Genomic DNA, 278270 nt, shown 5'->3' on the forward strand with positions numbered 1-278270 from the left:
GGCTTTTTAGCCACAGACCTAGGTGGTAATGTGCTTCTCACACACATTGAAAGACTGTTTTACATTTACGTTTTGCAGTAATGAGATCAAAGTGGTACAATATGCTTCTGTGGCCAAGCCATACCTTTTATAAGTAGGTTTTATTCATTTATCTTAATGCAACAATAAAAAAGCACTCAGGCTCCATTTAAATTATTCCTTTTTCTGCAGGAAGGACAGAATAGGTATGAAAGGTTACATTCATTCAAATATATGTTCTTAAAAATGCAAAAACCTTCTATTCAATGAGAACATAAAAAGTACAGTTCACCAGTTTCAGTGTGAGATATTGTGCTGCTGCCTCTGACATTGGGCTATTTGACTTTAAATTTTGTGATGTGACCAAACTGCATATTTAAGCATGGTGCATAACAACAACAATGAATTATTAAGCATATGAGCACACAAGAAAGTGTACAGATTGCAGATCTTGCATTAGTTCATTAGTTCAGTTTTGTGTGCAGAGATGAGCCAGAATTGCCTGATCAGATCTGGCTAATAACCCTGCAGAAGCTAGAATACTTATACACCACTATGATTCAATAACGATATTAACGCATGGGGAAAAAAACAAAATTCTGTTTTAGGTTTAAGTAAGACTGAAATAACATTAGAACGCATGATTTGGTTAAACTGTTTTAGTGTTTCAGCACATAGTGTCGTTTTTAAGTAGTGTTTTTAACACTAATAGAGAGTGAAAACAAGCAGGACTACTGACAAAGACCAGCTTTCTTGTTATAACATACATGTACGACCCAGATGGTTCAAATATCGCAACCTAACACTGTGCACGAGAATGACGTTAATGCTTTAATTTCTTGCATATTATGCACATTCTAATGAGATTCAACTTACCCAAAGACAAGCTATTAATGCAGAGTAAGTGGAAATAAGAAGAAATACCTATTGTGTGCCTTCTTGTCAATTAGATCTTTTTATCATAATCTTGTATAGGGCCCTTTTCTTGAAAGGGTACACAGTATTTTCATGCCACTTGCCTTAATGAGCTGGGTAACAGGCTAAACCTCTGCAGACAGAACCCTTTGAGAGCCATTATGTCCCAGTCCTGCATTGTTCAATTGCTCTAGCATATTTTGAAAATAAACTCAGATAAAAGTGTGGTTTGCACCAACACAATGAATCAGGGCTGTTGCTGTGCCTCATCAAGATTGAAGCAGATCTAAGACAATCTGTATTATCTATGATGTTTTATAGGCTAAATACTGACTGCTTATATTAATAGATTTTTCTATGGCAGGCTGATTTGAAAATACAGTATTTGCTCCCAGCAAAGGTTGCACCCATCTTTATTTTATAGTTTTTAAGGGGGAGTTTACATAGAAATGTACTGCAGCATTCTTGCCGATTACTGTTAACCCTTCCTAAATGGTAAATACGAAAATGTTCAGTCTGGTTCAGTGTAGATTAATGAATAGAGCTGTGGTAACATGCTACTCACAAATACTCTAAATGTATTCGTTAAACAGCGGGGACTGCTATTCATCTAGTGCTGACATTCTGCTTCCGCTCTGATAAAATCAGATTTAACCAATTTATCTTTAATAATTAATCCATGTTTCCTTTGAGTTCACTCTGCACCTGCTGTATAAATATCAATATTTTGCACTTTCAGGCAGCTCATTATGCAAAAGACTAATCTACCTAAAAGTGCTGTGTATGTTCTAAATGTGCTTGGTCTGCCAGATTGTGTTCTTTGTGTGGTGTTACGTAGCTTGTCAGTACCGCACATATTAATATGGCATGTATAGCTCTATAATATTATATTCATTACCTGTATTGATCAAATATTCCCTCATATGTACTGTATCTGTTTATTTTAAAATCAGTTCCCTTTAAGCACGCCAGAAGATTTCTTTCATCTCTGCCAGCTTGCCACTATTTTCTGATCAAGCATGCGAAAACACAGAGAAACGCTAGCTCTTTTGCAGACTCTCTTCCCCTTTCCATTTCCATTCACACTGTGAACACTGTGCAAAAGTGCCAAAAACAAACTTGGCCTCATAGGCAAAAATGAAAATAATCAAAAGAAGGCCCCCCCAGATAGATAGATATTTTATTGATTCCGGGAGGGAAATTGCTGTGCAACAGCAGCTTAACACAGTCAACACAGCAACAGTGTAACGAAATTATACAATAATACAAGAATACAATACATACAATACAATCAGTACAGTCAGTAAGAAGTGCGCTTAGAAGAGTTGCTCACAGTCCAGAATATACAAAGAATAAACCCTATCATGAAACAGCGAGCCCATGTCTCTTTACCAAGGAGAAACTGCTCCCCATCCCAGACAAAACTCTGAAGAGACAACATTCATCCCTCCAGCAGGTGAATTTCTTTGTCAAAGATAGCACCTAGTTCCTCTTACTAATTCACCCCAAACATCATCATATGGATGAAATGCATGGCTTAAAATAAAATCAGCCCAGGCCTTGGAAGTTTTTCCAGGGTGGAAAATATCCATTAAGGGAAGTCCCTTAGTTCAATGGAAGGTAATGACTAGATAATTGGCCTTTTTATTTATGCACACTGGTAGCAAAGACATTAAGCTTGGCGCCTGCAGTGCCTGGAATACACTCTAAGCCTCTAGCTTGGTAACCCTTAGCTGTTTACTGAATACATTGAGAGAGCAAAGCAGTGCTGAGACAGATGTCTGCTCCTGGCTTTACTGCACAGCTCCACTCTCTGTGCACCTTTCACAGCTGAAGACTCTTTGAAGAGGCCTGAGATAGGAACAGTGCAGCAGGGGCCCCAGGACGTGAAGAGCATTCATTAAAACATGTAAATAGCCCCTACAGCGCCTGGGTTTGTTACCTCTTTCTCCTTTCTCTGTACTTTATCCTGCTCCACACATAGGAAGGCCTTCTGTCTGCCAAGCCAGGGAATTCACAGGGCTCCTGAAAGGTTGATGAGATTTTTTTTCTGTGTATGTATGTTTGCATTTGGGTCTTTCAGTGAAAAAGAGCCTTCCAACTTGTTATGGATGGGGGGTGGGGAGTTGGGTGGGGGTGCTGGTTGATTGTAATAGTCGCTGTATTCAATTCGTGACAGGAGAGCGTTTATGTCTGCCAGTGTTCATCTGCTGTAGTTGTTTCGTTTTTTTTACACAGATCATACTCAATGTAGACACTTGCAGATAGATATTTATTGGACTACTTCCGTCAAATGGCCATTTGGCTAAAGGGCCTGTAACAGAAAACTATTCAGACTCTTCTAGTGTATCCACTGTTTTTCTGAAAAGGATGTCAACAAGCAGTGTAACTCAGTTTTGGTTCTCTCTGATAAGAAGGAGAAAGTCAACCTCTTTGGAATGCAAGAAGCAAAGAATAAATAAAATAGTGCACCAGAAATCAACTAATGAGTGAGACATACAGTAGTTGCATATTTCAGCCAGTTACTCAGCTGATGGGGCCGCAGTGAGAAATGTAGCTGGAATGTAGCTGTGCTGGTCCTGGATCCTTCACTGAACCCCTCTGGCCTTCTCTTCTTATTAGTAACTGATATAATTGAACCCCCACACACACACAGACACACACATCTGCCTCCCGCCTGGCCACTCGTGTACAGTAGCTTAGTTCCCACTGTGGAGGGCAGAATCTTCCTTGGCGAACAAGAATTCTGAAGTGACGCCAACCACTCGGGCTGACTTGGCAGAACTAATTCTCTGTGCGTAATTTAACAAATTATTGGTCAAATGTATTAATGACTTTAGTAAGCACATGCAATTGATATTCGTTAATCAAGCTAAAGGCAAATCATAGGCCCAGATAATGTAGTGCACATCACTTTTCAGATATTAGGTGATGGTCACCTTTACAAAATATATAATTAACAGTCACTATGAGTACTACAGAATTACAGAGTGTTATACTCCAAGTCAAATAACAAGAAACACACTTTCAAGGAAAATAGGACCATGTTGTTACATTTTAATGTTTTCCCATCTAAACTGAGATGCAATAATAACTAAGGATGGTAAATGAACACCACCATGCTACAAACATCCAATGAATTTCAAATCATGAAGTATTTCAATAAATCTGCATGCTACAGAAATCAAATGATAATGTATTTACTGTCAGTAATAAGAGTAAAACCTTTGTGGAAAAACAGGACCTGCACAGACAGATGGAAAACAAGAATTTAAATAAATGAACTAGATTTCTGGCATCTGTATCATGAGATATTATACATGGCACAAGTCCTCCTTGCCAAAACGTCACCGTGAAAATTCACTAAGTGAAAACATACTATAGCTTTGTAAGCAGAAGTAAAAAAAAAGAGCAATGAAAATGTCAGTATTTCAGGATGATTTCTCTGGGTTTTTGTTTCTGGGATTTTAAGTGCTATTTTCAGGTATGTTACCTGGAAGAGAGTTAACTGTCTACACCAGCCTACAGTGCTTAGGGCCTCTCTGTGTGTGTAGATCCAGAACAAATTAAAACTCGTCTGGTGTAAGAGGTGCTGGTACAAAACTGGGGGTCTGGGTTGACCCTCCTTTGCACTGCTGTCACCTCCCCTTTCCCCTTCCTGCTGTGTGGGCTTTGTGAGGCCTTTGTAACCATTTTGTTTCAAACATACGGAGGGATTTAGGAAAGCACGGCCCGGCAGCTGATGTTTTTGTGAAAGAGTTCAAAAGGTCAGGGAGATTGTGTCGTGACTAATTCCCCCTTTGAACGTCTTCACCAAGGAGTCTATAATGATGGTGAAGAAAGCAGAGGGGCTCAGCGGTCAGATTATCATACAGCTACCATGGAGGCTGCTTTCGTGTTACAGACTGCCTCCCTCCTCGCTTGGCTGTTCCGACAGGAAAAGAGAGGGAACGCCTGCCGGTCTAGAAATCTGCACTGCAGACAGAAACGTCTGGAGAGCAGTGAAGACAGACGGTAGTGTACCTGACTAAAACCGTCAGCTACTACCGCAGCAGTCCAAGTCTTTCAGTGCTGTGGATATACTGGCACACTAACAGTATAACTTCAGATAAATGCTATTTCAATATTTCAACCTTGCCTAGCCTATTCTAATTTCTAGGGAAGAAAAAAACATTCTCATTCTCTTTTCATACTGATGTTGCTAGATTTGTTGCTAGATCCAGAATGTTTTAAAACAGGGGGGAATCTGTTCCTTTTGAAGAAGAGCTTTGAAAAGCCACTTGTTAATTCACACAGTCCACATGACAGCAAATCTACCTCTGTCGAAAGGATTGTTTTCGTCTGCACAACTGGGCAGCGGTGCCTTTGAACCAGAAAGCGCAATCTCATTTTCAGCGCCATATTAAAAGTAGCTTCTGGCGACTAAAATGTGAAATTTTTCTGCCATGCTGTCTCGCAATAATGCCTTCATTTGCCCGGACTACGACAAGTACCTTTACCAAATCACATAAACAAGACAAAAAAAAAGAGCTTCTAGCTTTCAATTATGCAGCACAAAACAGCATGTTTTCCCCCTTTCATTACATCAAACTCCAATCAAACGTGTTCTGTTACTGCAAATTTGCCTATTAAATGGACCACATTGGTCCATCTCTTTTGGTTTTCAAAGTGTATTCTTAAAATGGACCTCCTGCTAGGAAACCTGTGACAGCCTGCAGCCTAGCAAAGCTTTTCTTTCCACCTCATTTAACTGCATGCAAGCTTGGCCAAACAGTGTTAAGTGGGAAAGTACATGCACTGAAGAGAGTATGTAATTATGTCTTTAGTGAAAGGTAGCCATCAGTGTCTGCACCTCCCCTAAGGAAAAGGTCTAGCCATAAAAGTGCAGTCTGTACTCTTCCAAGCAAATGTCAGGCTCTTCCCCCTGTATTAAGACTGGACGGACTTCTTTTAGCAATCAGAAAACAGGAGAGAGAAAAAAATTTGGCTGCCATGGAGAATGGCAATCAGGGCTGTTTACACGTCTCCCTCACTATGTCCCACAATACTCAATCAAGCCCAGAGAATCCAGGCTAATTGGCTACCTTCTGTATCCTACAGCAAGTGCGGCAGGAAGCAAAAGGAGGGTAAAATGACTTGTTTGTCGCAAGTTTCAATAAGAACCAGGGGAGGTGGGGGTATAATACTCCAGCCACCCCCTTCTACCCTTTCCCTTTCTCTTCGTTTCTTGCAACTGCTAGAATCAATGAAGGATTACCAGCCTAGCCAAGGTCTTTGTCAGCAGCACCCAGCGCTGTTCTCCCAATTTAGTTCCAGCCCTCTGTAATCCGGCGGTAGCATGGACTTTTGTCAGGATCCAAAGTTGGAAACAGAAGCAATCAACAACAGAAGAGCACAGTTGAAAAAGGTGGGAAGCTGGGTGTCATTTCAATGAAGTAGACAGCTGTTTAAGTCCTGTTGTCCAACAACAGAGTTTTAGACACAGACACACAATGAGAATCCCTTTCATTGTTGTCCCATCCAGGGTGTATCCGGCCTTGCGTCTGTTGGTTGCCTCGGTAGGCTCCTGTATTAGATAAAGCTGTTAGAAAATGGATGGATGTACATTTTTCGGAGCTCATTTGTAAACTGTTCAAGAATATGTTTATTTGTGCATTTCAAACACAGTGCTAGCATGAATAAATGAGGTGCTTCAGAGCCATGCATAGGTGTCTTAGCATTGTGTAAAATGAACTGGACAGAAGCAGAGCATAGATTATTCGAAATTGCTTTCCAATCAGACTTGATGTCAAATGCATGTACATTTGCATTTTAATGCAATTAAATGACAAGGTTGATTTTTTTAAAATTCACACTTGATATTTGCAGATTCTGAGCTACAAGTTATTTGGATTTATTTTTTAAATACAAACAGGTGGCTTCAACAATATTTCAAATGTGCTGTGAACAACCTTCAATAACATTCAAGCTAAATTCACCTGTGTCCTTTAGAATCACAACCTGTGCTCTCAACGCACTGAACCATCACCGTGAATGATCATCACACTCTTTCAAGTGCAGAGGAAAGACAATTTTTGCAAGAAAAGTAGGTCATTTCCACCATACAGTTGGTACTTTCCAGATGTATCCTTCAAAACAGAATAAAGTGAACTGTGTATTATACTGTACATATTATTTTTAATGTATCTATTGACCTGTAGTCAATTATAAATAATTAGGTAATGTGATTATACATTAATGTATAGATGTATGAAGGGACATTTGTGTTTGCCTTGGATAAAGGCGTCACCCATTTTAAGACAATACTATTCTAATTCTAGGTATGCTTCAATTATGTATGTTTGTTGGCACCGTAATTACTACAAAGTACTTCAGTATGAGAAACATGCAAGATCATTTTCTGGGATATTAATACAGCAAGGCTATTGTATAGGGGTACAGCGAGGAGAAAAAATAGTTACTATTTTAGGTTAAGGTTTAGCATTTAGTAAAGTTAAGCATTAAAGTTACAGTGGAATGTTTTACTGCAGTATTGCCAATATTAATCCCAAGAGTTTTAATTCTATAAACCAATGTTTCCAGTGGGGAACTCTGATTTAGAGACCCTCAATCATAATCAACCTGTGGTTCCTCTCATGCTGAGCAGAGTTACTATCTCCACAACACATCATCAGTAGGATAAAACTGACCTGTTGCACGATGGTCTAATCCCAGCTCAAAACAAAAAAATACATTTAAAATCTATTCATGATATAAGTCCATGTCGCTATGAAAAACCACCATATTCTCTCTGTAATAAACACCCTTTTAAGTAAACACATTTCTATTAAGGATAAAACTTCTGAAGTTCCAATGAAAACTCTAATAGTAATGATATTTTCTCAGTTCTTTTGTAAAAGGTGCCTTTTTACCCGAACATTGGCTCAGTGTTAAGAGTTCTCTGAATCAGACTTATGATGAGCACAAATTCCAGCATGGGGCTACAGTAGCTACATTTTCTTAGCTGTGATATAGTGATTCATTGAACTGCTCTCATTCGGCAGATTGTAGTGCTTTGAAACAGCAATCTAGCACATGCACTTGAGTGCAGAGGATTGGAATTAGTTTTACAGCCTGAAAACATTTACATTCCCATACAGAACATACTCATCTTATTTAACACCGTACAATAATTAGAATAAACTAGAAAATGACAGCGCAATGCCATCATCTTTGATCACTGTTCTCAACTCGGCAGCTGTGAGGAGATTCAAAGTGCCAGAGACTTCATAAGATGAATAGTTTTTAAAATCTTTCATTTTTGTGTTTTTTTGTGTAACACTTCTAACACTCCACCAGTTGGCTTCAACACTGCCACAATCAACATAACACTTATGGCATGACACCTCCATACCATTTAAACTCTCCTTGTCAGTAATATGTACAGTATGAATGCTATAGTTATTACAGTGCCTTGCGAAAGTATTCGGCCCCCTTGAACTTTTCAACCTTTTGCCACATTTCAGGCTTCAAACATAAAGATATAAATTTTTTATTTTATGTGAAGAATCACCAACAAGTGGGACACAATTGTGAAGTGGAACGAAATCTATTGGATTTTTGAAACTTTTTTAACTAATAAAAAAATGAAAAGTGGGGCGTGCAAAATTATTCGGCCCCCTTGCGTTAATACTTTGTAGAGCCACCTTTTGCTGCGATTACAGCTGCAAGTCGCTTGGGGTATGTCTCTATCAGTTTTGCACATCGAGAGACTGAAATTCTTGCCCATTCTTCCTTGCAAAACAGCTCGAGCTCAGTGAGGTTGGATGGAGAGCGTTTGTGAACAGCAGTTTTCAGCTCTTTCCACAGATTCTCGATTGGATTCAGGTCTGGACTTTGACTTGGCCATTCAAACACCTGGATACGTTTATTTGTGAACCATTCCTTTGTAGATTTTGCTGTATGTTTGGGATCATTGTCTTGTTGGAAGATAAATCTCCGTCCCAGTTTCAGGTCTTTTGCAGACTCCAACAGGTTTTCATCCAGAATGGTCCTGTATTTGGCTGCATCCATCTTCCCCTCAATTTTAACCATCTTCCCTGTCCCTGCTGAAGAAAAGCAGGCCCAAACCATGATGCTGCCACCACCATGTTTGACAGTGGGGATGGTGTGTTGAGGGTGATGAGCTGTGTTGCTTTTACGCCAAACATATCGTTTTGCATTGTGGCCAAAAAGTTCGATTTTGGTTTCATCTGACCAGAGCACCTTCTTCCACATGTTTGGGGTGTCTCCCAGGTAGCTTGTGGCAAACTTTAGACGAGACTTTTTATGGATATCTTTGAGAAATGGCTTTCTTCTTGCCACTCTTCCATAAAGGCCAGATTTGTGCAGTGTAAGACTGATTGTTGTCCTATGGACAGACTCTCCCACCTCAGCTGTAGTTCTCTGCAGTTCATCCAGAGTGATCATGGGCCTCTTGGCTGCATCTCTGATCAGTCTTCTCCTTGTCTGAGCTGAAAGTTTAGAGGGACGGCCAGGTCTTGGTAGATTTGCAGTGGTCTGATACTCCTTCCATTTCAAGATGATCGCTTGCACAGTGCTCCTTGGGATGTTTGAAGCTTGGGAAATCTTTTTGTATCCAAATCCGGCTTTAAACTTCTCCACAACAGTATTACGGACCTGCCTGGTGTGTTCCTTGGTCTTCATGATGCTCTCTGCGCTTTCAACAGAACCTTGAGACTATCACAGAGCAGGTGCATTTATACAGAGACTTGATTACACACAGGTGGATTCTATTTATCACCATCAGTCATTTAGGACAACATTGGATCATTCAGAGATCCTCGCTGAACTTCTGGAGTGAGTTTGCTGCACTGAAAGTAAAGGGGCCGAATAATTTTGCACGCCCCACTTTTCATTTTTTTATTAGTTAAAAAAGTTTCAAAAATCCAATAGATTTCGTTCCACTTCACAATTGTGTCCCACTTGTTGGTGATTCTTCACATAAAATAAAAAATTTATATCTTTATGTTTGAAGCCTGAAATGTGGCAAAAGGTTGAAAAGTTCAAGGGGGCCGAATACTTTCGCAAGGCACTGTATGTGGGTGTGAGGGGTATTTCCTCCTGAACCATCTTGTACTGTAGTCACCAAAGTATGAAAACAAAAGCACAGATGTATCAGAAACATATACCTCTCAACTCTCTGGGTTCCAGGATGTGGTCTGTCTCATTCTCTGGGCCACGTCTCTCACTGATAGGACACCTACAGTCATGGTGGCAGCAACCAGGTGGTCTGCATGGCAGGGCATGGTCACACCTCTTACTGTTCTTGCGTTAATTAAAGTCAGGTCATTAAGTGTTTGTCATGCAGATTCTTCAATAATTAATTTGGACAAATTTAATGCTACACAAAAACTGAATACTCAGAATCTAACATTTTTATTAAATTACATGATTTGAACTCAATAATACATCTCCATGAACAGTACAATGAACATCAAACCTTCTCACAAATTAAAATGTAAATAACAGTACATATTAGCATGATGAGCTACTGAAACTGTTGCATCATTGGGCTTTGGCATTTATAAAATAAAAAAAACTTTTAAATATTCATATTTACAATGACAAAATAAAGAATTGTAAATATAGAGCTAATGGAAGTATAGTAAGAACTCTAGTACCAGTACCAGTTCAAACAGAAATAAGTAACATAAAAGCAGAAAGAACTCAAGTAAAAGAGTTTGAAAATAGTACAAAGCAGGATAAAAAAACATGGATATAAGCTCCCTCTTAGTTCCCACTTTTATCTAATAAAGGGGAAAACTGTCACAGAAAAATAAGTCAATTATTTCCCTTTCCTGGCACAATGGATGGGAAAACAACAAATACTTCCTATAATGAGCTCTTGATCCAGTGATAGCATCATTAATATAAACCTGGCATTTTTTTGTGAAAGTTCAAGTAGGCTGAAAAGCCTATTTAACATTCATGACACAATTAACGGATTAAAATGGATGAGATGCCTATCAACACTTCTACTTTTGTTTATCGCAACCGTATTTACACGGCCATGCCTCGTTGCGATGGCCCAGGGTGACAGCCTGGCATCTTATCCACCCTGCTCCCAGGAGGCTCCTCGACAGGCTTTACTCAGACATCTGGAATCATTTCCAACATCTGGAGACCACCGAAAGGTGCTTTTACATTCACGCTGGATGCAACCCTGTCAGATTGCAGCTTTCTGGAGCAAGCCTGTCAAAAGTGGATCAGGCTCTTCAAGGAAGCCAACTGGTTCATGTTAATGAAATGGCCTCTCTGGCCAGTACAGTTCGCATCGCTGTCTCTGTGATGGACTGGCATCCCATCCAGGGTGTATCCTGCCTTGCACCTATTGTGTGCCGGAATAGACTCTGGCTTCCCCGTTACCCTGAATTGGATGAAGTTGTTAGAAAACAGATGGATGAAATTGTCTCTCTTCTGTATTCTGTATACTGTCACATCTGTATTAATCTGATTGGAAAATACCCATTTATTTTTCTGCCATACACAGTTGCAGTCATTGTGAACACAACATGCACTACTTTATTAAGTATAATAAAATTGTTTTGTGAATGTACACTTACTGCATTGGACAGTGAACATTTTCCTGAGGTGATTGAAACACTAGTTTGTTCAAACAAGTGGAAGTTAAAATTGTAATCTGTGAATTAATGTAAGTGAAAAAGTGCCAAAGCTTACATCTGCAGCACTAAGTGAGAACAACTTTTCAGAATCAGTTTTGCATTTTTTTTTCACATTTTGAACTGCATGAGTGTTCTTTGCTGGTCTTTATGGAAGAAACTGCAAAAAGAATACCATAGTTCTAAGAGACATTCCAGGAGTTGTTTTCAATCAAGAGCAACTTTGTATTTTGTTTAGCTGTAGAATGTGAAAAGTATATTGTTGTATATTGTTGTTTAAATTCTTAAACGTTCACAGTAGTAGACCTTTTCTGCTTTACAGAGACACTCTTGGCAGCAATAGAACAAATCTGTCTAAGAGACTTGCATGGTGATTTTTGTTTTCCTTGACTCTTTAGATGTATCAAAAGATTGATATTCCAGGATGTTTCACTAAGACAAGCACATTATTTTAACATATTTCTGCTATTTCACCTTTGTCTCAGCTGCACACAGAAACCTTACCAAGTAAAATTGTCTCTGAAACTCATGACCCGTATGGTCAGTGATGCCAGTTTTCCATTTTCAGAACTCTGACAGGAACAATGAAAATCAGCACTTCTTAGTCTCTGTCATCTTCCTTAAGTAAAAAAAAGGGTTTTCTGCGTCTCATTACTCTCCTTTTGTTTTCAGTGAGTAGCACATCTGAGTGTCTGTGATTCTGAATACATTTCTCATTATTCTTCCGTAAAAACAAACAAGCAGTGAATTAATAAGAAAACAAATCACTGCGCCATGTGAAGCAAGACTTGTGAGAAAAAGAAAAGAAAAGCATCCAGAATTCCATCTGCACTCTAATTGTTCCATCTGGACCAAGCAGTTCATAAAAAAATAGGGACTGAAATTGAGTTAGTAAAAGAATGCTGTCTTTAACAGCTGATACAGTAACTGTAGATACACACCCTTCGTATCAGAAGTACCCATATTGTAGATTAATATGGCTAGTTTAGTGTCTGTAGTTAGTGAGAATGTGCACACTGTCTTATCTGTTTTACATAAATTGCGTTCATTAATATTCTTTCCCTTTAGAAAGGGTGTACTTGCTCCCAGGCAGAATGCTGATTCTGACTCAAAGCAGGCCGGAGATGGCACATTCATCGGTGGATTTCTACTGTTGTCTGGGTGCCAAAATAAGTGGTATTCCAATGCTGGGCCAGTGCCTCTCATGTTGTTGGACCACCCTTAACTGTTCTAGAAGGCTACAAGCAAAACATCCTTTAGTTTTGTGTAAAAACTCATGTGTAATACAGTAAGGAAAAATCAAGTTGAAAATCTATCTCTCATTTTTCATTTTAATGTGTTGTGTACACTGAGAAAAAAAATCTTCAGACTTTTTTTATCTTGCAAATGTCAAAGCCCAGATATTTTACAAATATAATTTTACAGCCACCATACTATTGAAATTGCATGTTTTATACACATACATTTTCACACATCCACAATTACTAACAAAGCCTTGTGCTCAGCTGTACCTCTGTAGAAATCTAAGGCTAATAGAGTGTATTTTGTCTACACTTTTTAATCCACTACAATTTATTGACATGTGATAGGCTTTCTATTTCCAAGCTTTCAAAAACAAAGATCTATGATTATTACATGAGTACAATGCACACAACAGATAAATGAGACTTTTCTGGAACTGGATGGCATTATTTTCTATTAAGGATTTGTTATGCAGTAAAACAGGAATATAAGACTTGCTATGTTTTTAATAATATAACTCTGCAATTAATTTATGTACACATATGGTACAGGAATAAAAGAAGGCTCTCTGAAGGGTTCTTACAAGTATCTGCTTAATAAAGGAAACAATTTTTTTCTATATGTACTACTAAATTGAGATAATATAGGTTTCTATGCTGTTAATACAGTTTTTTATTGGCAAGATAGCTTCAACAGGCACAAGGACAATGCAATATGCTTCCTTTTCATGTTTTTGTTTCATTTCAGTTATTTTTTTTCCGGGTGACTGTATCATTTATTCATGTTCTTCAAGCACGGGGGCTCTGACAAGGCCAGAAGATAATAGGCAAACTCATTTATTCCAAGCTTTTCGAGCGATCATGTTTAATTCGTGATGACAGCTGTCTCCCATCCATTAGCATTGCAAATTAAGGCATTGTGAAAGGGACAAGCTACCGAGCATGACTCAATTAGCTCCTGTATCCAAACGAAGGCGCAGTGAATAGGGCGGGGTGGGTGGAGGGGGTGTCGTGGGGGGCCTGTTGATGTTGTGGGGCTGGAAACGGACATTAGTTGCCCCTGCCATTTTGTTTTGCTTCCTCCCTGCAACCTTCTAAGCAAAGAAAAAAATGAACACCCAGAACCACTCTCAAACTGTCTTCAACTTTAGTTTGGAATTGGTGTGTTAGAAGGAGGTCTGAGGTGAGGATGAGGGTGAGGGTGAGGGTGAGGGCTGGGGGGGAGGGGGGGAGAGTGGACTGGGGCCTTTTTTCTGCCCCTTTAATTTACCTCTCCCCTCCAAAGCACCGCCTGAAAATCTGCCGGGGAAGTCTTGTTTGTTTGTCCATTTGGAGTGAAGGTGGAGTGACAGATACTATACAGTTGTGCAACTTAACCAGTTGGAGAAGCATTCTCTGGGGGAACCTGTTGGGTTGAGGCTGTTGGATGAAACCCCTCTGGGCTACTGCATTCAGTGGCAAGGTCTCTTTTTAGGACAAAATATGTTGTACCTCTTGGAACAAAAAGAAACCCAGTGATTCCACATAGAACACAAGACCTAGACTTTTTTTTTAGGAAAACCCTTTCAGTAATTGTTAACAAATGCATGAATACAAATGTATGGATTATTGCTGCAATACTGCATGTATCAATGTCTCAAAACTCTCCCTGAATTTAAAAGGCAAAGTTTTCATTTTTTAAAATTTATACTTTACAAGCACACAGTGTTTCTATGCCATTCTTCTGCATGAAACTAGATGTTTTTTTTAAATAATTGCTAAGGAGGGGAGGACTTTGTTTTTGTGCTCAAGCCGAGCCTCATCATTATTTATATTGTAAGGGAGAAGACAAAAATATCATCGTCCACAATACCATTCCAAAGGGCCATTGTCATAGTAACCAAGCTGCACTTAAAAAGCAGCACAATAGAATGAATAAAACACGCCAGACATCATATCCAATAAAGAGACATTCATATACATCTTAAGCAGCAACAAAATGTGTTTTTCATTTTGAAAAATTAACATGTATTTTAGACATGAATAAGAGGGGGCGGTTGACTATTGCTGACTGAGTAAATCATTTCCTTCACTGGACATGTTCCATGATATTTTGTCCCCGTTTTGAAGTTCTTGGGTCAGTGCTGCTTTGTTATTTTGATCTTACACAAAAGTGGTGTAGAAGTATTTTGCACCAGATGCTTTTGTAGCTGTGGAGGGGAGAAACAAGTTGTCTTTACCTAGAAGGCAAAACTACATTTAAGCTGACTTTCATGCAAACCTACACTAGCAGATAAAGCAGCAGATAAAGTCAGTATTGACTGATTACAGGGGAAAGGAGAAGGTTCAAAGCTTAATGAAAATGGGAGAACTGTTTTTCAAAATCTCCCTTCCCTTAATATTTCACCATGGATAGCACATACATTAAAATGAAATACTCTTGATCAGAATGATATTTTCTCATTCTGGGGGGAGAAAAGGACATCCACATCGTTTCATTGCAAAATCGTGAATCTGACACCCTTGAAAACCATGACTTATGATGTCTTCTTTATAGTAGATGCAGTTGGGTTTGGAGAATCTATAAAGAAGTTATGTCTATTTTTTAAAGAATTCAAAAGCAAATCCCAGACGGTAATCAAAACTTGAATATTGTTATCTCTTGTATATTTTTAAGAAAGGAATTCATCAGGCTTTACCTATCAAAAGATGTTCTCTGTGCCTGGTATTCATATTCAGTTGATTAGCATTATTGATATTTCCTATATCCCTTTATACAGATGACACATTTCAAAAATCAGATATGAATTTTTTATTATTCATTGTTTAACCAGCACATTAAACAAATTGCTTACATGTGTCTTGTATCCATGTTCTGAACTAGACCCTTTAACGCTGAAAACAAAAATACCACCTCTCATTTCTTTAAAGATCCAGGCTAAATTCTTATAATTCTTAGAATACATTTGAGTTAAATACTTTATTACCAAACATTTAAATGAGACACAGCATATGGAGTGCAGATTTATTTTGAACCTCAATAGAAATCTATGAAATTCAATAATCCTACCTGACTTCAATTAGTTACATCACTAAAAAAATTATCACTTCGTGGGGTGAGTGGGTGTTCAGAAAACCTAGAAGAGCTATCATTGTCCATCAGCTTTGGTTTAACAAATACTATTTAATGTGGCTAAGTGAATTACCACATTAATGAGTTTAAGGAGGTCAAATCTCCCATTAGTTGTCAGTTTTCAAGTAGTTGTATTTACCTCCAGGATAGGCATTTCAGGCATTTCATAATCCTACAAAGTAAGAACATACTCATACCACAGAAATAAATTATTGGTCTAAAGAAAATCTATCATTGTTTTTTGATAAGAACATTAATTCTGCAATTACATTGGGCTGTATTTTACTTTGATTTCAAGTTTACTGGGAGTTTTAAACAAGAATATGTTGTTTCGTTTTTATATTTTAAGAGTGTTTCACATTATAAGTACGTTTTCTCAGAAATAGCAAATGCAAAGAACACTGCATTTTCCTTAAAGATCCTCAATCGAAAGATGGCAGTTCTACTTTCTAAAGAGTTAAGAGGGTGTTTTTTTAAGACCAGACTCATTCAAGGAAATTCCCCGACTGACAACTTTCCCAGTCTGACGACCGCTGTTTACTTTGTTAAGGACACAATGGACAGGAAATGCCGAGGTCACACGGCCTGGCCCCTTATGTCAGCTGATTTATATTGTATCAACCCGACGGCCCCTCGCCAGCACTTTGGCCTGAAGTATCATTTGTCGTTGTTCTCTCTTCTAAATTACTGATGGATGCCCATATAGGTGAAAAGTGCTGAGCGAGGCCGTTGAAGGCACAATCATTTTAATGTTGCCTGTCAGCCTGTCAATTACACGCGGTTTCTCGTAGTTCAGGGAAAACCCGGGACACGTCTGGGATCCGCCTTTCACCACTAAAACCGGCAAAGAACGATAACTTAAAAATGTGAGATGTGGACCGATTAATGACGTCGGCTGTATTCTTGTGTATCGAGAGTGGATTGGGCTTTATATCTCCAAACCTTTTATCCATCATTAAATGAACAGTGGTAATGGCTGTTGTTCAGTGAAAACGTCAGTCAGCTTGTCTAAGTAGCTGCAAACAATGGGGGACCAGGTGTAGACAGCGAAAAGCCGTGAAAAGTGCATCTCTTCGAGTTTTTTCCTCTTAAAAGCGTTTAATTCAGGTTTAAGGCTTTATTGTTTTAAAAAATAAATGAAAACAGGGCACGAAAAAAACATTTTTACAGTTTAGAATATCCTTTTAAAAACTTTTAGATGTAAATGTAATTATTTTTAATGTTTTAGTTATTTTGCGCAGTAGATCTTCACGTAATTGAAGTGCACGATTTCCTATGCTGCAATGCCATCATGAATTGTTTTTCATTTTATAATAACAGGAGAGCATGCAAGCTCAACTCAGTTAACTAATAATTAACAATTTAGTTCTGCACAGTGAAGTGTGGGGAGAAACACATCCCCCAGCACAGAGAAGAAAAAAATCTATTTTAAGACCTTATGTCACAAGTGACTTCAAAGCAAATACTGTAAGTTAAACATTACAGGTATCCATAAAACAATTGAGGTTGCCTTGCGTTGGCCAAACTGTATTGGTATGAAAATCAAATTACCTGGATATTACCGATGCTTTAATTAGATCCCTGGCATATTAAAATGAGAAACTGAAATAAAAATAATATACCTATGACAAAAGTTACACACAGAATGGATCAAACAGGCACTGAGGGTTTGTGGGGAAAACACATGATTCTGGACATTCTGGGAGTGATGTTTACAATATGCTAGAGGTTTTTTATATTAAAAGAAATTGTGCAATAAGAACACATTAGTGACACCAGGAAAATACATTTAAAAACCTCACATTAACTGCAAGTTGAGATCCTCATGTCAGTCACCTTCTACAACCAAGTGAGCAATCTCCCCTTGTTTCTTGCATTCTTCATTACCTAATAAGCTCTCGATAGAGGTTAAAATGAAAGAGATTGAAGTAAAGTGATATATACTGTATATAAAGGAATGTATAAGTAATATTGGAATTACAAGTAATAGTCCATCAGATGGCTCTACCCCATTTTCCTAAGATGTAGGAGTCACCCGGCTGTTATAGTTTTGGCACCAGAAATACATTTGCACTTATTTCTGACTGCTCCGCCAAGATTGCAGCAATGTGCTTACTTGTCTCCCCATCAAGATACTGTACACAGAGGATTGTTCAGTATGATATCATGCTTCTATGGTTTTGAAATTTGAAATTGCTCAGTTTGTTTTATTGTATACCCATCAAATTTGAATCTGCTAATTGTTTTAAGACAGAAGTCCAGTAAACCACTCAGGAGAAAATATAGACATCTACTGTAGACATTATCTGCTGATCTGTCCACCTGCAAAACCAATAATCGTTTGACAATCTGCAAGTTCTATAAATCCTTACAGGAGAGTTAGTGACAATTAGAGAAGAATATGACTGGTATATCACAGGAGTTGCTGTTACACTGGCAATTGAGAGGACTCTGGCTGAATCTGTCTCATGGATCCATTTTACATCTACCCCAGACACAACCTGCCAATGGCAAACGTGAAATTGCTAGAGCTAATTAATATTAACATTCCCATAAGCCATAGCAAGGTATGCTTACTCTTAAAAAATAATCTAGCCCTGAACGGTGTTTCTTGTAACATACTGTATATGCAAGTCGGTTTCGCTGGTCAGGTGTATCATGCCCTAATAAGGGCTGTCTGTGGCTACTTTCTTTTTAGAACAATTAGAAGTCTGTTTTTAAACTTCTGTTTACCAGCAATGTGAAATGGTCATTTTTTTCCCAAAATATCCATAATTCACAGTGACTTCTGTTTAGTCTTGACACCATAATCTGACACCTACACGTTTTTTCCTTGTAAAATAGATTAGATGGATAGAAACAGAAACAAGCCTTTGGAAATTTGAAAAAAAAACAGATTATCATGCCTGTAAACATTTTGGTAAGGGAGTGGTGTCTGTTACAGACTGCTATTTGGTTAATTGTGCTTTTCTTGTGTTTTCCAGCTCTGTCTCATCATCTTTTTTTGATCCACTGTGAGGATGAGTATACTGTGGGGAACCTTGTGAGTTTCCAGTCCCTGCTATGGGAAGATGAAGGACAGAAAGCTCACCAAGTACGCTGGATGACAAAGGCACCCCATTAGTGCTCATTGTAACATAAATAATAATATTAGACTGGGAACACCTGATGTTGTGTGAAGATCACACAAGGAGCTAGCTTCCCTGCTTTGTCAACCCCCTCCAGTTTGAAAAAGAAATATATTGATGTGATGATTAGTAAGCGCTATATGTTTTTATATATGTTTTGTCACAAGCAAACATACATGTTTTGTAACGGATAGGTAACAAAATCTCTACAATCTATGGGAATACTGCATCATACAATTATATTTGATGTGACCTGTCAACACAGCTGATTATACAATAAAAATCTGTCAAGTTAGACAGCGGTCTGTGTTGTTGTGTGGGAGAAGGTTAGATTGTGCACTACACTATGTGTTTGCTTTCTCATGGTAAACCTTCTATGTCTCTTCATTAGCAACCTCTCAGCCCAAGCTAGTGTCAGCTGACCCTCATTCAGCCTCAGTCCGTCTCACCTGGTCTCAGTTGCACTTAAACATGGTGAGGACACAGCAGGAGGATGCTGATCGCAGACTTTTACCCTGCACCTTCCTCCATTGAGGAGCTGTGGTAGCTCAGATGGCAAGGGCGTCTAGCTTCTGATTAAAATATCCCGGGTTCAATCCCAGGTAGGGGCAAGCAATGTAGCTTGCTCTAATTCCTTCCAGACGGCTCCCAGGTCCACTCAGCCTGCTTTCCAAATGAGTACCGGGAGTTAATCCTTCCGGGGGTAATAAGCTGGCCAGAGTGTGATGTTGTCCACATCACCTCCACCTCTGGTGTTGGATGGTTGAGAAAAATGGTGGCCCTTTCTCCCATGGGCCTTTATGGCCTGAAAAAGGGACCTAACCTACCTACCTACATTGAAGTCATGAGAGCAGTGTCTCCAACTGCAAGAGCAGGTCTCTTTAAAGTAAGCAAAGAAACATAAAGAAGCCTGTTATTCTACATTTAGCATTCTGAAGCCCCCTCTTGATCTTCATGATTCAATTGCGAGCTACTGTAAAAGGCAACCTGATTGCATGCAGGTGTGGACCAAAGTTATATACAATAGATCTTAATTGAAAAATAAAAGTGTTGAGATGAATTCCATTTGTAATGCGCTACATATACATCCTCTTTTCCTAAGTGTTCTGCAAAAAGCAGTGTGCACAGAAAAGTTAGGGGGGGTTGTGCATGCCTGTGCATTGTGAAACTAGTGCTATAGCAACATCTGTTTAATTGATGTAGCCTCTCACTTAATAGAGGAGTCATGCGGACAGGTAGGTCAGAAAATGCAAGATTTCAAGTGCCAAATCATTTAAATATGAAAAAGTAAAAAGTGGCATATTGAAAGTGTCTGTAAAGAAAAAGAAAGCATTAACCATTTCATCTCTGAAATATGGAAGGAAACAGACTGCTATTCATACTTTTGTGTGCACCAGACATTCAGAATAAAAATACCACCATGTGTAACACGTTTTTACATGTGCAACATCTTGTGTTATGTTTATTTAGCTGTCCTAAGTGTATGCAAATTTTCTTCATGATTTTAATTATTGGTAAGAGCTTGGGGCTAAATATTAATTATGACATTTTTGAAATAGTACCTTTTAAATTTACTCTCACTTCAATAGAATCAGCTTGGATTGATAAAATTAAGAACATGGAACCAGTTGACTCCGATTTAAAATAGGCATGCTTATAATGAGAATTAGCCCTGGTTGAGTCAGGAAATTTTTGTTTGATGCCTTACATTAAAAGATCAGTTGTTTTCTATCATCTTTTAGTTGCGTCAGTGACATTCAGCTGGCTAGATCAATGAAAACAAATAGGGACCCACAGGCTCAAACAGCCCAGAAAGATCTAGGTTCAGCAGGTAGAGCTTGATTTCTGAAATCTTCTCATTATACTGTGACATGAATAACCCCCCCCCCCACCTCGGGAACTGGCTTCCTTGGGACCTCCTCGCATTCCTGCACTGTCCCAGAGTGTCCGAGTCAATTAAGAAGACATTGTCTCCTCCCCCAGGCCCACCCGACATTGAGGCCACCCAGGAGTCTGGCCTGATCACGCTCAAAAGCATCTCTGGTGGCCCATTGAAATGCAGGCTCCTTAAAAAAGAGAAGACTGAATAGAGAGTGTCGCCATGTCTCTGCTGCCCAGTCAAAACGGTGGCCAGCTGAAACAGAGAACAGAGCCCCCCCGCCCTCTCCCCGCGCACACACACACAGCGCCCTTCCACAACCCCTCACAAAGCTACGAAGCAGAGTCCCTCAGTGATGCCGAAGAGGGGAGAAAGAACTCGGTGCCCTAATCTTGTTCAGAACAGGCGCTGCTCTGTGCAAAGCCTTGATTGCCGGGAAGGATCACACAAAGCACTGTTTACTCTGCATTCTTCTGCCTCTTAGCGCAGGGCAGCCTGGGTGTGATCACCCGCCACAATTAGGAAGGGGATTTCTCCCGCCTCTCCCAGGAGCAGCCTGTGATCTGCCGACTAGCAGTGTCCAGTGAGGGGATCCAACAGGGTTCTGCATTTAATCCGGCGACATCAACACAACGCGCTCCCAATTTCTTTGACCTTATTTTATCTCTAAATTTCCCCTTCTGTATATGGTGTTATTAGGATGGGTTGTGTTAAAACAAGTTGTGCGGACTAGCCAACTGTGGGTTTACAAACTCTGTTAGTTTGTTGGCTTAGGCAAAATAGAAAGCCCTATAGTAGTTTGCCTGCTGCCTGCCGATGGAGGCTCACAGTTACAACAGTTAGAGATGGCTTGCGCTTTTAAATGGATCTGACTCTCCAATGGAGATGGTTGCCTATGCTGCTAGATGGAAAAATACAGGTCCATGGAAATGTTCAAATAGGGCAGCTGTCATAGCTGGACCTCTTGTTCAGCTTTAGTGACTTCAATACCAATGGAAACCCTGTTTCTCTGCAGCCGACACACGTCAGCATTTGTGGTTATAATCCTTCTGCTGCAGCAGTCTGGCTGAAACCGTATGCAGTACTGCAATCCAACACAAATTTCAGGCCTCTTTAAATATAGTTTACATCGGAAGTTTGGGATAAATAACACCCCCAAATTCAATCATCCTCAGCTGTCCTAAATTGTAATCCTTCCTAATGTCATTTCCTCAGGGTAGAAACAAACTCTTAAATAACTATATGTGAGCTCCTTCTCCCCTTGGTTCACTCCTTGCTCTATAAGGGGGTCCCAGCCAGGGGGTGCCCATCAGCCAAGTGGGTCAAGCCAACTTTACTGCAGTATGTCTAAATAACCATTTTCAGTCCACTAAATTCTTGGGTGCTCTTATTCCTTGTAAAATCAGCTACGCTTTCAGAGATAGGAAAAACTGCCTGATTAAGGTCAAAAGTAGTTGCATCACATACTCTAATTAACAGCTTGATTCAAAAGACAACCAGATGACACTAGTCAATACATCAGCTGATTGCTACTGACCCAAGAGCAAAGTGCATTTCAGAGAGACTATTCCATGATGTCAGCAGAGTACATTTTTCTTAAGAGATTTCAATGTACAGCGTTGCATCACATCTTCACTGCTTTGGAATGAGTCAGGTATTCCTCTTGAATGACACTAGTGCGTGAAACACTACCTGAGAAGTCTGCATTCTTTTATTCGTTGCAAAGCACTGAGCCGCATTCAGATTTTCCAGGTTCTGACATCTTGGCTAAAAGTTCCTGATACATCTTTATAATGAACGTAATTAATGGCATCAGTCCTTTAACCTAAAGCTTCCTATTTGTTGGGCTGGAGGTTATAAAGTAGAAAGGATGCACACATAGTTGAAATGGTTGTGTGGCATCATATTGTGTGACATCACATTGTGAGACATTACGGATGGTGTTCCCCTCCTGCCACCTAAACTACGAGGGCTGAGACTGTGCATTCCAGTGAACTGTTCTCTTGCGGGAAAGCGCTCAAAGACAAACCCCTCAAGCAGCTCGACGCACGGATAATGAAGGGAGAGAGAGAGATGCAGGGGACGGCGCTTACTCCTGTGAGACATCAGAATGAAGACGAGGAGGGGGAGGGTTGAAAAAAACCAGCGCAATATGAAACATAAACAGCGCAGGCCCAATCGGGGCAGGGTTTCGCTCACTGCAGAGCAGGAGATTGTACGGACAAAGAAAAACACTTTGATCTCTTGAGAACTAATTACTCATCTCTGGCTTCACTGTGCTGTCTATTAGGTAGCTTTCTCCTCAGATGGAGCTGCTCTATTGTGGAGGCACTACAGAAAATTTGACATTTTGTATCAAAGACTGGCACAGGTCTGGACCACAATAACAGGGCATAGGGAGGTTAATACAGAGAGGAAAGAGGAAAAGGGGGCTTTTTATGCAGTGGATTAAAGTATGTGTAGAGTCGTACTGCCCCATATTTTACACAGAAGCCTAATAGCAATTACAGTTCTTCTTTACATGTTACTACTAAATTCTTTCACCAATTTGATCAAATTGCTGAGAGAAATTGGCACAGAGACGTTATTTCCCAGAGACTCCATTTTAAATCATAAGGGCAATGCTTATAAACAGTAAAAATGAGCTTCTACTTGGGTTTATATCTAGGAGTAATTTCATTATATAAATGCTACCTCTCCTTTCCAGATCTTCAACAATTTGTTTTCAGATTATTAGCTTAGAATTTGGTGTGGATTCTCAGACTTTTTCCACACAGATCTTGTCTAAACAGAGATCTTATACGTGATTGCTAATATGAAATGCCTTTGACAACAGTGCAAACGAAGACCACAAAGTACTTCCATCCCCAGGACATCATTAATCATATGTTTGTAGCGGTTTCTGACTTTTTTTGCTTATGAAACAAGTTCTCAATCCACTAGAGCTGATGACAAGCACTCTGAAAATATTCAGTCAAGGAAAAAACAAGAGTTAACAATAAATACCAAAACAGAAAATAAACTAAGGAAACAGACAATGGGTTCCCAAAAGGTCTGCTCAAATGTGACTTATTTAGGTTTCAGCTCATCAGTTCAGTGGACAGAGTACAAAAGATATCAACCAGAACAACATCAAACAATCCTATGTGAAGGCCACAGCAAAACAATTCACACTGGTGCTTTGGGTCATTGTTTGCTTGTGGTCTAAAATAAGAGCTAACAGAAAGCTCCTTCCAGATGAAAAGAGATAGTTAAGGGTTCAAGGGTGTTGATGCATGAATTTCGATTGTCCAGATAACATTTTTCTTGGTGTGGGTTTCAGACAGTGAGGATGAACTGAAGACTTGGTATTGATAAATTGTCATTCTGGCAGTAGCTCCTATTTTTAATGGTTGTCTAATTGACTGCAAAACTGTAGTGAAAAAAGTAAAGTTCAGGAAGCCCCTGAACAGGAAAAGGTGCAGGTTGGGCCCCTACAGCTGTGGAGTCAGTGTTGTCACTCACTGCCTCCTTGCCTTGGTGGAGTGAGGGGGCCAGGTTGTCTTTGTTATAATTTGATGTTTTCTGTGAAAGGAAAGAGATCGTTCAGATGTCTCGAAGTCAAAAAAAGAAAGCCTGCTAGGGCTCTTCCATCGACACCGAGAAAAAGAAGAGAGCTCTTCTTTGGAAAGCAGCATCAGGGCTGAAATTAGGAGATTTTTCTGAATTCGCCAAAACATGAGGAGAGCATACAAATAAATCAGAATGCACGCCTTCAAATTTAAAAAGTGGAAAAACAGTAGAGATGTGGGAGGTGGCGGGGGTTCAGAAAATTAATATTGAAAATCGAGTTGGAGCACTTTTAAAAAAAAAACTGAAGCTTTTAATGACCTCTAAATTCCCTGCCTGGTCCACTTTACAACCCATTAAGCCCTAACAATGGTACTCCACTTTTTTTAAACCCCAATCTTAATTAGCTCTACTAGATGAAAAGATACTCTGCCCTTGTTCGCGTTTGGGCCTACTGGTAAACATGTACACTAGTTACCATGGTGTCCCATTCACACACCTCCAGGGTGTTGAGAATGTCATTTGTTACAAGAAGCAAAGCAACACAAGAGGTGTCCTGGGACCAGACTCCTCTGTGGGAAAAGTTTCAAGTGTCAATATACAGGGCACCTCGACACCCTGTAAAATAAGGAGGGGGGTTGTATATTCCTAGGGCTGAAGTATCACCAGGGGTCCCCTTTCTTGCCTTGTATTTAGGTGTTACTCCTGCCCCTTAATTTAGCTTGAATTGTTTCTTTTTTGGTTGAACCTTAATTTTTAAATGATCAGACATCTAACCAAGAAAGGTATCTATAACACAAGTATGGGGAGAGAAATGTAAATAAAAAAAAACACTCTGACAGATTCATCTGCTGGAGGAACTTGGTTTTGCCTCTTTTCTTGCTCAGAAGAACACTGTGAGTCGATGGATGAGCTGGAGTTTGACGTGAGAGCTTGCTGGTAATCAGTCCTTTCCCTTTAATTAAAAGTGGAAAATGAATTAAACTTTTTTTCCCTCAGTTTAATCTTTGCTTTCTGCTACTTGGGTGTTGTGATTATAGAAGCTTGTAAATACTAACATTCACACAAACAGGTGGAATAAAGTATTCTCCCAACTAACCAGTGAAGCAAAAGGCTGAAATGTTTATACTGGATAATATGATGTATAAATGTGCATGTCTCAGGCCTCAGGACTGGACATGATGCTGAGAGGACAGGAAATACTATTCCCTTCTATTCTATTTTCATCCTTTAAAATGTTTCAGCTACCCTCCACTCGACAAGCTGGAGGAACTGAACCCTTTTAGTCTTGAACTTTGAATCTTGGAATTATCTGGATTTCTGAGTGTATGGCTCCTAAAATGTGATCTGATCTTCTTCTAAGTTATAATAATAAATAAAGACAGTCTTATTTAACAGACAATACACACAGCATTTTACATTGTTATATTTTTATTGAACAAATGGTTTAAACAATAATGGTAATTGATGGAAAAAGTATGTGAACCCTTAATAAACTCTTACATATGTAATATGTAATGAGTTTTACGAGCCTGAGCAAAGCCTAACATTCTGTTAGATCAAACATGCAACAGAAACTATTGTTGTGGAGGCTTGGTTGCATCAACGTACAGTACAGAAAGATATCTTTTATTACCTTAGAAGGTTGTAACATTTGGCGTTTACCTTTTTTATTGTGTGCACTCCCATTCTTTGAATGCTTTTTTGTGTTGTGTTGATTTATACTAAACAAAAAACTGTCACAAAAAAGGCTGGCATCGATCACCTAAACTAAAGCACCTAAATTATTACATTATTATTAGTCAGATAAAACAAATGTGTCTGAACAAAAGGAACTCCACAATGAGGATGTCCTTTGCAGCTCTATAGAGTGCTGTAGTTCACTTTTAGGTGTTACGTGATTAATTGGAAACACCTAACACCTCTGTCCAGGCCTGAAAAAAGTTGGACACCTTCTGCACCATGAATGAAGTGTGCCTTCTAAATGAAATTCAGAAGGCCTTGATGCGTCATTAATACCAGGATACCAGGATAGGAGTCTGAGGGCCCTGATTGAGGTGTTAAACAGAGAAGGTGCCAACCTAAATTAGAACTGGCAGCAGTCCTGACCTGAGTCCGAGCTGTTCTCCATGGGTGATCCCCAACTCAACCATGACCCACGCAGCTCACGGCCTTCACTGGATCTCCAGATCAAAAGATCAGCCAAGTTTGGAAAGAAAACATGGGGTGGATTTGTCCAACAGGTCTCTATTACATCACGGATAGGCTGTGACCCTCAATTGAACAAGTGGTTATTGAAAGTGATGTGATGATCATGATGTGATGTATCTATTGCTAGGATGTCTAAGTATTACATGATTTCAGTGGGTCTCCTTTGGAAAGCAATCACTCTTGAAGTAATCCTTGGGCCAAACAGGCGAGGATGGGGATGGTTTCATTTAAAGAATGGTTCATCTGGGTGGGGTGATGGGGGCATCTATGAGTGTAGTCATCACTTAGGGGATGGGGTGGTACTGACTTTTCCAAAACCTCTAAAGCCTTATTTGCAGGTTTTAAAAAAAACAAATGCAGGTTTTCGGGGTACATGATACAGGTCACTTGACATTTTTGTTACTGCAACATATTGCAATTAAAGAATCAGTGGCTCTTATCCAACCTTTCAGTGTGTGTGACAGTTTCAAGTGGGACTGTTTAAACAGAAGGGATATAAAAGCAGCTGATGCTTCAATGAAAAACTCTTATCCTGCGGATCAGACACAGGTCAATAGTGCCCTCTTCTGGCCAAAACAATAATATGTCTTTGAAAAGGGGAAAAATGAAGTTCATAAATTAAAGTTAGAAACTTCCTAGGATCACCTTTTACCCTCTTCTTACTGTACAGTCACAAGATAAAATTGTACCCAAAGATGTGATTGGCACCAGTTTCCTCAATGTGTCTGTTCAGTATCTGCTCGTTTCATAATCTGTGAAGCATGCACAAATTTGTAGCACAGTATCTCCTTCCTGAACAGAGATTACTGGTTCAAAGCCATGCTATGTTACCAGCTGTTACAAAGATTCCCTAAAAAGAAGCACAAATGTAGCTGCGGGGTTGGGTTAGAAGCTGACCTCTTCTTGCTTTGCAACGGTTAAGTACTGTAGCTTGATTGCCAGTGTAGTGTTGCAGCCCCAGTGGCAGTTAGCATTGTTGAATTACTGCTGTTGGGGATTAGTTTTGAACCGATGCTATGGAGCCTTCAGTGTGTAGTTTGCATGTTTTCCCTAGGGTTTTTGTGGGTTTCCTCCAGGTCCTCCGTTTTATTCACTGTACCACCTCAGAGGCATTGGCTCATTGGCTAGCCTTGGTTATACCCCCTGGAGTTTCCTCCCTGGTCCCCAAGACATGATCAAGCTTAGCGTCTCCAGATCACTCACCTGCTCGTGCCCACAGGCTCAAGTGCTCGTTTCCCACGGCGAAGGGTGCTGGCGGCTCTGTTATGGTGTGGGGTGCGTTTTCCTGGCATGGCTTAGGTCCACTCAACCCCTTAGGGGGCAAGGTAAATATCAATAAATACAAAGAGCATTCTGGTGAAGCATTTCTATCCTGATGGGAGTAGCATCTTCCAGAATGACAATGCCCCCATCCACATGAGTGGTCACTGAATGACTTGAAGAGCATGAAAATGATGTAAACCATACACCATGGCTAGGCCAGTCACCAGATCTCCACCCAGTTGAACACTTGCGATGGCTGAAAGCCCTATTAAGACCCTTTATGTTGGCGTTTCCTGTATTTTGTATAATTACTGTTTGTGTTTCAGAGGATGTGTGCCTAACTGTAGTTCTCTGCACTGCTGGTACATTGGAGGTTGTAGTAGAGGACAATTAAAAAAGGAGAATTAAAAAATGTAGAGATATAAGAGAAAACAAAGAGTGAAAGAACAGTAACACATCTAAGCAGCAGTTCTTTTTTTCATTTAACTGAAATGAGTGTAGTGCTCATGCATTCATTTAAAGGATTTGGACTAAAAGTAAACATTCAGTGATGAGACAAACAAAATCAAAGCTGACCTAGACAATTTTATTGAAGATCAGACAAGAAACGGTAACTTTTTTTAATACAAAGGTTTAAAAACTTTAAGCCCTTTAAATTGCTTAAACAACTTTTTAAAATTGTAACCCCCGACACACAATGTTCTTTCTGAATCAAGAAAAGCAAGCAATGTACGCAAACACAAACATTATTTCAACGTGACTAGTTTACAAATACAATTTATTTTGAGCCCTCACAAAGCAGGCCCAAGTTGATACAACTTATTCAGTCATCTCCTACACAATCAGGTAGGCTTCTCAAACGTGCCAGAGAAAGTATATTACTGTAGGTTGCTCTTTTGAAAACTTATGTTCTTGAAAAATACCAACCATTTCCTACTTACTTTAAATAAATAATTTGCATTATAAAATCCTGTCAAACCTTCCACCACCATTACTGAGCAATTACCATATATTATATATTTCTATATTTTTATGGCTTAGCCTTTATGTACAGCATCAAGAAAAAAAATACTTTTTTCATATTTTGTGATCCACAAATAATCAAAGTTCTTTATCAAATACGTTAATACACATGAAGTTCTAGCCCAGCTAGAAAAAAATGTAAATCCCTATTTTCAACCCTCAACATTTCAATTTACTACATAATAACTGTCATTTTCCACAGTGAATACAGATCAAAGTGTTTATGTACTCAAGAAACTTTGACAGTCACTGAAATTAAGTTTTCAAACAGGCCTGTTGAACAAAAATGCCCATTGACACTGTGTACTGCTGCATGCTGACAGGAAGATACCTCACTGTTTAGAAGGTGCAGCATCCACACACATTCAAAAATACTTTATAAACCCCCAGTAAATTAATATTGGGGTGGCTGAAGTCTGTAATCCAGATGTCACAAGTTTCAGGTTGGGTCATGTAACGAGCTGGGTGGTGGTGCAATATGGTAACCATGGTAACAAGTCAAACAGCAGCAGGCCGAGGATTGGCTGGCCAAGGGCTATAAGTGAAACAGTGACCCCTGCAGGCTTGTGGTGATGTCAGCGTGGGGCGCAACACTGCCAATTGTCACTGAGCCCCCAATACATCATTGCAGAGCTAGGAGTGCCTGATGGGTAGGCAGGTCGAAGGAGACTGTCCTCTCCTTCTTCTCCTCTTGCGAGTAATGCCATGAGCCACACCGTAACAGAAGAAAATAAAGTTTACAAACAAGAGGAGGTCCATCAAGATTGTTTGGTTCCAGTATCTAATGAAGCCAAGCATTTCATCCTGCTCTTGAAATAAACAAAGGTATCTATCACCTTCAACAGCATGACTGGGAAGCTTGTTCCATACACCCACAACCCTTTGTGTAAAGAAGTGCCTCCTGTTCACACTTCCTCAGTCAGTCAGTAATTTTAAATTCAGTGGTTACAAAGTAAAAAATAACCAGAAATATTTAAAAGAATGAAGAAAGTGTGCCTCCACTGTCTTATAAAAAGATCCCCCTCATGATAAAAGAAGAAAATGGTGATGGATTTACCAAAGAGCTCTACATCCATCCAATCCCAACTTACAGAAACAGTTGCATGACATGGCAAGAGGTTTTCACCATCCCTTTAAAATGCAGTTCTTTGGTGTGCCAAGAGGCTTTACTCATGACACTGAGGAATTATCATCTCTGATTGCCCCTTCAAACTCCTTCACACTACTGAATGAAAGCAGGTGATGCATTATCTATTTCCTTTCTGTAAGGTAAATGGTGTCTCCAGTTGTCCCCTTCAATTTATCTGAAGCTGACCATTTACCATGACTGAAGAGACCAACTGCATTTTAAAGTAAGTTCTATTAAGTTCAATTACTAAGTTATAAGTATACAAGAGAAGTGTTAACAAATTGAATGTTCACAATACTACAAGTACTGTCCAGTTGGAGGTTTATTTCATACACCTGTTTCTTGGTAAGAGATTAATGCTTGCTGTTTGAGCTGCTGTTCTATGTGTTGCTATGGACTGAAAGAGAAGGGAACAGCTCCCTCTCTATAAAAACCTGGGCAGACCTTTTTTTTCCCCCCTGAGAGCATCTCCCTCAATGGCAGTTAAAAAGCTGAAACATCTACAGATGCCATCCCTATGCCTGGCTTTCTTGATGGTTAAGACATAAGATTACATTACCCAATTAACTATACTGCTCACAGGAAAAAATGCTCTACCAACAGACAAAAATGGAAACAGCTAGATATAGTCATGTTATTTTATTTAATAACTAGGTGTAGTAGTAGTAGGAGTAGGAGTAGAACTATGGTTATCATCATCATTCAGAAAAAAAACACTGGCTGAAATTATAAAGTGCATCACTAACACATTAACCTTTCCCTTTTGAGCTTCAAGTCCAGTTCATACTGCATTTTTTGGTATCTGCAGTTTTCTAGGCCCAGATTGGATAATGGCTGGCTACTCTTTGGCAACGCTGAAGACGAGCACTGCATTTTCTAACAGAATGAGGAAGCAGAGTGTGCACAACATCTCCAAATCACACCCCCCTGTCCTTTCACACTGAAAAATGCATTTTTTGTTCAACAACTTTCAGCATTAAAAAGCTGGTAGAGCAGTTGTGGATTAGTTTCATGCTGCTTATATTAAAGACAGAGTAAATCTATTGCGTATTACCTAATTTGTTCAAGTGTCGCACTCAGCAGCTCACTTCATGTTTATTTCAATAGCTTTCTTTCACCAAGAAAAAAGGAGAAATTAGTTGCTATTGTGCCCAGACACCTGATGCTCTATGATATGGACTTTAATAGAAACCTGACTGAAGGACATTGTTTTTCTGCAAGATCACTCGCAACATGTCCAATTTAACAGTCACCCTGATTAAAGACATGCACAAGGCATTGTACCAGCTGAATCAGGAAGTGGGTTTTGCAGAAACAAAATGTTAGCATCTAGAGCAATGGTTCCCAACCTTGATCCTGGAAGAACACAGTGTCTTCTTGCTGCAGCGCACTGCAGTTCTTGATCACAGGCTAATTTTTCTGTTTTCTATTTGAGACATAGTTGTAAACATGTTTTCAGCTCTTAAAAGGTCCAATGGGATCTGGAATTGGTGTCAACCCTATACTCATTTCTGAATTTTAGAAAGGCCTACATTTAGGTATCCTGCCTGTAATGTAACCAACTTGATCTTTACAGAAGGAGAAAGTTCATAACGATGCAATCATTCCCATTGGGGGTGTTGCCAATATATAGTCACTTCCACCTGTGCCCATCATCAATTGATCAAATAGTAAGAGCTATTCAGTTGGAAGTCACATCAATTAATCTGAGAAAGTCAGATAATCTCTATATTACTGTTTGGACCAGAAAGTAACTCGCTCACAACTTCAACCTGAAAAAGTCAGATAATCTCTATATTACTGTTTGGACCAGAAAGTAACTCGCTCACAACTTCAACATCTAATTCCACCTTTTTTTCTAGTACAGCAATGTCTTCAATATCTTAAAGTACCATAACAGTGAATAAAGAGCAGCTCCAGCTTCTTGCCTGTCATGGACATCGTCATCTGATTGCTGTCCGCAAGCCAAACCAGTAATAGGCAGATCTTTATACTATTTAAGCCTTTAAACACAATATGCTAACTTCTGCTAAATATATATGTACGTAAATACTTCTTATATATATATATGTTTTTTACTGACGTGTATAGAAAACTTAACATTCTCTGCATGTATATTTATGGAAAATAAGGTATGTGGATCCTGGCATAATTTGGATTAATCATGGAGTGTCGGTGATACACTCAAGCGGCTGAAGCATAAGCATTAAATCACTTAATTAGTGAGAGAGCAGATCGGGCACAGGGTGTCATTACTGCACTCCTCTTGTGGTGACTGACAGAAACCTGACTTCATAGAGCTTCACTGACTTCGCTAGCTGCTCTCCCTTCGGCCTTACCCTGAGAAGACAACTTTACCGCAGCACAACACAAACCCTCAGCTTTCTTGGGAGACGAAAACGAGGCAGTTACGCTGTGGGTGCCTGGCCTTGAGCTCCACTGAACTGTCATGGGATGAGCAGGGATGACGTGTGCATCTTGGATTCAGAGACTAGTGCAGCTCTATGAGAGAAGACAGTATATTTCTAGTGCAAAGCAGGATTTACAGCCTGTATTGCTTCACACAGTACAGTACAGCCTGCGACTTTCACAGCAGACCCCCTGTTACTCAGCCCTGCTGGCGACAAATGATAATGAGCACAATGAATTTACCCCTGTGCTGTCTGTTCAATGAAGCCTTGGAACACCTGTTATAGAAATGATGGTCATTTTCCTGATAACTATGGAAATGTGTTGCAGTTATAAGTGCTAAGTTTCTTTAGAATAGAAATGTTCTATAAAACACTGGCTTTTGTTTTAATGTTAAAAGATCCATATATGATTCCTCTACCACTGCAAAATCCTAAAGAACCTGTTTTTCACCTTATCAATCTCTCACACCAAAAATAAAATGCTGATTTGTTTCACTACTCCAACATTTTTAAAGATCCTTTTCTAAACATGGAGAAGAATCAGAGGCACAATGGAAGCTACAGTACAGCCAAAGAGCCTATCTAGCACTGCTTTCTTTAAATATGACCATCGTCTAAAAATAAGCTTAGAGATAACTCACAGGCACACAGTCTATATTTAATGTCACTTCAAAACCCCAAATTATCTCACCTTTGCTACCTTAGGCGGCTTGCACTGTAGCTGGAGTCAAAATATTAAAGACATTTTGTTTTACATAAAGTCTGAACAGCATTCCAGCTGTTAAACTGACACATCAGTGCAGACAATTCATTTTCTGAGGAATAATGCTGAGCTCTTTACTAAAAACTGGCAAAGTTATTGGATTTAAAAAGACAAAATCCTCCCTCTCCGAGGTTTTTGGATAGTATTTGATTTTCTATTTGGCTGTCTCAACAGGCTTACAGCAACTGCCAACTACAATGGAATGCAACCTATCCCTTCTCAAATCATGCACCAGGAAAAAGGAACAGGAAATTTGCATACCATCAACAGGACAGGATTTTGCAGTGCCTGTGAGTAAGGTCTGCACTATACAATAGTAAGGTACACACGACCCTTTTTTCACCCTTCAGATGGGTCCAAAGCCTCTTCTTTAAATAAAGGTAAAAGCACAGAATCCTGTATTGACTTAAACATCTCACTCCTAATACTTCAAATACAATTATTTTTATTGTGGAATACACATATTACCCATGAAACACTTAAGTGCTAAAGCAGTGAGAAAAGAGAGTTCTTCGAAGTTCTTTAATCGGAACCAGAGCACAGTACACCTGGAACAGATGCAGACTGCTATATGCAGGTCATATCCCACTCAACACTGAATTAGTGTGACGGAAGAGTGTCAAAAGAACTGTATGGGAAGGGAAATGCAAAAAGAACGAGAGATCATGCATGGATCTTATCTTGCTGTAGGAACAGGTACTGTACAGGTACTGTTGGATGAAGCGGTTAGAAAAGGGATAGATGGATGGATCTAAAAATTACTTTAGAAATTTAATGTTTGGACAGCAATAGTCAGACATAGGATGCTACATAGGTACTGGCTGAAAAGGTAAAGAAGTACAAGAAGATGAACCGATTTTTTAATAGTTGGTACAGATCATGTAAACTTTTCTATTAAACAATAAGGTATCTGACCGTAAGAGTAACAAAACAGATTAGTGTTAATCCTTGTTTCGAATAAGAAAACTAAAATAGGAATATTTCTGTGGTTCTGTTAGACCCAATGCACTGATAAGCTCTAGTTAATGAATTCAACAATTTAATATTATGAGTCTACATGCAATGTCCGGAGAAATTGGAAATAAGCTATTGTTTCAAAAACTAGGCAGTGATTGGCCTGGGACTCTGTGCTAAAGTGCTCAAGGGTCACATTTTGGATCATCTCAGGAAAGAAAGATGCATATCTAGACATATCTATATCTAATAAAAGAATGAAACTGGACACAATGTATCAGTTTCAGGATACACTATTCCTGGCAAACATCAAGTTTATCTATTTACTGCTAGCGAATTCACAGCTACCATCTGCAGACAAAATCAAACTGCACTTCTCTCACTGGTGGAGAGCAGTCCTAAGATATGGACAACCGTGTCAAAAGACGATGAAAGACTAAATCACTAAAAAGAGAAATCCAGTCTCCATAGTGCTCTCTGGACTGTAGCACGTGCAAATGTCTGCTGTGCTTAAATAAATCAAGCACCTGCCAAGAGTTTATCGCCCATCCCTCAATGAACACAGAGTTTCACCAATTTTCACTGTAACAAAACTCCATTTTCAGATTTGTTTTCAATTACAATTAGGGCATATCCTTTCCAGCTGAATGGAAAAAAAACATCCTCCCACAACAGAGGTTCAATATGTGTCTGTGTTCTTAGACTTTTAACTCAATTCATTTATCTTGCCTGTTTATCGTGTGAACTACTGTACTTGGGTAAACTGGATAATTATCACAAACAAGTAAGAGTGTTCTCACTTTGATGATTCAGGGCTCTGATAGGGCTCTGTAAATAATATTCAAAGATTTTCTAGACCCTGGGGCAAGTTTCATACGTAAAGTAATGGGAATGTAATTTTCGGTTTGCAAATTTGTAGCTTACTAAAAGTTTGAAAAATAAATTCTGTCTGGAAATTAAGGGGTGGGTATTCTGTATTTAAGATTACCACTGAGAGTAGAAGAGTGCTCTCCCCTGTAATGCTAAAGCTTTCCTAAAAACAAATGGCTTTTGACGTACTGGCAAATAAACCTGTGAAAGTCAGAATGCTACTTAAATGTCAATACAGTCAGACGTGGGAAATATATTTAAAAATAAGTCAGACTTTCATTTTTGCCAGTACTCCTGGTATATATAAACAAGTTGTAAACTTACTGGTGTCATTATTAAATTCTTGTACACTTTAATAAGTCTACTCAGTCTTATGAGTGAATAGATGTTTATCATCTTCATAAAAATAAACAAGATTCACCAAAGACACTTTTGTAAAATAAGACAATCTTACAAAACAAATGCCTTAAAAATCACTTACCTAATAATTTCTGCAAATCTACCTAAATTATGAAGAGTACTCTTATAATCCAGTATACCTGAAAAAAAGATCAAAATGAGAATGTGTGCTCTCAAAAAGTACAATTTTTTTTAACAAATGCTTCTAAAAAATTAGAATGCACACATTTACAAAATGTCATTATCTTCCCCTGGTCTTTACAAGCTCCAGATATCTCCTTAACCCCCCAGACAATGAAAGCCTTCACAGCATATTGGAACTGCTGAAGTTTAAAGCTTTGAAGTAAATAACGTATTTTCAAAGATGAAATTTAGTTGTAATGTGAAGGAATATAAAATTCCGATTGTACCATAACAGCTACTGTGCATACAAATCTTCCACTTCATTCAACTGTCAGGCTTTCCAGATATTCAAGGCTGGGACTGAACTCAAGACTTTAAAAATACACCATTTAGAGAACTATATATAATATACATTACCTGTGTAAAATGACCAAGACCTTTACAACTGCTTTCCAGTAGATGGAAAAATCCTAACCAAACAGGAGGCAAACAATGTGGATGATAAGCACAAATCAAGAAGTTTCTTTTTGTTTTTTAAAATGCTGATTTAACAAAATCGTCAAAAAGTTTGATTTTTCTTCATAAGCCACTTCCAGTAGTCCTGTCTTTTATGGAGTACAAAATATTTTGTTAAAAAATGCCAGAAATTAAGGCCTCAATAGCCAACTTTAAACAAAAAACATAGAAAACACAGGAAACATTTAACAACTCTTATAAACCTGAACTGGCAGGGGACATAGAAGACAGATCTATCATAGACGTACAAGCTGAAGATTGGCTACATGTGAGAGACTAGCTTGGTTCCCCTTCCACAACAGGCCTTTAACCAAAACTGGTAGAGAGGGAAGAAACTACTTCACTAGTTGAATTAAATGGGGGAGAGATTTGGGGAGGACAGATTGTGCAAGCTCAGAGCAGAATGATAAGTGCCATGGGATCCCTAATGCCCAAGTTTAGGAGCCTAGTTTTAACATCTTGTCCTGCTGATGGCAGCCCCTACAGCACAGTGTCCCTGGTCACCATACTATGGCATTGGTTTGGAAGATTCGGTCCAGAGGCAAGAGCGCCACCTACTGTTCCACTACTCACACCACTTTCAGTAATAACCTAGTATCTGTTACAGGCCTTCTACCGCATCCCAGTTCTGAGCAGGGCAAGCCTCGCTTAGCTTGTGAAATCTCATCCGATCAGGCTACAAGGTGGTAACACTGCAGACAGAATTTAAACAAACATACACATTAACACCGAGCAAGATCTGAGCCTTTGATTCTTATAGAAAACTGTAAGATCCTTGTGATTCGGGTTAAATCCATCTCTATGTACTGATTTAACGTGACAGAGCACTACAATATGGTAAAAATGAATTCATATGTATCAAATAAGAAAAACAAATATTTGAATTCTACAGAAATACGTTAAAAACAACAACAATGCACAAGCTTTTGCAAAACTAAATCCGCAATAATTTAGCTAGAATCAATTTTCAGGTGGGACACTAAAGAGGCAACTAAAGTAAAACTTTCACATACACACACACCCACCTCGCTCATTAATCTTTTTAGTTAAGAAATTATGTTCTCTGTGTACATTGTTATTTTCTATAAAAGAATAAAAGGCTTATTAAGACTGTTCCTGTCCAGCCTACTGTAAAATGCCAGATCATTAGTTTGAAGCACGGGCTAAAACAACTGAACCTTTTCATCTTAAACTTTAAGGGAACCTGATAACTGATTTTGAAGTATTCAGAATCCTCCAAGGCACTGACAAAGTCAACCCAGGAGAGGTTTTCAGCATCAATACTGAAACCCGAGCCACAAGACACAAAATGGAAACTAAATGGAAGTACATTAAAAATTGGGAGCTGCTGGTGCTTCTTTATTCAAAGTATTGGGCGAGTTTAGAAAAAACTACCCTGGCAAATTGTCCAGTTGAGAACCTGGACTCTTAAGAAATTGCTGTATGAGATTCTGGGACCAATTAACTACTGACCATCATATAAGCCTTATATCGAATGCCCCCCTACCATTTGCAACTTGTCTTTTTCCATTTTCTAACCTCTTCATCCAGTTGAAGGGTTGCAGGGGAGCTGAAGCCTATCCCAGCAAGCAACAGGCGAAGGCAGGGCACACCCTGGACTGGACAACAGTCCACTTCATGGCAGACAGACACGCACAGCACACACCAGGGCCAGTTTTCCCAGACGTTAATTAAAATACCAGTACATCTTTGGACTGTGAGAGGAAATCAGAGCACCTGGAGCCAACAAATGTGAACACAGGGAGAACATACAAACTCCACGCAGATAGCACTTCAGGTCTGGAACTGAACCCAAGGCCACAGCTCTGCAAGGCAGCAAGGCTAGCCACTGAGCCACCATTATGCCCTAACCTTTCTTATATTCTTAAAAAACAAAGCAAAACTGAAATTGCTCCTCACAAAGATTCTCCAGTCATATTTGAAAACACATCCTTTTTCAATCCCATAGGACAAGAAAAGCTGTTATTACATGCAAAACACTGATGAATTCTTCTCTATGGATAGTGCAGTGTTTTTCATTTTCAAAAAAGCAATCAAAAACATATTAAAATTATTATGTTTTTGCAATACAGCACACTAAAAGCTTGCATGTTTAATTTCTTTGCTAGGAAAGTCATTACAAACACTGTACGTGTATGGGTAAGCATAATACATAATACAGATAAGCATAATTTTAATACAAATAGTTTTGTATGTGTGGCTCAGCTGCCCAAGGTACTCGCCCAAGCACAGGCTGGATTCCCAGCTTCGAACTTATGTCCTTTCACTATCTGACTATGTCTCAAATCCCTAGTGACAATGCACAAGTGACTGCTGCTCAGGGTGGTCTGGGACTAGTCACCCAGGGCTTTCTAATAACTCAGTGATACAGTGCCCCCTTGTGGCCTTCTGGGCAACTGTAGGCAGGTGTAGATGCTGACATATTAAATTAGAATGGCCCAAAGATGGGCAGGTGGGAGGAGCCTGCCCACCCTTCATTCTCCCCTGTGTGCGGTTGAGGGGTTTGTAACAAGTCTTGGTGAGCCAAGACATAAAACACACAAAACTAATCTCTTTCAAACTGGAGGGCTAAAGCAAAACATTTCTTTCTAGCAAAATAAATGTCAATTTTTCAAATATACTGTAAATTCAAATAGTTTTTTTTAACAAATGGAATGATTTACAGAGCTAGAGTAACCACATGGTCTAAAGGTGTGACAAACATCAAGGGCTTTATCAAAAGAGAGAAAAGTCACGAGACAGGTTGCCATTTCACAATCCTTCTTCAGTGCAAATCAATACAAAATAAGATTGGGCTTCCTCCCCGAAAAAAAGAAGGAATCCAGACATTTGAGATCACTATGAGGGAATCTTATAGCTAGGAACTGAAATTAAATACATATTCACTTCTTTCTACACTGTAAATTAAGTACATGAATGTTCACCATAGTGTTTCATGACTACTGATTATGACTCTTTTTATGATATTTCTAGATTTCCTGACTCTAAAAACCAAGTAAGCAACAAAGTCAAGCTTATTTATCAACTGCTTCACTCTTCTCTCTTTTTTGATGCAGGCTTTGATTACTGAATGTTGCAAATGTCACCCAAGCATTATTCATGGCACAACCGCCTTACAAAATGTTCTAATATTAAATATGGTATGTTTATTCTATAAATGCTGACCTTTTGAAGTGAGACAAAAAAGTGATCTCTGAAACCAGTGTTATAAACAATATCCCTTTCAGTCTCAACAGCTATTAAGAGACGACAGACTGCATTTTGTAAAGGAATTAAATCCACTAAATACTGTAACTGTATGGTGCCCGCTGCTTGCTGTAGTCTCTATAAAAGACAAAAGGACAAGTGAGTAAAAAAATATACCTCAAAACTGTATTCAAAGGTATATAAATGTTTTGTTACATTTAGATATTCTATGCTTGGTCAAGATAACATTTTTCTGTAAAATTGAACAACACACCACACAAATTAATGCTTTCGTGGTTTTGTGCATAGTTACACCTCATAGGGCACTACTGAACAAAATGGCTCATTTTTGATAGTTCAGTTTCTCCAAATGAAGCCCTGTAGTGTAATTTACATGCCCAGGTTTTGCTTCTGAAAACTCTTTTCTTACACAGGTTGCCGGAATCTGAAATTTGAGCTATAAAAACCGCCAGTAGTCCCTTGTTAATCTATACAGAATGATCTGGCTCGAGGAAAACAAACTCAAACAATCACGTGAGTTCAATGAATCTCGCACTCACAGACAAGTATCTCAGAACAGGATACTTTGCTACAATATAAATCCTGAAACATTTTCAGTATCATAAAACAAATCATAATGTAGTTCAATCAGGTGTAATCTTAAAACAGTCCAGCCCCAACAATTCTCTTTGACATTTGTAAACTGCCTTTCTTTAGTTAATAAATCAAACATTTAAAATGTCCTAATGATTTCCAGAACTTGCTTTTCATAAATCTGGGAATACCACACTCTCACATTTTATAAGCCCTTGATTCTCTGCCCGTAAATATCCTCCATCAATATATTAAAGAACTAAGGTCATATAACCGGCACGATTTAACAAGAGGGCACAAGAAAAGCTTCACCTGAGGATTCTGTAGAATCCCTACACTTGGTCCACAATGGAACTTTTTCACATTAGGTTTTCCTTGCACAGTTTTCAGGAGACCTGCACTCCTTTAAGTACAGTTATATTCTTTTGTCTTTGACAATGTATCAAATACTACAGGAGCTTTTCTCCATCAGAACTGATTCTGATTATCCCAGAAAAGTCTGTCCTGTTAAGCATCACCGATTACAACAACAACTGTACATGCAAATGGAGAAATACAAGAAGAACATGGAAAGTGAGATAATAGAACTTCCCCTTTCCATAACTTTAGGAAAGGAAACAATTACTTAATAAAAGCACCTTCTTCGTTTGAAGTAGTAGTCCTAAATTCAGTAATTTGGCTGTTAATGTTATCAGCGCCCTCCTCCTTTTCTTTTGAAATCTCTATGCAGAATCTGAATATGCCTAACAAATGCTGCTTATTATGTCATGGCCTGTATGTTTAAGCAAATTATAAACGTAATTTATACATGGTGTGTCCTATAAAATCACCTGTGCACAAACCATGTATCTCAATCCAGACATAAACCTCGCTGTACATCTCCTCAAAAAAACACTGTTTAATTGATATGTACAGTAGGTACGGTCAAAGAGTCTGAAAAGTGTTTCAGAGCTATTTGTCTTTTTCTTCACACAGCGAGATGACACAAAAGGCCGCAACTTTGTCCAGGCAGGGAAAGATGGAGCCAAGGGAAATATGAAAGAAGAGCTGAAATCCCACTTCCTAACGATGAATACTAAGCGTGAACAGAACCACAAAGGAAGCGCAGTGCTCGAGAGGCACAGGGAGGGAACGAGTGAGTGTGGAACAGCGGAGCCCTGCAATTGTTGTCAAGGTCAAGGGAAACAAAGGGAATGATTCACAGAGCCACGTTAACCAGATGGTGTTGTGAGGCGACCAACAATAAGGAATTAAGTAAAAGGGAAACCATTCAATAGCTGGGGCACCAGAATATAACTTTTAATCAGTACAACCAATACAAGGTAGGGTAGGGCTTGTACGATACAAAGGCAGACTCTTTGGTCTATGCTGTGCCATTTTAGTCAGATGAGCTTCAGGCTTAAAGAGTTTGGCTCAGGTGGATGAACGACGCTCTTGAGAAAGAGTTTGTGTGCCTGAGCTGAAACCCAGAGAGGACTGTGTGGCTGTCTCAGGAGGTCTTGGGAGAACATGCAGGGTACTAAAAAGGCAGGGGAACTCTGGACAGAAATGGGAAAAGACAGCTCGCAAGTGAAATGTAAAAAAGATTCATTTCCAACTAGACTGCAGTTCCAAGTGAATATAACTTTAAAGAAACTGGATGGCATTTTACATTTTTTTAAAAATACGCCGAAAAAAAGTGTTTCAATATTCCCAAAATTTAGGTTATATTCTAATAAGCAGCAAATGATTCCACATTCAGATTCATCATAAGAATTCCCAAAACTCCAAAATAAACGGCACTGCTTGAATAACTCAGACACTCATAAACTGTATAAAATGTGTTAAAGGGAAACTTGAGTCAGGTCACATGTTCATTAACTGAAAACACGTTTTACACACTATCACACCCACACGTTATCCCTGTAACACACCCACACACATTTACAGTACAGGTTTACAGACTACTCGACAGATTCACATAACAGATAAATAACAGAATGCATTTAAATATATATGACATATATATTAGGAAATTTCATTAAAAATAATTAAATCTAATGGATTCAAGTTTAAAAAAATACATGTAAAAGTATTTAAAAAATGAAAGAAAACAAAAATTGCTGATTATTTTGGTGGATAAAAAGTGGTTGGTCTCAATAACCTACCAAAAAGAACAAGGAAAAAAAGAAAACATAATTTGTTTTAGATACACTTAAAGTATAACAAAAAATATCCAACTTATATATTTTATTACACTGTATAAAATATATAAATTCAATTTACATATATAAATATTTATTTTTCCCTTTGTACGCATTTCAGTTTGTTTCAGTTCCTATCGTGGCGCTGAAATGGAAGGTATGAACCTCAGCAGGGCAGACATACTGTAGTATGTGCGACTGCGACACATGTTGGAAATCTGTAAACGAATAAACTTCTCTGATCTGAATGCAGCAGGGTTAGAAAAGCACAGGCTTCTTCGACCGGGCTCTCGAGAGGTCGGCACGGATCGGATTACTGCTAAGGGAGAGCCTAGCCTGTTTTTACCGCAGAGGAAGAAGCCGACAGCAGAGCCCTTGGGTCGCGATACCGTGAATGGAACGATCTGTCGGTCGGCGGACGCTTGTGACTATTGCTAGTGAGTTCTGAGGCGCGCTAGGTCTGGCGGTGTGCTGTGCTCACTCTCGGGAGCATGCCGCTGAGTTGTGCTCACGCTCTGGAGCGCTAGGTCTGGCGGCCCATACCGGTGTGCTGTGCTCGCTCCGAGGAGCAGAAAGGTTTGGCGGCCCGAGCCGGTGTGCTGTGCTCACTCTGAGAAATGGAAGATGGTCTCGGGGTGGTTATTGCTGTCGGCGGGAAGGCTGGGCTGCGAGGCCTTCGTGGGGGACGCTTTGTCCTGTGACTGCGAGGAAGAGGAGTGGGAGCTCTCGCTGGAGCTGCTGCGCGTCTCAGTGCTGGTACTCGTCTTCTTCATCTTCCTCCGCTTCGCCAGGGGGGCCTTGTCCACGTTCTGTAGGCAGAAGCCCTCCCGTTTGCACTTGTTAAAGGCCTGTAGAGGGGACAAGGTATAACACTGCTGGTCTTTCTCCTTCAGAAACACCTTGTCTCTAACTGACCCTGCGCTTCAGTGAGGTACTTTTATATTCTTTAAAGACAGTACAGTGAGAGCTTTAAAAAACAATGCAGCTTTCCAGCAACGATTCTTAAACTGCAAAGTACATTTCTGTCAACTCACAGAAAAACATTAGCACACATAAAGCTCTAAATGTTTCTCAATAGGCACGTTAGGGTACAGACATTTCATTCTTACTGCAACACAATGTGTTTTTTGACATTCCAGAAAGGACTGAAAAGACCCAAAATGAGCCAAACCAGGGACAGAGACCACTGGGAAACATGAAATTGGCAGGTTTTTATAGGCTGTTTCTGTGACCTAACTGTTAAAACCGAAGCTATGAGCTCATTTCATTTGTTTGGTACACTCTGTGCCTTGGAGAAGGCAAGTCAAAGATTACAGGAAGGAGATAAGAGATGCAGCCCTTGCTCTCACATGGAACGTGGCCTTGACGTAGGTGTGCACTGAAGCAGTGGAAGATCCCAGGATGTCGGGGGTCATGAGAGGATTGGAGGAAAGCTGGCTGCCATCCTGGAGCCACTCATTATACCTCAGGCTTGACATCTTAATTCTTTTGTTGGGGTCCACAGTAAGCAACTCTGTTGGGGGGAAGAAAAAGCATTTTAAGACAATTAGCAAGTGGGAAACAAACACTGATGTGGCGTTGCCCATTTTAAAATGAAAACCAACTGAAAATTTACAGATAATGAAACCAGATGACCAGAAACACCAGAAGATGGAGTAATAAGTGCTATCATGGTGCCAAACTGCATTTTTTGGAAAATGATCCCTCTGCACATAAATCCACCCAAAACACCATAAAAAATCACTCCCAGGCAGCTGAACAATATCTAGCCAGTTCTGTTTACTTAAAGTAAATGCTTAAATCAATTTAAGATGCACGTGCTCACTAAGGTGTGGGCCCATTTTGTGTTAGATTCATCCTTAGACTTCTAAACAGATCTTAATGCTGGAGAAAAAAACCCCTAAGAAAACAGACCTGAAAGAGAAAAGGAAAATATCTTTACATGTACTCAGGATAAAAAAAAGGTTGAGTTCAATTCAAGCTCTCTTCCGGGCTTATATATTCATCCATCTATTTTCTAACCTCTTTAGCCAATACAGGGTCAAGGAAAGCCAGAGCCTACCTCAGCAAGCAATGTGTGCAAGGCGGGGCAAATGCTGGACTGGACACCAGTCCATTGCAGGGCACACACAGGCACAGGCACAAACACGCACATGCACACAGCACGTCCTAGAGGCCAGTTAACGTAACAGCATGTCTTTTGACTGTGGAAGGAAACCCACATAGATAGCACCCACACAGTGCCACACAGATTGCACCCCAGTTAATGAACCTAGGGCCCCAGCAGTGCTAACCACTGCACCACCTTTCCCCCCGCACCTGTAACAATATTAGACCAAAATCAAAAATAAAAATATGTTCACGCCAAAGAATGACCTTCAATGTAGTCTGCAAATTCCTGCGTACCCAAAATGAGGGAACAAACTTCAGATTTTAGATCTGCCTACTGTAAATAAAAGTCTTCGACAAAAACAAAGGCTTTCTACATAAAATAATACTATCAAAATCTCAAACAAGTGAACAAATACAAAGTTTCCTACACATTTTGACTGTTAGCTGGAACCAGCACCTGCGCACAGCACAGCAAGGAGTTCTGATCTTGCACTCCTTTTAAAAATTCATTGCCCTTTTTTGAGCTTGTAATACAGAAGCTCCCCCACTCAATGCCAAGTGCCTTACCACAGAAAGAGATTGCAGAGACGGAGAAAGGATCGCTCTGCCTCCTTGGAAATGTATTCCACGAAATGAAAAGCTCTGTTGCCTGCTGCTGCAAAGCATCGCACTCAAGATGTGCACTGCCTTTCGGAAAGGAGCTCTTGGTTCTAAAAATACTCTCAGTTCCAAATTCAGTGGTATCAGAGGAATCATGAGTTCTTTTGTATGGGAAAGAAGCTCCTTGCGGGGGCTGTGTGAAACCCTATGGGAGATGCTGCTACATACTGATATACAGTATACTGGCATGATAGTTTGCCTTAACTTTACAGGCCCTGGCACCCACCTAAGATGTTGTCGCAGCTGAGTTAGCCGTTAATAAACTTTCATTTTTTTTAACAATACTGAAATCATGTCCACTGGAAACACATAAGTATTACAGCAATTTGTTTTAAAAATAAACAAAGCACCTTTATAGACTCTTCAGATCAGCGCCCTGGAAGTGATCTCTTTCAATCTGTTTGGTGTTACTTTGGTTAGAAAAAAAATAACAGTTGTAAAAGGTGCAGGGTTTTAAAGTAAGACTAACAACTCAGACACGGAATAAAGGTCCGAAGACGGGCCTCTGCAAATACAGAAGAAGAACGAAAGATGCAGAAAATGATGAGATTACCAACAGAAATGAGTACTGTCAGCATAATAGTGTTGTTACAGAGAACAGTGCTGTAGTTTTATACTGGACCTTGTATCAGGTCCTTGGCCTGCTGGGAGACATTCTTCCATGCTTCTCCTTCAAAAGAGAAATCACCCTGTTTGATCTTCTGCATGATCTCCTCAGCGCTGGTATGAGTGAGGGTCTTCTCCTGACACTGGAAGGGCACTTGTCCTGATAGCATTGTGTACTGTGGGGAAGAGGCACAGAAATGACTGAAAGTGAAAATCTGAAATTTCCACATAAAAACAAAATACTTGCCCCTGCACTTGTCTACATTCACAGTCAACTACTGGGTGGTTTGCACATGTTGAATATGATCGGTTACGGATCTCATCATGAAAGCTTAGCATCAGCAACAGTGTGCAGTTTGTTTTAGACACTCACAGGTCTTTGTGTAGTTTACAATTCTCACTTTCAATTCACTCAGTTGTGACTTGTCTCACTTGATGATCGTGTCCATTGCAGGGCACACACAGACACAAATCTGGATTTTTTAACTTCTGCCAGAAGTGACTAAGTCTCTCTGACTAAGAGAGTTCACTAATTGTCACAGCTTGGAGAGAAAGTACTGCTGTTCCAAATTGCATAAGCCCATGTTTCCAGTTATTGAACACCTGTGATCAATTAATATTTCTCACAAGTTCGTTTTCACTGTCTCTTTCAAAGATGCAGCGTCCCATTACTAGTTTATTTGCTCTGCAGACATTACTTGGTAACACGAGTATCACTGCAAGTGTATGCTTTAGATGAATGACTGTTCAACTAAAGGATTTATCTGAAACTTTGTTGCTGTTTAGTTACAAGCTGTGCTAATGAAGGAATGAAAGTGCAACTGCCTACTATCACCTGAAGTTGTGATTTAGGAACAGCAAACACCTTGTCTGTTCCTGGCTGTAACTGGATTGACAACAGTGTGCAGAATTCGAGCAGGAGTAATAAAGCAGCCAGTATATATAAAATAATTATTAACCAAAAATAGAAGAAATGCCCCTTTCCTTCAAAGCAGTATCACAACTAATGCAACGTATTTTAAAAAAGCACTATATTTTTAAAGTCATCAGCTGTCCGTGTTCTCGATTTGCAATGAGTCCACTGTTCTATAGTTGCATCTCAGCACCACAGGTGCTGTCTTTCCTGTCTCTTTCCACAATGATTTCATGTGATCAATTGTAGCCAAACCTTTCTGGTTTTTTTTTGCTCATCCAGGAATTTCGCTTTTCTTCCATAATTTAAGTGTTTTAAAATGCATGGTGCACATGCTCTTCTTTTCTCAGTCAATCCTAGACATAAAGATCAGGAAGAGGAACAACTGCATACACAGCACAAAAGCAGTGATGCCAATGTCAAGTGATGAACCACTTCTGATCTCTTCCCAGTTTGCATTAGTAGTGGCATTAGTAGTGTTTCACTAGGTGCTTAGAAAAGCCTTAAAAACCATACATTTCAAAGAAATGCTTCAGCAGTTTTTTCTTCTAAGCTCCATATGCTTCTCTGAGCCCTCCAGATTTGGTAGCTATACTGATAAACCCTGCTAAAAAAAAAGCATGGTCTCAAACTGCCCTCCTTAAGGGTAACATGTTGCTCTGGGTTGTGTTTAATCAATCAGATAATTGCAACAATTCAGCCATTGAGTGGTCAAGTAGACCAAATAGACAACTTCAAATAGCACCTCATTCTCATAGTTACGCCAAAGGTATCACTGATTGGTCAATTACATTATCATATGTATAGTGCACAGGAGGTCCTCCGGGACTTCTGGTGCTGGTTGTGCAAGATGGTTTCTCTCTTATACTGGGGGTTAGAAATACAAATATTTCTAATATTTCGACACTGAACTTCAAAGCTTTATCTTTTCACCTCTCTATAGCATCTGCCAGTGGCTGACACTAACCTTTGTTGGACATTTTCTTAAGCAGATGAGACTAGATTTGTTTCGACATCCTTGGTTTTGACAGCTCTTCAGACTCAGTGCAAATCCCCTTTTTTTAGATACAACTGGGCTGGCAAGTCTGTTCAAGGCAAAGTCCACTTCCAGCAGCACAGTCCCATATCCAATTCCCAACCACGCTGGGCAGAAATACACAATCTTTGATATTTTTATAGCGAACACTTGGATAACATCCACAAAACGCAAAAAGTACTTACCAGTTGTTTCCTGACACTTTACTCTTGTGGGTATTTGCTAGTTTTTAGTTTTTGCTGCTTTGTATTTCTTCCATCACATGACACTACCTAAATCAGTGATGCCTTCCTGAAATTCTAACTTTGAATGCAGGCACTTTCACTGTAACAATAGCTTGGCCACAGCGACCAGGTATATCCAAAACAGGGCACAAGGACACTTTTGCGACAAACTCCATATCTCATAATGATGTGGACTGTCAAAGACGTCTGTGATAGTCTCTATTGCCATTCTTGCTTCCTCAATGAACCGAATGTGAGCTTTTTCAACTCTTCCAGAAGGAGGGGAATGTTGTTGAATGAAAGGTTGTGGGTTCAAATCCTTACTGTAGTACCCCTGGATGAAGTACTTTACCCCAATTGCTCCAGTCTACCCAGCCATACAAGTGGGGCCCAGTATTGCTGATGTCCCAATGGACTGGAGCCTCATCCAGAAAGGGAGGAGTCGTGTGGTCTGTCATCTGCTTAACGTCACAGAAATCAGGATGAGCTCTGGCCTAAGAAGCCACTGTAGATCTGATATGATATGAAACTCTTAATTTGCAGCCAGCAAGAAATGACAATATAATATACTGGCCAAACAAGAGCAAGGCACACGCAATAAGCTCTTGTTTTTTTCTACCCTTTTCTCAGTCTAGAGCTAAAGAATGTCAGTTACAGTCATGGTATGAAAGCAAAACCTGCTTAAGACTGGAACTTGGTAGCAACCAAATACCTTTATTTACCTTTACTCTCTTACAAGACATCCCCTGCATTGGAGAACTTGAAACATTTTCTTAACCCAAGGTGAACAATTACAGCAGTTTCACTTCTTTTACAGCAGGGTTTTGTTGCTGGCTGGTACTAGCAAACATGCTAGTAACACTTCTATGGTTACGTGTAAATTTTTAAATATGAAATAGTCCTTCACAAAACCAGTTGGAGCAGCAGCAGAGCAGGATAGGCCTGGCTAGTTAACAGAAGCTGCTTCACTGTGTTTTACAATGCTGCCTCTGACATCAGGTCGCTACTTTTGTTTACCTTCCAGAAAGATGGCAAAAACAAGGTCCTTTAGCTTCTTTGAGGTTTGAGCTGGATATTATTGACTGACATAAAACTGATGCCTCAGCATCTGGATTTCCAGGGCATAGCTGTCTCAAGCCACAAAGAAATGTCTGGATATTTGGACTTTGGTATATTCAAATCTTTCTGGACACAAAGTTGGTAAAATGATTACTGAACAGATTAAAAATAATTGAATTCAACAGCAACACTATTCCAACAGTGTACTAGACATTCAGTAATCAAACATCTTCTTTAATACATATTGCCAAACAAGTTAATTTATCAATTAATTGAAATTGATATTATTTTGTTTCATAAAACTACAGCTCTCTGTGCTTTGACATTTAAGTCACTGCTGTACTTTTCAATTTTAGCTTTGCTGTTGTTTAACTAATTAGAATTTGGTTGCAAAGACTTTGGGCACATTTCTGAGAAATTAACTAAATCTAATCATGCTGGTCATTATTTAAGATAATGCGTATTCAGTGTTCTTGTATGTAATGGGCTTATCTCAGAAAACTTTACTTTTCCTTACCTCTGTATATTTAAAGTATCTTTTTACTAATTTCTTCAGAGAAATTCTCTCAATCAAATCACTGCATTACAACACTGTCCTCTTCAGGAGACAGCAAAGATCACTTTACAAAGAATTAACTGAACTCTTCACATAACAATGCAAGCACAGAAAAATCCTAGATCCTCTACAAGATTTGTCACATTTGGAAAATATCAATGTTTCAGGCACTTTCCTGAGAATAACGGTTTTCAGTTCAAAAACTGGGAGAAAGTCAGGTTTTTCTTCTAGAGAAAAACCATCAGAAGGAACGATCATCTTAATCCTGCCTATAGGGAACAAACCATCAAACCTACATTATGAGAACTGAATCTTTGTGAAGATAATACAACCTCAAAAAGGCCTTCAAAGCTGACAAAACATTTTTGTTCTAATGTCACTGATGTTAAGTGCAGAAACTCTCCAAGGGTAAATGAAATACTAACCAATAAGATGTTTTAAGAGATTCACCTCATTATTCTGAAAAAGATGGAATAAAAATATCGGTGCTCCATTTAAAGGGGAAATGACACAATACCCGAGTCCACTGCCATGAAAGGGCACAGATCTGACGGCAGGGGCTTCACAATACACAGGGGAAGAGGAGAATCCAAACACCACGCACCAGGATGACTCCTAGACTCCAGAGGTCACAGGACTCATCGTATCCGTCGTACTTCAGGACCTCCGGAGCGGCATAATGCAAGGTGAAGCACGGGGTCTTTAACGGCTGGTTATCCGGCGGCTTCAGTCGGGCAAATCCGAAGTCTATGATCTTGATTTCGGAGCCGTCGCTTTCATCTGTGAACAGCAGATTCTGGAAAAACATCGAAACAAAGACAACCCTGAAATCCTGACGAACCTTTCAAGACACTCCGATTCAAAACACATGAAAGCTGAATGACGGACTGAGAGCTTCTGACTGAGTAGTGTGCCAAGCAAGGTGCAAACAAAAAGAAAAGGCACATTTCGGTGAGTCTATATTGTGGAATAACAATTTAACAATTATTCATTTCAAATAAAAAGGAATTATGCACACATGCTAGTGAAACGACAGCAATATTCACTGCCCTCCAAAATTATTGGGGCAACAATATCATCTTGGTGCCTCTCTTGAACTTGCATGACCAATTTTATGCATGAAATTACTGAAACATAACATTTACACTATATTCTATTTAGTCTTCAAATTGATCACATGATCACAAGTACCAATTGTTTGACTGTAAAGTAAAAATAAATTTGGACATATCACATCTGACAAGTCTCCACAGTCAAAGAAAAGAGAATGTCTCTGTTTGCTCCTTTGCAACACAATTTATCATTATTATTGTACAAAACCTGCATAATGTAAATATTATAAGAAATAATCTTAATAAGATTTAGGACAGCACCAACAATCTCCAATTCAGAATGAGAAACAATTGCGTGTGAAATTAACCTCAACATTAACATCATATTCATATAAAAACTTAGACTGCTTTCAGAGAAGTGCACTTACTGATTTCAATTCTACATTGAGAATCCTACTGATAGAGGAAACTGGTAGAAAGTACCATGCAAACACTCTTTTCCATTCAAATCAGGCACTCAGTTTGAAGTTTAACGAAGCAGAGATCAGCACAACACTGAGATGTTATTTTTAGAGATATTCAGCAATGTACTTTGTAGCCTATCATTACTAGAACTACTTCACTTCCCCAGTCTGAAATGCCATAATTAGAATTTGTTTGAAGGGATGGAAGCCGATTTGGACTACGGCTGTGTTTTAATGACCAATGTAGAACAGATGCACCGCCTAGATAGATTTAAAGGGTATGAGAAATACTTCTAAACTGCCAAAAAAACATATGTACAATTTACAGCTTATGAATTGTTAACAGGTGGATAAATTGAGGCCCATCCAACAAAAAAAACTCCCAGACAAAAAGTGCAAAATGCAAGAAAACATGACTTTGTTCTGTCAGGTCTTTAGACTGCCATGTACGGTAATTTGTAAATCAAACAGCTTCATTTCCACAGCAAAGTCATGTGGTTAGTATTGCTGCCTTGCAGCACTGGGGCTTTGGGTACAATTCCAAACCTGGGGTGCTATCTGTGTGGAGTTTGCATGTTCTCCCCTAGTTTGTGTAGGTTTCCTCCAGGTTCTCTGGTTTCCTCCCACAGTACAAAAACATACTGGTAGGTTAACTGGCTTCTGAGATAACTGGCCCGGGTGTGAGTGTGTGCAAGTCTGTGTCAGGACTGGCATGCTGTCCACGAATGGATGGATAAACCCCATCTTGGTTCTGAGAGGGCAGATCATGGCTCATGGGAGTGCCGCCTGTCTGTACCTCTGGCTTCAAGTCCCGGTGCACCACCCCGACGTCGTGCATGTGGCTAACTGCCGACACCAGCTTGCGCATGATCCGGCTGGCCTCCGTCTCGCTGAAGAGCCGTTTCCTCCGGATCCTCTCTAGCAGCTCCCCGCCTTTCAGCAACTCCAGCACCATAAACGTGTGCAACTGGGAAGGCAACATGAGGCACGGATTCAGAAAACAACCTAGTAACACAACGGGTAGTGAAACACAAACTAGAGTATACTAGTGGAAAGCACATGGAAGTGCGTGCTGAGAACAGGAGGCACTTCTTTACCCAAAGGGTGGTAGGAGTATGGAACAAGCTACACAGCCATGTACAAGCTGATGCATTGGCATCTTTCAAGAAGTGGCAGGGCAAGAGGACTTCTTTACCCAGAGGGTTGTGTGAGTATGGCACAAGCTATTCAACCATGCTGTTGAAGCTGATACCCTCGTTTCTTTGTAGGAACAGTTGGATGAGATACTTGGATTAATTAGCTACTAACTACCAAATAGGCTAGAATCTCTCCTCTTAATGTAACCATTCTTATGTAACTGATCCTTTATAAAGGAAACAGTGATAAACATACTTAACACTGATTTCGAGATAGGGAAAATGACAAACAGTTTGAAAAAGGCATATATATGAACAGTACAAGAAAAAGTCTCAAATTAAAACCCATCAGAATTGAACTTTAGTGTAAATATCAAGATAGTATAATGCAAGACAGTAAAACATCACTTGCTCAGCTAAAAGCAGCAACAGTATTTAAACAAAGTTCTACACTTCCCAAGCAGACAAATGTATAGGCCTTCTTCAGAGAAAAAAGCATTCTCATTTCTGAAACTGTAAAAAAAAAGAGCAATATTATCAGATGAGCAACGACAGCCTCAGTATATTCCATCTGTATTCTGATTTACCTAGTGCGACAGGAATTAAAAACTAGTGTCTGCAATAAATCACAGGGAATAATGAATTCTTTTTGGTTTGCCAAAAAAGAAATCAATCTTTGTATCTGAGCTTTAAGTTAAGAGTTATTACATCTCTAATTAGCCAGAGTAGAAGAAGAAAACATGAGAATGTTGAGGGCAGGCTGAGTTGCTAGATATGCTTTGATCTCCCTACTCGCGGAATGGAGATATTGAGATTGTAATAGCCCTGCCAAACTCATCAGCTCTGAAGTGGTGCTCTGCTTTCTCACAGAAATGAATGCATGCAAATGAACCCTTCCAGCTTATTTCTGTATTGAGCCCACTGATGCAGCAAGCTGGAAGTGGTCAAATACAACAGCGACAGCTTATGAAATAATCTTTCTGGGGCCAGCTGCTTATTATCCACAGTGGCTGCCTTCCCACTACACTGATGTAAACAATTTTTTATATTTAACAAGAGTGTGTTATAGAAAACATCAGTCTTAAATAACCTTTTCTAATTATAATGCAGCTAGAGGCCTCTGAGTTTCTCTACTCAGACAATTGGATACGTACTCGTACAACATCGTAGATTGCACAACATTGATTTAATTGAATTTAATTAATTTAATGCAAGGTTCGACCTCCTAGTTCACTGACTGGCAAGAACCTAAATTCTGGGTCTAGTCTCAAACAGTCTGAGCACAGGTAAAAGTCGTAAAGAAACTACTAAAGAGCAAGCACAGTAAATTTAGTCAAAAGCTTGTTAATTTGGAAATCAAATCGTGTAAACTCAAATTGATTATTTACCTGAAAACACGAGCATAATTGGTATGAATAATTACAAAATATTAAAGAATATTTTGTTCAAGAAACAAAGGATAAATGCCCCATAGACTGGCCCTAAATTCCAGTAAAAACTACCATGTCAGAGATATCAGATCCAAAGTGCACAGTAGTTCTGAAAAGAAGTTTGTTTTTTAAATACATCTTGATTTTTCTCTCATGAACTGTCCGTTTTCTCTCATATACATTGTAGCTAACAATCTACACTCGTAGAGCTGCACTGAATTTTACTGATAATGAAGCACAGTTTTCAAGTACTGTAGGCGTAAAGTGACTTCTTTTGTTTTGCTTTGTAAGAAGTCAAAGGTCAGCTAGTCTTCAGCCAGAATGCTTATTGGCTATTGGTCAGCTCTCCCTTGCAGGATTAGACTGAAGGCTTTCTTCCCATTATAAAACTGGGACATTCTCTCTATATCTCAGCCAATGTGACAAAGGCTGAGTGAAAATCTACTATAAGGTTCCAAAAATATCAATTTATATTTTTACAGATTTGAGCTGTCTACACGTTTGAAAAGTGTCTGTGCACCCCGAAACAGCTCCCGTGACCACTGCTAAATATTTCTCTCAGTAATTGGCTGTGCTGCCATGTAAAGCTGTCAGCTCCAGTTCAATCTTATGAAAGCAAAGCAGCAGTTTTCTGTCAGAGCTGATTAAGTATGGGCCGTGTTCTATAACCTCAGAACAAGGCTGAGCCAATAAACAATAATAACAATTCCTTGTACAATGTTGACGAGGGTCAACAAAGGCCAATGGGTGCCCTTAAAAGAATCGCCAATTACTTTACAAAACCATTCAATTAAGTGGAACCATCATGCAGCACATTGCGCAGAATAAAATCTAATTTAAAGAAAAAGAGCACTGGCTTTTCCTTTGCTCTTCCAGGCAGGTTTAAAACTTAAATTTGAAAAAAAGAATTGCTGACACCATACAATTAGGTAACTGCAGAGAAATTCGCCCTGGGAGAAATTTCGGCTAGCTTTGTGAGGCATCCAGCAGGAATGGAGTCTGTTCTCACTAATGAGCAAGCTTTTTTTTCCTCTGACAACTACCTGTTCCTCTCAGATTGCAAGCAAGCAAAATATGCCTGATTTACAACAGCAAGGCAGAGACTGGAGTTGCTCAGGAAGCCATACGAACCAGGAAACCATCGTTTTTTTCTTGAAAACTAAAAAGAAAAGTGATATTGTCATCTCATGATAAAGTTGAAACATAAACAGTATTAAAAAATTACCTGATCGTGATAAATGTCATAAACCTTCACAATGTTGGGGTGCCCATCACAGAGTTTTAAAGCTGCTATTTCCTTGTGAGTTTGTGCTTCCATTCTAAGAAAAAAAGATACAAGTATAAAAAGTCAACATTTAAAGCAGGGGATCTCAAGCCCTGGTCCTGGAAAGCTCCAATCCAGTATGTTTTGTAGGTCACCATTAACTTGCCCATTATTAGAGACAAGGGGGAATTCCATTGTGATTATTAAACTAGTGTTTTGTTAAATTAAGAAATGTCAAGATCATTTAGTGTTACATTCTATGTATTCTTCAACCCTTAAGGTTCAGAGTTCTCTTAATTGAACAGATCACTTGCGTGATTCAGCAATAGCTTACAAGTGACATAAAAAAACAGGACTGTGATTCTCCAAGACCAGTTTTGAGGAGCTATTTCAGAAATACTAGAACAACACAAAATCTGAGGAATTTTACTGATTCAATATCCTCAAAATTAGAGTTACTATCATTCCTATTTAAAACAGCTGGTTTCTGAACTATCAAAGCCACATAGCCTCTCCTGTGCACACCAAGTTGTCGTTGAACAGAAAGAGCTTCAAAAACTTGTAAAAGTGAGAACTTTATGAAAAGTCTTAGATTTAGGTTATCGCAGGATAGAGATGCAAGAGAACAAGCATTCCTGCAGTACAGGTGAAGAGCTAGGATAGTGTCCATAAGACAGTATTCTGACAGAGATCACTGGGAGTTTGCCTTGAAACAACAAGCTTTTTTTAAAGAATACTTCAACAGAAAGTTCAGTTCTTCAACAGAAGCTTTACAGCAGCCCCTAAATAACAGTGTGGACAATCAGAAGCACAATAATTTTAATAATAGCAGCTAAGTGTAAAAAAAAAATATTTTTTTACCAGCATTTACATCAAGACATTTTTTTGCATCTGCCAGTCAGTTAAAAAACTTCACTAACATGTAGAGTGGCTCATCAGGAAAAGCTTATCTTGCAGTAGCTTAGCAACAGGACCTGATTCTTCCTGAGAAGGAACGTGTCCACTGCTGGTTATCCTCAGAGAAGTCAGGTACAATTTATACGACATGGCAGACAGAAGCAATCAAGCTAACTTGAAGGATCAAAGAGTGATGCGATGGATGTTTTGTCAAATCCTAACACATCAGGATCCTGAAAACATCACCCTCTGCTACGGATGCAAAGGGCCACTGTACGGCTGATAGAGGTAAGAGGGCTCAGAGGTCATTCGGGAGACCTAGTTGTGTCATGATATTGCACTCACACAGGAGAGCAGGTTAATTTTGCGCAAGTGAAAACGAAGAGGAGAAAACACAAATGCTTAACGTTTCATTGCACTTAACAGTAAACAGGTCCATCGCTGCTCTGCATCATAACTGTGCTCTCTGCCCATGGCAGAGGATGAAGAAATAGGCTGGTACCTTTTGCTGATGATCTTCACTGCGTAATCCTGGCCTGTTTTCTTATGGGTGCACTTCCTGCAGATGGAAAAGCTTCCCTCCCCAAGCGGACTATCTTTCAAGTCTAAGTCATAGTGCATATAAAACAGGGAGTCCTGCAAACAGGAAAGAGGGTGTATGAAAGACGCGGGAGGCTATTGCTTCAGAGTCACCTTCTTAAACAAAAAAAAAAGTTTATGCCAAAAAACTGTTTCTGGTTTTTGATTATCTTTGACTATGAAGTCACCACGAATTATAATGACTGATATCTCTCACTGTGGTCAGTCTGCAGCTCACTGACTGACTGAACATGTTTGGGATAACACTGAAGTCACCCACAGACACAAAATAGCTTTCAAGAGAAGGTCTTTGTATAAGAGAATGGCCAATAATTTAGATTATAGGGGACACGTCCGAAGGTTTCTGGTTTTCCTTCAACCTGAGCCCTCAGCTAGCTAATTGAACTCCTTTTGTGCTCACTTAGACAAGTCAAAGCTTTTCCTTGTTCTTGAGAAGGAGATTTAAAGAGACATAAAACCTGCTGCACAGTGACTGTTGCAGACTGGAGTTGGGTAACCCTGGTTTAAATTTTCTTGAGCAAGAAGCAGATGAGGGCAGGAGAATGTGGTTTTATAAGTGTAAGATTTACTAAAGTGGCCAAATTAGACCACATTTTTATAGACATTTTAAGTATTTGCAGTATAAAAACCTCACAAACTATAATCCTGATACCAGGTATTAATGGATCAAACAGTCTGTTTACACGCTCTAACAGGCCTCAAACACGATCCTGATCCCACTTTCACCAAACAAACACAAAACGGAGCCTCTCCCTCTATTTCAATAACCCTGCAGGTGAGACGCCAGATGTATGAGAAAACTTTACACTTCACTGCCACCCCCACACCTGACCAAAGTGCCACTCAAAGTAGTGCCATTCCAGTACTCCTGTTTGTATCTTCTCTTTCTTGATTAACTGCAACATTGTTGGCAAGCATATTGTCGCATGAAACAGTGATGATTTGGGTATTTCACCAACTGCAAAGCATTGTTTTGTCAAAACCTTCGTCTGCCTTTCAGAAGCAAACAGAAAAATGCTGCGGTAAAGAATCACAGCCCATCAGCATTTGCTGCATCACCAAACATCCAAATGTTTTTTATGCAGGTCAGTGGCTGGCTGTCATGCCTGATACTCAGAGGAGGAGTGAGCCGCCCTCCTGTTAACTACATGCTGGATTATTCAATGAGTGGGCTTGGTGTTCTCTCACCTTCATCATGGCACTGCGCGCCACAGCTGTGGCCCCGGGCCTCTCGGCACCCCCGTGAAACTGGAGAGGGTCATTCATCACGGCATTGCGTTTGAACAGAATGGAAGGAGCAATGAAGGAGTAGCCCTGCGACACAAACACATTCATAAGATTACAAGTGGACCTGACAGAAGTATTCCAAATCCTCTGACAAAGTCATTGACAAAGCCAACCCAAAGGAACTCTTCAAAATGAATAGTGAAACACGAACCAGAGGACACAAACGGAAACTACCTGGAAGTGCATTTAAATTAGGCGCTTCTTTACCCAAAGGGTTGTAGGAGCATGGAGCAAGCTACCCCAGCCATGTGGTTGAAGCCTATACTCTGGCTTCTTCCAAGAAATGGCTGGATGAGATCCTTGGATCAATGAACTACCGAATGGGGTTTGATGGTTCCCTCTAATATGTAACCTTCTGTTCTTAAATATTCTATCCAGACATGTGTACCAAAGTACAGCAACAGACCACAAGCATGTAAAGGCAGTGAAAGGTTAAATATATACTCAACCAATCGTGAAAAAGTTCAAATACACTGATACTCCTATCACCTCTCTCAAAAATAATGTACTTTCTTTGGCTCACGAATATGTCATTGTTCCAGGGGTATCCATAATTCAGATTATATAATAATCTAATGCAGGACTGTAAAATACCTGTTATTAACTAAACGAATAATATGATTGACCAAGTTATCAAGAATTGGGGAGCATCACAATATACTTTTTTTTTCAAAAAGGCTAAAAAGATGCATTAATATATACATAAGCATAAAGATCAATAGAGACAGCCTAAATCACATCATGTTCTTTAAATTCTGTAAATGCATCTCTCTGTCTGGAGTCTTTATAAGTCATGTTTCATGTTCATAAGTTAAATAATCTTGTCTTTATCGTTATACAGCAAGAACTCATTTTCATCCAATTTTGCTTTGTGAGCTTTGAAATGGTAAAGGTTTCTTTCTAACAGCTGCATGGAATGAACTGGAAATGATTGATAAGACAACTTTCTTAATTGCTGCATTTCATATTTGATTGCTTACTTTGATATTCCATTGCAGTCTATGTAATGCCATTTCATTTCAGTTGACAAAAGACACAGTGATAAGCTAAGTTTCCAGGCCCGACCTCTGAATTGGTGTTTGCAAAAAAGAGGGGTAAAAAATGAATGGATCTGAACAGCTAAAAGCCAAGAAGAAGTTGGCAATCAGATGCTGAAAAATAATTAAGGAAGACACATTTTACAAATGCAAACCTTTCAATTTTGAGCAATGCCCTATAATAGATCTATTGATCTGGTAGACTCTATAGAAATACAAGGATCAAAAAGCATAGAATATTTAGTGTAATATGAAATCAGTTGGCTTCAATAGCACAGTGTCAAATTATTCCACTATCCATAAGTTCAAAAGCTGCATCGTAATGTATTTTACGTCTGAGATCTTTTGGTAAATAAAGTAAAATTATACAGGCTGAGACTGTAACAATTATTTCAATATTGAAGCTATTTTTTAAATAACATCTTCAGTTCCTGGATTGCTTTCACATGACAGTTCATCAACTTAAATGAAACAAGACATTTTCGATATGCCCTCTGTTCCCACGAACAGAATTGTGAATTACAGAAACAAAACCTGCCCTATACTACAGCGCATAAAAAGGCTTCTCGTAACTGTGTACTAGAATCTGCCAACATCACTGTCATTTATGTTGGTCAGGAAGACTTGTACTGATGTTTTTACATAATAAATATATATAATAATCGTGAACTTCCTTTGTGACTCAAACGAAAGGTCCAGTCACCTGAAAAATCCGGTCCGAATTCTGAGGAAGAGCGGCTGGTGAGTAGGTGGGGTCCATTTCAGTGAACTCCTCGGCGAAGTTGCTGACATCCAGCTCGTCGCGGATCACCGGCTTAAAAGGGGCAGTGACTTTCTTAGCTGCCAAATCCTCCCAGTTTATTTTCTGCAACATTAAAACACCGATCAATCATCCTGTTGTTCTTTAACGCCCCATGTAAGAAAATGCTTCAAGGTAATTTCAGAACTTAATAACTACCTACAGGCCTTATGATTATGATACAACACAAAACTATATAGAGGTCATATAATGCAAGAGACCATTTGGAGAAAACATGGCGATTCTTGTTTGAACTAAATTTCCCAGAGACCCATGGGGAATGACCCACCATCCTCAGTCACCTGACCATTTGGTGGAAGACTGACTGGAAGACTGATACCCCCGGTAAATACTGGCTTCCCCATTGTTTGCCCAATCTGCCAACCAATCTGCAATCCATGTGCTGCATCAGAAGGAGAAGGAAGTAAAAAAGCAACGAGAGACGTTTAAGTTTAACTACCAGAAGATGGGGAAGTTTAGCTAGAGATTGGAGAGAGCTAGGGATTTCTTTTATTTTGGAGTTTATTATTAACTCTGTACACTAAAAGTGCATTATTTTTTACCTTACTGCTGCATTCTGTGTGCCTGTCTTCCTACACCACCAGCCGTGTCACAATATTAATTAACTGAACAATTTAGTATTCTTAGAGCACTGAAATTATTCTGAATGTTCATGAACTACGGTGCTCCTAGAGTGTGACCTTTGTTCTAGTGGCAATAATGATCCATCCATTTTCTAAACCACTTTATCCAGGACAGGGTAACGGAGGATGTTGGGTGCAATGGATGCAAGGGCGGGATTGTGGAAATATTAAAAAAAAAACTACATATACTCATGCTTGCTCCTTAATTAATTGTTGAAACAGATGTCAGAACATTACTGACAATGTTTTTATGAAAAGGCAGCAACAGTGTTGGAACACTGTCAAGGGCAGTACTTTACCTGGTAGAAAGGGTGCTTCTTCACCTCCTCTGCTCCTGATGGTCCTGAGCCCAGCCTCTTTTTGGGATCTTTGATGAGGAGACGCTGAATCAGATCTTTGGCTAAGGGTCCTATTTCTGAAGGAAATGGTGGCTCACTTCTTAATATTCTCCTGTAAGGCAAAAAAACTAGGAATTATTCATACTACATATACCTTACTGTTGCATAGTATTTTTCATTGAAAAGGATCTCTGCAGATGAAGGAGTAGAAGGAGCAGACTCTCTTCATCCACAACAAAAGTAAAGCTGGTAACAGCCTGGGTTGGCACAAAGCTGAGGGAATTACTTCACCAATTAAATGACATGGGAGAATCAATGAGACCTGACAAAGAGAGCTTAAACTGGAATTTAGCCGGGGCTCCAGAATGAGTTTCAGTTCTGTTCTCAAACACTGCCATGACATCTTCAATGAAATTCTACTGGTAGCTCTACTTAGTGTCTCACTCAAAAGCTAGTACCTCCCACAGCAGAGTTTTTTTTCGCCATAATTAGATATGGGCTTGGAAGAGGGCAGTGATGGAAAGTCTGGCTGTAATATATAGTATGCACAATGAAGTATAGTATGTTAAAAAAAAACATGGTTTACACACTGCAAACCTCTTACTTCGATATCTCTGTCTGCGAGTTCTTCTCTCCGTCCACAGTGAAGGGGGATGCCCCGGTCATCAGCTCGTACATGAGGACACCGAGACTCCACCAGTCCACAGCCTGGACTCAGGCACGTCAAGACACGCAGATCAGAAACAATGGAAACTCTATGTACAGTAGCTTTATCATTACAGTATGGTAAAAACATTTTTAAACTAAATGTCTCTAAATTTGTGCAGTTTGTACAGGAGAGAGAGTACGTTTGTCATTTCTATAAATCAGAGGTGTCAAACTGATGCCTAGTGTCCTGCAATGGTTGCCTGGTGCCTGTGCCAACCAGAATTGTCAATTTATCAATTACTATAATTATTCACTTATTTGGACACGTATAGAACATTTCTCTGGATCTTTTACAGTTGGAAAAACATCCACTTCATTAAAAGTTAACTATTAAAAACTTTGGAATCAGGTTAGAAGATTACAATCACGCAGTTAAATATTATATAACAGCTATATTTCAACACCTCTTTCCTACAGGTTCTGTTCGCCCTGTACTCATAGCCAGATTATCCTTCCCCCAACTAAATGAGTTCACACTGAAACAACATTTCAGACAGCTCATTGACATAATGTGGGGATAGTCTGAAGAGACAGCAAGCCGTTTGTGTACTTCTAAAACTCTTCGATCCTTCCCTTGGGGAAAAAAAAAGCTCCTTGCTGTATCTTCATGGCAAGGAAATTAAAAACATTGCAAAGCAAAATGATTTTCTCAGCCTGAACACAGAAGAGCCCAGTGTGACTCTGCTGTGAATGACATGCTTTTCATTTTTTCTCAAACAGAGCAGGTCTCCAGTGTTGGGAGACGTGCTGTACTGTACCTTGTCATGGCCAGTGTCTCCTCCTCTGACGATCTCTGGGGCCATGTATTCAATAGTGCCACAGAAGGAGAAGGCCCTCTCGTTCTGGAAAACCAACATCAGCATAAGAAAACCCCTGACTTTATCTCTGCACATTTCCAAGTCACTATAGCACCGGATAAAAGTATGAAAAAACTATACATATTCAATTAACCAATTTAATAAAAGCATTTGTATTGCGATCCAGAAGCATACAATTCTATTTGCACACAATCGCAGCAGATACAAAACTAAAGAAAATCTTTCATTGTTATTTGTGTTGCTAAAACAGAAAGCAATTTTGTGCTATTACTGTATATGATTGGCACACTTCCTTAGAAAAAGGGAAAACTAATTCTTCAAAATATTTTTGCTCAGACAGACTCTTATATTAGTCTTCTTGAAGATTTATGTATTAGTTTCTTATTGAGGAAAAAAGTAAGTAAATCACTGAGAATCTTTAGACAGACATTTTAATTGTTTTCTGATAAAAGACTACCTCATAGCATTATATGGTAACAAAATAGCTAATATGATCAAAGACTCATCTTCTCCTGGCATTTTGTTAATATCTTCAAATACACAATGCATCTATTTTTGTTTTTAGATCATCAAGCGTTCTGACTCTTGCAAAGTGATTTAGCTGTACACAATAAAATGTGCTTTTAGCAGTCTCTTATGAAACCTTTCATGAGCCCAGGCTAACATCCTGGCTTCTTTCAAGAAACAGTTGAATGTGATCCCTGGATCAATCCTTAGCTGCTAACTACCAAACTGGCTAGATGGGCCTCCTCTCATTTGTAACTTTTCTGGTTATCATGTATGCTTAGATATGTACTTTTCTGTCTTCTTGTGACAAAACTGTTTAAAATATAAAAGTATAAATTAGCTTTCTACTTTGGGTAACATTCAATCCATTGCACTCACCTCATCAACCAGAAACTCTTTGCTGAGACCGAAGTCTGTGAGAACAACGTGGCCATTGCTGTCCAAGAGAATATTTTCCAGCTTGATGTCTCGATAGATAATACCCAGCTGAAGAGGGCAGAAAGCGGATTTTCAGAGTCGTTTTCAGAACAAATTACCAGGTCAAATTTTTCATTGCCAAGTAGTAGAAATCCTTGGATTGGAGTTGGATGAATGAAAGGATTAGTGGCAACGTTAGATGTCCTTGACACCTACCTATTTACGGGATCGCAAATTGTGAATGTTTAGTATTATGCATTAGGGAAAATGAATATAAGCAAAGTCAATTCTGGCTTACGCATCCTTAACAGCTAAGTGCAATGCATGTCTGCACTATGCACTTTTTGCATGGTCTATCATGGGTTTTTTTCACTACTATATATTTATTGTTTTGGCTGTATTATTTATTATGTCGTAGTGTACTATCTACATTGTGTGGTGTTGTCTGTTGCGTCATCTGCTGTACTGTGTATGTCCTAGAGATCAGCATGAATACGAATTCCAATTTACATGTACATACAGTATGGCAATAAACTCTTCTACTGTTTACTCTACTAAGATTGCAGGAAATTAGGATGCATGTGGAAAAAAAACATTTTATTGGGGAAGACCTATCATACTGTATATGGTCAGGGCAAAGCAGAACAGAGTTAATTTTAATGAACTTAGCAGTACGTGTCCAATCCGGTTTTCCTAACGGCCACAACTGCAAACATGCTAAGCTGCTTGGTGGAACAAAAAAAAAACTGGTCATTGTATCTCTTGTGGGGAATGACCTTCTAAAAGTTCATCAACACTTGTGAAGTTCTCTGTTCTTTCATGGCCATTTCAACAAATTACTCAGGCGCCAGCCACTGACCTCTCCCAGTGTCCTCATTAGGGAAAGGGAAATCAGTAGGGAAATCTGAATTTCCCTACGGGATTAATAAAGTATTATCTATCTATCTATTACACTTGAGCCCGTACATCTATGGGACATATCTGGAGATTCTGAGTAGAAATTCTCCAATTATGCAGGAAGTTATTTTCAAAAGCACCAGCTTCAGATTACTTGACAAAAGTTCGGCATCTGCTGTTGATTTCTGAATGCAGAGTTTTAAGGGAACTATTGGCAAAAAGTATAGTTCATCCTATTTTTTTAAGTACAAGTATTTAATATCCTATATCCTATGAGCACTAAATAAGAAAGAATACAAATAGCAGGCCATTCAGCCCATGAGGCTCATATGATTGCTTGTAGTCAACTGATCTGAGATTCTTGCCTAGTGTTCCTTGTAAATAAAAATGTAAAGCTCACAAACAAAAGAAGGCGGTTCACTCTCAAAAAATAATATACCTGAACTAGCATATATGTCACTAAAAATACAGTAGAATTACAGCAGAGGACAGAGCTCATCTGACAAAGAAATCACCAAAACAGAACAAACGACTTTAATGACCTAAAAAGTGGCAGATTTTATAGCTGATAAATCTCCTGGAATCTCAAAAACAAACCCATTTCTAAGTAAGCGGGGTACTTGAACTCATAACTAATCAGGGGACTGCAGCAGATCAAGAGCAGTTGATCACTTTCGTGCCTTTACACCAGAACAGGAAAGAATCCACTCCATTAGCAATGCAGCGAACCGCAGAGCCCTGGCGCGCCGAAGTTCTAGTGAAGGCTAGGTGCTCTTACCTTATGGAGATGCTCCAGTGCCAGCACTATCTCTCCACTATACAGGGCCACTTCAGGCTCTTTGAATCGTTCTCTTTGGGACAGGTGTGTGAAGAGTTCTCCCCCGTTCACGTAGTCTGCAAGGCAACATTAACAACTCAACTTCCCTCTTTTACATGCGGCTCTGAAAACCCACCTACAACAAAAACGTTTTCCTAGTCCACTTGTGTGCATTTTTTTTTCATTTCGTTGGTCAATGGACAACTGCTTCCAACACGCCCTTACAGAGATTAAAAGGAGTGTCTTGAACCTACGACACAATACTGAGACCCCAGCAGGTTGATGGCAACCCAGGTCACACTTTCCCAGCACAGACATTTTCTTTTTTTTTCAGCGGTGTCCAGTGAGTGTTCAGGGAAGTTAACAACCCAGCAGGTTGATGTTCATTGGACGTTTCATTTCAATCTATGCTTCGCAAAGAAAAATAACATAATGCAAGGATTCCGATCAACTGAGCAAGTCATTCTGCACCTAACATTCAAAGTGAGATCTAAGCTATTTAATCGAAAGCAGCATCTGCTCAAAATATCAAAATGAAAATAATGTTAGTTTTTTTTTACCTCTCTGCTGGTTACTTCTTTCTCAGTAAGACATGAACTGTCCACCCTAACATAGCTGATGATGGAAGATTTCAGAGGATACAGAATTTAATATAAAAGCTTATTTTTGAAAGCAGTAAGTCCTGCAGTGTTAAAATTATACAGAGGTCAGAAATTAGGAAGATAACTGTTAAAACTAGTTAGGATGGAGAAACTGTACATTATATCTAAGAAATGAAAATGAAAAGCTCCTGCAAGTGGCATGACTATGATTTTATGACAGCATGTGATATATGGTGTGTAGGGAGTTAGACATGGGGTGCAGTTTTTAGGAATGGAATGCTAAAACAAAAAGTGTTCTGACAGCACACAAGATACAGGGTGCATACCCTTAATTTGATGTTGTATATAGATTCAGGAAATCAATCCATAAAAGAGCACTATTAAATTCCTACAATACAATCCTGAGCATAACTGTTAAGTCTCCATGTAGATCTCTCATAACTGGACATAGGAAGAGGAATGAAGCACTAGCATGTGGAGATCTACCTGAACTTTAGATCTGAAATTCTATTGTTACCATTGCTAAATGCAAGACGATTAAAAGAAAAAAGCTGTTAGATACTGGTCAGGCAATGCTCAGGCATAATGAGAAGAGCACTGCTGATCTGCGAGAAATTAGGCAGTTTTACTAAAGGGAACTGAAGTTCAAAAACTAGAAGTTTTCATTTAATCTGGGCTTCAGATCAGTCATTGCTCCAGTTAATTCAAACCAGAGAAAGGGGATGACGTGCTGCAGTTACAGACAAGAAGTTATTTTCACTTAAAAACATTATGTGAGTAGAAGTCTCATCTGTGTGAATCCTATCTGGTTCTTGTGTCACATACAGTAAGAGCTGATATTTCACTCTGTCTCTGCAGGGAGGACCATTCTGATTCTCTCTGTTGTTGCCACTCAAGCCACTTGGTCTCGTTTTTTAGATTTGCAGCCACCCGTCACATGACACTACAACACCCTAAACGTCATTATTATACACTGTTCAAATGGAGACGATCTGAAAGAACTAAAAAGCAAATCCCTTGCATTTGTGCTCACAAGAGAAAATGACATGCAGAAATAGAGTGCCAAACATAAAAAACTGGATTTTTCTCCCAGGTATAAGGGACACGATATGGCATGGTGGGGTGGTGTTTAGCTCTGGTGCCTCAGCGAAGCTGTCCCATCCAGGACGTAGTCCTGACTTGTGCACTATCGGCGCAAACCGACCGTCACTGAGAACAAGGGGCATTCTAGGGATGGACAGGTGGATGGATAAGAGACAGCAGCCCAGATGGGGGGTCAGACAGGCCAGCGTGTCGGAGCAGAGCCGTACCCAGGATGAGGTGCAGCTTGGTGTCGGTCTGGAAGGCGTAGTGGAGGGTGACCAGGAACGGTGATTGCCGGATGTGCTCCAACACCTGCCGCTCTGTCCTCGTGTGCTCTGCGGTCTTGGCCTTCTGGATGATCGTGGCCTTCTTCAGAACTTTCATGGCGTACAGCTTGCCTGCGTCATGGCCGCTGACCTTCCTCACGAGGAACACCTTCCCGTAGGCTGGAGGAGAAACGAGGAAAAGATGGGTTACAGATTATAATATAACAGTGCCAATACCAGCACTATCGTTCAAAAGAGTAAGGAGTGCAAAAGAATGAGGCACTGGGAAAAATCACATCGACAAGCTACAGGTATACTATCTCAAATTTCCAGTCATTACTCTACAGTACTGTCACTGATCACAGCAACCTATTTGTTGAGATCTTAAACCCAGAGCAGTGCAGATCTTACCCTAAAGATTGATCATTGTGAACAAACAGTACCTGTAAGGAGAGAACAGCCTGGGTGATGAAGCAATACCATCAGAATTGACTGCAATTCATTAAAAAGAGACCACTATCCAGTAGCACTGTGGGAGACTGAATCCACAAACTGTGCTCTCACCATGGGTTCCACGATCAGAAATATTCATTGGTCAAAGAATCTCTGTCAAAGGTAGATGACAACAGGCTGTTTTATGAACACAAAAAAAGAAGGAACACCCTGATTCTGCAATGGGAACAATGGTTTTAAACCAAGCCAATTGAAAACATTCTAACTTCACACAATAATGCACAGAATCCAAGGAAAAAATGAACAGAATATAAGCAGCAACTGTTAACTTGCCTCTTCATCTCTTCCCAGCAAGCGAGCAAATGCAATATGAAGTAAGTGACTAAAACTACACAGTATCTCCTCAAATAAATATCTTTAAATCCAAAAAACATGCAAAGGATCAAACCATTGAGCAGGAGAAACAAGTTTCTTCATACGTGTACTACATTTATTAATCTATTAAGAAAACCTCAGAGTAGTGAAAACTACTGATTTCACAACTGCCAACAATAGCTAGGAGATTGAAAAGAGTACAAATACAGGAATATGTATATGCTTAACAGGAAGAGGCTTGGAGAGTAATTTCAGATCTAGTTAAGACTTCCTCTTTCAAGAAAAGGGAAATAAAATTTTGCAATGACTTGGCTGAGAGATGAGTGTTAAATGAGGCCTTCTGTTTATTTTCTGTAATCCGGCTACACTCCAAGAGATGCCACTAAGAGCTACTTCCCTGCGGAACAGATTGGAAGGGGGAGCTGAACAACGAGTCGCAATGCTGCTTCCCATCTCCCTTTCCAGAGGAAACCTCTTTCCCTGCCCGTTATATCAGTAGGGACCTACGCCTCAAATGGATCTCAAAGTAATAACACTACTTATACCAATTTGCAAACAAAAACTGGACTTCGCATCAGATTAAATTAAAACTTTATCCCACAAACCAGTGACAAAGTAGCAGTGCCTTTTCTGCTTTCCAGAAGTTAGCAGCATTTTAAGTCGCAGCTTCCCAGTTGATTTGAAACCCATCCAGCACCAGGCTAGTAAACTGTGAATGGTGAGCGGGGCAAAAGTTTGATTTGATTGGGGCTATGGGTGGCAAAATCTTGCAGAAAAATGTTTCTGCTTTACAAGAATACAAAATAATTACAAAAACCAATAAGAAGAAGTAAGCCTGTTATCAGATGGGGCTGAAAATGCTGCTTAAATGCAATTCATCTCATGTCTTCCATTTTTCCTTTTTCTGTGTTTTAAAATTAATGGTGGAGCTGCCTCAAATGGGCCAGATGAGGACCGCAGCTCCCACAGTCCTCCTATAACAGCCGACACCACTCCAAGGAGCGAAGGGCAGCAGGGGATTACAACACAGGAAGGGAATTATATGAAGGAATGGTCCTGTGGTTTGGCGTGCTTGTTGGAGAAGAGCCATGACAGCCAGGGTGTGCTGGTAAAAGAACAACACTGGTGAAAGGAAAGTTTTGTTGTTGTTCGTTTTGTGTATAGCAATAGCATTTGTTTGTAGAGTCTAGCTGCCCAACTGCTAGTGAGGGAACCTGAAGAGTTCAGCTAGAGCCCCTAACACCAAGGAAACTTTAGAATACCACACAAAATAAATAGATTACACTGTTCTGGTGAACACAATTTTATTGTAATACATTTCATTTAAAATAGAAGCAACTTGGGACTTGAGCAGGACAGATGTTAATGCTGTAGCAGTGAAGGAATGAAATCTCTTTCGATATTCTTCTGTCCACTTTGTCTTGGCTGAAGATGGATCTCAGTTTTTGCAAGACCACATACCAGGTTTAATCACATTAATGCTACATCACGCATATCCCTCAGCTAAGCTGAAAAATCTCCCATTCTTATTAAGCCATGACTGACGCACATAAGGTACTGCTCTTCTTCCTCCATTGTTGCGCTACTTTTCTAAACTTCACAGTTGGATCCAAGGGTTGCCAGAGTTTAGGGATCGCCATGGTGAGAGCCTTTGTTTTGAAATCCAAGCTGATCGAAACGTGAAACATGACATTTAAAAATGAGAACTTCACACCTAAGAATTTTAAAGAACTAGAAGAACTGTCCTCAAACAGCGGCCTCTCCAATTCAGCCATGATCAGACAACATATTTGAACCTCATTATGACATTGTAGGTTATAAAGCTGACTGACTTGTATATGATGTATGAAGACAAGTTATCCATCTCCCAACTCAACTCATCTCTCAACTCAGGCATGGTTAATTGTTCCCCACCATTTCTGCCAATGACTGGGCACAATTTCCTCAGTTCTCCCAGGGCAATGATTCCATCAGATGCTGGATTTGTAACAAATCCTGTTTCAGGTACGTTATTTCCATTTTGTGGGTCTTCCATTGACATCGTCTTCATTCAGTGTAAGGCCTTCACCCAACCAGCTCTCCAAGTTGGAGGATCTGTGATTGCCTTGGTTCTTGCAGGGGAAAACAGCTCCGATTTTCTGACTGTGAGCTCAGTTTTATTGTTTTTAAATGTACTTTTACTACAAGACGCATCTAGATGATCATCTTTGGTTAAACCCCCAATTCCACTGAGAGGACCTGTTAAATCAGAGAATAAATAAGATTCTGTGAGCAAGTAGCAGCAAACTGGCCACGTAGCCTATTTTATCAAGTCACTACAACAACCTAAGACTTTGACATATGGATTATACCATAATGCTAAAGGTAAGCTAAGCCTCTAAATTGATGGTGATTAAACCCACCCTGTTACTTTTGCTATATGACGGAAATTTCCTTATGTCCATAATCAGATTAATCTCAAGTCTCCTACATGTCTCAACCTTTACTTTGTCTCTGGCTGTCTAATAAACTTGAATCAAGCTAAATGTCTTGCACGAACAGATTTTTGTTAGTTAATAACTGGGAAGTGCTTTAAAAATTCCAAACTGGGGACTCTTTTTCACATAAAGAATTGTAGAAATTTGAAACAAGCTATCCAGCCCTTTTCTTGAAGCCAATACTACTGATTCTTTCAAGAAGCAGTTGGATGAGATTCTCAGATCAATTAGCTACAAGCGACCAAACAAGTTAGATGGACCAAATAGCGTACCGTTATTTGTTACCATTCATTCTATAGGTTATGACATGCCCTGCTGTTGTGACATTTATAAATCAAACTGAACATTAAATTGTTGAGCTCATCGTGGAGTTTTATTAGCTAATCTGAGAAAGGGTCATTTGTATAAAATCATACAAAACAAATCCAATCTCTTTCCGTTTTTTAAAAAACTGTTTTGGATTTTTCTTTTCATACCCATCCAATCTGGAATCGCCAATTATTTGTTTCGAAATGGATAAACATTTGGCAAATAATTCCTGTGCTGTACGGGATACATGCTCTCTGGACCTGCCTAACAAACCATTCACCTCTGATGGGAGAAGCGATGCATCTCTCACTGGCATCTGCAGACACACAGGGGTGGCACAAGCCACTGTTTCACCAAGAGTCCAGCAAATCTGGACAGACTCGGCTCAACCTCACCACCACTGACTGGAGAATCATGGCACAGCTGGCTCATAGCACTGAACCAGCCTCGAACCTACAATGTCTGGGCTCCACCTGCACCTCTAGACAGCAATTTATTGGCTGAGCCAATCAGGACCCCAACTCTTTCATGTTGCAGTAAAGAAGGGAAAAAATCAGAAAGCAAGGACCTTGAAGACTTGATTGTTTATTGTTCTAATAACATCACAGTAAATTATGTTATGCCCTATCATGGTGCATTTAAGGGCAGCTGTGTGGAGCAGTGGCCAGGATTCTGTACTTGTAACTGGAAGCTTGTTAAGTTCATATTCCAGGTGAGAGACTGCTGTCGTAACCCTAAGAAAGGTATTTCACCCAAATCACTCCAGTAAAATTACCCAGCTGTATTAATGGGTGCAAATGAAAGTTGCTTTAGATAAAATATGTCAGCCAGACAAAATAATTCACAAAAAAGACAAGTATCCTTTTCAACTCCAAATTTTTTTAACAAAAATACCAGTTAAATAGATTCTGGAGGCAAAATGGAGAAAATTAATAAAAACAAAAATACTCACCTGAAAATACATGAAGGTTTAAGGTGTGTTCTCTTAAGTCTTCTCCCAGAGGGAATCTCTGAAGTACAGAAGCATTCAAGACTGCCGGTAGGAACTGATTACACACTTTTACTTACATCTTAAAAACAAAAGCTCTCTGTCTGGTTTTCAGGTGAGGTCAAGCAGCACACTGGGTTGTCAAGATTAGCAGCACGGTTTGAGGATTTTTTCAGTTCTGAAAACATGAAGTCTACTGCAAGGGAGACAAACTTCAGTTCTCAAGGGCCTCCGTCCAGCAGGGTTTCTAGATCTCTTTGAATCTCCAGCATCTGAAGAACAGAAGTCTTGAACTTCTCCAAATAATGAGCTAGATTAGGTAATTAAGGGCTCAGGTGGAAGGAAGACCAGAACTGAAGTTGTGCCTCCCTGGTGTTAATGGCTGTATTCACCCCATTTCTGGAGCAAAATTCCACTGAGAAAAGTATATTTTGGAAAGGTATCCAGACGATGGATACCAGGTTCTGCTTCTACGGCAAACATTCCCCTCACACTTCACATGCCGAAATGTGAACACAAGCCAAGTTAGGACATGTCTTTCCCACACGACCCAATTCACATGTGTAGGTTGTGCTTTTTTTCCCCATTTTTAAAATATTGTTTTCAGGACTGTGCTGTTGCAGATATAGTTTGATTATACACACACGTACATCAAAAAGACGGTTCAGTGAAAACCGTATAAATCAGTTTCAATTATCTCAACTAAGAATCCCGTAGCACCATTAAAGGCTGAGGTGACAAGTCATTGCCGACATGGTAAACGCCTTATTAGCAAAGATATTTTCACTGCTTGTGCAACAGTCAATATTACTGAAGTCCTTAAGGAATGCAGCTGCTTTCACAAACTGATAAGCCTGTAGAGTGTGGCTGTCTTTCACTCGGTGCCAACATATGTTTGAAGATTTCAGAGCAGATGGGAATGTGAGCCCGTTGAGTGGGAAGACAAGTCTGAAACTTGTCACCTTGGAAACGAACATGGTGATGGAAATGACCGTTAACTCCTTAGAGATCCCACAACATATGGAACAAAGATGTACAGAGTCGAGTATACCGTAAAAATGTTCTTCCAGCTTTAACCAAGACAAACCATATTCCTTGGTTCTCCCTTTATTTGGGTAAGAGTGAAACCTGTGATGCACTCCACCTCTGAAAGCGTAATTATCCACATTAATACACGTATGTACAAGGGAAATTGTATGTATAAAACACAATGGCAAAGGATTTAGGTGCAGACTATCAACGTGCGTCACAAGCACTTCTAAAAAACACCAGAATATGTATTGTATAGTTATTACAATTATGCTGACAAAGCCATTAAGCTGAAGTGACCCTGTGGAGAGGGAACGAACTTTCTGTACTCACCCTGTATGTCGTGCAAAAGCACATAACAGGGTACTGAAAGTACAGTACGTGGTGTGGCTGCTGACTTCTGCCCAGCCGGTATTTAGAAGTTAGTGAGGGAAAAGTAGCAGAGGTTCAGATTACTTCACCTCGACTAACCCTACCCCTAGAATAAAGCCTGGTCTGTTTGTCATGCAGAACAGCGAACTGTTGGTTGACTGGCATTCATAATGTCTCTTTTCAGATTCAAATGATCTGACAGGTTCATCCTGCCCATTAAAAGCCAATGTGGAAGTTTAATTTTAAAACAAAAGCAGAATTAACTAATAATATTGGGCATTTGATTTGGTTGATATTTTGAAGATTTCTTATGTGTGGCTTTTGATACCTGGCATGAAGGGGAACATGTAAGCAGTTTCTAGTCTACTAGGCCATGGAAGAACGCGATGCAGAATTCAGTGATGAAACTGCTGGTATGAGAAACACAACAGAAAATGAGCACTTGTGCAGCACCTAGTCCACAAATGTAATGGTCAGACAAGACACTGACCTTTTAGCTCCGCATTGACACGACAGCGGGAATACCTGTATTGTCATGCGTGATCAAATTCACCTCACGTGAACCTGAGCGCTCAGACAGACCGCATTTTAAACCTTGCCCCATCACTTCTTTTTTTCCTCCAAATCTTCTACTGCCCCCCTTTTCTGTTGGTGGTCAAGGCCAGTTTGCTTTAGGACAGGGATAACTGCATTGTAACACAGAGTAACCCTCAACAGATACACAGAAAAGCATCCCAGCAAACATACTTGTCAAGACCTCTTCACGTGGATTCTGTTCCTACATACTGACCAGGACTGCCGGCCTCTTTCTCAGAAAGCACTCCTGCACTGGTCCTGCATTACACCCCACTCATTATTTGCCAGATCTTTACCCGCTTCCAGAACAAACATGAGCACGTGGTCATTAGGGTCTACTACACACTGTACGGACCCCGCTTAGAAAAAGAGAGCATTGGAACAGAGACGACTCACCTCCAGTACCAAGCACCTTGAGCAGTTCGAAATTCTCGATTCCCACTTTCTCCGCATGGCCCGTCAGGTTCGCTGGAAAAGAAAAGCCAGACGTTGGTCAAGCAGGAAAGCTCAATCGGGCTTCCTCACTCGCATGTGGTCTGAGAAACAGCAATATGTGCAGCCCCAGCCACTTACAGCCTTCTTGCAACACATACAGTGCAACTACACTACGCACGGCTAACTATTGTAAAAATGAATCGTTACCATTTTGTAGATACAGAAGCAACTCATTTTCCATGTTAGATGACTGCAATTCCCTGACCCAGTAAGCACTGACAGTCTACACTATCATTAGGAGAGATAAAAGCACATGGTTAAGCTGCTTATGTGAAGCTTTTACTGTAATGTCTCTCTCTCTCTCAATGGGTTACAACTAGATTCGAGCAATCGGAAGTAACCGGGAATTAAGTGAAGGGCAGATGAAGGCAGGGGCAGCCATGGAGAAATATACATTTTGGGAACCCTAATCTGCATGCTGGTCAATCAAGGAGACGTTCTCCCTGCCTGGTAATTTACTTTAAGTAAATGCAATATGAGCTTGTAGAAGAAGCACAGCCACCTGCTGCTATTGTCCTGTTCTGCTACAGTAAATCCCCAGTCTAAACACTGCTTAGATTCCTCAGTGGTCTCCCATTAACAGACAACTTCCCTGGCCTAACAATAAAGCCAGTGCAGTACAGACAGAACTGAAACGGAAGAAACAGAAATAGAAGTTGACTAATGCAGTTTACTTGTATGGATTACATTTAATACTGTTACAGGGTAATTTAAATGACAACAGGAGAATCATCTTCACACACTTGAGGAGACACCATTAAATATTAATTATCAGAAGCCTGGTTAAGGGTGATGCCTTATTATTTAGTAGTCGTTGTTCAACAAACGAATGCTGAAGATATGAAGCTCTATGTTCACGCCCACACGTCCCTACTGTTGGTAGGCAATTAATGAACAGCATCTTCAGCCAGGTACCCTCAAAGCAGCCAAGCGAACACTTCCCCTAATCACCAAAGGGTCTCGACTTAAGACTTCATTTGCACTCAAAAGCACGGACTGTGCGGAACCAGGAACTGTACCTCCAGATCAAATGAAAGGAAATGAAAAAGAGGAGCTGCCTGAGGGCAAATTGCAAAAGGCCCTCACTTCCTCTTGAGAAATGATCATGTGTGTGAAAATACACAGGATCACAGGGCAGGAGACGGCTCTGGAAGGGCCTAAGAGAATGCCTCCAACAGTCACACGGCACTCTTCTCCCTGACACATGCTTTCTGCACCTCCAACCTGCCATCATCAGTCAAGACTTCCGATACCTCCGGTACCTGGCCACGGACCTCCTAATCGCCGCCGCTGTACATTCATCGTATATAAAATATACAGTGGGCGGTGCGGTGGCACTGTGGCTAAGGATCTGCACCTGCGGCCGGCAGAGGAATCCTAGTCGGTGGGCCCCTGAGCAAGGCCCTTAACCCCAACTGCTCCAGGGGCACCGTATAAATGGCTGACCCTGCGCTCTGACCCCAAGCCTCTCTCCCTGTCTGTGTGTCTCATGGAGAGCAAGCTGGGGTATGCAAAAAGACGAATTCCTAATGCAAGAAATTGTATATGGCTGATAAAGTGATCTTTTCTTAAATGCCTTCGTTAACATAATAACATATTATTTGACAATGAGACCATCGTCAATTTCCGCCTGGAATGATGTCCCCTCAAACATTTTGTAATATCTCTGGAAGTTAATACAGTATAAGCCTGGTTGATGGGTTAAATTCATACAGGACCGAGTGGTCACTGATCACAAGCTTAAACACATCTGGGAAACAGGGCTCAGACTTAAATTTCTAGCAAGTTTCATTGTAAACACCCCCGGGTGCAGCACACAAGAAAAAACAGGAAAGATCTGGGGTTCTTGTGCTATATAACTGTGTAAGAATTTAAATCACCGTGATATGAAGCTTGACAAGGATGTACCACTACCCCTAGTGCCTTCTTTGCTTTAGCCTGACCTAAAAACCACCTGAGCACAGCCACCCAGGAGATCCCAACTCATTTCGCATGTCACAGCAAGTGGATTTTCCAGGAACAGCATTAATACAGACCGGGGGTCAGATTAAAGTCTGCGACCTGTATCACTTCTAAAAATATTTTCTGTCCCTTGTCGTTTCCTCACAGCGATAATCTGGAACAAGACCCAGGTTCAATAAGAACTTGAATCCATCAGGCAAATGCGAGTCGTCACTCATTTTAACACCTCTACTCACACCCATTAAAAAACTGATGATAATCTTTTCATAAACATGCTGTTCTGCTGAGACTACTGTGAGATCTGATCCTGACTTCTCATGTTGTTTGACTTTAACATGAAGGCCTACTGTTGCTTGAATGTCGCAATGACAAGACCACTGAGGTCACAAATGTGGCTCAAATTCAGTTTGTTAAACAGGAAGAAAGATTTTCACCACTCGCTTCACCTTTACAAAATTGAGGTGTTTCATCTGTTCTCATTTGTGACATCGACAGGAGACAATACAAAAGAAGTCAATAAAACACCCGAAATGAATCATGCAATCTCAAAAGAAATAGCAGCAGAAATTCAACATATGATTGCTGACTTCAAAGCCATTAACTGTACTCATTTTATTCTGCATTCACTTAACTTGCACTGTAAAGTGCTGCTTTTCAATTTATGCTGCTTTCACGAATATACTCATTTAACATCTCGTTTTTCTGACACGCTTAGATCTCACTGTTTTTTGTATGGTCTACCTTATGTGTATTCAAGTAAAATACGTATTCTCTTCATGGCTGTATTTTATGGTTAAGGGTCTGATGAAGAATGGCAGCACAGAGGCAGAGTGGTTAGCATTGCTGCCTTGCAGGACTGGGGGACTGGGATCAATTCTGGACCTGGGGTGCCATCTAGATGGAGTTCGTATGCTCTCCCTGTGATTTTCCTAGTCCAAAGACATGCTGGCAAGTTAATTGGCTTCTGGGAAAATGGACCCTAATGTGGGGGTGTGCATGTCAGTGTTCGTGTCTCTGTGTGCCTGCGATGCATCCCACCTTGTGCCCCTTGATTGCCAGGATAAGTTCCATCTGCCCCGTGACCCTATATTGGATAAAGCAGTTAAAAGATGGGAGAAACTCTACCTTCAGCATTGTGCAGTTTTCATCCTCTATAGCACTTCTACCGAAATCTTTGCATCACACTGCGCCCAGCAGCTAGGATCAATCGCTGCTGAAGCAGACACACTAGCCTCCCCTCCTTCTGAATCTGTCACACACTGGCAGAAGTGACAGACCCAGACGGAGCAATAGTGGGACACAGCTGATCACTAGAGGGAGACTCACTTGAGAGTGGGCGCAGTGCTTACTTACAAATTCCTCTTCTAAACGCAGACTTCTCATTTGCAAAGTTCACATTGCAGCTTGGGATGGGAATGCCTAAGTTCATTTAATTCTTCCTTTAAGCCGGCTTCCTTCCAGGAAGAAGAATGCCTTACACACTTTAAAATAATGGAATTTGCATTAATCTTGCTGGCAGACACTCCTTTTTGCATATTTGTGAGGTCAGAGGCTGTACCAGTATGACCAACATGCTTACTTCAATGCACACGTGTATTCCACTGGGTTCTCCATACATCCAATTACAATTTCATGTGGAAAAAGCTCAACCTGACAGGATGGCGAGCTGTGAAAGTAATTCAAGAAGGAGTGAAAAGGCAAAAATAAAACCCCAGTGCCAGCAAAGAACAAGGCATGCTTTAATTTACTAAAAAAATATCACAGAACAAACAGTTTCTTCTACTGAAGCAGAATAAGCTATTATATCTTTGCTTCAGGTCATAATTACTAACTGAACAAAAGCGGTCATACAGAGTTCCAACAAAGAGCACAGAGCTGAGCCCATTTCCATTTTTGTTTTCTTGTGAGCTTTACAAAATGCGCCTTTCTTCTGGGCTCGGATTGCTTATTAATTAATAAACACTGTGCAAGCACCAAAGTACACAAACACATTAGCTGCCAGTATCTGCAGTGACAACAGCCGCAGGACACTTCAGAGCCAGCTCAAGCCTCTGCTGCAGCAGCGCGCTTTTTCGAACGAAAAGGAAAGTAACTGCACTTACTTGTCAGCGGCTCACTGAAAAAGTGAGCCATCTGAGCCCCGTATTTTAAACGCTGACAATGCAGGTATAGCAGAAATACAAAGACAACAGAGTGCAGTGACAGCTGTGGTGGTATTCAGGCAGGACTCTTCATCCTGTGCTGCCTCTCACTACAGAGCTCTGTTCCACAGCACTATCGGATGTGGGTGCCCTCTTCCTCTCTTGAGCTCAGAAGTGCTGATTAGAACTTTCTCTCTCACATGAGGTTAACTTCAACTGCGAGCAGCTCAGTGGAGACCCAGGGAGATAATACAACAACAAGCAACCTATGGCATGCCCCAAATCATGAGGGCCACGGGACAAATGACAGCTAAAATTCCTTTTAATTTAAAAAAAATTGGCCAACTCTTGATCTTACCAACAATATTCAAGGTCAGTGGACTACTGTGGATCTGTAGCAGCTCCTCCGATGGCACTTTTAGTCCAAGGTGCTTACGGTCTTGCATCAAGAGCAAGAAAGGACCACCTCCCTCACACACCTGCTCAGCAGCTTCCGTCTGAGGAGCAGTCGAGTCCAGAGGGCTTCAAAAACCCCATCTCGCAAATTCAATTATTTCTGACTGAAGTCTACCCAGGTTTTAAGGGGGAACACAAAAGACTTATCACCAGGTGAAAAAAAGACATCAGCAGTTTTTACATTCAAATCACGCATGCCACACAGATGGGAAAAAAAAATTCCTTGAGCACAGCTTTCTCTCACTATTGAATATTATGTAACCTTCACTAGAGTCGTGTTTTTAACTTCCAAATGCAATATTGCTGTCAGAAAAGAAACACGTACTACAGGGCAGTATATTCTTATGTGTCATTCATCAGCGAGTACAGGGTGGCGAACTGTGCTGCCAGGGAGCACCTAGATTCTGGTTTTCATTCCAATTTAAGCTCTCAGTCACCTTAATTGGCATTAATATGGCCATATTTTTTCAAGGCCTTTAAAATCCACTCGGTTCTAAGGTCAAAAGCAGAGATTAAACTCAGGCTTGGATATATACAGTATAGTTAAAAGCATGAATTTAAATTAGTAGTACCACATTCAGAGTACCTTGTGCAGCTTTGGTCACTACATTACAAAAATATATTGTTACTCTGAAACCAGTCCTGTACTGATAGGCTTAAAGAAGAGTCTCTTTTCAGTCTTGAACAGAGGAAAATACTCTAAATTGTCAAAGGTAACAGACATCTTCAGAATCAACAGTGAAACACAATCCAGATGATAAGGGGAAGAGCATTCAAAACCAAGAGCGGGAGATACTCCCACCACCTTTGTGTACAGAAGGGTGGAATAAGTTACCCAGTCTCGTTCCTGGGACCGATACCCGAGTGGCTTCCTTTAAGAAACAGCTGGATGAGAGCCTTGGATCAATCAGCAATTAAAGCCAAATTAATAAAAGGGGCTGAATGTCTTCCCTCATTTGTAAACTTGCATGTTAATACTGAAAGAAGCATTGAGGTGTTCCAGTTAATTAAATGATCAGGTCAAATTCAGCTCATGTGAAGCAAAATACAAAAGGCCCTGCCGTCCTCCCAGCAGCTAAGATCGAGCGCTGTGCACTGAGCTGACATCAGTATAAATCAGTGCTCCGTCTTCTCATAACACGCCTAATTACACAGCTCCCGAGCTTATGAAACTACTGCCGACTGATTCCCAATTGAGCTACATCTTAACTGTACTCACACACCATCCAGCTGCTTGCTAGCACCTCTGCACCAGCACAGGTTAAGTAGACGAGGCAGTCATTGGCTTGTAAGGGATCCTGTGCATCCTACAGCGGTGCGGCACAGGGGGATCTTGCCTGAGACAGGCCTGACATGGGGAAGCACAGGCTGGTAAAGAAGAGAGCTGCAAACAAGGCCAAGCTATTCCAGCTCTGAGAATCGAACGCACCCGGCGTCAAGTGGGCCAATCAAAAGCACTCCCCCGGCTACAAAGTCAAACTGTTTCCCTTTCTACTCCTGAATAAACACAGCTCACTCATTGTGATGGGTACAGAAACAGCTCAATTTAATTACCCATGATGATATCGCGCTGCCCAAGGGACATTTTTAATGCACTGGCAAACTGTACTGCTGCTTGTAGTCTGGGCTTCGAGACTGCAGTTGGAATTTATGTGGAGGGTTTTATTTCACTGAACTATTTTCTCTGAGGATTCTAAATGAAATCTCTGAGGACTGCAAACTAAATTTGCAGGAGAAGGCAGACACAATATTCAGAATTTTAAGGTTTTGATCCACAGAACATTTTTTATGGCTCATACATAATATACTATAAAGGCTTGTATAATTCTTTTTCATAAATTGTACTATTCATTTTTGTGGTGTATTTTTCAGGAAACCGTTAAGATTAAGCAGGTTAAGTTTTATTTCCTGGGTTTTGGTTAAATGCTGGGGGGAGGGGGAGTATATACAGTAACAGTGCTGAGAAAGTCCTATTTTCATTGATGCCCTGGGATACTATGCACCTTGTTCTAACACCGAATTGCTTCACCCCCAGAAAAGCCTTGTAATGAGGATGAAGCTCTATTTATTTTCAAAGAAATAAAGCAATTCACGTCACTTCATCATGAAAAATGACACGTCTTTACTGCTGCTCATGAGCTCAAAGTGAAGAAAATTCAGGACAGTGGTTAAAGCCCACTGCCATTCTAACATGACTCAGCAGCTCCTTTTTTAAATCCCATTCCTCAAAACCCCTTACTGTATTTTAAGGTCTGTCTGATTTTGCAATAGAGGGAATTTCTGTCAGGTAAGAAGCTTTGCAGAGAAGTGCAGGACTGTTTGGATTCTATCAAATGCACTCCAATGTCTGTAACAGCCATACATGCATCTGCTGTTAACCATGACCTAACAAAGATGCATCCAAGCAGCAGGATGAATTATAGGGCAAACAAGCCACTGACCGGTAGAAAACTATATAAAAGCAATGCAAGAATCACCTCTCAGCCTTCTTCACAGAGAGGATGACACTTCTCCACATGTATTAATGGTGGCAGCCACTCTTCCACTCATATACAGAGGCTTCAGAATAGTATTTAAACGCCATTAGCACTGTTACTGGAGCAGCGCAGATGAATATACTGTCATAAACGGTCATAATAAACTTTCATAAAAACGGCGTATAAATTGTCATAGAGTTAAGTAGGTCGTTTCTTTGTCCTGTGATTTCAAATGCTTTCTTTTAATACAGCCTGTTCTATACAGGTATACAGTTGAAACAAAATCCACACCTGTTAATTCTAATAGGGTACAAGATGGCTTTTAAACTGCAAAACTGCGCAGTGGACTGACTGGCAGTTTCACCTTTTAGTACTGTCCGAGAGTAGTAGCATAACTTAAAATGCACAGCAGTTTGAAAGTTTCAAATGGGGTCCTTATTGACAGAAGGCTTCCTGAAAACATGTTTTTTTTTCAGGCAAAAATAAACTTTTCTTAGGCTAATAATTGTGAAGTCAAAGACTAAACCCAAGATAACTAGGTTAAAGCATTCACCTAGGTATACAGACTGAGAGCCAGAAAGGGAATTGTTGGGATGGCAAACTGCAGGTCTCCAGAGTGGCCAGTATTCCTGATTTTCACGCCAGCTGAGTTTCTTCTTCTCAAGGAACTCAGCTGAGCTAACTGCTTTCTCAGCGGGGACTACTTTTCAAACTCTCAGTGCAGTGCAGAGATGTAGCACCTTTAAAAGAACCTGAAAAGAAATGCTATGGCTTTCTAATTAATCAAGCCAGCAGATCCTCGTCAGGTAACTGAAATCTAGACAGAAACACCAACCGAAGTGCTCCTCAAGGGATGGAGTTTTACAAGGTCAGCTGAGGTGGTCTTTTTGATATCGGTGACAACAGACACGCGCTGGAATCCCTATGCAAACCAGACCCATCAAATACCATTTGACTTGAAGGAAGAATGAGTCATAAGAAAACAGCCTGCACATCCCAGAGAAATATTAGCACTGATAGCAGTGTAGTCAGGAACACAATGGTTGTCAAAACAGCGATACTGCAGCATGACTACAGCACTCCGTGAACCTTAACCAATTTTGCAAGTGCCTGGCCAAGTGTAAAAAATGAGTAGCTTCCTCCCACAGATCTGTACCCGTCTTAATCTTTATTACCTGATGAGACCATTTATATTAGTCACTTCATCTAGGATCGAACACAAATGTGCTCTAAGAAAATAAGAAATAATCATAGGAAACGTAAATATGGAAGAGTATTTCAATACAAAAATAAGTATTGATGTTATTTTTTGACGGTTTTATTACTTTTAAAAATCTGTACAAATCTCTGTGGAATAGTTTCGCAAAGCAAAACACTGTATCAAATAAACCAATTGATTACTGCTATATAGATAAGAACAGCCATCTCTATGTTGTATACTTAAGGAAAAGCAATGCACTGCACTGATATGAACACTTTACCAGGAGTGGGCAGCGTCTGTGAAAACTGTCAGGAAGGACAGCTTTAAGATGCTTGGGTGCCAGATTTTTGCAAACAAATGCACGCAGAGTGTTGCACAGGTTATAAAAAATGTTCTCTCAGTGAGATACACAAAACTGGGATGGGCACAATTTAGATCCTGCCCCTCTTTAAAAGGCTACTGAGATTTAACAGTACAGAGCTTAAGACTTAAGAAACAACAAGGCTCTCAAATTTAAAGTACAGTGGGATTCTCTACTCTCTGGCTGCAAGTCTTGTTTTTTGAATAACTGATTTACTATATGTAACTAAATCGGATACCATGAGGTAATGCCCTCTTTCCCAAAGGAGGCCGCGTTACCATTCAGCTTCCAGAAGGTGGTGAGGAATTTCAACCTAGTGTGAATGGGCAGCACTTCTGCCCCTTATGCCAGCTCCAGCTGAGGCTTCCCTAGTGCCAGAAGAGGCTCTGTGCATCAGGCAGCTCCAGCCTCTCACAGGCTTCTCAAGAGCAACAAATATGACCTATGAACCAGTCATGCTGTATAACAACAGTGGCCATCGCAGAGGTTCTCCCCATACAACACTGTAACATTAAACCCGCTTGGCTGGAGCTGCCGGATTTGATTTCAACGGCATGATTTATTATCCTGGTGGAAAAAAACAATGGGATCACTCTGAAGTAATTGGACAGCTTACCCACAGGGATAAATGAAGCCCAGCACATCCAATAAAATCTACCAAAATGAAATGTACGGCACAGCTTTTGTCTTTTATACATTTACAATTGATAGTCATGAACCCAGCTCATTCGGGATAGTTAATTGTAGTTTTATCACGTCCCAGCACACCGATACAAACTCCTCACAACTGAAATTAGGAGAGAATGGGGAATAGCAGATAGACTCCTCCGACCCACCTGCCTCACCTCTAGTGGATGAGATGGACTGTAGAGTCTGTATTGCACTCTGTACCCCTTTAACACACTCCAGACAGCGCAGATCGGTACAGGATGTTAGGCGCAGATGGGAGAGGAGGCATGCATCTCAAGTCTGCTAGAGACACGAACCAGGTTTGAACCCGTGACACCCAGAACCAGCTGAGCCTCTTAGGAGCCCACTGTATATACAGTATGGCTTAAAGAGTGCAATCAGCAGGGCTTCCAAATATCTCATCCAGTAAAAGAGAGAGGTACAGAGGGCAGTACTGGCTCTACAGTCTGTCTCAACCGGTACAGGACAGAGGTACAGGGAGCAGTACGGGCACTACAGTCTGTCTCATCAGGTAAAGGAGAGGGGTACAGGGTGCAGAACGAGCTCTACAGTCTGTCTCATCTGGTAAAAGAGAGGGGTACAGAGGGCAGTACTGGCTCTACAGTCTGTCTCAACCGGTAAAGGAGAGGGGCACAGAGGGCAGTACGAGCACTACGAGCACTACAGTGTGCACTTTGCTTGGATTCCCCAGAATACTAAGGAGGAAGCTGGAGGAGCTGCAAGTCGATGCCTCCATGACCTTGTGGATCACTGACTACCTGACTGGCAGACCACAGTCTGTGAGACTTCAGAACTGTGTGTCTGAACAGGTAGTGAGTAACACAGGGGCTCCTCAGGGGACAGTTCTTTCTCCATTCCTCTTCACCCTCTATACTTCGGACTTTAAGTACAACTCAAAGTCATGCCACCTGCAGAAGTTCTCAGATGACTCTGCAATTGTGGGATGTATCAAGGGTGGGCAGGAGGAGGAGTACAGAGGACTGGTCAGCAGCTTTGTGGAGTGGTGTGGGGAGAACCACTTGGAACTGAATGTAACAAAGACAAAGGAACTGGTGGTAGATTTCAGGAGGAAAAAGGTCAAACATACTCCTGTCTACATCCATGGGAGTGGCGTGGAGATGGTGGACTCGTACAAGTACCTGGGAGTCCACATCGACGATAGACTGGAATGGACTAAGAACATCGAGGCCATTTACAAGAAGGGTCAGAGCCGACTTTACTTCTTGAGGAGGCTCAGGTCCTTCAATGTATGTAGTAAGATGCTACATATGGTCTATCAGTCGGTGGTAGCGAGCGCCTTTTTCTACGCAGTGGTATGCTGGGGCCCTGGGATTAGAGCAGTGGATTCAAAAAGGCTGAACAAGCTCATCAGGAGAGCAAGCTCTGTCATTGGGTCTGACCTGGACCCCTTGGAGGTAGTGGCTGAGAGGAGAATGGTGTCCAAACTAGAGGCCATCATGGACAACATCTCCCATCCCCTCTATGACAGGCTTGTAGAAATGAAGAGCACGTTCAGCAATAGACGGATTCATCCACAGTGCGACAGGGAGCGCTACAGGAGGTCATTCTTGCCTTCTGCCATAAGACTGTACAACGCATCCACCTTGCGTCTGGGCAGAGGCAACATTGACAGTGACCTGTTTCTGGACTAAACACATCTACACATCTACTGCTACATCTGCTCTCTTTCTTTTCACTTTCACAACCGTTTTTTGTGCAATATATGCCAGGGACCCGTGCAAAACACTTATATTTATATCTATATTATATCAATATTTATATTCATATGTGTTATACGATTTTTCTGCATACTGTTCTGTTCTAGTTTGTTCTTTGTGTGTCCTGGACTGTAACTCTTTTAGTGCACCCCTCACTGTACTGATTGTATTGTATGTATTGTACTATTATTATTATTGTATCATTCGTCACACTGTGGCTGTGTTGTCTGTGTAAAGCTGCTGTTGCACTGCAATTTCCCTCACGGGATCAATAAAGTATCTATCTATCTAATACAGCTCCCAGTGTCTGAGCACTGCCAGGAATTAGTGACATTGAGTTAATAATAATTACTTACACTTATATAGCACTTTTCTGGACACTCCAATCAAAGTGCTTTACAGGATACTCTACAACTCTACAGAAGCGCCCCCTGCTGGCCCCACTAACACCTCTTCCAGCAGCAACCTTAGTTTTTCCCAGGGGGTCTCCCATCCAGGTACTGACCAGGCTCACACCTGCTGAGCTTCAGTGGGCTGCCAGTTGTGAGTTGCAGTGATATGGGCAAAGTTTCCTGAGACTGAGTTTGGGTAAAGAATTGTCAAACAACGCCAATAACTTCCCAGTCAACAGATTCTCCGATACCACCAAGAGTGCTTTTGATATGCTGTACAAACTCACAAAGCAAAACATGGCTGATGACTATGGCTGCTGCACTTTCTAAAGGGTATATGCATTTGTAAAGAAACATTAGGAGATTGCAAAGAAAAAAATAGACATGGCATGCATTCAACTTAATTGGATCTGAAGTTAGCTGAAATACTGCAAAACCATGATTCTCAGCAGGATCCAGACATACACCCCCCACCGCACTGTGAAAACGTGACCATAAAGAGAAAGAGGACTTTGCAGAATCCTGGGACTTTCAGGTTATGTGAGCAAAATTCTCACAGTTTCCTCAGTGCATTTAAAATCTCACATGGGCCCTTTTGCTGCAAGTGCAGAGGATGTGTGGTCCTCCAGTCACCCGGTTCTCTACTCGTTAACCAAACAGCATTACAGATCATCTCCATCATAGTCTGCTCACTTCACAAAATCCTCTCATCTCGCCCGGCTTTCACTGTGGCCCAACTCTTACGCAGGCCTCAAATCTGAACAGAACCCTTTAAAAATAGCTAATTTGGACATGTCACAAACCAGTCTGCTTCAAACCATTAAACCAAAGCTGGGTTCACATTTACCTGCACTGTCACTGACAGAAACCCTCTACACGCTGAGAGGACTGCAGATGCTCTTCTTCACAATTGTCTTTTAACTAATTCTGCACCTCACTATATTAAAGTCAAGGAATAAGTGCAACCGAAGCCTGATAAGTATGCTTTATAAAAACAAACTAAGCCAAAAATGCTGTTTGAGGTGAACCCTGCTAACCACCGACAATTTCAGTCCGTCTTGAGCAAGTTGACAGTCTCCACCTAGATCTGCTGACTTCAAAGAACTCAACCCGCAAAGCCCACAACCTTCCGGAACGATGAAATACAAGAACAGAAAGAAAAAAAACACAACATTTTACATGTTAGAGAAAACCAGAAAGAGGGCAGCAGCACAACATGGTAAAAATGTATAAGCACACAAGGAACACAACAAGCAGATCTCATAGATTGAGAAACTGAATTTCAACTAAACTCCCTCGCCCAGGAACATCAAGATTTCATTCATTTTCATATAACAGCCGTTCGTCGTTGGGGATTCAACAAATCTCTGCTCTTGCTCGTACCTCAGGTTGCTAAATGGATTACTTGACAGCAGTGCTACCATCTTCCAGTCTGCTCTGGGCAGATGTCTGAAGCTAAGGAAAGCTGGGCAAGGCTAATAGCATATAGCTAGACCTCTGTGTATGACCAGATGGCTGCTTCAGAGTTATTGGTGGACCAATATAAAGGCAATCTTCCCTCTAAATCAAAATCTTAAAGTCAGTACCCCAGTATAGCTGTGACATAAGATGAGTAACCTTGTGTTCCTCAATTTATCCCTCCATCTTCTAAGCACTTCCTCCAATTCAGGGCTGTGGGGGAGCCAGAGTCAGTCCTGACAAGCAAGAGGCGCAAGACAGGGTAGACCCTGGACAGGACACCAGTCCATCACAGGGCAGAGTGACACGCACTCACACAAGGGCCAGCTTTCCCCAGACACCAATTAACCTTCCAATATGTCTGTGGACCCTGGGAGGAAAACAATGCACCCACAGAAAGCCCAAGTGAACATGGGGAGAAGATACAAACTACACAGAGATATGGCACCCCAGGTCTGGAACTGACCACTGACCACGGCGCTATCCTGCCACCCTGTATTTTTCCCATCCATCCTTTATCAGGAAGTTGCTCATTGCAGGTGAGGGACAGCGGACTTGCACTGGAAAGGAGCCAGTTCATCACACGGCCGCGTGGGCACACACACACACACACAATATTACTAGAGGTAATTAAACTAGCCAGCATGCCTTGGGAAGGCAAAAACGCATGCGCACTCCTCCCAGAAGACATCACCACGCTCAGACCCAGGAGCCAAGAGCTGGAAAACAGCAGCGCTAACTGCCACATCACCATGCTGCCCTACTTCATTATTTTAAGTTCTGACAGTTGAGTAAAATAATAGATACTGGAACAAAGACGTACACTCTGTTCACACACAGGTGTCCCAGTTCTGTTCATTGCACAGCAGGGTTAAACTCACTCTTCCACTGCAGCACAAATGAGTACAGGGACGGCTCGACTTCACACTAACCCTTGCTGTCAAATCGTTCCCCAAAATAAAACTGCATACGGTTTATTCGGGATTTATCTTGGTACTTTTGGGAACTCCATTCAGATTACTGTACATCACAGTTCTCCAACAAAACTGGATTAGTGCTAGCACTTTTTTTTTTCCTTCCAGAACAAGGGGACTTGTACGCTGTTAAGAATTCGGCTGTCAGGCTTACTCCAGGAGACCGGTGGGAGGAGAGAGGATGACATGGGCACCAGGAGGGCCACCATATGCTCTTCTGATTGGCAAAATGGCACTGCATTGCCAATTCACTTTCACTCAGTCCCTGGCACCCTGCTAAAATGATTTGCTTTTCTCTCAAATAATACGCATAGAAAATCTAGGCAGAAATCATAACAGAGAACAATCATAAAGCCATGTCAGAAACTAAGTTGAAAATAAAGCAATCCACACAAAGCAGCTGAATCAAAGGTCAAGATATTACACGTGGAAGCAAAGACAGCAAAACCAGCGCTAATATTCTTTGTCTGCACCCAATGTGCACCAGCCAATGCTGTGGCTTGGGAACTGGAAATTAGAAAAGAATACTTTTCTAGACGAGCTGTTGATATGAAAGCAGAACATGATCCAATCTTCCCTTCTGAAGCCTTACAGATCACAATCTTTCTCAATGCCACACAAGGCTTCTGAAATCACCCATCCCATGTGCTTCTGATTGCCTGGCACTTCCACAGGCATGGTTCTGGGTAGTACCACAGGGCTGTGGCTTTGACCGAGGGGGGTTAAATATCCCTTGCTTAAAAAACTTTTAAAAAAGTAGAACCCCCCTAGAAACCCAGAAGCAATCCTTCCCATTGATCCCTTTCAGCAGGAAGCTGCTGAGCACCACCTTCACCTGCTTCGGCAGCATGAGTGAGGGCAGCTCTCTGTTACATACTGACCACTGCTATGTGGCAAAAGAATAAGTTGAGGTAAATTCCACACTGAAAAGAAGGAACATTACAGCAATTGAGCCTTCTGCAGGCAAAAGGGAGAGAGAGGGAGGTAGCAGTGATATAAAGCATAGGAGGACTACGGCCATATTCCAAAACCTCACCTAAAGAAACTGCCCTTTACAGTCCCTTGGACAACGTGCTTCACAGGCTCTTTAGGAAGAGAAAAGAGCTTGCTGTAATTGGTCTGTGATGCACAGGATGCAGTGCATCGATAAACAGGCACCCAAACCAAAAGACAGGGCTGGAGACGATGAGAATCGAAGATTGGCCTAAAGCCCTTAATATCCCACCCACACCCAAACACTTACACACCCCCCTCTCAAATTACTTAAAATCTCAGGATAATTACCATTCAATCAGGGATTAGGATTTAACAGCTACACACTCCAACTTGGCAGCAGTATTTTTCAAATTAGTTTGTTCAGTTCTGCTGAAGCAATCATGTAGCATCTACACTGGCCAATTAACATCTCCTGTTCTCTATGGTATCTTATTAAAAAAATCTGCGTGATTCCTACTTCCTACATCTGTCAAGCTAATTACTTCTGGGGATGGGCCTAACTACTAACAAAGAATGCTTAAGTGTGATTTGCAGGATGCAAGGTATATATTATATAGTATTATATAATACAATTACAATGCTGCAGCATCTTGCATCTCCACCAGGATCCCAATGTGCTTCACAGCACAACCCCAGATGAACTGGCTGTAGCACAGTACAGCACTGCCATGCCTTGGGTTGGAACACGGCAGTCATTTTTACATCAGCACACACTACACAGGGACAGGTTAGTGCAGGAGGCAATTATCCATCCATTTTGTAACTGCTTCACCCAATTTCAGTAAGCAAAGCAAGCAAGGTGGGATCCACCCTGGAAGAACTGCCAATCCATCACAGTGCACACAGACAAACACACACTCATACCAGCGGCAAATGTTCCAGAAGAACATACAAACTCCACACAGATAGCACCCCAGCAACTGAACCCAGAACCCCAGCGCTGCAAGGCAGGAATGCTAACCACTGCTCTTCCAAGCTGTGCCAGGAGACAATTTTATAACACAGGAAGCTTTATACAGGATAACTTGTATTTATACAGCAAGAGGCATTCTACTGAGCAAGCCTAAGACAACACATCAATGTTGATACACTGTATAGTTTGATCTGCATATCTTCTGATTTTCCTATGCAAAGCTTCAAGCAAGGAAGAATTCTGCAGTAAATACCATACAAGTGACCTCACAGTCTGACAATGCTGGGATTTTAATCTAGCTGGCGAGCTGTGATCTGAATTACCCGGGCACAGTTCAGTGTAATTGCTTAAGCCATGTCCTAGCAGTCAACAAACTGGAAAACAATCCACACAGATCAAAGTTTCCTTCTTCCCTTCATAACGCGTATTTGCCACATCATGTTTTTGAAATGCAATTTATCAGTCCTCAGGAAGCCTTACAACTGACTCCTCCAAATCCGTGCTGCGACCTAGAATGTGTAACTGTACAAAAACCAACCTGGGACACTAAGAAAACAGATGGAGAATTACAAGTTAATATTTATTTTCAAAATTTGATTGTGAAATCAAAACGGGAGTATCGCTAGCTAGAACATCCTACTGCAAAACTCCAAAGATCAGTCTCAGAAATTGCAGAGGTTAAGAGTAGAAAGGTGAAATTCAATGTGTACTCAGCTTTAGGAAATACTGGAAGAAATCAGATCGGCATGCCAAGTAACAACACGGAGCTTTAAATAAAACGCCCCAGTTTAAGTACAAACTCCATCAGTAACAATGAAACTGGGCTTATAAAACACTGGGAACCAAGATTCCCCAGGGAAAGGGAATTAGGATTTTGGTCACTTCTTCTGTCTGTACCAATTCTATAGTCAGAATGGGTTTAGGCATTAAAAATAATTGAGCAGACAAAGCCACTGCTTGGTAATGCACTCTTATTTTAGAAAAACATTAAAAAAAACTTTTTAAAAAAAAAACTAAAGGAATCTGAATGCCTGGATAATGTCTAAGGACCAAACATTTTAAGACCCAAGAACCGCACAGACTTTCTTATCACTTAGATGACGCTGCAGAGATAGCATAGTAAAATAATGAGATGTCAGGCGTCAATACTGGCCCAGACACATAACTGAAGCCACACAGGGCAGGCAAGGTTATACACTTCTGGTACAGCCTGTCATTCCAAAGGACATCGGAATCAGATCATGAAAACAAGGAGGGAAAAATATTTGTAGACTAACTGGGAACATTAGATCTCCCCCAGAGTTCTGTGTGGACATCTTAAAAAGTTTTCTGGGTACATCTCAACCACAGCAGTATTAGGAAAGGAGACCCGTGGGTCACTAAGGAACGTGACACATCAGTAAACTTGTGAGAGAAGCAAGGGAGACTTACAATATTCTGGATCCTAACAGATTTCCAGTTTAAAATCTTAAGGCAGCGTGAGGCCCAAGTGACACTCCAAGCTAAACTGACACAAGGCCTGATCTGCAAAGACGCTTCAGTGTGCCATGTGGCTCAGAGGTTGCCTGGCAGATGCTAATCTTGGCTGCTATCCACTGCAGGAGTCCAGATTTAGCATCCGCAGTTCCAGAGGTGAGGAAGCAAGGAACATCGGGTGCTGGCACACCTCCTGTCACAGGGACACGAACCCTGTGAGGCCAGGAGGCTGTTGAGCTGAACATCATCAGCCAGGGCTAATTCGGCAGAACGCACCCTTTCATTTCCAGATGACATGGCGATTCCTCCGCCTATATTCTCCATCGCTCATCTGTGTCTTTACAGCAGGAAAGAAAAAAACAGGGAGTAATCTGAACAGTATAAGTGACCCAGTAAGAGTAAGCACTACAGAGGTGATGTCTCATCAATTCTCAGCAACTCAGAAATTACTCAGAAAAGAGAGCTGTTTAGACGGTTTTGATTCAACCATCTAAAAAAGACCTTTTGTAGGGATTAGAACTGACCTGCCACAATTGCTATGCAAGCTAATATCTCCACAGCAAAACCATCTGGCTGTCATTCTCAGATGTGAGTGAATACTGGTTGCCCTGTAATCACAAACATTGATGCAAGTACGCACAGAGAAGCAACACAAAGAAATAATACACAGAAAAGTAATCCCGTGTGGTTCACTACACTGAACGGCTCCATTCAATCTCTCATTGCCCCGACAGTTCTGGCACAGAGACATTTTCATGCACCACTGAAGAATAAGGACAACATATTTAGATCACCAGAGGTAACCAGAGTTTGGACTACAGGCACTGCCAACAGACAAACACTAGAACGTACACACCATCTCCTAACAGCTACTTTGTTAGGGATATAATTAGAACTACAGACTGCCAAGGGCAGATTAAGTAGATAAGGGAAATATAAGCTAAAGACAGCGAGTACTTGTGTGCACAACTACAATGCTCTGATGCAAAAAGTCAGGATGAAATAAAAACATTTTTCAGTTTCTCATCTCCAGTAATAATGACAGTGAAAGCTTCCAAAAAGCCTCTTTTGAAACACTAAATTCTCATATAAATAATCTAAAACTGGTCCACGTTGAATTCTCATTAACCGGCTGAAGTAATTTTCTTTTTTCTTGGACCGGCTTAACCCTTTCCTTAGCTCTCGACCTGCCGATAATTTTTGTGCTAACCATGCTGTCAGTTCAGTAAGCCCAACTGTTTCAGCTCGGGGCACAATTTAAATACCCCAAACATTTTGCAGCATACCACATTATTATAAAATAAGCAACATCATTACTGCAAGAAATAGCTAATATTTGTTTAAAACGTAGACTGGAATTTTAATGAGACACACCCAACTTCACTTTTTTGACTACCATTTCAGTGGGAGGTGTGAGCTCGGTTCAGTGAATGTGTTTAATATGTAACTGTTTAATATTTGGTTTAGAGCTGGAAACATGACCTTCTGATTCCACAGTATGCAGTTTGGGCAGCATGGTATTAAATTTGTATTTGTATTATATTTAATGGACAATTTCAGCACTTTTCTCCCAGTCTAGTTCACCTACACAACACCACTTTTGAAGTGCCTCTTTTAAATCTTACATTCAAAAATATCTTTGTGAGAACATAAAATCAGGACTCAACTGCTCTAACTAGACCATTTTTATCCCTTCCCCCCTCCAACAGTGTTGAGACACCCACTTCTGAAGATTAAGTTACAGCTGGTTGAATATAAATATATCCAGAAAACCCACTATTGGGAAGTTCCCCAGGGCCAGGTTTGGAAAATTCTGTTCTAGAGACAGATCAACAAAGGACCAGACCGAAGTATTCCCAACTCATCAGAGCTCGGAGCTCGGGGAGCACTCTCGGGGCCGGACGCCAGAGCTCGGAGCTCGGGGAGTGCTCTTGGGTCCGGACGCACTCTTGGGGCTCTCGGGGCTGGACGCTGGAGCTGGGAAAGGCGCTCTCGGGGCGGGACGCCGGAGCATGGAGCTCGGAGCTCGGGGAGCACTCTCGGGGCCGGACGCCGGAGCTAGGAGCTCGGGGAGACGCTCTCAGGGCCGGAGCTCAGAGCTCGGAGCTCGGGGAGACGCTCTCGGGGCCGGACGCCGGAGCTCGGAGCTCGGGGAGACGCTCTCGGGGCCGGACGCCGGAGCTCGGAGCTCGGGGAGACGCTCTCGGGGCCGGACGCCGGAGCTCGGAGCTCGGGGAGACGCTCTCGGGGCCGGACGCCGGAGCTCGGAGCTCGGGGAGCACTCTCGGGGCCGGACGCCGGAGCTCGGAGCTCGGGAGACGCTCTCGGGGCCGGACGCCGGAGCTCGGAGCTCGGGGAGACGCTCTCGGGGCCGGACGCCGGAGCTCCCAGCTCGGGGAGGCGCTCTCGGGGCCGGACGCCGGAGCTCCCAGCTCGGGGAGGCGCTCTCGGGGCCGGACGCCGGAGCTCCCAGCTCGGGGAGGCGCTCTCGGGGCCGGACGCCGGAGCTCCCAGCTCGGGGAGGCGCTCTCGGGGCCGGACGCCGGAGCTCCCAGCTCGGGGAGGCGCTCTCGGGGCCGGACGCTGGAGCTCCCAGCTCGGGGAGGCGCTCTCGGGGCCGGACGCCGGAGCTCCCAGCTCGGGGAGGCGCTCTCGGGGCCGGACGCCGGAGCTCCCAGCTCGGGGAGGCGCTCTGGGAGGCAGAGTATGGCACACTGAAGCATGCTGGTTTAAGGGTGGCCTATGAAACCTGAACTGAGGCTCTCTAACAATGGGTCATCCCTGGCATAGACTCTTTAAACACAATAAAAACAACACACAACTTTCTCTCCCCATCTGCCCCCCCCCCCCGTCAGTAACCTTGAACACTTTACAGCAGTGCCATCTGGATAAATCAGCAATGAATCATCTGCAAAACTAGGGTTTGTTCTACTTTTCTAGCTTTTCTTTTTATTTTTTGGCTTTAAGACCGTGAAGAACTACTCCACAGGAGAGTTTATCGCCAAATCCTTTTCGGCCTTTTTTCTCCCATTTAAACATACATTTACTGAAAATAAATATTCATTGCAATGCAATACAAATATCAGATATTTTGAGGATGTCTCCTGACAGCTCAAGCTCAATTAAAGCATTAACTGCTGGTGCTGTCTGTTAACTTTTGTGACATCGTTAACAAGATAATGACCAACCTAGGAACCAACTGCATTATTAGACCTTTTCAAGAAGAGGACATGAGGACATGTAAGTTCCTAGAAAAGATAGAGAAATGGAGGATGCAGGGAAAAATCATTTGCGAAACAGATTTGCTTAAGAGAAATAGTTTGGATTAGCACTTTCAAGCCAGTCCAGCTGTAGAAAACCCTCTTCCTAAAGTCATGGTATTGTCATCTGAACTCTTTAATTGTAAGCCTCTCTGATACCGAAATGTTAACTGAGAGGCTTTAAATCCTGATAGTTTCAAAGTCATCCTTCTTTACACCTAAAAAAATTAATGCTGAGCATTGTGAATAGCCTACTTTAACTGTACCGGCATTTACCAAACACGATTTTATTTTATTTTTACAGATCTGGCATGTAAAGTGAGGAACTGCTTTTTGTTTCATTTCACAGGCCAGCTCTACTGAGGCCAAACACTCTGTCTCAGCGCAGAGCTCCGCCTCGTCCTCTGCACTTTCAGTGCGTCGCACTCTCACGGGAAAGCTCGACTGCCACACACGTGCAAGGCTCGGCACGTCATCCGACTGAATGAGATCCTGGCCAAGGACCAGTCGGTGTTTGTCTACGAGCGTATCTACATTCACCCACAATCAGAGAGGTGCAACTGGCCCTTCAGAGTTCATTCTCCAAGTTAAGCTTCGCATTAGAAACAAACTTGGGAGTTCTTTAAAAATGCCACAGCAAATATTTATATCTTTGCCATTCTTACTGACCCAACAAGAAAGAACAGGACAGAAGCAACAGCACCACATTGAGATTTAGCCTTAATGAGTCTTCATAGAAGCTGTGTTAGACAACCCGATAAATAAGTCTCGATGAGCCAAGCTGTCGACTCGCAGACTTGTAAACGCATGACCAGGCTGGAAGTACTCGCACAGCATGCCTCCGCTGAGTTCAGAATGTTTACACAGAAGAGGCAAACAAAGCTCCTCATGCTCTCAAGAATGGCCGCCATTTATCGTCTCCCGCACAAATGGCAGTTTGCCCGACACGCTGAAGAAAAACAACTGCTGTCTGATCGCACCCGTCTCGGATTCACGGGGAAGATCAGAGGAGGTGTAGAGCATGCTAGGCTCTTTGTTCAATGTTTCATCACAATCTGACGTCCAGCAAAAAAAAGTGTAAAAATTCTTCTTCTTCTTCTTCTTCTACTTATTATTATTATTATTATTATTATTATTATTATTAGTTTCCTTTAACACCGTGACATCTCCTGCATTTCACAAAACACCCATGAGAATCTTGACTGTATCAGGTTTCTGAGTACAAGAGATCAGCATGACCAACAGGTAAAAAAAAAAAGCTATTCAGGATAGATTTTGAAATTCCCGACTCTCACTGGTTCCACTCCTGCTTCGACCAGCCAAGACCTGGCTGAAAATCCCTTTCGGATTCCATTAATTCAATTAGCACTTGATTGGTTACACATGAAAAAAGACCAGCTGCAGTGTGTATCTCACAGAGGAATGGGAGATTACAGACTAGAAGTGGAAAAAACAAATACTGTGTGCCCTGCAGGTGTTGTAAGTATGGTAGTTAAGTGTCCCACTTTATCATTTAACAAACCGTTAACAGGAGTATTTTCCAGATATTTGATTACTGATAAAATAAAAGAAGACCCATTCCTAGCCCTCTTCCTGTGAAAACTGAAATCGACACAGACCTTCACTCTACTCTTATCGCAGCTGCCCCCTTTTCATCTATAATTAGAGGGATCCACACAAAATATGTGCTGGGGCAGCACAATCTGTCAACAGCAGTTCTTGGAAGTAAAACTGGAATGCTATTCACACACAAAGAGCACACAGAGCACACAATACAGAAGTGTTTTGTCAACAGATCTTGATCAAAACTAGAGGAGAATGTATGTTTGCAAAATTCTCCATGTATCAAAACAAAAACGGTTAAAAGATTTACCGTTCGGCTATTGAGGGAGTGTTAGTATGTCTCTGCCTAACCACAGGGGCATAAAAATAGCAAAATTAATAATGCTCCCATTCATGCTTCTCATACAACTCCTAAATGAAGGGGGGCAGGCGATTATAAACCGTCTTGCATAACTGCATAACCAGTGATGTGACTGATGTAAAAATATATATATAAATCAGGAATGTCTCCAGCAATTGGCCAAGTAAAAACAGTTTAGAAAGTACTCTACTTTAAAGCTCCTGCTGGTTTAAGTACACCTTCTTCAGTATGAAAAAATATCATAAGAATGTCTCTTGGAAATCTGACACTTTTTCTGGTCACTGTCAAGTTCCGTTTCTTTTACAATGAATAAAGCTGCTTCAAAATGCAGCTCCTAAACCTGCACAGGTTAAAATTTCTTCCCAATCCTATACTGCAACTCAAAAATCCCATAGGATTAAATTCAATCTTCCCTCAGGAAGAGCCACTGATTCGTGAAGGAGGACTAAGTTTGTAGGAATCTGTACAGAACCTCTTCAGGAACCCTACAAGGAGCTGATTCCTGAAGGAGTACTTTGGGATAAATAAAAGAGTAAAAAAGTTCAAGTATTTTTCCCTAGAACCCAGTAGGATTTCTCCATGTTTCTCCTTTATATGCTAAGAAACCTTAACAGGGGTCCTTGGCTCCAGCAGCCTAGGATCTCGTATTTGAACCAAATTTTTTTTTAAAAAAAAAACTTTAAACTAGTCTGGGTTTGGTCAGTCCAAGAAAAACCAGGCAGCTCATGCATATGGCATTGAAGAACCAGTAGTTGGCGCTTTTGTCTCTGAACCAAATTTCCAATCCAAATACTCAATATGATAGCAGCATGGTGGCACAGCAGCTAGCATTGCCTGGCCCTGGGTTCAATTCCTAGAGTGCTATCTGTGTGGAGCTTGTATGTTCTCCCATGTTCGTGTGAGCTTCCTCTGGGTCCTCCCACAGTCCAAAGACATACTGCTCACCTAACTGGCTTCCAGGAAAACTAGCCCCCTGGTGCGAGTGTGTGCACACTGTCTGTGTGCCTTGTGACGGACTGGCATCCCGTCTCATGCCAGGATGGTCTCAGGCTCCCCCATAACCCTGAAGCAGATAAGCGGTGATTGAAAAGGATGTGATGTCCCAGTATGGTAACCGTGCAGTAGGAGTTTCCATCCTTCATACAAGACAGTAATCCGATGTCTTGATTGCTTGGTTATTAAACGTCCAGCGACACGGTTCATTGAGGGATGGGGCGGGAGGAGGTGGGATGGGCCCCCTCCTCTATGCAAAGTGAATCTGGATCCTTGAGCAGCGCAATATAGGTGCAACAAATAATTAAACCCCCCTCTGTCACACTCTCCACCAAATTCTGCTTGCTAAAGCACCAAAGCCTGCAGCCAACAATTTCTGCTTGCACGCCACATGGAGAAGCAGTGCATTTGATCTTTTTCATCTCTAACTTTTAGTCTCCTTCACTCGGCATCCAAAAAAAAAAACAGCAACAATTTTAAAAAGAACTATAATATCCACCCGCAGAATCACTCAGCTGAATCTACACATATTGTTAATACTGACATTAGCAGGTTTCCCAGGGGATATATGATGGCCGTGAAACAAAACCAGGGAAGAAATCCATTTCCATCGCAGAGTAAGCACAGAGTTTCAGATCCAGGTGTTACAGTCACAGCATAGCTAATTTTCTAGGTTGCAATATAGATTCCTCCATCAGAGACGCTTCTGACATTAAAATGGGTCAGATGATGCACTGAATTGGAACAAGAGCTGTGCGATTCAAGACTGCATTTTGGGCTGAACTCATGTTGGTAGACGTGACCTCAAGATTTTCACTATCAGACGGGTAAAGCACCCAGAAAACAGAAAGGGTCGTCCTTCAACAGATTAGAGCCACAGAATTAATGAAACAGTCACAAGCAGCCAATGACCAAAGGAAGCCATTTTCTTTGTACAAATATTCCCACTTCTCCTTTAACTGCTATGCGTGTCTTCCACTAACCTGAGCGGCACGCAATGCGCGCTGCTTTCTATTCATCAGACAGGTGCTGCGTCTCCTATCACCTAACGCACATTTCCCTGCCTTATTCCCAGGACGACAGACTGCTTTCCCCCGATCCCGGATTTTCAGATTCGAATGGATAAGACTTTCGGTCCATCTTTTACTGCGTCATATTTCCTCCTAACTTTAGTTCGGTATAGAGTGTTGCGCAAGATTTGAGCCGGCGGAGAATAAGCAGAGATCGTTCATACCACACTTCGATGATGGGTTTTCTCCACAGACAGGCAAAACCTCATCTGCAGAGGAACACAAAATCGAACTCCTGCCTTATGGGTTATATTGCAACTTCCTGAAGCGAAGAGCCCCCGAGCAAATAAAAGACTGATTGATTGTTAATGATTTGCAACACCTACAGCAGGGGAAGCAAGTCAGTTGCTCGCCTTAAACAAAAAGACAGAAAAGTTGCATACAGGAGCGCAGGGCTGGAAAGTTACTGCTGCATACACCTAGGACTGTTTCGACTAATCCACGAGTCTGGTTGCGCACCACGACACCCCTCAGACAGTAACTTCCCATCAGATGAGTCGGACCCCTCTTCCCCGTCTGATTATTGATCTTTACTTGTCAAATGTTTCCGCGATGTTTTCTCTGAACTGAGACCTGCAGCCCATACGTCTGTCCATGTGTGCGATACCGATCTTATCTCGGGATACATCACCTCCGCAGCCGGCAAACCTCACCAGGCAAAACTCAAGTCAGTGATGACGTGCGGTGGGGGGGAGCAAGAGATCGTCCATGAAATACTTCTTGTAGAAATCCCTTCACACGAAGGCCCGGAGCAGAAAAAGTCAAGACAATTCTCTGCCAGACAGCGCTTGCACCGCTGCGCTCCCTGAACAGTCCGCGAATACACATCGCTTCGCAGCGCTCGATCGCTCACTGAACTTCTACCAATAACGATAGAAATATAGGAATATGACGGGTTTACTCATTGCAACAGACTTTTGATTAATTTTTTTATCATTTTATAGTGAAAGACCCACTCCTCCTCCAACTCGTAACACCTCCATCGATGTGTATTCGCCAACCTGCACCGGATAGCTATAGCTACTCTCTACAGTTTCAGAAGCGTACCATTCAAAGAGACGGATGCTCACGCACGGGTCACTGCCAACATAATTAACCGCCGACGTTTTGGGGTTGGAGAGCAACTCAGAACTTACCATTTTTCAGCTCATGTTTCACTGTAAACAGGTCACCTTCTCCAGACGAACCCTCCATCGCAGGCAACACGTTCCAAACACGCCGGCGCCTAGATAAAATAAACCGTGAAACCACGCTTCCGAGTGCAAATCCGTCTGAATGAACGGATATATAAGATATACGAAGTGAAAGTACTAAACAGTAAATATCTCCCTAATTCTCTACGACTGGGCAGGTCTACTACTACAACTGCACTATCTCGTACAACCAAGCCACGCTCCGCCCCCCTACTGCAGAGATTGGAGTTGCTAGGCAAAGGGAGAACCAGCAATTGGCCGATTTTGCTGTCAAACACGTACCTCGTACGAGAAAACCCCTCCTTAAAAATAAACTACCCCGCGTCTTTGCTCTACTCTGATTGGTCCATCCCTTGACAACTAGTTTCCGGATTGGACGTCCGCAATGTCACTCAAAGCGCTCGCCCTCCAGCCCTCAGCAGTGCAGGTCGCCTCTGTCCTGTACTTATGTTGCCACGGTGGGATGTGTGAATTCCTCAGGACACTTCCGTAATCATACGGGCGGGTATACTGTTGCATTCCTTCCCACATGAAAGCGCACGTCAACAATGCAATTGCATTAACGACCTTTTAGGCGTAGGCACATACAGTAGACATTAATGGTTGAGCAGCCATTAGGCTATGAACGGACATTTCGAATCGGAAGAGTTCTTAAATTTCTGAAACAAAACGTCATCAACGACTAATCCGAGCGCTTGATTCCTTGTGAATAATAATTAATAATGTCATTACGCTAGTAGCAGTTTACCAATTTCAAAAACTATACCACAAATTTTAAATGATTTACATTCAGTAAAATTTATTTTAAAATTATGTAAAATTTCAGTTTAAGTGTGCCCTTTTATTTTCTGCTGAATAGTATTAACACATATATACATAACTTGCACTGACAACCCTGAAGTGCTAACTAACCAGCTGCTCTTGATCTGCTAATAACGCCATAGACTTTTCAGTCGGGCGTACTAGTTGGTTTCTTTGGATGGACTCCTTCGAAATTATACGAGAGGCCCCCCAAATCAGAGATGCTATTCATCCCACATTTAGTAGTAGAGGGTACAATTCAGTCCTAACGTGTATCTTGACAGCATTCAAGGTGTGATCTCAAAACATACAGTGCATCTCGCCTCTGTCCTGTACTTATGTTGCCACTGTGGGATGTGTGAATTCCTCAGGACACTTCTGTAAGTACGGTGAGCTATTATTTACTAAATGTATGCAATTGTACTAAATTGTAATTGTTACTAAATCTATGTAATTAAATTCATAATAATTTGGGAGATACTTTGATCCAAAGCAACTGACATCTGTACCCATTCATACTACAGGGTATTTTACTAAAGCAGTGTGAGCGAATTACGTTGCCTATGAGTACGGCACCTCAAATCTTCCATAATAGACATTGGCCGTATTATATAATTTGCGGGCGATGGCCACACACCAATACATCTGAAATATTAAAATTTAAAAACTACTATTAAGGATTATTAGCAGTGTGCACAGTATATTTGCAAGGCAATGCAATTACTGTACTTTGTACAGTATACCTCCAGGAGGTGGATAATTAGGTATACAATACCCAAGATGACGAATATACTAAGCCTGTAGAGAAATTGTATGTGTACCAAGAAAGCAGGGGAGATCCACAAGAAATCTATGCTTTGTCTGTTCTTCCTGGCGTCTGACCACAGGCAGAAAGGGAATAACCTTGGAGTCTGTAGTCAGACCTCTAGCTCTCTTACTCTGCGCCAGGTCCGCAGGTAATCATTACACCCACACGACACTAAACCGGAGCTACTGTATGCCCGGAGGCGGAAAGACGCCCCTGTCTCCCGTAATTCGTCTATCTGAGCTAACTGTCTAGTCTGAGTGCCAATCCGACTCGTGAAAAAAGAAGGGATAAAAACAGCCTCAAACTGCTTAGAATCCTTCGAGCCTGAGTCAGTGTCGAACCCTGAGAGTCCGAGAGCAAAAAAATATATAGGTGACAACTAGTGACCTGCTGTAATTTAGCATTGGGTCGAGCACTGCATGTAGTAATTTGATTGACCATGTCTGGACTGGAAAGAGCGAGCGACCTGATTGTAGTTTGATTACTTTAGACTTTCGTTACACTTTCGCACGATTCGTCTCAGGTGAGGATGTTAGTTATAAAGTACTGGTTTTGTGGTTTGCCATTACACGTTATTTTACTGGTTCGTTACTACAGTGATACGTTTATGTACCATGTTCATTTGGAATACATAATTCAGCAGTTCAGTTATTTGGACTGGGATTGTACACATGTTCTAATGGCCTTGGAAATCTTATTTAAAGGTTTATCACTGACTTTGTTTTCGTCCAGATGGAAAACAAAGGTATTGGTTTCTGTTAATAACGATCTTCTGGAGTCGGGTTTTCCGAGGGAGACTTGACTAATGCGTACAGTATAGCTTCTTGGTCATACGGCTAAAGACATTGTATGCCACATTACCAGTTTGTTTCGGTATTGTTAAGAGACTTCTTCATGCAATTCAGCACTACTTTTAAGTTAACATGTATGCAAGGTTATTGTTGTAGACGTTACACGTGCTATATATTTTGCCGCTTTTCTTAAAAACTGTTTTAGTTTGTCGTGAGGAGTTAACAGGACTACGAAGACGTGAGACTAAAAATGATTTTACTTCCCCTGCGCGCTGTCGATGTTTTGGAGCAGGTAATGTCATCCACATAAGGTCGATTAAAAAAAACCTATGTATCTGTTTTTTTTTCATTGCTTGTCTTCTTAAAACACTGTCTTCTACGTTCTGTTTCAACAAGATAAACCGAACAATCTAGACACACTCATCTCTCCAGAATGTTATTGTTAGAATACAATACAGCTCTCATAGAAAGCACTTTATCCTGCAGGTAGCGGTTTATCAGTGCTCCAGTTGTGTTTGAATGCTGTGTTTCAACTTGATCTTCTTTTTCCCCTGTTAGCGTATTGAACTTACTTCTGAGGTATGTTGCTACCTTTCAGTTTACCAAAGAAAACCGTTCACTCAGTGCTCAACTTGTCTGAGAAGCTGTTGCTCCATTTCTCAGAAGATTTATATCCATTTCAAAGAGCATTAGGACTCTCAAACAGGATACCAGTTAATGGCAAACAGTGGAAGAGGTCATTACAACACATAACAAGCAGTCTTACAGTAATTCCGCATGGGACCAACTGCTGAAATTCCAAATGACTCCTGGTCATTGGAGTTGTGTAGATTTCCTAAATCGAGGAACTGAAATTCATCACTTTCTAATGCTAAATTCTGACCTTGGTCAACTTTTTATGAAACATTTTGGGAAAAAAGGTATGCAGTTATATACAGCAAATTCAGGTGTTCATTTAGGTGAAGTAATCAGGAGCTGTTGTGGAATGAAAACCTAAATACCAAAAAATAAACCAGAGGACACATGTGGAATTGTGGGGCAGCAGTGCCTTTTAAAACTGAGCATGGGAAGCAGGTCATTACACCAAGGGTTGTGGGTGTGTGCAAACAAGCTTTCTTCAGGAAAGAACTCAATAAGATCCTATTAGCTACTATCAAGCAAATAAACTTCATAGGCTGAATGACCACCTCTTGTTTATAAACATTTGTATTCTTATTTTTCATAAAGGAAAATAGGGGCTCCTTTGCAGCCGGGCTGACAAACTGTATAATAGGACCTCCTTTAACATGTGTGGTGGGTTGAGAGTATGACAACATGAACATTCTGTACACGATAGTTAAATATTGTTTCCAATATAGCAGCTAGGCTTTTTTGTCGTGTTTCATTGTGAAACAAAACAAAAAAGACATTATGATCAGAGTCATTTCTTGTAAAACTCCCATGTCCTGATTTAGTGTACCTAATAGTTGTACAATCAGAGGAGCTAATTATAGCAGCTGAAGACAGGAACAGATGTTTGAGTATAATTCCATCGCTGGGCATGAAGTTAGTAAGGGAGTAGTTATGTAACTAGGCATGCATCTTGGGTGACCGCTAGGTGACACATAGATTTAATGTCTGGTGTCTATCTTTCTGTGTTGTTGAGTGAAGGCAGGGTGTCAGCACTTAATTTAGAATATTAAATGCCAGAATCTTTTTTGAGATATAATTTTAGCTATGGGCAGATTAGAATAGCACATATCAGTAATGTATCTTGCATCATTTTTAGATTTTATGTCACTAAATATATTGCTCTACGATAACATTTACACTGTACATTTTAGAGTTAACGTGATTTTTGAATAATATGATTGATATAATATTGTTGTAAATATGTCAATTACAATGAAAGGATGTAAAAGAAGCTTAGAAAACCAGGAATTAATGAATGAATGAGAAGGCGTGCTTGTCTTTGCAAAGACAAAACTGTCAGTTTACTTGAACTGTTTCAGACTCAGTAGCACTGAGTCTGACTAAATCCATCACTTACATTGGCTACTTGGAATTAGTGTTATTTAACTTTTATATGAGTAACAATGCCGCGGACACAATGGTGCAGTTGTAACAGTGCTGCCTTGTAGCACTGGGGCCCTGGGTTAATTTCCTTAGGTATGTTCTCCCTGTTTTTGCTTGGGTTTCTTTTGGCTGCTCAGCTATCAGTCCACAGTCCAAAGACATATTGGTAGGTTAATCGGCTTCTGGAGAAAATTGGCCCTGGTGTGAGTTGTGTGTGTATTTGTGTCTGTGTGTCTGCCCTGTAATGGACTGGCGCTACTGTACATCCAAGGTGTTTCTCCGCTGGCGCCTGTGGCTTGCTGGTGTCCCCTGTGACCCTCTATGGGATAAAGGGATTAGAAAATGAATGGATGGATGAGTACCAATGTTTTCAACATGGGAATGTTTGATTCAGTGAAGGTCTGACTAGGTATAAGACAAATTCCCTCAATTTTCAAGCATGAAACGTTTTCTGAAGTAATCCAGATTAGTAGTTTCCTTACTACCAGTGTCCTATATTGCAGTGAAGGCATTTGTTTTGATCTGTTACAGGTGACATGAAGGCTGTTCATGTGCCGTAAAAGAGCACAGTGATGATCCCTGCAAGGCTCTTCAGGAGTTCCCTCAGCACTGTGTTCCGAGAACTGTCTCGAGATAGAAAATTGGGAATCAGAGGCACTTCAGGAGTGACTGAAGGTAGGTAATTAATTATAATAATTGCTTACACTTATATAGTGCTTGTCTGGACACTACATCTCATCCAAAGGACAGCACCTGTTTACAGTATAGTGTCCCCGTCATTAGGGCCCACATGGACTGCAGGGTGAGCACCCCCTGCTGGCCCCACTAACACCACTTCCAGCAGCAACCTTAGTTTTTCCCAGGAGGTCTCCCATCCAGGTACTGACCAGGCTCACACTTGCTTAGCTTTAGTGGGTTGCCAGTTGTGAGTTACAGAGTGATATGGCTGCTGCCGAGGTAGGATACTTCCTTCACACCAGAGGTGCAGATTCAAAGTCACACTGCGCTGGAGCCAAGCTTGTCTATAAGAAAGATTTTCTGATCCATACCTGTCATCATATGCAGACAGTGAGTCATAAACAATGCTCTTCTCTCCATGAATTCATTAGTCTTAACAGATAATAGAGACCTACAGTATGGATGTATCCTCTTCAGGGATAGAACCATTTTATTTCTCTAGGATTCCCCACATTTTCTTTCTGTTTAAGTTGGGACAGCAGACTGCAGATGCCAAATATGTTGAGATGCAATTTCTTTTTCTTTTAAGGTTATAAGAAGGCCAGTATTGTAATACTGCACAGAGATCTTGCTGATGACTTCGAAGCTTTTTGCCATGCCAACAGTGGCCCCTTGCCTTTGTTATACAGAAGCCAGCCAGGAGAGCTGACATGCCCTGTACTGACCCATGCATCAGATGTTAGGTATGTGTCTCTCTCTTTAACTGGCTGTGAAAGGAAGACCGCAAGATGCCTTTGAATTGTTCACTCATTGTAGGATATATACAATCAGAAGATCTCTACTGGGGGAATCTGATAATGTTATGTCAGCTTGCTCAAGTTTTTTTTTTGTTAGTGGCAATCTAAATAGAACAAGAATAGGAACAAGAAAAAGAATGTGACAGAATAACAGGAATCCAAACAACAGTGATCTAGTTAAATACATTTTTGGATTCATGATATGTGGATTTCTCCAAAAATCCCTATATTTTCAGTGTGAATTACAGTGAAAATTAATAATACCTGTGAGCTTGATGAAACCTATTGTCCATATAGGTGACAGTGGAGAGATCAACTGACATTGGGTTATGCTTGTTACAGAACCCTCTACCCTGAGTATTTTAAGTACGAGCAAGGGAACCTCACTAGCAGGTTGCCTAGTCTACTGGACTACTCTGAAGAGTTGGCCAACATGGTGACATTCTACCTGGGTACAGCCATGTCAGACCACCAGAAACTTCAGGGGGCTGGAGTCCCTCCAAGGCCTGGAGATAAGAAACATGCTGTTAGCATTTACAAGGTAATGGCCTACATGATGCTGTCTAAAAGGGCTCAATGTGGATGTTTAAAAGTAAAATGCGAACAAGTGTTATTAGTAATACTTCTGCTAGGTTGTTCCATATGCTTTTGCAGATGGTGGGTGGTCAGACATACTGGCAGTACATTAACACTGCTCTCGCAAGCAGACAGCACAAATATGTGTTATTATCATCAGCTATCATCATTAGGGTCCATTAGCTTCATTACGCTGGTCGTGTTTTCCAGATGTCAGATTCCAGGCTCCCAAAGAAGAAAGTTCTCTTCTCTCAGCTTAGTCAAGGCAATCACATCAGAGGAAGCTAGAAAAGTGTTTCAGAGCTGTGATAAACATTTTGTAAAATTCAAAATTGATATCAACTCCTGGGAACTTGAGGCCCTTCACAGAACCAGATGGAGGGAGAATGTTATTTTGACACCCAAAGGTTTCAAGTCTCACCATGACCGCACTGCGCAGTACATAACCTGCATCTCCTGTTACAACACCTGCTCACCCTGCCAGAGAGTGTGGATTCCATATTGGCCTTATTTGTCATCTTCAGCGTCATGGAGGACAGTCAGCCATGAGGGATAACAATGAATGACATCTGTTTTAATGGTGCATTCAGCTGTAGGGTATAGGATTTAGACATCAAACTGTATTAAGGAAGATTGGCTGTGAACATGCCACCTTTTAAATTCCACTTATGCATGATCCTGCTTGGGATAATGTTTGTCCTACACAGCCCCTGGGAGTCAACAGACAACATAAAAAATATTACTTACAGCTTACAAAATTATTAACAGCTGTGAAACAACCTCTGATTGCCTAGATCCTATCCCTGCCTCTTACTGAAAACTTGCCTGCCAGACCTCTGGCCCATAATTGTAAATATCAACAGTTTGCTTTCCATGGGTGTGGTCCCTATGGCTTTAAAGACTGCATCGGTCATTGGATTCTGATATAATGATTAACTACAGACCAAATTCTAATTTACCGTTCCTACTGTATCTAAGGCTTTAGAACGTGTAGTTGCACAACAATTATAGGCTCATATAATAACAACTTTTCTGTTTGAAACATTCTAGTCTTGTTTTGTATGAATCATAGCACTGAGACTGCTCTAGGCAGGGTTGTGAATCGTTTGGTTGTTTCGTCTGACTGGGGTGCTATAAGCATTCTTATGCTCCTTGATCTTAGTGTAGTTTTTGACACAGTAAAATCAGCCAATGATGCTCAATTGCCTGCAGACATTCTTGTCTATCAATGATACTGTTTTTAACTCATTCTGCTCATATCTGACTGGCAGGCAGCATTTTGTTTCCCTTGGACCTCATAAATCCCCCATGGGCCCAGTCAATCTCGGTGTGCCTCAGGGTTCAGTCTTGGGCACAGTACTTTTTAGGATTTACTGTATATGCTTTCTCTCGATCAGATTGAACACAAACATGGTCTTCAGTTTCATTGTTATGCAGATGATACTCAGATTTACATTAAAACCTCTTCCCCTTCTGATCTCCTGCCTCTGTCACTTATCTCTTGTCTGCGCTAAATAATGACAAAACAGAAATTTTACTGGTAGGTAGCAAATGTCAGCTGGAAAAGCCGGAGAGCTTCACGGTGATGGTGGGTGGCTTTCCCATTCACACGTCAGCTATATTTAGGAATCTGAGAGTCACATTTGATCCTCTCCTGTCCTTTGAGTGGAAAATTTGATAAAGATCTCTTTTCTTCACCTCAAAAATATTGCCAGCATTAGGCAATTTCTATCAATGCTGAGTGGTTGATTCATGCATTCATAACATAACATCAAGGCTTGATCTCTGCAACTTTTTTTCTCAATGAACTCATTAACACTTTTCTCAGTTGTAATATGTCTGAATCTCTGTAGCTAGACTTCTAACTCAGACCAGACCCTGGCAGCATATCACTTCTATTCTTAAATCTCTACATTGGTTATCTATCAAGTCACATATTCAGTATAAGATCATTACTGACTTTCAAGGCTCTAAATAATCTGGCTCCATCGTACATCTCTGAACTCCTTCATATTGACTCCCTCCCATAGGTTCTGTTCAGCTGAGGCTTGTCTTTGCTCAGTGTACCCAGGACTTAATCTCAGACTTTTGGTGACCAGGCTTTTTTCTGTCTCCACTCCTTTGTTATGAAGTGCCCTTCCTCTGACTCTTTGAGAGTCACATTCTCTGACTCTCTCAAGATCTAAACTCACCTTTTTACTATGGCCTATGTCTGATTATCTTACAGTTTATCCTGTATGTTCTTGTTCTCTTCATTTTTATTTGCTTTTTATTGTATTTTGGTCTTTTTCTTTTTCAAAAGGACGCACTCATGAGCTACAAACAGAGTAATATGAACCTGATCATTTTCCAAGAGGAAAGACTGAATCAGTGCTAGGGGAAGTGATCTGTAAATCTGCGCATACAAGTATAAACTCCTGTTGTTGCAGACCTCTGTGCCTTGCTGTGGGGTAGGCAACTTCCAGTGTGATCTGAGGGTGTTCATGAAGCCCATGCCAGAGAGGAATCTGGACATGCACTTAGTCCACAGCCTCCATGGAGTTCCAGTGCACATCGGACACCCAGGTCACCTGACATTTATCATCCCAGTTTGCGCAAAACTGCAGATTTAAAATGATTAACAAATAATTTTAATATTGGGCAGCACTTCACCATGCAGTAAGACAATAACCATCAACATAATAATATGCCTAAAACGTTGTATTGCATTTATGTTATACTCATGTTCACTAAGACTACTTCAAGCAAAACTAAATTTTGATGTCCCCTGCATATGGAGGGCACCATCTAGCATTAACATTATTAATCTGAATTTTATATAGTGGATTTCATTATTACTGGGTTCCTCCCTTCAGTTAGCCTAATCTTCAGTTTCATTACAAAATTAAGAAATAGTGGGTAATTCCTGGATTGACTCTTGAACTTAATGTGCTGGATATTGTAAAGACATTGGTTTTTCCATTTTGCTAGAATGCATTCTAGTGCTGTCTATATAGCTGAATAACGGGGTTTACATTTTTCTCAAGGATCGATTATTGTAAGACCCTAACCACAGAAGTGCCTAAAACTCCATTTTAAGCTACAATATGTTCAGAGTTCAGCAGACACAAGCCTGAGTAGCTCACTCACAGGCGAACACACCACTCCTGCCCTGCACTGGCTCCCTATCTGGCTTAAGCCTCATATTGAAACCCTCCTGCTTATATTGAAGGACTTGCCGTGTCTACCTGATGCTAGTTGTTTGCTCACTTCCTCGTGACAGTTTGCTCAGCCTTTTCTGCTTTGCCCCGTGACCCCATCTTTCCTCTCCATTCTGTGGCTGGTGGGGTTTTGTGTTGCTGTTCCCCAGGGCTCTAGTGCACCATCCCCATATAAATCTTCTTTCAGTCTCAGAATTTTGAGAAAGGCTTTTTATGTAGGATAAAGCCCTGAGATTTTTGGTTTCACAAGGTGTCACCTACAGGAAGTTTATTCTGATTTCCCCAGGCCTGATTGGGGTCGAGGACTTGCGCAGGCCAGACTATGGGGACGCAGTGGAGCTGCAGCCGGGGGACGTGCCCGTGTTCTGGGCCTGTGGGACAACAGGAGCAGAGGCTGTGCGGAGCTGCAGTGAGTACAGGGCTCACGCACCACAGACGGAGGCCTTCGTTCTCAAAACCCAGCCGGATTCCTGTGTCTTGCCGCCCTTAACTCAAGCTTAAATATGAATCTTTCATTTTTTCCCCCAAATGTTCTAAGTTTATTTATAACCACTTCAAGTGTCAGTGACCATTTAACAATCCATTAATAGTGACACATGCAACAAAGCACCAATACCAAGCACCAATTTGATACTAATCAAATCTGATACTTCTTTTCTGTTGAAGAATTATAACAAAACACTTAACTGATTATACAATAAACACTAAGCTGAAAATGAGTTACATTCTATTTTATATTTATGATAACAAGGATATCAAAAAGTGCAAAATAATAGTTGCACCTATAGTTAAAGAAATGTCAATCAAAAAGGTACGTTTTTTTTTTACAGATAAAACCATCATCCTTAAGCCAGTGTTCAGTGGCTGATTTGTCTTCAGCCATGCCTCAGCAGTGTTTTTTTAATTTGTCCTTTCAGAGATGCCACTGTCATTCACCAGCTCCACAGATCTCAGCAACTACGAAGACAGTGCCTCTCCTCTTGCCAGCAGCCTTGCCCCTTCTGAGACCCCCCTTGCCTTCTGCATCTCCCAGCAGCCCCTGCACTACAGCTTGGCATCAGCTGCTGCTGTCCAGCGCATCAGAGCCTTGGAGACCCACATCGGGGCCGACCCAGGTACCCCAAATATTCCACTAGTTGAGGGTCCTGTTGTTGTCCTGTTTGCTTCAGCAGATTAGGAGAGCTGTTGCTTAAATGTCTTAAATATATAAAGGAAGGAGGAATGCATACAGGCAGATTTAGAAGGTGACAGCCATCTTATCTAGCTGTTGGACCCTCTTGACATTCTTTCTAAAAAGTCTACAGTCTCTAGTTCGATGCAAAGGCCATTCAATAAAAAAAAAATCAGGGCAATGATGATAGTCAAATGTGGGGTTTCAGTTAAAGGGGTTATCGGTTTATTGTATCCAGTTAATAAATTGTATGAATTATGCAAGCAGTAGAAGATAATGATACCTCACTAATGATACTGATCATTTAGTCTGAAAGGAGCAGGCCTGGCTTTTTTAAATGTTTTCTCCTAAAATGTTTTACCATCATTATCATAGAGCTGCGTAATGCACATTGTGTATGTATATTATAACCCTCAGACCTGTAGGATAACTAGGCAGGTGGTAAATCATAGCACGCTTAATTATGGGACCTGTGTTTTCTAGGAGAAAGAGGAATTAAGGCTCTGCTCGTCCCTGACGAGCTCCTCAAGGCCAGCCTATCCCTGTCCCATGCAGCCTCTGTCCTCATCACCACTGGCTTTCCAACTCATTTCACCCAGAACCCCCCAGAAGAGAACGATGGGCCCCCTGGGGCCATTGCTATGGCAGCCATGCTTCAAGCCCTTAACAAACGGGTCACGATCGTAACGGACCACCGCGCCTTGGACATGAACCGAAAGATCATAGAAGATGTGGTTGAGCAAGGTAATCTCAAAACAGTGCGCAAATGTCTCACTGCTTCCTAGGCTAAAATGTCAGTGTCTCATCAGCAATAGCCATTATGCTTTAGGAATCACAAACAATATACTCTTCTGCCTCACTTTCTGATTGCTGGATTGTCAGAAGAAGTATTGCATACCAGAGGAAAGCATTCATTCCCCTTTTGCTCGTGGGGTAGTTCAGCCACTAAGTCAGTCTAAAATTCTACCTGACCTCTTACATGAAGGAGCTCAGAATTTTGGTCTAAACTAACTGACTGGTAAGCCAGTTCCTGATGCATAACTCTGTAACGAAGTGTTTCCTACCCTTTCAACTTTATCCCTTTTTAGGTATACAGTCTCTTTTGTGGAATGGTAGTCAAAACTGAAAACATGCTAAACATGATCTTACGAATGTGTACATAGCTTGAGCCTAACTTAACAATATGTAGAATGTACATTCCTAGTACAATGTGCTATGTGCTGACTGATCCAATGTTAAATTTAATTTGCCAAGTGTCTGCAAAAACAATGGCATGTAATTTACAAAATGTCTTGGAAGGGAACGAGAATTGGGCATCCTCCCCCTCGAGGTGTAATACAGATGGCTATCTGTTAGCAGTAAAAGAAATAATCCTTACAATTTATATAGCACTTTTCTGGACACTCCACTCAAAGCACTTTACAGGTAATGGGTATCCCCTCCACCACCACCAATGTGCCTGGATGATGTGCACCAGTACAAAACCAGTTTCTTCCCCACAGAAGCAGCCTTATTTCGGGGTCTTAAATTCTTCTTAAAGGAAGGAGAATAGTTACAAGAAAGAAACAAAAAGAGATCCTGTCTTCCTTTAAAGAGCTGTCACTATTTTAGGTCAGTTCACCCTGCTAAGCCCCGTTTTCCCCACAAATAATATAGAGTCTCAATGTTATTTATTTACCTTTCCAAACAAACCTGAATGTCCAGCTCCTGGTGCCCTTCCCACTCTCTCAATTGCTTTACAGAGCTTATATGTCTCAAGTTGAATGTAGTGTAACTACCCACATTTTGGGTCATTGTCTACTCTTGACCCATATAAGATCCAAAATGGCTGATTTCTATGGAAGCCTCTCAGGGACATTACAGGCAGGTCTTCCACTCAGGGATGTACAGACTACCACTGAAAATGTAACTAGTTTTCTGTTTATATCAGAATGTAACCCATTGATTCAGATCAAAAAGAGCAATTGACCTAAAAATTACCCTGTAACACAACACTGCTTAATGCTGCCCAATTAGAGACTATGGTCCTTAAGATAATGTACTGTTTCCTGTTTGTTAATCAGTTTTCTTTCTTCAGCTGTGGAACATTTTTTTTTGTTTTTGAATCTCAGTTCCCTTTTCCACTATCTGTAGAGCACTCTCTTCCTTTTGTTTCTTTTTCTCAATTTCTCAATCTATTTAGGCTACATTTTCCTAGACTTTCATATTTGTTTTAGGAATAAGTTTGTTTTGCCGTTAGTGTTGTCTTGTATTGATGCTTTATCCATCTGTTCCCAGTGCTCTGCTTGCAAACTCTGCTTTACTTCTTCAAATTTTGTTTTTCTAAAAGTAAACCCCTAATATTAGACTGACGTTTTTTAGATTCAAAGTGTACTTCAAAAGTTACCACTACGGTGTAGAGACTGGCTTTCTGACATATTTAAAAGCAAGACACCTGTTGTGTGGCTTTGTAGCAAAAAAAACTCCTAAAACTGTTTGGGATGATGAGAGATACTGTAACACTGCAAGGTTTGCATTTCAGGAGATCAGAAATATTCTTACAGTACTGGCATTTAAAATTGTTCTTTCTTTCCAAATACTTCCCTTTTCCTTACACGACTTTGATAAGGAAACTCAGGAGGCTGTTCAAGTTGTGCCTGATTATAAATACATATAGAAATGGCCTTTCTACGAAATGGCCTTTAGAGCTGAGGAAAGGAGAGAATGATGGAGTCTCTGCTAGCCTCTTGTCCTTTTCCATCTAACGCCTTTTTTCTATCCTAATTTAAAAAGACTAAGAGTTAGATTTCCGTTTGCCATCCAGTTGTGCTGTCTTGTGCTTTTTCAGGTATTTTTTCAATGTGGCTTCCTTGAAGAAGACGTCAAACCTGAAATGTGTCCGTGTTTGATTGCAGGCATTTTAAAGACTCCAGTTCCAGTGCTCAGCTTCCAAAACTCAGGTGGAGAGTCAGCCTTGGGGTTCCTCTGTCACAGTGGAGATCCTGAGAAACCCAGGTACCTTGAGGAAGAAGGCCAAGAGGCTTTGCAGTTGCTTTCAAAATGCTAACCCGTGTTTCTTTCAGAAGAGATTTCTACTAAAAGATTTGTTGTATTACAAAATTAGCAGTTTGCTTCTGAAATATCTTCCTTCATTGGGGTTTACTTAACTGTCACTGCTTGTAGATGTGCAGGCAGCACCTGCTGCAGAAAATAAGGGGTCTTGCTCAGGGGCCCAAAGGAGTAGGATTCCTCTGCCAGCTGCAGGATAAACCGGCAACCTTCCAGCCACAGGTGCAGATCCTTAGCCACAGAGCCACCCCTGAACATTTAATTATGTCAGATATAGAACAAACTATTTATATTTTTCTGTTTAACAGCAGTTTGCCTTTGAGCTTATTGACTATGTCAAGGCTGTAGGTCAAGTTTTAGGCCTTTTGTTTCTAAGCAGTCATCCAAGGAGTAGAGAGCTTCATGTCTTGTAACACACGTGTCGGTCACAGGATTCTAACATGCTGATCACCAGTCATTAAGATGGTGCAGACTGGAACCTAAAGAGAAATGCTTTTACAATTCTGAACTCTTTTATGTGTATCAAATGAACAGGTAAAGGTTTATTCCATGCTGAAACATTGTTTCAAATCTGCAGAAGCATGTCCTCAGCTTCAGTACAACATGAAAGTTTGACTGACAACTGGTACAAGTGGTCGACAGTCAGATTTTAACATAAAATAACGTCCTATCAGCGGTCCTGGCTGCAGGGCTTCTGAGACTATGAAGAACAAAGGGAAGTCAGGCCGTGTCCGTGCCTGAGCAAAGTACATGATGAATGAATCTATTCAAACATGTCATTCTCAGGTATGACCACTTGGTGGCAATAGAGCGTGCTGGAATGGCTGCAGATGGGAACTACTACAACGCCAGGAAAGTGAATATAAAACACCTGGTGGATCCCATTGACACTCTGTTCACAACTGCCAGCTCCATCCCAGGAATCACCACCACAGGTACCTCAAAACTACTACAGAATCCACTGGACTGCAGGACTAGCCAGAGAACTGACACCCACTGAACGTTATGGCTTTGAAAGGAGGCATCATCATTGCTTTTGCAGTCTTTTTTTTAAAAGTGGTTGCATCATGTTTTTTATTGTTTGTGGATAATATATCAGCGGTATATGCTGAGAGGCAATAGAAACACAATGAATAAGTTTGGAATCAATAGCATTTGCTGCATTTTTAATGACTCTAAGTATACATACTGTAAATATATGCTTATATTACTGTATGCATTTTCATGGGTTTCCCAGAATTGCATCATGAACCAGACCTCCATATACATCACCATATTCTATCATGATTTCACTGTGCACTATTCCTCCGTTACTGTATATTGCTGTAAACTTTCAAATGGGGGATCCATTCCACTGTGAGGTTCCTGTTCACTCCTTAAACTATGGATGCACGTTAATAACTATTGAAAAGCTTTACATTTAGAATTATTACTGGGAAGGCTGCTGTTCAGCTGCCTTGTCTTTAATCTCTTCAATTCCTGCTGCACTTTTATTGTCCTGCACTTGTTCTTGTCCTCATCTATGAAAAAGCAAAGCTCAGATTCCATTCTACATCCACCTATCCTGATTCACTGCTCACAGTATTGACACCTAAGCATGCCAGGGTAGCAGGTGACCACCACACACCAGCAGACAGCTGGCATAGCACTGAACACCCTGATGGAGACATAATGGAACTCTTCACTAGGGGGTGTCTTGATGCAAAGTCAGACATGCCTCAAGCAAGGTCTTGTCTTTCAGGGATTGGCGACGGAGGCAATGAACTGGGAATGGGGAAGGTGAGAGAGGCAGTGAGGAAGCAAGTGCCAAACGGGGAGCTGATCGCCTGTGATGTTGCTGCGGACTTCGCCATTACCGCAGGTAAATTCACTCCCAAAGAGGGGTCTTCTCATCAACTCTTATTATTTGTTCTTGTGATTCTTCCCTTGATCCACTTGATTCACAAGAGCCACAGGTATCAAACACATGAAGCCTGTACAGTGTAAACTGGAGAAGGACGCTCCAGTAGCTGCAACAGTTTAGAAGTGTTACGTACTACAATACAAGCACAGCAGTTTGCATGTTGTAGGAAATTAGTTTGTATGATGTGTTGTACAATGTAAAGAAGGTAAATTTAAATATAAGGTAAACACATGTAAATATAAAGTCAACATACAGAAGGATGGGTCAGGAGTAAAAAGCAGTGCAAAAGCCCTAGTGTGTCAGTCAAGGAAGCACATCATATTATGGGAAAATGCAGTCTGAGAGAGGTGAGTTCTGATAATACAAAAATAACTTCAAGTCAAAGTGTGCTTCTCTAAAAAAATAATAAAAAAGGCTTAAATAACAGAATGCCCAATGAAACAATGTTCTGCTGGTAATAATCAAGAGAGTCGTCTTTCTGAGAAATCATTTAAAGGTTGTGGTTTCTTTGTATGGCTTCCTAACTTCCATCCTGCCATCTCTCGCTGTGTTTCTGTAAATCAACCCAAGGAAGATAACAGATAAAAAAGCATATAAACCACTTCCTCTCACCCTTCTTTCACATTTACTATGTTAAGATTTTTTAATCTAAATAAATTTAAATAATAAGGTAAAATTAAAGTGTCCTAACACTAGTCTGCCAAGTGAGGAAATTTCTACATTTACATTTAAGGTGTTTCCTTTTTATTCTGAAATGAAAAAGCCACAAGATCACGCTCAGTATTCCCAGAATAAATAGGATGTTTTATTTCAATTTAGATCTATTTATTAACAAAACTAAGAGGCAAAACACACTGACTACCATTTCCAAATATTTACATAGAGTATGACAAGGTCTAGCCTGTTACAGTAAAACAGAGCTAAGAGAGGGTTCATTTGGCTGGTGGATATCACAGGGATACCACTGTCCAGAGCTCAGAGTGGGTAGTGTGTCGGTCTTTAAAGCAGAAGGGCCAATGTGCTGGAAGTCTGGCCTGGAAAACGTGCTGCTAGTGTCATTGTAAGAGCTCAAGAAAGAGAATTACAATAGTGAACCTTTGATACATGGAGAAGGAAAAAAAAGAGAAATTAGTTTAGGAATTTAAGTATTCGGTACCTCAATATGAAGTACAACTAATGGAAAGTTTATTTTAGTGCCCTTTTGACCTGAACTGAAATTGCAATTTTCACTTCAAATGCTGGGCGGCATGGTGACACAGTATTTAGCATTGCTGTCTTGCAGCACTGGGGCCCTGTGTCCACTTCCAGAACTGGAGTGCTGGCTGCGTGACGTTTGTATGGGTTTCCTCCCACATTCCAAAATCAAACTGGTTGGTTAATTGGCTTCTGGGAAAAACTGGCCCTGGTGCAAGTGTGTGTATGCCCAGTGATAGACTGGCATCTCATCCAGGGAGTACCCTGCCTTGTACCTTTTGCTTGCCGACATGATCCCCCATGACCCTGAACTGAGTGAGGCAGTTAGAAAATGGAAGGTTGGACTTCCACTGCCCTTCGTCAGACCTAGTTTAAAGTGCCTGCTTTATTCCTGACCTGGTGAGCCATGAGAAATGGGCAAAAACAGATTTCCACTGTCCCTCTGAAACTGCTCTCCTGTGGACCCGTCTAGGGGTGTCTAACTGGGGGGGCTACGCGGTGGCCTGTGCTCTGTACGTCCTGAATCACTGTCCTGTCCATGAGCGCTACCTCAGAAGAGCTGTGGGGCTCCCCAGAAACATCCAGCACAGTTCCTGGACTGCTGCACTCCCCACTGTCAGGAAGGTAATGTGGAACATTGTCAGCATTTTTACTGAAACTAATAAATCCTAGCTATTTTTATTGATGTCTTCACTCTCTTCAGTCCCGTTGCCTATAGAAACCCAATACAGGATTTTAGCTCTGGAAAAAGGCCATTTATTTTCTTTATCACTTACCCACATTCACAAAAAACAAATTTTATAGCCTCATTAAACAAAAGGAAACTAATCTGGAACATAAATGATCAGATAGATTAAGCAAACCTTTTATACTCTGAACCTTAATAATGAAATTATAGAGACAATGAGATGGAACACCCACTAAGTTATACAGTATATAATAGACACCTTGTTCAAAAAATCAAAAATTGAAAAATTGAAAAATCAATTTTTCTCATTTGATTTGGAAAATAGGCTCATATCAGGAGGACATAGTAATGTGTAATAAGACTAGAATATTGGTTAATTCTGCAGACCATAAAAACAGTGCTGAACAGGTCTCAGCTGTAGTAATTGTGCTTAAAAAGAAAGTTGAGGTGAACAGCTCATCTTACTTGTTAAGGAGGAGAAGATCCTGGAGATCCTGGTGAGGTACGGCATCCGGAGTGGGAGAACAGGGACTCTTGGGATGGAAGTGGACGGTTTGCCTTTCCACAGTATTCACTCCGCAATGATCCAACGACTGATCGACACCACCCTGCATCAGGCTGCTCTCTAACAGCCCCTGGACACGCTGCAGCACACCTCTTTCCAATCAAGAGACAACTGTCATCCCTGCCTTCTTACCTTGACAACAGAATAGAGCTGGTCACATTGTCGTCATCAGTAGGCCTACAGTAGGTGACTGAATAAGGAACAGTCAGGTAAGTGGTTCACAACACTGCTTTGTCAGGAGCTACTGAAAACATCATCTGCTTTCTGTAACAGCCCTCACACAAACATAATTAAAATGAGGAATGAGGTTTTTTTTGCATGAGACGTACTGGAATTGGTATGGGGGGGGGGGCTGCAAATTTCAATATTTCTTGTCATGGGAAATTAGGACTAAAGCTGACATGCAGGAGACAAAAAACAATGCAAAGCTTTAATGAGAACCTGAAGATTTGTTTGATTTATTTGAAATGTGTACATTTCTTTAAAACACCAGCAGATGTCTGAGATTCTGCATATCTTATGATGGTTACTGTATTCTTGGTAAAACTTCTCTTCAGGCTTCTCTTTTCCAACTATATAATTCAGTGGCAAAAATGAGCATTGAAAGATTGTGCTGTACTATAAAAACAGCACAATTTTCAATAGTTTAAATCTTATTATCCAATAGATCAAATTTACCTGCAGAGTATCTCTCACTTAAGAGGTTCGATCATACTATGGACCTGTATGGGCTGCGGCAATGTGGTTTCTCCGTATAAGCAGGGAAGAGAACAGCTGTCTTCTACAGTTTGTCTAAAAAAACAAGCTGTCTGCTCCATAGAATGTAAGTGCATTTGAAATTAATTGTAGTGAATCACAGCAGGAAAAGTATTACCAAAAACATGGTAAATCAAAACAGTTTTATTTTTTTCTTATAAAAAAAGCTTTAAGTTAAATTAGATCGGTCAGAAAAGAGTCCAACAGATGTTTGGAGTTCTGCTCTTAACCAATGGTCCTGTATACATTTATATAACTTTGCTTATCCCCTGAATGAAAAAAAAAGATATGTAACAAAATGTAAATATACCATGTTCACAGTAATAAATATTCCAAACTTTTTCCTTTTTTACAATTACATATAATATATATTTATATATAGTAAAAACAAAAATAATTTTTCAAGTTGAAAAAGAAATACAGAACGATAACAGAAAAGATGGCAGAACGACATGACAGCATGTTTCCATTCTCAAGGCATTGGTAAATAATGGCAAATTAAAAATTCATTGTCTTTATCTCTCTGTAATAAATAGACCGTGAGATTACCTCAGAACTGTAGTGCATTACTGTAAAAAAGAAAAAAAAATACATAGTGCAGGTTTTCCTTGCAACACATCCTCTTTAACTCCAAACAAAAATAGGAATGACAGTGAAAACGAACAAACAAAAGAAGTGTCATGTGCCCACCACTACCTGAACTGGAAAAAGCCTCTCGACCATAACAGTCTTGGCAGCAACAGAAACAGCTAAACATGCATCTTATGAAGAAACCAGCATGATCTTTTACCCTTTTTTAATTTGGCAAAGAGTTTGAAAGTTATTCTTATCCTCTTCGGAACTGTAAAGCAAAATTTGTCACGTCATTATGAGATGCATAGAAATCATGATGTTCAACTCAGAGTAATAATACATGTTAACAGGAGTACAACCTTCATGCAGCATATTGGTGTTATACAGAGTGAGAACGGGTCACCACAGGGCTATGCTCCCTTGTCCACCTCATTGGGAGGCTCCAACGGTGGCACTGTCTACCGTTTGCAGGTCCCCCTCCCCCCACCAGGAAGGTGGTGTGTTTCTTTTGTCAGTGGTTTCTCAACTCCATGTTCAGAGGTGCTCATACTTCACACTTCTGCACCCAGCTCTATGACCCCGGTCTCGACGATGGGCACGAATTTGTCCTCGATCTGCACCAGGAGGATGGTTTTGTCAATGTGGGAACGACTGCCTGGATCTCTGCTACAAGGCACCCAGCGGTGAATCACCTAGAAGAAGAGGCAGACTGTTACAGGCCGAAATTCTGTCTCAAAAGACAAGAGGGGCGTGTGCTTTTTACTCTGCAGACATCCCTCGGAAATGCCCTAGTTAGTGAAGAGCAGAGGTAATACTATCCAGACAAGACCTGGTTTCTTGAGCAATACTTATTCTAAACTCACAAGCTTAGTGTTAGACTTCCAGAGCATTATTATACTTTGTGAGATACTGGCACACACAATGACTTTTTCCGAAAGTACAACTTTTTTTTGGAGAGTCCAGGTTGGCGATTTAAGTAAAATGCATAATCCTTTTGCAAAATTTTGTGTGTGTTCATCTGACACAGGATTGGATTATATCAAACTTCGTCTCGCCTGCAAATTGCAACATTTCCAACATTTCCAAATCTGGGGGTTCTAAGCAAGAAGAATGCCTTCACTATCAAGTAGTGTAGGACTTGATGCATCGATTCAATCTGTAACCCTGCAACTAAAAAAGGAAAGAACAATCCAGTGACTTCGTAAATTATTACCACTAATCCTAGACAATTTAACTTGGGAAAATCTAGTGCTATTATTAATCTGTGTCTGCAAATTTACCCTGTGTCAACATCACTAACTTGCTCACTTTCAAGGCTGTACTTGTGCACAAAACAGATACCCTTTTAACCTAAAGATGAACTTATTTATCCTAATATGTTTGCCTCTGCGATCATTTCCAGAAGAGAAACCCATTGATGAACAACTCCTCACAAACACTTCACAAAGGACAGATGCATCTCTCCCATCCTGACTTCATTCAGTACAGCTTTGATTTTAGGATTAATACAGAAAAAAATCTAACTATTTGTCCATTAACAAAGTAAAAACCTTTCAATTCTATTGAAAGTACAACAGCAATTAATAGATGTCTAATTCAGCATTTAATAGAACAATTCATAAAGCGAGAGCTGTGTATAAACGAATGCCCTCAAACATCAATGAGCTGAAGCAATGCAGTAAAGTAGAGTGGGCCAAACTTCCTTCAAAACGATGTGAGAGACTGATAAACTCATACAGAAAACGATTACTTCACGTTATTGCTGCTAAAGGTGGTTCTACAAGCTACGGAATCATGGGGTATACTTCGTTTTTCACACATGGCTTCTGCATGTTGGCTTTTTTTTTGTTAAATAATGACATAGTGGAATCTGTTATGTGCTGTTTGTCGCCTGAGGTTAGATTTACCTAATATTAGGACCTGGTAAGGACCAGATAACCTTTTGTTATGTCCTGATATATAAAACCATAGAATTGAAAGAGGGTGTACTTTCTTTTTCACATGACTGTATATTTGTTTGTAAGACTGCAATCAAATCAGATACTTCTAAGGTGGCATGACCGCTCTGCAAGGGGCATGGTCACATACATACTGTACAACACACAGAACCCCTGGTGCCTGAGCTACACAGTAATGTCAATGTCAAGGCCATTAACCCAATCCTGCTGGCGGCAGTGGACTCCAGACTCACATGGCCCTCCATGCCCTCCTGGGGGCTCCAGTCCCTCCAGCAGCTCCGCCCGGCTCTCAGACGCATAGCCTCGTCAGGCCACTGCAGCTCCTTGCGCTTGGACAGGTTGATTGTCTCCAGGACCTGACTGACGTCCACAATCTGGAGGCAAACAAGACACGTCCCATCAGCTCAGAGCCAGAGCAGTCGCAGCAGCCACCTTGATTTTAGAGCTCTGTCGGTATTGGTCACTATATCCAAGCACAGCTCAATCCCATAGATCACACAGGCAATAGGTGGGGTGTAAACAGTAGTGGAAAAACTTTCAATGTCTAAACATCAGAGCAGAACACTAAAATGAGCTTTGCAACAGTATTTAACAGGTTTCTGCTTTTCCTCACTATAAATGAGTTTGCTTACTTCTCTCCTGGTCACATTATTAGGAAGCATGCCAGTTCAGATGCAGATTCTGTGGAGCTGCTCGTTTTAGATGTAGAGCCCTGCCAAGTCATACACTAGTCAGATATGGGCTAACAAGGGACTCTATTCCACGTGCTGCTACAGGCACTGGACGAGCCCCAGTTAAGAGCAGCTCAAGATTGGGTTCGTGTGGGCAGCGGGTAATGGCGATCACTCACCTGCACCCTGTAGGAGATATCCTCCCGGCGGTTGACGCACCCCAGTGCCAGGTGACCCCCTGGCGCCGGCTCGGGGCCGCCCAGCCCCTCGCTGCCCAGCAGCCCCGCCAACGTGTGCCTCTTGCAGGGCGGGATGCTGTGGCTGGACAGGCTGGCCGAGGGGCCGGCGGGGTCGGGGGCCAGGCGCAGCTGGATGGAGGTGGGCAGCGCGCGCAGGGACAGCTGGCTGGTGGAGGAGCGGCGGCAGGGCTCCAGGCCCGTGGCCGAGGTGCGCAGGGACGAGTGGCGGCTGCTGCTGTAGCGGCAGGAGGACTGGCTGGCCACCGAGGCGCGTGCCGGGGAGTGCCGCACCAGCCCGGACTGCACCGACTGGGAGCTCTGGCTCGTGCCTGGGAGACAGGGAGGACGGGGTCAGGCCAGGCATAGCTGCCTTTTCAAGAGGGCTGCAAGGAGCTGCGGTTTAACAGTTCTAAAACTAGGCATTTTAATCGAAAACAGGGACTTTGAGATCAGGGGATGAGCAAAATCAGGGCATTTAATCTGAAAATGAACAGAAGTCAGGGCAACAGAAGAATACCTTTCAGAAATGCACAGTGGATAAGGGGGATTGTGTTACAGAAACTTTCACCTCCTAAATACACTGATCCACTGTAAATGCAGATTTTTAATCCACCAAAACCTCAAAAATATTGATTGTACGCATACTGCTAAAGATTAAAATGTGATCTTCAAGACATGTTGGCAGAAAAGCCATCAACAAGGGCTTCGAGAAGTGTAGTCTGGAGAAAGGATGACTTCAACAACCAAGGACTGTAGTAACGGATCTCAGCTCTATCTTTAAGCCACATATACTGTACAATCTATACAATCCTCTCTGGTCTGAGAGGTTTGTCATAAATTACTATTTACTGCTCTAAACTACTTAATCTATAGTGTCTCAGTTAAACTGCTAGTGTCTTCAACTGTCAGTCTCAATTTGACACGGTTCAAGAAGCACATGAAGTAATCCCTGCATGCTCTCAGAAACACTTCCGAATCAAGTCTCTAGAGTTCTGGGTCTTTTTAATCACCAACATTGTAAAGCCACAGAAGAGGGATGAACTGGACCAATTAGACCTTAATTAGGTCAATTCATCTGATGTCCCAGGTTGTGTAGACCAGATCTCAGATCTCGGCGATGAGTTCATGTGCTGACGCCAGGGGCCCCGAGTGCAGCGCGGCACTAGAAGGACCAGGCTCACCTAGGGCGTGGGGCTGGTAGGACACGGGGGGCGCGAGGCCGCCGCCCCCCCCACCTTGAGAGAAGCCGCTCTGCTGGGGGTCCAGCCCCGCCCCGCTGCCGCTGCCCGACGAGGCCCCGCCCCCGCCGTCCGACTCCTCGATGTTCCCGCCGCTGTTGCACCCGGCTCCGCAGCCCTTCCTCAGCCTGCGGGGAGAGAGCAGCCCCGCTCACGCGCTGCCGTCACCCACAGATCAACAGCCCTGCCCCCTTCCCCCGTGCCCCATCGCCGCCTTCCCCCCCCCAGTACCTGTGCCAGGTGCCGACCACAAAGTTGCGGATGTTGCCTATGCTGATGGGGCCCCCCAGGATGTGGCGCAGCTGGCCGTGGGAGTCGCAGTAGGAGGTGGTGAGCGGGGAGACGTAGATGGGGTAGCCGATGGGCTGGTCGCAGGAGGAGTTGATCATGTTGCGCAGGGCCTGCTTGGCGTTCTGGATGCTGCCACGCTCGGGGTTGCGGTTGCGCAGGAAGACCAGCTCCTGCTGCTGCCCCGCCCACAGTCCACGCACGCACTCCTTATTGACCTGCAGCACAGGGGCAACAGTGATCCCTTACTGCTCTACTCCGCTGAAGCCTTGAGGGCCCGATGTTCTGGCAGCGTGTAAAAGGCAGTGCTCATATATGGCAGGAAAGCGTCCTTTGATAGAAAGGTAACTCCATTTTCATTGTTGCAAAATAAAATGTTTTTTAAATACGGAAAACTATCAGTATAATACATTTTTCAAGGAAAATGAATGAGATACATGCATAGAACAATGATTCAGCTCCAATAAGTCAATTTCAATGAAGAAAACATTTAAGTGTGGCGAAACTCTAGAGCATTTTTACCACTGTTAAGCTTGCCAAGGAAAAGCACTTCACAATATACAAAATATTTCACCAGAAATCCCTTTTATATTTTTGGTGTAACAACACAAAACAACCGGTTCTGTGCATCGTACACCTTGCCGAGGAAAAACACAGAAGTTTGAGCTCATTCAGATAATTTTAGAAGCTGCAGCCACAAAACCAAAGACCCAGAAAAAAAATCGCTGTCTCCGTCTACTTGACAAGAAACACCTTGTGTGAGTTCTCCTGGAGCCTGCAGCATATAAGATAAGATAAGATCAGAGCGTAGGGTTAGCCATTCATACGGCGCCCCTGGAGCAGTTGGGGTTAAGGGCCTTGCTCAGGGGCCCAACGGAGTAGGATTCCTCTGCTGGCCACGGGATTCGAACTGGCAACCTTCCAGCCACAGGCACAGATCCTTAGCCACAGTGCCACCACAGTGCCACTGCATCTGGCATGGCGCACACTGCTGTGCAACCGGACTCTTACTCCTGGCATTGTGCGCACCTTGATGACACGGAAGCTGAGGTAGCGGCGGTTCAGCATGATGATCTTGTACTCGTTGGTGCCCTCGTCCATCACGTGGCGCAGCGCCAGCAGGGAGGGGGAGTTGGAGAGCACGGCGCTGCGCCAGGCAGGGTCGCCCTCGTGCGCGATCACCAGGGTCTGTTGGTGGGTGGAGATGGCTTCGTACAGCACCGCCGGCTCCTCGTACTCGTCAGGGGAGGTGAAGTGGTCCTGGGGGTAAGAAGCAGGCAAGGAAAATCAACAATATGAAAAGCCAGACCATCAGTCCTTGGCAATTTCCTGCAAAAGGTTATAAGTTACAACAGTTTTGGTCCCAGGTATGGACTGCACACATGCTGGCTGATTCTAATTTAGCTCACACAATGTGTTAATGAGTTGCTGCCTTCCACAGAGGAAAGAGTGTCTTCCTCAACTTATTAAACCCACTCACCCACTCATTGCCTTTGCTTTATGGCTGCTGAAGTCCTAATAGGTGGTCTTTCAGACTTGTGTATCTACAGGTGTGTGCAGTCTTAGTAAAATGACAAATGTTACCACTGTTGAAGAACAGCACTATGAATATCTGTACTGATCCAGCTGTTGGATCATTGAGCTGTACCTACGGAAGGCGTCCCCTGAATGGGTTTCACAGCCACCAACTGATTCATTCTTCTTTGGAGAAATAAAGCAGCTGTAGGGAGAGAGCACTGTCGGCGCTGCAGTGTGGAAGTAAGACAGTGTGATAGTGAGGCTGTGAGGCTGTCGGGCAGTGAGGCAGTGAGACAGGCGATGTGATAGTGAGACAGTCGGGCAATGTGATAGTGAGACAGTCGGGCAGTGAGACTGTGAGGTCGTCGGGCAGTGCGGCAGTGAGACTGTGAGGTCGTCGGGCAGTGCGGCAGTGAAGCAGTGAGGCCGCCCCTTTACCTGGTGCAGCTTGAGAGACATGCGGACCCCCGGCACGACCACCTTCCTCAGCAGCTCCATATCCGCGAATATCCACTCATCCCGGACAGAGGAGATTCGGAAATCCCCTTTGAACAGGGCATGGAGCCCATACAGGAAAGACTCCAGGTTACTATAGAAAAATCCAGCAAATAGGACCCATTAATTCGGTAGAGACCAGTAGAGACCACAGTCCTATACCAGGTAGTCTGGGGAATATATTAATTTCATCTGCACTTCACTGCAAGAGAAAAACAGACAGGAAGTGTTGCACACGGTCCCCCATGGTTGTCACTCATACTTATGCTCTTACTTTGATTAACTGATACAAATATTGGCTCATATTATTATTTGGCGACAACCCCTGTTGGACAAAAAGAAGGATCTGGACAGGCCGGCCAGGAAAAGCCAGGGCGCTGACAAAGCCTGGTCCTTTCCTGCAGGAGCACGGTCTGTGAACTGGTTACCTGGACATGTGGTGGGAGGCAGTCCCCAGTGCCCTCCTGCCCAGCACACACAGGCCGTAGGACAGCGTTACCAGGGCCGAGTCCTTGTCGCAGGCCGGGGGCTGTGGAGACGCACAGACACACAGCTTCGTCACGGGCAAGCGCCGAGGCTATGCACAAGCCTTTTTCGATGGACCAGGGCTCAAGCCTGGCTCGGCGTAAGGTATTAAATTAAGCATGACAGTCTCATTTGAGCACACCATAATGATGACATTGAATCGCAGCAGAGTATATCTCCATATTAATGCAATGTGGCATAAACTGTGAGCCCGAGTAAATACAACTGCATACAACATGGTTTTGACATTTTTTAGCACTTAATAGTAATACCCAATGGCTGAACAGGCTAACACACAGAGCAAATCAATTTGCATTCAATTATATCCCACATCATAGCCAATTACAGCTGTAATAATCTCCTCTGACACCTAATTCACTTTCATTAAGAATACCAGCTTCACTGCCACAGGGCTGAGAATTATCATCAAAACAAGCTGTCTATATGTGTGTGTAACTCAGACTGGCAGAGTGAAATGTTAACCAGGAAAAATACAAAATATAAATCAAAGGGTATTTTTTAAAGCATCTTAAAATTGTTTTCAACTTAAATGTTCACAAGCATTATGATTTCTTTTCTACTTCTCTCTTTCCAACTTAAAGGTTGAAAGAGAAGCATGATAAATTCCACAAAGATCCCTCTCAATGGCCTACTTGGGATAAGCAGTAATACCAGGTCTTGAACAGTGAAACACAAACCAGTAAAACCAATGCAAACTATGTGGAATAACAGAAAACCAGGGGCAATCCTTTATGCAAAGGGTTGTTGGAGTATGTAGCAAGTTAGCCCAAAACATGTTAAATTTCCTTTAAACAACCTAGAAGTTATAGATAAAGATTACTCTCAACCCTCACACAGGTTCTTTCAAGAAAAGGGTCAATGAGATGCTTATTACTCAAGATACTACCAACCAAATGGTCTACATGAGCTGAATGGCCTCTGATTTTAAATCTTTCATGTTCTTTGGTTACGGGTAATGTCAACACTGTGTAGCGGCAATGCTTGTTAATAAGACAGAATTAAGTGTTGCTGAGCTTCCCAAATAAGGGCCCCATTTCTCTGTTCATCTCTGTGGTGCAGCCACAGAGAAACTATTCATGCAGGCTGATTTAAGATGTTTTCTTTTGATAAGGACAGCTCCCAAAGGGGGATGCACTTAGCTAAGCCTGGCTATCATGATCAATGGTCATCCATTGGTGCCTATCTGTCTAGGGAGTGCCAGTTGGACATCTGGACTGCATTCCTAAGTGTCAGGAGTAAGTGACTCATATCTCACCTTGATCAACCAATCAGGGACTGGTAGGGCCGAGTAACCCACGTGGGACTCTGATGCCCATGGAACTTTCAGCCAATCAACGAGCTGAAGTTCCTCCAGGTAAAAACAGGCAACACAGAGAGCCTGGGAGATTCAGTAAGAGATTCAAAAGATTCAGTGGACTTCTGTGGACTGTTCTAAAGGGAATTCAAAGGAGAATTCCAGGGCAGGACGGCCCAGGAGCAGAAGGCTCCCAAGGGCAGGACATTCTCGCAGCGTGCCTCCTGACCATCCTGAGACTCAGCCCGGACAACCACGGAACGGCCAGTGTGTCCGAGTGCCAGAACTTTCCTTTGTTCTAAGAGTCTAGAGCGGAGGTTGCCAGAGAGTAACCAGAGGATCCACCCGAGGTTAGCAACAGCAGCAGGCCTCGTGAACAGGTCGGAACTGTGGACAGCTGAATCACTATTCAGAACTAGCGCTTCATTAGGAACGAACCGGTCCTCTTCCTGACTTGCTGGGGTCCACAGTCATCTTTTCTCCTGTGCACAAACTTTGCTAGTTAAAGCCAACACTAACTAGCCGGTCAGTGAGCATCAGCAGCGCACCGTCGCAAGCCGCACAGCACAGCCTGGCACGGAGCCAGAGAGCGCGGATTGGACAGCAACAAGCCTGCAGCTGATTCTTTGTGCCTGCAGGAGATATGAATCCCCAGAAATTGGATGAGTATTCAACTTCAATGCATTACAGCTCGAGAATTCAATTGTTATCCCAACCAGTTGATATCAATTTAATTCCTAAGAGTTATGTACTTGTTTTGAGTATCTGATGTAGAAGTTATAACCAAGTGCATTTACGAAACAGTCTTAATGAATGATATACTGAACGTATGTCCTCTTGATATATGTAACTCTTCGCAACTGATTGAATATATATCTTTTGTATTCTGATAACCCTCTCGATAAGATCTGTTAGGTTTATATGCATATTTTATGTATTAATAAATGTATCCTCGTGTATTAGTACCTGTGTGTGTGCGTTGTTTGAGTTATGTCGCATGGTTGGATTCTAAAGCCATCAAAAGAATTAACTTTGTGATTTACTGCTACAATTAATAATTGTCACAGTAAATGCCCAAACCCTACAGAACTGGTGCCTTCAGAGAGCCACTACATTTACATTTTGGCTATGGCAACGTTACATATTTGGCGTCCCTGGGCCGGCTATGATTACAACTGTAAACTAAAAAAATAAAAAATAAAATCTAAAAGCAAGTTTGCAAACTCCATAATAATAGTAGTTAATTTTTAAACATGGTGGCTTTTTTTCCTGTTAAAACTGGAAAGAATTAAAGCAGCCAGAATGTGAGGAATTTGTATACTGTACGTTAAAACAGCAAAACAATTAAAATGCTTTCCAGCACTGCCCTCTACTGTTCATGTTTGTTTCCAAGGTGGCATTACAATGTTTGATAGTGTCGGGTATTTAACACTGACATGTTTGTCAGAAAATGTGCAATATCCCACGGAAACCATTTTCAGGAGAAGCAGTCCACATGCCTTTATCACTAAAGAGTGCTCTTTTACACTGACAAGGAGGAGGATGAACGAAATGCAGGCATGTACACCCAGGCGACTAACGGTTTTAAACCGTCAGGAAAAAACAAGCCCTCCCAGGCCCACCACCCGAAGGAAAGGCATCGATGGTAACCGGCTGCGGGGCGAGCACCTTCTCCAGGCGGGAGCAGCAGTACTGGATCCAGCTGAGGTAGACGGCACAGAAGCTCTCTCGGGAGATGCCAGCCAGGCGGTGGTCGTAGTCCTCGTCGATGTTGGGGTTGAAGGTGGGGTCCAGGTCCACGTAGTTGCGGTCGCTGCAGCACTGGAGCCCCTCCTGCATGGCCTCATTGCCCAGCCACTCCTCCAGCTTGTCTGAGGTCGTCACGTAGTAGATGATGCCCTGTTGGAACAACCACCCGAAACGCACTGAGCTGCCGGGCACTTCCCGGTTATAAGGAGGGAGCTGTGGAGAACGTGATCCTGTATGCTGACAAGATGAATTGCCACAAGGAGGAACATCTGTGCAGTTGGACACTTCCACTACATTTAGGGGTCCTTAATTTTGGGGTACTTTGTCTTGTTTTTGTTTCAAATCTTGGGATGACCTGTACCACCAATAAAATTCTCACAGTGGACACATATGCAGTATTGAGAATTGAGGCATTGGTTTTGTTCCCGGATTAATCCTACTCCTGGAGGTAGTATTAATAAGATATTCGTCTGGAAATGAATTTTGCACTCTTGAATCAGTGTGCAAAATCCACAACGCAGAAGAAAAGTCATGTGAACTGCATACTGCCCATGCCAATTTCTTCCTTTCTGTCCAAACATTTTGCCTTTGTGGCTTGGTAGTTGGCATCACATGCATGTTGTATTGCTGAACCCTGCTTTCTGTGTGTAAGCACTTATTTTCAAATAAGCCACTCTGGAGCAATGTTTCAGAGCATTTCAGCTGACTGAGAAGACCAAATCACAATATCGGGAGCAGGAGGTTATGGCAGTTTGTTCCTCAGCCTACACTGACATACTATGCTTACACTTCCATAAACTTTGGGCAACATATTGTTCCCCCCTCCCACCACACCTCCATATGTGTTTCCAATACAAGCAAATCATTATTATTATAAATTTATTTTTAGTGTTTAATCTGAGCAGATTAATAATGCTGCTTGAATATTTTCATATTCCCATGGTTTTGTAGCCCTTTTTTGACAGAACAAATGATCGCAAAACTTGAAGCTCTTTCAAAGCTTTTTCAAAGTTTCTTTTTGTTTAAGTTTGTGAACCATGAAAAACTTGCACCTCACAAGACTTGTAGAGTACAGCCTCACTGTCTAGTGCATATCAACTAACGTGTGACACAACACTTTGGTTATTCTACTAAATTAATTTACACGAACAAAGTGTTGCTTAATTTGTCATCTGTAAAATCCCAAGTTCTGCACTGTGTGGTTGAGACACTCTGGGCTATAGTGTTGTGGAAACAGTGTGTAGGACGAAGCTGCAGATTTACTGCAAGCTGACTGTTCCCCCCAGGTCTCCTAATGATCGCAGACTCCCAGGATCCCCCCATGACCGCAGACCCTCAGGTCTCCCCCAATGACCGCAGACCCCCGGGTCTCCCCCCATGACCGCAGACCCCCAGGATCCCTCCATGACCTCAGCCTCTGAGGTCTCCCCTCTGACTACAGCCCCCCAGGTCTCCCCCTGACCGCAGCCCTCCAGGTCTCCCCCTATGACCTCAGCCCCCCAGGCAGGCTACCTTGACGTAGTAGGTGGTGAGGATGCGGCGCAGGTCGAACACCTGCAGCATGGAGGCGGCGCTGTTGTCAGTGATGCTGTAGCCCTCCAGCACGTACTTGGTGACCAGGACCTCCCAGGCCAGCCAGCGCTGCCCAAAGGCCGCATTGAAGGACAGCACGTGGGGCAGGTGTCCCGGCTCGCAGCAGCAGCAGCCCTCGTCCTCCTCTACACCCTCCGTGATGGCCTCCACCTCCCGCTGCTGGCAGTACGTCCCTGCACAGGAAACCAGCACAGGGTTCCCAAATAAATACCCTACTCACCGCTTGCCATCCATCGCATCTGAACACCAGCAGCTGCTAATTTATTTCATTTACTTTGTAGGAGATCTAGCAGGATGGTCAGATCAGTTTCTGTTTAATTCCCCCATAAATCTGACGTAACCAAACATGCTGCCATATATACTAAATCCTGTAGGTTTAATCAACAGCTGTAAACACAACATGTCTGCACAACTAGATACAGTGGTACTACAGATTGGCTTATTCTATAATGGTAAAACCTGGAGACAACATCAATGATTTCTACAATTTCTCATAGATGATGCTGGACCTCAAGGACAGAAAAGCTCCAATCGCTGTTTTCCATTCCTGCAGCATTCGCGACTCTCCCAGCTCAGTTATCAATGGTTCTGAAGAGAACTTCGCTAATTGATGATCAGCTGTCAGTGCAACTTTGAATAAATTGCTGTGCAAAGGTTGCATTTAAAAAATCTCCAGGGTGTTCAGACCTCCTGCTTACTGGACATATTTCATCCGGACAGCAAGCCGAAAAGAAAAAGGCGGCTGCCCACACGCACCCCGGAACTCCAGGCCCCGCAGCTGGAAGGTGACCAGCCCGTTGCCGATCTCGATGAGGTGCACCAGCGCGTTGAGGTAGTCCGAGGCCAGGATGAAGCAGTCCCCGGTGCCGAAGTTGCCCCAGCGGCCCAGCAGGAGGTCACCGCACAGGCTGTGCTGTAGCGAGCGCGTCAGGTGCTCGTAGAAGATGGAGTTCAGGTTGTTGTCATCAGAGCCTAGACAGGGACACACAGACAGTGCCACAGTGAGGACCTCTCTGCATTGGTCACAGACCACACCGGTGTAGTCCTCGCGTCTGCGCATTCTGGACCACAAGCCTACAGAAACTTGGTTTGCTGGGCTCTGACATCAGTCGTGAAACTGCCAAAAAAAACGAGTACAAGATCCCTTACCTTACTTCAGTTAGTATCCCATTAAACAATTAGAAGCATGAGTAGCAGTTAAGTAAAGTGTAATTTAACTTATGGAAACACTTTCTGCTTCACGGTTCCTTATTTGCAAAAACATTAACACGCTATGCATCAGGCAACTTTTATCAATGTCCGATGCTGAGTGCGTGATTCATGCATTTATAACATCAAGGCTTGATTTCTCCAACTCTTTACTGTATGGGTTCCCTACCTCTCTTCTCAATAAATTGCAATATGTTCAAAACTCTGCAGCTAGATAACATACTCACACCAGACCCTGGCAGCATATCACTCCTACTGTTAAGTCTCTAAATTGGTTGCTTATAAAGTCATTTATTCAATACAAGATCTTGTTACTGACTTTCAGGGCTCTAAACAATCTGGCTCCATCTGAACTCCTCCACATTTGCACTCATCCCCATAGGCTCCGTTCAGTTGAGGGCAGTCCTCTACTCACTCTCCCCAGGACTAAATCATGGACATTTGGTGACCGTGCCTTCTCCGTTGCTCTTCCAGTGGAATGAACTTCCTCAGAGAGACAACTTAACTCTCTCTTAGATTTGAACTCTCTTCAAATCTAAACTTAAAACTTACCTTTTTGCCAAGGTCTACATCCGATGGCCTACAGTGAATTCATAAAAACCTGTATGCTCTTGTTTTTTTCCCCATTTACTTTTATTTATTTACTTTTTCTTCATTCATGATGTACAGCGTCCCTGGGTTGGGAAAGGCCACACGTACTGCTCAGGAGAACCTCCTCAGCTGCATGAACCAGCAAGGCAGCAGTGCTTTATGCTGAATAACAAAGCTAAGATCAATAGTTCAGGTGGGTAGCTGCGTCAGCATCCGTAGGCTGCAAAGGAACATGTAATAGGTTTGTTCCATGCTGAAAAGAGAAGAAAGAAAACACAATGTTTCGGCTGACACCCGAAGAAGGCTCCACAGCCAAAACGTTGTTTCCTTTCTTCTCTTTTCAGCATGGAATAAACCTTTACTTGTTCCTTTAAAATCAACAGAGTGGATCTTGACTGAAGTGAAGTCTGTTGAACCTGATCGAGATCATCTGATCAGTAGGAGCAGCCAGCTTTAACCAAGCAGCAGCAGTGAAACTGGGTTGCCCAGAAAAGCTCCCTGAGCAGTACAGTTGCGAGGACAACAGTACCAGCAGGTACTTATCTGATGACGTTCATCAGAACAGAAATAACCCTCCTTGAAAGAGGAGGTGGGGATCTTCATGTTCATTCAGCTCAGCTATCAACTCCTCAATCAGCGTGGAATCAGAAAGGCAATTTTCAGATGCCGGTAATTTCTGCCCTAAATGACGCAGTTGCCTGAACGATGGACTGATGCACACAGGTTTATTCATCCTTTTTTTATTATTCGATTTAAAAAGAATCAGCTGTGTGTCATTTAACTGTGTATATTTAAATGAAAATGCTCAGTGTTTAGTCATTCAAGCCCATCACTGCCCAATGATACTCAGAAAAGAACGCAAAAACGAATTTTTCATTCAATGTTTAATTTGAAATCTCAAAAACACATTATTTAAGAAAATGGTTGGCTACTTCGAAATATATTGTCATTTGCTTAGCTCAGTCCATTCAATGCACAGTGTGATAGACTTAACACATTTACATGCTTTTTAAGAAAGCAATGTTAGTCATCTATTTTTAATTACCACATTAAGAATCAGGTTTCTTTAACCCGGGATAAAAATACAATCAATTCCAAAATCCCCAAACTGAAAACCACATCCGGTATTGAATTACCAAATTCTGCAGCATTTATTGCCGCTCCAGGCTGTACTCAACAACCTAACTGCAAAGACAGCATAAAGGCATCGACTAATTGAGAGATTCTTCCAGTGAGATCCAGATGGGACTCTAGGTGGTGTTTAAGGTATTTGTGCTCAGGATCAATCAATCTGCGGCAATTAGGCTTTTATCTATCACTTATTTATTCTGTTGTCCTACCTGGGTTTCTGTCCAGCTGAGAAGCCAGTCTGGTATTGGAGTGATCAACCCGCTTTGTGCTACAAGAAAACACATGAAGAAAACGAATTTTCTTGTTAATTCAGGTTTATATATTCTCACCTTTTCCAAGTTTTTGTATTTTTAATTTTTTTCTCCAATTATTATTTAAAGGTTGTGGAGGATGATTGTTGGAATGATTGTTTCTCCAAATCTTGGCTCCCAGTAATGGTGACTCCTTCACCACATGGAGAGAATGAGAACTCAGTTCAATTGAAATGAAATGATAAATGGACACATCACATTAGTTTTCTTCTGACACTGCTCCACAACACTTTACAGGGGGATAAGCCCATCTCTCACTGCCATCACTGCAAGCCTGCAGATGCCTGGCAAGCCACAGAAAGTGATATTTGTAAGAAAACCAACAGAATTCCAGGCAGACTAATCCCAACTCTACCCCTAGGGGGAGCTCTGCCAATTAGGTACTGCTTGGGTAATCACAACCCAGGCTAGAATTCACAATGAGCCCAACCTGTGCTCAGAATGAACATTTTTTAGTCACTTAAGGCCATGTTTGTGTGCTTTTTAAAAACGTTTTTGTTTGGAGTATGATCTAGAGAGTACAGAGCATGGGAAAGGAAAGGAGATGGTACAAAAAAAAGGACAAGAGGTCTTCTTACTTGTAGTCTCTCTCCCAGAACTTGACGGGCCGCACATAGGAAGTGATGAAGATGGCGCTGCCCAGAAAGGGGTTGAGGGGTGTGGAGAAGACTGCCGACACCACGGCCTGGACAAACAGCATGGCCGAGTCTGCAGGGCACCTAGTCAAGGACACAACCTGCGCAAGGATGCCGACACAACCTCCAGCCCTGCTGAATATACATTCTCTCACAGATATTAAAGTTTTTCATCGTACTCTGTTCAGTATTACCAGGACGGCTGTTCTTAGTTATCTTAAAACTACGGTTTTCCAAAAATATTTTAAAACTCTGTAAATACTAATGTACAATCTAAATTTGGTGTTTTTTTACATTCAAACAAAGCTGTTTTGAAGTATACTAATGCAACCACTGCAGGAATATGTGAACTTGTCTACCTTAAATGTCGCTGGCCAGGTGTTTGCCTAGTCTTGAACGTTACATAAATCTTTTTTAATTTCATTTGCCAGTTCCAAAGTGTTTGCTGATCCCCCTAGTTTGATATCATCTGTAAACTTGACTTATTTACTAACTATTCTAGAATAGTTCCCAGTACAGGCCCTTGCAATACTCCACTAATTACATCACTGATAGAATTAAGAAGAGCAGTGGTCCCAGTACAGATCCCTGCAGTACTCCACTAATTACATCACTGATAGAATTAAGAAGAGCAGTGGTTCCAGTACAGATCCCTGCAGTACTCCACTTATTACATCACTCATAGAATTAAGAAGAGCAATGGTTCCAGTACAGATCTCTGCGGTACTCCACTAATTACATCACTGATATAATTAAGAAGACCAACGGTCCCAGTACAGATCCCTGTGGTACTCCACTAATTACCCCAGTTTGAGTCAGTCTGGAGTTTAAAGGATACGAGGCACTGCAAAGGGCTGGGCAAAGGCGTGGAAGGCCGAGCCCCATGTGATCTGCCAGGGGGCGATGTAGGTGTACACAAAGCGCAGCTTGTAGAACAGTTCCCACAGCTAGAAGACAAACACCAGGAACACACCCACTTACCAAAGCTGCTAGATGCCCGCAGGAGAAATGAAATGATCTCCACCTTGCAAAATGAACTCTGAAGCCAGAGAGCCAGTTTCTTACACACAATACACACAGGGTATGGAGGAAAAAAACTTCATATTCACATCTCCCCCTCATTAAAAAGCCTTTAGATTTCTTTACCTACTACTGACTCAAATTGCCAAACACAAGACAATCAGACTTGAAGATGAGCCCCACAAGGCAATCAGACTTGAAGATGAGCCCAGACTTGAAGACGAAGGTTGGAATGCCCAATCGTGCACAGGGGTGCCACAGTCAAGCAGGGATCTAAGTCAAAGCCTCCAGAGTTAAAGAAAGGGACACGAAAAAAGCAAAAACCAGCTGCTAGACATTTCAAGACAGACATTAGGTTTAAAAACTATTAAATCTAATTTCTCGTGCTTGTTCGGACTTGAATTCACACACCTCATTTACGGGTAGCGTTGTTACAAACTCCTGGAACATGCAGTAGTCAATAAACAGAGAGCAGTGTTTGGATTACCTTAGAAAAATTGTCAATGTCGCTTGCTTACAAGAAAATCCTTTTGCCGTGTGTTGTGTATCTCTAGAAGAAAAGTATGTCTGCTTTTTTTTGTAATTGTTTGTGTGTTTTCTCCCTGTGGAGTTGGGCTTTAAATGACTAAAAAAAAAAGGACTGTTCAAAAACTACAAATCCATACAGCTTCTGCACCATTCGTTGAATATACACAAGAGTGGACAACAGGCATAGGCGGTTAAAACTCTACAAAGAGAGTGCCTTTTTTTTCCCTCACTTATTAAAAGTGTGAACAGCAGCATCAGCAGTTACACTATGAAAGAACTGAGCTGGAGAGGATCTTGCAAGACATCAAGGGAACACAGCTGACTGTTCCTAGTACCATAACCACTAGACATCAGTTTTGGCTAAGCCGGTTAACTAAATCATCACTAAATTAAACATGTCCTATATGAGGCAAATGCTCCCGATGCTTGTTCACTTTTTTTCAAGCTGGAGGGGTACTCTGAGGTTTTGCAGCACCTCAGGCACGCTGAGGACCTTACCTTGCTGAAGACAATGGACATGAGGAAGAGGTCCAGCAGCAGGGTCTCGGACAGCGAGCGGTAGTCGAAGGTGAAGAAGAGGACGGTGAAGAGCACGGTGACGTACTGGTAGGTGGGGCTGCTGAAGGAGGAGCGCAGGAGCTTCAGCCCAGCAATGGTGATCATCAGAGCCCCCACTCTGAGACAGAGCAAAGAAGAGGGAATTCAGACTGGAGGCCCATAGGCCCGCCTTTCCTGTCCCAGTTAGACAACTGGGGAAGGAACTTCACAAATACTTTTCCAGTACTGAACAGACTAGTTTGCCAATGCAAGATGTCCCTGGCTGACCTGCAGCTCAAGCAGAGTTTAGATTGATAACAAATTAGATTTTTTTTCAAATCGTCTTCGGGACTTGGCCTTGTTCCTCTATGAGGAAGACTGGGAAAGGCAGAGACTCACTCCGTATCCAGTTTCTTGGGGCTGGCGATTGCCCTGGCACTGCCGCTCAGCTCGTTCAGGATGACTAGGGGGTACAGCACATTCTTCTCCGCAAACAGCAGCCAGACGTGCACCTTCTCGAACCACATCACATGAGCAGCTCCTGGACCGGAGGAATTAACACAGGAAAGATGTGTAAGACAGCCCAGCTAGAGTCAACACAACGAGAAATTCTCTCCTCGGGGATGTAAGAGTGTCTGGTGTATCATTTAATACCTTTTACCATTTAATAGTTAATATTGAACACTTGTTGTGTAGAAATACAGGGATAACATTTCTAAACAAAGTGGAGCCATTTGGTTAAGCAGTTTCAGGCAATTTAATTTCTCATGGGTACTTATGAAACTGTCAACTACAGCTCTCAGACATCAATATCAAACAAATAATGAGGCCAATAAAAACCCCTTTCACAGTGAATCTCAGCTGCTTCCATCTGGCTGTCAGTTTAGACTACTTACATGAAGGTTTAAATGCAACACAACTAAGTTATCTTTTATTCCCATGCCTATTAACTATTAAGTTGCATAATTTGGACAATGGATTTCATATTACTTTAGGCATATAGAAATGTTTCGATTTTTTTTTCCTTTCTCATCATGCATGCATGTCTCTTTTTGTTAATGGGATCACGTTGTGTTAAATGTATAGTGTACTATGCTGTGTCTTTTACCTGTCTGCAAGTTTCTGGGAAAATAAAACAAAGTAAGTAAACCTATATAGATGAAATACACCAAGGGCGATACATTCAGAATAGTAAAACTAAATAACAGAAAATGCTGCTGAATTATGCTAACAAGCATTAGGGTTGAACAGTTACACTTGTGGAAAGCAATTAGTGCAACAACTGAAGGGTTGCAATAGGTCTGTAATTGTCAGTATTGGGACAGCAGACTCAAAATAATTGTTGCACACATTTTAGTGACTGAAATACAGGAGGAATGGTGAAAGGAAGCTGCACAACAAAGTAGTTTTAAATCTTCTGAAACACCAAGTTAAACTCTGGTCACTATGGCATAAGACATACAAACTTAAGTGATGTTCCTGAGAATCAAAACTATATTCATTCCTGGACTGAAGCACATTTGTCACAGCAATAAATATAAAGCAACAACACTTGCACGGTGGATCAGCTTTGACAGAGCTTACAGTGGATGTGTTGAGTTGTGGTTATGTTTTTAAGCTACCTTGATGAAGAGCAGCACTGTTCTTAAAAATCCATCCACACATCATGAAAAAACCTGTTTCTTTCCAGAGGGAGTCACGGCAACCGAAAAGCATAGGGCACAAGGTAGAGCTGAGAGCACTGCTCTCACCCTGGACTGGACACCATCTCATTACAATCTCTTTAAAACTCTAATTTCATTCTAAGTTAACATGTGCTCTTATTAACATTGGTTACTTGAGAATTGACTTCATAGCCAGGAAAAGACTGAAATGCAATGATTGCAAAAACTGTGACACTAGATCACCATTGTTGATATGTTTACATTGAGATTCCTACAATGATCATACATCGCGAGTCTTTATAATCCACACAACAGGTATACAGCCCATTGAAAAACAAAAACCCACGCTTGAATTCAGATGAGCATGGGTCAGCTGAAGACTTTATCAAGGCATGCAAAATATTAGAAGATATAAGACTGTGTGCAAAATACATTTGATAAATCTAGTTCACTGAACTGAGCACAAACATGTGCTCCAAAATACGAAGCTGTTAAAATCGGATTTAGGTCTAACAGAAAAAACAACTCCTTACTGAATAGTTTTAAAACTCAGTAAAGTTCTGCTTCAATCCATACTGTGAATCCAAACTTCAATCCACACGCTGAAATCACAGGACTTCAATCAGCAGAACATAATTAAGAAATACCTGGAAAAAAGTACTGCAGTGGAAAGGAATGGCAAGGAATGAGCCTACAAAAATCTTTTACTTTTTCGAATATATTAATTTCAAGTTAAAACAGACATTATTCTCCTACTTGAAGTCAGAACAGGAGCAAGAGAATGGGGGGACTCCATCGCATCACAAGCGCAAAACCAGCTGGCTTACCTCTGACCTCAAACTGGTAATATTCCTTGGTCTTGATTAGAGGGTGGGAGAAGCAGTACCACGGCAGCTGCTTGCGCACCTGAGGCAGCAGGTAGTGTGTCAACAATCCCACTGCTCCCACCAAAGCATACAGCACATAGCTCAGGAAGGGCTGGTGGAGAGAGGAGGGGGAAATGACAAAAATATTATTCATTTTTAACTATCCATTTTTGAGGGTAAGATTCTAGGAAGAGGCTAAATGAATATTTAGGAGCCTAGGAGTAGCAGTCTCCTGCTTTTCAGGGAAAACTTGCACAGAAAGCTCTTTGATATCTACATTTATGCACGTCCAATATAGGTAATAACAGGGGAGTTATCAGATTTGACTGAGACCAGGCAGAAAGATTATAAGATTATTTTGCAGCTTGAAAACAATCTCAGGCAGGTTTAGTCACACCCAATTCAGAATTACACCCATGGCGCCAACAGCAGAGCCTATGAAGCTTTTACTGGCTACAAGTGTAATAAAATATTTTAAAAGAAACATGAAGCAAAGACATGTCTCCGTGCTTCATATTTCAATGCTCTTAAATACCATTACCTGTAAAGCAATGAACACCGTGCTGACATGGATGGCAAAGTATAAAACTGCAATCACCACACAGACTATCAAGTCTGATTGAAGGCGCTCATTCTGGAAAGAAAGAAGAAATAGGTTAATGCTATTGGACAAATAAAGGTAATCCTGATTTCAGGACAGCAACATCACAAACTTTACTATTTTACTATTTACTACAGACTTTACTATTTTAGGACCTGGGGAAGGTCATATGAATAGTAACAAAAGAAATTCGTCCCATCTAGCCTGTTTGGTAGCTAGTAGCTAACCTAATCTAGGATGTCATGTTTCTTCAAATAGTATAAGATATCAGCATCAACGACATGGCTGTGTAACCTGTTCCATCCTCCCACAACCCTTTGGGTAGTTCTAAGTGGTTTCCATTTTCTTCTTGCGTTTCTTGTTAAATTGTTGAAGAAAACAGTACATCTTACAATATGGAAGCCAAAGATGTAAAGCAGTTTAAAACTCAGAAACAAGTCTGTCCAAAAATCTCACAGATTTCAGCACACTTACTACAGAGTTCCTGAGCTTGTCTGGTAAGGGATCCTTCACTTCTGAGAGAGGATCTTCTGGGTTTTTGTCCTTAAGGTCAGGAAAAATCTTAGACTGCACTAAAGAGCTAGACAGGAGAGAAGAGTGCAAAGATCATTTTCAATCAGGAGCCATTCTGCACCTGAGTAACTCATGCTTTGCATCATTTGTCTTCCATTTAGGAGACACAGATTTCTTTCCTGTTCTAATCGAATAGTTAAAAAAACCCAGAAAAGCAATTCACTATGATAGTGCATATGGCTGATGAGGACAAAGAAATAATTTATGTTTTCTCTCAAGTATCATTATGCTGCACCACAAACCAGACATTGTTTATTATGTTTATTATTTTTGAAGATCTGGTTTCATTACATGAGAATTTTTATATCCTTTTTACCCAACAATCCAAAATTAGGAACAATGCAGATTAACACTGAGAGAATGTTTCTTTAAAAAAGCAAAAATCAAGCAATCTCACACAAAGAACATGCACTTCAAAACGTGAAAATAAGCAAAAAGGAATTCACAGTTAAAACCTAAAAGGGCCTAACATTAAAGGTTTAAAATGAGTATATTTAGAGTGTCCTTACATAAGAACTGAAGGGTCACTGCTCTGTCGGCTCAGGTGATAGGAGACGGCCACAAGCAGCCCGCAAAAGACAGAGAAGAGCACGGGAATGTGCTGAGCATCCCACGATTCCTGTAACAAAGCCACACACTTTGTGTTCACTGAACATGACCACACATACAAGGGGTGTTTCGTCACACATTGACTTCACAAGGCAAGATCACACACTCACCACACACTTTGTGTTCACTGATCAAGACCCCACATACAGTACAAGGGCTGTATCGCCACACATTGACTTCACTAGGTAAGATCACACACTCAAGCTTCCCTTTACTACACGTTGCAACATAGCATCTTGAGATGTTTGAACTCAATATACATGAAATATTGCTGTGATCTCTAGTAGACAGGATCACATACTCAAAATATATTTTTAAAGATTCCATCAAATAATATTTTTTATAAAATTGATAAAAGTACATTAGTACAGACCTCCATTAAGGGTTGAAGTATGAAGTAGTCAGTAAGAAAAACCAAGATACAGAAGTACAACTTGCTAGCTGCATACAGTAAATACAGCCATCAATACAAAATTGTTCAAATTACAATTCAGTTACATTGATGACCACGTCCAAGTTAAAAAAAAAATCAGTAGGCAATGAAAATGGGACAGATGTGGGCATCTTTCCTTCCTATACACATTGCCAAGTACAGTAGATGGTTACAAAGCAGTGCAGTGGCTGAAGTACATAACATATTCTGTAAAAGTCTGACCTAATCTTACAGCAATGAAGGAGAAATCTGTAAAGCTTCCAAAGCAATTGGCATCAAAAGGATAAAGATCTGGACCATTACACTTCTGATAGCAATCTAAAGGATAACTTAGGCTGCTTGACAACTCACTATCCTTGTCTAGAACAAAGACGAGAGGGCAAGTGGCGTTTACCTTCAAAGCGCCATAGCAGAGGACGTACAGCATGGCCACGGCGATCAGGCTGCGAATAACACTGTACAGGGCAGAGGGCAGGCTGGTGCAGGCTGGAAGACACACAGCACCTTCAGGCTCAAACCAGAAAGACTCTGCACAACTGCTAGCAGGTGCTGGTGTCCTGGATCTCAAAGAGTGAATTCACTGCAACATCTGAAATACTGCTTACTATGATTAATGAGTGTACCAAAACCTACAAGAGAATATTTTTATTGTAGTCATACATAAACTACTGAATACTTGTTTCAATAACTGTGTTGGTACACACATAGATTTGCAGATTTGAAGCATAAAAACAAATTATCCTATGAACATGGGATTTTCTAAATTAATACATGGGCCACCTACAAAAGCAGGATATCTGGCAATATTACGTCCATGTACATTGTCCCACTAATTCATAAGTGGATTTAAACATGGTATGGCTCTGTCGATGCTAATGTAAACTTTCAGACATAGGTAACACAACAAGCTTCACAAAACTGACTGGTTGCAATGCATGAACAAACTCAGCATCATTAATAATAAGTACCAACGCATTACAATGACATGATGTACTGCAAGTCGATAGATATGCTCCCTTGAACACCCTGCTCACCATTTCCTCCAAAGACATGAATGTCCACTTGCTCGAAGAGGTACATAACAAAGGTGTTGACTTGTGGGAGAAGACCGATGAAGAACACGAGGGGGAAACACAGCGTAAACACTGCAGGGAAGTAAATCATAGCAGTCAGGAAAGATTGGTCAACAGGAAACACGCTAGAACTAAAGTGTCACTTTTTCCCCCATCCAATGACCACAGTGCCTTGTGTTCACCTCTTTCCTATGACAAATCAATTTTTGGCTTTACAAAAGTGTACATGTTATTAAAGTGGATATTTTTAATCAAACCGAATGCTCAAACTCCAACACCTTTATTGGATGAAAGAACGTTAATGTCAGCAATAACTAAAGATTGAAAACTTTTAATCAAATAAGTGTTCAGCTGAGTCAATACTTGGTGGAAGCACCTTTAGCACCAATTAACCCATTTTACCCATAGAAATATTCACTTTGAACATTTAAATTTGGATTATATTTATCAGTATTTTGATGATAATCTCTTCAATAAAAGTGTATGCATCCTTTGTAATTTAACAAAACATCACTTTAAGAGCTTGAATACTTTTGCTAGGCACTACATGTGTAGTTCTGCATGTCCACTGAATTAGGGGACAACTCAAATGAACACAATAACACTTATAAAATAATGTCTCAAGGAATATGAAAAAATAACAAAACTTTTCTACAATCAACAGAATACATAGTAGGAGTTTTCAAAGCTGTTTTGCTCCAGAGTGCAATTTATTCAGAATTTGCTGAAGGTATAGTAGCATGACAATACTGGTCACAACAGGACAACAAAATAAAAATCAAAGGTTTTTCCATTTCAAAAGAGTTCTGGAGGGGCTCTTTTGCTCTTTAAAACTTGCACTGGAGAAAAATGTTTTGGAAGTTGTCCTTTTAGCTTTAGAGGTTTATGGTTTGTAGCTTCAAAATGGAGTCACAGCTGTAAAACTTCACCCTAGACCGTGGACACAATTAAAGGGCTAAACCACATTTAGTTGGTGGTTTGGGGAATTTTTAACAACACTGATTTAAATTAGTCCAGTTTGAACACTGTATTCCTTTCAACAGCCAATGCTTTTCTCTGAAGTCCTCTGACTGTTTTAAAAGGCCTCAGGATTCAGTTGTTCTGTATTGGTTCAATAATAATTCAACGCTGTTAGTGTTCGGCAGAATGTTTACAAGCATTTCTCTTGCAAAAGCAACTATTGAGAAAATAACTTTTAAATTAAAAATATTTACAGCCAGTCAAGTGCTTTCTTGCCAAGACAGCAGCATCATTGTTTAAAAATGCTCCCGATTTTGCTCCTGGTGGCATTTCTTTTCCATGTCATTTCACTCATGAACAGGGGTTTGTTGATATGAGATCGGATGCAAACGCACATTATCTGGCTGAAGTTTTGAATTAAATTTCAAATTGATCAACTTCTATAAAGAATTCTATCTCATAGCTGGAAGGTGGTTTCAATAGTTTTGATCAACTAATAATAATAATAATTGCTTACACTTATATAGCGCTTTTCTGGACACTCTACTCAAAGCGATTTACAGGTAATGGGGACTCCCCTCCACCACCACCAATGTGCAGCATCCACCTGGATGATGCGATGGCAGCCATAGTGCGCCAGAACATTCACCACATATCAGCTGTTAGTGGGGAGGAGAGCAGAGTAATGAAGCCAATTCATAGATGGGAATTATTAGGAGGGCCATGATTGGTAAGGGCCAATGAGAAATTTGGCCAGGATGCCAGGGTTACACCCCTCCTCTTTTCGAGAAACGCCCTGGGATTTTTAATTTAATTTCTAATTTTTAACTAATGATGACTCTATGATACTTCATTTCATCTGAGTCATGATTTAGATCTCTTTCAGAACCCAAGTCCTGAAGCTGAGGCCGAAGATTTAAGAAACGCCTGTAAGGCACAGATATCTTTAATACGTCACCTCCCAACATCCAGGTGAAGACGGAAAGAGGGACCAATTAAGAAAATACTTAATAAAATTAAGTTACGGACTTGGGGAGGGAAACACAGCGGAAGCGATGTGCTCCTTAAGGAGAGTGATTTTGGAACTTGTGAAACCAGCAGCTCTGCAGTTTCCTCTACACCCAGAGCTGAGCACCCCTGCACCCTGCCTCACCTATGACAAGGTCCCTGGCAGACGTGAGGAGCAGCGAGCTGGTGAAGGCCACACCGTACAGAGTGAAGCGGGCCGAAGATGTTCTCTCGCTGCCGTAGTTGAGCAGCCAGATGAGGCCGCAGCACAGGCAGAAATACACCGGCCTGCTGTAGGCGATGATCCGATTGTGGCCCTGATGGGGGAGGTAGAGGAGACCATGAGAGAGAGAGGAAAAAGCAGCTTTACCTGGAACAAAACATGCTTCTCGAGGCTGAAAGCTATGCCACAATATGGACAACGGTGTACAGAGAATTCCGAGCTTCATTTTACTCTTATGACTATAACATATCCAGTGTTAAATCCCATTAAAAAAAGCACAACACCACATTTTACTGCATAACTCAAAAAGAGCAATTAAAACAGCAAGTTTAAAAAGAAACAAAACAATTTTGTGATATCCAGAAGTTTTAAAAATCCTTCTAGTGTTTGCAAAACATACTTTATTATCAGGGTCCCAGAAAGGTACTCTTGGCATTTTCAGGGGTCCAATGTGAGTAATATGTGAAGATGCATGTCAATGCGAAGCAGGTGCTGTCTCTTTCTATCACACTCACTGCCAGAGCCACAGCCGTTCGTTAAGAATCCCCAGTCTTAAACTGGTCTGGAATCGGGGAGTGCCCAATCACCACCCCCACCCCAACAATTTTTACTTCTTCTTGTGTGTAGTTACACACCAAAACAATTACGTATCACATCCAGCCTGAATCAATTGGTAATGGTATTGTCCCCAATGGTAAACCAAGTGTTCCTGAAGGCAGAGGTAAAATGCTTTAGAGGCCCACACTGAAGATAGAGTTGAGAGGGCACAAGTTCTTTTCAAAAGATAAACACATTTCATATATAACAGGACAAGAAGTAGAGCACAAAAAAAAAATAGCAAGAAACCAGAATCGCATTTGATTAACAATTCAGCATAAGACTACTTTATGCTAACATATAGCGCATATTTCCCATACAATTGGGATTAGTACAGGCACATTTTGAGCATAGCCCAAAAAAATCAAGACAGCAAATTAAAAACAACAGCATCGAGCAGGCAATTTAATATTAGCAGTGTTTTCAGACAGTCTAACATTTGGAGATTTATTGTAATTTATTGAGAGAGAAAAAGGGAACCAATCCACTTTGCCATTTTGTGTCCTAGTAAGAGCCAAATCATAGTACAAGAGCAAAGCCTTTCTATTACAACTTGGACAGAAACACAAGGTTTGTACATACTTCACTTTGTCTGAATCAATTAATTTGAAAAAGCACCTTAACTCAGGTCTTCGTCACCTTTCTAAATGGTTAAGGACCTACGAGACCTAAATCCTTTTCATTTTTTTTCCATTGCCACTTGACTCTGAAACGGCAGAAAGTTTGCGAACAAATGGAAAGAAAGTGCTCAAGCTATCAAAAGCCACAGCACAAAAACATCCCCTCTTGTTCCCAGAATGCTCAGATTTTTTGCTTCATATGTTATTCTTGGGTCTCACTCACTATTTACACTTATACAGTCCACTTCACATACTCAGCTACAGCAAACTCCATTTTCTCAACGTTTTGCACTATGTAGAAATGAAAAGCCTTTGAAAAACAGAAATGCCATTAAGCGCTGACTAATTAAAGTATTTCTTGGTAAAGCAGTACATGGATTCATTTAAATATTACAATGTAATAAACTGGAGTGATGGGTGGGTTTTATGGGATGTGTATAGACACAGGTACAGGTATCTATGTGTTGCATGTGTAAGTCTCCTGAAAGGAACTGTAAAGCTCACGGACCAATCGCCATGATGCTGTGTCTGCCTGCATGCTGTGCAGGTCCTCACTTGCCTACACTGATTGCAAATTATATGGATACAAACCAAGAACAATTAGCAATCCCTAATTTTTAAAAACACTGCCAAGATGTGAACAATGACAGTCTGCAATTCAAGGCACATTGCTTAAACCACTGTGGCAACAAATATTTTCTCAGAAGCTCAACACCTGCTCTTTAAAACAACCCCTTCAAAACTAGTCTTACTTCTTTCTTTGTCTGCAAAACTGGCAAGGATGATATGTTGCTGTTATGAAATGATTTCCCTTGGGAAACTGCTGCTTTATACACAAGCAGACTGTCTCCATTCAGAGAAGCCTTCAGTTTCCACTGCGTGTATGTTGTCCCACAGGAATGCCGATCAGAACTTAAAGAACCCGCAGAGCTCTTCAAACAAGCCCATGCAAAAGGACCCATACGTACGTGTCGTGGCGATGAGGAATCTGGCTGCACACTCTAAAGCAGACAAAAGAGAAGAAATAAACTGGTTGGAAAAACAAGAACAACCCTCAGAAATCAGCAGTTAAAGTTCAGCAAGATTCCAGTGTTTTATACTGAACTGAGAGTGGAAACCGAAAACGCAAGGAAACCACTGTTTATTTTCATATACCATGTTTATCTTTTGATGAAAATCTACAACATTTCCCTCTGTAGACACAAAATGTTGTAGAAAAAGACTGCCATCAAACACAAGAGCAAATGGAGTTCATACCTTCTGACACTGAAATTCCACACAGCCATTTTACAAAATTCCGTGCATTTGCCAGAAAACAACAAACATGAAAAAAGCACCCATTAAAATAAACTATCAGGTGCTTCAATATGCTTAAGAACATGATGGCAAGGAACACAAAGGAAACTTATGTTGTACTTTTACCAAAAAGTATATTTTGAGAGCTTTTTGCAAAAGACAGGCTTTCTGCACTGCTTTGGTCCAGAATTTCGTTTTGCAGACTGTATTGTATAAAGTGTTAACTGGGAGCTGTGTCGAAAGCTGATACCCAGACCATTTTAGAAACCCCATTACCCTGCTGTATTGTATTTGTTGTTCAAGTGAACTGGTGGTTATGCAAGAGTACACTGGTTTCAAAGGGAGCTGTGACGCATGACCAGTTCGACTCACCTTCAGCAGGGAATACTGGCAGCTAGCAAGGACAAGGCAGAACTGAAAAACCCAGATATCGGTGAAGAACCCGTGGATGAGAAGCACCGAGCCCAGGAATGCCACCAGAACGGCCAGGGTAACTGCCAAGGCGTTCTCCAGAACCTCCCGGTTCCTATCGACACAAACACAGACAGGGAGCTCTCCTAAGTCCACCCAAGTATCATACCAGCAGTGCAAGAAGAGTCCAGTGAAAAGAAGTTCATTAGGTTGAACAATGAAGAGGTCGGCTACTCAGCTAACCCAGAGAAGTTACAGTCAGCAAAAACATAAGAATATTTTTTTTTGTATAGTATTCAGTCCTGTAAAGTCAATATTTGGTGGAAGGCACCTTTGGCTGCCCATACAGACACAAGTCTGTTTTTGATTCTACCAGCTTTGCTTTGGCCGTGCATTAGGATTACCATCTTGCTGAAAGCTGAAATTTTGCCCCCGTTTTAAGCCTTGGCAGACTAAAAAAGGTTTTCTTCTACTATTTGCTTGTACTTGTGCTCTTTTTCTTCTTCACACTGGAAAAGCATGATTCACTGTAGGGATGGTGTGGACTGGGATGTGCACTATGTTGGTCTTGTGCCAGTTTTATGTCTAAAGCAGGTTTTCCTCTAAGCTTTGCCATTCATTTGCTCCATCTATGTTCCCATCAGTCTTGACAAGTTTCCCAGTCCCTGCTGATGAGAAGCAGGACAATAACGTAATGCTGCTTTCAACATGACTGTAGGGATTGTGTTGACTGAGTGATGTACTATGTTGGGTAGATTTAATGCTTTCTACTTAAACCAAAAAGTCAAAATCTGTAGAGATTGTGTTGACTGAGTGATGTACTATGTTGGGTAGATTTAATGCTTTCTACTTAAACCAAAAAGTCAAAATTTTGTCTGACCACATAACCTTTTACGGTATCACATCAATGTTTTTTTGCAGATTTCTCTTTCACCAGGTCTGTGCCAGAGGATAAAGAATGTAAGTGCCTCAAAAGTACAGTATATGAGCTGCAAAGGTATAGCTTTGACAACTGGGGGATTAGAATTGTTTATTTTTACTGTTGACTATCCTGCTCTAATTTTTCTATATTTTCCTAATATAAATTATCTATTTGCTTCTTTCTATTTGTTTTTTTGCACTGAAAGTGCGCAGTAGGTTGTGTCTCTGACAAATATTAATTGCTTCTTCAAAATGTCATAACTGCAAGCTTTAAAGCAACAGAGTGTGAAAACAGTGCAAATGTCTAAATACTCTTTCCTCTGTGAGGCACTGATACGATTAGAGCCACACTCACAGAGGGCCATGCAACACCTGGCACATTTGATAACCTGACAACTTTAACGAACTGAACTGACTGCTCCACATGACCGGTGGCTCAACGGCCGGTACCTGTCGAAAAGGGCAAGCAGCGTGAGGCGGTCAAAGTTGACACCGATCCACAGGTAGGGCAGCAGCCAGAAGCGGTAGTACTGCTTGGCTTTACGAGCGGCTCCCTCTGGTGGCAGCGAGGCATCCTGCAGATCCGGGCTCAGGTCAGCATCCTGCTGCTCCAGAAGCTCAGGGTCAATGGTCAGCAAACGGTTCAGATGGATCTGAGGGAGAGAAATCTGCTCGTGTGTCAATAACAGCACTTCTACACTTACCTGGCTTTATTCGTGACTCTGATTAAACAAGTCTGTGTCGCATAAGCAGACTGTATCAACTTACCACCCATTGCGGAGTAACTACAACCCCCAGAGTCTCCGTAAGATTTCTTTCAATTTTTTTTACCGTTTTCCTTGTCTATTCAAAGGATGACTAGATATGAAGACCGCATTATCTTGGAACTCAGTCTGTCAGCTTGGTGAGGATTGATGTTTTTAATAATAATTGTTTGGGTTTTTGGAGCACTTTCTCATCCCAAAGGATCCCAAAGTGCTACACATATAGGAAAGGACTTACTGTACTTCATAAATCACAGAACTGCAGACCACTGGGGCAGCCCCACTAGACAGCAGGCAAGGAGTGAGGAGGAGTGAGAAACTGCTTTATCAACTAAAGTGATGGGGACTTTAGGGAGGTCAGATTATGTCATCTCAAAGTCAAAGTTATTCGGGACATCAGTGGTAACTGTTTCAACAATGAATTCCTGAAGTCAACAAGGTTAAGCTGCCTATTGGCGTACGCCGTTTCGAATGGAGAGCTAATGACAATAACAGCAATAAAGCAGTTTTTTGTGATGAATAAAGTAATCTACAAGTGACAGCTTTAACGCATTTCATTTAAACAGCTATTAAGCTAAATTGTGCTGCCAGGGGAAAGGCTAATCTACATTATTTTGGACACAATTAGTTAGTCCATTTTGGTTCATACTGCCATCTGTAAAACCACATCTCAGATCCTGCTTGTTTCCAGTGAAAAGTTTATCTCAAGAATCATTTGAAGACAAACAACTTAAAACTGATTTTGAAGGGGAAAAGTATAAAGAGATATATGCCCCGCCAACAGCCCTATACAATGACATTACAGAAAAGATCTGATCTGGAATGCCATTTTATCTGCTGCAGGTGCACAACATGAGCACCGGATTTAATAATGTGCATGGTTGCAATAGAATGAAATTATACAATCAATTCTTTAATCAAATGGCATAAGATGTTGCATAATTACTGAATACATAGTTTGGCCAGTTTTGCTGGTAATCTTTTGCTATATTGTCAACAACAAGGAAAGAAATGGGAAAAAACTGCAGAGCTTATGTTATTGGAACAGCGGGCAGTGGAAAAGGTTAGGTTTCGGAGATGCAACAAGTGCAGATCACCAGCTGCAGAAAACTGTGACCGACAGAGCACATATTCGGCTTAATAAGCATTGCTCCCACTGGCTGTGAGCAGAGCCTACACACACCAGCTACTTACTAGGTCATGAGGATAAAAGCGAACTGAGGTAGAACTGGAAACGTGGGAATCCGTGTCCCTGTGAAGAAAATGAAAAGGCATTTCAATGCACTTAGGCACCGACTGCAGTACTCAACATCCTCAAGCACCCTGGCCAAGTCGAATCAGGAGACTCAAGACAAGCACCCATACAAGCACCCAGGGACCCAAGTGGAAATTAAGCTTAAAAATATTCAGGAAATAAAAGAGGACATAATTCTGTACATAGCAGACTGTGGGATCTGGCTTGATGGGATCATGAAGCTACTAGCTAACGAAGAACAAAATGAACCAAATGATCACTCTCTTCTGTACCCTTCCTCATGTTCAACACAGTGTCAGGAGCAATAGCCCTTTCCTCAAAAACGATATCTGAGGACTGGTCCATCTACCGGTATTTGCTACCATTATTAAAGGAAATAAAAACATGAGAGTAAGAACCTGTATTATAAACTGTATTAATGTATCTTAAGTATGGCATTGTTCAGCCATACTTTAGCCACATCAGTTGCACCCACAACTAAAGCAGCATCCCATGTCACAGACCAAAAACACTTTAATGGATAAAAAAAAGCAGAACCTGGCGTTTTCAATCATTAATAAACCAACCTCCCGAAGGACTTGACATTGATGGATCCGAAGTTGCCCTCCACTTACCAGATGTTGTTTGATGCTCGTCTTGTGGCAGGTTCAAAGTTCACCAGAGACACGTCGCAGCCCCCAGCCTCGTAGAGAGGAGGTGTGAACTTCCCTGAAATCAGAAGAGACCAACAGAGACACCCCAGCTGAGTCGCGCTTGCATCCTGGAGCAGTGACAGAGGGCTGAAGACACACACAACCGTTCCCATCAACCACAGCAGTTTCTTAAATCACAAAATGAGGAATTTCACTGTGGCTGCAATAGCAAGGGAACATTCATTTTTAATTAGGAATACACACAAATATGCAATTTACTGTTTATTAAACAGGACAAGCCACAGCTCATAAAAAATCCATGCAGGCAAATTGAATCTCAACACCCTAGCTTTTTAATACATGAGGAGGCTAACAATTAAAGAGTCCTGTATAATCTTGAAGGCAAAGTAAAGACATAGCCCAATCAAACTTCCCTATATACCAAATAATCAAACAACTCTTGCCACCAACATTTGTACAACGTACAAAAACTCAAAATTAACCTGGTTGTACTCCACTGTATTCAACGTAAAAAGGATGTTTGCAAAGCATCATGATTTTTCTTAAACAAAAGGAAATATCCAACCCATACATATCAAACATATCAGTGGATCAGAGCAGGTTTAACTGCAGTTTCACTCAAAAGAGAGTGATAGTTTCTGCACTAAACCAGCGTTAAGCACAGAAAATTATTCACAAAGATATGGAAAAAGTTTATGGGGCCAATCAACAATCCAGCCTTACTGCACAATACTTCCTTTTATTAAAATGTGTTTACTGCCTCCCAAGAACAATTGAAAACATTTACAAAGTACCTGTATATGGAACTCACAGTGCCTTCAAAAAGACTTCACCTTCACCTTAAGTAGTAAGATCAATAGGAGATGGAAGGAATACAGAACCACCCATGGAACTCTGTTGTCTGTAGTGGCTTTCACTGGGTTTTGCATATTGTACTTATAATGCACTGAAAAGATATGTTTTGTTGATTCACACAACAAATGCAACAATTTAAAGGAGTAAAAATATCCCCGATAACAAATGAAAAAAGGAAATATCTTGTTTACTGAAGTATTCACCTAGAGTTAATACTTTAAAGAAGCACCTTTCTGCAGGCTTTAAGCCTTCCCGTGTATGTCTGCATCAGCTTTGCACATTAGGAGTTGGGAGTTTCCACCCACTGCTCCTGGCAGACTTAGTCAAGGTCAGGCCAGCTGAACGGGGAGTGTGGGTGAACTGCAATCTTCGAGGCCTTCCACAGATTCTCAATAGGAGTCTGGGCTTTGGCTGGGTCACTGAAGGACATTCACCTTCTTGTTCTGAGACTACTCCAGTGTTGCTTTGGCTGTACACTTGGAGTCATTGTCTTGTTGGAATGTGACTCTTCACCCCAGTCTAAGCTCTTTTGCTGAAACAGGAGCACTTCAAGGATTCGCCTGTATTTGGTTTCATTGTTCCCTCTAGTCTGACACGTGTGCCAGTCCCTGCTGCTGAAAAGAATCCCCTTAAGATGAGGCTACCACCACCACGCTTCATGGAAGGGGTGGGAGGTGTTCAGTTGGCGCCAGGCATAGAGCATTGCTTTCAGTCCAAAGAGTTTGTAATTTTCTGTTTAATCTGCCCAAAGAAGATTTTGCCACATTTTCATGTGACTCCAGGCTTCCATAGAGGCTAAAACTGTAGTGCTACAGTTTGTTGTCTTTGTACAGATTCTCCGGTCTCAGCCACTGAACTCTAAAGGTCTGTTAGGCTTTTTATAGGGTTCTTTCTCACTTATCTGACCAAGTCTTTCTGCAGTGCCTTCATGCAGTTTGGGAGACTCTAGGAAGTGTCTGAGTTGTTCTGTATTTCTGCCCTTTCCTATTGATCTGGATACTTGCGATGAATACTTTTTGAAGGCACTGTAAGTTCCATATACTTAACAAATGTCCTTCCTACATTGTTAAGAAAACTATGATGAAGTACACAATCTACTTTCAGAATAGAGGTTTGTGGACACATTTTACAGATGAAAATGTGAATACTCTTTTCTCCCTTTTCCTGAATAATTGCCAAATGCCTCAGAGCACTCCCATAGACAGAGCTACTGCTTTAGACTTTGGGGAACATATTCATAAAGACTTTTCTGCCAAGCTACATTAACCACAAGTTGCACGTAACAAAAAACACAAACTCTTGCTTTTACAACAAAATTAAGATGAAAAAACACACGAACAGAGTCCTGTGCATCAATGTGTATATACTGTACAGCCTGTATTTATTTCCTCTGAATCAAATAAACTTTCTTTTGTAGTTATTTTCTTTATGGAGTGTAAGTTTGGGGGTGGGTGTGTGCCGATACTGGCCAGGGCATCAAAGTCTAATGCAAGCACTACATTCCAACAATTTTACAACATTTTACAACAAAGGAACAAATTTAAAGGGGAACAGCGAACTGGAAACTATTTTATTTATTAAAAAAAGAAGCCATGGAGCAACAACAAAAATCAAAAGTGTTCCAAGATCCACACGCACTGAACCTCTCTTCACCAGAACAACATTAATATCAACGACTTCTGAAGCAGTAACTGGCGTGACTGCAGCAAGGCAGCCATGTCACATGACTTCCAAATGTCATGTTAGGAACTTGATTTAGAAAGAATAAATGCTGCCACTGCCAGATCTTATCAAACAGAATCAATTGCAGGTTGCATTTTTAGGTGTTCCACTATATAAACCATCTGAAGTCATTTCAATGGTTTCACAATATTGTTGATTTAAACAATTCAGGTACTTGATTTATTCCCACAAATGGACTAGAAGTTAAATTGAGCTCAGTAACTCTTATGAATGCTATAGGCATTCGTCAATAACTCAGTGAACTACCTGTCCTAATACCACTTTATTTCATTAAAATCACACGTGCTCTACATGCAAAATCAATATCTGGTGAAGGTAAATGACAATGATGAAGAATCCAGCCTAGTCCAGTTAATAGCAAAGAGGTCGACACATTGTGTATAATCAATCCCCAAATCATTTATGTTTTGGACAGATGTGATTTTTTAAAGCAACAGAGAGTCCACAAGCCATGAAAAAGACAGAAGTATTCTGAAGAAAAAAAATAGAGGCTAGTCATTTATTTTGTCCCTTCCTAGCCACAAAATAATTACACCATAAAGATTTAACTGCAAAGCTATAATCAACGGGGAACAAGACCCTGGGTACTGCTTTTCTTCAGGCAAACATAACAAGTAGAATTATTTTATTCTGTTTCACATAAGATCTCAGTGACTTGCAAAAATGTTATTACTGTAAATGCATACATAAGAAATAAGAAAAAAGCATGACAGGGTGTGGAATCCAATACAGAGTCCAAATTTCCCAAATCTTACTTTTCACCGAGGTACTGAGATTCACAACATATAACTTTACACTGCCCTCATCTATGGCCCCCCAGGACTGAGGGCACGGCACAGGCTGTAATATGGGAGCAGTGTTTAATAACACAACCACCTATAGGAGTCTACTGGGGAGGCAGTAATTGCTTCTGTCTTTTGCAGCTGGCAAAGACTAACTATTAACTCACAGGAAGTTCCAAAGGACTTCACTGGAAGCTGGCTGTTCAGCATTCCTACAGTTAGCAAAGGTAAGAAACAGCACAGTGGAGTGGAGGAAAAATTTGTCAAGCCAGCTTAACAGGTTGCTTGCCTTAATACATGTGAAACAGAGTTACCCAGGAGATAACTCTATCCAATTCCAGACTTCCACCAACATTAAAGAAATAAGTACAAACTTTCTGCCAAAAGACGAACACAGCCTGCTTAAGAAAGAAAAAATGTGCCGTCTCCCAAACCAAAAAAAGTTTATTTAAGGATACTGTATTTGAACACAGCAAAGTTAAATGGCAATAAGCTGTGTGTTTGGAAACAAAGAACAGGCAACTGCAGAAACGTTCCTCTCTGTAAATCTGTGAAGTTTCTACAATTGCCCGCTTTGTATTTCCAAACAAACTTTGTTGGCTAATGCAATGTGGAGCTAAGGTTTAATATTTCCTGGGCTCTAATCACTTTATCAATAGATTACAATATTAATGATTTCAACTGAAGGTCATTGTGCCCTGTACCGAAAAGTACAATTGTACAGTGGAATCTATTGTTGGCATTTTGCATGTATATTCAAGGTTAAATAAGATAACACTCAAGAACAACTGACAAAGAAGTCTTGAAAGATATTTTTGCAAACACCGGGAGTGATGAATTGTGCAACAACAATGGCTGCTGCAGAATCACATACAGTATAATAGGTCCTCAGTTTTAATTCAACTAATCCAAACAACAGAGCATGAAGCCATGTTTAGTAACCTATACTGGGTAACACACTGTGACTCAGACACCAGGAAGTTCATAAAACCTTAGCCACTGTCTGCACCACATTCACAGCCTCCCCAAATTAGCTCAACAGAGGCATTTTGTTAAGCATTTTTGAACCAGCAAGACACAACAGCACAGACTCTAGGTTTTTCAAACTTTAAACCTACGTCAGCCTTTTTGTACAAACAGCAAGATAGCACTTTTCAAACCAAAACACTAAACTGAAAGTAATGGTTAGAATAGAATGGAATAGAAATTTTAACAAAATGAAAGCATTTTTTGAGCATCTCAGGAAGTGGAAAAGCGGGAACTAGCGATTACTTGTCTCAGACTAGACCTACATCTTTGCTGTGGATAAATCACACGTGGTACTGGCTCAACCATATGTAAATGGCATTCTGGGGGTAACCCCTTACCCCAGTTCACCCCTGTTCTCATCGCAGAGCAGCCCTTTTACTTGGCAACGGCTAGATTTCTTGTCAGAATCACAACATCTTGTGTTGCAGCTAAAATGTCGTTTTTTGTTTGAATTCGAGTTAAAAAAAAATGAATTAACTGCATGGTGTAAAGTACTCTAACAGTCCAAAACTGGAGCCTAATGACATACAGGCTGAGCTCCAGACATATCTAGAGGGCTGTGCAAAAAATAAACACGTTTTGCAGAAAGCAAAACGTCTCGCCGGCTCCTTCGTTAATTTGAAAGGCTTCAACCAGATTTATGAGTCTGAAGTCCGCCACCTTGTCAACAAAAAGTCACATGACCCAGTTCCTTATGCAGTTGCTGTCACATCTCCTAGCAACCTGAGGCACTTCCCTGCTCTTCAAGAAGAGTCACATAAACACAAAGACAACAGAGACTACCCTAGGGGGTCAAGACAGGGAGCCTCTTTCTCTAGAAAAAGATCAACAACACTTTAAGGCCCAATATAAACCAACTGGGACTGAAACCATGGCCTCTAGTAGATACTAAGAGAGGGAGATAAGATAAGATCACTTTATTAGCCATATACAATTTCTTGCATTAGGAATTTGTCTTTTCACATACCCCAGCTTGCTCTCCATGAGACACACAATTAGCTTCACCTGTCTCACAGAAAGGCCAGAATCGCACCAGAAATCTCACAACGGTAGGCCAATCAAAAAGCTACTTGTAACCGGCTGATTAATCAACACTCTCCAAATGTTAATCAGAAGACAAAAGCTTCAGTTTAACTACCCTAGAGAATCACATGGCCTAACGACAGGATTATAAAGGTTGGAGTGTTACAATGGTTGGCACTGTGCTTGCCTGGAGGAGTTACAGCTTCCACCAAAAGTCAAATGTATATCAGCAAGCACGCAAGGTGAAAAGCCTTGCTGAGGTTTCTGAATAAATATGGAATCAAACATAACATGTGAATTAACCTATTGTTTGTAACCCAAGCAATAAAATGTTAACAGGCAAAAAAACGAAGAGATTTAAGATGCTGATCACAGACCAGAAAGGATTTAATGGCTTGATCCCTGACAAATTAATGGTTACCTATGGCCAAAATGTCTAACCAATTTCTAACCAATCCCAATAAACTGGTGATGGGTTCAGTTCTTAAACTTTTGCAATTTTGTACTGTACGTCTGTACTTGCTTTCATCATTGTTCTCAGAAGCTGCTGCAGGTCTGAATGACCTCCACTCATTTTTTACTTTTTTATATTCTTGTGTCTCACAGCTGCGAGTGAAGTTCCAGTTACAGGCATCAAGGCTTGGAGAGAAAGTCATTGCTCAGTTCAATGTGGGTGAGATGTCACACTGACAGACACACACCTGGCATGGATCAAGACTACCATCCCAAGAGGAAGTGTGGTGGATTTATCACTCAAATCTCATCAGAATGAGGACAGCAATATTGCATCCACATCACATACAACATTTTTAGCAACATGTGGGAATTCATTACATTTATATTAACTCCACTACCAGGGTTTTCGGCAAATTACTACCTGAAACAGCCACGAAGTTAGAACCATTTTGGAAAATAAACACTAAAAGAAACAATCATAATGGGTTACATGATGCCTATAATTTGCCAACAAAGATGTGTATTAGTGAGAGAGTTCTGACCTACAGGAAAGTAAAATTGCTCACAGCACTAGGGTCATTTACTGGTTTAAACTGGGAGCTGCAATGCATTATGGGCACAAGATAAAACTGATTGTAAAAATAAAAGGCAGACCGTGGCTTGGACCAAACAACCCTCTCCTGGAAACAGGAATATGTCAAAAGTCAAAAGTGAGGCTTTATTCTCAGAAACACTCGCCAAAGCTCTGGCTGTGTCACAGTATCAGAGTGCAGCTGGTGAGTGGAACCATCCATAAAAGCAGGCCAACCAACTTTCAATAGGGAGCCTTTACATTTCAAGAGTCACATAATGGATCAACCAAAAATCTGTCAGCAAAAAAATTAAAGCAACATTTAGTACACAAACCTACAACTGTTTCTGCAAGCCGTTTCATATTGCTTCTACACAACAACACAATTTTGCTCTTTAAGATAATGGAGGATTTTCATGAAATGAAATGGGATTGTTTCATATACTGATATGCACTCCAGTGTGCTGGTTCACTTCACATCTAACAAAAATTGGCCATATTTTTCTAGTATTTGTGAATTGTACGTACTACAGATAGGGTATTGTCCACCCACATCAAGTCTGGCTAGCTATATATCCAAGGGACCTACACTTATTACAAAGTCCGCAAGAGACTTATTACATATTATTACTTATTATTATTGCCTTAAAATATATTAAGCATTTGCAACTTTCATGGGCCCTTAGGTACAATTGTATCATATAATACTAAAGTAGTATAAAATAATTACAAAGCCTTGGTAATGTACTGTACCAAAGATGACAAAGACAGCCAGCTAAAATTTTACAGCAAGCACAGTATGTAGCAAAATACTGCAAAAAACATTAGTTGTTACTAAATACTAAAGTCAGCATGATTAAATTCAGCTTTTCCAGTGATTGAAACACTTCCTTTTGCTCCTCCTCATAATGGCCTTTGCAGTCAGCTTGGGAACATGAGGAAACCGTACCCTGACATGCAAGACTGTTGTGCTGCCTACCAAACTCATCGTGCAAACTGGTTCCGCCCACAGTAGACGCTTTGTCCTGAGAGCCCTCAAGGTGGACACTTCCGTTCCTGGCCAGCAGGGAGGCGCTTGCGCTCAGCACGGTTGCCTGGGAGGGAGGGCGGGACTGCCCTTTGACCTGGGAAGTGGATGGCTGGGGGCCCTGCAGAGCTTCCTGAAGACTGTTAGAGAAACAGGGATGGGGGCCGGTGAAGGGAAGGGGTTAGAGAGACATGGGGTAAACAAACACAGGGTGAGTCAGTGAGGTTCGAGAAGGATTAAGGGTTCGATATCAAGAAAAGAGTTAAGGGGGTTGGCCAAAGCATGTGCAGGATAAAAAAATGGGACACAAATGGACAGATCAGAATGAAAAGTGAGAGGAAAGGAAGAGTGCAGTGGGAGCCAGGAGACGCAAAAAAAGCAGGTCGCAGAAAGAGAATGAGAGAGAAAATGAATACTAGCAAAGAAATTCTAAATATTCTAGCAACATTACACCGAAGAATTCTTCACAGCAAAAGGCAAGAGTGGTGTGGAAAACTTGATAGCAAAAAATAAGCTGTCCTTTGAGACAAGCGTATGAGAACTTGACATTAAGGACATGACAGACCGTAACATTAAAAAGGGCTTATTTATAAGGTATGTTATTGAGCTCATTAAATACTTGTTCAAGTGAAATGCTGTCCAGTCTTTCTAATTTACTGAATCCATTCTTTCAACTGGAAACAGCCTCCTCCCATCCCGTTTAACTGGACAGCTCAATTGAAATTAAAAACACCTTACTCAAAATCGGTCACTTAAGTATGCTTTCACACTAATATACAGAGAAAAGTTTAGTGAAACAAAGCAGGGCATCAGGCTTCGACCCATTTATTTCTCTTGAAGTCATAGACAGCTGATGGAGGGGAGTTCTGTTGCAGATAATAACCTTGACTTTGTGCTTAAACGCAAAGAGCTTCTGAATGCAGACAACCTGTCTTCATTCACATACAGATGTTGTTCTTCTCAGGACTTGGCCAGGGCTCTGTTCTCAGCAAAACGCCAGCTCCAGGGATTTCCTTGGTGTAACAGGAAACTTGCAGTGATGTCAGTGATGGACACTGGACACACCTCTCCAACAATTGGCGCTGACTTTCCTGTGTTTCGCTGCAGACTTTCTTTCTATTTATTCCTGAATGTCTTCCTGCTGGGGGGGAGGATCAGTGGAACCAGCCTACACTTCCTCATTCTCCCTGAGTAATAGTTGGTGGGAAATGAAAAGAAACAACTGGCTCTTACAAATTGGGTGGGTGTAGAAATGAAAAGTAACCGGTGACTCAAAAATGTACAAATAATGGAAAGAGAACAATACACTTTGTGTAGTGTACACTTTGTGAACAATACATTTTGTGCAGCAGCTTCTTCAATTCTGCCACAAACCACAGAGGTAGTCTTAAAAGATTTGGATTTTATGCCATGGCATTATTTCTTGAAATCTGGATTTTGAGTCCAAATCCTATTTGTATTTACAAATATTCTCATCATACAAAGACACCTGTAGTCATACCTCCTCCACTGTCTATAATACGAATTGATTAACGGGTGCAGCAATGGAAAATGGGGAGCAGAAGATTACCCACCAGGTTGTGAAGAAATGCTATCAAGTTTCCTGCACAAGGAGGCACGAGTGACACACAAAGGTGACAGGACAACAATACGAGTTGTGGCTAGCTGAAAATTTAGCTCCAGATACTCTTTCAGGTGACTGATCTGTTGTTGAGGAAATAAGCAAATATTCTCTTTTTGGTGCTGTAAAGTGCTGTTTCGGGGGCAGTGGTTTAGAAACCATAAGTTTCCAAACATTTTAGGGGACCCTTCTCATGCCTTTAGGAGAAGAAACTGTGCACCTGGCAAACCACGGTAACATGTGCTGTTAACTTCCAAAATCTACAGAGAAGATTTACATTTTACTACATTAATCATTAATAACCAATACTGTTTAAAAATGTGTGCTCAAAACGTTACCCATGAAAAACTGGGCAATGATTTTTACATAAAAGAAAGTGTTTTTTTTATGTTTATTTGAACATTACAGATGCCAGCACCTGATTTAAAGTTGACAAACTTCCTGTTTAATACAGAAAACTGTTCTGAAGCATAAAGTTTAAGATGTTTTTCTTACGGGGTTAGAAGTGTGAGGCAGGAAACAGATTTTAGACTATAAGGCAAGATAAGCTAGAATTTATAATGCTTTTTATATTATCAGCCATGACACAAAGGTTCCTGTTACTGTGTCTTGGGATCCTAAACATCCTCAGCAATAAGAAGACATTGGTTTAATGTAAAAACTCAATATTCTCCAACTTCTGGCCAAGCTGGTAGAACAATAATTGATTGGCCCAAACACTTTAATTCCAGTAGCAGCCTGATTTTCCATTTGTAATAACCTAGTTCTGGTCAGAGTCAGACTTGCTTAGCTTTTCATATCAGTGTTCAGCTGAGATGCTATGAATAGCAGGACACATGGAAACAGTAAACAAAGGGACAAAAGTCCATGACAGCAACATTTTAATGCACATTTTATCCACCAGAGAATTCTTCAATAAAGAATGTATTTTGATTACAAATCAACAACTACAACAGCAGCAAACAATGCCTACCATTCATAAAGTTAATGAGACAAGCTCATTTGGACTCAGATTGCTTAGTTTCACTTACATCTGATAGCCTAAAGTTCTTCTTGGTTGCATAAGAAACCTCCTGAGAGTCCAGAAGCTATCAGCTTTAGACCAGAACAATGTCTTAGTAATTGCCAGGGAGAATAATCTACTCTAAACACTGTTGTGCTGGATCCTCAACAGACAGAGGGACGGCTAATGGAAGGTCTTTAAGGACAGCTGAAAAGAAACAAGCTACCCTGCCATAGTGTTGAAGCTGATACTTGAGCTTCGTTCAAGACATGTCTGGATGTGATCAATGAGCTACTACCAAACTAGATGGGTTGAGTGGTCTCCTCTTGTTTGAAACTGTTCTTATGTGCTCATCAGGGCAGACATTGAGGGCAATGCATTCAAAAAAAAGACGCAGTACTGGAACTCGAGGTGTGAACTGTACCATACCGCTACACGGTGAATGATTTGCATGTGGCTCCACAATGGCGTGTGGGTTTTAACAATCCATTCTCCTCAGAAATGGATTCTCCTCAAATAAGGCCTCATTTTGAGACCATGCCGTCTTAAATTCCACATTGGCTGCCGGCTGTATCTGGCAATGTGAATGATCACTCCTGGCATCCCGTACCCTGCTATTCACAACCAGCCATCTGTTCCTCTCCTCGTTCTGATTCTGAGGAGCAAACAGCGGCAGCCGCCAGCACCATCGGCCCCTCTTCATCAGCGATGGCCATGTGGGATGTGTGCTCCTCGCGTGGCCAGGAGTCATTCCTCCAATGAGATTCCCACTGATCTTGTCACCCAGTGGCTAGTAAAAGCTGTAGCTGTTGCTGCACTGTTACTCCTATTTTTGTCATACAGTAAAATTAGCCCTGTGTGTTCAGGAAAGTGAAAGCTTAATTATTCACAACATGCATCGTGTCTGCTTTGGAAGCAGAAGCCATAGAACAAGCACCTGGCTTTATACGTATGGCTCTGAGGTGGACAAACGGAGCATCACGTTTTCCTTTGTCTACGGCGCCTCCATTCAGTTTCTGAAACAACCAGTGTAATTTAGTGTTGCACAACCCCAGTCCTGTGGGGAGAGTCACAGAGTCTGCGGGTTTGTTTGTTAATTTAATCGAGCTTATCTGTAGCTTAGCTGACCCATTTTAACATTTTGCAAAGAGCTGTCAAAAAGATATTACAGTGTAATATCTTGTCATACATACACAGAGACCAACAGGGCTCAGGTATGGTTGAATTCTGTCTCTTCCTCTACAATTATCAGGCTGGTAAGTTTCTGCTTCATGGCAGTATCTTGCTATTTCCATCTCTGAGTTCATTAAAGGTTCAAGGATAACCCTGCCCAGTATAAAGCACCACTGGAAGCTATGGAGTCCTTCGTATGTCAGAGAGATCTTTAGCAAGCTAGCTGGAAGGAGATTAGACCAGGTTCTACGAAAGAGGAAAGCAGGCTCAATGTCAAAAGTACACCATAGGTTTGGGGGAAGGGACAGATGAAAGAATGAGGACATAAAAAGGAGGGTGAAAGGCATTGTCTTTCTTAATTTCTGCTGCATCCTCAGTTCCCTTGTATTAGAGAAAGGCACACTGATCAAATCCCAGGGTAGCAGGCAGCAACTATAGTGCAGAGTCAATGGCATAAGCCTTTAGAACTGACATCTGTACAGTGCAACAGCCTGACAACATTAAAACTGCAGATGCCCAAAGGACAATATGTCCTATCTTGCAGGCAATCAAGTTAAATTCATTTGCTCCCTTTCTGGAAATGTATAAGAAAATCAATAGTATAAGAGTAGAGCAGTGAAAATTAAACCTCTTAATGGCAACTGAAAATCCCATCACAATAACCGGAACGGGTGAGTTACAATATCACCGCATCCTACAAGGTGTTTTTCTTCCTGGGGTTGGGGAGACTGTATCGATATTTGAATGTGGTTTTAAAAGATTCCATTTAATTTATATCACTGTAAGCCCAACCATTAATTGGTGTGAGTGCATTTCAAAGGTTTTTACTGTAGTGTGATTTAAAGTGAGCATTTTCCATAAACAGAAAATGATTCTGTAAAATATAACATCTACATGTGACACAGTATAGAAATTTAGTTAAAATATCAATTAAAATATAAAGAAATTGTTTGGAAAAATTGAGTTTGCACTTCAAATCAAGACACTGTACTTTGCCTGACTTCGGCTCTCAATGATGAAAATGAACGGATCTGTTCTACTACAAATACAAACCTTATCAAAGGTAAAGGTATCGGGCAAAAGTAAAAATGTAACAAAGACAATGCCTGACAGAAAAAATGAAACATCTCCAAAGTATAACATTTCGAGAACACTTGCATGCGAGGTTTTCATGCAAGCGCAGCACCTAGGCAAATCAGACCACGCAGAGCCCCTCTACCAAGCACCAGGGGCGCATTGGTGTCAGCCGGGGGATGGAGCCGTGCAGAGCGAGTGAGTGGTGAGGAAGGGAGAGGCTGCATGCGCCGCTGCCTGGCAGGGCCCATGGCGTACCTGAGAGGTGATCCGATGAGGGAGGTGGGAGGCGTGGGGTTACTCCCCGCGTTGTGACGGCGCCGCACTGCCTGCCGCCTAAACGTGCTGCGCTCGCGGCGAAACGTTACCGTCTCCTCACTCGCTGGGGCTGCCATGGCAAGAGAGAGTGTCAGCAAGAGGCGATTCACTATTACAAAGAGGTTATGCTACAGCCGTGTTGTGCCCTGGTCCAGCACCCCCCCACCCTGGAACTACGCTATTACAGTCTTCAGAATTTTAAAATGCACTTTGACGCAACAAAGACAGAGCAGGGAGCAACTATGACAGGTAGCACTGAACTTCAAGTGTGTCTTCATCAGAGGAAATCAACAAATTCAAACCAATTCAAAATAAAACAGGAGCCTAAACCAAAAGGCACAGCTCAGGTATAATAAGAAAACTAGAAGAGAAGATGGGATACTTGAAAAATACATTTCAAAGTTTAGAGGCAGATGGAGACATTACCAACCGTGCAGTAGGTACAAATGCATAGGAATCGTTGAAAAACTGTCTGGAGTAGACACCTGAAATCCTAAACTACTGAAATCTGCTTTGGGAAGTTTGGAATCACTTTGCTTTCAAATACTCTGCCAAAAAAAGTGTGTCACATTCAGCAGACATGGAGAAGCAGAACCAACCTTTCTTCTTTCAATAAATGTGGAAAAAGTGGCTTGAGACAGTAATAAAGCTGATGAAAATTAAGGTGTTAAAATTAAGTTAAGGTGTTATAGTCTCAGAAAATAATAAGACCTCACAAATGTGTCTGAAGTCACAAGCACAGTGGTTCAGAGTCATAAACCAGCATTAACATATTCCTTGACTAAAACAAAAAAAACACTAAGGAAATCCTGTACAGTATATGTTGATGTGCAAGTGCCAACAATATACAGAAATACAGGCCTTTTTCACAACAGACTAAGTTCCAGGTAGTAGGAGGAAAGTAAATGAGGACATTTTGAGTGTTATCAATAGTGCTACTTTGTAGAAGAGTTAAATAAATCCAACTAAGGCCTAAACAGACTAATTTACCCACAGGTACTTAACCTGCGAGTAATGTAAAGAAATAGGGAAAGTCTGCTGGACCCTGAAGATGAGGTTTGGTTTTAAGACATGGTTTTCAACACGGATCTTGGGACAATATATGTTGAGCTCCCCATTACTTATGGCAACTAAGTTACGAAACTAGCAAAATGGTTAATCAGATATTTTAAGTTGTTTTCAGTTCCTAAAACATGTCTGGTTCATGCTGCTTTACAGATACCTTGAAATATTCAATTATTTAAACAACTGGAAACAACTGAACTTACGCAAGATGGTAGCTTATTTAAAAGGTCTGGATACATAAATGAGAGCTCTGGTGGGCTGAAAATCAATCAATACAATAAAAAAGCATGTTCTGTGACAATGTTTGAAACCAAGCGTAAATCCACTGAATCTGGAACATAACTTAAAGCCCACGTTTTACCACGTAGATACAGCTTCTGAACACTGCAATCATCAGCTCAATGAACAACATACAATCAGGCAATCCTGATTAAAAGCCCAGATAGCAGCTGGTCAATATGGGACTGCATGACAGCTCCTGCACTGCTTCTGCTATGAAAAACATGGGACACGAGACGGAGAATAATTGATTGCATGCTTCAGTTTTCGATCCAGACAACTTAAATAACAGGCTAGCAAAACCAAGCTTTTTAGATGACAATTTATACTAAAAAATTAAGGTCTGTTACAAAGTCGGAGAAGAAAAAAACAGCAAAAAAAAAGAGAATTTCTTGCATTACTCAACCTCCCTCCCTTGCCTTGAATTTGAAACATTATTTGAGCCATATTCTGCCTTGTCAGCACACATGGAACAATTCAGCATACTACAGGCTCCGCCAACCAGGTCACCACTTTGGGTCTGTGTTTCAAAGATGAAAACTCATGCCCCTACAATATGGTTAAAACTGCATACTTACTCATGACTTAATGGGGTGCTCCTTTTTTCCTATTTAGAGATTTTTTTTGTGTTTCTGAATACAGATTTGTAGCATTTTCAAAATAGATGGTTCAAACTGCACCTATTCCACCTTAAATCCACATGGTTGTAGTTTCAGACCAACCACTGTGTTAAGAAACAGTGTTTGAATTGATGTCCAATTACCAAGGAGATGCAGCCTTTGGGTGTGAATCCATGAACTATTAAAACCTCATTAGGGAGTCATTTCATTTTAATACTGTGTGGAGGGAGCTACACTTGCATGTTTCTCAGTGGCAAGCAAGATATAAGGATGTGTTAAAAAGGTATCAGATGAATTTTTTAAAATGATCCGAAAGCCAGGGGATAAAAATATTCCTAAACCCTGAAATGATTCTTTAATTGTTTACAGTATCTATCAGCATTCACTTTGGGGGAATATCTAAAATCTAAATCTACTTTGACATTGAGGTTAGAGCAATACATTTCTTTATAATTATCACCTTCATAACTTAACAATTAATATATTAAAATTCTTCACTTTTTCCAAATATTTTGATTTTTATAATTTTAGAAAGCATCGTCAGTCCCCCCATGTTTAATATTCTATATTTGCAATACCCTATGCCTGCAGAAAATCACTTCTAAATAAACACTTTCTACATTATTAGATGTAAAAGTTTCTTATTTAGAAAACACATTCCCACAGACACATCTATTATGTAATGGAAACAAAACATTACGGGAAGTTGTAACTCTGAAAAGCTCGGTTTTACAGAGGCAATAAAAACTTAATTGGCTGTAACGCCATGCAATGTGGACCTTAATGACAGTTTAGTGAGCAGATAAACATTTACTGAACATGAGAAAATCTTTTTTTGCATGAAAGTTGTGATACATTGCACACTGTTTCACAGCTTTATTCTACAGCCGGTAGAAAAGGAAAATGCATCATATTCTAAGCATTTATGACACCCTTTTGAACTTTGTTTAGGTACAAGGAACTCAAACCCTGGACCTGGAGTGCAACAGCCCAACAGGTTTTGTAGGTCATCATTAAATCACTGATCAATTAAACACATTTGGTAACTTAAGACATCAGTTGACACTAAAACCTAGGTCCTCTTCAGCCCTCAAGGGGCATAACCAGATAACTGTTCATCAATAGCTTTCAACAGCTTGGTGTTGCCCATCACTAAAAACAGTGACCAATAAGACTAAGTGGATCTCCAAGACCCCTGTGTGTGAGACCCCCCATACTGAAATTGTGTCCCATCTGTTACCTGCGTGCAGCAGTCACGATGGTGAATAGACTGGTGTCTTACCTTGTACTATTCCTGCTTTTACTTCAGCTAGACAAGGTACCAGTGCAAGGCCACTGGACGAGAAGAAGCGTTATTACTGTACATCTTCACAAGTACTAACATGGCTGCTATGTGCACTTGTGTCTGAATGAAATACGTTCTTTACTTCACATCTTTTTTAACACACACAGAGGTACAGCTGCTGTGAAATGCCTTAAGAAACTACATCAGGTTTACATTTTTATTGAAGGCATGCAGCCACTGAATTACAATTTCTTATTTTTTTATCACTGACTAGAATTCAGCACTTCTGTACACACTCTCCCCTCCTGCTTTCACTGCTGCGGGTGATTATTTTTTCACACTCCAGAGAAGGACACTAAGCCACATGCAGAGTAGGTCCTGGAGCGCACATGTTACACACACACACACAAGCAGTTTAGCCCCACCAGTGTAGAGCATTTGAGTGTGAGAAGTGTGTGTGAAGAACTGGAGGAGGTAATTGGTGGCTCTCAAAAGTATTCGCCCTCCTCAGAATTTTCACATTCTACTGTGTTACAATATGGAATCAGAATGTATTTAATTGGGATATATTGCCATTCATAGACACAAAACACTCTGTAATATCAAAGTGAAAAGAAAATTCTACAGATCCTCCAAAATTCATTATAAATGTAAGACAGAAAATAAATGCGTAAGTATTTACCCTCTTTGCTATGACACAGCTCAGGCTCTGGTGAAACTAGTTGCCTTGAGACATCACAAAATTAGTTTAATTGAATTCACCTGTGTGCAATTAAGATGTTTCAAATGAGTTTGGGTTAAACACACCTATCTTTGGCAGGTCCCACAACTGATTAATACTGTACAGCTCCCAACAAAAACTACATCATTACAAGAAAGCAACATTCAAAGCAAATCCAGGACAGGGTTATTGGAAAGCACCACGTAGGGGAAAGGTATAAGAAAGGTTCTAAGGCAATATCCCATAAGCACAGTAAAGTCCATTGTAAAGAAAGGGAGAAAAATAAAACTGTTCAACTGTGAATCTGTACAGAAAAGGGTATCCTTAAAAACCAAGCTCCCAGGCGAGAAGGGCACCAGGCAGGGAGGCCACCAAGAGACCAGGAGGCCTATTACAACTCTAAAAGGAACAGCAGTCTTCCATGGCTGAAATGGGAGAAACCATGCATATGACAACTACTGCCTGGGTTCTTCACAAATCTGGTCTTCATGGAAGAGTGGTAAATGAAAGCCATTGTTGAAAAACAAACACCAGATTTTGGCCCCAGTTTGCCAGGAGCATGTGGTAGACTGAGACCAAGTTAAAGAAGATTCTATGAGACCAGCCGATCTGTTTAGCCTCAATGTTAAGCACTATGTTTGGCAAAAGTGTGGCACCACACTTCATCCTGAGAACACCACCTCAATCAGGTTAGCAGCAACATGCTATGGAGATGCTGCGCTGCATTACGGCCTGGAAGACTTGTGAAGAAAAAAAAGCCGAAATGGATGCAGCAAAGTACAGAGAAATCCTGGAGGAAAACCTGCTGCAGTCTGCAAGAGACCTGGGACTTATGATTATGATACATTATGATTCTATATGGTAACACAATAAAATGTGAACAAACTCAAGGGGGGTGAATACTTTTGAAAACCACTGTAAGTGAAGTAGTGGATCTCAACTACAGTCATGACCATAGCGGATATTATACATCATGTAGAGCCAAGCCCTGTCTCTGACGAGCAGAAATTGCCACAGCTTATAAAAAATGCCACACAGCTCACGAATGTCCCACATTTGTGTCTCTGGCTTAATGAGTGAAGACCTTAGTCTAAGCTGTATGGGATGGCCACCTACCTCTCGTAGTGCTTCCTGCATCCTGGCACTCAGAAAAGGCTGTCTGGCTGGGCAAGCTGTTCCGGGAGCGGGTGACGGACTCCAGCTGCGATGCCCGGCCCAGCAGGGACACCTCATCCAGGACCTCGCCCTCCTTGGCCTCCAGGTCGGACTTGGAGGTGGTTAGGGGGCGGGCATTGGTGGGGGGCCTCAGCCTGTTGGGGTCATTAAGGCAGGCTGCGGTGCCACTGTCCAGGCTGAGCACACGGGCATGTGTTTTGGTGCTACCGGTGCTTGGGGTGCGGCGCGAGGAGCGCCTCCGCCCCCCACCACCTCCTCCTCCTTCTGAGCCAGACTGGCCCTTGGAGGAAGTGGATGCCCCCCCGTGTTTAGCCTTTAGAGCGCGGTAGCGGCCTTCGGGGGACTGGCAGGAGTGGGAGGTGGTGCTGGAGGAGCTGTCCGTGCTAAAGCGGTGGGCCGAGTGCAGGCTGGAGGTGCGGCTCAGGTCACTCTGGTCGCTGGAGTCCTCCTCGGCTGCGAAAACAGCACTGCGCGGCTTGGCAATGCCACGCAACGAGACGTAATCCCGGTGGCGGCTGGCGTCAAAACTGCTCGCCCGCTTTTTCCCTCCCCGCCTCCGCCCATTACGCCCCGAAGAGGAGGAAGTAGTCCGGTGAATCAAGTTGGCCGACTTTGGGCGCACGGCCTCCTTCTCCCTGTCCCTGGCTGCTGACCTGGAGCCACTCTCCATGCTTGTCCTTGCTTGGGACTCCTCCGAACAGCTGCAAGGCTCGTTAAGCTCAGGTGGTGCGGGGACAGGCTCGGGCTGCTGTTTGGTGCTTAGCTCGTTGGCGTGGGGGTTTCTGTTCGCCTCTCCGGAGACAAGGGCACTTAGGCCCCGGGAACTGCTGCTGTGGCTCGGGCAGCTGGGGCTGAGGCCGCCTTCCCCTGGAGTCCTGCTTTCAGTGGCAGCAGAGAAAGTGGAGTCTCCCCGGTCTTTGCTCTTCTCATCCCCAGAAAGAGACAGCAGGCTTTCCACATGCGTCGAGCTGGTCTGCTCGCTGCGGAAGCTGCTGACAGTGCTGTTAGTGTCACGGTCTGTGCCGCTGCAGTAGCTCTCTGTGGAACCACTGCTCCGTGTACTCAGGCTGCGAAGGCTGTCGGCGCTCTGTTCCCCTCTCAGAGATTTGCCCTGTCCGCTCCGGGACCTACAATGCCCACCCTGGTAGAGGCCCGAACCTCCCTCACCTGCCTCCCGAGAAACGGAGGAGGTCAGTTTCCTAGCCTCCATTTGGTAGTGCCGGCAGCAGTCTCCACTCTCCAGTCCCCTCGAGGAGGAGGAGGATGAGGCAGCCTGGTCATTCAACATCTGACCGAGCTGGCTGCCTGTATCCCCCGCCCCACAGCTAGGGTGCTTAGAGGTTTCCAGCTCACACACAGGGTCCAGGCCACCCCTCCTGGCCTGGGGGTAGAGGCTGAAGTCTGGGAGCGAAGGGTCAGGGAAGGCCGAGCCCGCTGAGCTGGAGGTCCGCGGGAGACCGCGAGGCCGGGAGTCCTTGCGGTAGGACTGTGAGTGGAGTGGCACTAAAGAAGCTGCCTCCGTGTCAAGGGCAGCCGACAAGGACTGGTCCACGTGATGTGAGAGAGGGCCCATGGTCTGTTCTACAGGGTCCCGGGCCAGCTCCGGTGGTCCAAGTGAGGTGGAGGGCTGCAGAGAGGCAAATGAGTCATTGGAGACCATGCAGTACATCTTTGGGTCCGACGTGAGGTCTGGTGAAAAGCACAGGAAACAAAAACAAATTTGCCGAGGATCTTCTAAAAGGCCAGCAATGCAAGCCGGACAGATGAACATCCTAATCCCCCTTCCCCTGACAACCTTACCTTGTTCTTGACTTCCATCCTTACAAAGGCTGCAGCTCTGAGCAAGACTCAAGCTGATGTCATCTGAGGTTTTTCCCATCTCTGTGCCTACGTGCGGCCCAAGAGAAAACGGGGAATTCATGCAACAGTCATAACTTATTCACTCTCTCTCTGGGAAACTGCACAAAAGCACTTCTACAAAACCATTCTCAGCTACCCCATCCAGATTCAGGTCCCAAAATCTAAATAAAACCAGGAGGCGTTTTGTTACTTTTCCATGCGTGCGTTTTAAAATAAAAAATAGAACAAAAAGCACTTTAAACCAGAAAAAAGTTGTATAAAAAGAGTCTGATGCCTAAATATCTTTGTAATTCCAAAGTAAATTTTAGTGATTCCTTTTGAACTAATTATACAGTTTCCATTTTCCTGTTTTTGTCTTAAACCAGAACACTCCTGGATTTTAAATCAGAGGAAAATGAGGAACAGGGTTGAGAATGAAACTTTATGTGTGGTCCTTATGACTCACAAACTTTATTGTTTGAGAAAGTATTTAAGTTAGAGTGTATTTATAGGCTCACGCTGGACACTGTTCTAATGTGTTTACATGTAAGAAAACACACTTCTACTAAGTTGAACAAACTTGTATTTATAGTTTAAAAAGGCATGTAATTCCAACTGTAGTTCTGTCAAAATACTACATATGGGGTTGTCATCCAGATCCAGATTAACCTACTTTCAAACACTAAAGATTTTTCAGATTCCATCTTAATTTGGAAACCATTTTAAAACACAGATTGACTGTTACTTAAATTTTAACTGTACTGATCAACATCCTTCTATATCTTCTATATATAGTTTTATATCTTAAACTACAACAACGTGACAGATAAATTAATTTACAGTTAAAAAAATCCTAACAAATGTGTAGAACAAAAAAAGATCAAATTAAAAGAATAAAATACACAACACGGATGTAATTCTACTCTTATTTAGTCAAATATTATTTTACTTAAATGACTGTTGTCCGTTCTTACACTGCTTTGCTTTCTTCTCTGTAGTGGTGTAAGCCACTTGGCTCTGTTGTTAATGTAAATGAGAATGTATTAATAGACTCCTCTTGCTAGAAAGAAATGATACCCATCTTGCATATTACAGCTTTATTTACTAAAGAATGTTTTAGTCCTGGTGTTGGTAACAAAGAAGTTTCTTTTTAGGATTGTTTTTGTGTGGTTTTGAGCAGTAAAAGGAAATCCATAGTGCACTCTGACTTTTTAGATCCTTCACAAAGATATCTCCTATCGTAGTCTTATATATACAAACAGACCTTGTGTTTACTGTCGAGATACAAAAGTTCATTAGTCACCTGCTCCCTTCAGTGATACTTTGTTAATTACAGTGCTATACTTCAGCCAGCTAAGGAGCAAACAATATGCTGAAACGATGAGATGTGCTAAATAATTAACAGGTGTGTATGTGTCTGTGCTGGATGCTTCATTAAAGCTCTCTTCACCTGAAAGGAGCAAGGTCAGGGGAAGTTTCTAGATTTGTTGGGGTTTTTTCCCCATATACAGTAGTCAAACACAAAGCCTAGGAAAGTTTTACTTCCATGGATAAAAGAGTATAGTCTGGAAACTTGAATAAAGTCTACAAAACCTGAATACCTATGCAGAGCCTGACACAGACACTCATACCAAAGGCTATTATTAACACTAGAGATGCAGAGTTTTGTAGCAAGAATGGAAAGTTCCACTGTATTTGCAAAACCAACACTGGACTCTGAATAAGGTTAACTTGATGCATTTCTGCTTTTCGTACAACATTTAAAGTTGCATTTAATTTTTCCAAACTATACCTTTTACATTTATTACAGGTTTATCATTGAACATTCCTTGCTCATTTGGTGCCATAACAGTGTAAACAACAGCACAAGTAGAATTTAGATTTGTGTTCATACACTTTATGATCTGGAACAGACGGGTTTGCTGGCAGTAAGTATAAAAATGCTGAGTGTGGTCACATGCTTTTGACTCTTACCCCTCACTGTGGTCGTACCTCCGTGTGTGGAAGCAATCTAATATAAAAGAAGAAAAACAACAAAGACAGCTCAGTCAGTGAAGGTCAGGTCAGACGGTGCAGATTTACACAATAAAAGAAAAACATGTAGTTATTTAAACTGAATACAGAATGCATGGCTTTTAGTGTCAAAAAGAACAAAAAAGGACAAAAAATAATTTCATGGAAAGGGTGACTAAGTAAACTAGGCTTCTGTGTAACTGCTAGAAAAGTCCTTAAAGGAGGTCAAAGTCTCAGACCGAAATAGAACTAGAGTTCGCCTTGCTTAACGGGGTTACTCTTGGAACGAGGAATTTGGAGGAAGCAAGAGAGGCTCAAAAAAGCAATTAGGTCACAACATAGTTTATAGTATAAACTATTCTGCTGGATTTCAGGAACAAAACAAAAGAACTGGCTTTCCTCTTTATATTTTTGAGCAAGAGAATTCAGTCAGCTTCCAAAAATTCTCATAATAGAATGATTCACTTAAATATTTTTGAATGCGAACCCTAGTAGACACTATCATGCATAAGTTTTTTCAAATTCACAATCTGCAGGAACAAAATGTGAAAAATGTGTTCAGGGCTCAATACTTTTTCAAGGCTCTGTACATCTTCAAAACCGAAGTAATAGCAGGGGGTAATGTAGGAAACTGGCTTAAGGTGAAGATGCCGGCTGCCAAGCAGCCAGGCCTGCAGAATCTGACTTGTCATGCTACCCACTCAAAACGAGCTTTAATATTTCATCACATTTATTCAGCTTCAGTCTGACGGCTTGGCATATCTGTCTGAGACAACATATTATATCATTTTAGCAGAAACTGCTGCAGTGCTGTTTATTTATTTACTGCTTTCATTAAGTTTCCAAAATGTTCCACTGCCCTCTATAAGGCTTTCAAAAGTTTCAGACGAGGCTAGAAAAGACACATATGGATATATCTTTGAGGTTGTATTGGTGATAGGTTTTACAGGTCAGTCACTTATTGACTGGAAAGGCTTGGGCAGTGGCATCTAAACGACTGAGCATTTCCAGGTTTTCCTTGGCCTGCCATTCAACAGCAATCCCCATCACTGACTGGGCACTGGTGAGCTCGCTGTGTTAACAGTGAGAGCTATGTTACTGTTACATACAGAGCCTAATGCTGCTTCTTGCACATTGGGCCAATGTAACAAAACAAACAACTGATTTCTCATACATTTTGGGAGGAAGCTTGTAGCAGATGGCCAAGCAGTCTATTACCAATATTTGCAGGGAGGATTATGAAAGGAAAAGTGACAGGCAATTCCTCATCAAAGCACAATTACAGACTCTGCGACTTCCTGAAATTCTGTACTGGGTCTGTCTAAATAACCTCTGTGTAACTAGAACGGCAATGTTGTTTCAGGCCAGAAGCCTTTCCTTGTTTAACTTGAGGGCCAAAATAATTTGAAAAGCATCTTTTTTTGTGCATACCTTCAAACCCTCCCTCGGTTTTTCCAAAGGAGATTTAGTGTACAAATACTGTAGTATTTTAGAGACATAGGCAATCTCATCAATGCAAAACAAGCCACAATCACAAAAGTCAGACTTCTGAATGGTTGTAAAGTTACAATTTTAGCAGGTAGTTACACCATCAAGAGCTACTTTTAAACTTCAGGGAGCTCAGAATTGCAGTTTCAGAATGGACTGAAATAAGGATACGTCTTCTTGGTGTTGGTTTCACAAGGTCTTACTTGATTACTGGAGTCCATCCCAGCATAGGAGTTCCTGGAGCTGCAGTCCACTGGAGGAGTAACTTCCCGAATAAAGTCTGCCATCTCTATCCCCCCTCCAGGATCCCTGTCAACAGCACAATAAAGAGAAAAAAATATGTTAAAGGTTTACCAAGGGCGAAAGGGACTTTAGCAAAATGCTCTCTACCCAATTTCCATGAGAAGTGATACAAAAAGAAAAATGTGCATCTAATATAGAAGGCAACACCACTAGGAACCACAGCTAGTCAATGTAATCCATATATATGGATTCAGTAAATATAATCCATATAATGAGTACGGCCAAGTCATAACACCTAGATAGCTTTGCTCTCTAAGTGTACTTGATTTTCTACTGGCAGACCATGACACAACAGAAGCTAAAAATCAAGCATAACAGAGTCATTAATTCTTAATGCAAAAGATCACTTGGCCCAAGAAAATCTGTCACTGTGCAATAAAAAAAATGTTTTCTAATTTCCACACTTGATGACAACATGCAGCCCTTGCCTTTGCTTTTTAAATTGATGAAGTTCTCAGAAAAGCAAAGCATAAAGGAGCAATTCAAAATTTTGCAACTTGCCAGCTTGCCCAACACAGACTGTCTAGCAGTCCGGTGTACCAGCAAAACGTGCTTGCATTTCTTTTTGCAATGGTTCTGTAAAGTCCTGAGCTCAGAATCTTCTCAGTCACAGCCCTCATGAGCCATCCTGGAGTATGACGGACCAAAGACGCACAAAGTTAAAACCCCTTCCAGAAAGACAGGCAAGGATGACACCATTAGATATATCTTTTAGTAAAAACATATATTTGGTCTTGAGGCCAACAAATCCCTCTAATAAGTGCTCACAAATGATCAATTTCCCTATATGACAAGACATTAATTGCTATTCATTGCATGATCCATTGCAGGTTTTCATTATAAGCTGCTATATTAGACTCATACCTTGTGTTGGCCCAGTCTAGTGTTCTGGATATATTTTGCTTATTCTGAGAAAAGTGCACAGACATTTTCTTCAGCACCAGTACAAAAGCCTGACGTTTATGAAACCAGAAATAGATCCACTGCTATGTAGAAAGGAGTTTCATTTCACTGGCTCTTCTCTCTCGGGTTGTCTTCTGTAATTAGTCACAGACATTTGTTTTTGTACTAAGCTCAAGTCGCCTGCCCAAGTATCCCTTCAGGAATGTGAAATGCGTCACGACAGCTATTGCATCATTAAGTTGGGTCTCACCGTTTCTTTTAACAGCATTCTTTACCACCGACAAATGAAGAGAGAATTCTCCTAAAAACAGCTTTCAACGGCACATGGCCAGGTTCCAAACAGGAAAAATAAGGACAATTCTACCTCATGCCCTTGGCTGTTATAAATACTGAATGTAGTGGTCTGAATGCAGCAAGAGCAGTCTGAAAAGACTCAAAGTGCAGAACTATTAATTGATGAAAGCACTCAGGACTGCCAATCCTAAACTACTAAACCCCAAAGCTCCATGATCTACCGAGCTCTGGAAGAGAGAAACGTGTTCATACCAGGCACTATGCAAAACATGGATCCACAAAGCTGACAGATGAGCTGCACAATGCATTAAGAAAGATGATGACAGAGTGGGCAAGGGAACAAAACATGAATTCGCCAGATGCTGTTTACAGAAAGCTGCTTCTTTGCTCGCTCAAAAAAGTTGAGTGTAGCTGAAGAACTCTCTGTTGTTGTTTATCCAGTCAAGGTTTTGATACTGTGTTCTTGTAACCCAGTTCTGCGTTTCCTTACCTGCTGATCCACGGACTTCTAAGACTTTACAGGAAATCCTAAAATTCAGCAGCATGTCTCTCCACTTTCAAATGGGGCTTGGGCTACAGCTACAGTTGTGAGTACAGATATATGGCAGATCTTTGGGCAACAGATGTGACTGGAGACCTTTCAGAGAGATTTCCCCTCCTCACCCCGACTATCCTGTACCCTCTTACCCTGGCCCATTGCTATCCTCTCGGCGGGTGGCGTTGGCGTCGTTGGCGCTGTCGGGGTTCGCACTTCGGCCGCCGAGCTCGCCAGCACGGTGGTGCTCTATCACCTCGCCCTCGTCCAGCGCCCGGTGCAGCCGGTAATTCACCGTCTTCAGTAGCAGGAACATGGCGGCGATGACACCGCAATAGATGCCCACTATCACCATGGTGGAGGGCAGAGCCTGGGGGAGGGAAAGATCAGTGAACGAGGGAGCAAAACGTTTTCAAATTTCACCTGACCATCCCACTCAAGGTTCAGTGAATGAGTGTAGAAAGGTTTTTTGAACCAATTTCAAACCAGCTACAAAAGCATGTAAGGTGCCTTGTGAGATGAGGCCTTTTTACCTTCAGATGGGAAATATTATTCCAAATCATTTGCTCAAATCAGAAAACGACAGCTTTAATGGTTAGATCCAAGACAAGCACTAATGACTGGTCTTCAAGGCATGTCAAATACTGACACTCGATTACAAAGATATCTCCTAGAATTATTTGAAGTTCTGAAAGATATATAATATCTTTCCACACACCCACCGCTGTGCATGTCACACACTGCCAAGTCATGCTGTTGAAAGAGTTAACTACAAGCAAGTAAAAGATGGTTTCCCCTTGGTTATTAGCATTCCTTATTTCCTTGTCTCCTTGTTGTTTTATAAAAAACATCATTATACAGCCGCCACCCGTACAGTCCTCAGCTGCATCGCTCCTTGCTTGAGGAACTGCTGCCAACAGCAAAAAAGCTAAACCTCACAATTCTGTCTGAATGTGCTTTTGTGCAACTGATTTATAACCTGGAATGTACTATAACTTGGCCAAGAGATCTATTTTTCTGTTTGTAATTCGGTATGGTGCCTTTGAATGCCTTTGGCAAGAATTTGTGTCATATGTATGAATTTCTATTATGTATACTGTACTCAACAATTACTTTTCTTTACAAAGCATCTGTCAAGACAAAGCTCTGAAGAGATGTCAAAACTGCCATTGATGTGCAATCTTGCATTACCCACATAATTCACTCTGCAGTCTCAGAGCACAGAAACAAAAGGTCTTGCTGCCTGAGGTGTAGAGTTTGTACTTTAAAAAGTACCCTCTGAAATAAAGGGCCAAGATGGAATGCACAGCGAAAGAGATCACTGAGATATGAAAGACTTGACCCACTTAACCCATAATAGAAAACATCTGAATTTCACAGGGAATCACTGCAAACATAGCTAAACCAGGAGGTATGCTTTCTAACATCAGACTTGCTATTATAATGGGATATAACATCCGATGATGTGATTTTAAAACATTTACAAGATGCTCTTATACCTCATCTACACATTGCGTTGAATATAGTAATCTCAGTCTACAATAGCTTTTGTTCAGCCAAGGCAATTCTACCCAGCCTTCTACTTCCCACTTAAAAAAGGCTTATTTCTTATTTTCCATTCCTTAAATCCGCCTTTTTATAACCATCTTCTGACTGTGTATCTAATAACCTAATTCCGCCTGCTAACTGCAGCTTGTTAGAGTAATGCAGACGGTTTTACAATCCCTTACGCAGAGACATTTTTAAGGCCGATCTACCCAGCATGTAGTGGGACTTTATCAGTTGCTATGTTTGCTTAGAATCTTATTAGGGCAGATTAGGGCAGAACTGCACATCTGGAGTATTTTATCTATTTCACCACTGTAAGGGGCACTCTCTGGCAGAAGAGAAGCTGTATCTCAGCTCTTGCTGCTCACCATTTTCTCTTTCCTGATTTTTCATATCACTAAACAATATAACTTAATTGGCAAAATCGAAATATATGACATTTACCCTGAATGCAAAGAACAGGAAACAAAAATCCAACTATTAACAAGAACATCCATCAAGTGAAAAGAAGTCATCACAAAACAGAACGTAGGAGGAAAGTCTCAAGATGATGTAACTGTGGCACTGCAAGAGGACCTTTACTGAGGTACACCGACGCAATAAAACCAGCAGGATGGGTTTATTTCTCCAAAGTGGATGAGAAAGGAAAACTCCGGGCTGCACTTTTCACCTTTTCTCTTTATCTGATAAATCTGTAAATCCTTGATTTTTTTTCCTGTCACCTTTGATAAACAGGGAGCATCCTAAGCGAGCCAGCAGCCAGATCACTCTGCAACTCACAACTGGCAGCCCACTGAAGCTAAGCAGGTGTGAGCCTGGTCAGTACCTGGATGAGAGACCTCCTGGGAAAAACTAAGGTTGCTGCTGGAAGAGGTGTTAGTGGGGCCAGCAGGGGACGCTCACCCTGCGGTCCATGTGGGTCCTAATGCCCCAGTATAGTGACGGGGACACCATGCTGTAAACAGTCGCCGTCCTTCGGATGAGACGTAAAACCGAGGTCCTGACTCTCTGTGGTCATTAAAAATCCCAGAGCGTTATTCGAAAAGAGTAGGGGTGTAATCCCGGCATCCTGGCCAAATTTCCCATTGGCCCTTACCAATCATGGCCTCCAAATAATCCCCATCTATGAATTGGCTCCATTACTCTGCTCTCCTCCCCATTGATGGTTAATGTGTGGTGAGTGTGCTGGCGCACTATGGCTGCCCTCGCATCATCCAGGTGGATGCTGCACATTGGTGGTGGTGGAAGGGAGTCCCCATTACCTGTAAAGCCCTTTGAGTGGAATATCCAGAAAAGCACTATATAAGTGTAAGCAATTTTAATTATTAAATTATAATTAATTAAGTGTGAAGCATTCCTTAAATCCTTCCAGAAGAAAACAATGGGTGTTAGGGAATAAACTCCAGTGTATAGCTCAGAATGAAATACTGCAGGAAGACTACAACAATGATGATGGAATTATTTTCTTTAATTAGAGCACAGAATCTACTTATGATTGTCTTATTAATTTCTTCAGTCCCTGTACTTATACAGTGCTTTTCATTGCCAAAGGATCCCACAGCATTTTAGAAACAAAGGAGCACACACTTCACCACTTAAGTGCAGCTCCCATTAGGCACCAGCTACTGTATGCTACAGATCAAGGGAGGAAGTACTTTCATCCATCCATTTCCTAACTGCTTCTTCCAAGCCAGGGTCACAGGGGAGCCAGAGCCTAACCAAAGAAAGGCACAATACACTCGGGTTGGGACACCAGTCCGTCACAGGACAGAGGGACACAAACCCACCCCAGCACTGCAAGGCAACAATGCTAACCACTGAAAGTTTTGTAGGTGAAAGGACATATTTCACCTACAAAATTTACGGGGAACTTTAAAGTGGCCAGATTACGCGATCACAGAGTGAATTTTAGCCAAAATACTAGGGGAATGCCCTACTCTTTAAAAAGAGAATCATGGAATCTTTAACAGCCAAAGGACAGTATCTTACAGCACAGTATCCCCACTCATCACATTCTAGCACTGGCTTGAAACTTCTGGTTGGTTCCAATTTTATCTTCACGGTATGCACACATTTTAATTGAAGCAGTTGGTTTCAAGACTTGCTTTTAAAAAAAGCAATGTTTTTTCATCTAAGTCCCTTAAACAGTTCTCCAACTCAGGAGACACAGCAAAAACAAAGCTGTTATGCACCAGATGACCACACAGCCAACTGCCTGATGATCACACTTTTTATAAAGCAGCATGACACAGCAATAAACGTTTTGTCCCCCCCCCCCCAACTGTTTACAACAAAAGTAATCCTGGAACACTTTAAATTATACGCATTGCTGCATCGTCACAGTAAGTGCAAAGGTTTCAGTGCAAAGGGCAGCTTCCTTTTGTTTTCTGCCTGTTCAGAGATGCAGTGACTTTCCCAATCTTTGCGCTGATATGTCATGACATCTTATCATTCCCAAGAACGCAAAGATTCTGCAAGGTACACGTGGTGCTGTACTATGTTATATTGACAAACATTAACAGAGCTTACAACAGAGATGTTCTGCTATAGTGCCACAATGATACCTCTACAGCACTTAAACTGCACACCAGTTTTTTTTCAAAAAGTGGATCAGTCATCATTTAGTTACAAGGAGAAGGGCACCTTGTTTTTGTCATGCTTTGTTATTATTATGCCCATGAGATATGTTTGATGATGTTTTCACAGTTGCCACTATGCTTTATCATTTGCATGGCGATCTTTAAAGATGAGTCTAAGCAGTTTGGCATTGACGGAAGTTCTTGTTTTGGGACTGAAGGTCAAACATGGTCTCAGCTTGGTTTCAAAGGCTCCAGTATTCATAAAGTTGCAGAATCTATGCTATCGTTTTGCACAGGGGATGGATGAAGCCATTTATTCCATAATTCACCATTATCTTTTGCTGCCTTGACAAAAAGCACCGCATTTAATTTGAGTAGCTTGATCCCATTCACAGACTTCTAATCAAATATGAGAACAGTGTCATAACCTAAAGTGCAAGGCAGGGAGTTAAAGACAATGCAAAAGTGTTAAAATAGATCAAATTCGCAAAGTAAATAGTGCTGGAATTAAATGCATAATAATTATATTGAAAGGGTGTTCCCTTAGTGTCTTTAGCTAGAGACCTGGGCCCAAATGAAATGGTGAGTTTTACTAAGGCCCTATATCAGTGGTTTTGTAAAACCCAATTCTGGGATGATGGACCAAATCAAAACAAGATTTCAAACCCATCTAACGTTAATTGGTGATTTCCCTGCAATACCTAACCCAAGTGAACTACGTTAATAAATAATATAGCTTCTGAAAGAGCAACAACCCACACGGAAAATGAAATAGGTCTTAAGGGCTTCATTTTTTTCTTTGTTCTTAATCAAAATTCAATCTTACAGTGTTCAGGAAATTTACATAAAACACAATGGAAGCTCTGTTGTTAATCACACTGACCGTACAACAGCATGGAACGCTCTGATGTTTTTCTGGAAAGCTACAGTAATACAGTTCCTTATTTTACACGATAGCAGAAATGTCAAGGCCTTCACTTTCCATGGCAACGGATATTAAAGTAGTGTCAAATGGGAACGCAAACCAAAACGAGAGCTTATGATGTTCGGGACAAACTGACCTCAGCTCTGTTTTGTGACTTTGAATTGTCAGAAGCAAAGGGAAACTCTAAACACTTTTTCTCTCTTTTTGAGAGAGAGGTGTGCTGAAGAGCTTGCACAGTGGCATTTAAAGAATGATTAATGTTTCAGCTCAGCTCATATGCTAAACAGAGACATCCTCAACAATTCCCACACACTGAACAGCAGGAATTCTGGGTTCAATTTCATTTCATTTTCAGAGCAGGTTCAACACAAGCACTCCTACTGTGCCTTCCAAAAGCCAGCAAGAGAATGCTTCAACCTGTTCTCTGTACCTGAGGGATCTATACTGTACCTATACTGGATAGGAATAAGGCTTCTTAACACTTCACACCATGCTAGGCCTCTCATTTTAAAACTGCCTCAAACCAGGCATCAAAAGTTTCTACTAGGATTACAAGTTCATTTTTAATAATGCAGTTATTTAAAAGCTGTCCCCCTGCTGTTAAAATTCTCTAAGAATCTTGGGATGAAATGCAAAATTTGTGCCACCATTAACACAAAAAGGAGAGCCCTCTACAGTATTCTGCTTGTGAGCCTACTAGGACCTTATCCCGACAAGCAACAGGTGGGGGACACACAGACACAAACACAAACATTCACACCAGGGCCGCTTGTCCCAGAAGCTTTATTAACCCACGAGTATGTGTTTCACGTGTGGGAGGAAACAAGAGTACCCGGAGGAAATCCCCATGTGAACAAGGGAAGAACATACGAACTCCATCCAGACAGCACCCCAGGTCAAGAATTAAACCCAAGGCCCGAACACAGCAAGGCAGCAATACTAACCACTGCAACACCATTTTTCAACACAAAATGAAAACTTTTATACAGTTTAGCTACATAATCTAATCCCCAGATTCTCATTCATTCTTTTGTTTCTCTTGTCTGAGCAGCACTGCGGACAGGATTGTAATAGTCTGAGGAACACTGTCTTTTCTGGAAGCAGAGGCACTATACACCCTTGCCAAGATGACAGTCAAATACAGGAAAGACACACTCACACAGGGGTGATCTAGAGACACCACGAGTCCTAACCAGCATGTATGCGTGTCTGAGGTGGGCGGAAATTGGAGCATGCAGACTCAATACAGATGGTCCTCCATGTGGGAATCTAACACAGGAGAAGGCAATACAATTCCAATAAAACACACTAGAAAACTTCAGCATTTCTTGTTGGGAGCAGCAATCATTTCAATATATTAGAAGCCCACATGTGAATCTGGCATGTCGGTTTGCTATGCTGTCTCATAAGGCTTGCTACTGGTCCTTGCATGTGGTGTTTCCACGTTCTAAGTGCATCCAAGTGTTTTTTTCTCCCAAAACACCTCTCCTTCTACTTCTCAAAACCATGTGGATAGGTTACTGGCTACTCATAAATGTCCATTTGTGAAAAGAGATGAGGAACCCTACTCACTAACTAAGCCACTAAGGAGAGGATCTGATGCCTCTCTGCCTGGCACTGGGATTCAATTAAAGCAATTAAAGGTTCCTACCGGATGACATGTGACAGATCACCTCCACTGACAAGCACAAAGGCAACCTGTCATTTAAGTACTTCCAGTCACAGGACAATCTGCATCGCTACAGGCTTGTGGACATCTGTAAACAGCACGCCATAAATAAAACATTCACAGACAGCAATGGCCTTTTAAATAGGCACCTCCTGGTCACGGCAAAAGAACGGGTGCTTTGTGCCGTGAAAAACAAGAACTGCAGATGTGGCTAGCAAGAAAAGAGTCCAGGAGAACCACCAGGTGTCACCTCTGTGGTGTGTGGCAGACAAGGAGGAGCCATGAGACAACCCACTGTGCAGTCTATGCACCGTCAGCCTCAAAATGCAACTGCAAGTACAGTTGCATGTTACGCCATCCTCCTGCCTTTAGGAATGCTGCAGTTTTTCTGGCAATCCAGGTCCTCATTGTTTTCAGACAATGACTGTTAATGGAGGTGTAGGAATGTTCACAACCAGTTAAGGGCCACAGAGAAGAAGTATGGCAATCAAAAGCAGGCATGGATTATTTGCGGACTACCCAGTGCCCTCCTCTTATCCCTGCGAGACCATCTCAGTAAACACTCTATCCTGGAAAAGTGTGTCAGGAACAGGCTGTAGTCCAGCAATCTCAATTACAGAAGCAAGCAAGCCCGCCCCATTCTCTTGTGTGCAGCCACAGAGTGTTAACCAGCTTCATTTTAGCTCCATGTTGTGGTGGCAGACCAGTCCCGACTGCCTGCTGTGCCCTTCTGCGAAACGCTTTCATTCAAAGGGGGTGTCATAACGGTTCCATGCCTACACTGAAATGATCAGATTGAAAAAAATAGCGAGAAAACTATACAGATATGAAAACAGACTCCCCCCCCCCTCACATTCTTTCTGTCAGTAAAGTCTATTGCCTGGAATTATACTAACGACTAGAACAGTGTGCTGTAAATCTGGTTCATTTTCAGCAGGTGGTCCTCAGAGACCAATGTACATCAGCTTGCGTTTGGCGTTATTAATCTTCTTTTCCATGTGCATTTACCCTACATCTTTTGGAAGGAATAAAACGCAAATTTACTGGACATTCTAAAAATTAATGGCATTTGCAATATTTTGCCCTTTCCGAAAGAGTATAAAAATCATCCGTTAGATATGAGACTGCTTGACAGTACAGTACATAGCTCAACAAAGACACTGGAAATAAAATTTCGGACTTCGCCAGAGAACATTGCTTTAGCCCACGGTCTCGTCTGCCAACGCGAGAATGACGACAAGTCCATATAGTACTGGTACTAACCAGCAGAATATACCGATCGCTGCATATATATCGAATATATGCAATCGCGTAATTGAACATAATTAGGTTAAATGAACCAATGGCACTAAATGGCACTCCACAGCGCATGGAAATAATAAGGCGTTTAATTGACATTTTAGCTGTGCAATGAAATGACAGCTCGGCTCAAGTTACAATCTCACAACATGATGTCGTTGTTACTGTTGTTATTTCAGGAAATGCCCGTTTTGATTTTATTTCGGTGCTAGTGCGCTACGGATATGATGGAGACACTCGTCTGTGACCACGGCAACAACCAATACCCACAGCTCGTCATCTTAAAGAAAAAAATCTTAGTATTAATTAAGGTTGGTTAATTGATGTACAGCTAGTAAGAGCTTTTAATAGAAAAGGTAATTACCTCCTTTCGACTTGTATTAAAGAAAATAATGCTGCAGATCTCCAAACCTTTAGTATATTATATTGCATTACTACCTTCCAGTATGGTGTAATTTCTTGTAAAGAGATTAATAATAACGGTTTTCTTGCAAGCCCGGAAAATAGTTCAGAGTTTGACAGAGACAGGCTAAGAAGTATCGTCCCCGAAATAGGATAACACCGGATTCACAGCAGTACGATTGTATCTGCATCAAACTAAAAACAAACTCTGCCTTGTAAAGAACAGGACCGTCCTGCCAATATTGTGCAATTAACGGTAAGCAAACAAAGGACTCAATCTGACAGGAGAGCTGCCTGGCTCGCCTCCACACCACCCGACCCGCTAGAGAAGAAGAGAATTTAAAACCCATGCACATCAAAACTCACCATGTAAAGCGTAAAGGGGAAACAAAGCAGGAAGAGCCAAATGTAGAGGTGCAAGGCATTGACAAATGTATTTTGATGGGGATCGTAATACCAGCCTCCTGTAATAGAAGCCCATACCCCTTGTCTCAAAATCTGTAGTGTCTGAGACCCCATGTTTTAGTCCGTTTAGATCCTCGAAGCAACCTCAAAAAATAACAGAGGCTACTCGTCCCGAACCATAAAGCGCAGAGCACTGCCTCCAGACACTGGCCTGAAAACCCCCGCTGCAGCCATCTTCTCTCCCAGTAGCTGGAGGACTGCCCTCGGTCCTCCACTGAGAGACTTCCTATCCCGCCACGCCCTGCGAGACACTGCTCTCCTCAAACACGAAGGCCAAGAGGGCGGATAAAAGACAAAGAGAATAAGTCCTGCTCAGTTGCGCCATCAAGTGGCATGCGTGAATACATCTGGTCTTAAATTGTATCCCTTATTGTGAGGGCCCACACACCAAATGTTATTGTTAGAAAAAGGCAGTGTAACTTAATAGTGCCCCCTTCACGTGGAAGACTGAATCTGAAGGGGTTTTACCCTAAAAATAAAAACATTATATCTGAAGACTTACTGTAGGTGAACGGTGCGATATCGTTTAACTGGCTTTAATTGAAATAAATATATTTAATCGTTTATTCAACTGTTCTTGTAAAACCATGAAACAAATGTAACCGTAAATTCCAGACGATTACAAATATTAAAGAACACTTAATATGAAACAACAAAAAATATTTTTCAGGAATGTAAAAACGAATAGCCTTTGCTGCACAGCATATCATAGTTATATGATAAATACAGTAAAGTGCATGTTTTGTATTAACGGCGCCTGCTAATAAAACGTCTGACTTTAAGACGTTATAGAGTGACAATTAGCTTCTTGCCGCCGGATTTCAGAGATGAGCAAGGCTGGGCTTGGTCCGTACTGGGACGGGAGACCTCTAAGGAAAACCAAATTGCTGCAAAATATGCTATCGGCGGCCCAGTAGGTGGTGTTCTTCCTTCCGGAACAAAATGTCCTAGCATGGAGACTCAACACAATGTGCTGTAAAGTTGCTTCTTTCTAATTTGGTTTAACTCTGTACATGCTGAGCCAGGCACCTGTTGTATGGAATGTTTACAGATAGAATATATGACATTTCAGAGCAACTGGAAGGTTGTGATTGCCCCCAAAAAATATTGTGCTATGTATGGAAATTAGTATGTTGAATCAATTTTAATTCTAAATATGTGATAACTGAGAGAGGTGGTCTAAAGTATAAAAACTGCTTGTGGATGTATGGATGAAGACCAAAACAGCACCTACAAAAGGTGTATAAACTGCACCTTTGTGTTCCTGTTTTCATCACAGAGAGCCCTGAGCCTATCTAGGCCAACAACAGGCATGAGGCGAGATGCATCCTGTCCATCACAGGGCAGAGTTACACTTACACCAGGGCCAATTTTCCCACAAGCCAATTAATCTACCAGTATATCTTTGGACTGTGGGAGGAAATTAGAGCATCCAGAGGAAACCGAAACTAACACAGGGAGAGCATTCAAACCCCATGACAATAGCAGCCAAAGTCCACAACTAAACCCAGGGAACCAGTGCTGCAAAGCAGAAATGCAAACCGCTGCCACAGAGGGCTCTTCTATGAAACTGTATTTTACAATGTAACTTTGAAGGTGCCTGAAGACCTTTTCTCCCCAGACAACACCTCTGAGTTTGAGAAGTACTGTGCTGGAAAAGACAGGTGCAGCACACCATGTAAACTCTGGGATTGGTTAGAGTGTGCACTTGGAAAAATCAATACTTTTGACACTCTTCCAGCTGTGCTGAAAATCCCAATCAAAGGATGAGGAAGGCATTCTGGAAAATTCTGTAATTTATTAGTTGAAGAGAAAAACAAAACTCCTAAAATACATACAACACATACAAAAACAATGTTGAAAATCCTGGTAACACAGAAAAAATGCAATCACTTAAAAGTCCATCTTGTGAAAGGAAGGAAAGAGGTCCAGAACACCAGTTTGGGCCTATTCATTCAAACATGTCTCCCCTACTACATGTGCCACAATTTTGCAAGTCTCAAAATCCAAGTGTTTTGGAGATATCACCGTTTTCTAGACCAGTGGTTTGCAACCCTGGTCCCGGAGGAACTCTATGTCTTCTGGATTTTTCACCACCTGAGTTCTTATTCACCGAGTAACTGATTTCAATTTTCTAGCTATGTAAAGTTCCATGTGCTGAAGGCATTATAAGTACCCTTGAAGTTGGGTATTCCTGAATAAAAGACTTCTGTCAAAATGCAACTACAATACTGATAAAGCTAGTAATTTCACTCTGAATACTCTCTAATTGAAGTTGAAATGCTGACAACATAAATTGTCTAGCAAAGTAACTTAAGTCTATTCAGCTTACATATTCTTTTGCAGAAGGCTGAATATGAACTCCACGACTTAAATGTGTGCATCTACAACTCCTGAAAGCGTACAAAGCTCTGAAAACAAGAGCGGACGTCCCTCACAAGTCACAGCCAGGAGAGACAGCTGTCTGGTGTGGTGTTGCCCAGAAACACAAGAGTAAAAAAACTTAAAGACATTTTGGTCCAGTTCCATCAGAAATTTCTCATGAGAGAACAAGAACACCAATCTCTTGTTAAAGAGCCCTGATTATAATGAACAAGGATGAGACAAATCAGGTGCTTGGAACTGCTTTCACTGAGCTCCAAGATGGCATCATTGGTAAAACTCACCGGTACAGTTTACTCCATATGCCCTGGAAGGGAGAACATGTTTAAAGAGGTACTTAATTCTCCATTACCCCACCAATCCATACACCATCCGTGCCTATCCATTAGATAAATGTTCTCTGAGAGGATTGGTCTTAATTGCAGGACCATGTGCAATGGAGTCTGGATCCCCTCTGTAAATATCACAGCCCTCAAGGCACACAATGGGTATTTAGAATTGGCTCCTTCTCCGGTATCAAGGACTGAAATGCTAAGTTCCTTCCAAGCTCTTTGTCAAGCTGTTGTAAATCTTTCACAATCCACACCAGATGAGACACAAAGTCTCTCTCTGAACCTGAAAAAGAGCACCACCTGCTACAGCTACATGCTGACATTCAAGCAGGCTGACAGTCCTTGAGGAGCTCGGACTGGCTCCCTGAGTTCTTTCCATCCTCTATTTTGCATGCTCTCCAGCATCAATGTTTAAACGCCCCCAGTGCACGAGTGCGTGGCCGTGCATCATGAACGCGTCCTCCGACTTCCTGCATGCCAGTCCCGCAGCTCCCTCTCCATCTGCACAGCGGGGGAGGGGGGGGCATCACTGCAGTCGTGGCCGTTTCTCTGGGGGGGCCTTGCTGGGCGGAGCTGGCGCGGGGGTCTTGGTGGCTTCGCGCTCTTCCTGCTTCGCCGCTTCGGCCGGAGGCTCAGGCTCCTTCTTCACCTCCACTGCACAGGAGCAAACAGAGATCAGTGAACGAGAGCAGGCGTGACGAAGCCAGCAGAGCACGAGCCCGTGGTTTCACTACCAGCTGACTCAGAAACAACGTGACCCTTTCCACATACTGCGCAACACCAGTCCTTCAACCACTGCTGTACAACAGTAACATCCAAATCACTGCATAATAAACTATCTCATTGTATTTTCAATGAAAAACATTCATAAGAGCACTTCTTGAAGCTTTTAGCGGAAAGTTTCAAGAAGTGCTCTTATTTTGATGAGTGCAGCTATAGCAGTTATTCAGTTTGCCCATTAATAAAGGATAGCTATTACTTTACCATTGGCGAACACCAGAGATATCTGCTTAAAACCATCTCTTATACTCACTGACCTAATTTATTTCGAGATGATTAATAGTACTCTCCTCTCCCCTTGCTACAAATTCAGCAGCTTATCAGAATTCTTAATCTGTTAGTATTCAGTCACACATGGACATGGAAACTGACACGTTTTGGTTCATCAGCAATGAAGATGAAGAATGTGATGATTATTACTGCTTGAAAACTGAATCAAATATAAAGCAGCCTACCATGTAACACGTCAAATAAACAGTAAATCTGAACATGTATTAAAAAAATTCAATATGCAGTTGAAAATATGGTAATCACTATTTGACAATTATGGTGAATTTCACACATTAGGGATGTTAAGATTAACTGCTGGTACAAGACTCTTTAGGAGAGCAGAGGAAAGAACAAAATTGTTAGAAAACACCTGGTCTTACCTGGAACAGGCTTCTCTCCAGGCTTTGGCTGAAAATGAAACAGAAACTAAGTGAATTACACTAATGCCTAATCTCAAAAATAGCTATGAACAAAATTAGATGATGATTCCTAGACCCCCTGACTTTTTTTTCCATAAATCCACACTTTATATCACCAGTCGTCAAATGATACTTTTTTAAAAACGGCACAATTTAAAAACACCCTAAAATAGACTAGGAGTGCAACAAAATGGAACAGGATACAGAGTCTTGTGATTTCCCGCATTGCTTGACACGCTGTTCATACGTCTAGTGTAGTGTATACTTCTAGACTTAAAAACATTCAAGCAAGTTTGACATCTTTAAAAGAACAATATGACTTTGATAAAAAAACACCCATGATTAATTAAGGAGAAAACAAATCTTAGATGCAGGAATCTTCCATGGGTAGGCTTCCTCTGTCCAGAGGAAACACTGGGCATGAATCTAGCAAAAGAGTGGGTACTATCCAAGCACTGTGACATCCTCTGTAGTAATAGCAAGGGGTGAAAATAATCATTCGGAACAAATATCCAATACAGCTTACAAAAACACTAAACATCATAAACCCACTCACAGTTTTGAACAAGTAATTGTCAGAAATTGTATGGAATTGTTTTTGGACAGATTTTGAACTCCTATGTTGCAGGGCAAACAATTCTGCAACACATTTCCTCAGAAATGAGGAGAAAATTGTCAAAGACAGTACAGTGCGGTCCAAACACTTGGCTAATGTTAATGTTACTTGCTGCTGCTAGTTTAAACAAAAAAACTAGAATTCAAAAACAAAATTAAAAAGAAAAAGAATGTGTTATGTGTGCGTCACAGTTAAGCAGTCCAGTACCTCCGTTAACCCTTGTACATCTGCTCTCTCCTATTCACCTTGTGTTGTACAAATTTAGTACTGCTCTCATTGTGTGAACTCATCAGATATTATGTACAACTGTACCTGATGTACCAAAAAAGAACCAGTTGTCCATATATATTTCTTCACATTTAGCCACAATTAAAAGGCAAAAGTAACACAAATTCCAGCGTATGTTCAAGGGCCCACAGCTCAAGACTGCCATACACCTGGCTTCTCGTGTTGTTCTCTCAATGGGATGGTTTTACCTGATAGAAGGCTGGAGGAAATTTCTGTCTTAGATCCAGGAGCAGAGTGTCCACCCTCTGTCTCTGAAAAAGGGAGCTGGGCTCCTCCTTCTTTTTGGATTTCGGTTTTGCTTTTTCTGGAGATTCAAAATGACGACAAAGTTCAGATTCAACTCTAGGGAAAAAATTCAATCTTTCGCCTAGCTGGAAAATGCTACTGTGGGATAATCAGTTCCCGCTGAAAGTCATAGCTCTAGGCAATGTTTGCAGACTTAAGCATTGCATCCTGCATTTTAAAATCACGAAGACAATTCAACATCCTTGCTACAACTTTCTGAAATGAACTAGTGTTCCGTAAACACAGAAGAGGTAACCCCAACAAGTACTATTGGACAAGAAATATTAATACAATAATTAAATTAGCCAATCTTTTTGAAATAATTCTGCAAAGTATACATCTTGGAATTTATAGCCATTGTAGGAAAATATTGTTCTAAGAAGCGGGAAGTTTAACATTACAATAATATTCTATTTAAGAAAAGAATAGTAACATTTATCAATCTGAACTACGCTGTAAAATATCATATAACTAAAGTTCTAATTCTAATCTACATTTTATTCATTGCTATAGACACTATTTCTGAAAGATATCTAATGTTTAATTTGCACACGTTAGCAGACCACGACACAGTGATGCTAAAAACATGCAATGCACTAGCCTTTATCATCCTGATCCTTGAAGTGCCACCAGTAGCCTTTGGAGGGATGGTAGCGGCAGTAGGACATGGCTTCATCAAATGCAGACTGAATCCCATGCACAGCAGACAGCTTGAAGACAAACACAGAGTCTGATCATAGGGTAACCAGCCAAATCAGAAAAAAAACTGGCAGTCATAAGTCTGTGGAGTAATCAAGGGAGTGTATACTGCATCCTGCAATTTTCATTCATTAAAAACAGAAATATAAAGTCCTTCTTCATTTCCTAACCCTACTGTAAATGACTTCTACAATAACTGTGACTAACTGTAGCCAAGACGTACCTGGTTTAAATTCTGTTTTATTGGTGGACTAAACAAGGTGGCTTTAACACTGAATCAGAATGACTTCACAGAAAAAAGCTAACTTGGGAAAAAGAAAATTTTAAAACAATTTCTGCAGAACAGTGGAAAAACATATGAGGACTTCAAGAAAGCTCAACTAGTTCAAATCTGCAGAAACCCATTGGAAAAAATTGACTCAGTTCCTTTTCATCAGTCCTAAAATTTAAGTAAAACAAAAGGGAAACAGTACACAATGTTAGAGGTTACGTGGAGAGCAAGTAGCAATTCACTTACAGGCAACGGTCATGCCTGAAAATACAACAATATAGTAAATCTATACATTTTGCCCTTAATAACATAGTAAACCTAGACATACGATATGAATTCTCTGCTGTATATTTGGGTAATTTTTCTTTTGACTACTTGGAAGTAAAGGGTATATATTAGGAATTTTTTTAGCTGCCAGTAAGAAACCTATCACAAGAAAGTGTTTACTAAAGAAACCCCAGCATCAGAATGATGGATCAGTGTTGCGAAAGAGCCTTATATAATGGAAAGATCACCTTTTCTCTTAGGTTACAGGTGGAGAGATTTAGCAAATTGTGGCAAGCCTGGATTGGGTTTGTGGCCCCAATGAGACCTTTTTTTGTTCTGTGAAAGAGGATGAAGTAATCTTTTGTGTAGGTTGTTGGTTATTTGTTGTGTTTTTGCGGACTGTATTTCTATATGTTACCACCCATTTATGCTAGCATAATGTAAACAGTTAATTATATTAAAAAATATACTGAAAGACGAAAGCAGTAAATTATTTTACCTTGAATGTGTATTATCTGTAAATCCTGTCATTAAAGTTAAAAAAGCTAAAGGCTAACTTGCTTTTGTAGTTTGGATGTGCTCAATCCTCCACTACTTGCCTGTTTAATTTAAAATGGAAAAAAAAATCGAAGAGTTAGTTTAACTCTTTCACTTATTAAAATTATTTCTCGGGAAGCAAACTGTGAGATGACAAATCCTGAATAATAAATCAATAAATAAGATAATCACAGACTAATTCATTTCAATTCTGTATTTGGGGTATATTTATACATTTTCTTTCAACTTTTAAAAGCTCAAATATGCATTGTAATTGGCATCACACTTGTACCAACTTCTGAGATTGACAGCTGCCCTCTTTTAGGTGTGCTGGCTGAATTGTAACCAATTGCATGTCTGATGCAGTGTCGCTCCCACTATGGGCATGTCATTCCACCCGTGCCTGTTCAGCATCAACTGATAAACTAGTAAGAGCGGTCTCATCAGAAATAACAGCAAGCAAAATGTAAAAGTCTGTATGCTAGAATTGTAGGATAAAAATCTTGCAGGATAGATCTTATACTCAAGACTCAAGGTTAAAGAAACAAGTTAAATAACAGTCTAAGCAAGTAAGCATATTAAGTCAACAACTAGCACTGGAGATGCTGAGGTCAGCTGGATGGAAAACCAGCAGACACAGTGTTCTTTCATGGCCAGGGCTAGGAAACACTGCATTAGATACTCACCACCCTGGAGCCTATCACAGAGCCCAGGTCAGGAGCCTGATACACCACTCCTGCAATGATGTAATAATCAGCCAGGGGGATAACTACAAACACAAAAACAGGGAGAAAAGTACAGGCATTAGGACAGACGTACTGTGAAAAGAGACCTAAAACAGTAACACGCTATGATTTCAAGGGGAAGTATTGAGATGCATTTGATACAGGGGTACAAACTTTCAACATGAGGTTTATGAAGTTTTGTTTCTCTCTCGTGCCTCATCTGCATTGGGAGAGGCTGTGTTGTTGACACCGGGGGGTTCTTAGGTGATCATTTGATGAAGGAAAAACTACAGCAAGTGTTTAAACCCAAGTTAGTAACACAGTTAAGCAGAACACTAGAAAGGCTCAATTTCTGGAATGTACTTCATAAAACACTACTGCATGTACGAGCCTAGCTCTTTGATGAACCCCAGAGTCAATACAAATCCATTCATAAACTGTGTATGGAATATGAAAATTACACATTTATACAACAGAATAAAATTGTATTAACAATAAAATTAAGTTATGGAGAGTAAAGAAATCCTGATATTTGAACAAAGCAGATTTTCATCTCAGGCAACCTAGCAATAACAGCTGTTTATCGTGTTCTCACCTTGACTGGGAGATTGCCTCTGTTGTTTTCGAATGATGTACAGAATGGGCTCCTGTGCATGAAGCAGAATGTACTCAACTCCCACCATCTGGCTGAGAAATGACAGACTCTTTCAACATTTTACATCCAACCTCACAGAGTAACTGTCCAAGAAGCACTGTCCACCAAAAAAAAAGCATTGCAATTACACACACAAAAGATGTTTTCTAAAGTCATTATTATTTTAAGCAAATTATGCCATATCTATAACTCACAGAAGTACAATTTAACAATTCTCACAATTCTCAATTTTCACATACCCCTAACTCTCACTAGTCCTGGAAACAAATAATATTATTTAAACAAATCCAGGACTATTGCTCACCAGAATCAACAAAACCATCCCACAAATGTTACCTTTGATCTTACAGAACATTTGTCAGAAACCACATACATTATATTGTGTATACTGTATATATTTTTCAGTAACTACTGCAGTGGGTCAGGAATACAAAACTGACTGATGCTCCTTATTAAACATCAGGTATCTCTGAAATCACGTCGCCTACCTATCTGAAATTTAGGTTTTTACTACTGCAAGGCTGCTAGACAAATGCCAATTCCAAAAGCCTAAGCTCATGAAGCCTCAAGAAGTCCAATATTATAAAACCCCAACACAGCGGCAAAACTTCACACATATGATGGCTAAAACATATAGAAAACTGATTCTGAGCGGCAAAGATGACCCCCAAATGTATTTCAAACTTTCACCTGAATGGTCAAGTGTACTAGCAGCCCTAAAGCAAAAGAAAACCCCCCACAATACTTTTTGACATTTCAGGGAAAGACCTGCATTACGTTTCCTTAGTGCGGTAGTTATGTGGCACTGTTCTATCCTGGGATAACAACTGTCACAACAAACATGGCTAATAGGCAACAATCCTTAAGTGGGTTCCCTCTGTGTCATCAATATTGCATTACAATGAATGTCTTGAGCGTTTTTTTAATCATCAATTATTTTTATTTTAAAAAACACCTACCTAAAAAAAACACCAATTGATTAAATTCTGTTCCTGTGTTGAACAATCAGAAAATGAGAATAAGCAGCTATGCTCCTCTAACTCACCCATCTGTCAGATCTGACCATCTTTTGACATGCTGGAGTCATGCATCTCAGTGACACGACTGAAAGAGCCAAGGGTGTTGCCACTGCACGGGACATGAACTGTGTCCCAGCATGAACTGGTGACTTCTGGGCTTTGGGACACAATCTGCACTCTACACTGATTGAGCCGCTAGGAATCCCCTTGGACTGTTTTCAAGGGATTCTGATCGAGGGGCAAGAGGCACCTACTTTAGATGGTCCAGAGTGAGTCTCTGCATCTTCACCACTTCATTGTTGCAGGTCCTGTCATAGAAGGGGTTGCTTCTCTCGGAAAAGTAATCCAGTACATTGCCTGGGTTCAGGATGGGCACCCAACCACTGTCCACCCAGGATATTCCCAGAAGGTTGTCTGTGAAGAAACATTAAGCCCTTAGTAAAAAGCATAGCTCCACAGTCAAACAGAATTTTGCTTTTTAAAACAACAGAATCTCTCAAGAAGGTCAAGTCTTTTTCCCCCAGCTTCTCTGTAACACACTGGGATACAAGTGCTCGTACATCATTTTTCCCCCAGTCAGAGCTGTCTGAAATGACTACTTGTAAGCCATGATATTTCGTGTTTGTTTCTAGCAATTAATATGTAGAAATTATCATTTAATTTCTTTCTAAAACATAAGCGTCCTACAAATGCTTGTTACTTCAAGTGCTTTGTTAGATTCACACTGCTTCTGAGTTTCTGTTTTGGTCTTCTTTTGTATTAATAATGTCATTCCCAATATCTTGTCAAGATGCAAAATCTAAATATCTCAGACACCACCTTAAAATACGAATTATGGTTTTTGGTTTGCTAAATCTAATTCAGTAAGGAGGTTTAACTCAGCAAGATAGAATGCCTTTAGTGATTTGAAACTGAGGGAAAGAAGCACCATTTGCCAATGTTAATAACACAATGATCCACCCCTTATGAACAAAGAGATGAAACTAATATGCCACATTAATTTTAATATGTATTGCAGTTAAATAGCACTGTTAAGGCGCTTATTATGTTTTCATAGTTATTATTCATAACCCAACGCGTTTTTAAAGTCTAAAGTCTCTTTCCAGAAAATGCATATTATAAGTCGTTTTTGTACAAATGCTGTAGTAAGGCATCATAATTAGGACACGGAAAAGGTAAAAAATAAAAATGACAACGTTGCCGGAGTTAAATCAAGAATGATAAGAAACCATGTATTTTACAAACGTGTCACGTATTTGTTCCCTCCAAACATTCACAATCTCTCCATATACAGACCAAAACCCTGGATACCGTGGAATTAATTCATACATATAAATTAACTCTACAGAGATATGGTCATACATTGTATAATATATCAATGGATTATAAAATACACGTATTCTTCTATCACGATTGATTTTTAAAACCCAAACTAAAAATATTTTCTTTTTCCTCCGGTTCTCGCAAGTACTGTATCTGTACAGAATACTTCGAAAAAGGTATAGGGACGTATTCAGACATTGTAGTTGTGTACAAACCACTTTCATGCCATTAGTATTTACGCTGATTCACTTATTTCTGAGCTTAAAGTTAACAAAGAAACACAAAGAGAAAAATACAAAACTCAAAATTTACCCCTAACATCCACAGACGCCATCTTGCTAAATTTCTGTCGCTTATGGATGTAGTCATACGTTTAAATCGTAGTCGCATGATTGTGACGTAGTTAATATTCCTTACAGTAAATGCAGTCGGATTTTACGTTGGCGTTGACACGTTATTCTATATGGAGGATATCACAATATTCTCCTTCCCGTTTCGTTACCTTCTGTGCAGATAAATCCAAGACATCAAATACGTGATTTATTGCTTACTAAAATGGCTGCAAGTCATATTTAAATTGATTAAACCTCCCCAAATGTTATCGTTCTTTCATGTTACCTTTGTTGCTGCATGTTTTTGGTTCAATAGTAATATGCCATCATATTCTGCAAAGTCTATCCCCATCATAAAGTAACACGGATTACGTTTTTTGTCGCGTAATTATCGAAAACATATTTATATAAAACCTGATCTTTACATCAACATTCCCCATTTGTATGAGTCTTGAATATAATTGTTTAATGACAAAATTGTGTTAAGAAGGACAGTAAACAGAACACTTCTTTTTAATTATGCATTATTTTTTCTTTCTGTTGATTTTCGTACTGCACCTGTCTGGTTTAGGGTGAGAAACTACAGTGTTAAGAGAAAATATTAGAGTCATAACGTTCAGTAACTCATACATATAAATGAGAAATTCCCTGGTGTAAATATTATCAAGAAATATTTATAGAAAACATTCTTTCTATATACTTCTGCCAAATGTTCATATGGAAAAACTAGGAAATGCTACAATAACAATTTTAAATGTCAATGCCATTGGTAGGTCTGTCTTAGTGTGGGATTGCTTTACCTTCTCACAGATGGGAACCCTAGGTTTAAACCAACACTATGAAATGCATTACACAAGGTAATGCATTGTCATCTGCCAGTAGCTATATCACCCTATAACTCACAACTGGCAGCCCACTGAAGCTCAGCAGGTGTGAGCCTGGTCAGTACCTAGATGGGAGACCTCCTGGGAAAGCTAAGGTTGCTGTTGGAAGAGGTGTTAGTGGGCTGGTAGGGGGCACTCACCCTGTGGTCTGTGTGGATCTTACTGCCCAGTATAATAAGGGAGACACTATACTGTAAAAAGGTGCTGTCCTTTGGATGAGATGTAAAACCAAGGTCATGACCCTGAAGTCAAGTAGGGGTGTTACCCTGGTGTCCTGGATAAGGGGGACCAGTCATGGCCTCCTACTATCCCATCAATGAATTGGCTTCATCACCCTATTCTCCTCCCCACTGATAGCTGATGTGTGGTGAGTGTTGTGGTGCACTATGGCTGCCAGTAAATGCTGCACATTGGTGGTGGTGGAGAAGAGTCCCCATTACCTGTTAAGCGCTTTGAATGAAGTGTCCCGAAAAGTGCTATATAAGAGTAAGGAATTATTATTATAGCTGCATTCACACAAGAGAGGCTGAAAGTTTACTAAGAATAAGTGGGGACTTGAAATTAAGATCACAGGCCTCACTTAAATCTGGAGTACAGCAAGATTAGTTACAGTATGTGTATTACTGATTCTTGCTTGTTCAGTCATCCATCTATCCTCTACTTTACCCATTTCAGGACCGCAGGGGAGCCAGAGCCTATCCCAGGAAGCAACACGTGCAAGGCAGGATACATCGTGGACAGAACACCAGTCCATCACAGGGCAGACACATGCAGATACAGACACGCACCCACTCACACCAGGGCCAATTTTCCAAGAAGCGAATTAACCTACTATTATATCTTGGGACTATGGGAGGAAACTGGAGCACCCGATGAAAACTCACATAAACATGCAGAGACCATACAAACTCCACCCAGATAGCACCCCAGCAATTGAACCCAGGGTCCCAGCACTGAGAGGCAGCAATGCTATCCGTTGTACCACAGTGCAGTCCCTTGTTTAATTATAAGGAATTAAAATCCTCTTAATGTTTGAAAATAATTTATTCAAAGCATTAGTTATGGAAGTCTTCGCAGATTAAATTCGTAGTATTCTGCCTGAGAAGGCGTGAAGCACTGTAAAAAGGCTTTGAGTTGGCTTAGGAGGATTGGAGACAGAAAAATAATACTTCTGTTCTTCTCTTTAGTTAAAACATCACTTAGAATATACATAACTGACTGGGTGAGACAGCGGGTTTAGAAATTGCCTCTATCTCTGTTTTCAGATGTCAGAGGTCACTGGAAGCCTGTTGCATCAGCTGTTGTGGAGCCTTAAATATACAGAATGCAGTGCAGTGGAAGTCACTCTCAGAATCTGTGGAAAACCAAGGCCAGTTGACTAAAAGATAATTTTCTGAAAGGGTGTTAGCTTCAGGATGTAGATGCTTATTTAAATTGATCTCTCAACAACATGACGCGATATATACTCCCCATTGAAGAGACCCGGATTAAATCATGACATCAGACACTCAATCGCAAATTCCAAACATGTCTCCTGATGCAGCTATTTGTGTGTGAGGTGGAAAGTCACTGCCACTAAATAGCCAGCTTTTGGATTTTACCTCAGGGTTTTATGTTTTCAGTTGAGGCCGGTCTTCTATTCTCTGTCCCCAGGACTAAATCACAGACTTTTGGTGACTGTGCCTTTTCTGTCGCTGCTCCAGCGTTGTGGAATGACCTCTCTCGGACTTTAAGAGAGGCAAATTCTGTAACTCTCTTCAAATCTAAACTGAAAACTTACCTTTTTACCAAGGTCTATGTCTGATTGCCTACAGTCAGTTTGTAAAAACCTGTATGCTTTGGGGGTTTTTTCCATTTACTTTTACTGTACTTTTTTCACCTTTTCTTTATGCAAGATGCACAGTGTCCTTTAGTTTGGAAAGGCGCTTTATAAATAAAAGTTATTATTATTATTAGTGTTCTGGTGCACTATGGCTGCCAGTGAATGCTGCACATTGGTGGTGGTGGAGGGGAGTCCCAATTACCTGTAAAGTGCTTTGAGTGGAGTCTCCAGAAAAGCGCGATATATACATGTAAATAATAATTATTATATTATTAATAAACTAAAGCTTATTATAATCACTTAATAAAAGTGATTTATTCTGCATGTGATGGAGAGAAATTGTGGGAATAAATTTGAAATGCTTTGGAATTGGAAAAATGAAATCACTGAAGACTGCGAACTAGTCACATTGTCAAAATGATGTTGTTCTAAATGATTTAGTCATGTTGTAGTACAGGTGTGTGCAGTCTTAATCCCAGTGAGTCACTAAGTGTTATTTTGTTCAAATCCAGATCTCTCAGAAGTATGTATTTGGTAAATTAGTGCAAAGAAATGTGCTTTCTTTATTTAAAGTATCCTAAAACCCTATATTTCTCTCTCTTTTGTTTACAGGATCTAAAAAAGAGCTTTTCAGTGGGAGCACCATTGAATGAGGGAGAACACAGAATGTGCACACAAGTTAATAAAAAAGTAGAGGAATGCATAAAGATTTACACAATTTGTGTAATTTTGAAGGGTGGCACGGTGGCGTAGTGGTTAGCCTGCTGTCTGGGGCACTGTCTGGGGCACTGTGTTCAATTCTGCACCTGAAGTGCTATTTGTGTTCTCCCTGTGTTTGCATGGGTTTTCTCTGGGGTTTCCTCAAACAGTCCGAAGATATACCGGTAGGTTAATTGGCTTCTGGAAAATCTGGTCCAATGCGTGTGTGTTTGTGTCTGTTAGCTCTGCAATGGACTGGTGTCCTCTACAGGGTGTACTCTGTCTTGCACCTGTTACTTGCTGGGATAGGCTCCGTCTCCCCAGTGACCCTGAATTGGAGGAAGCATTTAAAAAATGCAGGGCCAAAAGATCTCCTTAAACTGTAATATTGAAGGGACACAGAAATCTGAAACGTGAAGAAGAGTTGTCACGAAAAGGGGAAAACACACTTCTTCAAACCACACAGTGAGTTCATATTAGACCGCACTGTCGCTTTCAAAATTCAGTTTGCACTTTACCAAACCTGTTGTATCCAAACCAAGCCCTCAGGCAGTCTGGTCTCTTGGTGAAGTAAAGTGGTTCCCATGACAGCAAATGGATATCAGAGTAACGGCCTAGTTGATGCTTTCTGACAAAGAAGAAAAGACTTTACTAAAGACAAGGGTGACTGCTGCTCTTGCGTCAGGGAGCTGTGGTGGGGATTGGAATCAGTTAGAAGAACAGCAGGGGTGTGGAAGCCAGCAGGCTTGGGAGTTTAACATGCTTTCTGAGGTCTGCAGTGGGAGCTCCACCCGGCCATTGAAGAAGAGAGCCCTTTGACACGCCCAAGGCAAACCGCAAGAGCAGCTGCACTGGGACTGAACACCAGCCAGATCCAGGCCTCCCGTTTTAGCTCAAAGGACATGACACTTGATTTTCTGGTGGAAGCTTTGCAGCATTTCTTTGGCACCTTTCTTGTCAGATGTCTTCTGAAATAGTGGCTAGGGGTGACTTCAGAAGTATTTAGGAATACCAGGAGACAAATTGAACAACGGCTTCGTATACAGTAGGAGGAACAGGTGCCGGCCTGAGTTTGTAATTAGATGAAAAACTTAATGGCTAATGAGATGTGTAATTAGAAAGTTGTTCTTTGGATCTGCAAATGCACATGTGGGGTTAATGTTGCCAACTGTATTAAAAATAAATACATGTGGTCAATAAAGACAGTTTAAAACGGAAAGACTCATCCTGGTTTAAGATGATCTTCATTCCTAGTTAAACGCGGCAATACTGTGTTTATCCGACTATTACAGAGTGACCGTTTTAGGCAGACAAACATTAGATCTACGACACAATCAACGAATAACTGGCAGAAATATAGAGTATCTTTCTGTGCTGTGGAGAGAGCAGCGCTCGGCACAGCTAATTTTGAACGCTCGGCGCAGCATTGCGATAAGGAAAGGCATCTCCGGACTTGTTTTGTTCGCTATCCACAGGGCTGTTTGCATTCCTGTCTTGAGCAGAGCAGCTGCATCAGGCTGGGATACGATTTTAACTCCCTCTTTCATTATTCTTTAAAAAGAAAGAAAAGCCTCTTCCGGGTCAGCACAGCAAATAGGGGGGGAAATGCACTTGGAAAAACGTTACGCTATATAAAAGCCTCATAAAAATATAAATAAGCAAAACTGGGAGCAGCAGGCAGAGACAAAAGGACTAAGTACTGTACAGTGGAAGATCGAGGAGCATCTGTATGCACCAGACGTAAGGAATCGACTGCCCCACAAGGCGAATTACAGAACGAGACAAGCAGCGCTGCGCCTCCGAGGTGCTTGAACCCGAGCTAGGATCTAGACCCTGTGTTAGCCGGGTGGGTTTTATGTGGGGGTAATGATGAGTCAAAGTCGAGCCGGACAGGATGGGAATACTAGCAGAACAGAGTGCGGCAGTACCCCAAGCAGCAGCGGCGGGGGCATCTCCAGGCTGCAGGTCTACAGCAGCCATTCGCAGAGTGGCCGGGGCAGAGACATGCGTCCCCAGCAACTGGGTCGCCACAGCGGGTCCAGCGCCAAGCAGACGGGCCACTCCGAACCGACGGATCTGCTCCGAAGGGCGCTGGACTTTAAGACTCAGGGAACCCAGTGCTACAAGGAAAAGAAATACAGGGAAGCGATCGGCAAGTATCACAGGGCACTCCTGGAGATGAAAGGGCTTTGCAGGGTTCTCGGAGACCCAGATGTCAGTTCTAAGTCGCCATCCTCCGCGGTACCAACACCGGGCAAATCCGCTCTGACAGACGAGGAGAAGGGGGCTGTGGAGAACGCCGAGCTGGAGTGTTACAACAGTCTCGCTGGTATGATGAGCGCTGCCGCTGCTCGTTCGCTACACAATACAACAACACTCTCTGAAATAAAGCACAACAGTGAACAAAACCACATTAGTGGATCGTTTTAGATCTGAAATAAATATGTCCAAACCGCTGACATCTCCGACATCGTTGTGACTATAATTGATGGTTAAAAGCGTAGTACACACAACACTTCTGTTGTGCGTTTTTTCTATTTTTCTTTAACGTTTCCACATTATTTAGAAGGATAATGCAAACATCATTTTGCATCTGTATGGTATTATGTTCGTCGTAGCTTCGTATGGGACAAATTACAGCATTTTGATTTGTGTGCCTGCAGTATCATCTGCTGTTTGTCATCCGGTTACAGGTTGCAGTTAGGATGATTGTCGGAAATTCGCTTTGCATTGTGTTTGGGAGCAGATCACACTCCCAAAATATTTGCTTTGCAATTATGGTGAGTTGAGTTTGTGCTAAGCGTTGTTTTTTTAATGATTAAAAAAATTGTAGATTTATACGATTATTTGAGTTTTATAACTACCTAGTTATTACGTAAACACAGGAAGTCATCAGCTACTTTTCGAAAATCGATATACATGTATTCTAGAAGTCCTAAAACGAGTAGTTACTTGATAAACAGGATTCATATCATTTAGAGAAAGAAACCGTGTACGTGACTGTAGAGTGTTTTACAAGGCAGTAGCGTACAGATTTTCATTTAAGATGAAAAATTATTTAGTACGTTATCAATGATTATGCCTGTATGTATACCTTCAGATGATCCCGATTAAATAGAATTTATGTTGTGCAAACTTAATAGTTTAACTGGATAAAAAGATAGCCATTTTAGTTGGTTCTTGTTATTTTACTCGAAATGTGCGTTAGTCATGCATCTCAGTGTTGAAACGAATGAGGCGCTCTATCTTTTAAAAATAAAACTAGCAGTTGCGTGTACAAAACAGTTCTCTTCAAAGACGAATTAAAGGTTCCTCGGAGAGTGACAAATCTTATGTGTTATTTTCTATGTCTGATATGTACTTATCGTAATTCGCTGTCAATTCTATCAATTCTCACACATTCCTCTGTGTAGAGTCTGCATGCTTCTGCTGTGTTCACACGAGCTTTATCCAGATGCTCTAGTTTTCTGTGACTCTCGCAAGGAATAAATGGCTTTCTGATCACGGATGAATTCAGTCTGTATTGGGAACGGGTGACTATGAGAATAGTTCTGATACTGCAAGGTTCATTATTTGGCCCCAGTGAGAGAACTGGACTCCCCACTTCATAACTTCCCCTTGACAAGAGAGGTTTTGATGCATTTCTTTTCAGTGACCATTAATGATTATTGGGCTAAACCCGCAAAACCTGGGCTGCCCTGGTCTCCTGACCTCAGTTCTCCTGTTGTTTTGGTTAATGGGTATTAAAGTCAAAATTAAAATCTCTTAAGACTGACAGATATAGAGCCAAAAACAGTCTAAAATATCACATTAGACAATTCTTGGTTAAATGAGGTGCTCAATTAAATTACTCTAGGTGCTGGTTTCCTTCCACTGTCCAAAGACATGCTGGTAGGTTAATTCTGGAAAACTGTCCCTAATATGAATAGTAGTTCAGGTGGGTAGCTGCTTCAGCATGCGTAGGCTACAAAGGAACAAGTAATAGGTTTATTCCATGCTGAAAAAAAGAAGAAAGAAAACACAACGTTTCGGCTGTGGAGCCTTCTTCAGGTGAAGAAGGCACACGCCTGAAGAAGGCTCCACGGCCGAAACGTTGTGTTTTCTTTCTTCTTTTTTTCAGCATGGAATAAACCTATTACTTGTTCCTTATATGAATATACGCATGTTTATGTCTGTGTGTACCTTGTGATGAGCTGACGTCCCTGGGTATATCCCGCCTTGCACCCAGTGTTTCAACAATAACAAGGCATGTGCCTCTTGTCCCGAAATATAATTGACTGCGATATGTTGATTGTTTTCACAGCAGACTCAGTACGTACAGTTCCACTCTCCAAGAATTAGCTGTTAGATGAGGGGTGAAGGTGTGTCAGGCCCCTCTAACTCTTTGTGTACCGCACTCTCAGCTTGCCTGCTGCAGATGGAACTGGTGAATTATGAGAGGGTGAAGGAGTACTGTCTGAAGGTCCTGCGGAAGGAAGGGGAGAACTTTAAGGCCCTGTATCGCTCAGGGGTGGCCTACTACCACCTGGGAGACTTCCACAAGGCCCTGCACTACCTTAAGGAGTCTCACAAGCAGCAGCCCTCAGGTCAGTTCCTCTCTGAGCACGGGAAGCCATTACACACAATGTTTAGCACAGGGCACGTTTGGTACTTTTTCTTGGACCTGGATGAAGAGAGTAAGATGTTTTTATGAGTCTCTCTGGAAATCACATTATTCAAGGAGTTAAATCCGCAGCTTTATGGACTTCCTGTTTCTTGTTAGGGAATGAGCGCAGGTTCTTTCACTGAAACTTCTGCACAATTGGGACTGTGCTAATTTATTGAAAGCATACTGTAACGTCCAGTATTGCCTATCAAGCACCTCGGCAAAGGCACATTAGAAGTTGACTCGCAGTATATATAAAAATAAATTCATTCGTTTCAGAAGCTTTCCAAAATTCCAATAATGGTGAGACTATGAATAACACTCGACAAGACCTCAAAGCTTTTGAATGTTTCTCTGCTAACTGTATTCTGAAAAGACCCAAGGTTAGAAAAAGAGTGTAATTAAGCTAATTAATTAATATCTAATGTTGCATGCCAAGTTTTTTTTAGCAGCATTGCTGTACAGTATTTTATTATAATGTACAGTGTTTATGTGTTCAAAATTAGAAAGAAACTAAATGTCTCACAATTTCTGCTCAACAAGTTTACATATCTTTGTAACAGAAGTTGTAATTGGGAAGAGAGCAGTCCTAACAGCTCAAAGTTATGTGTTTTGCATCAGCCTGAGAGTTTCCTGTTATGTTCACTGTTAAAATAGCCTTTTCCTGTCTTTGTGCCTCTGTGCTGTGTCCTGCAGACACCAATGTTATCCGCTACATTCAGCTGACAGAGATGAAACTCCGGCGCAGCTCTCAGAGGGAAAAGGAGGCCTCGTAAACAGAAGCTGCTGTTGCCATGGAAATGTGCCATGAGCAATCTCTGTGCCGAAACCTGGCAGGCCTCACCTTCTGGCCAGTGCTTAGAACTACCCATTCTGATTGGATATGTGCCTATACACAGACCTCTTACAATTGGATGTCAGGAGTGGATGTGGAGTGCACGATTGTTTTGCTATGCGCGTCCATTTTGTTTTATTCCAGGTGGTAATTCATACAATAACTTATGATGTTCCAGGAAACAGGCTATGTATAATTGTCTTTATAAACAAAATACTGATAGAACAGTAAAAAATAACCCCAACATCACTAAATAGCTTAACCGGGCTCCTGGCACTGTATTTGTCATGTGCCATCTGTTAATGTTAAATCTTCCAAAGATCCTACCAGCAGTGCCAAGAATCCTGCAGTCTCCTTCCAACGGGCACATTCCCTCACCCTCTGACTCACTGAGAAGACAAGATATCTCCCCAAAAAACTGTGGAATATTTATGAAGGATACCTTAACTGAACACTACGTACAGATTCAAAGCAGCAATATCAGGCTTGGAAAACATTTGCGCTAGGTTACATACAGTACAGTACTGTAATGCATTACATATATTAACCCTGCTCCTGGCCATCTTGCTAAATTTCAAACCCCAGCATGATCAATACCACAGCCCCTTCGAATCTTTTTAGGAATATCAGTCATACCCCAAGGCCAGCGATATACGTCAGCTCCGAAGCTAAATATTCTCAGGGATGTTTAAAGTACAGCAGAAATGAGTATGAAAGGAAAGGAAAGTCGGTTCCGTTTTGTGAAGCATAAGCATAGTCATGATGTAGAAATTAGGCACATTAGCAATCTGTAATCATTTTGTAATTCCCTCTCTGATGTTACCATTTCATTAAAAACAGGATTCATGGTAGATCTAAAGCCATTCAGTGGTCCACAAGCTGTCAGTGAACATTCATCTGCAACTAATCACCTGCGCAATAGAGTCCATCTCTTACATACTGTACGCAGGACTGCAGCCTTGAGCTGTAATGCCCTGGCATTGAAAGTGTGTTTTAGAAAGGCACTCTTTCATCCCTGAGAATGAACTGTAAATATTAACAGACTGTACCTAAATCACAGTACATACATAGTGCTCACATTGTGGTTGATGCAAAGCTGTATTCAAGTACCCTCCTTGTGGGAATGGTAGACTCTTATTGTTAATAACTGTGAATAAGTTCACTGTGGATATGAAGTGTTTCATTAAAGACAGGCATTTAAGAAAAAAACATTCATCTTTATTAATTGTTGAAAATGGGGCCTCAAAAAGTGTCTCATCCAGTAAGGGTGCTGGCCCAAGAGCTCTATGAGCTCTGTGATCACTGGTTTGAATCTGGGTCATGTCACTAGCTGACTGTGACTGGAATTCTCCATGAGGATATGGTAGGATTGGGTGGCTGGGGTGTGCTCAGCAACACAGGGACCCTTGTTGCCTCGTGGGCATTTGCAAGCTCATGGTGCTGTTGGTGAGGGATGCTCCTCCAATCAGCACTAAACCTGGGGTTGCTGTAATTTGTTTCATGATGAGTGACTTTAAAGATGGGCTGCTCTGTCTGCATTTTCTCCTTCTTCCCAGTGTGTGGTTGTGAGGATAGTAGCTGCGAACTGAGGACAACACAATTTGCTATTCCAAATCCCTTGGGTGTAACAAAAATAATTGGCAATTATAAGTTAAAAGAAACAACCCCTCACAAACCTGTGTCAGACAGGGGAGGCTCTGCTGACTGTTCTGTATGAGAAAATCAATTCTTGGAAAGCAAGACTCTTAAAATGTGATAAGGAGGCATGATTGCAATTAAGGGCAGTCAAAAAATGTATTGACCAAACAGGCACTGGGCATTTGTGGCATGGATGTGTCTTTGTCTTGATATTTTAAGTTTAGTATTTATTTAGTTACACATAACAAATTGATACTGAATCACTTCATAGTTGACAAGTGTTGCACATTTTATATTGGAGTAAAAAAAAACTCTTCTTATTAAACAAGCTTGTCGGAAATGGGGAAAAAATATGGAGTGTGGCCCAGTTTGCTTTCAATATGCAGTTTCCACTGATGTCCATTTAATCTGTCTTTGTGCTTTGAGTTAAAATGAATCTGTGCTGTGCTGCTTCAAAGCAAACCTTTTCTTGTGAAGACAGGTGCTATTAACACAGAGCCAACATATAACTGTGAATAATTTCTTGGAGGGCTCTTTTGTAAAGGGTAGGGGCATCTTTCATTCCACTTCACTACCCATTTTCCACAATAGTTTAAGTCACGTGCCTGCACTTTTTCTTGTCATTCTTCACATCCTGATGAGTCCTCAATCTTAAACATACTAAACCTAGCACATTTGCTTTCAGGATGTACAGTATGCACAGGCAGGGCCAATTGGAACACTACAGCCTAAGTCTAAGTCTAAGAGAAATTCCTGCTGCACATTTGGCAGTGGCATCCAGCTTGAGAGGAAGGTGTTTCTCTAAATGCAAACAAAGTCAGATGGAGGAGCCTTGAGAATACACTGTTGCTGCACTAAGGGGTACCTGACTGGTAGAAAGGTAGTGAAAGGTAGACTATGTTCGTGTTGGCCAGGGTGCCCTTGATGTGACTTGGTGTGCACCAGTGACTTCTGGGATCTACCAGAATCATTGAGAGACATACTGCCCCTCCAACTGGCGCTCACTCTCCTGTAAGGCACAGTGGCCGAGATGATAAGCCATTGGTGGATCCGAATTCTGTGGATCAAAAGAAAATAATTACAGTTTTTCAGGATATTAAAAAAAAACACAGGCACGTTACTTGAACCATTAGAGCAAGGTGATGTACAGTAGATTATAACTGTTTTTCACAAACCCCAATGCTTGCTTTTTAAAGATTAAGTAATGCTTAGCATAAGCACATTGCCTGTAGGGGAATACTTAGTAGCCTGGGCACTCTGTATACACAAAGAATGTTACAAAGCTGTAGAATAATATAACAAGGGTGAAACATCTTTGAGATGTACTCGTATGTACAGTAATTGTTGGTGTGAAAAAAAAAACAGTTTTACATTGTTTGTAATCTTGTTCTGTAACCTAAAGTTACATATTAAATATAAAAGTGGTATCACTAAATCTGACTCGTCTTTGTCTTGCTTCTGATATAAGTGCAAATTGAGAGGCCAAGCAGAATACCCAGTATCACTTCTGACCAAGCCACCTGTCAGGAGGAGTGCTTGAGGCAAATTGGGAGGTTAACTCTACTTCTAATACTAATTTGTCTGATGCTTCTATCCAAAGTAACTGACATTTGCACTCATTTATACAACTGGGTATTTTATTGGGTGAAGTACCTTGCTCACTGGTACAATAGCAGTGGCTCCTCCATGATTTGAACCTGCAACTTTCCAGTTACAAGGGCAGAATCCCAACCACTGCACCATAATGTTACCCAGAAATATGATATGCGAGTATATATTTTCCTCACTGAGTAATCATTTTATATATACAAATGCTTACCTTGAATTGCTACACTGTGCGATTAGAGTCCTGGTCAGAAATTCATTTTCTACCCATGCACTGGAAATGACAAAAAGCAGCATCTCATACCACTTTCAAAAGATCCCTCTGTTTGAATGTAAAATGTACTACCCTGACTGAGATGAACATTTAAAATAGTAACCACAGGCATTGATGAAAACAGAGAAACATGAGCCAGAGGACCCAGGAGGAAACTAGGGTGCAATTAAACCAAGAACAGGGGGGCACTTCACTACCAAAAGGGTTGTGGGATTCTGGAACAAGCTACCCAGCCATGTTGTTGAAGCCAATACCGTGTCTTCTTTCAAGGAATGGCTGGATGAGATCCTGGGATCAATTAACTGGTTGCTTTCCAAGCGGCAAAGATGGATTGAATGGCCTCCTCCCATTTGTTAACTTGTTCATAAAGAAATAACTTGACAGTAACCAGGAAAAGCCTCAAATACCTTCTGCATGAAGCTACCCTTCTTAAGAAGCTGACATCCCTGTTTTCTAATGTTCTTCCGGTTTCATGTTTTCTCAGTACGAAAGGATACCAGGCTGTGTCTGACTTGCTCTGGAAGTCTACATACAGTACACACCCCCTAGGTCATACACCGCAGGGAGATGACAAACTTTGTGTTCCCTCAGCAGATGTCCTTGTTAATAATTTAAGACCTCCACATCATGCTTAATTCTAACCTTGCAGAGGTGAGGAAACAACAGGGCCGGAGACAGTTCTGACTTAGAGTTCCTAGCTCATGACTAAGGTACAGCACGCACTGCAGAAGGAAGGGAATCCTAAAACAAACACCAAGAGGAATAACGTAGTCCAGTACAAGAAAGCCGTATGCACTTGCACAGCGACTGAAAATCTCGTATCTCTGAGGTACCATTTTCAGTGGTGCATGACAGTGAGTACTGGATATTAATGCAGTTAAGGCAAGCCAAACATATACAGTATAAAGTATAACCAGATCATGCTAAGGAGATGGAGAAAAAAAATGTTGGAAGATATTTCTGTGCAAATCATCATCTGTTGTGACGAGGCTTCTCAGTGCCAACTTGGTGTTCTGTAAATACCGGAGGCATTAAAGCTCAGCACAGCAGGCTTCTTCTTAGAGGCTGGACATGGTGGAATGCCTTTCTGCACAAATTTCTGGTGACAGCAGGCTCCCACAATCCAGACTGCGAGCCTGTGGCTTTACACATAGAGCTGTGCTTATTAATTTCAAATTAAACATATCGGTATTTGTCACCAAAGAAGTCACGCATCCATGAATTGTTAAAGGAGAAAGAAATAATTTAACAAAAACACGAAATAACCAGAGAATGTATTTCACTGTATTTACGATATGAAAGAATTATCTGTGATTTAAATCTCAAATACTTAAACACTATTGCAACTGGATGTTGGCAGAACAAAGATGGCAAATGAGAGGAGATAACATGCTGCTCGGCTGGATTCCAGCAATTAATATATTTCATCCTGTCCACCTGTTCTTGAATGATCCTAAGACACTACTTTATCTGAATGGTGTCATCCCAGACACCCAAAACTTTCTATATAATGGGTTGTCACCTATTTAAATCTCTAAATTTCCACTTATTGCCTTAGGTCCTAGTACAGAACAGTGTTGGTAGATGAGTGTAACACTTATTAGACACCCAACAATGTCAGCTGTCAGCTGTAAACCTTCATTACCGAAATAGAAGTGTTCCGGATGAGAACGCTGACAATCCTGCAATAGGAACATCCCAATTCCTTCTCTAAGGAAGACTAGAACACTGAGTTTCTTCTCACAATTAATTTTGGTACAACAGCACAAACATGTATCGGCGATCAGCGAAAGGATGCAAAAATGAGGATGAGGAGACTGTGACCCCCTCCACAGAATGAAACACGAACCAAGGGGCAGGGGCAGAGGGACGCGCGAGACGAAACGGGAAAACAGAGGTTTACAATGGGATGCATAGCTTGAAGGAAATGTCCGGAATAATTACGATTTCGAACGGCTGGGAGGAAAGTGACAGGGTTGCCGTCGTCCCTTCTGAACTGCAGTCAAGAACGCCATTAACAACAGCTCCAGACGGGCATGCCGTGAGGCTTAGACCCCAAGACTGGACAGACTGACACAATCAGGCAGGAGCACGAGAGGAATAAGACTGAGGTGCTGCAGGATGCACAAGACACCCTAACATCGACTGCGGTGAGAATAATTCGGCCCACTAGCCCATTTGGTAGTTGGCAATTAACGGACCCAAGGATCTCTTCCAGCCATTTCTTAAAAACGTTAAAAATGTTGGCTTCAACACCATGGCCAGGTAGATTGTTCCCCACTTCTACAACCCTTTGCGCAATGAACTGTTCTCGGTTTTAAAATGAATTGCCATGTATTTTCCACTGGAAGTGCATTTAAAACCAAGAACTGGAGGCACAACACAAGAAGAAGCAAGATCCCAACACAGTTTCACAGTTTCTTTTTTGACTATGATTTTATTGATGTCTATGTGCTCCAGTGCAGATACAAATCCTATAACAGTGTCATATACTGAATGCAATAATAATAATACTGTCACCATCATTATAATAATCATCTTTGTTATTATCATAATAGTACCTATAGCCATAGAACCAAGCCTGCTTGGCATCCTTGGTTTAATATATGAGGACAAACAGCTTATTTTTCAATATTCAAATATTCTACAACTTAACAACGTTATTAAAAAAAATGTTTACAGCACAGCTTGTGGTTTTTAAAACTTTCTGACATCAGAAAACAAACCAATGTTTCAACAATGACAGTGGTGCATACTGTGGAAACACAGCTTGATGACAAAATTCTATGACACCTGACTTGGACAGAAGGTTTTGGATGATGAAAGATGGCCAATTTGTTTAAGGTAAATCCCTCTGTCTACACCACGGCTCAGGAATCCTGCAGAGCTTTTCTCAATCCTTGATTTGGGGATCTTCTAAGTGCTGTTAGAGCAGGGCTGCTCAACACGCAGCCCATCCAGTTTGCTCCATTACAGACATCTGATAAAACCAACAACTTCATTGTCATAGCGATCCGGCAGATTTATTGGTTAAAAGAATTAAGGAGTTGGTTGGAACACAATTCTGGAATGCCGCAGGTTGGAAGGGCCACCGTTTGAGTAGCAGTGTGTGAAACGTTAAGAATCTTAGGTGGCCAGTGTTTTTTCCCCCCCATTAAGGTAGCACTTCCTGCTTCCTAATTGTAATTCTAGAAAATAAAACTCTGATTATAAAAAGACTGAAATTCGATCCAGACACCACATTGTATTTTTGAGCTCGATACAGCAGGGATCTACACTTCTGGTCCCGGAGAGCACTAGTCCTGCAGATTTTATAGGTAGTCTGTAAATCAGGATTTTTTAAAGACCTGGAACAATTTCACTGTAATCAATTAAACAGATGGTGTATCCAATTAAGTCATTTAGAGATCTTTAGGATGAAATATCAGAATACCGGACTAGTGTTTCCTTCATTGACACATGACTTGCTGAATTGATCAATTGCCTAAGAATAACTGAATCGGAGCTCTCCTGGAACAGGGTTGGAGACCCTTGTGTGATACAATGTGTTATACCATATTATTAGCAAGCTATTTTGAGAGTTGCACATTTTAATTAGGAAAGAATACGAGTCAGAACTTGGATGTTGACATTCACATACAGTACAGTTTTGCGAGATCACAGCATGATTTAATCAAAATGAGTTGAGTCATTTCAACACCTGGGTGATACCCCCGATAGATTCATCAACACTAGATTGTTTGCAGGAAAATAAATATGTTTTAAAACATAAAAGTGTTTTGCAAAAGAAGCTACAAATTTGTGTGGGAACCACTACTGTACTGCTGTCCAGGAAATCTCTAATTCACGTTGCTCACCTGCAGGCTTCATTTGTAAAACAGAAGGGTTTTCCTCACTGCTGTTTTTCTAATAGAAAAATGGAGATGGCTGATACCGAGAGCATAGATCCACTATGAAACAGTGTGTTTTACATCTATATTACCAATTGGATTACTACTCCAGGCTGCATTCAAACATGACTCAAACCTTTTCAAATATTATTTTTCAGAATTGCATTGGGTACAAGGACACTACATATGAAAATATATTTGCACCTTATGAGACACCCACTTTGAACTGGCCAGGAAGAAAGAACAAATGACTTCATACTGGAGGGCAACACCTCAACAGAAGCCTCTTAAGTCCTAAAGTTGTTTTTCAAATGGTTTCATTTTCCTTTGTCACTGCCATACTGCTACCCTTACAGGCTGCTGATTGTGTCACAATTATGGTCCCTGCTGAAGGGAAAAAAACAATATTTTAATTTGGTCGCATCCTGAAAAAGCTTCATACAAGTGAACAAACATATAAAAAAAATATATAAATAAATAACAAATAAATAAACAAATAAAAAAATGCCACCAGGGCTTCCAGGAGAAGGACTTCCAGCATTTTGGAAACAGAGCAAGACTTTATTGTATTAACTGTAAACTGAGCCACTAAAACATTATAGGTGCTATGGGATTAGAGCTGTGGTTCGTAGCCATTTGAAAACTTGTGCCATCTTGTTTGCAATTGAGGTGGAAGGTACATCTTCTGAAGACCAGTTTTCTTCTGCTAAGCAGGAAAGCCTAAATAAAATGTATTTACCTCACTTCACAAAGGTTTCCCAGCATTATCATCTAAGTGCTTGTGCCTGACCCTTTCAGCTTTAGTGACCAAAGAAAACCTCAAAGTATGTTAAGGGAAATTCTATATCTTAATGTGTGGTGTGTTTTTTTTAAATGGGTTGTAAGTGCAAAAAAAGACAGCAGCACAGAATTCCAAATTCCAAAGTAGTCTGCAAACACAGAGAAACCACACACACCATAAAAGAGGGAACCTCATGTACAGTACCACACACCTTTAGAGAAAATGTAACTAGCCACTGATGTCAAGTACCACAGCACAGTTCAGTTCTGAAGTTAGCAAATCACAGTAATATTGAGAAACAGGAAAGAAAAAATGTAAGCTGCTTTAACAGCAAATGTATTTAGGTTCTCTGTTACTTTTTTTCCTACACACTACATTTACAGTTTAATTGTAGGTTCGCCATCAGTTGTAGTTGTAGGCCTACATTTGAAAATGAAATTTGAACCATCCTCTCAGCATAATTCCTAAACTTAGAACCTGCTGCTGGTGGCCTGGTTTTTAAACCATCGGAAATTAGCAATCAAGCCCTAGGCTTTGGAATGTGCACTGCAACAGCTTGCTTGACGGTTTTATTGAATCTGGACTTCAACAGCTACACTTCTATATTCAGTGAGCACAGAATGGAGTATTTATATTGAATGTGATGGTTTATGGACAAAACTGCATTCAGTATTGCAGATGTTAATACCCAACCCAGCCAGGAATATGGAACAGTGGTTAGGAGTCAGGACAAATTAGAAGATTGTGGGTTCAAACCCCAGCTAGAGCATTGCTATTGCACTCTTGAGTACCATAATTTGCTCAGCATACTTTGGGAAAATGTCCCCTAGTGTGAAAAGGTATGTTGCGTTGGATAAACCATTTTTAATATTTATTTAAACGGGTGTTGTGAGATGGACTGAGAAATAAATACAATACCTTGGCAGTTTGCAAATAAAAATTAAATGCTTGAAGCCAAACAGAGCAGACAAACGGTTTGCGTCACAATGCCTGGTACAAACCAGTCTAATAAGTGAAGTACTTTCGGTTCTCCAACGTTTTGCACTGTATTTGTAAGTGTATTGAGATTCTGACTGGATTACAGGTGTGGTGAAAAATTTTCAAACCAACCATTACAGGCTGGCAGCTGTGACACAGTTACTTTACGATGACACAAAAATTAGCAGCGGAAATTACAGAGTCAATAAGCGTACCTTGCATATGTTCCCCATCCAAACGGACATTAGCACATACAGTAGGAAACTGATACTGCGGCAACATAAAGCACCTCAAGTGTATTTTAAGACACAGGGATGAACCTCAGTGGGTTCTGGGAGCAGCCAAAGGGACCCTAGACAAAGGCCCAAGATGGCAAACGTATGCTACATTCGTGTTTCTGAAGGAACGGAAAACAGCATGTTCACCACACATTCTGTGACACTGGCACACAGCTGACTTTCCCTTGATTACTAGATCTTCATAAGGTTCCTTATGCAAATTTATTCTCAGAAGGTCTTTTTACTTCAAAACTGATTCTGACACTGTGATTCTTAATTTTGAAGCACAGAAAGCCCTTTGGGGTGTGTGGTTTGTTTGTTTTTTGCCAATACATTCATTTTGGGACCTCTGTGGTCTCTTACTCTAGTGCCTGCAGGTGCTGGTTACAGCTAGGGGAACCTTTTGCGACACTTTGAGACAGACCAGATGGTTTAAATTTTCATAAAACATAATGGTGCGTTGCTCATTGAGTAGAACTACTTAATCGAGTGCAATAATAGCATAAATAAGTTCATAAAGCATATTTATTGTAAGGATTCAATAGAAAGTCAAGTGACAATTTCCTTAATAATAAACCACATAATAATGCTTCAAAATGACAATCATACAAATTTTTGCTGCAATTATTTTTTTTACTGCAATTTTAAAATTGCAAACCTTCTCCAAGTCCCTCAGCCTAAACGCTTTATAAAAATCCTGTCATGTCTCAAAACATCCCAGTGAACACAGAGACACTATATGTGATCACCCAGGTAACAGTTCAATTCACTTTGCAGGCTTCCAGAGAAGAGGTCCCTAACCTCTAGATATTAATACTGCATGTTCCAAATGAAATAGCACTAACAAAGCGAGGGACACTTTGAAACAGAGCTTTAATAAAAACTCTGTCTTTCCCACCAATCCCAAATTATGTACCCAGTTCAGTTCAATCCAATGTAGATTTTACCACTGAGTGTAAGATTTGCAATTTTTATAGGGAAGTGAGGAGAAATCGTGATTAATATGGGCCTAAATTACGCTACATTATGTCTGCTGTGTTTTAAAATATTAATTTAGGGGGGAAACAGGACCTAATTTTTACTGGTACTTAGAGACCACAGTAAGTACAGAACAACTGGGTAGATACAAAAACAGATTTAGATGAACCCAGAGATCAGTGTTGTCCAAAACAGCTCGAAAAGATTATAGGTCTTTTGTATAATATCACTTTTTTCCATTTCACATGTTATGTTGACAACTGCTGTTTAGAAGTCCAGACTAAGCGAGAAGGATTAGAAAGGAAGCATTTCCTCGAAGAACTCTTCAAGTTCAAGGCCTGTTTCTCAAGTTACACTTGCTTTCAGGTCTGTTTCCATCAATACAATCAAGCCTTACATTCATGAAGCTGCTCTTACTGTGTGCCATGAACAGCAGAAAGAGAACGAAAGACACTTTCATGAAAGTTTACAAAATATGTTAAAGCTCTATGAAGGGTTCAGTGCATCTGAGAAAAAAGCCAGCTGTTAACAAGCGTATTTTGCTACTGTTTTTGCTCCGTTTATCTGATCTATGTTTACTGCATACCCTTTGCCACATCTGAAACAAAAACTGAAATTTGTGTGCAGAACGTAACAAGCTTACAGCCAGGAAGGTATCAAGGACAGCTGTCTCAACTTAAGCAGCAGCTCGTTAGCAATTGGTCTCCCATCTGTCTTCTTCAATGAAAGAGGATGCTTCTGGATGAGTTTGAATTATGGAAGGCTAAAAAAATGAAAGCAGAAATGAATAAAAAAAGACGACCGCCCCTGCACAGGAACCAGGACAGGTGCGTGCTTTTCAGGGGGGCAAGAATGGACAAGCTAAGACCAGAAACCTGGTCGGAGGCGAAAGGGGGAATGCTTGGGGATCTGGGATTCAGGTCTGCAGAGAGGGAGCGTCCCGTCACGGCACTGCCCCTCATCGTCCTGGTCGAGCAGGGTTCTGCGCTGTTGGGAGGAGGGGGTGGGCGGCTCGAGGGTACGGGGCCTCTCGCTGCAGTGGACCCCCCCTGCCCCGCCGAACTCCAAAGTGGGTGGGGTACCGGTGCTGGAGCTGTGAGCGGGGGACACCCCGCAGCCCCCTCGACCGCCCGGGGAGTCCCCCCAGGAGAGCTCCCGGCACACTCGGGGCGAGGGGCGCGGCCGGGCCAACACGTCCAGGGTTTTGGGGCGCTCAGGGGGGCAGCGGCGCCGAGGGGTCGGGGGGAACACCAAGTTGGGGTCTGGCAGACGGGGCACCTCTGAGACATCGCTCTTGAGACCCCTCGGGCTGCATGCTAGAGGGCAGAGGAGAGAGAAAGAGAGAGACAGAGAGGATAAGAGCGACGAAAAGCAAACAAAGAAAACTGACTTCACAGGCAAAGATGAAAAGGAAAGAACTCAACCAGACTGACCTGGGGGGTCGGCGGGTCCCTCTGCGCAGCCAGATAATGGCTGAATGCTACTTTGGGGGCACCCTCTCTTGATGGCTCCATCGGAGGGCGTCCGTCGGAGGCTGTGATTGGTGCTGGGGGCAGCAGGGACATGGGTGGGGGTGAGGGACTGGCGGGGGTGGCGTTTGAAACTCTCCAGGTGAGTGTTGACCAGGGGGTTCGGGGCCGGAGGCGGCCTGTAAACCAGCAGCTCCTCGCTGTCGGAGCGCAGGAGGGAACGTGTGGAGTTGCAGTCCGAGATGGAGGAGAGAGACAGGAGGGTGAGGGAGGAGGGGAAGGGTCTCTCGGCAAGGGGGACAGGGCGAGGCATGGGGCTTTCCTTCCGGAACAGCTTCCTGGTGGGGGGGCTCGTGCTGCGTCGCTGGCCCCCCGTGCGGTGGAAGAAACCCTCCCTGCGGTGCTTGCTCTCCTCAGGCCGGCTGAGGCCCAACAGGTCAAAACCCAGCCCCACTGCAGCCAGCAGAGCCCCGCAGCCCAGCAGGACCAGCTCTGACCTCCGACCCCCCACTGGGCTGCGCTTCATGCTGCTGGGGGGCGTGTCTGGGGCGGAGACAGTGGAGGCGTGTTCCCCGTTGCCCTCGGCAACATGCCCCTCCCTGTGGAAGGGGATGCAGAGGTAGGAGTGGCTAGGTGATGCAGGTGGCGAAGAAGTGTCCCCTGCTTCTGTTGCATAGCAGCAGTCTTCATCATCTGTAAGAAAACAATTCTTTTTTTTTAAACATGCTTTAATTTTCCTCCACATTATGTATATAATGAAGGTTTTCAAGAGTGCAGGACAAACGGTATTTACAACAAAGTTATGGACTAACAAATGACAGTAAATCTCACTGTTCTTTGAGTCCATTTTTACATTTCAAACATACAGTACCTCCATTATGGTTTTATACCTGCTAATCTTCCACGTACATGTTCAATGGGTGCTTTGATCTACAAAGTTCCCACTACAAGTTCATGTTAGGAACTCAAACTCTCACATCTTTGCCATTTTCCCCTTGAAGGTTACAAGTCATATGGTTGCAATTCATGGAGTTTTAAAAGACAGCTCAGGAGAAGGTCAAACCCTAATCTCGCCCACTTTGCTTCTGCTGCATCCAAATACTTCGCTTCACTTGTGCATCTTCTCTCCCGCCCCTCCCCCCTCTCCCCCACCATCTCCCTTGCAGCAGCTTCGTGGCTTATCCCTCGCAACACAAGGGAGTCTCCTGTCGGCCCCATCCATAGTCAGGCTGCCATTCCCTTGGCAAGGAAGTCATGCCAATTAAACACCTACTCCAAATCACACCTCTACTTTGCATTAATTAGGATTTAGTCAAACTACTGTATATGCATTCACATCATATTCTAGAAAGCCTTGCTATTCATGTGCTTTTGACCTTAATGACCTCATGCTCACTTTATTTGAGCTTGGAGTGCTGGAAACAGAAAGACAGAACTCAGACGTTAAAGACCAGGCAGCTCTCACCCATCTCTGTCACGCTGGGCACGCCTGGCACCGCGGGGCTGCTCCGAGGTGATCTGCGCAGGTTGGGCGTGCTGGACGACCACTGCTTGTTCCCCTCTAACAGCACCTTCACACTGCGGCGACACACAAGACACAGGGCTCACTAACACGACGCTAGCAAAGATCACCTCTTCTAAGAGTCAGAACACAGTCTTGTTTAATATAGGTACAGTCAGAACCGAGACTCGTTCGGCATCCTTGACACTCTTCCAAATCCCGAATCCCCTGACAAGTCTCAAATCAGCTGAGCTGAAATCCTGGTGACTGAAAGGGTCTGGAATGCCTTTCAAGCTACAGGTTGGCAACACGTTTACACATTGAGACTGAGTCAAGTTGTGCCTTCTCCCTATAAAAGTCCATCTTCAGATCCCATCAGTGGCCAGCAAGCCTCAGAAATCTGAGTCACAATTGCTGGGATCTTATATCTCCCCAGGCCTGATTTGCATAGCCCAAACTAGCTTCACAAGAGTGAGAAAGCAGATGCATCTCTCACTGGATGCAGCAATCCCTTTAGATGGGCATGAAGATACCCAGGTCAACATAAAACTAAGCCATTCTCAGTGGTGCTTGGCCAGTTGTGCACTATTTGGTGAAACCTAGCCACTGGCACCTAATGTAAGAATGGAACTTTCAAGGTGGCTATTATGTACTACTATGGCTACAAGTCTCTCTGTAGCTAATTGCTCACTCTGAATGTGGTAATCCATGATCGATCCAATTGCATCCAGTCCTAGACAACAGTCCCCCTGTTCCCTCTCACCTCTCGTCCCCAGTCTGTAGCTCTCTGTGACACAGCGGCCCCGGCCCCCAGGTCCTGCCCTTCCTGCGGGGGCCTCTCCTCTCCTCGTCCTCTCCGTCGGGCTGGAATGCAGCATTCCGCCCCCATGTCTTGCTGCCCTCTCCTGGGGTCACTGCACACCAATGGGAGGAATACAGGGATGAATACAGGGCCGCAGAACAGATGGGAATCAAGACCTGACATTGCAGCAACTGCTCCTGTACCTCTCGGGAAAAAACAAGACACTTCCTGACAGGTGCTCAACCCCCCAAGCCATTCGTCATTTCATGCACTGCAAACTCCACAGTGCCTCGCAGGCGAGTTAGCGCTGATTGAAGGACAGGCATGTCCCTCACTGACATCACTGCAAACTACAGGAGTCACTGTTTGTCAGAAAGCTGGGAATGGCGGACTAAGCTCTACCTCCAGTGGTACTCGGACAGTTATGCACAACTACTTGGAAAACCCAGTCACAACTGGTGCCAGACAGACCCAGGACTGAACAAACAGCATGGGGCCATGAAGCTCGAATTAACTTAAATGACAGATATATTTACCATGGCAATTCTGATATATTATTCATAACAAAAATAATCCACTTTAACAAGTTAAGCTATTATGTACTCGGAAAATATTTAATGCATAATGACAACTCATTCTCAGCCTATGTTTTTCTTTTTTCAGCGATAATGAGAAAGCATCCACTGAGCAATTAAACATAATCTTTCTTTGTTTTTTGAGGTGAAACCTTAGGTATTGGTTAACACAGGGGCAGGGATAAGAAAATAAGGTCATAAGAATGGTTACAAGTGAGAGGAGCCCATTATTTAAATTAAGTAGTAACAGGGGAACTGCAGTCCCAAATTCTCAGACCTGTTATGAAATGTCAGTAACAAAATAAATTGACGGTATAGAAAGAATTTACAAATTTTGACTTAAGCACATAATCGTGAGCTTTGTGCAAGTACTGTAAGCTGCCATGTTGTTGCAAACCCCTGGTTTAGCCATGGGTGAGACTGAGAGTTCTCATGAATTCCGACGTGAAGCACCCCTTCCTGCTCACTAGTCACAATAATAACTAATGTACTGTGATGTACGAGCGAATAAGTACAGGTTGTGCAGCCGACATTCTACTGCAGAAATGTTCCAACGTAATCTGTATACAGAGTTAACAAGTAGTATTCGTCGGCAAAAACGTCTCAAAGTAGAGTAATATTTCTATTGGCAAACAAAAAGATGTATTCACAAGCCTGTATGTTTACAATGTAAAAAGGCTGCTTCATGTCACTGGAAGTTTTGTTGCTTCATTCTGAATCGCAGAACATGGGGCTTCACATACCTGGAGATTTAATCTATTTTGTTATGAAAATTGGAGGTTTTGCAAGATACTGTGTGCATTTGACTTTTATTATGGTTTGAAAAGCACTCATCAATGCTGATTCTTTCTAACCCTGAAATAAAAAAATAGTTTTGCAGTTCCCTTTTAATTGATTCAAGAATCTCATCCAGCCATTCCTTGAAAGAAATCAAGGTATCAGGTTGTGAAAAAGGTGGACGGAAACCAAAGCAAAGCCAGGGACTGCCACTGTGGAATTATCACATTTTCCGCAGCAGTGCTCCCATCCTTAGTGCCACCTTTCATCACATAATCATGCTTTGTCAATAAATGAATTATTAACACTAATTTTTTCATGAACCCAATAGATTTAATATTCTATGTTCTTTTTTATGTTAACTTATAATGTGCACATAAAACTGATTTCCAGGATGCCAAACGCCTTTCAAGGAATGTCTTTACCCAAAGAGTGGTGGGAGTGTGGAACAACCTCAAATGACATGTTGTTGAAGATGGTGGCCTGGTTCCTTACCAGACATGGATGGATGAGACCCTTGCATTAATTAGCTACCACCAGCCAAACAGATTAGATGGGCCGAAAAGCCTCCACTCAGTTCTAATCTTCCCAGAACTATAAAACACAGCCCTGACATTCACTCTCGCGCCCTGCTAACAGCCAGCTCCCCTGGCAGCCGAGCTGATCAGAGTGAGAGAGGTGTCTGAGACAGACTCACGCTGGATGGCGCGGAGGCGTGGGATGATGGTGGGGCTGGCAGGGGGGCTGGAGCTGCTGCTCATCAGGCTTTTCCTGCGGTCCAGCGTTGGCGAGGCCTGCACTGTGATCTTGTGCTGAAAATCTGCAACAACACAGTCCTGAATGCATTCTTCCATTGGATTTCATTGGCATATTTCAGATATATGTCTCTGAGGCAGGGCTAGGCAATACCTTGCATATGATAAGATCACAAAATATTAAAGTAAAAAACAGTTTGATTGCACTACTCTCTTATAAGAGAGTGACCAATCCTGGTCCTGGAACGTCGGTGTGTGTATGCAGCTTTCAGACACATCGGACCTCCAGGCTTTCCTTAGGTTTAGTATCTTGACATAAGGGCTTTTTAATTACTTCTGGAAATGGAAAGAAAAAAATAGCTTTCTGGTATAAATTAAATGTCAACTACAGTAAGCACGAATGTAGTATCACAAGTTAACAGATGTGGACAGCCATGGTTGCTATATCTGAAGCACTGCGGGTCTCTAATCCAGACAGCCTTTAACTGATTAACATTGCTGCTGAAAATCAGTAATTAAAGACAAGTCAGAAATGGTATAATTTAACAAAAGTTTGAGAGGAGATCAAATTGTAATGCCATACTTCTGCTCTCCTGCATACAAGTACTCCCTGGCTGCCCACAGTTCTTCACACATCTTTTCTAGCTCCCCTCCATCCATGCTAACTTCACTCTTGCAGCTGCCTCCCTGGCTCATTCCTCGTAAGTGAGGGGATTGACACAGCATTGATCTTCAGCTAGCACTGTCATTTACTGTGCCAAGTGAGTTAACGCCAAAGTACTAAGTCCGCTACCCCTTTATATTTGCTGCCTTGTTCCGTCATTAGCACATATTGGCCAAACCACTGAACTAAGTGTTGCAGGGTAACTATTTTGCTTCACTTTTGCCAGGTCATAGCAATCCTGAATGAGTACCAGGTCGTGCACACAGGAAATGGCTCTGCAGCCAGATACCTGAAGGCAGGCTGATGCGGTTGCCGTCGCGCAGTTTGAGGCGGTTTCTGCGGAATTTGCCCTGGCGGCTCTCCACGCGGGGCTTCTCCTGGTACAGCTGGTGGATGATGATGTTCAGCTCGCGCTCCAAGATGTCGATCTCGCGCTCCGCCAGCTCCTGCTCTCGCCGCCGCAGCGCCTCCTCCTGGTTTTTCTGCTGCAGCGCTGCCCGGCTCAGTTCCTCTTCCCATGAGCGTAGCTCCTGATAGCCCCCCGCAGGACGGAAAGAGAAAATACAAGTCAATAAAAGGTATTTTTTTGGAACACAAGGAATTCAATGGTACAATAAATGCTAATACAAAAGTATTTTATCTTCAATGTCATCACCTTTAATACCCATTTTACCTTTCACAATGTAATCAAATTTATTATTCATCCCAAGTTTTCCCATATAAATGTGACAGGAACAGGGAAGATGCATCAAAACTTATATTTGCATTTGTAATAAGGCTCATACTTTATCTTCCTGTTAATGTTAATATCATTCCCAGACCTCTCAAAAACTTTCAAAACCCCCACATCTGGGTAACAGCAGGGTTCGACTCAACTGAGCTAGACAGTTCAGATCTTCAACTTCAGATTAGTCAATGGGGCTCTTTCCTTGCCAAGCTACAGTAGGAAGCTTCCTAGCAGGAAGCTTTATAATTCCATAATTCCTCACTGTCAAGCAACCTAATAGTAATTTTGGCTATTTGGATTTGTGCAAGCACTATTATTATTGGTGTGACTCGTATTAAAATCTTTCTAAAATAACTTATCTAAGCTCTTGAGAGGATCACATGAGAATTAGAGCTGAAAAAAAAAGTTTACACTTAGAATAGATGGATGTTTTCCACAACTTATGAGCACAAATTAACCTCAACACACCTCAGGGAAAGCAAAACTATAAGACAATTATTAAAGTTATTCAGTTATTTTTCATTCAGTTAATTCATTTATTCCAGTTAAGAGAAATTATGTATTTGGCATGGCAGTTAAATTTGTCAGATGAAGTAGACTGAATTCTCACACAGCAGTAAAACAGCAGCGTCTTCCCTGTTAATAATTTGCTATTGCAAAATTACAAAAACAACAGCTTTAGGCTATTTATCAGCAAGAAGGATGTTGGACTGTTACACTTTAGTGCCAGTCAGAAATACCACATAAACACTTATTTAGACTGACTTCCTGTTTTTTCGACTTGCAGTGCCATGAAATACATCTCTCTTTCTCTGGGTCAGCAGGTGCACACTGCAATTAACTCCCCAATGCACTAGACAGATTTAAAAATAACCCTAGTTTAAACCTTGGCATTTGTGTCCTATTCATGGCAATAAAAAAGGACAAGTGACATCTTTCTGGAGGTTGCAACCTTTTGCATTGCTCTACTATGTAAGAAACCACAAGGTAGGTTTATATTTATAATAAAGGTATACTGTAATAAAGGGAGTAGCACAGTGGAGGTGCATTGGCTAGCATTGCTGCCTCACAGTGCTGGAGACCTGGGTTCAATTCCTGGGGTGCTATCTGCATGGAGTTTGTATGTTCTCTCCATGTTCGCCTGGGTTGCTCCGAATGCTCCAGAACATTGGCCCTTGTGTGAGCATATTTGTGTGTCTGTGTGTCCTGCAATGGACTGGTGTCCCATCCAGGGTTTATCCTGCCTTTGCCTGCTGCTTGCTGGGATAGGCTATGGTGGCCCCACAATCCTGAATTGGATAAAGCAGTTAGAAAATGGATGGATGTATAGGACAGTGTGAGTTCAGAGTTAGTTCTTAATATGGTAAAATTCTGGACAGTTTAAGTCAGTATAAATACAATTAGACCCTATGCCTTCCATAAATTATACAGTGTAAATGAGATATAGCATTAGTACAAAACCTTAGAGATTTAGCATTGAAATTATTGTCCTCATCTGTTGAGCTGTAGAATATGGGGATTTCTAAAGTGATCTACAAGATATTAAAAATTGCTGTTTTTTTCTAGTTAATGCACTCCGGCAAAAAAGCAAATTGATTGCTATGCCAGTGTGTACCTTGTTCTTAAAAGACCTTCCTCTATAATCAGCAACATGGCATTTTTACAAAGACCAAAGAATTGGCCGGCCAGAAAAGAACTTTTCTTGGCCAAAATCTCTTGAAATCTGCTAGCTACTCGTGCATACTGATGACAAGGCTGAAAATGGAGTGGCTTCTGTTTTGTTAAAATCTTAAGAGCAAATGGCAATTTAAGATTACAATTGCTCTTTGCTAGTAATCCTAAAAGTCTATCTGGGCCATAATCTTGATACCCATGATCACAGCATTTTTGAAAATGTACTGTCAAAGATGATAGATCAGGAAGAAGACAGTGATTGAGCCACCTTCTCTTTCGCCCGCAGCTGGTCGAACATCTCCTGCACCTCCAGTTTCCAGTCATCCTGTAGCGAGTGGAAGGACTCGGCTGGCATCTCGAAGAAGCCCGACTCCTCGATGGCAGTCAGCTGGTCCAGGATGCTGGTAAAGGTGGGGCGGGAATGTGGGTCTGGGTTCCAGCAGTCTGCAGCAGGGTGGAGGGGGGACAGCACATATGCCAGGATCAGATGGACAAGCAACAACGCCGGAGTGCACTTAGGGGATGAGGGCAGCTCTCCGCTCCCTAATGGGCTTCAATCCCTGTTGCTTACAAGCTCTGAGAATGTACAGCTGCACTACCTAAACAGAGGATTTCATCACCACTCCAAAATACCAGCCTTCAGAGGACAGACAACAGACAGTGTAAAACTCGGCAGCGATAGAGGACCTATCACTTCTGTAACTGGCTCAGCGTACCGAGGCCTGTTACCTTTACACCTGCTGAATATCTTTCAAAGTCACGAAACAATTCCATACAGGCCTCTACACTCCTGTAGCTGCCAGTTTGCTTTCCTTTCAGTCTGTCAAAGACTGAATTACCTAGCAAGAAAATTCAGATCGAGAAAACATTTATACCTTGTCTATCTTCTTGTGCTAACCGTCTCAAAAATAAAAAAAATAAAACATTTACAATGAATTTATGTAAAGTTGCTTTCTAAGAAAACAGCTTCAGATTGTGGATAATGAGAAAATGGAGATGACATGTTTATACAGCAATAATTTGAATTTAGAAAATCAGGAAACACCATCAGCTGTACCAATCGAAGAAACATTGTGGATATCAGCAATGCATTTAACTACATTTTCCTGTGACCCTTTTCTTTATCAGTATCTCTGCGACTGATATTTAGGGAATTTGCAGCTTTAGGGAACCCGGTGACAGGCCGCTCTTACCCTCCATCAGCCTGGCGAACGGTTCCGGACAGGTGGTGGGGATGGGTAGTGCCAGCTTGTTCATTGCCACTCCATAGGCCACTGCCAGCCCGTCGATGCCCCGGAATGGCACCTCTCCTGTCAGCAGCTCCCAGAGCAGCACTCCGTAGCTGCCAACACAATGGGAAGAAGAGTTGCTCTTTACCTACTACTAATTTGTTTGGCTAACACTTCTTCACAAATCAACTTATACTGGCACCCATTTGTACCCATTTATACTGGAACAATCCAAGTACATTTCTCAAGGGTACAACAGCAGTGCCTAATCTGGAATTTGAACCCACAAGTGAAATGCATACATAATGAGACAGGAGCATTGTCTGAAGGGCAAATCTAATGTTGTCAGAAAGTATTAAAGATGTGGGCAGAAAACATGAAAGGACTTAGTCACTATGACAAGACCTTCTAATTGCTCCCCCAGCAAACAGCTTCCATTTAACTCTGTCAAACCTTCCTGTTTCAGATCTTCTCAGTTATTTTAAAACCAGCTCCCTCAATAGGTCAAGAACCTTACAGACACGTGAGTGTGACTGAGCTGAATGGATGATTTTTATTATTTCTAAAAATACAAATGGAATATGACAGTATTACAATTTGAAAAACTTGGCAAATATGTGATATACCCACTCTGAAAGCTGAACTTCAGGTGTGAGAACGGTAACAACTGACTTCTGCTCACATGAGGCACGACCTTTGGTGGACTTCAAGCTGGTGTCAGAGTCAGTGGCAAGGGTCGATATTAGCACACAGCCCCAAATGACAAGTCACCCATAGAGCCCACTGAGGGGTTCACGTGCATTTAATCAGAAGAAAAAGGTATCCAGAATGATTCAATAAGACTCTCCATCTGCAGTTTTACAATATGAATTGACTTTGTAATTATGCAGTTTTCCCATGGTTAAAGCTAGTTATAGATATTCGCTGGCTCATCAAAACCCCCAGTGTTTTTCTCAGTGAACTGCCAGTATCCTTTCTTTCATGCGACATATTTGACTCCCCCCTCTAGTGATACTGGCAACTAATGGTGCTGTCTGCTTAATGGACTAAAGCCAAACAGGCCTTGCAGTAATTCGAAAGATCCCAAAGGCATTCAGATAGGACTGGCTGTGATTGGCTGGGTAAGACATGCTGCTATCTGTGTGCATAGAGATCAGTGTGTACGCACAAAGACGAGCTGCATGGGCAGAACTTCTCCCAGTCTTGCATCGTACAGGGTAAAATCGTGCTCTGCAAGAAGCATTTTGTAAAACGTCACCATATAGTCTTCTCAGCAGCATGAATACTAAAATTTTAATCATGATCAGGGCTCCAACAAACCTGTTTGCTGTGAAAATGCATGGACACATGGGATTTGCCATCTCATAGAGATTTACAGCATACACAGTAAGGACTGATGCATCACTGCTGGTGTTGTCGAAGGGCTTTCAGACAGAGATTCTAACTTGTGTTATTTGTGAATGTGCTAGTAGAGTATCGTTTCAGAGGATATTCTTGGCAAAATCACAAAGCATTGGTCCACAAAATAAAAATGGATGAGGTGAAAGATGGGGGACAACCAGCAGAATACAAAAGACATGTCATAACAGAGTGTGCTACACTATAATTTACTGGACTAAATATGGTCTTTATTAATTGTGGTGTTGAACATTTTTACTGATATTCTATGTGATTAATACTGGGTTAGTACTTCTGCCCTTATTTCTTGTGCAATTAAGTGCTTATGGGACACTGTTTTGCTGACAGAGATTTCCTTGGAGGAATGCGGTCCACACTAACGAGTAATGAGCTGCTCATTGCCAACTCACTGAACGAAACACAGGGAGACTGAAGCTCACACGTCCATTTGCAACATGAAGACAGTGAGCTGTCAGACCTGCAATGGAATCTGAAAGTTCAAGGGACAAAATCCTTTCAGTATTTTATTCTTCTAAAGACATAAAACTATTTTCATGCAGGGGAAGGCAAAGGTATATTTGTTTACTTCTCACATAAAAAAAACTGTGAGCTTACAGCACACGGAACTCAGCAGAAATCACAGGTGAATTTCAAACTCAATACCCCACCACCACTGAAGGTGTGAGTTGAAAGCTGAATGTGGTTGCACGTCCACACAATGCACTCAGCTGTCAGTCTTGCACAGTGCTACTCAGTCGCTTTTAAGATTGTTCAGATTACTAATATGCTAAAACACCACAGGAACTAAAGTTGGAAAATAAGACAGACCTCAAGACCTCAACTGTACATGACTGTTTCAGAAGATTAAGAGTGAAGTCCAAGTGAACGTGAAAACACCTTTTGGTGCTCACAGCAAACTCCCCATTATGGTAGTTTCTAATCTCAATGCAGTGTAGTGGGGTTTCATACCACGTAATAATCCCACTTTGGGATGAACAATGATATTCATATCACATAAAACAAATCTGTTTATCATTGCTGAGCATCCCCAACCAACTTACTATAAGAAGAAACCTCTCAACCCTGGCAGTACTCCAACACCCTGAGGGTCAGAAGGGTCTCACCTATACAATTACAGCCTTTATCTTTGTAATGAATTAAGGTCTTTTTATATTATTTTTCTGTAATGAGTAAAAATAAAATTTCAAAGGAAATTATACTTCTGGGATTGATAAAACAGCCCACAGGCCAGGTTTTGCAAAATATCTTAGGAAGCTGAAGAAGTTCAAGTAGGTACAGTAGCTGCGTCAGCATGCGTAGCCTGCAAAGGAACAAGTAAAGGTTATTGCATGTTAAAAAAAAAGAAACACAATGTTTCGGCTGTGGATCCTTCTTCAGGTAAACACATGTGTCTCTTTTCGTTTCAGAATGGAAAAAACCTTTACTTCTTTCTTTGCATCTTAGCAAGTTGCTTTGAAACCCATGAGAGATGTCATGTTGACAACACTGGGCATAGATTTTTCTTTAGCGATTGAGATAGACCATTTCTATCTGCTGCCGTTGAATCCTCAAATGACTCGTCACCTTTCACCAGGGAAAAGTGCCTGCAATTATTGCCCCAGTCCGTCTGCTACCAGCCTTGGAACAATCATTATCACAAAAGCCCCTTAATTCAGACTTGAACAGAAAATAGGTGACACTAGCATTTTAACCTGACAAGCAGGCAATGTTCCCTTTGTTATTCTATTTTCAAAAATATACAGACCAACCATAATTTTAGAACTTCTCAAGTCCGCTCCACAGTTCATCTGCACTGAGATCAAACACTAGATTCTTTCTGCTCAGTCTACTCCACTATTCACTTGAAAAACAAATGTTTTACCTCTCAAGAACTCCAAAATTCTAGTAGCTGCTGCCAATGTCATGCCATAACAGTCTTCAGGCTGCATCATGGTATTTCAGAGCTACAAACCCTCTCATACAAAAGTGATCTTCTGATATTTTCCTCCTGGTCCTTCCAGATATATGGTTTTCATTGCACCCAAACTATTAATGACTTACCTGAATTATTAATAGCTTAATGGGTCTTAATTCTAATTGCTTATTCTTAAGGAATTAGAGTTTCATTTAAACTGACACAGCTATAGGTTTTCAGGACCATGAATGAAGATTGATGGCCTATTGAGTTTTGTGCTTAAATACTTGCAATATAGTCGGGTTACAGTTTTCTCTGGGGTTTTGTAAGAAAGTAACTACCTGTGCTCTGTATATTGGTGAGCACAGTCCTTAAGCAAAGCGACAGTTCAAATGGAAAACATCACTTGTGTCTTTATAAGTCATAAGCTAACAGGTGTACATGTAAAATTGTGCTTCATCACTTGTGATATCCTGTAGATGTGATTGCATTGACATCTTACCATTGTACTCCATCAGCATCAACTGATGAATGTTTCATAATTTTTTTATATTTAAAATTCATACTTGCAGCTATATATACTGTAGCGGCTGTTCACTAAAAAACTATAACATCCTGCAAATACCTGTTGGGAATTTTTGCTATGATCATGATTTAAACATGCAGTACTAAGTAAGAGCACTGGAGGACAAACAAATTTCCAGTGTCCATGTTCATAGTTCTGACAGACCACAGAAACTGTTGGGTCCCGGGTCTGTTTCTCAATTAATACACTAAATAAGAATGCTAAGTGTGCTTGGCAAAGAGATGGTTCAGTTGCACGGCAACTAATATACAGTAGTTAAAAACCCTAGTGTGGAGACGAAGGACTTTTTAATTGTCTTAAAACTGTCTTTCATAAACTCAGTTTTTATGATGTGCAGTTCTTGAATTGAAAGTGAAATAATTCATTGTTTATTTCATTATGTACTTGAATACAGTATTAGTTGTATTTTATTTTTACTTCTCTTGTTTTTAATTGTGGAGTGCTTGAGTTGTTTGTATGCAAGTTTTTTATCATTTACCTTCAGTGGAAAATGCCAACTCAGATTAACTGATGAAATTGCTGTCCCAGTGGAATAGCAGTGGACCTACTTAAGAGATTTAAATAAAGTCATTCTTCTAAACTGTGTGGAACAAACACAACACACAGTGTCTAGAAAACCAGTTGGCTATACAAACACGTAGGCATACCCTACATAATTCTTGTCACATAGAACAACAAAAGAACCAGGATTGCTACCATGTTACTATGAGACCAATCAAACAGGTGCGCTTTTTATTTATAATCATTCATAATTAAAGCCTTGACCGAATAAATGACACAACTAACAATATAGCGCCTTCCCAAGGAACACAAAGCACTTCACATATAGCAGGATATGCACTTCCATCACCAATGAAGTGCAGCCCCAGCTATGTGATGAGTGGTAGCCATTACGTGCCAACAGTCCAGCATAACAGGTGAAGAAAGGAGAAATGGCTTCACTAAATGAATTAGGTAGGTAGGTTAGGTCCACTTTTCAGGCCATAAAGGCCCATGGAGGAATGGGGGGCAAGGGCCACCATTTTCCTCAACCATCCAATACTGGAGGTGGAGGTGATGCGGTCAGCATCATGCCCCAGCCAGCTTATTACCCCCGGAAGGATTAACTCCCGGTACTCATTTGGAAAGCAGGCTGAGTGGACCTGGGAGCCGTCTGGAAGGAATTAGAGCAAGCTACATCACTCACCCCTACCTGGGATTGAACCCGGGATATTCTAGTCAGAAGCTAGACACCCTTGCCATCTGAGCTACCACGGCTCCCTAAATTAAATAAGGGGGGAAATTTAGGGAGATTGTACAAGTCCACTGTAGTGTTTAGCCTGGACACCAGGGTTAACGCACCTACTCGTATGATTAGTATCATGGGATCTTTAATGACCAAGAAGTAAGGACCTTGGATGAACATCTCATTCAACAAACTGCACAGAGTTCCCACTATACTGGGGCATTAAACTGGAAATTCTAGCTGAGGCAAGAGCCCCAAACTGGTCCACCAACACGTCCCAGACATCAGCCAACATCAGTCACATACTTGTATTACTTTTACTAAATCTATTACATTTTATTCTTGATGTGCTCAATAAGCAATCCAAAACCCTGTAAAAAGATATAAAAAGCAAAGTGGAACATACTACTGTCCTATGCCTATACAGTATATCTATTTACATGTTTTTCTCTTTTTCCAGCTGATCTTTGGAATAAAGGATTCTGCTGTTACTTCTTAGCTGAATACTGCTAGAATGATCAGCTTGCTTGTATAAAATCTTCAGCATTTCAGCAAAAAACCCCTACAAGATGTTTGCATAAAATGAAGCCAAATCCCTCACTGATTCCTGCAAACACCCTGCAGCACTCTTTTATAGATGGATCAATAAACTGCTAGCAGATGGATGTGAAAGATGTGCCAAACAGAACAGACCAAGCAAAAAAATCTCAGCTTAGCTCTCAAAGTATATTCATTGTACAATTCCGAGCAATAAGCAATCTGATTTGTTTTTTACCATAGCTGCTGTAGAACCTGAGCTTTCTCCTCCAGCGTCTAAACTTGCCTCTGCCTCTCCTGTTACATAATACAATATTCAACTCGTTCATCTTGACCATCTCTGGCCAGCGTCTGTGTATTCTTCAAAACCTGCCTATTCAGCCTGCATCTTCAGATACAACAATCTCTGTCTCTGCCTTACAGGCCTTAGAGCCTGCTTTTACCAGCACTGCATTGCTGCACTCTCCACTAGAGGGCATTAGATCACAAGCACCTGCAATCATTCATTGGCTGCAACCCAATTCCATCGAATTGTAAAATAGCTCTACATAACACTACACGTTTACCATGAGCCTCTATAAATAATTGTTTTATTACCTGCAAAATGTTTTTCTTAAATTTATAACATATAAAAACTGAATTATGTCATATTATGTAAAAAGGTGTCAGCCTAATATGATGTATAATATACGTAATCTACCCATGCTTAAAATAATAATTTACTGTATACAGTATATAAAACGTTTCAAATTAAATGAACAGACTTGCTTTCTTAGCTTTAAAAAATCTATCTTTTAAAGTGCTGTTCATGTCTCAAACCATGTTTTCACAAAGAGGCTATTCAGAATGTGAAATTCTTACAGAATGTTCATGTGATTGGGTTATATCCATCCAGACACATGGTTTTGTGCATATGTATTTGCCTTACGTGCTCTGCGTTGTGTATTTATCTTCACCAACATTTCCAATTAAAGACAGGAAAGCAGAAAGCCTGCTGTAAACACTAGACCATCAGCAGGGAGAGCAAGAAGAGCTGTCACACAACCTCAACGTTTCCCGAAGTCACACGTTCAGACGAGAAGCCAAGGTGTAGAAGGTCTGGGTTGTGTTGTGCACTCGGCTAGTCTTACAACCCCCCCCCCATTTCTGTGCAGCCCACCTCCACACATCGCTGCCCTTGGAGAAGGTGGACGACCGGATGACCTCCGGTGCCATCCAGGCGTAGGTGCCCGCCGCGCTCATCTTGGTGGTGCGGTGCCACTCCCGCGCCAGGCCGAAGTCGGTGATCTTGAGAGTCTTGTTGCCCAGGTCTGCGTTCTCCACCTTCTCCAGGATCAGAACTGCAGGCCGGCGGGGTGGGGTGGGGTGGGGTGGGGAGGTCATATGCGGGGAGAGGGTTGATGGAGAGGGGGGACCCAGATGGCATCAGTAGGAGGGATTGGAAGAGAATGAGAAGAGGTGAAGGGTGAGGAGGGTGACGGTGGTGGGCAGGGTGTCATGGATTTGACATTTGTAAGGGTTCCCGGGGGAGGGAGATTTTGAGGGGGTGTTGGTTAAAATGGGAATTAAAGACGCAGTTGTGGGGAACAAAAATTAAAAGAGTCAGGGGATATGGAGGGGCACAGGTAGAAAATAACACCGTGATGATAAAACACCGAAAGGCGATATGGTTCACATAAAAAGCAAGAGGAGGGTGACATGGAATAAACAACAAAAAAAGATGAGCAGAGAGGATGGAAGGGCAATTAAATGAAAAAATCAAGGTTGGGTGAAATAGCAGAGACAAACCGATACATTTTGGGTAACAACGTTGAGCGATGTTTGGAACAAAGATTGACAATGGGGAGAAAGGTATTGAGTGTTGAGCGGAAGGACACCAGATAATTCACAACAGAGGGAAGACGGACAGACAAAGAGAATTAGGAGAGGCAGGTAGGCATTACAGAAAGAAACAGAAGAAGAGAGGGAGAGACAGAGAGAGAGACCCGTGTTAATGAAGCTGGTCTGTTGTGTACTTTTTCATTTGTCGTTCCCCATTGAAATTCATGCGGCTGGAATATTTTGGCCTAAATATAATCGCATAAGCTCCATTCACTGTTACATTCTTTTCATGACTGCTTACTTTGATTTCTTCACCTAGTAAAAATATTTCCCCCATATCATCCATTCATCCATCTTCTACCCAATTCATCCTGTTTAGGGTTGGTTGGGAGCCAGAACCTATCCCATCGCGCAATGGGATACACCCTGGATGAGACACCAGTCCATCACGGGACACACAGAGACAGGCACATGCACACACTCACATCCAGGCCAATTATCCCAGAAGCCAAATAACCCACCATTGGGTTGTGGGAAGAAACCAGAGGAAATCCGTGTGAGCATGGGGAGAACATACAAACTCCACACACACAGCACCCCAAGTCCAGAATTGGGCCCAGGGCCCCAGCACTGTGAGGCAGTAATTCTAACCACTATACCACTGTGCCACCCTTCCCCATAACAGTCTATAAAAAGATTCTGCTCCTGTCTTGCAAATGATATTTTAAAAAATTGCTGAGCTTTTTGTTTCTTTAAATATTTTGAAAGGCACTGCACGGAAGTTGCACTACCATTGCACGGAAAAGACTGAAAAGGCTGCATGGCTTCACTCATTTTAATAACTGGCAGGTATCTTGCAGAGACTGCTTTTGATTAATCAGTTTCTAAGACTCAGGTGAGTTAATAGTAGCAGTGAACTCTGACACTTCAGTTAAACTTCAGTTTAACTTGCAGAGAAACAAATCTGACATATGGTCACAGGGTGCGATGCAAAAATGTATGTGACCATCCTGCAGGAAATCACAGTCTACACTATGATGTGAGGGATACAAAATTGAAAATAAAAATTATTTAGTTGCTGTAATATCAAAAAGTTCTTACTTTTTCATATGAAAAGGGTTAAAATGTAATCTTATTCTTTGAAATACATGCTATGGAATTTATTAAACAGCAAATATTACTAGGAGACTTGTCTTCATCGTAGAAGAACTAGGACAGATTGGAATAGAGTTATCACAAGAACAATGTTCACTTTTTCGACTGGATTTATTGACAGGAAGGTTAAATGACACCAGAAAACTTTCACTTGTTAATCAATCACCAGTGGGAAGACATGATCAAAATCGACTCACCTGCTGAAAGAGGAAAGGGATGCTTCACATAACAGTGACGTTATATACTGGTCCTAATCATGTATACATTTGTTTTTGTTCTTTTTTGACTTAATTGCTTCCTTTTAAATAACTTCAAAAAAGCACCCAAAGAGTACAAAAATCTTCCCTATTTAATCAGATTCTTCTAGTTACAGAAATTGCTACAGGCAGCTCTGACAAAGAGACAAAGTTACTCGAACACCACAAGGAAAAGAACTAACAGGTTTCTCCATCTCGACAAAGCTGTTTACAAAGGCTGCAGCCATTGTGTGTAAAAGCCGGCTTGATCATGAATAACCCTCCATGAGATAATGCAGATTTCACATGGTGCTAATTCAATTCAGTCTATGAGGGATCTTAATTATAAATGCGGATTGCCACAAATAACTGAACAGATTCTCCCCACATTATATTAACAGGGGAGGAGACACATCTTGCTTGTTTGTTAAATAAAGTGTATTGGGAGAAACCACCCACCCATTATCGAACTAATTTTCGAACTAATTTTTAATCTAATTTTCTAACTGCTATATCCGATGTATGGTCTTGGGGGAGCTCGAGCCTATCTTGGCAAGCAAAGCAGGGTACACCCTTGAAGAGATGCAAGTTCATCACAGCCACATTCAATTCAATTTACTTTTATATAGCGCCTTTCACAACAAGGTTGCCCCAAGGCGTTTAACAATGCAAGTGAACATACATTTTGTGAACAGAGAACAGAAAAGACCGGAAGGTAACGAAGGAGAGGCACCAAAAACTCCTTAGTAAGGAGAAAAAAACCCTCTAGGGGCCCACACGCACACACTCTCAACAGGGCCAATTTTCCCAGAAGCCAATTAAACTACCATTATATCTTTGGACTGTGGGAGGAAACTGGAGGACCTGGAGAAAACCAATGTGAAAACGGCGAGAACACCCACACAGATAGCACCCCAGGTCCAGAACTGAACAGGGCCCCAAAACTGGGAGCTACCTAACTAAAACTGACCACTGTGCAACCCATCCAGAGAAGGCAACATATTTAATATAAATGTGAGTTATGTTAACTTACATTATATGCAACAAGCACAGTCTTCCCTAGTCTGCCATTACTTATGAAACTTATTCTAATAAATTAACAGGGTTTCCAAAAGGAGACAGTTACTGTACCTATTCATGGAAATAGAAATGTTAAAACGTTGAACAAAAAAAATGTGCTCACTCGCAACACTTCTGTACTCATGTCATTCCAACGGTTCTAACCTCTAACATAATTCTGTTGATTCAATATTAATAATACTTGCAGATTTTTCTTTATATACATTATGTTAAACCGAATTACAGCAGTCATAATGCACATTGCATTCTATATAAGGAATTTCATTATATGCAAGGAATTTCTGAACCCTCTTAGGTCTCCTCAGCCATTCTATTTTCATGTGGCTAGTTCAGTGAAATGAGGCATAGCATATAATTAAAAGCCATTCAGTAAGGACCCAGAGTGAACTACATTAAAATGCAAGATGTTTAAGGCAACGGTTACAATTGTGGAAAAGGAAGAAGCCAATTAATTATGTGAAAACTAGAAAAGAGCAAAGAGAACAAAAATCAACCAAGAATCAAGACGAGACAATTACAGGTATGCTGATCGTACTATCACATCTAAATGTTTCTGGGCAGATAAAGTCAAGCAATGGTATTGGGTTATATAGTCTCTCTGGCTGCGGTCTATCTCAGATAATGTTATTATTGTTAAGAGGGTACAGTCCCATTAAAAAAACATGAATCTTGCATCTATATTCAGTTCAGTAAACTACGTTTTGGATACTGGCTTTATACTGCCTTCATATTTTACTACTAAGTGACACCTGAGGGCCCTTGATGATATCACTCTGTGGTACTACAGGTATGTGGGTGTGGCTGGTACTTTAGCCAGTCATGTGAGAGGGAGAGACTCCAGGTCACCTGACTTCTGTCCAATACAACTTAAAACATTTGGATGCCCATTTTCATACTCAGACTTGCAGAGTTCCCTCTCTTAAGATTGATCAGGACCAAAATGGAGGAAAAACTAGAATATCAAAACTCAAAATTGAGGTACCGTGTTTTTTTTTTATTTCTGTGTTTGCATATTCTCTTCTAGGTCACAATGTTGACAGACAGTGATAGAAAAACATCTATTTAGTTAACAAAAACTATAAAGAGGCCACAATAATGCTCTTGTTTACAAAATAAATGTATAAAAATGGGAACTAAACCAAAAAAAAGAGATTTTACAAAAATATTTTGTACTGTCATTTTTTATGATTTAAAATAACTACGTAACACATCTTGACTTTCTGTTCAGAGGCTAATTCTGCTCAGATTTGTGCATTGTTTCACAATGTCTATCAAAGTTGAAATCCACTGCAATACCCCCAAAAAATCCACAGTGAACATATTATGACATTTACTTGTAAGTGTTAGGGGCTTATTATTATTATCATAAAATAAGGAAGCATCACCTCAATATAATAATCAGTTCCTGACACCAGGGTGCTATGCAAGGAAATTCTAAAATTAACAATAATTATACCCCCTGTAGTCTGGGAATACCAAGTGTTTCTCAGAACATACATTCTTGGTTTCTCTGGCACACTTAAATAAACATTTCTTACAATAAATTGCACATGAAGTTTACACTACTATATAGATAGATCTCACAAATCCTTGAGTCCAGAGTCCTGCCTTCAACAGACACACACAAAAAAAAACCAGAATTCTCCTTGCAATCGAGACACAAAACACCTTAAAAGGGCTCTGAGGGAACTATCAAACAAGGATCTTGCCCAAAACTAAAGCACTTTCTTACGCAGGTGCTAAATTAATGCTAAATTAATGGACATTTGTTCCCTACTCCAAAATAGTGCAATCTTAAACAACGCGATGTCCTTTAGCCTGTGGACTTCACAATTAGGAAATTAGTGTTTCCCCTCGTATAAGACATCAAGTCTCTTTCTTAAGAGCATGATAATCTGAGCACTGGAAGAGTATCTGGACAAATTTTGGTATCTTAGTTGTAGGAGGTGTTCCATCATGGTCTAACCACTTCCCCTCTAATCTTCTATCCTCTTGCTTCCAGGATAATTTCCTCTCCCCCAGGTTGTTGTGGGTCCTAACTATCCCGACTTGAAGCATGCTTGAGGTCGACTTGAAGTCCCATCCTTACGAAAACTGGCTTAAGAACCTCACTTACAGTATGTGTTGAATACTGATGTTCTATGATGACTGATTTGATGATTCAACCATAAATCAGTATAGCCTTATAGAGTTAACAATTAGTACCATTCGTTTGCTCGCCTGGATCTTTCGTCATTGTCTTTTGCTTCAAGTGAGCTGATCAAATAAAGTCTAATCTGCACCAAAGTTCACTGAGTGTCGGTGCTAAAAGTGTTACTTTGTTGTTGACCCTACTTTTCTGGCCTTCTGGTGGAATCCTGGGAAGACCATATGACAAGTACTGTATATAGCTGCGTCACCATGCGTAGGCTGCAAAGGAACAGGTAGCGGGCTTATTCCATGCTGAAAAGAAAAGAAAGGAAACACAACGTTTTGGCTGTGGAGCCTTCTTCACACTTGAAGAAGGTGTGTGTTTCCTTTCTTTTCTTTTCAGCATGGAATAAGACCATATGACTGCCACTTACTGTGCTATGTCAAAGTGGCAGTAGACTCAAAGCGTTCAGCATAAAAGTAGCTGTGGATGAACTCGACATGAGAATTCCCTGTAGTTTGGCTACAAGACCAATAAAAATTATTATCAAACGTATTATTTTAACACAATAGGACTGCTATTGGGAAATGAAAATAAAGAGCTTGCAGGACATTTTTCAAGTTTTTGAGAGCTTTCAAGTAATGTATTTCAACTGGGTTTCCTTTTTGTTCTGAAATTACACAAATGCTAAGAAAAATATCGAAAACTTCCTAATATATTTTAACTTTGATTAAAAAGTACATGTACTGTATACTGTAACAATACCTCAGATGTAATAATAGCACAAACCTGTTTATACAGAAGATGGTCTACATTCTCTTAGCTTATGTTATAATTGCACATGTATTCATAAATTATGTAGAACTGCACATAATTTATTTCTATGGTATGGTTGGGGAAAGCAGCAAAGCTTGGTGGGATTAACTTATTTGTACTTTCCATCTTGATTGCCTTACTTTGAAAGTCTAGAACAATTTATATTTTTTTCCTGAATTCCTAAATTTAAACAGCAGTCAACTGGGCCTGGAGACAAGAAAACAGGGAAAAAGGAGCAGGTGATTAAACAAGACCTTGTAATTGTAAGTTCCTTAACTGTTAAATCACTAAGACTGCCATATTTAAGAATACATACGCAACAGTGATTAGGCTATTCCTAGTGTGGTCATTAAATCAGAACTCTCAGGTCTGTAAGAGTATGTTTCAACAATGCTTTCAAAGATTCAATGTTTTCTCCATTGGATGGGTCTAGTTTTGATGTTCTGAAAGTAAAACCCCGAACTAGATGAGGAATAGTAGTAAAGATACCTGCATGTTTCATATGTTTAAAACATATTTGTGGGGGCTGTTTAACGAATTAGTTGATTTGAAATGTATTGCGGATTTGTGTAATAAAAACTATCGTCATGTTTGAAAAAGAAGCATAAATATAATTGAATACGGTCATTATATAGCACTAAAACTAACTGCAAATTCCCTTAGGTAACTTACTTTAGGTCACCTGTTTATTTATAGGGAGAATCATTCCCTTTTAAAAAAATAATAAATAATACTATATTAATACAAATGTTTACATGTTTGCAAATAAATGCATAAAATATACTATTGAAACACTTTCCATAAACCTCCAGATACATTTTACCTAAAGGTTAGACATTTTAATTAACTGATTTTCACACATTAAAATTGAGCAGAAACTTGTGTGGGGAAAAATATCTTCTTGAGACTCACTGGCTCTTCAGGCAAAGGCCTATCCTGATTTCAACAGCCTTAAGCGAAACAGAGTAGAGTAACCGCTTTACTATTTTGCATCATGAGTGCTGCTGGATATCACTATCAATAATACTAACATTCCACACAACCATACATAAAGGGAAATGTACGCAAGTCAGAATGCACTTTTAAATGTTATGTTCACACTTACAACTGTTATTATTCCAGTACTGTAATAATACTGTATACAATTACACCATCACAATATTATCATGACAGTCTGATGTAAAATACTTTAATAATAAAACTAATTCAACCAAAGAGCCTTGCAAAATATAATGTAACACAGAACTTCGCTTACTTTAATTCTATTATTGGCTTGTTTTTCATGTCATTAGATGCTTTTCAGTCATGACTATAGGGGTAACACTGCAAACACTAGCTGAAACGACTTCAGACAACTTTCAAATCAGAGGAGATGAGGCAATGATGAACAAGACTGCATATAGAACGGACAACGGTGTCAATATTTCTAGATCAAATTGGGCAAAGATGGTACAGATTGTCTGTGCTGTGGCAGACGATTACAAGTAACAGAGAAAGATGGCAGAGACAGACGAGGCAAGCCAGATAGAGCCATAAATCTTCCCAGCTAGTAAAGGATGATTTTGTATTGGGTAATGGGGAAAATGCCAGTTAGTAGCTAGTGCCTTCCAGATAGGAACAAATTTTAAAAATAAACTTAACTACACATCACTCTCCATGGATGGGATGCTTGTCTATTAAAGAGAGAACCCACTTACACCCAGAGGATAAGGAAGTGAGCTGGCTAAAGCAAAAGACTACAACAGCAATGTCCACACTGGGGATCTGGACACACAACTCTTTGGTTATGGGTCCGATGCTCTACACTGTTCTAAGATAAGATCACGTTACTGGCCATCTCCAATTGCTTGTATTAGGAATTTGTCTTTTCGCATTTGTCTTTCTGCTGTGATGTACTCCTGTACTATTCCAAAATAGCAACATTGTCACCAGCGTCAGTTTCTTTCAAAAGCTGCTGTTCCAATATAATTACTGAAAATGTTGAAAACAGCAGAATTAAATTAGGAAAAACAAGACTGAATCAACCACTCAAACTGCATTCGATTTCATGAAGAATTAATTAGTAGAATTAATTAGTAAAAAAGATTAAACGGTATTAACAACACAATTTAACTCCTACAGTTACTGACATCTTACTGACATTATAGTGTAGCAAAATATTTTTTGTCTAGATCATGAATTCAAATAAAGATGGGTGGTATGATCTGTTTTGCAATGTGCACATTACATCTAATTGAAGCAATTTTGTGTTTAGATTTGTGCTTGTGTATTACTTTGCTAAGCGTTATTTCAGATAAACCGTTATAACAGCTGGATAAGAGGTAACTACAATAATGAGATGTGATCAATGATCATTAAATATCCTGATCATTCAGTAAGTTTTTAATGGACTTGGAAGTAAGATAGAAAATACTTCAAGGGCTGGATGAAGAATAGTCACAACAGAGAGACTCTGTTGACTCTAATCATGGCTTTCAATCCAGATGTTAATTATTGAATTACAGGTTCAGATCAGGATCTGGGTAGGGAACCACTGACCTAGGACAATGTGGAAAGCCTGCAAAAAGCAGTTCAGCCACAACTATACACATATCTGATGTTAATGAGCTGTTATCCATGTTGTGTCACAGTACAGTGCAGAGTGACCCTAATAAGCATATAAACACAGCTTGATGCTGAACTGCATATAGCTAGATGTAAATTAACAACCTGTAGCTAATTTAAATGGGTCTTATATAACACGCCACCATTCATACACCCTCAAACATGTTATATAAGACCCATTTAAATTAGCTACAGGTTGTTAATTTACGTCTAGCTACAGTATATGCAGTTCAGCATCAAACTGTTTATACGCTTATTAGGGTCGCTCTGCACTGCACTGTACTGTGACACTATTCTGAGCTGGAGGAAACTAATACCTTACCAGGAAAATTGGGGATAGGGGAATGAGGTTGTGCAAAATCCCCTCTTAGGACTAAAAAACATATATATATATAATGCTATTTTAATAATTCAATAAAAAAACTGATTTGTCCAAAAACATGTATCTCTGTACATTATATAAGATATACAGCATATTTACCATGTATATATTTTCCATAACATACAGTATACTGTATACAGGGTTGCGAGGCAGACTATCCCAGCAAGCAACAGGCATAAGTCAGAGTTCACCCTGGACACTGACATGTACTGTATATAACATAATATACATAACATGTACACAGTGTAAGATTTCACAATATACCAAAATGAAGCAACCCCAATGTTTTATTTAATTGACTTACTGACTGGGAAAAAATGAATAAAGTATTCAAAATACAGTAGCATACAGTAAAAATAAAACTAAAACACAAAGCATGCTTTAATTTTTTTACTTAATCATTAAGATAAGTCAATAATAAATACATTCACTCACTTAATCATTCACTGTATAGAACTGGCCCTGGTATGAGGGTGTGCATGTTTGAGTCTGTGTGTACCCTGTGATGGACTGGTGTCCTGTCCAGGGTGTATCCCGCCTTGCCCCCACTGCTTGTCAGGATAGGCTCTGGCTTCCCCATGTTCCTGTAGTTCCAAGAAGCTAACTAACCTACAAGCTTGCCTTTGGATTTTGGGAGGAAACTGGGGCAGCAGGATGAAACCCATGTGACCACAGGGAGACCATACAAACTCCACGCAGATAGCACCACAGGAACTGAGCCCAGGACTCCAGCTTTGCAAGGCAGCAATGCTACCCATTGTGCCGCTATGTTGCCCTATTTAAGAAAAGCCTTACTATATACTGTAATACCTTATGAGAAAATAATTCCTGTTCAGGGTGCCACTGACATGATTTACATCCTTATGGTCCCTAACCCCTATTCATTACTTATGTCCTAATAATCCCTACCCTGATGCTAAATGGGGGCTCCCTGTATGTTCTCTTACAAGGAAAACAATCCTAGTTACGACTTTTTTATCCATTATTTCCCCAGAATCTAAAGAGTAAGATATTTGCCCCCAGGTATAGGCACGATACATTCATTACTACCTACCGGGGCACAAAACACTGTTTACCCCCACCTCCCCCATGTCTGTCGAATTTCCAATACCCCTCCCTTTCTTGCAGCTGCACTGCCTGCCTGTTAAAACCACATTGTTTGCGCCATCTGTCCCAGTACATCTGCAAGGAGGGGCCAGCGTCCAGGACACGGGCATTTTCCATGGGTTTTACTGCTGAAAACTTGACCCAAACAAGCCGGAATGTTCCAGTAGGCCCGACACTGTGCACAGTGGTGTTGCAGTAATTCATCTTGCTGCAGCAGTGCCCCACCACTTTTATGCAAAACATTTGAACTCTTGGAAACCATTAATTTCAGTGTAAGCGAACTAAGGTGGTGCAGAACTTTCCAAAATGCTCACAAGAATAAGCGCTCAAGTTAACTTGAGCTCCATGCCCAATCAATTTTTGGTCAGACTTAACTAGGCTTAGTGTACCACAGGTGATCACACTCCTTTTAAAATTGGTTATTTTTTTTGCTTTTCAACCTAATAAAAAAAGTCTATTCAAAAACTGTATACTGCATTGTTTAACTGGTCCAAAAAATGCTGCTCAATATTTGCCTCTTTTAAAGTCAGAGTGTTTATTACCACATCAGGAAACTGCTCTCCAGCAATAAAAAATAGAGTAGAGCACTGGCTCTTTAAGTTGTTGCTACCCACCCCCTCCAACGAATTCCCCATGGTGAAACTACTATTTCTTCCACACACCAGGAATGTGTTAGACCCACAACGAAAGACAGTGAAAGGAGGGAACTCTCTTCACCTACAATGCATTGCATGTAAGTAGGAGAAAATGCTCAGGGTCCATCCAACCATTTTCTAACCACTTTGTCCAATTCAGGGTTGCGAGGGAGCCGAAGCCTATCCCAGCAAGCAACATGCACAGGGCAGATTACAACCTAGAGAGGACACCAGTCCATCGCAGGGCAGACACAACCACACACACTCACACCAGGGCCGATGTTCCCAGAAGCCCATTAACCTACCGGCATGCCTTTGGACTGTGGAAGAAAACCAGAGCATCTGGAGAACACCCACGTGAACCTGGGGAGAACATGCAAACTCCACACAGATAATACCCCAGGTCTGGAATTGAACCCAGGGCCCCAGCGTTGTGAGACAGCAATGCTACCCACTGTGCCATGGTTCTGGTTGCTAATGTACTCAAATCATTTAAACCTAAAAAAGAACCATCACAAGCCAGGAGAAGACAATGAGACTAAAAAGCAGTTGACTTCAGACTCTACAATAACAAAAGGTTATCTCTGAGTCTTCACTATTTTTCACAATGATGCTGATCACTCAATCAAATTTGATTTCACCATAGAGCATATCGAGACAAAACAACCTTCACCAAGCGCTTTACATTAAAACCAATCATACACACCGAACAGTCATGGTAATTTAATCCAAAAGAATGAAGAACAGAAATTCGAAAGTACAAAATTACTTCTTACAAAAGACCCAGAACTGATGCCACAGAGGCTCAGGAGTTTATGCAATATTTCATATTCTGAGACAAAACTGCGTGCAAACAGTAAGTTTAAAAAGTGATATTACCCAAGGTGAGCATCGTCTTACAAGAAGGAAGCTCACTGACCCTTTTTATAATATTGTCATATTAAACATGCACAGCAACAAATGATGTTATTCTGAACCCTGATACTGATTTTCCACTTATGTCAATTCTTCCCATGTTTCAATAAATGTCTTGGGATTCAAATATTTGGATATTGGGCCCTTAAAAGTGGTGACAAACTTCACTCGACTTAATCAAATGAGCATGTGCCCACCATGTAAATTTGTGTATCAAGTCTACTGAATACGTGAGTCTCTGAATTATCACCAGCATTCGTTTACCATACTTTCTCACACAAAACCAAAAACAGAACGTGAAAGGAGATATCATTTACTTATTCAGCAAACTGACCGCTGACTAAATCAATGACAATACAAACAGATAACAACCTCATAAAAATAAGCCATAAAAAGCAGAAATATTCCCAGTAATGCCAGATATAGGTTGCGGCGTGGTGTCACTGTGGCTAAGGATCTGTGCCTGTGGCTGAAAGGTTGCTGGTTCAAATCCTGCAGCCGGCAGAGGAATCCTATTCCGTTGGGCTCCTGAGCAAAGCCCTTAACCCCAGCTGTTCCTGGGGCGCCGTATAAATGGCTGACCCTGCGCTCTGACCCCAAGCTTCTCTCTCCTCATCTGTGTGTCTCATGGAGAGCAAGCTGGGGTATGCGAAAAGGCAAATTCCTAATGCAAGAAATTGTATATGGCTAATAAAGTGATCTTACTGTATATACTGTACAGTGGATTGTAGTGATGAAAGGATCTTACAACCCCTTCACGCTTGGCTGTCATACATTAAATGGCAGCTGCTTCAGACCCCTTTGCGACCGTTCTCTGTGCTTATTTCCATTGGAGCACAAAAAAGACAGAAAATTGGACTGCATTGCCAAACAGTCTTTCCTGAAGTGACAGAAAACCCTGCTGTAGGGCTACTTCTTTCATGCAGTTTCTTCTTGATTCATACCAGCATTCTGATTATGCAGAAGCTTCCGTTCTGCCTCAGCTCAAGGAGCAACCCTGGAATGAAGGGAAATGGATCGATGGCAGGATCTGAATAAGGCAAAACGTCTAGGCTACAGTAAGTGAACCTCTACTAATAAGTGACCGCTAGCTTGATCCAGTGGGAAGAGCACTGAGGGCTTACTGCAGGCAGGAGAGACTTAGGAGCAGCTAGTTAAAGTGAGCTGTGTCACCTATGCAAGAATGAAACCTATTGCTGACACTGCCGGGAAGCAGGACAAGTGGATTAACACTTCAGTAAGAGGACAAGGGTGACTGGGGGGAGGGGTGTCAAGGGATAGTAAAGGCTGAGCGTTGCTAGAGTGCAAGTGCTTGCGAGACACAATCACTGCCAAGTCCTGTTGGATGACCGCACAAGTCAAGGGCTAGCGAGCACGGAGCACTGAGCAAGTAGAAACTGCAGTTCTAGGCTTGGAAAACGCATTGATTAAAATAGATTAAATGAAGGTACAGTACATGATGGTACCTGCCCCCCCCCCCAAAAAAAATACTGTATGAGTATTCTGCTTGCCAAAAAAAATGGAATGTCATGATACAGATATGTCTCTTTTGAACTACAGTTATGTACAGTATGTAATTCTAAACAGCAGCTCTATTGTATTGTACACCATTCTTCCACAGGACTGGCAAATCCGTCCTGTACATAAGCAGAGAGAAGGAGAAAGAGCTGTAGTTGCCTTGTTTTGTGGCATGTTGCCCACAGGATGGGGTCTCACCCACACTTCAAGGACAGGAGCACAGGGGAGTGTGACTGGGCCCTGCCGCCTGCAGCGCAGGTGATGTAAGCAGGGACAACGTGCTAAGCACTAAGCCACGGCCAGTGCCTGCTGGCTTCTTCAGCAGGGGCTAAAATCCTTCTAATAGGCTTGGGGTTTAAGAGGTGCAGCAGGGCAAATGCAATGAAAGACAGGATTACCAGCCCTCCTCACACACAGGCCACTTGGCAATTTGGCTGAGCACTGAGCCAAACAGCACAGCCCATAACCTGGGGCTGACACAGCTAGCTCACAGGAAGTGGAATTCTGGGAAATTACTTCAAATGAACATGTGGCCGCTTAATCAGGATTACTACCTCTAGGACAGCAGGCAGCAGCTCACTTTAAAAATTGTATTCATATCGTCTCAAAATATTTACATTGATTGGCTTCGAAATACTTTTTGTTTCTGCTGTGACTACCACTGTTGTGTTGTTATGAAAGAGAACATAACTAAAAACATCTCCAGTTCACATTTTTCTTGTGTTTTCTTTTTGCTTTCTCCAACACCACTTGAGCTTTATTTTTCCATGGTTTAAAGTAAATGCAGATAACTACTGAAATACACAGTTGAAATGCCCGACTCCCACCATGAGTCAGCTTTAATTAAAAACGCACTGCTCTCACTGGGTTCCTGGATTCTGCTGGAGACAAAGGTCATATAGAGTCTCAATAGGTTTTACTGGAGCTTTCATGCACAGAAACAAGTGCTACTTAATGTTGTAGAGATCACTTTTCTGAAAAAAACAACACACCCGTATAAAAGAACATTTATTGATCAGGCCTACATAGCCATCACAAACTGATTCCAGTGCCATCAGCCAAAATATGTTAATGTCCTTTTTCAATACTTAAGCATGGGTTTCACTGAATACAAACCAGACATTTAATATTGTAAAAGAATCATTTTATCTCTGTATTCATCTCGCCCAGCAGTACCTAAATAAGGAACTCTCCAGGAGATCCCCTGTGCTCCTGTTGAAGACTACAGTCTAATATCACACACCACATGCCTGTTCAACTACCAGAAGACATTATTTACCGTCTGATGTCTCTGCCTCTGAAGCCTGAGAACAAATGAGTAGGACTACAACACAGGCCAGGTGTGCTGAATGACCTTCTTTCTTTCTAATGGGGAGTGTACATCAGTGCAGGTGTCTATGTGCCAGAGGGTTTCTCTGTGTCTCATTAGCAGCTCCAGACGCCCATGACCAAACTCTGCCACAGTGCACTCACAGTCCAATTATGAAGACAACACTCCGAATGATCAGAATTTATCACTTAGCAATGTCTCACATCTCATTATTCCTGCCACTCTATATTAGAGATCAAGGTAAAAGACGTGCAGCACATTTTGCACTCTGGGGCTCATCTAGAAAGAATACATTTTTAAATTCTGTTGATGACACATCTCTACAGAATAATGTAAAGCACTCCTTATATTTCAGTTTTCAATGGCCAAACTTTAACTTGAGACAAACAGATTTGAAAACAAGTACTGTAGGTAGAGGTTCCCAAAAAACAGACTTCAGTTTAGTTTTATTACTTAATGAACTTTGGTGTTTTGCTATAGCTGTTTAATAACAAAGTGTGAATCCGATTGTTTTTTCATTTGCATTAAAAACTTGAAGTGCATTTCACTCTTGTTTCATGATTTCCGATTTGATTTTGGTGTGTCCTTCATGAAAACTATTGATTTTGATTGATTATTGATTTTTGTAATGATCCCAGTTATTTTCTTAATAATCATTCATGTGGGGAAAGCACTCAAAGGCATGCTGCTTGGAAAACTAAGCCAGTGAGCACCTTTTATTATTAAATCATAATAATAATAATCAGCACACATTTTCTAAATACTTATATCATAAATGGTCTTGCTTCTATAGACCAAATGCAATTACAATCACTTCTCTGTCTCATCACAGTTTCTTTCTTGCACTGTTTTAAAGGTGTTATTTTGCTTTGCTTTTTTCCCCAGCCCTTTCCTGCTGCAACTCCCTGCAGAAAGACAGGATGAGTTTCAAGTGTCACTTGGCGGAGAATTTCTGACTTCTCCAGTCTTTTTTAAAGGTGCCGAGTTCCAGTCCTCCCTCTGTTTCAGGGACGCCCCAAAGATTCACTTCAAGGATCACTGTCCCACTGAATTCATGAGCATCTTTATGTTACTGACTTCAAAGCTTAGACAAAACATTCCATTTGCACAGCAAGGAACAAAAAGCGTGTATCCTCTGCTTTTTAACCCCGTTTGTCTCAGCTCAATTTATTCTGCACACCTTGTTAAGACTTACCTTGTCCCAGAGCTGCACAAATCTAGTATTTGATTATTAAGATTTCCTTCAACTAGAGAAATAATAGACATTGCAGTTCCTGTGAGTGAAAGAGCAGGCTGCTCTTGGATTTGCAACTTAAGTGACTAGTTGCTAATGAGATCAACACAACTGGAACGTAAGTGCTCTTTGGTGCCTGGAGAAGATTTGTTTCATCCCTATACTTAAAATGTACCGACTCATCAATAGCAATGTCGGCAGCCGGTCTCAATTTAAAATTCAAACACCTCGGTCAACAAAGAGACAAAAACATCCATTTCGCACAGCCCCTGCTTTGTACCCGGTCAGACCACGAGAAGGGAAAGGAAGCAGAGCTTACTGTTGCTGGACTTGAGGTCGCGGTGGATGATGGGCACGATGGCCTGGCAGTGTAGGTAATGCATGCCACTGGCGATCTGCACTGCCCAGTCCACCAGCATGTGAGGGGGGATCCTCTTGCCAGACAGCACCCGATTGAGCGATCCGCCACGGGCGAACTCCATCACCAAGCACAGGTTGGGCTCCAGCAGGCAGACGCCCACCAGGCCCATGATGTTGGGGTGGCGCAGCATGGCGAACAGCTTGGCCTCCTGCCGCACGCTCTCCAGCGTCTGGCCCACTTCCTCGTCGGGGTCCCGCCTTGCCGCCTTCACCGCAACCTCCAAGCCACGCCACAGAGCCCGGTACACCTTCCCGAATCCCCCCACACCGATGATCTCCTCCAGGGCCAGCTCAGAGAAGTCAATCTCCAGCACTGCAGAGACAAATGCAAGGGGAAGGCTGTTAGACTGCTCTTGTTCCCTTACACACCATTCTAATGACACACTCACCGATCGCAGAACACCAACGCCCTTCCCCAGTGCAAAGCAAACACACAACGCAGATGAAGGACCTGACCTGGCTTGGGCTCATTCCTGAACTGACCTGAGTGCGATCTAAATTGCAGGAATAACCATTGTGGCAGGTCATTGTGTTATGTGTGGAAATATTTTGTATAATTTTAATGCATGTGCGATGATCAACTCTATACGGTAAAATACCCATTGGTGGTAGTGAAAGAAAGTAACCAGAGCTGTACTCTATAGATTGCAGATTACACAGTACATAGACTATAAAACCTTCCTGAAAAACCACTTTGATTCAGAGCACCATGAGAGATACATCTTGTATGTGTCTTCATGGGTGCTATCCAGAAAAATGGTCTTTTTCAGAACAAATCAAAAATCATTACAAACCTTCATCAAACTGTGCTCTGAGAAAGATATAAGCATATTTACAGTTTCCCCACTTATTTATCTGTAGAATCATGTTTAACACTTCCTGTTGGAATAACTATTTTGCAATGCAAGATATAGTATCTTCAATTAAAAACCACATACACAATTGAACATAATACCAAACTATCTTTAAAAAAAATGTTATACTTGTTCAGCCACTGAAAACACTGTTCATACGTCCCCAGAAGGAAATGAAGAAAAGATACAGTACATTGTCACACTACACCTGAAGCCAGGTGCTTCTGCCTGTTCCACTGGACACTGGAAAGGCAACAGACAAGATCAGAATTCCCTCTGGTGGGAAGGTTGCATCAGCACAAGCAATTCAGTCATCAGCTTGGGCAGTTAATTAAAAAAAAAGCTGCTCCGCTTTCGAAAAACATGTTCCTATATTTCCAAGAAGCCCATCCCACAAGCATGAGGGTAACACCACTGGTGTTCAACAGCACTGTGAGCTTCCAGTATGGGAAGTAAAATCAACAAACCCTTAGACTTATTTCATGGAGGACTGCAGAGGCTCTCAGAAACCATGTGTATGCCCCCCTTTTTATTCTAAATCAAGAGCAACTGCATGACAGTGACACCTGACCCATACATTTTCGCTCATTGGTAGACACTCACTCTTTATTATTTCTCTAGCTACCTCTAAATTTGGCTAATAATAACTATATTTATTAGCACTTTTTTTATCCCAAAGGGCTTCACAGACAGGGGAATACCGACTTGATCCACCACTGAAGTGCGGCCCCACCTGGATGACATATGGCTATCATTCTGCACCAGCAGCCCCACTGCACAGCAGATCAGGTGAAGTGAGAAATTGCTTCACCAATTGAATTAAGGGCCAAATCGTGCAATCCCAGAGTGGAATTCTGCCAGGACACCAGGTTTAACATCTCTCACAAAAAAGTGCTAGAGGATCTTTATTGACCAAGTAGACAGGACCTCAGTTTACGATGTTATTTTTAGGAAGGAACCTCCTACAGCTATATGATCATACTAAGACATTGGGGTTTGGGGTCCAATAGGAAGAGCACCACCTACTGGTCTACCAACCCTGGGTCTTCTGTTCCACTTCTACCCAGGCCTGGGTTTTCTTAATATTCTGAGATCCAAAATGATCAGGCCACAAAGGTGATAATGCATTATGCATTCTGCCTAACTCATCAGTCATGTCTTGTATCTGGACTTGTGCAGAAGAATCTGATTCAATGAAGCTACTAAATTTACTGAAGCAAGAATTTACTTGCAAGCACCATTCAAAATCAACATGACATAATGCATCAACATGACATAACTTCAGATTTGAGTTATGCTTGACGTTGCCAACACTGTAAACTGAAGAAAAACTACAAGTTCTGCTGGGTCAACTACACTGACCCAGCAAAATCAGAAACACAAGAAACGGATTCATTTGGGAAACAGAAAAACAGAATTCTTCCAGCCAATTCTCATGAATGAAGCTTGAATTAAGCTTTAATGAAGCAGGAAGATTTATACATGTGTTGTGGGGTACATGTGAAATGCAACCCCAACCCTAACCCTCACCCTCACCCGCGTTGTGAGGCAGCCTCCAAAGCAGCAATTACTCTTTCTTACCCAGAACTGTGGAACTACAGTACAGTTATAAGGCTAAAATGCCAGATGCTGATGTTATTCATAGATCTTTAATGAAGATAGTTCAGTTCTCACTGAGGATGAGAGCTGTACTTTCAGGTTGGAGGGTTACGAATTTAAAAACAAATGGGCACAAAACTGAACCAACAACAGGCTAATTGGGCTTACCCCTGTTACTGGTAAAGGTATGAAACTGACAGTTAAAGCTAAACTAGAACATAACTTGCAAAATCGCGACATTTTAAGAGATTTTTAAGCCAACATGATTTTAGAACATTTTTGTTGAGATCCTTCATAAAAGATTAATCTTCAAATTACAAACCATAGATATCCAAGGTAAAGCAGACAACACGTGGATTGAGAATTGGTTATGAACAAGGAAAAAGTATGATATAATAAGGGGCTTAATATCTTTAAATACAGGGGTCTCCATAAATGGTCCTGGAGAGTTCTAACTGAACTTATGGGTCACACGTTTTTAACAACTGGCAACAACTGTAAACTCAGACTAGGATCTGGTGTAGATTAGAACAATAGTCAAATCTGCAGATGATTTGAAATTATGCAAAAGAAATTCAAAAAGATTGAGATAAAATTCAAGTGTGCAAACACCTAGCAGATGGCAAAGTTGAGTCTTCTATGTGGGTAACAAAAATAAACTACTGTATGAATACAGTGAGAAATGCCAAGATACAGCATTGTGAAAAGTTTATTATACGTTTGTCGAATTCAAATCAGTCTTTTCTTAAATATTCACAAATGTTTGTATTTAAAACAATGTTTTTTTATAAACAGTGGAGTATGAAGTAGAAAAAATGAATAATTAAGAATCAATGAATGTGAAATAATAAGTGAATCCCTAGTTTACATAAAACAATTAAGCAGGTAATTAGAATAAGGTGGATAAATATCTGTGTAACAAGTTAACAAAGTGAACAGTTTAGGCCTACCTTTGTTCTGACCATACAGATTAGTGGAACCACATAACAATCAAGAGATTTCATAGGACCTCAGAAAATGAGTAGTAGATGCTTATAAGTCTGCAGAGGGTTACAAAACCATTTGTAATCATTTGTGGCTCCATCCCTCCACTGTCCAATCAAGATCCCCCAAGAGCAACCTGGGAAATTAGCCAGGGAGTCACAAAGATCTCTAGAGGAACATCTCCAGATTTGCAGGCCTCTTTCATTGCAACTAAGGTCTGTGTTCATATATACTGTATACAGTGGTGTGAAAAAGTGTTTGCCCCCTTCCTGATTTCTTATTTTTTTGCATGTTTGTCACACTGAAATGTTTCAGATCATGAAACAAATTGAAATATTAGACAAAGATAACACAAGTAAACACAAAATGCAGTTTTTAAATGAAGGTTTTTATTATTAAGGGAAAAAAAAAATGCAAACCTACATGGCCCTCTGTGAAAAAGTGATTGCCCCCTAAACCTAATAACTGGTTGGGCCACCCTTAGCAGCAACAACTGCAATCAAGCGTTTGCCATAACTGGCAATGAGTCTTTTACAGCGCTGTGGAGGAATTTTGGCCCACTCATCTTTGCAGAATTGTTGTAATTCAGCCACATTGGAGGGTTTTCGAGCCTTAACCGCTTTTTTAAGGTCATGCCACATCTCAATCGGATTCAGGTCAGGACTTTGACTAGGCCACTCCAAAGTCTTCTTTTTGTTTTTCTTAAGCCATTCAGAGGTGGACTTGCTGGTGTGTTTTGGATCATTGTCCTGCTGCAGAACCCAAGTGCGCTTCAGCTTGAGGTCACGAACAGATGGCCGGACATTCTCCTTCAGGATTTTTTGGTAGACAGCAGAATTCATGGTTCCATTTACCACAGCAAGTCTTCCAGGTCCTGAAGCAGCAAAACAGCCCCAGACCATCACACTACCACCACCATATTTTACTGTTGGTATGATGTTCCTTTTCTGAAATGCTGTGTTACTTTTACGCCAGATGTAATGGGACACACACCTTCAGAGTATTTTCCCAAAAGTCTTGGGGATCATCAAGATGTTTTCTGGCAAAACTGAGACAAGCCTTTATGTTCTTTTTGCTCAGCAGTGGTTTTCGTCTTGGAACTCTGCCATGCAGGCCATTTTTGCCCAGTCTCTTTTTTTTTATGGTGAAGTCATGAACACTGACCTTAACTGAGGCAAGTGAAGCCTGCAGTTCTTTGGATGTTGTTATGGGGCTTTTTCTGACCTCTTGGATGAGTCGTCGCTGTGCTCTTGGGGTAATTTTGGTCGGCCGGCCACTCCTGGGAAGGTTCACCACTGTTCCATGTTTTCGCCATTTGTGGATAATGGCTGTCACTGTGGTTCGCTGGATCTTTTGGTCTACTTCACTTTGTCAGGCAGGTCCTATTTAAGTGATTTCTTGATTGAGAACAGGTGTGGCAGTAATCAGGCCTGGGTGTGGCTACAGAAATTGAACTCAGCTTTCCAAAGATGTGATAAACCACAGTTGATTTATGTTTTAACAGGGGGGGCAATCACTTTTTCACACAGGGCCATGTAGGTTTGGATTTTTTTTTTCCCTTAATAATAAAAACCTTCATTTAAAAACTGCATTTTGTGTTTACTTGTGTTATCTTTGTCTAATATTTCAATTTGTTTGATGATCTGAAACATTTCAGTGTGACAAACATGCAAAAAAATAAGAAATCAGGAAGGGGGGCAAACACTTTTTCACACCAATGTACATATATACTCTACCATCAGTAAAACGCTGATTGGGAGTGGTTTTCATGGGATGATAGCCTGGAAGAACATCTCTCCATTTCTAGAACATGTAGTGAATGTAGTGAATAAAAAAAATAAATATAGGCAAACAGTGTTTGGATATATAAATATATACTGATGGAAAAAAGAAACACAACATTTTCTGGAATGAGAATACTACAATTATAGCTTATGTACATTCACAAAACGTTGTAAATTTGTTTTAAGCCCTCTGACCAGTAATACAGCTTGTGCAGTGAGGCATTGCAACTTGCCAATCACACATGAAAGCTTGTTAGGTGCACTTTTACCCAACGAGGTCCAGGTGGAACAATGCCTAATCAGGTCACCTTTGAAAAGGCCTTAATTCAAAGCTTAGGTCACTGCAAGAAAACGGCCACACTTCATCAGTTTTCTGTGCATTCCATAATGCCTTGAATGTCACCAGAAGCAAGGGAGAGGGCCAATGGCATGCTGCAGGCAGGCATGTCATGTGCCAGCGCTGCCAGACAGTATGAAGTAAGCCACCCCACTGTGACCCGACTGCAGAGAAGGTTTCGGCAGACCGGCAGGACAGATGACAGTCCAAGATCTGGACGCCCTCGAGTGACCACACCAGAGCAGGACTGACACATCAGACTAGTCCATCTGAGAGATCGTTTTAGATCTGCCACTCATACTGCTGGTGAAACTGCCGGCAGACATAATGCCCACATCAGTGACAGGACAGTGAGGCTCCATGCTGCTGGCCTTAGAGCAAGGTGACCTGTCAGAGGCCCTCTGCTCACACCTCTTAGACAACACACCTGACTGGCTTGGACCAGACAGAGGCTACGATGGAGGTGGAGGAGGATAGGAGAGAGTATGCTGATGCCTCTGTCCAGGACCCCTGGGGTGGAACCAGATTAATAATGTGGGCTGGCATTCACCATACAGGCCGGACACAGCTCCACTTCATTGAGGGCAGGTTGAACAGGTTGCGTTATAGGGATGAGATTGTGCAGCAAATCATTATTCCCTATGTGAGGCAACACGACCTGGCCCTACAGCAGGACAATGCAAGGCCACACACAGCTGCTGTGGTCACAACTGCCCTAAGGAATGCTGGTGTGCAGGTGATGCCTGCCTTCTCTTCTGACCTTAACCCCATAGAGCACCTTTGGGATGCTCTGGATCACACCATCTGGAGACGTGACCCTCTGCCTGCAACTTCGTTGGGCCCTTCTGCAGGAATGGGATAACATCCCACAACTGCAGGTTTGGAGGCTCATTGGCTCTATGTGCCAGAGCTGTCAAGCAGTGGTGGCTGCAAGAGGTGGTCACACAAGATAATGAAGGACTGCAAGACGACTGTTGTTAATGTTCACAGTTGTTATTGTTTTCCTATTATTCTCATTTATTTATTGTTATTTCAGCATTGAAGGTTGAAATTTCAGTCCAGCAAAGAGTGTTGCGTTTCTTTTTTCCATCAGTATATATTACATATATTAAATATATACAGCAAGTATAGAATTTAAATCAAGGATTGCTAAATTGTTAAATCCACTAGTAAGGTCTGATTTAGAATATGGTGTACAATTTAGATTATACTTCTGCTCAAGAATCAGTTCTGAGAAGAGCGACTAGATATATTCTGGAGCTTAAGGGAATGTCCTACACTGACAGGCTGAAGGAACTGAACCTTTTTAGTCTTGAACAGAGCGATTGCATGGGGATTTGATAAAAGTATTCAAAATCCTTAGTCACTGAAAGTCAACCTCACAGACTTCATCAGAATGAACAATGAATGATGATTCAAAAGGCCTCAAGAGGAAACTACTTGGAAGTGCGTTAAAAACAGGCACTTCTGTAACCAAACAGCTTTGAGGAGCATGGAACAAGCTACCAAGACATATGGTGAGGCCAATACTCTGGTTTCATTCAAGAAAGGGTTGGACCAATCTTTGATCCTTGGATCAATCAGCTACTAACTACCAAAGGGTTAGATGGGCCAAATGGCCTTCTCTCATTTGTATCTGTTTTTAAGTAAGCTATTGATGAATCATGCAAGCAATCTATTTAACTAAAGAACTCTGGTCATGGAGGTTTGAAGAATACTCAGATCTAAGTCCTAAATGATCTGAGAATTACTTAATTAAATCGCCTTAATTTAATTCAATTTAACTGATCAGACTGGAATCCCATATCTTTACAAACTGGTGATTTAATAGTGACCTACAAAACCTGCTGGATCAGGGTTCTCCAGGAACAGGGCCTAAGATTCTTGCTTTAACAGGAACAGGGTGTTAACATTTGATGTTAACAAATCCTACAGGGATCCGTTTTAGGTCCATTTTTCTTTTTGACCAATGATTTACTTTCTCAAACGCTGTACTGGTGTGAAGTGTGCTAAAGCAAGTAAAGGACTGACATAGTTAACCATCCATCTATTTTCTAAATGTTTCAGAGTTCTGTCCAAGCAAGAAGGCAGGATACTCCCTGGATGGGACACCAGTCCACTGGAGTGAAATATTATAGATGGCAACTAGCTAAATTTGGCAAAAACAGTGACAAAGGAATCACAAAATGACTTGAGTAAAAATCACAGATTCAAAAGACTGGCAAATGAAACTTAATGTTGGTGAGTGCAAAGAGTTCCATGCTGGAATAGGAGCATACACTAAGCATATTACATGGGTAATTCCAAGCTTCAGAAAGCTACGCATTAAAGTGATCTGAGTGTTTATGAAGGCTTTTTTTGCTCATCAAGACAATGCAGGGAAGTAAGCAAAATGGCAAACAAGAAACATGAATATATACTGTAGCAAACAGTAAGGAATCTGTTGGAACCTTTTCTCTACAATGCACTTCATTTAAAATACTGTGCTCAGTTTTGGTCAACATAAAGAGGACATTCTAACTTTAGGAAGAGTTGAAAAAATGACTGGAATAATTTCATGTACAGACAGTAGGAGATTTAACCTGAGTGTAACTCAAAGGGTTACAGATAGGGGCAGGTCAGGGACCTACTTCAGATTCAAATGTAAAATTTACAGGACAGGCAATTAATTCTGTCTTAATCACCTCAGACAGCCCCTCAGATCTCCTCTCTTCCATTTTGAAACCAAACTGTCAAAAGGTACAGATGGATTACTATTTTCCAGAACTACTAACCTACATTTACTAGACAAGGGTCACAACTGGAAAATAAAAAGGATGTAACACAGGAAACACTTTTAGAAAAAGGCTTGTGGTTGTATAGAACAGACTTTACAGACAGGTATTTTTTTTTAAAACCGAACTACTACATTCTTTGCAAAAGTTAAATACATTTAATTTAGAAGAGCTCAAAGATTTAGCAAGAAACCAGAATCACGTTTGATTAACAATTCAGTATAAGGCTACTTAATGCATATATACAGTACTGTAGTGCATTTTTCCCAGGTGGCAACACCAACTCAAGTGCCTGGCTCCACACAGAAATGGCTGCCAAAAATCTTAGATTCAAAACTACAAAATCAGTAACATGGAGCAAATAGCTATGTTTCCACTGCAACAATTCTTACAATACATTAATGCTTAAATACTTATAATTACTTAAGGTAGAACCCTCAATCTGCAACAGCTGCAATAAAAATGCCCTTAAATGCTTTAACAAAAGTGTATTTGTGTGTTGCGCAATTCATCATACCAGACTACCCATGTTAAAGATTTTATTTTGTTGCTCAAAACAACTGCAAAATAAAAATAGTTAGTTTTCACTGACTGTAATTAATGAAAAACTCAGGCAACTAGAAAGGAAATCAATTTGCAAACTCCATTCTTTTTTTTATAATAAACCCACTCTGAATTATCCAAGAGGCTTGTTCAGTTATACGGTTCCAATAAAAAAATATTTCTCAGTCACTTATTTAAAACTGGAGCAAAATGTGTCTAGAAAGCAGTCAAAGCAAAAAACAGAGTTCAGGGAGAGGGCCTTTAACATCAGGGCAGTGCAAGAGTTAGGGCCAGTAAGTTTACGACACAAATTTAACTGTGAAATGCACAGAAAAAACAAACTTTCAGCATGTAGTTACAGTACCAGATGTCTCTCTGACTCAGAACTTCCACCAGTAATGAAATCTAATGCTAATCTCTTCAATGGCAAACAGGAGATGTGATGTAAAATCCCAGTTAAATACATTGTTCCAACAAAATAGCATGAGTTCCTCCTTTATAGCCCACCATCTGACCTTACATTAAAGAGACTGAGGCTGCACTTACTACCTCACATAAAGAGCAACTGTGGCAAGCTTATGGAAATTGCTCATAGGTCATCATAAATATTCACCATAAATATTTTAAAGAGAGGGTAGGTAGGCAAAAAGCAGCCCAGCCTCAGTAATACCTGTATACAAATCCTTCCATTAAATTTATCCATAAGCATTTTAACTGGCATAGACCTGAGGCCATGTAAATAGAAAGGGAATGTGTAGAAATTTTTGTTCCATGAAAAAACGAGCAGAGAAATTGATTCAGGCAGCTCTGTGGTCTAGACAAAGGCGGGCTCTAGGGAGATTTTCTTTCTCACCGACTAAAAGACTACCCCATAGGTTAATGTATGCAGCCGAGCGTCTCTCCCAAGGTATTTCCTGCAGGCTGTGCTGGTTTGCAGATGAGAGGAGGCCATCTACGCCATCTTCTTCATCTGCTTGGTGGCAGGTAAGTGGAGGGTGGAATGATGATGCAGTGGTTAGCATTGATGCCTCACAGTGTTGGGGCTCTGGGTACAATTCCTGGGGTGCTATCTGTGTGGAGTTTGTATGGGTTTCTTCTTGGTGCTCCAGTTTCCTCCCACAGTCCAAACACATACTGATAGGTAAAGACTGTAAAACAACTGACCCTGGTGTGACTGCATGTTTGTGACTGGTGCCCCATCCAGGGCCTGTTGCTTGCGAGGTCAGGCTCCGGTGTGCCTAGTGTCCCTCTATTCGACAGAGTAGTCAGAAAATGGACGGATGGATAGTTAAGTGGATCCCAGAATACTGTGTATGCTAACCAGGAAATGTATAGTGGGGACTAGAGCTCAGTTTATATTGTCTGGAACAGGAAAAATGATTTCTACAGCAGTTCATTAAGAGGAAACTGAAACAGGAAGTATAAGAAAGGTGCTTCTATTAGCATTGTTCGTTGATTCCAAATGTTTACCATGTTGGGATAAACACAGAAAAGGTGTTTTGGAAATAAAGACTACAGCGCATAAAAAGGTCCCTTCCCACTGCATTTGTATGAAACACAGATTCATTCAGCTCTGAAAAAGACTATGTTTAGACAGAGTTTTATAGTTGAGGCCATTCAACAATACACACCAATTGCATAGCATTGTGACCCATTTCAGGTTTTAAAAGCTGTTAGCTACCGCTGAGTCTGTACAAATGAAACGGGAAACAAAATACCAATCAAATTACATCAAACAGCAGTGCCTTGTCTGTTCATCTGTTCTTAAAAGTCATAAATACACACATGCATCTACTTGAACTGCTTCTCTAAAACAGTGCACTGCATCACTCACCTGCTAATTTCAACAACCTGTACTACAAATGCTTCTTATTCTGATAACTTGCCCCCCTTTCCCTCAGTGATAATTTGATCACATTACTTACACTTCTGCACACAGTACGATCTGTCACAATATTCTGCATGACTTCCATTTAACAGTAAAGTAAAACTAATGGGAACAGTTTAGCATATCTTAACTGTTCCATCAGTGCCAGCTGTTGTCTCTGTTGTGAATATATACAGTATCTGCCTGCAGAACTTTATATCAGAAACATGGGTGGCTTGCCAGTCAAAAGTAGCTCAAGATCTGTCATGTCAGCAGATCAGTGCCATGGTGGAACTAATTTGTAGAGCACCTGAGTCCAAAGTATTTGCTTATTTATACAGTCACTCATCAAGATGTGCCCTAGAGTATTAAATATGGCAAAAGTTAAGAAGAATAGAGATCCCAGAACAGACAGAGCACTAGTATCTTTATTATTTTGCCTTTAGGTAACCTTAAGTCCTTTAAGAAATAATGCCAGCCCCTTATTTACAACATTTTATTTCCAAGTGGGTCCTTACATTCCACTAGTACATATCGCCAGTAAATTGTGCAATGCAAAGCATTTCATAGTCATTTACTACTTGCCTTCAGTGAGGTGAGATAGACCTGGAGCAAGAGTTACTTTGGCTTTACATCTCTAATTTGCTAATGGCAGGGCTATAAATCTATCAGGTCTCAGTGAAATAAAGGAAATGGCATGACGCTCATTGCATAATATTGTTAAAAGCAGATCCTCCTCAACTTGCTCCTTTGGGGAATTTTAAGTTGTGTTTCGAAATCAGTCTTTAGAATTCTTAAAAAAACATATGCCTCCTGGGTATCTTATAAATGTAAAAGCATATTAATACAACTTGGTTGTTATTTACTATTTTGTGAGCTTTCATGTGCACCCATTTACGGTATTGTTGCAGTGCATTCTACTAGAATAATTAAGTTGAAGTTCCTTGTTCAAGAGTACAACAGAAGTTGTACTTACCGTTTGGACTTAGTTTGCTTACTGGGCAGCTTTACAGATCTCAATGGACTTAAGCTTATTCTTAAGGAATTCCAGTGAATGAGTGAAACATACACAACTCTTCATGCACACAAGCACCTCATATTTTCCAACTGTCCATTTACAGTATATTGCTGAACTTATATCAGATTTGGATGTGCTTATTAAAACCCAAAGTCTCATGAGAATTCTGAAGATATCAACCAAACCCCACAAGCTACCAGGCTAGTTGAGGCCTTGAGTTTTTCAGCTTTCATTTTACAGAATGTCTATGCATTAAAATCAGAAATAATTTGAAGACCGTAATAAGAAGCCACAACATGATCCTTTTTCATTCTATAAGATTTTAGCTACAGAGGTCTGCCCATTCCTAATAAAATTCAAAATAAAATTAGCAATTGCAAATACTGGAGTAAAAAATTATAGATTGAGGTTCTCACAATTCTCACTTGCCTGTTAAATGGGTATTTTTCGTTCCTCAAAAAGACACATTTTTGATAGAAGGAATGTTGTAGCAAACTACCACACAAATGTAGTTCCTCTTTGAGAATCAATTTCACTCTAAACTGCTATCCTTCACTGTCTTCTTTCCATACACCAGGATCATTATTTGTACTGTTTCGATAATCTCTTGATTGTTCTTAAAAGCCCTGGAAATATTGCTAGCACACATCCGCAACTACAAACTTCATTTCTTATCACTGAAAACAAATTCCCACAAACTGCTTTTCAACATTCAAATACTTCAAAAAAAGACTAAGATGCCCCATTAAGACAAGGTGGTTAGGGCATCATTCACTAGTGAACTGAACCCATTTATTAGATGAATCTCAAGACCTTCTCTCCTTTCGCATCCATTAGAATACAAAAACTGAAACAGATTATTGCCTCAAAGGTACTGTAATTTTAGTTTTGGGGTGACTGTAATATTGTTATTTCTATAAAATACACAAAAAATAGCGAACTTCACTTACACTGTGCCCCAATGGTGGCAGAAAACTCACTGAGCCTTAATGAACCCCCCCCCCTTAGGTGCGTCTGAGCAACGACCCAGAAAGCCTACAATAATACACTGAGGACAAGTACAACCTCTAAAAGGAAAGGCAAGAATTCTGTAGCCTCTGGACGGCGAGCAAGTGTTAGCTGAAGCTGTCGTTTCATTACGTCTCGGAAATCAATAGCTTTGCAGCTGGTCTGTTCAAGAAAAATCCAATTCTAAACCAAAGAGTTACGGATTTGGATACGCGGCAGGTGCGAAGCAAGGCGGGGTTAGGGAGCAGAACAAGGGCAGCAGCTTCACGGCCTAAAGAGCAAAACGAGAACAAAAAAAAAGGCTGAGGGGGGTGGGGGAGACCGAGCCCACATGGGGTGGCTGGTGAAGACAGCGTCAAGAACGCACAAGCCGTGTCTTTCCGTACCTCGAGGACAGGGGGATCAGCTGTGAAAGCGGTAAGCAATTGGGCAGCGAGTCTTACCAATTCGACGTATTACTATTAGCATGTCGACATGAAACTGGGTGCTGTCAACTCACAGCTTGCACGAATGGGACTTGCCCTGCACAGCTGAATGCTTTTACCCAATACTTAGAAAAACAAAGGCGCAGAAAAAGCAACCCACCATCCGCGTTTTACACGTACTGAAATTACGAGATATGATATAACACGTCATTTTTGTAATAATAATCACAAATACTTTGCAAAGGTACGTACAGTGTAAAGGGTGTGCGGGGCAGTTCGAATAGTCCTCCGCATCCTTGCCCTGTAGGTTTCTCGAAATGCAGTGTCCGCTCCTCACGTAGTTGCTGGGAAAAATGCCCACCCGGTCCTCTATCATCCCTGTCCACCAGCCCTCATCCCCCGAAACTAACGAGTCCTTCGACAGCACCTCGACCACGTCCCCCTTCCGTAAACTGAGCTCATCTTCGGCGTTAGCATCGTAGTCAAAGACGGCCGTCCAGTAGCCAGAGACAGCGGGGACCGAGGCTGGGGCGGCGGCAGTGCCATCCTGGGGGCTCTGCGGCCAGGCAACAGCTTCTGCCTCCGCCGCGATCTCGGTGTTGGATGGCTGGGCAGGAGACCCGATGACACTTGAGTTATTATTAAAAGGGGATTTGAAGGCATCCATTGAACCGATCCATAGGGGCAGCCTGGATTATCCTGGCGGCTCATACACCTGGCTTGGGACACAAGGGTCAGTACCCTTAACAAAGCCGCTGAAGCAGAGAGCTTGCAGAAGTCCGTAGCACTGTTTCCAAAAAACGTGTCATTTAATCACGATTTCAGGTCCCGGTCCTCCCCGGGACGTACAGAATAAAGAACGCAAGTCTCTGTATCGGAATTGCAGCTTTGCTATTGCCCAGTTCTGCTTGCATCCATCGTTGAAAGCCATCAGCAAATGACCCGCCCAGTTTTTGTCACCATTGGCTATCTTTTTCAGCAAATCGCTCGACTCAGGTTTTCATTGGCGAATTTTTGCTTCAATCACAAGCACGCCCTACCTTGTTCCCAGGCTCAGGCCTGCCCCCTCCTTGTTGATCCACCACGCCTGGCCGCTGATTGGGCATCACCAGCTGTCAATCACAAACATAGCGTGCACCTGAGCCAAGCAACGGTGTTTCATCGCGGCGAGATTTGACATGACAAAATATTTGAAGGTTAGCGACATATGACAGGGTGTTTTTTATTCTCCTTACCTCTAGCACACCACTTGCCATGCAACCAATCTTTAGAATGACAAATAAAAGTGTCACTTTTTTCTATGTACATCCAAGACCTTCTTTCTTATTCGCTTGTCTCATCATATTTAATATTATTTTATGTGTAATACACATTTACAAATTTTGACTTAACTTCCACAGTGTTTTTTTAATAAAAGAATTAAATGTTTCTCAGCTATGCCTTTTTTGTCTTACACTTTATGTTTATTGTGTACTGATTAATCTTTGTAAGTGATAGCTAAGATTTCTAGTGAATTAAGAGCTGTAAAAGAAAAGGTCTCGTAGAGAGACTTTAACAGAATTGTACAATTAAGAATTCACATACCAATCAATTTAGAGAAAAGCAATCAAATAAATTTCCCAAGTGAAATGAATGTCCTACATCGAAAGGCTAAAACCAAATATTGTAGTTATCCGCTCAGCCTCTGGAGTGGTCTGCTCCTGTGATATTTCCTCTTTTTGCTCTGGCTCACCTTTTCACACTTTTTCTTCCTCTAACATAGCTGAGCTGTAAGACCCCTACTATTTCTCTATTCGCCTGGGATTTTCTGAAGAACACCTCATGTCTCTCTGTTCTCCTCCCTTGCCTTTACTTCCTCCATGAGTAGCACGCCTACTAATGGAAACAAACCTTCTCCATGAATGAGGAAAACAAAACCTTGATTTCAAAAAAGTGCCCCAAGCATGTTGGTTGTCACAATATTTTAAACCATATCTGGTAGGTTAATTGGCTCCTGAGATCAAGTGTGTGCATGTTTGTGGCTGTGTGTACCCTGCAATGGACTGGCAATCCATCCAGGGTGAATCTTGCCTTGTGCCTCTCCCACTGCAACTCTGAATTGGATGGATGGATGGATGAATGGAGTTTTTCTTCATCAGAGAAGACATCTATACAGTGGCTTGATTGAGGTATTCAAAATCCTCAAAGGCATGGACAAAGTCAAGGGCTTCTTCAGAATCAACAGTCCAACCCAAACTACAGTAGATAACACAAGTGAAAACTTCTTGGTAGGGCATTTAAAACTGAAAACAGGAGGCACTGTGAGAGTACGGAACAAATTATCCAGCCATGTTGTTGAAGCTGATACTCTGGCTTCTTTCAAGAAACAGCCGGATGAGATCATACTAAATACTAAATATGATAAATAGGTAAAATGACCTCCACTCTTTTTCAACATTTCGTATATCTTTTTGTTACTAGAGCAGTCTCTGGACTCAATACCCAGAGTGCCCTTCTTCATTCATTGGGTGTATCTTGCAGGGTGTCAAATGACCAATGACCTTGGAGGTAGGTGCTTAGGAGAAGCATGTCTGCATACCTCAGTCTCTCTTGGGTAGATGTGGATGTCACTACTAGAGAGCCCAGGTTTTAAACAACTGGGGAATACAAATGGGATTTATCTATCATGAATAAAAAAACAGTCAATCTATATCTTTTAAAGCTAGAACTGTGAAAATCCCACAGTAAAATTTATAGTCTTTCCCAAGCACACATATGACATTTCTCTCAATCAACGAACAACTCAAAGTAAATGCTAATGAAAACTTCTGCAAGTAATACTATAAAACACAGCAAGTCCAATGCTGAAAAGAAATAGGTGCTTAAAACCCACCTGCTTCAGATACATTGCTTCAGGGATCTGACCAATTTCTAAACACAAGAAACAACTCCATATTGATCAAGCAGGTGATTTGCTAAAATAAGTAATTTAGAGGCTTGTTTAGAATTAAAATATAAATACTCTATAAATGGATTATCCATCTATTTTCTAACTGCTTTATCCAATTCAGGATCAGAGAGCCAGAGCCTATCCCAGCAAGCAACAGGAGCAAGGGAGTATACAATTCGGAGGGGACACAGAGATACACACGTACACATCAGGGCCAATTTTCCCAGAAGCCAATTAATCTACCAGTATTTTTTTGAGTGTGGAAGTAAACTGGAGCACCAAGAGGAAACCCAGGAGACCAAACTCCATGCAGAAAGCATCCTTAGATCTGGAATTGAGCCCCAGAGCCTCGGCATTGCAAGACAGCAATTTCACCAACTGTGTCACCATGCTACCCAGTTCAAGGATCAGGGTTTTCTTAATTTACCAGTTTACTTGCTTTATTCCCCAGAAGTTTGCAGGTGTTGCCAGTCTTTAAAAACCAGTGACGTCTTTGAAAACAAGTGACTTCTGAGCCTAACTGGTCTAGGGCTCTTCAGAATCGAGGCTAGACAGCTCTGTCTTGTTTCCTGTGGGCATTTAAGTATCTACAGTAAGCGTATTCAATATAAACCTCTATGTATTTATCAACTACACTCAAGCATTTTCTGGAAAACATGCTGGATATTTCATAACAGCTCTTTGCAGTAGTTTTCCTTCTTGGTTTTCCTCAAAAGTATGAATTTGCCACTTGGTAAATAAATCGCCTTAAGAAGTTACCACTCAAGTAAATATAAAAAGGTTCAACAAATCGTCAAGCCTTTTTTCCAGTTCTGAGAATCCTAGGGCTGTCATAACAGATTCTCGATCATTGTTAGTAAGTGGTACAGTGTAAAGCGCTCTCCAGGGATTGCTGCGGATCCCATAATTTAATCTCTGTAAACGGGGCAGAAGTACTGTGTCTACAAATTATTATCAATGTACACATGACTGGCTCAACTGTGATTAGTGTCACAGACAAACCTAGTAAACTCTACACATCTTAAATATCAGATCAGACATTGCAGTTTTAATTCAGACCAATCATTTTTACTGTATCTGTTCCCTATTCTGCAGGTTATTCAACAACTGTGGATGTTCCAGTTCTCTCCCTGGATGAATTTTGCTTGAACTAGCTCAATGTGACCATTATGGCAGTTGAAGAGCTGGTTGTATAATGTACTACAATGAAGCAGATGGAGAGAGTCTCAGGGCAAGTAGCCGTGCTAGAGTATACAGAGGGGATATCCTTTATTCAAAACAGGGACATTGGCTCCACCTAGCACCACTCCATATTCAGATGTTGCAGGATAGCTACTGTAGCAAGATGATTCTCTCCCTCTAGCAAGCAAGCAAGCAAAACTTGTCTCTTAAATGTTCTTTTTAAGGTGCCTTTTCATGGCTTATGGTGCTGACTTTTGTGACAAAAGCAATTATAAGGATGGCTGACTTACTAGGAAATAGAAAGTGATGTGTTCTTTATTCTTATTGGATGTCTCACCCATTTATACTACTACTGTAGACCCAGTATTGATTAAAAGAGAAGTAAACCTTTCCTGAAGCTATTTTAAGACAGCAGTAAAATAATAATTTTCACCACCCACTCCTTACTAGCGAGTTTGTAGACTGACTCTCCTTCTAAGAGTCACTTTTCTGGTGGTACATTAGATTTAAGACACTTGTGTTTTAGTGGGGTGGAGTGGTGGCACTGTGGCAAAGGATCTGCGCCTGTGGCTAGAAGGTTGTTGGTTCAAATCCTGCAAGGTCCTTAACCCCAACTGCTCCAGGGGTGCTATATAAATGGCTAACCCTGTGCTCTGACCCCAAGCTTCTCTCTCCCTGTCTGTGTGTCCTCATGGAGAGCAAGCTGGGGTATGTTAAAATACACATTCCTAATGTAAGAAATTGTATATGGCTAATAAAGCAATTTTAAAATTTCTCTTATCTTATTGAATTTCCCATGCAAGTAATGTCTTCCTTATTTCCCAATGCAGGGATTCCTAGAGAACAGCTCTCAGAAACCAGGATAATCTCTGGCTTGATGAGTCTTGCTGGTGTTGACTTCAGCCTTTTACTACTCTGGTGAAAATATCAGATTTAGCCTAAGGAAGCCTACATGTTCCTTGGGGCCTTAACAATTTCATTTTTCCCCCCCTACTAAATATTTCCCCGCATGAAGCAAATCATAAGGTAGTATATTGAAAAACATACAGTGCCATTCAAAAATATTATTGCAGAAAAGTCAAAACTGTTATTTTTACTTTAAGGATAAGCAATGTGAATTTGTGATCATGAGATAAATATGAATGATAAACACAATATATTATACACTTTATTTCTGGGTACATAATACATATTTTTGATCATATTAGAAAAACATACTTTGTGTCAAATCATACAGTGATTTAAAATGACCATAAGTATGGGGACACATTGACTAAATAAAAATGTAAGTTTTAGAATGTAAAAGTCAGTATTTGGTTGCATGTTGCCTTGAGGCAATAACTGCATGAAGTCTGCGAGGCACTGAGCTCCCCAACCTCTCTGTATGATAATTTTCCAAGCATCTGCTGCAGCCACTGTGGGTTCTTGCTTATTCATGCAATGTTCTGACTTCAGTTTTCAGCATGTAAAGTACCCACACGCTGAGGTTCAGGTCTGGAGATTGACTTGGCCAGGGTAGGACCTCCATGATTTCACTGGCCGTATGTTCTGGGTCATTCTCATGCAGTCTGGTGAATCACAGCCCAATAAATATTGAGCCTTTTCTTCTACCTGAGCAGACAAGATGTTTGTAAACTTGAGAATTAATAATTCTGCTGCTGCCATCATGAGTTACATCATTAATAAAGACCAGTGAGCCAGTTCCAGAAGCAGTCATACAAAACTAAAATGCATGTTGTACTTATCATTCATGACAAATTTCTTAAATACTGTAAAGCAAAGATAACTGATTTTACTTTCTTGTCCAAATACTTTTGGACGGCCTTGTGTGTGGGTGAGACTAATCGTCAGACTAAGAGTAATAAAATTTGGAATGTTACCAAAAAATTGAATTGTAATTTCGACTGCGATTACGATTTTTACTGTCAAGAAAAATAGAATGGCTCTTTATTTCGGTTTTCTACAGGAGTACTCAATAAATGTGGGTTTTCCCACAACTTACAGTACATGTATAGTTGTTACATGAAATAACCAATTATTTTTTAGATTTATGTGGGTAAAGCTGCCACAGTATCTTATATCTTGTATATTTTGAGGAAATGTTCCTCTGCTTTTAGGTCAATCAGTCACCTTAATCAGCTCATGATTTTTCCAAGCCATCATTGTCTTTATTTTGGCTTCCAAAAGAAAAAAAATCCAAATAAATAGACATGAAATGAAATTAAGATTTATATCATGCACAATTCCATGAAATAAAAATAAAATCTTCCAGTTTGAACAGTAAAAAACAATAGACAAAGTATAAACAATCCAACCTTTTAAATCACATAAGTGGGAAGAAGGATATTGTATGTGTCTGTCATCAGCTAGTGACTAGGCTGAGCTAGAGCACCAGTTATTTAGCATTTGTAGAACAATGTGATGTGATAACCATCATTTTCTTTCCTTTCTTGCTTTAAAGCATCAGAAAAATTGCAATTGCTCCATCATTTCCTACTTAAATGATTCTGACATTTGCCATGTAGTGTCCACTTTCTCTTATTGGATAATGGACAAGGGTTTGTCGAGTGTGTTCGAGTGTTAATTAGATGATGACTCTGTAGTAGAATAAGCCACTTATCAGGAAACTGCTGTCCTGGTGGGTCTGAGACCCCTGTGGCTCTCCCCTCGGATTGTAATTTTGATTTTTTTTAAATAAGGAGTTTAATCAACTGTTTTTAGATTGAGAATTTAAAAATGCCTGTGAATCCTATAGGAATCTGGGCCTCCAAGGAACAGAGTTGCCCATATCATCTCTAACCACTATCAAGGGAAATGTTTCGATGAGGCTTTGAGCGCAGTGCAACATTATTTTTTCAAGATCAAATGCACCTTTATGTTATAATCAATTATTTCATCCGAAAATGAACAACAGAGTCTTGCAAAATGAAAAGCTGTATAGTGTGTAAGTGTGGACTACAAGAAAATGATCAAATGTAGTGAGACAGCCTATTTACTTGACTGCTTATTATGACTTTTGGTGAAAGATGAGCGATGAGTTTGTTGAGCGACTTCATATATTACAGAAATTGAGAGTCATATGCAGTTCCTGGAAAACCAAAATATTTCTCATGACATTTAAACCTTCACTTTCTTTACTGGTCTGATTATTCACACCTGGGAACATTTGTTTTAGTACAACAGTTCCTCTTATGCTCAAAATTAAATGGACAAGAGTACAGGTGGAAGTGCGTAAACATAGGTGGTTGACTAGAGAGAAACCGCTTTCAGTTTTACATAGTTGTAACCATTTAAACTTGGGCAGTGTTCTAATATCGAGTTTCAAATTAACCCTGCCTGCAAAGCTGGTTTTTAGAACTGTGCATAAATGTCCAGCAGGGCTGAGAGAAGAATTACAAAGACAGGATTGTGTATTAAAATGGAGAAGGAAGAGACAAGAGTGTAATGCATGACTGAAATCCCCATCGAGGTGGATAATCGGGCTGCGTGGATACATGAAGACAGTATAAGCCAGGACTACTGCACTACTGCAAAGGTTTCTTGAATGAAGGGTTATCCGTCTTTCACATCATCATTTTCAAAAGCTGAGGCCTTATTTTCAGTTTGATTTCAGTTCTTTCTAGAACAGAAAGAGATTTGTGATTGGTATGGCTCGTGTGCTAGTGAGTTTCTGGAGTACCTCATGCAGATGTGTGAGCTCAACAATCAACAACTGGACTCGGACAGAAGGAAAAACAGAGACTCACTGTGGAACCTGTTCTGTTCATCATCAGTCGTTCGCATATTAACAACTGTTCAGTCAGAGGTGAAGGAGAAAATTCTTCATTAGCAAGTTGATGACTAGACTGCGTAAGGTTCTGTGTTCTAAGGGTGTTGGAAATAATGCTGTGTAACTAGGATATTTTTTAAATAAAAAATCGAGTGGAGAAAAAGTCTAAACCAGTAAGCAGATCAGTAGATGCAACAGTTAGCAACCTGTGATTAAGGGCTCAGGTGGAACAATATTCAGCAGACACAGGGGTCCCCATGGACCGATATTGCAACCCCCTGATTGAGAATCTAGAAATGAAACATTCTGTGTCAACAGGAGGGCAGACGCAGTAGCCACCAACACTCACTATTAATACAGGAGCCCACAGCCAGCCCTGTAGTTATCAGCATTCAGCTCAGGAGTGTCGAGTTAAGCTCCTCCTTGACTGCTTACCACCCGGTCAGTCTTTTTTTTCCAATTTAAAGGAAATATAACAAAGCTAAGACTTTGGCAGAATGTGTCATCAATGTTTGTTGCAGACCAATCTGCATTGATTGCTTTGTAACAGACATACTGTACATACTATATGCAACACCAGACTGTGAATGGATGATGCCATGCTATCCAAAAGGTAGCATCAGTAATGCCAAGTGCAGCCTCACCGAAAAGTGCTGCTTAATCCATTTTTCAAACCTCTGCAAGTCAAATCACTTTTATCTGACCCCTATTGGCAAAAAAAACATTACAAGGTACAGTATCTCCAGTTTTTGAATGTACTATGCAATTGCAGCTTTGTGGTTTTAAAATTAATGCCATATAAAATAAACATACTCCATTCATGGTGTAATAGCTATGTTTTTTCAGGCCAGGATTGAAGTGTTCACTTTCTTTAGCTAATTAAATGATCAGCCCCATGATGTACAATGTGAATTTGGCTGGAATTAAAACCATTAGTTCCCTATAGGTGTTCGAGAACTAATTTTGTGCTGCCGGCACACAGTGCAACACAGCTTGATGTCCCAGCTGCCACCTCTGGGCTGCAGATGCAGTGTCACAGCTGCCGTAGAAATGGGTAGAGGCTTTTATTCAGTGACTTTCCAAACAACAAGCGTGAATTAAAAAAAAAAACATTGCAAAAAGCCTCCGGGGTGAAAGGTTTTCTGGTTACTCTGGACAGTCTCCGATGATCCTACAGGAGTCCTGATTAAAAACATCTGCTCTAAAACAAACTGCTTCCTTCACTGGAAAATGCTTTTCTATGAAAATAACATCGTGTTTATCTTTATCAGGACAGGCTTTGTGACAGATTTCTTAACTCTCTATTTTGTGCTGCATTTCTGGTTCTAATTGTAAATTTGGAAACATACCATTAGTGGAAGTGAGTATACTCTACCAAAACATAGCCTTTTCTAGTCCAGTCCCTAGTTCCTAGTTCAGAGTGGTTTGAAAAGCCTGTTCTATATGCTTGGTTTTGGTTAACCTTTCCCATGTTGCAAAGATTACAATTATCTGGTTTAGCCACCAGGCAGCTGAGTGGCATAGTGGTTGGCATTACTGTCACACAGTGCTGGGGTCCTGGGTTCAATTCCTGGGGTGCTTTCTGTGTGGAGTTTGTATGTTCTCCCTGTGTTCATGTGGGCTTCCTCCAAGAGTTCAAGTTTCCTCCCACAGTCCAAAGACATACTGGTAAGTTAATTGGCTTTAGGAACAATTAGTCCTAGGGGTGTGCATGCTTGTATCTGGGTGAATGCCCTGCAATGGACTGGTGTACCCTGCCTTGTGCTTGTTGCTTGCTGGGACAGGCTCTGGCTCCCCTGTGACCCTGAATGGAAAGAATCAGTTAGAAAATGGATGGATGGCTTAACTGCCTAACTACTTTGTTGCATGCCTGCCTACAACCCAATGATGAGAGGCATTTAGGTTATCAAAATATTTTCTTGGAAAAACACAGGAATATATAATTTGCTGTTAATGGACAGGTTGTGCATTTTTTCCCATGTATGTATCCTTTATATTGATGTTTTGCAACCTTTCATCTGTAACCACTTCCCAACAGCCACACTTCTGAAACTGTTCACTTTAATACTTCTTTGACAACATATAAAGTACAGTATGTGCTGTGTACTTTTCCCCAAAACATTATGTGTGTTGCTGTTGTTGCTAATTTGCCTGTTCTTAAAAACAAGATGACAGGTTAAAAAGAAGCAAGCCTGGTTACAGCCCAACAGACCATGGTGAAAAAACAGCTCACACATTGAGCTTGGAGATAGAAGATCAAGATTTTCATGGAATTAGGGATAGATCCCTGTGTCTGTTTCATAAAACATTTCACACATTTGCAAAATAAAACACATTCTGTTCCCATGGGGTCTCAACTGATTAATGTTAGTAGCACGTTTGAGTTTGACTCCTTCAAAACCCACTTAAAGATGGTATGTTGCATCAGAACAGCTGTTTACAGTACCTTTTGCAATTCATGTGAGTGAAAGTTGTCCTCCACAAAAGATGAGTCAATAAAGACAAACACTAACCTTCTGCTCAGTGTTACAAGGTACCTTTTACTCCAATAAACTTTTTTTTTACATCTGATCTGTTTTATGACCAATCTGTGAGTGAAAGTAAATGGACGAATTCTCTGAATACCCTTGCTGAACATTGCGTGAGTAAAGAAATGGCTGGATCATATATACATTTTTCATATTCAAACTGTTTTTCAGCCTTTTCCACAAGGCCTTCTTTTTGTTACTCATTGCCTGTGTATACTTGCTGGCAGCTTAAGGAAAACATTCCTGGTGTTCAAGCCAACCTCCCAGCAAAACTCAATTGGAAGTATATCCTGCAGGGAATTCTGGGAAGGGTCTGTGTTCACTTGGATGAAAAATGAGTGAAAGGTATAAAACAAATTAAATGCACTAGGTAAAACTGACAAGGCATAGTGGACTGTGGGTGTTTAAGTGGAAAAAGAATAGTCTAAAAATAAATTCAAAATCTGCACCCAAAAGGGACATACTGTAGTGAGCTCCATTGTCATTGGTGCGTTATGCCAAGGGCTATCAACAAAATTCATAGCGTTGTGGTAGCAGCGTGCAAAGTTGAATCATTTCTTTACTTACACAGCAGTGTCACCCAGTACTCAAGAGTTTTGTAACCCCCTCCCACATCAAACACATTTTCTTTTACTAACAAAATAGAACATCAGCTCAGTATTAGATTTTTTTCATTTCTTTCTTTCATTTTTTTTTGTTTATAGACGATGAACAAAATAGAAACATTACCAGCACTCTACAGTTTAAATAGTACCACTTAAAGTGAAAGCTGCGCGTACAGAAACAGGTGGGAAACTCTAAGGACACCGAGGCTGTTGAAGTGAGCACACTTGAGTGAGATACTGTGAGGGCATAGCAGGTCTCAGTACAACTTCCATTGGCTCTCACAGTAGAAACATTTGCTCGATCCATATCTGTTAGTATGTCAAAGTAAAAGAAACAGTCAAGGAAAAATAAATGATATATATATATGTCAACCATAACAGATACTTCTTTTTTAGCCTTTTCAGTATAAAGAAAATAATACTTTAAATGTGCCCTTTTTGTATTTCATAAGATACATCATTTTCTTCTTTTTCTTTCCTGTCAGGAAGGGAATGAGAGATGGTATTTTGTTTTAAAATAACCCTCTTTGGTTGGGTCGTATATATACAGTATATGTATATACTGTCCTGCCAGTGGTGTCGAGTGACCACTGAAAAGGCATTCAGGACTTGCTATGTTACTGTACCTCTTGAACACTTTATTAAAACCAACAGATATCACTTAAAAAGAGGCAAGACTTTACAAATTGTCCTGCATTATAATGTTCTTGTTGGTGTCAGTAACAGACTAGCCACAGATATGAAGTTAATTTTTAAATAAAACTGAAGTATAGACCTCCTCTATAATTGTAAGTAGGCAAAATGCTAATATTTCACTTGCTTGATATGTGTGGTGTTGTAAAGCAAGTGCATTGCGTGTAATACACAATGTTTGAATCCTCTCTGTATTAAAACACAAGCAGCACTTTTTCCTGTTCCTTATAATTGGGTGTCGATTCATACCGTAATTACATCCACCTGTTGGCTTTATGCCTCCATTGCACTGTAATATAAATACATACGTGCAGTTCTCACAATAACAGTGCATATAAATTGGTACAGCAACATAGGAAATCAGCATTTAAATTAATAAAAACGTGAAAATTCACCAGGCCCTGCAGCAGTACTGAAAACATCACACAGATTGAAGCAAAAGCAGACGCAGAATCTCCCTTAGAAATCAGCTTATCATTGTTAAGTTGGTGTTGCTTCCTTCCAGTGACATCTGTCAGTTTTAGCAAAGGTTCGGGGACTGACATGTGACAATCCCTCAAAGCATGTCTAGTCAAAGGCCACAGAACAGAATGTCACTGTGTCCTACCTCTGCAAACCACCAAGTCTGGGACAGTCAGTAATGCTGCTCATAACCAGGAGTGGTGTTTTAAAGAAAGCAGTACAAAGAGAGCCAACTGTACACAGAAACTTGCTGAAGTAATCCTGGTGATATGTAAAAGTGGTGTTACAGAGAGGGCAGTATATAATAAAGATGGACAATGTATAAACGTCTTCTTTAAGGAGCCCCTTTATCATTCCCTAGCCCCATTTGTCCATTAATGGCAGCTTAAGACCATTTCAAAGCTTGTTAAGAGAAAAACATTGAGGCCCCACCTCCCGCCACAAACACAAATGAAAGCCACACCCCCATGCCCTTCCCTTCCCCAGAGTGACTCATTTCAGCATTGGCCGGAAACGTATTTACAGTACCACTTATCAGGGAAAGAAAAAGAACAAGATTGGGGGACCAGGGACAGAACAGAAGGACAAGGAGGAACACAGAAGCTGGTTTTCTGGTAGAGAATCACTATGGGTCCTCAGATTTTCCAGTGAGATTGACTGTGGCTTCTCCCCTTGAAAGCTCTCAGGGGGTTTCCCACCACACACCCTGCATCCAAGTTGACTGAGCCTTATTTCCAGTCCATGCACTGATGACTCTATACATCACAAAGCAATCCACAGGCTCTCTTCTGAACGCTCATCTGTGAAGTGAACATCACCTAAGGCCTACTGTACACGGTACTAGCTGAAGTACATTTAAAACCAAGTACAGGACACACTTCTTTACCTAAAGGGTTGTGGGATTATGTAACAAGCTACCCAGCCATCTTTGTGAAGCTAATAGCCTTGCGTCTTTCAAGAAACAGCTGAAGGAGAACACTGGATCAGTTAGCTACTAACTACGAAGCAGGTTAGATGGACCGAAGGGCCTCCTATCATTTGCAACCAATCTTAATTAATGATGTTCTTATTTACTGAGTGAAAAGTATTGTAGTCTTCATCATTTTTTCCCCTTGCTCAGCTTAGACACAAAATAACTTGGTTAACCAGATAGGCAGACATTATGACTTGGTGTGCCATTCTCTAATTTGAGTTAGCCAGATCTTTCTTGTAATTCTCTGTTAATGAGATGTGAAATTTTATATTATTACAGCTATACAAATGTGTCACATTCCAATGGCCTCATAGAAGCGCATCTGGTAACGCAGCAAGAATTGATGATTTTGAAGCCTTTGTTCATCTTCATCATTAACATATGCTCTACAATATTCCAGTGGTGCTTTTCACTTTAGTAAAAGTAAAAAAAAAATAAAGTAAAAATTTTTTAGTAAATGTTTTGGTTTTTAATGAAAGAACAGGAATCACCCCAATTTGGCAAAAGACCTGGTCTTTTGGCATGGTGGAATTATACGCTGTCTAGGGACGTGCTCACAGCCTGCAAGCAACTGTTCATGAAACACAAATAGATTTTTTGAAGAATTAAATCTGAAGACATGATCAAGTCAGGAATATGCCATAATAAACAGACACCTACATGCACATGGAATGGCACAGATGATGGCTTTTCACGACTTAAGCACTGTATATACTGTAGCACTTTTCATTCTAAAAGGATTCTAAAGTGCTTTGAATATAGAAAGCAATCAATTATATCCAACACTAAAATGCAGCACCCAACTGGGTGATGTGTGGCAGCCATTCAGCGCCAATACACAGATCAAATAGAAAAGTAAGAAATTGCTTCAAGAATGAAATCAAAGGGGAAATTAAGGGAGGTCAGATGGTGCAAGCCCAAAATGGAATTCAGGCAGTACATTGGAGTTAACACCCCTACTGTACATTTATGAACTGTGCCATGAGATTTAATTATGAAAGAGCACAGTGTCCCCTGTCACCATACTGAGGCATTGGTTTGGCAATTCTGGACCAGAACACTGGCACTTTTTCTACATTATAATCCTTGTTAGCAAAAATAGCCTTTAGTAGAGAGCAGTGGTTCTCAGTCCTGGTCCTGAAGAGCCCCTGAATCTGTAGGGTTTTATTCTCAATGGGAACTGATCTACTTGCTGGTAATGACTTTTTCTGCACTCAGTCTTTGGCTTCAAAAATATCATAGTAAGAGTGCATTATTCCCAACAACATCAGTACACAGAACTTGATGCAGACTCTCCCTAACTTGCTAATTCAGAAATTACTCCCTTGTTTCTAAATAAACAGGCAATCAATAGATGATGAGTAGACACAGGCAGGAATGACACTGTATCACACATATTGTTTTTTCTTCTTCGAACCGTATGTCCATTTGTTTATGGTTATTGCATTGCTTTCAGTTAGCACACCTGGACGATGGCAGTCATGAACTCAATAATCAACATACAGTAGGGTTCATTCCAAATCACAATCAATCAAAGAGCTGAAAGCACAATTTAAAAATGGCCTCAGATAGAAAACAGTAGTAAATTAGCCAGTGATTAAGAAGTCAGCTGTGTGAACAACAGCACACACGCAGACTACCCAGAACCAGAACTGAGTTTCACTAGTACAGAGTACAGTAAGGCAAAGGTAGAGTCCACACCAGAGCTACAGCAGGTTATTGGGTCAGATCACATCCAGGTTTCTATAGCGCTGAGCAGATTAGAGAGCACGATACTCCAATCCTGGATGGAATGACAGTTAATGCATGGATTATACAGTACAGTATATTACTGTAATATGTATTATACAGTATACAGTATGTGTACTTCATTGATAATATATTAGTATTTCCAACAAGTCTAATGTCAAATTGCTAATTATCATCTCCATCATCGCTTTCCATAACAAATCAGGATCACAGTGACCTACAGTAGAGTCTATCCCAATGAGCACTGGGCGCAAGGTGGAATTCACCCTGGACAGGACGTCAATCCACGGCAGTGGGCTATTTGCTCCTTTATTTCTGATGAACAATTTTTTAAAAGGTGAGCAATTTGGGAAAATACAATAGATACAGGCGGGAATGAAACTGTATCTGACACTCACACAATGAGTGTTTGTTTTTACCTTTTGTTTTGGTCCAATTGGTGAGATGTTCAGATGACACACTTTGAATAAGGGCAGTCCTAAAACTTGGAAAGGGAGGTACCAAGCACAAAGTGCATATAGTATGTTCAGAGCTTCAAAGAAAAATTAAAAACACAGCTAAAATAATACATTGAAATTAGTTTGTTTTCAATTAAGAATGTGGCCAGAGAAAAAACCTATAGAAGGCACAGGGATTCCCGAAGACCAGCAGTGAGAACCAGTGTGTTCAAAGTCTCCCAGTCTTGCTTAGCTTCTTATGTGATCAGTCTAGAAGAAGATAACACTGCTGCCAAAAAGGTGGTAACACTACTTTTGAAATGAGGCCCATTTACCTAGCTGAAAATACTGTATAACTTTTTAACACAGAGAACTTCACATAACCTATACAGTTAACCTTCGAACTTGTGTGTTGTGTAACTACTTTAGTCCCAGAAGGAAAGAGCAGGCATTTTAAAGCATGTTTCCTCTTATCCTGGCAATTTTTCTCTTTGCAAATGTAGTGCCTTCTGCAAGTGTTGAATGCATGCATTCACATACTGTTTATAAAGGGATGGACTGAAATGAAATCAAATCAAGTTCTCCCATAAATCTGGAAATGTAGGAACTGGGCTCTGTCTTTGTTTTCACAGATAAAATTCACAGAAAAATATACCATCAAACTCCTCCCATCTATAATAACTTTGCTGTTTACAAACCACAGAAGAGAAGACAAGCTAGCATAAGGGAGCCAGGAACAGATACTTGTACTGTTTCATTCTTTTTGATTTTCTAACAAACATAGGTTGGGGAAAAATTAAACGAATAAATCATTTAAAACCAGCAGCAGATGCAAAAGTCTTGGGTCTTTTTGCATATTTCACATGGTACTTCAAGATTCATTCACCTCAATAAAATAAACTTCTTTGGAAGGGGGGGGGGGGACAAAAAGCAGATGCTGTTCTGCACTTGGCTTAAAAGCTCATGATATCTGGAGCAAGATGCTTGTAACCTTGAACTGCAGTTTGTACCCCTACAGCCAGTCTCTACTGGTCACAGCAATAAGCCATGCAAGGAGCTCAGTGATAAAATCTCAAACCCATAGCGATCCTCCACCTTCTGAGTTGTATGTAAACACATTGAAACAAATATTCAAAATATACAGAAAGTATGG

General features: G+C 41.1%; 6 protein-coding genes across 9 annotated transcripts; 2 read left to right on the forward strand and 4 right to left on the reverse strand.

Annotated features, from left to right (window-relative positions):
- Nucleotides 1-42242: 42242 nt before the first annotated feature.
- rps6ka5 (ribosomal protein S6 kinase A5) lies at nt 42243-99324 on the reverse strand. Its single transcript, XM_088925946.1, has 17 exons — nt 99051-99324; nt 73354-73425; nt 66340-66558; nt 64389-64504; nt 62675-62782; nt 61730-61813; nt 60868-60971; nt 60225-60375; nt 59186-59347; nt 57347-57472; nt 56061-56194; nt 54623-54716; nt 51628-51798; nt 49920-50111; nt 45544-45703; nt 43499-43662; nt 42243-42997 (listed from the first exon to the last, which is right to left on the reverse strand). The coding sequence occupies exons 1-17, from the start codon at nt 99106-99108 to the stop codon at nt 42755-42757; spliced, it is 2358 nt and encodes a 785-aa protein (XP_088782072.1). The 5' UTR covers nt 99109-99324; the 3' UTR covers nt 42243-42754.
- A 1874-nt stretch (nt 99325-101198) lies between these two features.
- On the forward strand, nt 101199-118466 carry LOC148828440 (D-glutamate cyclase, mitochondrial-like). 2 transcript variants are annotated; one of them, XM_088924853.1, is made up of 13 exons: nt 101199-101239; nt 104094-104237; nt 104830-104983; nt 105380-105578; nt 108043-108178; nt 109100-109222; nt 109731-109928; nt 110468-110728; nt 112879-112978; nt 113819-113967; nt 114774-114893; nt 116602-116753; nt 117291-118466. In XM_088924853.1, the coding sequence occupies exons 2-13, from the start codon at nt 104135-104137 to the stop codon at nt 117444-117446; spliced, it is 1851 nt and encodes a 616-aa protein (XP_088780979.1). In that variant the 5' UTR covers nt 101199-101239; nt 104094-104134; the 3' UTR covers nt 117447-118466. The 2 variants fall into 2 exon arrangements, with proteins under 2 accessions (XP_088780979.1, XP_088780978.1); XM_088924852.1 differs by having other exon boundaries at nt 101205-101799.
- On the reverse strand, nt 118263-185059 carry pcnx1 (pecanex 1). Of its 3 annotated transcripts, none has more exons than XM_088924849.1 (36): nt 184774-185059; nt 176138-176355; nt 174154-174259; nt 172424-172460; nt 170411-170497; nt 168551-170299; nt 163405-163534; nt 158228-158415; nt 150751-150844; nt 150076-150133; nt 148568-148770; nt 147158-147311; nt 146458-146490; nt 144195-144366; nt 142043-142153; nt 141403-141494; nt 140476-140585; nt 139868-139973; nt 139334-139426; nt 138754-138904; nt 136662-136803; nt 136224-136401; nt 135016-135124; nt 134121-134250; nt 133441-133499; nt 131057-131272; nt 130220-130473; nt 128627-128857; nt 125547-125647; nt 125062-125212; nt 124135-124365; nt 123049-123323; nt 122761-122945; nt 121520-121908; nt 120903-121043; nt 118263-119403 (listed from the first exon to the last, which is right to left on the reverse strand). In XM_088924849.1, exons 1-36 carry the CDS (start codon nt 184924-184926, stop codon nt 119263-119265), a joined length of 6978 nt encoding a protein of 2325 aa, XP_088780975.1. In that variant the 5' UTR covers nt 184927-185059; the 3' UTR covers nt 118263-119262. The 3 variants fall into 3 exon arrangements, with proteins under 3 accessions (XP_088780975.1, XP_088780974.1, XP_088780976.1); XM_088924848.1 differs by having other exon boundaries at nt 148568-148785; XM_088924850.1 differs by lacking the exons at nt 158228-158415; nt 163405-163534 and having other exon boundaries at nt 148568-148785.
- Nucleotides 185060-186654: 1595 nt separating this feature from the next.
- med6 (mediator complex subunit 6) lies at nt 186655-196095 on the reverse strand. The gene is made up of 8 exons (XM_088924854.1): nt 196053-196095; nt 194672-194831; nt 193339-193430; nt 192705-192787; nt 190846-190954; nt 190148-190263; nt 189017-189044; nt 186655-188240 (listed from the first exon to the last, which is right to left on the reverse strand). Exons 1-8 carry the CDS (start codon nt 196072-196074, stop codon nt 188113-188115), a joined length of 738 nt encoding a protein of 245 aa, XP_088780980.1. The 5' UTR covers nt 196075-196095; the 3' UTR covers nt 186655-188112.
- Nucleotides 196096-200973: 4878 nt separating this feature from the next.
- Nucleotides 200974-208030, forward strand: ttc9 (tetratricopeptide repeat domain 9). Its single transcript, XM_088925951.1, has 3 exons — nt 200974-201806; nt 203881-204063; nt 204819-208030. The coding sequence occupies exons 1-3, from the start codon at nt 201344-201346 to the stop codon at nt 204896-204898; spliced, it is 726 nt and encodes a 241-aa protein (XP_088782077.1). The 5' UTR covers nt 200974-201343; the 3' UTR covers nt 204899-208030.
- An 8210-nt stretch (nt 208031-216240) lies between these two features.
- Nucleotides 216241-262457, reverse strand: map3k9 (mitogen-activated protein kinase kinase kinase 9). The gene is made up of 11 exons (XM_088925543.1): nt 262043-262457; nt 248497-248910; nt 232373-232553; nt 225517-225665; nt 224592-224767; nt 222212-222452; nt 221201-221323; nt 219113-219263; nt 218314-218426; nt 216813-217541; nt 216241-216695 (listed from the first exon to the last, which is right to left on the reverse strand). The coding sequence occupies exons 1-11, from the start codon at nt 262455-262457 to the stop codon at nt 216241-216243; spliced, it is 3147 nt and encodes a 1048-aa protein (XP_088781669.1).
- Nucleotides 262458-278270: the final 15813 nt, after the last annotated feature.

Source organism: Atractosteus spatula, chromosome 9, assembly GCF_055471065.1.
Source record: "Atractosteus spatula isolate fAtrSpa1 chromosome 9, fAtrSpa1.hap1, whole genome shotgun sequence".
Classification (NCBI taxonomy): Eukaryota; Metazoa; Chordata; class Actinopteri; order Semionotiformes; family Lepisosteidae; genus Atractosteus; species Atractosteus spatula.

Excerpts from the sequence above, each read along its gene's own strand:
- ttc9 (XM_088925951.1), top strand. The coding sequence starts at position 201,344 with ATGATGAGTCAAAGTCGAGCCGGACAGGATGGGAATACTAGCAGAACA. Across the intron at positions 201,807-203,880 it reads GTGTTACAACAGTCTCGCTG|CTTGCCTGCTGCAGATGGAA; the intron begins GTATGATGAGCG and ends CCGCACTCTCAG. Across the intron at positions 204,064-204,818 it reads TCACAAGCAGCAGCCCTCAG|ACACCAATGTTATCCGCTAC; the intron begins GTCAGTTCCTCT and ends TGTGTCCTGCAG.
- rps6ka5 (XM_088925946.1), bottom strand. The coding sequence starts at position 99,108 with ATGGAGGGTTCGTCTGGAGAAGGTGACCTGTTTACAGTGAAACATGAG. Across the intron at positions 66,559-73,353 it reads CAAGGTGCTTGGTACTGGAG|CCTACGGGAAGGTGTTCCTC; the intron begins GTGAGTCGTCTC and ends TTTCTCCTCCAG. Across the intron at positions 50,112-51,627 it reads ACCGGGACTTGAAGCCAGAG|AATCTGCTGTTCACAGATGA; the intron begins GTACAGACAGGC and ends ATGTTTTTCCAG.
- pcnx1 (XM_088924848.1), bottom strand. The coding sequence starts at position 184,926 with ATGGGGTCTCAGACACTACAGATTTTGAGACAAGGGGTATGGGCTTCT. Across the intron at positions 172,461-174,153 it reads GGATGGACTCCAGTAATCAA|ATTGCTTCCACACACGGAGG; the intron begins GTAAGACCTTGT and ends CTTTTATATTAG. Across the intron at positions 139,427-139,867 it reads ACAAGCTCAGGAACTCTGTA|AATGAGCGCCTTCAATCAGA; the intron begins GTAAGTGTGCTG and ends CTTTCTTTCCAG.
- LOC148828440 (XM_088924853.1), top strand. The coding sequence starts at position 104,135 with ATGATCCCTGCAAGGCTCTTCAGGAGTTCCCTCAGCACTGTGTTCCGA. Across the intron at positions 109,929-110,467 it reads CCACATCGGGGCCGACCCAG|GAGAAAGAGGAATTAAGGCT; the intron begins GTACCCCAAATA and ends TGTGTTTTCTAG. Across the intron at positions 110,729-112,878 it reads AGAAGATGTGGTTGAGCAAG|GCATTTTAAAGACTCCAGTT; the intron begins GTAATCTCAAAA and ends GTTTGATTGCAG.
- med6 (XM_088924854.1), bottom strand. The coding sequence starts at position 196,074 with ATGGCGTCTGTGGATGTTAGGG. Across the intron at positions 192,788-193,338 it reads GAGGCAATCTCCCAGTCAAG|TTATCCCCCTGGCTGATTAT; the intron begins GTGAGAACACGA and ends TTGTGTTTGTAG. Across the intron at positions 190,955-192,704 it reads CTGTGATAGGCTCCAGGGTG|CTGTCTGCTGTGCATGGGAT; the intron begins GTGAGTATCTAA and ends TTTGTCTTCAAG.
- map3k9 (XM_088925543.1), bottom strand. The coding sequence starts at position 262,457 with ATGGATGCCTTCAAATCCCCTTTTAATAATAACTCAAGTGTCATCGGG. Across the intron at positions 248,911-262,042 it reads CCCCGCACACCCTTTACACT|TGCTGGAGATTGACTTCTCT; the intron begins GTACGTACCTTT and ends TTGTCTCTGCAG. Across the intron at positions 218,427-219,112 it reads CTACAGACTGGGGACGAGAG|TGTGAAGGTGCTGTTAGAGG; the intron begins GTGAGAGGGAAC and ends GTGTCGCCGCAG.